This window comes from Heloderma suspectum, chromosome 5, assembly GCF_057233095.1.
Source record: "Heloderma suspectum isolate Gila_16-S chromosome 5, 16-S_ref, whole genome shotgun sequence".
NCBI classification, from domain to species: domain Eukaryota; kingdom Metazoa; phylum Chordata; class Lepidosauria; order Squamata; family Helodermatidae; genus Heloderma; species Heloderma suspectum.
In genome coordinates, this window is record NC_139462.1 from 4,719,297 (window position 1) to 4,928,901 (window position 209,605).

The 209,605-nt window shown below is 48.9% G+C and overlaps 2 protein-coding genes and 1 long non-coding RNA gene across 3 annotated transcripts; 2 read left to right on the forward strand and 1 right to left on the reverse strand.

Annotated features, from left to right (window-relative positions):
* Positions 1–31,190: 31,190 nt before the first annotated feature.
* Positions 31,191–83,587, forward strand: HSPA12B (heat shock protein family A (Hsp70) member 12B). The gene is made up of 13 exons (XM_084855250.1): positions 31,191–31,660; positions 39,388–39,449; positions 50,160–50,260; positions 51,625–51,749; positions 52,983–53,169; positions 56,424–56,528; positions 58,100–58,216; positions 68,521–68,692; positions 71,858–71,944; positions 75,616–75,720; positions 77,842–78,100; positions 78,712–78,815; positions 80,004–83,587. The coding sequence occupies exons 2-13, from the start codon at positions 39,407–39,409 to the stop codon at positions 80,645–80,647; spliced, it is 2,049 nt and encodes a 682-aa protein (XP_084711376.1). The 5' UTR covers positions 31,191–31,660; positions 39,388–39,406; the 3' UTR covers positions 80,648–83,587.
* A 713-nt stretch (positions 83,588–84,300) lies between these two features.
* ADISSP (adipose secreted signaling protein) lies at positions 84,301–181,688 on the reverse strand. The gene is made up of 6 exons (XM_084855251.1): positions 181,628–181,688; positions 141,955–142,060; positions 132,369–132,511; positions 117,229–117,367; positions 88,487–88,609; positions 84,301–86,804 (listed from the first exon to the last, which is right to left on the reverse strand). The coding sequence occupies exons 2-6, from the start codon at positions 141,971–141,973 to the stop codon at positions 86,704–86,706; spliced, it is 525 nt and encodes a 174-aa protein (XP_084711377.1). The 5' UTR covers positions 141,974–142,060; positions 181,628–181,688; the 3' UTR covers positions 84,301–86,703.
* Positions 181,689–199,730: 18,042 nt separating this feature from the next.
* On the forward strand, positions 199,731–207,964 carry LOC146343530 (uncharacterized). The gene is made up of 3 exons (XR_014791932.1): positions 199,731–200,104; positions 200,216–200,798; positions 206,883–207,964. It is a non-coding gene; the product is annotated as an uncharacterized LOC146343530 (long non-coding RNA).
* Positions 207,965–209,605: the final 1,641 nt, after the last annotated feature.

The window sequence follows — 209,605 nt, forward strand, 5'->3', positions numbered from 1 at the left end:
CACCATTAATGCAGTTCCATTGGTAGAGGCGTTCAGAGCACCGTCTGGTCCAGTTTTATTGGATGAGTTTCAGTTACTGAGGCCTGAGGATGCGGACAAGGTGCTTGGCCAAGTCCGATCGACCACTTGTGTGCTTGACCCTTGCCCTTCATGGCTTATTAAATCAAACAAGGAGGGGTTGTCCGGCTGGGTCCAGGAGGTTGTCAATTCCTCCTTGAGAGAGGGAGTGGTGCCTGCTGCTTTAAAAGAGGCAGTAATGAGACCACTCCTTAAAAAGCCTAACCTGGACCCAGAGGATGTTAACAATTATAGGCCAGTGGCCAACATCCCCTTCCTGGGCAAGGTGCTTGAGCGGGTGGTTGTAGGACAGCTCCAGGCACTCTTGAATGAAACGGATTATCTAGATCCATTTCAATCGGGCTTCAGGCCTGGTTTTGGAACGGAAACTGCCTTGGTCGCCCTGTGGGATGACCTCTGCCGGGAGAGGGACAGGGGGAGTGCGACCCTGTTGATTCTCCTGGACCTCTCAGCGGCTTTCGATACCATCGACCATGGTATCCTTCTGGATAGGTTGTCTGGGTTGGGAGTTGGAGGCACTGCACTACAGTGGTTCCGCTCCTACTTGGATGGCCGATTCCAGAAGGTGGTGCTGGGGGATTATTGCTCTGTGCCATGGCAATTGTGCCATGGGGTTCCACAGGGCTCTATTCTATCCCCCATGCTGTTTAACATCTACATGAAACCGCTGGGGGTGGTTATCCGGAGGTGTGGGCTGAGGTGCCATCAATATGCGGATGACACCCAGCTCTACCTCTCTTTCTCATCAAAACCAGGTGAGGCAGTGGCTGTTCTGAACCAGTGCCTGGGCACGGTAATGGACTGGATGAGGGCTAATAAACTGAAACTCAATCCAGACAAGACGGAGGTACTGTTAGTGGGTGGTTCGTCTGCCCGGCTAGGTGATATTCAACCTGTTCTGGAGGGGGTTGCACTCCCCCTAAAGGATCAGGTTCGTAGTTTGGGGGTGCTCTTGGATCCAGAACTGTCACTTGAGGCACAGGTGAACTCAGTGGCACGGAGCACTTTTTATCAGCTTAGGCTGGTATACCAACTACGCCCTGATCTGGACAGAGATAGCCTAGCTACAGTTATCCATGCTCTGGTAACTTCTCGTCTGGATTACTGCAATGTGTTATACGTGGGGCTGCCTTTGAAAACGGTCCGGAAACTTCAGCTGGTCCAAAATAGGGCAGCAAGATTGTTAACAGGGACTGGCCTGCGAGCTCATATTACGCCAGTACTTTTCCAGCTGCACTGGCTGCCAGTCCATTTCCGGGCCCGATTCAAAGTGCTGGTGTTAACATTCAAAGCCCTTAACGGCTTGGGGCCAGGTTACCTGAAGGATCGCCTCCTCCCATATGTGCCTGCCTGGACCTTAAGATCATCAGCAGCGGCCCTTCTCCGTTAGCCCCTGCCAAAGGAAGTGAGGCGGGTGGCTACTAGGAGGAGGGCTTTTTCTGCTGTGGCACCCCAGCTCTGGAATGAGCTCCCTAGTGAGGTTCGCCCGGCGCCTACATTGTACTCCTTTCGGCGCCAGGTGAAGACCTTTTTATTTTCCCAGGCATTTTAGCTTTCTAAATTTTTATCTTTGCTGTTTTAAATCTGTATTTTAAACTCCTGTACTGCTGCTAGGTTTTATTGTGGTTGTATTGTTATATTGTGGTTTTAATGTTCTATATATTTTAAATTGTTTTATTGTGTGTTGTTTGGTTTTAGTTTTTGTGAACCGAAAAAGAGAGCTTCGGCTATTGGGCGGTATAGAAATGAAATAAGTAAGTAAGTAAGTAAGTAAGTAAGTAAGTAAGTAAGTAGGGCTGGGAAAGAGTTCTCTCCGCCTGCTTGAAAAGCCAGAGAGCTTGCCAAACCTGGCTTGTCTGCTCTATCGGGTGCAACCTGTAAGCTTGCCTGCTGCTGCTATATCAACCGAGGCTGGCCTAATAAGGTTGCCAGCTATTTGTGATATTACTGGTCCAACCGGTTAAACTTCATTCTGGCAGCTAACTGGCATCGTGGTTTGAACACCCAGTAAGCTGCAGAGCTGGCTCAAAAGAGCACTCCCCCCTCTACTGGCTCTACCCACCTGGCTACCAGGTGCCCAGTGCCAGAGTCTCAGCAAGCGAGGGCCAAGTGGAGCAACAAAGAGGACTCGGTTGGGTGGAAGGGGAATGTAGCTTGCTGGCAGAGCAGATGCTTTGGATGCAGAAGGTTCCAGGTTCAATCCTTGTTTCATCTGGTTAAAAAGATCGATAATCGAGAAAGAGGGGACTATACCAGTCCATCCCGGCCAGTATTGTCTGCTCTGAGTGGCCACCACTCTCCAATGTCTCAAGCAGAGAAAGGTTTTTTCCATCATCTGCTACCTGAACCTACCTGATAGAGGTGTACAAAATAATGCTTGGTGTGGAGAGAGTAGATGGGGAGACATTTTTCTCCCTTTCCCATAATACTAGACCCCAATGGGGTCCTCCCATGAAGCTGAGTGGTGGGAGATTCAGGACAGATAAAAGGAAGGACTTCTTCGCACAGCACAGAGTTAAACGATGGAATTCACCGCCACAAGGCGTAGTGCTGGCCACCAACCTGGATGGCTTTAAGAGGGGGTTTGACACATTCCTGGAGGAGAAGGCTATCAATGGCTACTAGTTTTGATGGCTCTATGCTACCTCCTGTCTCAGAGGAAGCATGCCTATGTACACCAGTTGCTGAGGAACATGGGTGGGAGGGTGCTGTTGTGCCCATGCCCCCCCCCTCCTCCTCCTCCTCCTCCTTCTTCTTCTTCTTCTTCTTATTATTTCCCACCTTTCCCCCAATACTGGGACTCAAGGCAGCTTGTGGGTTTCCCGTGGCCAGTTGTTTGGCCACTCTGTGAACAGAATGCTGGACTAGATGGACCTTTGGTCTGATCCAGCAGGGCTCTTCTTATGTTCTTACCTTATATTTTTAGCTGGAGATGCTGGGGATTGAAAATGGAACCTTGGGCATGCAAAACCCTCTGACCTCTGAAATACCTCTTTCCCTGAGACCCTGAAGAGCCAGTCAAAGTATTCCAGGGGCCCGCAAGCTTATTGGGTCAGTGGGCACATTTGGAATTTTGGGAGAATGTCACAGACTCTCAGCCCAACCTACCTCACAGGGTTGTTGTTGTGAGGATACAACGGAGAGGAGGAGGATAATGTAAGCCGCCTTGGGTTCCTTGCAAGAGGAAAAAAGGTGGGATATAAATGCAATAATAATAAAAATGGGTGCTCTCACAAAAGTGTTGCTATGGGGAGCTTGCCCATTCATAAAATGGCTGCTGCAGTGGGCACGGCTGGTCACAAAACACGCCTTTCCCAGAAGCCAAACTGGTGAGACTAAAAGAAAAGCAACATGCCCAAGAACTGAAGCACCAGGCACCGGTGGCATCTGAACTCCAAAACCCAAAAGCATTCTTTAGAACCCAAATAAAGATGGGGCTGGAGGGCAGAACTTCACTTTACGGCATTCCAGCCTCCCAATTAGAAACATTATAATGAAAAAAACCCTTAATAAATAAAGTAATAATCAGTAGGGACAGGGAGCCTGGTTGGCGCCAAGGGAGGTGTCTCCGGCCACGCTGGCACCCATGGGCACCATGTGGAGACCCCAGCTGAAGTACTGTCTTCCCCAGGGGTCTCCAACCTGTAGGCTAGACCTACCAGTACCGGACTAGACCTGCTCTAAGGCAGCTCCTGGTGTTCCTAGGATCAGGCAGCTGTAGGATGGGATGGGGAGGGGTCTGCCAGGCCCGGACAAGCCACCAGCGTGACCTGCTGCTTCGTCTCAAGAGCAAAGGCGGGCGCTGCGCTGTCAGGGTCTGGAGGAGGAAGCAGGAGGCACCTGGTTCTCCTGATCCCCTGAGGCTCTGGGTTGGCGGGTTCTGCTGCCGAGAGGCTTCTGAACCACTGCGAACATGCATTTAGTCGAGAGATGAGAGTGGAGCGGATGCACAGGCAGCACAATGGACAAGGACCACGCCTCTCGCTTGACACTTTCAGTACTCTGCAAGAAGCAGTATTGTCTGGGCTTCCAGCCCACTCGCGGAGAATGCAGAGCTAGTGTTTGGCGGAGGAGGCCTTCCTTGGCCTGGCTCGCATCTCCCCCTCCTCCCCCCCCTCCCCTTCCCGCTTTACAGAGAGGCCAACATATTCTAAAAGCCCCTTTCTCTGTAACAAAGGCCCGCTTGCCTGTCTAGCTGGGCTCCTGTAATGTGCCTCTCCCCCGCAGCCCAAACATGTGGAAACCTGATCTACCCCCCTGAGCGGACGTCAGGCACGCTAATGTGACTGCAGCTGAGATTTTCCAGACTGAAAGCTTTCGCATCTCCGAGGATTGAGTCCACCTGCACCTTGTTACTGCAGGCGCAGACGGGGGGGGGGGGGCTGCATGCCGCTCACTACCCCTCCTATATATAGAAAAAGAGCCTTAAGGAAATAGAATGATGGAGACACAAGGATGTGGCCTAGGAGAATGTAGAATATATAGTTTCTGCGTTGTTTAATACAGCCTTTCCCAGTCTGGCACCCTCCAGATGTGTTGGAATACCAATCCCACAATCCCCAGCATGCTGGGGTGATGGGCCTTATCGTCTAACACATCTGGAGGACACTGGACTGGGGAAGGCTAGTTTGCATGTGTATGTAATTTTGTATTTTTTTCTTGCAACATTTTCAGTAAAGATGTGTTGAAAAGAAAGGCATGTCATCATAGAATCACAGAATAGTAGGGTTGGAAGGGGCCTACAAGACCATCAAGTCCAACCCCCTGCTCAATGCAGGAATCCAAGTCAGAGCATCCCTGACAGATGGCTGTCCAGCCTCGTCTTGAACGCCTCCAGCGTGGGAGAGCCCGCCACCTCCTTGTCTTGCAGTCTGGGTCTTCCTTCCTTCCTTCCTTCGTTTCTTTCTTTCTGACCCCTCTCTCTTCACATATGTATCACTTGAACTGTGTGAAGGGTAGCCCACTCTGAGTGCCATTTTTGGCAGAAAGGCAGGTTATAAATTTAATCAATAATCATTGTTGCCAGCTTACCTGAAAGAAACTGATGTGACCTAGTTTGTGCCTTTAACAGCAGCTTGATTTGCAGACATTAAGCAGCAGAAGCTTTTCCTGTCCTGAAGAGGAGCACACACAACCACCTATCAGTGTTTCCAGAACACACACCTGTTGAAGGCACAAGAGTAGAGGCTGATAAAAGACAACAACCTGGCAACCCTACAGTGGTATTTTATCTCCCCACTCTTGCCTCTCAGCACTGTGCTACTATAAGCCCAGCTTCCAAGACAGACAGGGAGCTGGGCTTGGAGAAAATGGCTTCAAGCACAGAGAGGTACCGTGGGGGTTGGGGTGGTATTGCTCCCCTGCCTCAAAAACTCCTGTTTATGTAAGGGTTCACCAGTCCCTACTTTATATGTGAATGCTGCAGACCCATGCAGCAGTCTGCTCCATCTAGTCAACTTTGGCCTTGAGACTGTGGCAGCAAATAGGACAGAGTCCCGTGGCATCTTTAAAACCTTTCAGCAAAAATGAACAAATGACGTATGTTATGAGCGTTGGTGGACCAGAGCCCATGTTGTCAAGACTTGCTATCTAATCACTCGAAAACTCGCAGATCATAGAATCATAGAATAGTAGTAGTAGGGTTGGAAGGGGCCTACAAGGCCATCGAGTCCAACCCCCTGCTCAATGCAGGAATCCAACAAATCACGTGTATCACGTGTGCGTGCTGGACTGCCACAGTGGAAAAGGAGCGTGTTTGAGGCTACGAGAGGTGACGTGACGTAGGAGGTCTCTCCACAGTGCTGGGTCTCTGATGGCTTCAGTCGCTGCTGAAATCTTCAAATGGGGGACAGTGATAGACACAGGAAGCAGCCTCATACTGAGTTGGACCTTTGGTCCATGTAGCCCAGGGCTGTGTAGCCCTGATTGGCAGCAGCTGTCTAGGATCCCAGATGGGGGTTGTTTTCAGCACTGATCCCAGGGATCCTTTTTTTATGGGAGGTGCAAAGATGTGAACCCCAGACTTCCTGCTTTCAAGGCATATCCTCTCCCACTGAGCTGTGTCCCCTTCTTCCCCATGCACTGTTAACAAATGTTTGACATATCCATGGGGGGATCAATGTATTAGTTGTTAGCACTCCCTCTAACAGCAAACTCAGGTGGTGAGTGCCAACAGAAATGGAACCAAAATGGGGCCATTGATAAATAAAAGGGAGGTTTCAGCATGCTCAGGGCAGGGGAATCCCAAGGCTTGGAGAGATCCAATGAAAAAACAGTGAAGAGGGCAAAAACTCAGCTGAGAACTGAGCACAAAATGTTGAGTGTCAATTGGGGAGGGAGGAGGTAAAACCAAGCAAGGAGGGAGAGGAATACCCTGCTTGGAAGGCATGTCTGACTGGGACCCTGAACAGAAGCACTCCTGCTAGAAGATGAGGATACAATGCAATCTTCTGCTGCGTGCCCCGCTGGCTGGCCATGACAGCTAAATAAAACGTCCATGTTCAAATGGAGTGTGTGTGTGATTTCCAGGTGCTGGGGCAGAATACCATGGGAGAACTGCTATTTCCATCTTCCTCTGCTTGCAGAGTTCCCACAGGGGCACATGGCTGGCCACTAGATGGGCAAGCAGAGTCCTGGCCCTCCTGGACTAGACAGGCTGTCATTTTAATCCAGTACAAAGATTCTGGTATTGTTACGGAAGACCAATGGGCAGATGAGTGGTACTTCCTTGCATTGGGGAGTTCAATGACAGATAGATTCTCTTTTGGCCCGATCCAGCTCTATGTTTTCTGTGACTGAACCCAGTTTCACAGTGGAGGCTGGTGGCTCCAATGTCAGTGAGGCAGTGAATCTGCTCCGGGTTTCAGTCAGAACTCTCAAGAAGCTATCCAAGGCTTTGCACCTTGGAGAGGTCCTTTAGCGTTCTGACTGAAACCCAGAGCAGATTCGCTGCCCCACTGACATCGGAGCCACCAGCCTCCACAGCAGTTTCTGCAGCAGACAGTATCGAAGTTTCCAGCTTAGTTGTGTGTCCCCCGTGCCCCCTGCAAGTTTTCTGTCTGTGGCTAATGGCTCAGGGCAAACATGCAGGAGATGGATCTTCATTCCCTGGCCCCCCAAAAGCAGTAAATGTGAAGCGATACGGTAAGGCAGCCTTGATAGAACAAGACATGCCTTAATAGCTAGACACTGTACCCATTTATCCAGCGAGGATAAATGGCATCCTCCTCTCCCTCAAGGCCCCAGAGCCTAAATCTTTGTGACAAAGACACAAGGTGCAATCATCGCCTCGGCCCACTTCCCGGCACTTTGCCGTTTCCATTTCTGCTGGACGTGGAGTGACATGACACCAAGCGTGAGATGGAAGAGGAGATAATGTTTTTGTCTAATTTGAACACAGTGTTTAAGAGCGAGATCCGAGCCATCCTGCCAGAAGCCATCTCCTACAATTGCATGTAGAGGCAGCTCTGCAGTGGGGGAAGATCAGACAAGCCGCCTCAAGTGGCGGGTTTGGTAGCCATCAGTGGTGACAGGCGTGGAGCTGACCCTGGGTGCAATGGGGTGCAATCCATCAGGAGTTCTCCTGCTGTGCCTGCCATGCCCCTGGGACGGCCATGCCCTTGTGTAGATGATTGCACTGAGGCTCATTCCGGGGGACTTAGTGATGGGCTGTTCTCTGCAGGGCCGGCCCGACCATTAGGCAGAGTGAGGGAGTCACCTCAGGTGGCAGATTCTGAGAGGTGGCAGCAGGGTGTTGGAGGAGAGAGCTGTGGGCCACACAGCCTGCCCTGAGCCCACTGGGCAAGCCTGAGGTGCGGAGGAGGATGCTGTCCCATTGCCAAAGAGAGAGTCAGCTGCCGGTTCAGTCGGCTTTGTACATGGAATGGGAGGGGGTGCCATCTTGTCCTTTGTCTCAGGCAGCAAAATATCTTGGGCCAGCCCTGGTTCTCCAGGATAATTAGCGGAAGGGGTGCTGTCATTGGGATTTCCCACCCTACGCATCGAATCGTAAGCCGTTTGGGGACCTGAAGGCTCGATTCAGGAGTCTTGTGGGCTCAGGCTGAGGACCAGCCTAGTAAGCCACCTTTTAAAAAACATGGCGATTGGAAGTCTATGTGCACATAGACTTATACGCAAAAAGGGCTGTGACTCGCCCAGGCAGGAGGAGGAGCAGGAGGCACAGCGCACGCCTCAGCCCCTAGCTGTCTCCTACTCGGCAGCGGGAGACGGCCAGCAGCGGGGGCACCAGCCAAGGCCCCGTCCTGCCTGGTTGGCTGTCAAGGGCAGGACAGGCGACCAGGCAGGAGGAGGAGGAGGTGCCGCCTCACACGGCCCGGCTGCTCTTGCGATTGGGGTGTGCGCGGTGCACGTCCAGGCCGCTCGCTGAGCTCCAGGCTGCTTGTCGGCTGGGCCCGTCAGCTCCCTGGAGTTTGGCGAGCGAGGGCCGGGGGCCAGGCACTGGGGATTTCACCGGCTTCCCGGACTAAACTGGGCGCTCGCGACATCCCTAGGGAAGCCTCCCCCTTGGCCAAGACCAGCAGAATTGCTAACAACCGGGCCTTCTGCCTTGGCCAGGTTAACAGAGGTTCACACGGGTGCCGAAGGACACAAGGGGAGCCCTGCTGGACCAGGCCAAAGCAGCCCCATCAAATCCAGCAAACCTTAACTATATGCAACTATTAGAAACACTCTGAGTCCTCCTTCAAGGGAAACCAGGCCCTGGCGTTCTCGCCACACAGACAACTGGTGTGCAAAGGCCTGGCAATATAAACAGGAGTCGCTGCCCCGGTTTTCTCTGTCTCGACAAGCTGCTCTTGGCTTCCTCCCGCTTCTGCAGGCTTAAAGACCGATATGCTTACGGCAAGGCTGATCAGGGTGATCAGGGTTGCCCCTCCTCCCACCAGACGCCAGGAGGTTTGTCCGCCTTTTCAGGAATACATCGAATGGGCCACATGTGTGGGGGCTCAGTCGAGGGTGAGGTTCGGCAGCCCTGCCTGAAAGCTCGGCTTGGCATTCCCACTGCAGAGATTGATGGCAGGAATGGACTTTCAGTGCAGTCTGAACCATGCCTCCGCAGAAGTAAGTCCCATTGTTTCCAATGGAGCTTACTCCCAGAAAGCTTCAGCTACTGGGCAGTATAGAAATGTAGTAAATAAGACACATAAAGTAAGCTTAAACTTTAAAGAACAATGTATAAGAATACAATGAATTCTGAATCTTACAGTGTTTCAGGAAATAATATGAATAAAAATAAATTGCTAGCAGGAAATACAGACATTGGGTGGGCTATAATTAATAATGATCAAAACAGAAACTAAAGGAGATCATTGACAGTGCAATCCTATAAAGAAGAAAGCCTCACTGATTTCAATGGGGCTTACTTCCAAGTAAGTGTGCATAGGATTACAACCTATGAAAAAATGTTCATAGGCTCTGATGTACTCATACTAATGTCTTTCAGTTCTCTGATCTGTCTGAAGAGTAAGTAAGAAAGATTCTTACTAAGTGGGATCCATGGAATCAAAATCTCTGCCAACAAGAGATCCACCTTTTAGAATTAAATACTAATCTCTTCGGCAGACGCTGCATGAGAGATCTATGAACAACAAAGATGGCAGAACAGTTTTGCCACAATTTAACCACAACTAGCTTGGCGTGATTCCCAAAAGAACAGGTGTTTGCCACAGAGCTGGACCAGCTATGATGCTCCATCTCTCCAGTCACCTACAGCAGCCTTCCCTAATCTGGCGCCTTCCAAAAGTAGTGGACTACAACTGCCATCATCCCCAACCAATTGGCCATGCTGGCTGGGAATGATGGGAGTTGCAGTTCAACACATCTGGAGGGGACCAGCTTGGGGAAGGCTGATCTGCAGTCTTCCATTTTGTCTTCACCTTTTCTTAGTCATCCTATATGCCTCCTATATGCATAGCATAGAATTACAGAATGCACCAGGAGGCCAAAAATGGGCATGGCTGGAGAGGGCTGATAGAGTCTCCCTGCCATTACTGGTCAGAGGTGGCTTGAAAGAGGATGTGTACTACTTGGGATGTGTACTAGGGTCAGACAAATCTCTCCATTTCACTTTCTCTCCATTTCTCATTTTTCCAATTTTAAATTAATTCCATCTTGAACTTTCAAAATGTCTCCAGTTGTAAGTTCATTTCATCCTGAACTTTGAGAATATTTTTTGAAGTTTGCATGAACACTCATAAGCATTTTTCTGCATATTTGTCCTAATACACGAATCTCTCCATGCATTTTTGCCTAATATACACATTTTTGCAAGCAATTTTCCTAATATAATTCATTTTAATGTAATTTCCCCTAATATACACATTTTTGTGCACATTTTTTGATTGGAGAACTCCTTTGCAAAATCTAGAGAAGGGCGAATTTTGAAGGACAGCTAAGTTTTGGTTCACATAGTGGTTTGAAAATGCAAAATTAGGGACACATTTCTTCCCCTGTCTTTAGTGTGACACCCATCCCACTTTCTCCTCTTGTCAAATACGCTGTGCAGATTTCTTGTTTCAAAACTGTCTTTTGACCAGTATGTATGTGTGTGTTTACATCATGGGAAACAAAGTCTCCTTCAAACCACTGTCAACTTTTTAAAAAGCTGTTTTCCATCTCCAGTGCTGGGCCAATACCAGGGAGAATGCCAAGTGATTTGCTTTTCCATGTAAATAATGACACCAGTATTTGAGCAAGCAAGAGCAACAAAGGGGCTGGATAAATATAGAAGTGGGAAACATGTTATTTTGCAGTTCCCACTCTGTGGCCGACACAGGCCTGCCAGTGTTTCCACTTTGAGAAAGCGACACATGCATATTTAAGGCAATTTTCCCTCCATCAGCATTGAAATCTTTGCTTTGTCCATGTTGGTTGTGGTCACTTTTGCCTTCGCTGTTGTTGGAGAGGATTGGGTAGGTGTCCAAGGTTTTCAAGAAAACAGCTTTCTAAGATAGCCCAGCTCCTTGCAAGAGGATAAACTTTGCAGACCCTCAGCTGCAAGATCAAATCAAAGCTCTTGACTAGAGTTGAACTCCTTTACAAGTGTCACAAAGAGAATCCTTGTTAATAATAGGTAGCTGCTCAGATCTAAAAGTGCTGGTACTTACCTTTACAGCAAGGGCATTGAACCTCTTTCAGCTCAAGGGCCAGATTTTATTCTGGAGAAGCTCTTGGACTCTACATTCCAGTGGTGGGTTGGGCAAAAGGCAAAGGAGGCAGGGCCAAAAATTCCAAAAAGACCAGCATGTTTTACCTAAGGTCTTCATGCTGGTAACAACCTTTGGAGAGGCATTTCAGCCTTTCAGAATGGGGAAAACACAGCACAAATGCTAGGAAACTACCAAATGGTTGGTGATTGGGGAAAGGAGGCACTGCAGTCCTGGAAGCCTGGTTTGGAACCCCAGGCAGGCCAGAGTTGGCCTCCAGGCCTGAGTTTGAAACCCCTGCGTTACAGCCCTGAACGGCTCGGAACCCTAAAAGCAGAGGGAGTGCCTCTTCCCATATCACCCTGCCCGTGCATTAAGATTGGAGGTGGGCAACCTTTTCATTCCTGAGGACCACATGCAGTGACAAGTGGTCAGCCAGGGGCCACACATATGCATATACGTACTCACGCACTTCACCTAGCTGGGAGAAAAAACATCCCTTGAAAGCTGGAATACACCAGTGATCGCTAGCATGATCCTGGCTTTCAACAGCTACCCCTGCTGGGGTGGAGAAGGGCAGAATCCGCCCTCCCCACAGCAGGGAGAGATGGACCTTTTCCCACCCCACCAAACAGCCGTTTGGCAGGCAGGGAGGAGGGTGACCTCCCTAGCAATGGGATCTCAAAGCATCTCTCCCGCCCTCATCTCTCTCCCTAGCAATCTGTTCCCTGCCACCCAGCTGACAGCTGAGCTGGGCAGCAGGGAAAAGTGGGCAAGGCTCCCTGGGCCTGACAGAGAGCATCTGAGGGCCACATGCACCATGGGCTGCCCACACAGGTGGGTAAGATCTGCTGAGAGCCTGCTCCAGGCACCTTCTTTGCCAGTGGCACGCCATTCAGCAACAAAAGAGACGGGCTTCTCGGCAGTGGTGTACCAGTTGTGGAATGCCCTAGCCAAAGAGACCCACATTGTGCCCACATTGCAAGCTTTTCAGCATCAGGCAATAATATTTGTATTCACCCAGGCATCTTAAACTGTTATGCATTTGAGATTTTAAGGATTTTATGTGGTGGTGTTTGTTTGTTTTTTAATTAATTGTATTATGGCAGAGCTGGTTGTTTACCACTCTGAAATCAGGGTAGGATGAAGGGAAGGAAAGGAAGGGAGGTCCTTCAATCACACCTTACAGCAGATCAAGCAGAAAAAACACCCACATTGGAAATTTCAGGCACATAGGATTACGCTTAAATTGACTATTTGGCATTTTCTAAATGCCTTCAGGTGTTAATGAAGTAGCACCACTCTCCAAAGAGACAGTCTGTGGTTTCAGTCTTCCAGTTCAGCAGCAGATTTGAAGATATAGCCTTAATCTCCGGGTTGCAAGCTGGAAAGTATTCCAAGAGCTGAAGGCATAGCAGTGATGAGAGCCTTTGTCATCTCAAGCCCCCCCCCCACCTCAGTTCATTTGAAAATATTGGGTATCAGGATGGCTAGCAGTGCTGAGTGGTCTGTAGAAATTGTAATTTTGTACTGTCTTTAAGCCCCTTCATGGATCACTGCCTTGTTGTGGCGAAGGGGCTTGCGTAACTCAGTGAAGCCATAAGCTATGCCGTGCAGGGCCACCCAAGATGGACAGGTCATGGCGGAGAGTTCTGACAAAATGTGGTCCACTGGAGAAGGAAATGGCAACCCACTCCAGTATTCTAGCCAAGAAAACCCCATGGAATGTATCATAAGTCTAAAAGAGATGACGCCGGAAGATGAGCCCCTCAGGTCAGAAGGTGTCCAATATACTAATATGAACTTGAGCACACTCCGGGAGAGAGCGGAGGACAGGAAGGCCTGGCGTGCTATTGTCCATGGGGTCACGAAGAGTTGGACACGACTTAACGACTGAACAACAACAACTGCCTTTAAGATGCAGCTGTAATGTTTCCATTGCCAATTTAACTGCAAGATGAGCCCTACTAATCTCACCATATAAAGGAAACACTTGGGTTTTGTGTAGCTTCCTCTTCCTTAAATTGGGTGGCACAGCCTCTTGTAAAATGAATCACAGAAGGTTTATCAGAAATATGTACAATTACACAAGCATACAAAGGGATAACGAAAGAAACATTAAATGATAGTCTTAACGACTTCTCCAAGCTTGTACTTTGTATTGTATTGTATTCTACTTTGTATTTACTTTGTATTGTACTTTGTATGTACTTTGTATTGTATTCTAGCAATAGTGACCTCTGTCTCCTGAATTTCCAGATGCCAGAAGCAATCCCACCTCAATCTTAACCACATCTTTTATAATAAAAACCCTCAAATGTATTAATCCCAATTTGGTCATGGAGTGAGTTTGGACTTTTGATTGGTTGTTGTACCTACATTGTCCCAGCCTTTTTTGAGGGCACTTTCTGTCTGCATCAGCTGTTAATGTCAAATTTCCAGATAATACTGGTTTCCGCTGAGACTTCCTGAATTCTACCTGTGTTGTTTTGTAAAATTAGGCCCCAGCCACACGACTGTTACTTCCCTATTCTTGTAGTTACTTCTTCTTTAATTATTTTTCAAACTCCAGTGCACTTAAGCTAAACAGTCTACTTTGTATGGCTCAGATGCTCTGTAAGGCCTTGTTCAGTCGTTCAGTCGTGTCCGACTCTTCGTGACCCCATGGACCATAGCATGCCAGGCTTTCCTGTCCTGCTCTCTCTCCCGGAGTGTGCTCAAGCTCATATTCATTGCATCGGTGATGCTATCTAGTCATCTCATCCTCTGCCGTCCCCTTCTCCTTTTGCCTTCAGTCTTTCCCAGCATCAGGGTCTTTTCCAGAGAGTTTTCTCTTCGCATTAGGTGGCCAAAATATTGGAGCTTCAGCTTCAGTATCTGTCCTTCCAATGAGCACTCAGGGTTGATTTCCTTTAGGATGGACTGATTTGACCTCCTTGCAGTCCAGGGGACTCGTAAGGGTCTTCTCCAGCACCACAGTTCGAAAGCATCAATTCTTCAGTGCTCAGCCTTCCTTATAGTCCAGCTCTCACAGCCATACATTACTACTGGGAAAACCATAGCTTTGATTATGCAGACCTTTGTCAGCAAGGTGATGTCTCTGCTTCTTACTATGCTGTCTAGGTTTGCCATAGCTTTCCTCCCAAGGAGCAAGCGTCTTTTAATTTCATGGCTACAGTCACCGTCTGTGGTGATCTTGGAGCCCAAGAAAATAAAATCTGTCACTGCTTCCATTTCTTCCCCTTTTATATGCCAGGAAGTGATGGGGCCAGATGCCATGATCTTCGTTTTGTTAATGTTGAGTTTCAAACCAGCTTTTGCACTCTCCTCTTTCACCCTCAACAAGAGGCTCTTGAGATCCTCTTCGCTTTCTGCCATTAGGGTGGTTGTTGTTGTTCAGTCGTTCAGTCATGTCCGACTCTTCGTGACCCCATGGACCATAGCACGCCAGGCCTTCCTGTCCTGCGCTCTCTCCCGGAGAGTGCTCAAGTTCATATTCATTGCATCCGTGATGCTATCTAGCCATCTCATCCTCTGCCGTCCCCTTCTCCTTTTGCCTTCAGTCTTTCCCAGCATCAGGGTCTTTTCCAGGGAGTTTTCTCTTCGCATTAGGTGGCCAAAATATTGGAGCTTCAGCTTCATTATCTGTCCTTCCAATGAGCACTCAGGGTTGATTTCCTTTAGGATGGACTGATTTGACCTCCTTGCAGTCCAGGGGACTCGTAAGAGTCTTCTCCAGCACCACAGTTGGAAAGCATCAATTCTTCGGCGCTCAGCCTTCCTTATAGTCCAGCTCTCACAGCCATACATTACTACTGGGAAAACCATAGCTTTGATTAGACGGACCTTTGTCGGCAAGGTGATGTCTCTGCTTCTTACTATGCTGTCTAGGTTGGCCATAGCTTTCCTCCCAAGGAGCAAGCGTCTTTTAATTTCATGGCTACAGTCACCGTCTGCGGTGATCTTGGAGCCCAAGAAAGTAAAATCTGTCACTGCTTCCATTTCTTCCCCTTCTATATGCCAGGAAGTGATGGGGCCAGATGACATGATCTTAGTTTTTTTAATGTTGAGTTTCAAACCAGCTTTTGCACTCTCCTCTTTCACCCTCAACAAGAGGCTCTTGAGATCCTCTTCGCTTTCTGCCATTAGGGTGGTATCGTCTGCATATCGGAGGTTGTTGATAATTCTCCCGGCAATCTTAATTCCAACCTCTGATTCATCCAACCCGGCATTTCTCATGATGTACTCTGCATATAAGTTAAATAAGCAGGGTGACAATATGCAGCCTTGTCGTACTCCTTTCCCAATTTTGAACCAATCGGTTGTTCCATGTCTGGTTCTTACTGTTGCTTCTTGACCCTCGTACAGGTTTCTCAGGAGACAGGTAAGGTGGTCTGGTACTCCCATCACTTTAAGAATTTGCCACAGTTTGTTGTGATCCACACAATCAAAGGCTTTTGCGTAGTCAATGAAGCAGAAATAGACGTTTTTCTGGAATTCTCTTGCTTTCTCCATGATGCAGCGAATGTTGGCGATTTGATCTCTAGTTCCTCTGCCTCTTCGAAACCCAGCTTGTACTTCCGGTAGTTCTCGGTTCGCATACTGCTGAAGCCTAGCTTGTAGGATTTTGAGTATCACCTTGCTGGCATGTGAAATGAGCGCAATTGTGTGGTAGTTTGAACACTCTTTGGCGTTGCCCTTCTTTGGAATTGGAATGTAAACTGACCTTTTCCAGTCTTGTGGCCACTGTTGAGTGTTCCAGATTTGTTGGCATATTGAATGCAGCACTTTAACAGCATCATCTTTTAGGATTTTAAATAGCTCGGCTGGAATACTGTCATCTCCGCTAGCTTTGTTGTTACTAATGCTTCCTAAGGCCCACTTGACTTCACTCTCTAGGATGTCCGGCTCAAGTTCAGTGACCGCACTATCATGGCTATCAGGGACATTCAGATCTTTCCTGTATAGTTCTTCTGTGTATTCTTGCCACCTCTTCTTAATCTCATCTGCTTCTGTGAGGTCCCTGCCTTCTTTGTCCTTTATCATGCCCGTCTTTGCACAAAACGTTCCCTTGAGATCTCCAATTTTCTTGAAGAGATCTCTAGTCTTTCCCATTCTGTTGTTTTCCTCGATTTCTTTGCATTGTTCATTTAAGAAGGCCTTCTGGTCTCTCCCTGCTATTCTCAGGAACTCTGCATTCAGTTGGGTATATCTTCCCCTTTCTCCCTTGCTTTTCGCTTCCCTTCTTTCGTGAGCTACTTGTAAAGCCTCATCAGACAGCCACTTGGCTTTCTTGCATTTCTTTTTCTTTGGGACGGATTTCGTTGCTGCCTCCTGAACAATGTTACGGACCTCTGTCCATAGTTCCTCAGGCACTCTGTCTATCAGGTCTAATCCCTGAAATCTATTCCTCACCTCCACTGTATATTCATCAGGGATATGATTTAGGTCATACCTGAAAGGTTTAGTGGTTTTCCCGACGTTCTTCAATTTAAGCCGAAATTTTGCAAGAAGCAGCTCATGATCTGAGCCACAGTCAGCTCCAGGTCTTGTTTTTACTGACTGTATGGAGCTTCTCCATCTTTGGCTGCAAAGGACATAATCAATCTGATTTCGATATTGACCATCTGGTGACGTCCATGTGTAGAGTCGCCTCTTGTGCTGTTGGAAAAGAGTGTTTGCTATGATCAGCGTGTTCTCTTGGCAAAACTCTATTAGCTTTTGTCCTGCTTCATTTTGTACACTAAGGCCATGCCTGCCTGTTATCCCGGTGATTTCTTGACTTCATACTTTAGCATTCCAATCCCCTATGATGAAGAGGACATCTTTTTTTGGTGTTAGTTCTAGAAGGTGTTGTAGGTCTTCATAGAACCGATCAACCTCAGCTTCTTCGGCCTCAGTGGTTGGGGCATAGACTTGAATTACTGTGATGTTGAATGGTTTGCCTTGGATTCGTACTGAGATCATTCTATCATTTTTAAGATTGTACCCCAGTACTGCTTTTCCCACCCTTTTGTTGACTATGAGTGCTACTCCATTTCTTCTAAGGGATTCTTGCCCACAATAGTAGATATGATGGTCACCTGAATTAAATTCGCCCATGCCTGTCCATTTTAGTTCGCTGATTCCCAAGATGTCGATGTTCAATCTTGCCATCTCCTGTTTGACCACCTCCAGCTTACCTTGATTCATTGATCTGACATTCCAGGTTCCTAAACAATATTGTTCTTTACAGCATTGGACTTTCTTTTCACCGCCAGACACATCCACAGCTGAGTGTCCTTTCGGCTTTGGCCCAGCCGCTTCACTCTTTCTGGCGCTACTTGGAAATACCCTCTGCTCGTCCCCAGTAGGATATTGGACACCTTCCCACCTGAGGGGCTCATCTTGCAGCGTCATATCTTTTAGCCTTGTGATACGTTCCATGGGGTTTTCTTGGCTAGAATACTGGAGTGGGTTGCCATTTCCTTCTCCAGTGGACCACATTTTGTCAGAACTCTCCGCCATGACCTGTCCATCTTGGGTGGCCCTGCATGGCATAGCTTATGGCTTCACTGAGTTACGCAAGCCCCTTCGCCACAACAAGGCAGTGATCCATGAAGGGGCTGTAAGGCCTTAGCTAGGCTATTATAACCTTTATTCCAGGGGTGCAGAACCTCTTTCAGCATGAGGGCCAAAGTCCTTTTCAGAGAAACCCTTGGGGGCCACATTCCACTGGTGGGAGTAGCTGAAGGCAAAAGGGGGCAGGAGCAGAGGAAAAGAGGGCCGGGCCAAAATACCAAAAACACCAACATATTTTAGCTGAAATCTCTTGCTGCCAATGACTCAGCCTTGGGAGAAGCATCTCAACCTTTTAGAATGTGGGAGAACTGTACAAATGCCAGGACACCACAAAAGGACTGGCAGTTGGAGGAAAGGGGGTGGGGCCTTCTGGGGCACCCTGTAGGGCTGGAATGTGACCTTTGGAGGGTCACATTTCCAGATTTTGCTTCAAGGCCTGCGGTTCCGCGCCCCTGCTTTAACCTATGCTGCTGAAGATATGTAATTATATATGATTAGGAAGCATTGCTATACAGAAGTCAACTGAAATCTCCCGGAGGTCCACATCTATTTTTCCCTGGCATCACTCTGCTGTTCAAGCCAATTGCCAGGATGTATCTGAAATCTTCCTCCAGAGTGGGACATGGGGTCACACTTCTCCCTGCCAAGGGCGATCTCATCAGGCAGATGGGAGGACATGTTAACGTCCCTCCCAGCACAGCTGAAACAGAGAGGCTCAGAATTAAACCACTCAGTCAAAAAATTAAGGAGCTATTAAAGCATAACACCGAGAGGGCAAACAAACAGGGTCTGGCTAAAAGCTTTTTTGCGTCATGTAGATTGCAGTAATTCCATGCTTGTGCTCAGTAGGGAGATAAGGAGAAGACAAAGGCATAATAGGAGAGAGATTGAGTGGGAGACATGGGGGAGAGGGGGCAGATGTGAAAAATATTTCATTCACAGTTAAAGCAGAAATCAACCTTAAACTTGTACAGTTTAATCCGATTCTTCCACAGTAGTCTATAAAGCCTATAGTGGAGTTCATTGTAGATAAAGACTAGATTTTAATAGATGGTTGCCAGAATAGGCAATATTATTCTGCAATACTAGGCTGACAGTGTCTGCATTGATTCCTGAGCCCTGGTGTATGTATGTGTGTGTGTGGGGGGGGGGGGGTTGGACCAACCTACAGTCTAAATGGGAAATGGTAGAGCTAGAAACTCTTCTGAAAGAGAGCAAAGGGGGAAGGGCATGTCTCAAAATTAATTTATTTTATTTGTAACAGTATATTAGGCCATCTTTTACAACATAGTCCTTACAGGGCAGCTCACAACAATAAAATAAACATACAATAAAACTAGACAGCAGCACAACATTGAATGATAAAGCATATGTCAATTAAAAAACAACAATCACATTCTTAAGCAAATGCCCAGTCCTTTAAGTGGCTCATTCATTTTAAAATTGCTTATGAGGAGGCAATAAATGGGCTTTACAACCTTTTACAAATGGACAGCACTGAAGCTGAGTGTATCTCAGTGGGGACAGAGTTCCACAGTCTCTGGGCCACCACTGAAATGGCTCCGTCTCTTAGGGAATAACAGCCTTTCAGAGTGGTGACATTGCCCTAGTGGAAATCAAGTTGGGGCACATGATTTTGACCGTTCCCCTTATCTACTGCAGCCCTCCTTGCCACATCACATTCTGTTCCAGAAGGACCCCCAGCCCTCAGAAGCAGCGTTGTGTGTGTGTGTGGGGGGGAGTTAAATGGGTAGGGAGGGATCAGACAAAATCAGGTGCCCCGACTTGCAGAACCACTTTCTGCCTCTACACTGACTTGGCAGCGGCTCTTGAGGGTTTCAGACAAGGATCCTTTCCTGGCCCTACCTGGAGATGCCGGGGATTGAACCTGGGGCCTTCTGCGTGCCAAGCAGGGGCTCCACGACTGCGCTTATAGTCCTTCCCTGAAGATAGAATGCTGCCTGCCTCATACCAAGGTCAGCCATCAGTCCACTTAACTCAGTGGCAGCAACTCTCCAGGGTCCTGGACAGGAGATGTCGCAGCCCTACTTGGAGATGCTACCATGGACTGAGCTACGGGTCTTCCCTCACCAAGACAGAACAGAAAACAATACGCATACATTTGCAATCAATATCCAGCCTCTTTCCTAGGTGTGACCCTTTCCTCCACAGATCCAAAGGGCAGCCCTGCATCCTGTGTCCTCCTGCGCTGCTAGAAATACTGGCCCCATCTACTGTTTGTCGCCCTAAATGAGCCCACGTATTCAGCGGCATAGTGGTCAATTTTGATGTGCAGGTGCTCATCAAGATAGTCCCCATGGCCACGCCCCCAAGGAGAATCCAAAAACTCAGGCAGCCATGTGGATCCATATCAACAAACCAGTTCCAGCCATTTCCATCTCCACCAGGAGCAGGTCTTTTGTAGAGCTATGTGTCTTCATTGCCCATTCAGGACCAAGTCATCCCAAATACTTTGCATTACAATAGGGAACAATATATTGTGGCTGGGAAAATTTGTTTCTCGGCAGCTACTGAAGGCTGGCTGGGGCGGAGGGGGGTAGATGGCATCAGTGTCCCTGCGAATACAAAAAGTGCTGGCCTTGCATCCCTGTGAGCCCTGGCTCCACTGTGCCACTGTGTATATTCTGCGAGACTGACAAGCCGGGGTGTCTCCTGCGAGAACCAACGCACAAAAGTAATCTTTCTGTCCCTGCCCAGGAGCTTCTGCTTGAGCTCTGTGAGAAATGTTCTCATCTGAGAGAACATTAGTGAGCAACGGGAAGCTATGGAGGGCAGAAAAAGCTGGCGCCTTCGACGCAGCCACAACCTTAATGATGTCCATGTCCAGCTCACATTATTTATTCTACCTCTGGCAACAGACCAATCCAAGTTATAAACATCATCTCTATTGTGCAGCAGGAAGCCAGACGGCCCTTCCCAAGTGGGGCGCGTTCCGTCTGTGCTCCATGAGTTGGCTTTAAAAATAATTTAAAAAAAAAAGATTCAGGGGCACATTCCGATGAAAACATGCCCCTGGCCTAGGCAGGGCACTGAGATGGGCGATAAGCAGGGTGTTCCGGAGGAGTGGAGGGAGTCACAGAGGCAGAACGGCACAGGAAGGCTGGTGTCTTGACTCCTCGAGGACCAGGTCAGGAAGGCCCAGAGGGCGTGACAGCCTCTGTCCCGGTTGGGTGGTGTTTCCCGGAAACAGTGATGAAATGGTCTCCCAATATGAGTCTCTCATTACACGAGGCCCACCACATTTCCTCTGATGGCAGATGGGCCTCGGAGTCTGTCACCATGATGTTTAATCCAGCTCATTTCTCTAACATAGAACTAAACACAACCATTTTTTAGGTCTCTCTCTCTCTCTCTCTCACACACACACACACACACACACATGCATGCATGCACGCACACACACTTTCTATCTTTGGGCCAAAACAGGCTTTTCTTTAAATCCATATCTAACAGCTATGTCTTTTTTTCATGTATTCTCTAGGCAGAGAGGGTACAAGCCCCTGACCCTTACACTAGGGTCCTGATCCAGATTAGGGCCCCACGTCTACTCTAGAGTGAAAATTAAAAAAGGCATAGCTGCTAAATACAGATCTATAGTAATGTCTGATTCCCCCCCCCCCCCCAGGCAAACAGCCTCTCCCCTACTGGAGAAGACAAAATCTGGAAGGAGAAAACCCCAGTTCAAAAACAACGGCCCAGGTTTAAGGGAAGGCCAGCAAAAACAGGTGGGTCTTCAGTTCTTTCCTGAAAACCCGCAAAGAAGGCCTGAGAAGGCCCCTGATAGAAGCTGATGCCAGAGGTGTGGGGCCAGCACTGAGAAGCCCCTCTCCCTTGTACTCGCCAACCTAACCACCCTTAGTGGTGGGGCAGGTGAGAAGGGCATCTGCTGATGACCTCAGAATGTGGGCAGGCTGGTACAGGAGAAGATGGTCCTCTCCTCCCCTTCTGGTTCCCCATTCTTGGGAAAAGGCAGAGCCTGAACGTCAGTAAGTTTCATTCTCGTGGATCCATACCCGGAGAGAAGCTCAGCCCATTGCCCTGTACTATCTCCTTGCATCCACCTCCCCAGGTGGTAGACAAGACACAACAGGCAAAGGGGAAGCCAGATCTTGCGCTGTGACTCTTGCACCTCCATAGCAAACCCTGCCTATAATATGGGTCAGGCTTCAAGCAACCAAAGGAGAGCTGGGGAATTGTAAGTGGTAGTTGACTCACACCTCAGACTTCTTTTGCAGAGTTTTTATTTAACTTTATTTTTATTGGGACGAGGATTTCTCCAGATAAAGAAAATAACATTTGTGCAATAATAATGAAGCTTAAAATCAATGACACAACAACAATAACAGATGGCTGGGTATTGACAAAAGGACGTCAGGGTAACAGGACAAGACACAATGAAACAGATCAAATCGTATAATAAATCAAAGCACATCAAAATGAAATGACACATTTTAACCAGACTCCTGGTGGCACTTGGCTTCACATTAAACAAACAAACAGAATTTATTGAACATACACAGCCCATCACAGGACATATAGCACTATTTCTTCAATCCCTCAGCAACCCTGCTGAAATCCTATTCATATAGAAAACAGGAGCTGGGGTCCCAGCTGGGGCGACTCCTCATAATCTCCTCTTCTCCCTTGTCTTCACTCCCCCTGTCTCTCAGGATTGGCACCTCTTAGTATAAATTGTTGTTGTTCAGTCTTTCAGTCGTGTCCGACTCTTCGTGACCCCATGGACCATAGCACGCCAGGCCTTCCTGTCCTGTGCTCTCTCCCGGAGCGTGCTCAAGTTCATATTCATTGCATCGGTGATGCTATCTAGCCATGTCATCCTCTGCCGCCCCCTTCTCCTTTTGCTTTCAGTCTTTCCCAGCATCAGGGTCTTTTCCAGGGAGTTTTCTCTTCGCATTAGGTGGCCAAAATATTGGAGCTTCAGCTTCAGTATCTGTCCTTCCAATGAGCACTCAGGGTTGATTTCCTTTAGGATGGACTGATTTGACCTCCTTGCAGTCCAGGGGACTCGTAAGTATAAATACCACACCTCTAATGAAAGGTTAGGTAAGAGTAGACAGTCCAAAGTCTATCTAGTCCAGCATTGTCAATATCCAGCCAGACACTTCTGAGAAGATAACAAACAGGGGGTTCAGGGGATGGCCATCTTCCATTGGTCCTCCCTAGCACCTGGCATTCAGGGATATACTGCCTCTGAACATGGAGGTTCTATTTAGCAATCATGTCTAAGAGCCACTGATAGACTTGTTCTCCAGGAATCTCCCCAAATCCCTTTTTTAAAGCCCTCCAAGTGCATCTTGTAGAAATGAATACTCTATCGGCACCATCCTATGCATGTTTAGGCAGAAAAACATTCTACAACTCCCCACCTGCTGGGAGTAAGGGAAACAAGCAGAACTAACTTGAACTCTTAATACAAGAGGGAAATTATGACTTGATAGGTATAACTGAGACTTGGTGGGATGACTCTCATGACTGGAATACAGCAATTGAAGGATATAACTTGTTCAAAAAGAACAGGAGGAACAGAAAGGGAGGTGGGGTTGGACTGTATGTGAAAGAAACATATCTCCACACAGAAATACAGGAGGATGAGCTTGGTACCCCCATCAAGAGCATCTGGATCAAAATAAATGAAGCAATGAATAAAAGGAACCTGGTGGTCGGAGTCTACTACTGGCCACCCAATCAAGGAGAAGACGAGGATGAAACTTTTGAAAAGCAAATAGCCAATGTTTCAAGGAAGCATGATGTAGTAGTAATGGGGGACTTCAATTTCCCCAATATTTGTTGGGAGACAAATTCTGCAAAACATGTCCCCTCCAGGAAATTCCTGACTTGTGTGGCAGATAACTTCCCCAGAGAGAAAGTAGAGGAAGGAACTAGAGGACTGGTTATGCTTGACTTGATCCTAACCAACAGAGATGACTTAGTGGATCAAGTAGCAGTTACAGGAACTCTGGGGGGAAGCGACCATGTTATACCTGAGTTCTTGGTTCTAAAGGAAGCAAAAGCCGAGTGTAGTCAAACGCGTACCCTGGATTTTAGGAAAGCTGATTTTAATAAACTCAGAACAATGATAAGTAAGGTCCCATGGCAAGCGACTCTAACGAGAAAAGGAGTCCAAGATGAGTGAGAGCTTTTAAAAAAGGAAATTCTCAAGGCACAATTACAAACAATTCCAACAAGAAGAAAAGGTGGAAGACAACAGAAGAAGCCAATGTGGCTTCACAAAAAGCTTAGAGATGACCTGAAAACAAAAAAGGACACATATAGGAAGTGGAGAGAAGGCCAAGCAACAAAGGAAGAGTACAGGCAGGTAGCACAGAATTGCAGGGATGGCATCAGGAAGGCTAAAGCTGAGAACGAGCTGAGGTTAGTGAGGGATGCTAAAAGCAACAAAAAGGCTTTCTTCAGCTACGTGCATAGTAAAAGACAGAGGAAAGAAATGGTGGTTCAGCTGTTAAATAAGCATGGCAAAATGATAACAGAGGACAAAGAAAAGGGAGAGGTGCTCAATTCCTACTTTGGCTCAGTCTTCTTCCAAAAGGGGGTCTATGACCTCCCTGGCAAAGGCAAAGTACAGGCTGAAGGGGCAGGACTGCAGCTTGAGATCGATAGGCATATGGTCAAGGAACACCTAATTACTTTAAATGAGTTCAAATCTCCAGGGCCAGATGAACCGCAACCTAGAGTCATAAAGGAACTGGCAGAAGAACTCTCAGAACCGCTGTATATTCTCTTTGAGAAATCATGGAGGACGGGGGAAGTGCCAGATGACGGGAGGAGGGCTAACGTTGTCCCTATCTTCAAAAAGGGCAACAAGGAGGAACCTGGGAACTACAGACCAGTCAGTCTGACATCAATGCCTGGGAAAATTCTGGAGCAGATGATAAAGCAATCCATCTGTAAGTACCTTGAAAACAATGCAGTGATTACTCGAAGCCAACATGGATTTGTCAAGAACAAACCCTGCCAGACGAATCTGATCTCATTTTTTGATCAAGTAACCTCCCTTGTGGACTGTGGGAATGCTGTAGACATCATATACCTCAAATTCAGCAAAGCTTTCGACAAAGTGCCCCATGATCTCCTGATGAGCAAACTAGCTCAAAGTGGGCTAGATGAAACAATGATCTGGTGGATCCACAGTTGGCTACGGAATCGGACTCAAAGAGTGCTTATCAATGGGATCTTCTCAAACGGGGGAGAGGTAATGAGCAGGGTACCAGGGCTCAGTCCTAGGCCCAGTGCTCTTCAACATTGTTATTAATGACTTGGAGGAGGAGGTGCAGGGAATGCTGATCAAATTTGCAGATGACACAGAATTGGGCTGGATAGCTAATACTTTGGAAGATGGAAACAAAATTCAAAGTGATGTGGATAGACTGGAGCGCTGGGCAGAAAACAACAGAATGACATTTAATAGGGATAAATGCCAAGTTCTGCACCTAGGAAAAAGAAACCAAAGGCACAGTTACAAGATGGGGGATACGTGGCTCAACAACACTACAAACGAGAAGGATCTTGGAATTGTTGTCAATCACAAGCTGAATATGAGCCAACCATGTGATGTGGCTGCAAAAAAGGCAAATGCTCTTTTGGTCTACATTAATAGAAGCATAGCTTCCAAATCCCGGGAAGTACTAGTTCCCCTCTACTCAGCACTGGTTAGGCCTCATCTGGAGTACTGTGTCCAGTTCTGGGCATCACACTTTAAGAAGGTTGCAAACAAACTGGAGAGGGTTCTGAGGAGGGCAACGAAGATGATCAGGGGACTGGAAACAAAGCCCTATGAAGAGAGACTGAAAGAACTGGGCATGTTTAGCCTTTAGAAAAGATGACTGAGGGGAGCTAGGATAACGCTCTTCAAGTACTTGGAAGGTTGTCACAGAGAGGAAGGCCAGCATCTCTTCTCGATCATCCCAGAGTGCAGGACACGGAATAATGGGTTCAAGTTCCAGGAAGCCAGATTCCGGCTGAACATCAGGAAAAAATTCCTGACTGTTAGAGCAATACGACAATGGAACCAATGACCTGGGGAGGTGGTGGGCTCTCCCACACTGGAGGCATTCAAGAGGAGGCTGGACAGCCATCTGTCAGGGATGCTCTGACCTGGATTCCTGCATTGAGCAGGAGGTTGGACTTGATGGCCTTGTAGACCCCTTCCAACCCTACTATTCTATGATTCTATGACTTACTTCTGTCTAAAAATGCATAGGATTGCGCCATAATTGAGCTCTGCGGCCATATTAGGATGGAGCAAACCTCCTCAGCTTTTCCATCCTCTGTCTTGTCGGCATCAGCGATGGATGTAATATTATATTCAGTAACATCAGATGCTGGCAGGAGAGACCTGATGACCTTCAGAGGTACCTCTTTAGCCCTAACATGCCATGGTGTGTGGTAGGTTCTCCTTCACTGGAGATAGGGATGTACGAAAGCTACTAACCTTTTCGCGGAATCTTTCGCAGGGGGATGGTGGGGGAGGTGATCTGGTCCTCCCCCCAGAATCCTTGACGGCTGGTTCCGCTCCGCAGCCAGGCCGTGGAGCAGCCGGCCAGGGCCATCTGCAGCCGGATTTCTGGCCGCGGATGGGCTGATGCGGATGCAAATGGCGGCCGCCATAGCGGCCGCCATTTGCGTCCAGCCAGTGAGCCATGATAGGCTATCACAGCTCCTATCACGGCTACCCCCCCAAAAAAACCCCGGTGTACGCAAATGGCGGCCGCTACGGCAGTCACCATTTGTGTTCCCTATTTTTCGCCAATTTATCTTACATAAATATTTACGTAAGATAAAACGGCGAAAAAAAGGGGAAGGCAAATAGCATAGTGGGCGCTATTTGCGTTCCTTCATTTTTCGCCGTTCTAGCCTATGTAAATATTTACGTAGGCTAAAACGGTGAATAAAAAAGGAACGCAAATAGCGCCCACTATGCTATTTGCCTTCCCCTTTTTTTTTGCCGTAATAGTCTACGTAAATATTTATGTAGACTAAAATGGCAAAAAATAAAGAACACAAATGGCAGCTGCTGTAGCCGCCGCCATTTGCGTACGCCATTTTGTTTTTGTTTTTTACCCAGACATGATAGGCTACGTAAGTCTTTACATAGCCTATCATGTCTGGGTAAAAAAAAAAAAAGACCAGACTGCAAATGGCGGCCGCGGCAGCCAGTCAAAAGACCAGCCGCTGCGGTGCCGCCGCCGAAGCTGCCGCTGCCGAAGCTGCCGCTGGAGCCGCTGCCCCAGGTAAGTCTCGTCCTGGGGGGAATCTGCGGGGGGGCAGCAGGCCGTTCCGCCACGGATTTCGGGGGGCCGAATGCCAGTGCATTCAGCCTCACTGAAATCCATGGCGGAATTCTCCACCATCCCTAACTGGAGATCTTTAAGCAGAGGCTGGACAGCCATCTGACAGGCATGCTGTAGCTGCACCCCACAGTGAAGAGTCTGCACTGAGCAAGGGGTTGGATTAGGGTATCTCTGAGGTCCCTTCCAACTCTGTGATTCTAAAGGACGTGGCTGCCTGAGGTGTTTGTATCCCATCCTTCTTTCTCCTGGTGTTTCCCTTCTCACTTCGCAGGTCTCCCATCACTCGACAGGAAGAGGCTGCATTACGTCTTTGACACAATGCCAAGGGTGGAACAGACCTGCACCGCAGCTAGGTGGATGTTTCCCCTTTGGCTCAGGAGCTCTGGCCTGCAGAATGGACACTGGAACGAAACCTCTAATGCCTTAAGAAGAACAGATGGTTGGAACAAAGGAAAACAGCCCATGCACCGGAGCGCGGGCTCAGTCCGGAAGCTTTATGATCAGGTCTGCTAATCGTTAGCAGATTAATCACGTGACTTTTAACCAATGTATTGATCCAGATCATACATGTTTGTGTATTTACTGAAAACTTTAGCTGGTTCTGCCTTTTCATGGGTGCTGCTGGGTCCAGAAGGAGTGCGAGGAAAAGAAGTGAGACTCCATTTGTGCATTTATTCCATTAACCTGCCCCCCAATCCCCTTGAAAACCACCAAATGTGGTTCTAGCACAACCAAGACGTGATACCTGGGAGGTGTGAAGGCTCCCCTGACTTTTAAAACTGTTAATGTAGCCAAGGGGGATCTGAATTTGCTCAGAATAATGGCAGGGCAAGGGATCGCTCAAACCTTTGCCCTGGGCTTTTTATCCAGTCAAAACCACCCCAGCTGCTCTTCGTGGACTCACAGCGCAAACCTATGGATGCTTACTTGGACATTTTTTTATTTTATCTTTTATTTACAACATTTGTATGCTGCTCCCCACCCAAAGAGATTCCAGAGTAGTGAACACAAGAAGTACAATAGTAAAAGAGATAAAAGATTAAAACACCATATTAAAATGATTAAAAACAGAATGCCAATAAAACCATGGCTGGCCATTTAAGGAATGCTTCCTGAAACAGAACTGTTTTCTGGAGGCGCCGGGAGCAACACAGTGCTGGCACCTGCCTGACCTCCAGGGGCAGGGAGTTCCAAAGAAAGGGGGCCACCACACTGAAGGCCCTTCTCCCGGTGGACTCCAATCAGGCCATAGGTCCAAGTGGAAAAACCAGGAGCATGACCTCTGATGACCTCAGTGACCAGGCAGGTTGGTAAAGGAGAAGGTGCTCTCTCAGGTATCCTGGTCCCAAGTATGTTGCACTATGTTTAATGAGGCGTACCCTCTAGCACAACCTTCCCCAACCTGCAGCCCTCCAGATGTGTTAGACAGCAACTCCAAGTCTCAATCCAACACATCTGGAGGGTGCTGGGTTGGGGCCGGAAGCTGCCCCAGTAAGTGTGTGTTTGGGGTTGTAGTCCCAGTATCTTTGCTCCTTTGGATAAGAAAACTGCTTGGCTGGGGTTGGATCAGGAATGAGTGAATCAGTCTGTTTCCAGTTTGCATCCCTTACTTTCTCATGTGTTCACCACAAATCCATCCCATCTCATTTCTGCATTAATCTGCAACTTTTTGAAAAAAATCCTGCACAGACAAAAGTCAAGTTTAAATATGTATTTAAAGATGTGTTTTCAAATCTACTTTCTTTCTCTGAAAAGATGCATTTCTAAAATGTATCTTGATATGATTTTTGAGCAGGAATATTGGGACATGTAAACGTCAGTGGAGAACTAACTTCTGATTCCTTCGTTAATCCAGAAGAAGCAAATTAGGTCAATTCATACTGGAATTCGCAAGTATCTTTAATTTTGAGTGGGAAAATGGCTCTGGAGACATGGGTGAAGGGCCACTGGTTTCATATGAACTTGCCAGTTTTCTGAGGTCATCATCAGATGCTCTTCTCTGTATGCATCTGGAGATAGGGCCGGGGGCGGGGGGCTAGCTGTGGAATACCTCTGGCTAACACCTGCTCTAATGAATTTTAGGCTACAACTGCGTTATTTGCTGAAGCTTTTAACAAATAATAAAGCCCATGTTTGACTGCTGCTGGTTGCCTGCTATTTTATCTGCTGCTTTTATTGTTTGTTCGCTTTTGTAATGGGTGTTCTTATGATCTCTGCTTCTTTTTCTTGTTTTTAGTTTTGTAAGGCACTTTGCAAGTTATTATTGGAATCAAAAGATGGGATAGGAATATTTATTTATTTATTTCATTTCTATACCGCCCAATAGCCGAAGCTCTCTAAACAATACTCTAAACAAACAAACCATTTATTAATCAAGAGATCTTTCATGTGTCTCCCACCCAGGTCACAATTTGGCCCAAATTGAAGTCTTATTAGGTTCAATGGAACTGAGAGAAGAACTACCATATCATGAAAAAAAAAAAAAAAGGATGAGATTTCCAGTTATATTATCTCAATAAAGCCAGGTTTGGAAACATGCATTTGCTGAGATAACTGTTAATTCTACCCTCAGAGCTAATTTTTGCTGAGTTGTGCCCCTTATTCCCAGATTAGAAGGGGGGATGAGTAAGGATGGGCGAATTACCATGCAATCCTATGCATGTTTAGACAGAAAAAGTTCTACAACTCCCAGCATGCCCCAGCCTGCATGGCTAAACATGCATAGGATTGCGCCTTTAGTCTATTTCCTCTCCCGAGCACTTTTGCATGAGCTCATTCATAGATCCTGTTCTGTCCTATTTATACAACAATCTGCAGATTTAAAAAAAAATCTGCACAAAAATTTGCATTTAAATATGCACTGGAATACATATTTTAAATGCATTTTCCTGCAAAATGCACATTTCTGGATGTATTTTCACTCAAAATACAAATGTTAGGAGTATTTTGATACTTTTTTTTTTTGAGCCAAGAACTACTAGGTCAGAATTTGCAAAATGCACTAGTCAGAATGTGCAAAAACTTAATTCCTTCAGCATCACTAAGGGTGGGCTGTGGTGAGGAGGAATTCACAGCACACACATTCATGGGGAAATACTTACCTTCATTGTTTCCCATGTTCCAGAACAGAGAGTGTGTGTGATGTTGGCATGGACCATTTCATTCCTGTTTCATGAGGATTCGGTCCTTCGTGAACCTGCCTGGCGTGAGGACTCTGCAGGACAGACAGAGTTGGTTATGTCTTGTACAGATGACTACTTTTCAGCATCTTCGGCTGGATTGTTCCAGGTAATCTGGTGATGCTCAAGGTTTCCCACAGTGAAGCATTTTGTGCTGAAAGCAGATGATGTATCCCCCCCCCCGAAAAAATAAAGGTGGTTTTTAAAAGAGATGGCTGGGAGCGTGCATACAGACATCCCACTTTCACCTCCAGTGAACAGGTTTTGCAGGTCTGCGTATTGTCTCCCAAACCAGCCAAATCTCTTTGACCAGAGGTGAGAATGGGACAAAAGAAACCCCTGTCTACATACCACTGGGAAGGGGGAGGCCATGCTTTTCTTAAACTGCTTTGTTTCCACCCTCCCATAAGCTATTGTTTCTCTCCAGCCACATATGCTTAGGAGGAGGACCAGATGGGCGAGGGTGTCACAGGGTGATAAGAAACAGTCTGGGTGAAGCTGAGGATGCTCAGAGTGGCCACGATGGGTGGGTGTTTTATTCAACCCGCCCCTGCACCCCAGCCTGCCAAAGTGTGAGAAAACAGATCTTAAAAGTATGCTGTAAGATACATTTAACCTTTACCCTTCTCTAGCTTTTCTTAGCTTTGGCTCCTGCTAGCTTCCACCCAGGCCGCTCTTGAAGAGTCAGCGTGGGGAAGGGGAGGTCTCTCCTCCCCACCCCCCACCCCTGTTGTGTCTTCCCTCCGCATCTTGCACATTCCAGCAAAGGCAGAGGAATCCCGAGGGGAGTGGTGAGCCGCTCTGTTCTGGGAGGGGGATACACATTGCTGCGGGAAGGCTCCTGGCCAGCCAAGGCAGGCGAGGGGTTTAGGTTGCAATCCCTCAGAAGGAGAGAATGGCAGGCCAAGCCCCCCCCCCCGCCCTGCGTGCACATCTGCAGCCGGGTTTGCTGTTTGAAAAACAGCCAGCACTGGGCTGGGCCAGGATAAGGGGGTGGGGTGGGGAGGGAAGCCAGAGGAAGCCAGAAAGCAAGGCAGAGTGAGGCTGGAAGCACAGCTGGGACGGGGAGGCCAGGGCGAGACAGAACCACTGGGTAGGATCCTCCGCTTGCAAGCCTAAGAGGAGAGGCCTTGGGTGGGGGTGGCAGGAGAGGGCATGTCAGGAGCACCAAAGGGGGCACACGACGCGCACGGGCCAGCCTGATTGCAAGGGGGCATCCTTGCTGCTGCACCTGGGACGTGCCAACTCAAATCGCCTTGGCACCGGGCATCCAAGGTGAACTGACTACTTGGCAACCCCTTTGGGCGAGAAGGGCGCTGCCTAGGTCAAGGTAGGTGCTGGAAAGGGGTAGGCAACATCAAGGAGGTTCTTTGGCAAACAGATGCCACCTGGGGAAAGGTGGTGTGGGCTCATTGGCATCACTCATATCCCTTGTGTGTCTTCCCGTGCCAATGAGGCTCTGGGATGTGGAAGTCAGGCTCGAGCCCTGCTTAATGGTGGAGCTCCCTGGGCGGCGTGAGACATTCAAGCCATTCTCTCGCAACTGCAACCTACCTCCTAAGGCTGTTGTGAAGATAAGAGGAAATACGGATAAACTGTAGCTTACCCAAGAGGGGGACCCCTCACACAACAAGTCAGGCATCCTCAGTGTGAATCGGAGCCTTGGCGTGATGAAGGGGTGCAGGTCTGTGCAGTACCATGTCCAAAATTGGGGGTGCGGAATAAGGGAGAATCAAGGGTTCTGTATCTTCATGCATGCTGCCCAAATTGTATCAAGGACAGAACTTCTAATTGTCAGGAGTTTTCCCGGAGACATGGGGTAACTATGGGAAAATGGGAAGTGAAGCTGCTCAGTAGATCAAGGGTGCAGGTGTTCATTAATGGGGCTCACCCCTCCCTTCCCACACTGGCTGCAATCCAATCGAAAGTTAATCATCAGTCAGGTCAGGATTCCGTTACCAGCTCTGTAAAGGAAGTGGGATCTCCTAACGTGATGGGAAATATATTGGATAGAATCTTGGGTTTGCACTGGGGCTATAGCTCCTTCTTCTTCCTTATGGGTGGGTGTGTGGGTAGGCTGCACCTATACCTTTAACTGCAGCGTGAAGCTTTCCTCCTCTGCTGCATCTCAGGATTGGGAAAAGCTTCCCCTGTTGAATGTCTGCCAGTCATGCAGCCTCTTAAGGCACAGGAGCCCTGCAGAGACATGTGCCAATCCCAGTTTAAGTTCCCATTCACCCATTCTTGAAGCTGATTGGGTGGATTTGGGCAATCCTTAAGAGGTGCCAGGATATTGCTGGAAAATGACAGCACTCTACAGGTCACCCAGGGCCAGTTGTGCTTGGGAGGGTTGCAGGCGAGGGGGCTTCTTCCTGGATTATGAAGGACTCCAGACTCTTGGGTCTCATTCCTCCATTCTGGGAGGAGTATTTGGGAGGTTCAGTAGCTTAGAGGAGAAGTTGTTGAAAGTTGCACAAAGTAGTGAACTGAAGTGTACTTGAAAGGATGTTGGCTTGAGACTAGAAACACCATGGGAATGTCAGATGTCCTCCTCTCCGCCCTAAACCCGCTTTAACCACCTCATCGTACCCACACTCAGGGGCTTGTATTGTTTTTCCCTGCCCTTTCAATGCATGCTCATGTTTAACAGAGAAGATGGTAGTGAAATGTGTCACTGATGATCACCACAAAAAGAAAAAAAGGAAAAAAGTGCATAGTGAACACTACATATCCCATGATGCAGTGCACCCAACAAAAAAGGCCATGCACCTGTGAGTTGCTAAGTTTTTGATTTAGGCCAAAAAGTGCCAAAGAAAATCTGTTCCACAGCTCCTGATCACCATATCCCTGAAATGGGGAATTTGAAACAGCACTCACTCTAATCGTTTAGGGACTGTGAGTGTGAAACCTGGTGATGGTGGTTCTTCCAAATTAATTTCCCATGGACTGTGTGAGAAGAGCAAGAATCTGTTGCTGGAAGGAGGGTGTGGTGCAGTGAACTGACTGATGCATTTAAAAGTGCAGTCTCTGGTTTCTTTCTTTCTGAAATATGTAATGTCAAGGCAATACAGCAAAAGGACTGAGCATACAGTGAAACTCTAGAAATGTCAACAAATCGATACTAGCCAGCACATAAGGAGGAACGATGAAAGAGAGAGCAAAATTGGGGCTAGGTATGTTGCCCGAGGGCAGGGAACCATTTTCCTATGAAGGGTTGTTGACCCATGGGAGAAGTCAGCTTGGGGCCAGATCCATTGGTGAGCAGAGCCAGAGCCAAATGTGGCTAGAGTCTGCAGCACTGCAGCATTGCATCCCTCTCTCCCTCACTCTCTGTCACCCCACTCTGGTCTGATCCAGCAGGGCTCTTCTGATGCTAGGATGACTACCCAAAGCATCACCTCCTCCTCTCAGATACTGGGGACTTCTTCCGGCCCCGCGTCCAGTACTGCTGGGCTTCACCCTACCTATGCACAGATTGCTGCAGAGTTCATGGGGCTCGGGGGCATCTCCTCACGTCTGGTGATGTCTTGGGTGGCTTTTAAAAAGGATCAGACACACCTATGGGGAAGAGGGCTTTATCAGCAGCTGCTGGCCACATAACGCAATGGAACCTCCATGTCCTGAGACAGATTAACTTTAAATAACAGATGCTGGGAACAAAACATCAAGGCATGCCTTCAAGTCCTGCTTTTGGGTTGCCCAGAGGCATCCAGCTGGCCACTGTCATGAGTGGATGGTTCCATGTGTAGCTTCCCCTTGTGGTGAACTGCTGCACTGCAGGCAGCTGCCTTCTCAGCCCCTGGACTGACTCCGCCCACCCAGCCTGGCCATTGGCTCCTCCTGGGCAGGAAGTAGTGTAAGAGGGTTTCCCAGCCAGAAGACTGCGCCAGGTGTCCAGATACAGATTTAAGGCTGGTTTGGGAGGCTGCTTGTGGTTCCCTTGAGGAATGTAGCCGTGGGGCTGCCACATGTGGCAGGGCCTATTTGGTGGTGGTACTCCAGCTGGGAAACTCCCTTCCAGTAGAGATTTCAAGAACTATGCTTGGCCCCACTCTCTTGGTCTGTGGCCTTTAGAAATGTGTAGTTTTAATATTTTAATCTTTTTGCAGCTTTAATGTGCTTGTTTATATTGTGTGTTTTTTTTAAGATTCTATTGTTTTAAATTGTTGTGCACTGCCTTGATGGCTTTTTAGCAGATAAGGTGGTATATAAATGTCAAAAAATAAATAAATAAAATTGGCTGTCCCCCATGTTATTGTCATTTAGATGCCAGCTGAAGACGTAATTATTTGTGCAGGCTTTTGGGGGTGGGGGCGGTATAGGCTAACACTCTATTTGTTTGGGGGGTTGATTGTGCTGATGATTTTATTGTATATTTGTGATTTCAGAGTCATGATTGTAATGTTACGTAGGTTGTTAGCTGCCCTGGGCTCTTTGGGAGGAAGGCCAGCATACCAATGAAATCAATAAACAGAGAAGTCGGAGTGGTGGGGTTCACACTCTGCCTGCTCAGGCCCTCGTCCATCCTGGTCCATCATCAACCTGGTGCCCACCAGATGCTTTGGACTACAGCTCCCAGCATTCCTGGCCCCTGGCCATGCTGGCTAGGGCTGTCAGGAGTCAAATTCCAAAACGTCTGAGGGCACCAGGCTAGGGAAAGTCTTCCTGTGGCCCTGACTGTTCTTCAGTCCTGGCTTCTGTCTTGCTCCTTGACCCTGGCTGCCTCCTGGTTTGTCCTTTAGTCCTGACCAATGGTGGACTCCCATCACTTGCAAACCCCTTCCGACAGTTGGAAATGTAAATAAATGCTCTTTGGTTTCTGTCCTGTGAAAGCGTTTCTTCTGGCATGTAAGAAAGTAGGCCCCAGCATTCTAACATTTCCATCGTCTCCCTGTCCCACCCTCAGAAATGAACCACGGCAGTTAATTTCTGCTGCCGCTGGAGTTTTTCCTCTCTCAGCCATTGTTTCCTCCAGCCTCCCCCAACCTGGCACGCTCCAGATGTTGGACTACAACTCCCACCATTCCCAGCTGGGTGGGAATGGCAGGAGTTGTAGTCAAACACATCTGGAGTGTGCCAGGTTGGGAATGGCTACTGTACTCAGAAGAATCTTGGGAGATTTCCAGTTCTTAGCAGCCATGGTTTTAGCTGCTTTCAGAAGATTCATACTCCCAACCAGACCTCTCTGTGTGTGCCGCTCTCTCTCTTTGCTAGTTCCTGGCCCTTTATTGCAGACAATAAATTGTTTAAATTTAAAAAAGCCTTATCATCCATGATGCAAAGTGAGCGAGCACGTTTCTCAGGGCTGTTTGTGAGAAAACAGGGCCAGCCACTTTGTATGCCAAAAATGGCTACAGGAACAAATGGCAATTTCTGCTTTGCGGGGTTGGGGGTGGGTGGGGGTGGTTTGACTGGCTTCCATTCAAAATGCTGTGTTTTTTTCCACCGAGGTGGGGCAGCTAGGCAGTTTAAACCCATCAAACTTTTGTGGTTCTTTCTGTAGCGATGCCCTTTGATCCCACAGATGGAAAATATAATCTGTGTTCGCTTTGTCTTTTACATCATAGGGAACAGAATACTTTCACTAACAGGAGTGAGGTTGAAGGGGAAACATATGAAAGGCAGGAGGGAGAGGACCAAAATATGGAAGGGAGAATGAATGATACAATACTTGGAGTTATTGCATGCGTGCACGCTCTCTTTAAAAACACTTGCATTCAAATATTATGTTTTAAACCAGGGGTGGGCAGCATACAACCTGTGAGCTGCATGTAGCCCCCCTCCCCAGCCTTTTTTGTGGCCCCTGCCACTGCCACCAAACTTGCCACTGAAATTTAGGAGTGCAGCAGCAACAAGAGGCAGATTGCCCATTCTTTTCAAAAACAAGCTGCGGTTTTCATAGAATTATAGAGTTGGAAGGGCCTTTAATTTTTGTGAACTGCCCAGAGAGCTTCAGCTATTGCATGGTATAGAAATGAAATAAATAAAATAAACATGTAGGCCATTGAGTCCAATAATTCAGTGGTGCAGGGGCACAGCAGCAAAAAAGAGCAGATTTTAAAGAAAAATATGCCATCTTTGCTGCTGAATTTTGGAGGCAAAACAGTAGTGGCAGGGGCAGAGGTGTGGCCCCTGGTAAGTTCTGGGGGGCATTAGACCCTGGGCCCCAAAGGTTGCCCACCCCTGTTTTAAATGGTACGTTTCATAGACTGGGTTGTCCTAGTAGCTTTAGTAAGCAGTGACATCCTGAGAAGAATTACTGGGAAGGGTGTGATTTCTAAAGTGAAGGGGGCCAGGCCCGAGACCTACTTGGAAGTTGCACCCTCTTGACTAGAAGTCTGGATATGTGAGGGTAGGGTGAGCTGAGGGAAAGGCAGTCTGCACATGCTTAGAGGTCTTTTTCTTTGTTATGATGCATGCTCCTGAACTGGAGGCCTGGCACTCAAAATTGGTTTGGTGTCTGAGCCCATAAACAAAGCTCTGTCCCTGCCTTCCCCTATCTGGTGCCCTCCAGATGTTTGGGACTTTAACTCCCATCTGCCCCAGCCAGTGTGGCCAGTGGTTAGGAATCCTGGAAGCTGTTGGAAGATTACAACTAGGTAATGCATGAGAAGTCCTTCAAACACTTGAAAGCACTATACAATATATCATCATCTCCATCATGATATCAGATGGTGACTGTGTTTCAAGGAGAGTTGGGCTCAGCCTAAATCCAGAAGTCGGCAGGTTGACAGACCACCAAACTGTGCCCCAGCGGCAACCTCTTTGCGGTGCCCGGTGCCCATATAATGGGGCACCGGTGCCACCTTAGTGGGTGCCGTGCTCCAAACAGGTTCTTTGACCCAGCCATAGAGATCTTGGCAGTTGATAGCTCAGCATTCATTCTCCCTTGCCTACCCACCCATTCCTGCCTCTCTATTTATAGGGCGACACCGTTGCGGAAACGCTCCTGCTCAGGAAAAGCTTGGCAGCTGTGTTTTAATGAGGTCTTTCCTCTTGGGGCTTCCGGGGTTTGAAGCCGTCTGCCTGGAAAATAGGGTGTGGCCCTGCCCCTCCCCAGATAGCCTTTCCCTGCTGTGTGCCTCCAGCATCTGCTACTGTGGGGGTGTATCGATTCTGAGCGTGCAGATTCCATTAGCTGAGATATTGCTCATAGCCATTGATTAAGCCAGTCCTTCACAAGCATAATCTAAGCCCCCCACCCTTTTTTTAGACCTGCTTATTGCTAGAGGCCCCCACAGTGTCTAGTGGAAATGGTATCATACACTTCTTATGCAAGAACAACTGCAAAAGCAAACAGCCTCCTGGCAATTAGATGTGTTCTGGGCCCATTCTGTATCAAGTTGGGAACATTTGCCTTTATTTCTGGGGGGAGTTCCCTAACAGACCCTAACAGGGGGTTCCTAACAGGCCTGGGTAACGGAGAGCAACAGATAACTCATGCCAGGGGTCTGAACTGGTCACCTGCAGAGGGCTTTTGAAATTGGGCTAAGGGCCAAAGGTGCTTACCTCTGTTCTAATACATAATGAATCAAACCCTCCACTATCGCTACCCCAAAACACACACTCTACCCCAGTCTTCTCCAACCAAGTGACCTCCAGATGTTTTGAACATCAGTTCCCATCAGCCCCAGCCAGCATGGCTAGGAATGCTGGGAGTTGTAGTCTAAAACAGTCCCAATCTGGTGCTCTCCAGGCTACAGTTCCCATATTCCCCAGCCAACATGGCCATTGCAGTTGTAGTCCAACACATCCAGAAGGCACTAGGTTGGGGATGACTGGATTCAGACATCCATAGAGCGCTCCTCCCGCATCTATAGCATGATGGCGCCCACCCCCCACACACACCGGAGAGGCACGTTAATTTTACCCTAGATCAGAAAGGCCTCAAGTGCAGACTAGCTCCCTTCTGGAATGATACACTTTTGCCAACACACATATGGATAGCCTTGGTCTGCTGTTGCCTCCTGGGACCCATCTACATGGGAAGTTTTCTCTGCTGCTGCTGTGGCTTAAAGTCGTTAGGGACACATGATGTGGCCACGCCCCAAAGTTTACCTGTGGGGAAGCCACATTTTTGCAGAGTACTTTTACTCTGTTGTTTTTCTTTACTTTGGTTCAGCTGCTGTGTGCCATCCTTCTGCTTTAAATTTGGTATGATTGGGGCATTCCTAGGGGTGTGTCTGTCACCTGGCTCTGCCCTCAGTAATCTAGGTAACTTAAATAACTTGCCTGCTTTTCCAGCACATCAAAGCCCTAAAGTGCTCTTTCGAGCCTTCAGAATCACCCTGCACTCCCATTTTGCCAGTGGGAGCAATTAGCCTCGGTGATTATGCACTTCTCTGATGTTTGCGTTACCTTGCTTCTCTGTTGTGGTGTTAAATCGCTTCCTCAGTGTTGTGTAAAGTTGCTTCTCTGATGCATAAGAGCTTTATCAGAGTGGCAATATGCGAGATGTGGGAACATGTGAGCTCGTCATTGCGAGCAGGGAGAAAGTGCCCAGAGAAGGAGAAAGGGGTGGTGGTAGAAGCTGTAATGCTGTGACAGTTTGCTGCAATGGGGCAAAATTGGGGGGTGGTCTGCTCTCATGGGGAGCCTTCAGATGCTGTACTGGATAATTGGGTCATTTTTAGAGAATTGTGAATTAGTTACTCTCCATTCATAATAATGTAGTAGCAGGGGGGAGTTTGGCATGGGCCAGGAAACAAGCCTCTTTCATTGGTTGAGCAGCCCCTGCCTGGTTGATGATGTTCAGTTCTACTCCCCCCCCCCCGCCCCATACCTGGAAGCATGGTCCACTGTGTGACCTATAAAAACCAGCTTTTAAAGGTATGGTACACTCGGCTTTTCTTGCTTCGTTGTGTCCCTGATGGACCAAAGCCGATTCCATGGAAATCCGGATAATTCTCCAACGCACTTCTCATTCCGTTGTCGTGAAGATCCCCCCTGGAAATGTTTGGGATGGTGGTGTTCAGCGGGATAAACCTGTATAATGGCATCTCAGTATGAAACTTGTTCAGGACACTGTTTTATCTGAATGTCCGGCTTGTTTTTCAGCCAGAAAGGTGATGTGAAGATGACTACGCTTCTTGAACCTGCAATGCAAACTCTCCAGATGGGTAAGGAAATATGGGATGGAGCTGTGGGGTGGATAGTTTTGTGCTTGTTGGGGGAAATTGTGCGAACCCCTCAGAGTGAGACGGCTCATCTCAGGACCAGTGGGTCTTCGATGTAGCACATAGAGATATGGCATGGTGGGGGCTGGGTGGGTGGGGCTTGGCTGTTCAAAGAAAGAAAAAAGTCAAAAATTCTTCTGTGTTAGTCCAAGTCCTTCACATAAGCCTATAAGTAGGCCTTTGGATCCAGGCCTTTCAATACCCTCTGCCTTATGGTAGGGCTGGGTCTGCACACTGCACAGCCAACCGGCCCTACCGTAAGGCAGAGTGAGGTGACTGCCTCAGGCAGCAGATGCTGGGGTGGAAGTGACAAGGTGTCGGGAGGACAGAGCTGTGAGGGACCCTAGGCTGCCCTCAGGTGTGGTGCGGAACACTAGTGTTGAAATAAGAATCAACCGCCATTCTGGTTGGCTTTTCTACCTAGAATGGGGGAGGGTGCCATCTTGACCATCACCTCAGGCAGTCCTTGGACTGTTCCTGTCAATGTACCATTTACTTCACAGTTTCTCAAGCACTGGGCTGGAGTTTGGTCCCAGGTCAAGACAAAGAAAAGATTAAAAAAAAAAAGTTGTTCCAATGTTTGGATTTGGCAGCCTCAGCTGTACCACACTCCTGAACTCCTGAGAAACTGGTAATGTCCAAAGCCTCTGTTGAGCCAACATTAGAGCCAGGAACCCACCTGGGGATGTCTGTAGGGTGGCCAATTGCAGTACGGTGGCCAATTGGAGAGGGAATTTCAGAAGGTCCGAGTTCCATTAGTTGCTTATTTTTAATACCTGTCAGGCGCCTTTCCTTAAGCACCAGAAGGCTCACAACATTAGTTATAAACAGTGAAGGGCAGATGACATAAAACAAATGGATAAAATTATACAATGTCATTAGTCATTAGGAGCTGCAAAACAACAACCATTTATTTATTTATTTATTTATTGCATTTATACCCCGCCTTTCTCCCTCTTGCAAGGAACTCAAGGCGGCTTACATTATCCTCCTCCTCACCGTTGTATCCTCACAACAACAACCCTGTGAGGTAGGTTGGGCTGAGAGTCTGTGACTGGCCCAAAGTCACCCAGTGAGCTTCCATGGCCAAGTGGGGACTAGAACCCGGATCTCCCGGCTCCCAGTCCGTCACTCTCACCGCTACACTACACTGGCTCTCATTTAAAGGCCAGAATCCATAAAACCTATTAAACTGTCACTCACGTAGGGCCAGAAAAGCTTAAAAAAAAAAATAGAAAGGTCTTCTCTACTCTCCAGTCTTCTTCTATTGGAGAAGAGACTTGGTGGGCCTGTTTGGAGAGGGTGTCATTGCATGTTAGTGCTGCCACTGAAAACGCCCTGGCCTGCACACTGGCAGGTCAGACGTCTTTAGAGCAGCCTTCCCTCAACCTGGTACCCTCCAGAAGTGTTGGACTGCTGTTCCCATAGCCATGCTGGCTGAGAGTGATGGGAGTTGCAGCCCAATACATCTGGAGGACACCAGGCTGGGGAGGGCTGGTCTAAGTGCTTCAATACATTGGCAGCCACCTGGACCGTGTGACCAGGACTTAGGCTTTCTTCACACGGAGCTTTTATCCTGCAATTGAGACGGCTCCTTCACAGAAGTTTGCGAGCTATTTACATGACGCCGTGACCCTCCGAGGCATCTCCTGCACTAAATGGCCTTTGTCCCGTTTTTAAATAGATGGCAGGTAACGAGCTATCACATCCCCCCCCCCCCGGTTGTGTTCCACTTGAGTTCCCTCCGTGAAAAGAGGAAAAGCGGCAAGAAGAGGAGCGAGATCAATGAAGGATAATGGAAGACTCAGATACCGGGAGAAGGTGGGGGGGGGAGGGAGGGGGGGAAGGAAGCGGGTGAAAAGGGGAGTCGTCGTGATCCTCCATTTGAAAGGGAAGCAGAAAGCCCCGTTTTAAATGCAGGATTTTAGGCTGGTGTAGAGATGCCCTTAAGTCCTGGCAGGTGGGGAGGTGTTTGGAAACATTGTTATAAAGACCAGCATCCCAGATAGGTCTGGTTACCCAACAATAAGCAGCTAGTGCTAAAGGACAGAAGTCGCTAAACCAGTAAACTCAAGAGTGAAACCAACCAGTATGTTAACAAGCAGAAAATGTTCTCATGGACACAGCGCGGGTGAGAGTAGACATGCACAGATCAGCCAGTTGTTATCAGCTCGTCTTGTACAGTTATGAGAAACACAGGCAGCTGGACCTGATGCAAGTTTAACTGGAAGTGAGTTCCAGTGATGTCAGTGGGGCTCAAAAACAACAGCAAAGGCAGCCATGATAAGCAGCATTCCAGAATCCATATAGTGTAATACCTTTATTAGGCCATCACAAAAAATGTGCAAGCTTTTGAGATCTCTAGATCTCTTCATCAGGCAAGGGGTTACCAAAAGCAGGTTGCCAGTGGGGGTGCATGGGGAGTGGGGAAAGCTGCCATGTTGTAGTTAGGAGGTCTGCATAGTCAGAGGTTTGAGATGATATGGAGGAGAAAGATTTGCAGAAATTCAAACTGGGCTCTGCCAGGTGAGGTGGTGGTTTCAAGTTTGGCGCCCCTAGGACCACTGGGACGCAGAAAGTAGCAGTCAATTGCAGATCTTCCATTTTTGAAAACATAGAATCCAACTGTTAACTCAAAACTGTCTCTATCCTGGGCGAACGTTGCTCAGCGTTTGCAGCACATTTGTGCTCCTCTACAGCTCTGAGATGTTTCCAACCAGCCTTGCTCATGAGAAGCTCCCAGGAGATAGCGTGCCCAGTCTGGCTTGATTGCATGAGGAATGCAAGCAGAATCTTGGGGCAGCCATGTTGCTAAGAGCACCAGTGGAAATGGGTCCTTCCTTTTATCTGTTCCCCGACATTGCAAAGGGTCCTCGGGACGCCCCGCTGAGACTGCACATTGCTGTTGCTCGAAGTGGCAAAATGTCTTAGTCCAGTCCTGGCACCGCCTGCCACACTTCAGACTACTTATCTGACAACACGTGGTTCTCTGATGTGAGAAAGGGATTCCCCAATCACTTTAGTACCAACAGCTTCCAGCACATTCCCACTGTGGGGTCAGATTGGTCGCTCCACAACAAAGTGAATGGGAAACTCTTGGTCACATGAGTGCTCACTCCATTTATTTCAGTGGGGCCTAGCCTGGAGTAGTGTCCTTTGACAGTGCAGCCCTATCCCCAGACTTGCTGACTTTCCATCTATTGCACCTTCTTTAGAGTAGGATTAGCAGGGTGTGTGTGTGTGTGTGTGTGTGTGTACACGCATACCATAATTTTGCAGGAGCACAAGGAAAGCCCAATCGTTGATTTATATAGTTATATTTCAGAGAATCCGAGCTTTCATTTACAAGAAAGAAAGGAAGTTTCTAGCCCATATGGATGCACTATGCTTTGAAAGTGTGTAGGCTACACACCTGCTGGAATTTCAGAAGCCAGGGAGGTGGCCAAAATGGCCTTCCTGTGGTCAGAGGCTGAGGCTTCAGTGCCCTAACCCTAACCTTGGACCCTCTCCACAATCAGCCAAGCTAGGGGAAAAAAATGAAAATCAAAGGCATCAGGTAAATTTGCATAGCTTATGCAGGGCCACAGAATTCCACTTTTCTTGGTGAGGAATCTGGATTACCTGAGTGCAGAATTTTTTAAACACTTTAGCACACAGCAATCCAGGCAGCCTCCTGCAGATTACCTTGTGGGTGATTTATTATTTACACCTGCAATGGTCTTGTTTACCCTGAGCTTGTGCATTGTTTTGGGATGCATCTTGTTTGCAGAAAAGCTGTATGAACTTGTTCCCATTTGCTTTGACCCCACAGCAACTATTTCTGTTTTAAACGAAATCCCGCTTTAATAAGAAGGCATGAAGAGCACCCCTCCTCCCCACACCCCCTGGCGCACTGGCCCTTCCATGTAATTTCTTTTCGAAACCCTGGTCGACTTCTCCTTTTTGTATCAAATGAAATATTAACAGGACAGCCACAAGAGACAGAAAAATTCACTTAGGCGACCGCCGAGGAGCGCATGATGCGGTGCTGTTCCAGTCATTGATTCTTCACAGCCCGTGTTCCTGTGACTAATCCCAGGAGCAGTATTTGGGAAAGGACAAAAAGCTAATTCTTGACAGGCTAATAAAACCCAACCTTTTAAAGACACTCGACTCAAAGCGCTCAGCCAAGAGCCATGATGGAGCAACTCCCTCAAAAGTTGTCCTTGTCAGGATGTTGGTGGTCTCGGCAAGACTGAGGCCTACCCAAGGGTAGGGCCAAGGTTTGGTATTTAAAGATACTGTCTCCTAGAGGGTGGGGTATGTCGTGGGTCAGGGGAGAGAACTGGGTAGAATCTAATAGGTGTTTATATCGGGGTGTTTATACCTGGGTGTTTATATCGGGGTGGAGAACTTCCGGCTCATGGGCCAACTGTAGTCCCAGAGGGCTGCAATCTGTCTCCCATGCTCTGCCTCCAGGCCAGGAGGGAATCCCTGCTGTTCTGTCTGATCCCTGATGAGAGAGGTGTGGATTCCCAGACTGGGACTTGGCCAGCGCTCGAAGGACTCTTCCAAGTACCAGCTGAATCCCTTTCTCCGTGCACTGAGAGGCACAGAACTCCAGGCCTCCCTCTGCAGAGAAAGGGAAAATGGGCAAGCTGTGATGATGTCAGGGGTGGGAGCAGGGCTTCCCCCCAGTGTCACCTGGGCCACTGGATTGATCTGGGGGAACCCAGCCCCCACACCAAAAGAGGTTCTGCACCACTGTTTTATGTGTTTTTAAAAACCCTAATACTGATTAACACCTAGCAGTATTTACGAGGGGGGGCTCTGACACGATGCCCATGGGTGCCACTGTATCTGCGAAGCCCTCCTTCCTCTGTTCACTTGTATGGGGGGGGAGCCCTTCCTGCTGCAAAACGTCTGGAGGAGCGAAACCCATCCCCCACCAAGGACCCTTGTGACAACAGGGTCTTTGGTGGCAGGGTGACCTTGCCCCCCAACTCCAGCTGATTTTCAGGAGGGGGGCTTTCCTTTCCCTATTCAAGCCAGTCGGCCCTGTTGCCTTGCTTAGGCTCTCCATTTCAGTAAGGCTTGCCAAGAACGCCCCTGTGGGCTGCATGCTCTGCTGGCGAGTGAAGAACAGGGGTGCCATTTGCATTCTCCAAATGCCCTGGGTCGGCTTTGGGCAGAGCAGACTGAGATCTGAACTCTCCGGCTCGGGCCGGACTCCCGCTCCCAGCTCCGAGAGAGAGGCCCCATGGCCAGGGGTGCAGATGCCGGCCGATAAAGTGAAAGCCGACCCCACCTCCTCTGCTGAACCCACAGCTGGAACTTGTCAGCCAAGAAGCAATACTGCGGGGGGGGGGGGACTGGGCGGGGAGGGGAGCAATTAGCTTGATCCCCTAATTGGAACCATGTGCGGCGGAGGGGCGTGTGGTCGATGTGCCGACAGGACGGGAGACATGTCGGCCTCGTGAAGCTCGCATTGCGTGGGCGAGATCGGGCTTCTGGCGTGCTTGGGGCTCCAGCACGGCACGCACCCGGCACTGCAGCCAGCGCGCTCTGGTTCTCGTGTCGGGGAGGGAGGGACGCCCACCTCCCCTCGGCTTGATCTCAGCTCCCTCTCAGAAAATTGCAGCCCACAGCCCCCCACACCCCCATTAAAAGCCACTCAGAAAGAACAGGGCGCCATCCTGCTGTGTGTCAGATGCAGGCAAATTCCGCTGATTTCAGCAGAAGAAAGAGGCAGTTCACACATTCCGTAGCACTGTGTGGTGAAGCTCTCCCGGTTTGTACCATTTCAGGCTGGCGGGCGCGGGGGGGAGGTTGCCCTTGTCACTGCTCCCAGGGAATCTTTGCATCAATCAATAGTTGGAAAAGTGGGGTCAAAGGCATCAGTCGTAACAAGAAGAGCAAGAGGAGACAGAGAGAAGTCATTGCTGCCATGATAATGAGCAAGGGAGCTGATTTCACCCATTCTGCAGCTGTTGTTGTTGTTATTGTTTTTAAATAACTTTTCTGGAAATCTATATTCCTGCATGTAAAAAAGTTTCAAGACAGGGAAAAGAATAGGCCTGGGGTCTCCCAACATTGTTCCCACTGACCCCTCTCTTGGTGCCTGCCACACTCCCTGCCCCTGATTTTTATTTTATTTCTTAAGATTGTTTTAATTATTATTATTTAATTGGGAGGCCAGCATGCTGTAGATTGAAGTTCTGCCCCCAGGGCCATTTTTATTTGGGTTCAAAGGAGTGGTTCTGTGTTTTCGATCTCAGACCCCACCTCTGCCTTGTTCTTGGGCAAATTACTTTTCTTTTTGTCTCGTTAGTTTGCCTTCTGGGAAAGGAGTGTTTTGTCATCAGCCTTCCCCACCATGGCAGCCGTTTTGTGAATGGGCAACCCCCCAGGTAGCCATTTTGTGAGAGCATCCACGACACTCAACATGTCAAATGTCCCAACCAACCCAAAAAGGTTGGGACCCCTGGACTAGGATGAACCCTTCTCCCTAACACACTCATTTATCCTCTGATGGGGATTCCCTCCACCAGTGGGGAAGTATTCAAATGTGCTCTTGTTCCCCCTGCAAGCTAAAGTGGTACAGTCCAGGAGAAGCCTCACCACTTGACTGTGTGGCGGATATAAACCAGTTTTATCAATATGGTTGCAACAGTGTGCAGCTTTGTGCCATAGATTTGGTGTAAGCCCAAGGGCTTCTTTCTGGCTGGCTGACATGGTTGCGAGGAACTTGTCAGCGAGTCAGAAGTGTCAGGCAGAACCGGCCCTACCAATAGGCAGAGCAGTTGGTGCATTGGAGTTCTGTGTTTGAAATGCTGAATCGCTCTGGGGAGGCTCTGAGTCCAGGTGGCTGAGGAAGGGCAGATAGACCCTCTCCCCTCTGGTCCTCCCCAAGTGCCAGGGTGGACACTGAGCCCATAGAATCCCAAAGTAGTTCTGATGCTGAGGAAGAGCAGTCGCTCCTTCGGGAGAGGAGTGCGCTCCTTTTCCGAAGGAGCGACTGCTCTTCCTCAGCATCAGAACTACTCTGGGATTCTATGGGGTCAGTGTCCACCCTGACACCAAGCAGCCATTTCATCTGCAGGAGGAGAGGTCCATGCTGATTGTTCTAGACCAGCTTTCCCCATCCTGGTGCCCTCCAGATGTGTTGGACTACAACTCGCAGCATCCCTCAGCCAGCATATGCTGAGGGATGCTGGGCGTTGTATCACTGGGAGTACCATTGGGAGGGCAGCTGTGCCTGATCGTAAAGGTTGCAACTGCAGTGTCACTGTGACATTCATTGTCGTCTCCAGACAGGCCCCCCCTTTTCCTTTCCTCAAGTGCACTATCAACATTTAGTCTGCAAGCTCTTCTGGGCAGGGACCTCTCTCTTTTTGCTCCTGTGGGTTTCCAAAGCAAAAGGGGGAAGGCCCAAGGTAGATCTGGATCTCCTGGTGGATCTCTGGGTGATTCGCAGTAGACTGGCAGGGATTTTGGACTCCCGCTTGATTAACGATCGCAGCAAGAACCTCGACTCCCCACGTGCACGCACCCTGAAGTGAGGAACGTTTGGGGGCCGGGCTGGCCCAAGACCTTTTGCTGCCCGAGGCAAAGAAGGCGCCCCCTCCCATTCCACGTGCAAAAGCTGACCGGACTGGCAGATGAATCTGTCTTATCACTGATGATAAGACAGCATCCTCCACTGCGCGTGAAGGCAGCAGGCTCACTGGGGAGTTGCAGAGCAGATCACCGGGCACGCAGGCCTGTCCTCCAATGCCTTGCGGCCGTCTCCCAGCATTGACTGCTGGAGGCGACTGCTTTGCTCGCATCAAATAGGTGGCACGAAGTTGCATTGTATATATTAAATGCACAAGCAAGCAAGCCCACTGTCACAACCATATGGATAAAACTGGTTTATACCCTCCACAGAATCAAGTGGTGAGGCTTCTCCCAGACTGTACCACTTTGGCTTGCAGGGGGAACAAGAGCATGTTTGAATACTTCCCCATTGGTAGAGGGAATCTTCCAGCGGAGGACAAATGAGCGTGTTGGGGAGAAGGGTTCATCCTAGTCCAGGGGTCCACGATCTTTTTGGGTTGGTTGGCACATTTGGAAAGTTGAGAGAGTGTCATGGGCGCTCTCACAAAATGGCTAGCATTGAGGGGGTGCCCAATCACAAAACGGCTGTCATGGCGGGCTTCACTCATATAGCAGGGCTGGCCCTGCTTGGGAGTAACCAGGAGTGGATATCTGTGTGGAAAGGCTGTGAGCTCTGTTCATTTTTGGTACTCAAAACCAATTCCGGGGTTCGGACTTCTTTGATAGAAAGTGTGTGTCTTTTGCACCTGGCTCCAGTTGATGGATCTCAGGATTCTGGGGAAAAACAAAGCAGAAGCTGAAGTCTGCCGACCCCTGCTTAAAGCACTCTCTAAAGGTCCCATGAGAGCTTCCCTCCTGGGGCTAATAACAGGTGTGGGGGGGATTTTCTTCTGGAAAACAGTGAGAGGGGAAAGAAAGGGTTAACCCCGCTCTGCACACTGCACTTCTACCTCCCCACCCATCATGGATGATTTATATTTTTAAAAATGATGCACGTTACTAGTTTGTGCACAATTAATGTTGCATGTAGTTTGGCCGTCAGGATGCTGAGGGTACCCTAATAACCATTCTCCCAACTTAGGGATGACCATGTTTTCCAGTCTTATCCGCTTCAGGTTTGCAGTAAATCTAATCTGATTGGCAGTTTCAGAGATCCAGATTTGAATGAACGAACATCTGCTGCTCTGCTACGCTCCGTTTCCTGTTTATTAGCATCACTTCCCTGAGGTGCCCCTTACTTCCTTTCTGCTGCAATCCTGAAAAGTAATTAGGTTTACTTTCAACAGGTTGCAGGAGTCTTTGGCACCTCCATTAAATCAGTCTGCACTCTGACAAACTCTGGTTATATGGCAAACAACCAGCAAACTCCTTAAGTGGGAGGTATCTGTAGGCCTTGTAGACACTGCTGGAGTGAATCTGAGAGGGTATTGGATAGGGGCATTTAAATGCATAAAATGTATAATATTGAACATAACAGAAATAGCACATACTCAGTGCATCATAAGTAAGTGGTACTATGTAAATTTTGCTTTTCTCCCCATTGTATTAATGAGAAATTTCAGGCACAATAGTTCAAATCTTTTCAGAAATCGACAGATGATTTGGAGCTCGAAACCCATGATCATGCTTCCGCCCATTGCGAGGGTAGCATTTTCAAATGTAAATACTCTGAGGAACTATGGATTGTGTCAGGGCCTTGTAGGTGATAGCCAGGATTTGAAGTGAAGTCGCCTGGAAGGGCCTGGGCCTATTCAGCCTCTGGGATGTCAGTCGGTGTGAGCTTGTCTCTGTCAGCGTTCTCAGAGCAGAGCCGGCGGAGCCGCCCAACTCCCTGTCCGCCTGCTGGCCTGGCCTTGGCAGGCAGGGAGGCTGGAAGCGGTCCGTGAGGACCAGCAGAGGCGGGGTGGGGTTTGCCGAAGGGTCGCCCAGGTTGAAGCGTCACTGCCGGAGCGCTGAGCAGTGCCGCCCTGTTCGGACAGCGGCCTGGCTGAAGGGCGAAAGGCCCCTGTCTGTCAAGGGGTCCGGAGGGGGTGTCCTACAGTCACGCCTCCCCTTTTAAGCCGATGCAAAGGCGAAGAGCCTTTGCTCGGAACATCTCGTCTTCATTGCCCGAAGCCTTCTGTGTTTGGGTCCATCATTGTCTGGGCTTCTGGAGGCACTCTGCATATGGACTGGAACTCTGGATTGTTAAGGACTTGCCATGAAAAGTACTGTGAGGCTTTTCATAGACTTGAACTCTCGTCGCTGTGGATTGTGTGTCTGTGTTTGCAGTCAGCTCAGTGCATGGCAGGCTGGGTTTGATGTATGACTTTTGGACTTCCCTCTGCCAGAACTGATGCAGCGTGGAGTTGCCCATGCGAAAGCGGTGGCCTGGAACTCCTTGCGAGTGTGGGTATGCCCTTCCCTTGATCTTGATGGGCCTAGACCACGCAGCCTGCAGTTATCAACGAACAGTTTCAAGTTGGTCTAACGCTCTATGGGTGTGGTTTTGTTTAAGCCTTTCAAGAAGTTATCCCTTGATTGCCTGATGGGTTCATTCCAGGAATCATTCCCTTCCCATGTCCGGGGTTGGAGCCCTGTGAAAGGATTGCCTGGGTTAGGCACCCAGGAATCCAGAGTCCCTTCCTTTGTGTTCAGAACCGTGGAGATGGCAACGGAGAAACCACCTTGATGAGGATCTCAGTCAAGGTAGTAGTGTTTAGCTTTGGACTGTTCTAGAATTACATAGAGCCTATAGCTACTGACTGTCAGCTATATGATTTCTGATTTTTGCAATAAAGAAATCTCACTGATTTGGGTGTCCAGTGTCAGATTGCCTGAGTGTGTGTGCTGGGGGGATCGGGAAACCTGGCAGATTGTGATATCACACCCTTGCAAATGCTACTAGCCCACCTGCCCATCCGTACCTCCATGAGCTGTTCTGTGGCCTGAAAAACAACAACAAAGAGCCAACACTCTTCCTATAAAAAATGCTTCTGTTCCTGGTTGTCTACAGGAAATTCTCACTTGTCATAGGCAATCAGGAGAGTGGCTATTGATAAGCCTCCTGACCTTTTATATCTTCTTATTTGCCAGGTGCAAACCGAGAACAGTCCCGCACTCCATCTCCGCCAAACTCCCCCGGGCTCCACAATGAAAGCTGTAGCATTGCCCCACTCACGCCATCTCCATCACCGGTAAGCAGAAAGAATCCATGACTCAAAAACTGGCATGCTAACTCAAACCGAGGAGCTACCTAATGCAGAGAAATTGTGATAATCCATCAGCTGTTAGCTTTACCCTCCACTGAATTTCTGGCAGGTACTGTATGACTGGGTAATGTAAGACACGTTCTGATCCTGCCCCATGGTATAGAGGAGGAGTAGGCAAAAATGGCCCCCTTTGCATCCTCCACACATGACCAAGTGACTTACGGCATTGATAGAATTCAGAGGTTCTCAATGTTCCTTTTCTGTAAAAGTAGAGCTCTAGTCCTCATTGTTGTAGGCAAAGGCTCAGCCATCATAACATAGAGGGAAGACTGAGAAACCAACGCGAGAATTTCAAACAAAACCCAAACCCATTTCTGTTTGATAGATGCCATAAGTTTAGATTCAGCAGAGTTTTTCGCACCGTTGCGCTTTGCTCTGGAGTGGACACTGTGACCCCCCCCCCTTAGCAGGCTAGCGCTGGGGCTGAGCGGAGCACCCCAAGGCCCCACTGTGCAGGACAGAGCGGCCCTCTCTAAGGAAAACAACACCAGCTTAAAAATCAGGTGAGAAGCGAGAAAAATGCCCTTGCGTTCATTTTATTTGCTTCCTTACCAGTCTTCGCAGCCACATTTTCAAAACAGCGTCTGTAGCATTGGAGGCTGGGACCCTGAGCTGTAACAAACTGGTCTTGCTTGGTTGCTGCAGAACCTCAGAGCCATTCTACAACTACCACTAGCTGAACTGTGTTTTTTTTTTTAATCCAAGTTTAGACAAGATAACCAAGGGTACACCAACAACTGTTCAGCTTAGTGAAACCTCCACATTCAGAGGCATTATGCCTCAGAGGCAGAACACCAGAAGCTGGAGACAACCGAAAGGAGGAAACACTTAAACTCATGTCTTGCCTGTGGGTTTCCAAGGACATCTGGCTGGCTGCAGTTTGAGATGAGATCGACTAGCTAGACCCACCTTGGTCTGATCCAGCGGGGCTATACTTACATTTGTGTATAGACATTATGCAAGCCGATCTGGTAGATTTGGGGGCGGCAGGAGCAGGGGTGTCTTATTTTTTGACTGCTGAACCATGTAAAAAGCTCTTTGCATGTTAATAAATTAGTGCATCGGGCTACGTCAAGCCTTTCTCCCTGGTGTGCTAGTTTACTATATGCAGGAAAGATTTCTTTCCATGGGGAGCATTCAGAAATGCAACCCCTCACCTGTGGACTGAAGTGGTACTGTCCAGAATTCTACCATCTTGTTCTGAGTCATGGGCTAAGCTCAGCTTCTGTATTTTTTGGGAATGGTGACATCTTCCATCAGGACCTAAATTGTCTGCCTTATGCTTCCAGAGGAATGAAATCCGGACGTGCCGATCCACCGCCTTCTCCGTGGTGGTGGCCATTGACTTTGGCACAACCTCCAGCGGCTATGCCTTCAGCTTTGCCAGTGACCCTGAGGCCATTCACATGATGAGGTATCTTGCAGAGCTGGAAAACAGGAGTTTTGAAATGAATCACTGACACCCCCCACGCTCTTTTTCACACACACACTCTTAGAATTCCCCTCTCAGGAGGTTGTTGGTGAATATTTCTGAATGCTCCCTGGATAAGGCATCCCCATTAATTTCAACAGCGTTTGCTCAACAGAACATCCCTTTGGATTGTGCCCAGCATGTACATTTGGTGTCCATCAGGTTTGCAGCAGCCATCAAATCCTGCAGTCCCGCCTGCCTAGAAAGGAATGGGGATGTTTTCTTTAGATTATTTCTTGGGGAGGCCTCAGCTATGAGATCTGTGGAAACGCACCTGCTTTGTGCACAGAACGCTCCCGGTTCAGTCCGCAGGACTGCCCTTGTTAGGTACCATTCCATTTAACTCTAAGCTGCCTTGGGAGCTGAGTATAGATCAGCCTCCCCCAACTTGGCGCCCTCCAGATGTGTTGGACTACAACTCCCATCATCCCTAGCCATGGGGCTTGTACAGGAAGGCCTTCCTGCTGGATCATGCCCAATTTGTGGAAGTAATGTGCTGATACTTAACAATATTTCACTATAAAAATTTCTGATGGTGATGATTTATTTATGTATTACGTTTATATCCCACCTTTTTTCCTCCTTAAGGAACCCAAGGAGGCATACATAATCACATGATGATGATGAATATCTACATTCTCTCTTCCATCCCTTGTGGGAACAGAAACTGACATAGGGGCAATTAAGGGGGGCTATTCATGGGGAAATTCAGGGCTATTCATCACTAATCCCCCACTCATGCTCATCAGGAAGCCATAAAATGGGCAGAAGCTGCAAGGAAGAAACCTTTACTTAATTTTGCTGGAATTTTGCCCTGAATGGGACTTACTTCAGAGGAGACATTACAGGATGGTCTTGGCCATGGGAAAGGGGTACTGCTGGATACTGTAGTGTTGCATTACGTGCTTGTGTGGAACCTCCATTTTAATTCCACTTCCAGCTACTTGCGGAAAAGCCCTGCCGACAGCACCAAAGGGCCTCTAGCATGGAAGCCGTCCATGTGCCCAAATGTTCATGTGCACAGAATTTTATTTTAGTTCTAGTACTAATTCACATAGAGAGTTCCACTTGCATTTACTTCTGATGTTGTCAGAGCCGTGCTAAGGCATTACTCCAGCAACAACAGAAATGCCACCCTGAAGCACCCTGCCTCTGTTTCTCTGAACACGACTGCAGGAAATGGGAAGGTGGTGATCCTGGAGTTGCCCATCAGAAGACTCCCACCAGCCTACTCCTGACTCCGGAAGGCACTTTCCACAGCTTCGGTTACACGGCCAGAGATTATTATCATGACCTCGACCCGGATGAGGCTCGTGACTGGCTGTACTTTGAAAAGTTTAAAATGAAGATCCACAGCACCAGTGTGAGTTAATCAGTCGAGGCCTAATTTGCTGGGGGGGGGGGGCTGGGGCTCTAGCTCTCTTGCCGGGGGCTGGGGGAGAGCTTGATCAGCCTTCCCCAACCCGGCCCCTCCATATGTGTTGGACTACAGCTCCCATCATCCACAGGCAGCATGGCCAATTGGTGCTGATGGGAGTTGACACATATAGAGGGCAGTGGGTTGAGGAAGATCCAGCTAAAATGCGGGGTGAAGTATGGGATGCCTGCTTCAAATGCATGTGATAGGAAATCACACAAGTGTTTTTACTTCTCTGAATAAAAGGCTTGGTTTGAGACAAAGCTCACTAAAGTTGAGCCTCAAAGCCTGTTTCCAATCAAGGAGTGCCCCTGAGCATGTGCTGACTGCCATCCCTGGCAGCCTCCCTTTGCTTCGGATCAGAGGGATGAGAGGCGTCGTCAGAGCCCCTACCTTCCATTTTTGACTACGTACATAAGTGAGGCTTCAATTAATTCTGTGATATTTATTTCACAACTTGCTGCTTGCATGCTCTGCTGAGGGAATAGTACACTCAAAGCAACGTATTTTTTAAAATCACCCGTGAGCCTCTTCTGGACGCTGGTGCTGTTGATCCAAAATGTACGCACAAGCTTTATCCGCCCCAAGCCCTGGAAAGATTGCAAGAAGTCGTTATTTGGGCAAGGTTTGATGGATGTCTCCAATTGTAAGTTCTCATAAACAAGTTGGACAAGTTCTGATAACCTGAAGGCAGGAGCTACGGGTTGGTTTTGATCTATCTGCATGTCTCACTTCGTTAAGAATTCCATGTAACAGCTCTTCGCTTGTGACTAAGTCCCACTGGGACTGGCCTGTTCTATCTGGGACATGGGAAAACTGATTGCCCAGATGATCTGCAGGCTTCCATAGGCAATCGGTTCCCATCTGCAGTATTCACCCAATGGCCAGAAGTGAAATATTTTGGCTCCTTCTAGGCTGAATGAAGAAGTGAAAGCTAAGGAGAGGCACTTGTAATGCAAATGACCATTCTGGCTAAGGTACCAAGTAGATCTGCAGTACAGATTTCAAATAGATACACTGCAAAGGATTTCCCGTCCAAAGCAAGGTGATAAAAAAAAACGTTCAAAGGACTGCTGGACCCAGTGCAACAGGTGGGCGATGAGAACAACCCACTCTCTTCTTTGCCAGCATCACCTGTCCAGACTTGAGCTTTAAGCCCTCGGCCTGAAACAGCGCACCAGCAGAAATGAGTAAATGTCGCCCAGCTCTCCTCAGATTAATCTAGAATGAATGGATTTACTTCCCCTCAAATCGGAAACAAATCCTTTCATTTTCCAAGCCACTCTGATGGGCTCAGAAAATGGAAAAAAGAGCATTCCTATGTAGCAGCCCTGCCATTGCAACACAGCGTCCCCCCTTCTCTGTACTTCCCAGCAAGTGGCAGTGGAGGCTGGTGGCTCTGATGTCAGTGGGGCCGTGAATCCGCTCTGGGTTTCAGTCAGAACCAGTCAGAACTCTCAAGGAGCTATCCGAACACCTCGGACAGCTCCTTTAGAGTTCTGACTGAAACCCAGAGTGGATTCACACCCCACTGACACTGGAACCACCAGCCTCCACTGGCAACTAGGGATAGCAACTGGAGCAGTGGAGAGCAAAGATGGTGAGTTTTTCCTCCCCCGCCCCCCAACTCCATCACCCCTACATGTGGCTCTGCAGTGCACGAGTACTAGGGATGGATGAATCTACCCATTATGGTTCCTCTCATTTTTCCAATCTTAAGTTCAGGTCGTCCTGAACTTTGGGAATTTTTTAAAAAGTTTGCAGTAAAACTCATAAGCATTTTCATGCACATTTCTCAAAATACATGTAATTTTGTATGCATTTTTGCATGATGTACACATTTTCGAACCCTAATGTAATGCATTTTTGAACATTATTTTCCCTAATACATGCATCTTCGGACAACGTCCATTGCAAAATCTGGAGAAGCATGCATTTTGAAGGATAGCTGAGTTTTGGTTCTCATAGTGGTTCTAAAGTGCAAAATTATCGAACTGAATGAATTTCAAAGGCGAACTGAATGAATTTCTCTCCCATCCCTAATCAGGATTTGGCAGCAGTATATGTGAAAAGGATCCAGGTGTCTGAGTGGATCATAAGCTGACCATGAGCCAGCAGTTGCTAAAAAGCAACCTTAGGCTCCATAAACAGAAGCACGGAATTCACATAACGACCAGTGGTAGTTCCACCCGACTCCATGGTGACTGTTCAGGCTGCATGTGGAGTATTGCATCCAGTTCTAGGTGCCACATTTTAATTAAGGAGGACATTGACAACCTGGAACATGTCCAAAGGAGGGTGACCAGGTTGCAGGGTGTGTGTGTCTGGAAGCCAAGTCCTGCAAGGGACGGTTGAAAGAGCCGGATATGTTTAGCCCAGAGGAGAGAAGACTAAAGGGAGACGTGGCATCTATCTTCCAGTATCTGAAAGGCTGTTGCGCCGAAGATGGGGCAGACTTATTCTGTATTGCTCCACGGGGTGGGGCTAGGACAAATGGATGGACATTGCAGGAAATCAGATTTCAGCCAAACGTCAGGAGAAACTTCCTAATATTACAAGCTGTTTGCCAGTGGAACAGCTGGCCTGGTGAGTTGGAGGATTGGGGGCATTTCAGCAGAGGCAACATGGCCATCTGTCAAGGATGCTAGCGTTGCATCCCAGTGGAGGCTGGTGCCTCTGATGTTAGTGGGGTGGTGAATCTGCTCAGGATTTCCATCAGAACTCTAAAGAGCTATCTATCCAAGGTATGGAGCTGTCAGCCTCCACTGTTCCTGCAGTGCTTATCCTGCCTTGAGTAGGGGGTTGGACTAAACAACCTCTGAAGTCAGGAGACAACAGCAGGATTTCATGGTTTTGCAGCCAAGGGGTTGTCTCTAGCTACCTCCCCCCTTCCCTGACACCGGTTGTGAAGAGGGGCCAGGGAGCCTCCTGCTGCCCCTGGATTTCAGGAGCTAGTGGCGGGGGAGGGGGGCAGAACTACTTCTTGGGGAGGTTCCTGGGGCTGCCCTCCTGAGTGGACCTCCTGCAAAGCAGGTGTTTCTGGGGCTCTCTCCAGGCATGATTACTGCCCCCCCCAATCTTCCCAATCATCTGCATCCTCAGGGTCCAAGTCCGGGGATTGGGTCAAGGCTCCATGGAATGCTGTCTCTGAGCTGTCTGAGAATGATGACTTTCTTTTTTGGGGGGTCCCCTTTTGCTAGGACTTGACAATGAAAACTGAACTGGAAGCAGTGAACGGGAAAAAGGTGCAGGCCCTGGAAGTCTTTGCCCACGCTCTCCGCTTCTTCAAACGGCAAGCTGTGCAGGTGAGAGGGAGAAGGCATGGGGAGGCCATCGGCATGGGGGGGGGCCTCATTTGTGCAGAGGCAACATTTGGCCGAGCGTGAAATAACTTTTCATGTAGTTCATCAGCAGCCAGCTGTTAGTTCTACTCCAGGACAATCATTTGCTACATTTCCTTTCTGGTCCTTCCCTCAGTTTCTTCCCCATTCAGAGTCTCTCCTTCCCATTTCTAATCTGCCTTGAAGAACTTTATCTCAAGATTTCATTCTCTGTCTTTGTATTCTTCCGGTCCCTATTCAAAACGTTACCCCCCCCCTTTTTACAGCCTCCTCCCTTTTCTCATCCCTCCCTCTAGTTTAACCTTCATTGACCTCTCTTGTGATTTTTCTTTTAAAAAATAACCCATTCCTTTATTTCCTTCTCATCCCAGTAGTTACCTAGAAAGAAGATGAGACACTTACTTGAACTTCCCATTCACTGACTACCCAAGAGACAGGCCAGGTTGTATTTTCAGGCTCATCATGGGAGGAGGGGCAGGGAAGAGGAGCATTGGTTCTTGAGATATTATGGTCCCGGGACATTTAGCACTTTATAGCCCAAAACAGCATCTTGAATTGAGTCCAGAAGCAAATTCATAACCAGTGAACTGGTCAAGGATCTGTCTCATGTGCTATCCAATTGAGTGGCTTCAAACAGACTCCTGGCAGCCACATTCTGAGCTAACTCAATCTTCTGGACGGTCTTCTAGGGCAGCCCCATGTCAAGTGCATTACAGTAGTCTAGCCTTAGTAATGCTAGCACACTGTCCATGGAGGCACAGCCTCAGCCGCCTGGGACCTTGTCCTGCATGAGCTGGCTCCATCATTCAGATCAGCCTCATGGGCTCTTTTGGGAGGTGGGGCAGTGCCAGTAAAAAGGACCTTTTCAGCAGCAGTGCAACGTCTGAGAGATCCCCTCTCCAAACAGATCTGTCCAAACAGATCTGTGAAATACACCCATTATGGTCTATTGCAGGGCTGGCCCTGCCATGCAGCAGGATGAAGCAACCTGGTTTAGGCAGCACCTTGAAGGCAGGAATTGGCATCTGAAGGTGCAGAAAAACTTCTTAAGGCATTGGTCCTAACCAGGGAGGGGCAATTTGGGCTCCACTCAGGCAGCGATTTGCATTTTCCTCTATCGGGAATTATGGGCCAAAACATTGGAGGGCCAGAAGTTACCCAACCCTGGGATAGGTGGTTTCCTAGCAATTGCTGCCATTGTTACTCCAGTTCTTGCTCCAGTTCTCAGAGGCGGCTCCATCCCACCAATATGGAGTCAGCTGAGAGGCGGCTCCAAGAACACGTGATAGGAGGTGGGTCAGAAGCTACCATGCATTCATGTTTGGGGTTCCTTCACAGTCCTGTGCATGTGCGTATGTGTACAGGATCCCAAGGAAACATGGCACCTATGACTGTGGCTTGAGCCCAGATCCAGCCATGTGTGTGTGTGTGTGTGTGTGTGTGTGTGTGTGGTCTGATGCCACAGCTAGTCTAATGAAGGATAGAGTCTTTCTCTGCCATGCAGCCTGGCTACCTTTGCTGCTCATTTCTTCCAGGAGCTCAAGGAACAATGTCCAGTCCTGCCGGAGAAAGATGCCATCCGGTGGGTGATCACTGTGCCCGCCATCTGGAAACAGCCTGCCAAGCAGTTCATGAGAGAGGCCTCCTATTTGGTGAGCGTCCAGGAGGGGCCCGAATAACACAGTTCCAACTGATTGGGTGCCTCGTAATGGGAGAGAGATTCGGGCAATCTGAACCTACCCGTACACGACAGTCAGTCTCTGAGGCCCTCCTCCAAGAGCCTCCTCCAAGGGAAGGCCGGAGGACAGCAACAAGAGAGAGGGCCTTTGGGGCGGTGGTCCCCAAATTGTGGCATCTTCTCTCAAGTGAGGTCTGCCTGGTGCCAACATTGTCATCTTCTCAGTGCCAGGTTAAGACATCTTTCTACCCCCAGGAATTTGATGGGCTCCTCAATTAAGTTGTTTAATCGGGTCTTGGTATTTTACTGTTGTTTAAAATTCCTTATATGTTTTAATCTCTGTTGCAAGACGCCTTATTTTTCTGGGAAAAGTGTCTAATAATGATAACAACAGCAACAACGGCAACTGCACAACGAAAGAGCACAGGCTGTAGTACAGCCGGCCATCTATCGCTCTGCACCCGTTATTTCCAGGGCAGGGTGAGGAGGAGCCCCTTGCACCGTCCCCTGTCACATTTTTTAAAAAGCGCACAACAACTTTATTCCCAGTTTGCTGACGAGGCACGCTGTTTAGACTGGCCTGAACAGAAGCAGGATGCTGTCTGTCTTCCGGGCCACTGTTCCACCCCACTCCTCCTGCCCTCTTTTCTGTCCTGACATTTCTTATCCTTCCATGATGAATTTGTACCCACTAACAACCTCGTGCATTAAAAACAAATCCACATTCTCCTTCTGTTGCCTCCCCCTGTCTTGGAATTTGGCTTCCTCTTGTTGTTTTTGCTGTTGTGGTTACTCCCTATAGCACACTGATAGCACTATATATAAAAATAATAACAGCAATAAATTGTGTCCCAAGAAACCACTGAACGCTGTGACTGGTACAAGCCAGGTGTGTCAGCCACGTTTTGCTTCGAAGGCTCAGCCTGAATAATTTGACCTGCTCTGCTGGCCCTAGAAGCAGAGGACGGAGCAGCGGGTGGGCCTGAGCCATTGTGGCTGCTATTATGGTGGAAAGTGTGGGATAGTGGTTAGGATGTTAGACTAAAAATGGGGAGACTCAGGGACCCGCCCATCAGCCAAGAAGCCCACCTCACAGGGTTGTTGTCAGGTTAAAATGGGGAACAAAGAAGCAAGGGCTCTGCCTTGAGGAAGGGATGTAATAAATACAAGAGAATATTTGTGTTTAATTTTCCACAGTTTTATGTTTAAAGTGTGTGTGTATAAGAACACCACTTCATGTTTTAAGCAGTCCACGATGTCATAAAGGGCCTGAGAAGGGGCACAAGCAATTTCCTGCTGGGCTGGAGTGTTTTCCCTCCTAGCTCCCCCCATGCCCATAAGGCATCACCCCTAACCTACCAGGCACAGCCAGATGCTGCCCCATAACCTTCCAAGTGATGTCCCTTGTCGTATGCTACTAGGCTCCACCCCTAGTTCCAAGGCTCCACCCCCCGTGTCTTGGGGGACTGAGCCCATCAGACCTTGCAACCCTGCGTCATCATGGGAGGGGTCCCAGTTATCAGTATCTCCCCTTAGCCTGACTCAAGGCCTAATCCCAGCCTCTGCTGGAGCTGGATTTCCTCACTGGCCCCAAGACAACTTCCTCATGCCCTCCTCTAGCCCTCACCACTCCTCCTCTCCATCCTCGTGATGCAGCCAATGGCTCATAGGATCAGCTGACCACTGGCAGAGTCACCTGATGTTCTGAGCCCATCACTGATTGGTATGTTTGCAGGAAGGGAAAAGAATTGTATTTGCGCACTTGAGCTGGTCCTAGTTGCTTCGACCATGCGCAAAGCGCCTTTTTCCATCACTGAATAAACACAGTCCTCCTGCCTCATCCTCCCGCATCCACAGAATTCTAGAGTTGGAAGGGGCCAATGAGGCCATCGGGTCCAACCCCCTACTCAGTGCAGGAATCCAGTTTAAAGCCTCCCTGGCAGGTGGCTGCCCAGTCTCCTCTTGAAGACCTCCAGTGATGGAGAGCCCACCGCCTCCCTCGGCAGTTGGCTCCATTTATCTGACTGCTCTGACCACGAGGACATTTTTCTGAAATTCAACCAAAATCTGCCTTCTTGTAACTTAAGCCCATTATTTCGTGTCTTACAGTCTTGGATGACAGAGAAAAGGTTGCGGCCCTCTTCTGTGTAATAACTCCTTAAGTACTTGAAGAGTGCCATATATCCCCGCTCAGTCGTCTCTCCTCAACTAAACATACCAAGATCCTTCAATCTTTCCTCGTAGGACTTAGATTCTAGGCCCCTGATCATCTTTGTTGCCCTTCTCTGAACTCAGTCCAATTTATCTGATTTACATTGTAGTGTCCAGAACTGGATACAGTATTCGAGGTGAGGTCTGAGCAGTGTAGAAAGGCCGAGCCACCACCGACCCGCTCACTCAGCTGGCCACTCCCTCACTCGGCTGACCTCTCATGGGAGCCCCGCAACTGGGATGCAAAGCGGGGGCGGCTGGGCAGGCAGGAGCAAGCGGCCAGTTGGGCCAGCTGGCTGAGCAAGTGAGGGAGTGGGTGGCCTCCTGGCTGGCCAACTGGGTAAGCTGAGTGGGTAGGTGTGTGGTGGTGGCAGCAGTGGCAGCCATCGATGCTGCCCACAGGAAGAAGAAGCGGTGGGAGGTGGCAGTGCACCCCAGCAGGTTGCTCTAGAGGGCCCTGCCAGCTGCCCTCTTGCTGCAGTTCGCTGCTCGTCCTGCTCTGCTGCCTGATGTGGGCACATCAGCCTGTGTAATGGTAGGGGCAGCCTTGAGCGCAGAGCAGACTGGACCTACTGCTTCCCATGATTTAGAAACTATACTTCTGCCACTGCAACCTAAAATTGCATTTGCTTTTTTTGCAGCCACATCACACTGCTGACTCATACTCAGCTTGTGATTCCAACTCCAAGATCCCTTTCATATGTACTATGGCCATGCTGGCTACACCCATCCTATACCTGTGCATTTGATTTCTCTTTCCTAGATGAAGAACTTTGCACTTGTCTCTGTTAAATTTCATTCTGTTATTTTCTGCCCAGTATGAGTGGGAAAAGCTTCCAGATGAGAAGGGCAGGACTCCTACCTAAGGCTGGGAGCCCTGCCCTCTTCGAGACAAAGAGGTTCTTGAGCCCCAGAACCTCTTGGTCTGGAAGTGACTTAGTATTCAGCAACCTATTTTTTGTTTTCCCTGCAAATTATTATTATTATTATTATTATTATTATTATTATTATTATTTATTGCATTTCTATACCACCCCATAGCTGAAGCTCTCTGGGTGGTTTATAAAAGTTAAAACATTTTACAATACAAAAAGTTTAAAAGCCACTTACAAAAAAGCACATAAAAGCACACAAACAATATATGCAAACAACATATAATTAAAAACAACATTGAACTATCAGACATAACTGAAGACACGTCCAGGACCGAGTAAAACTCGTCATGTGCTGGCAAATGCCTGGGAAATGAGGTAGGTCTTTACCTCGTGCCGAAAAGATAATAATGTTAGCGCCAGGCGAACCTCGTCATGGAACTTGTTCCACAGATGGGGGCCACCACTGAGAAGGCCCTCTCCCTTGTTGCTTCCTTCCAAGCTTCCCTTGGAGGAGGCACTTGGAGGAGGGCCTTAGATGCTGAACGTAGTGTACAGGTAGGTTTATTTCGGGAGAGTTGTGCTGTCAGGTATTGTGGTCCCAAGCCGTGTAGGGCTTTATAGGTTAAAACCAGCACCTTGAATTGAACTCGGAAGCATATAGGCACCCAGTGCAAGCAGGCCAGAGTTGGTCTTATATGTTTGAACCTTATGGTCCCTGTTAACAATTTGGCCGCTGCATTTTGCACGAGGTGCAGCTTCCAAACCATCGTCGGAACGATTATGAGGCTACAGAACACTAAGCCAGAGTAAACCATTATTCTTAGAATCATAGAATAGTAGGGTTGGAAGGGGCCTACAAGGCCATCGAGTCCAACCCCCTGCTCAATGCAGGAATCCAGGTCAGAACATCCCTGACAGATGGCTGTCCAGCCTCGTCTTGAATGCCTCCAGTGTGGGAGAGCCCACCACCTCCCTAGGACATTGGTTCCATTATCGTACTGCTCTAATAGTCAGGAGGTTTTTCCTGATGTTCAGCCGGAATCTGGCTTCCTGGAACTTGAGCCCATTATTCTGTGTCCTGCACTCTGGGATGATCGAGAAGAGATCCTAGCCTTCCTCTCTGTGACAACCTTTCAAGTATTTGAAGAGCGCTATCCTATCTCCCAAGACGGACAGGTCATGGCGGAGAGTTCTGACAAAATGTGGTCCACTGGAGAAGGAAATGGCAACCCACTCCAGTATTCTTGCCAAGAAAACCCCATGGAACATATCACAAGGCTAAAAGAGATGACGCCGGAAGATGAGACCCTCAGGTCGGAAGGTGTCCAATATACTACTGGGGAAGAGCAGAGGGTATTTCCAAGTAGTGCCAGAAAGAGTGAAGTGGCTGGGCCAAAGCCGAAAGGACACTCAGCTGCGGATGTGTCTGGTGGTGAAAAGAAAATCCAATGCTGTAAAGAACAATATTGTTTAGGAACTTGGAATGTCAGATCAATGAATCAAGGTAAGCTGGAGGTGGTCAAACAGAAGATGGCAAGATTGAACATCGACATCTTGGGAATCAGCGAACTAAAATGGACAGGCATGGGCGAATTTAATTCAGGTGACCATCATATCTACTATTGTGGGCAAGAATCCCTTAGAAGAAATGGAGTAGCACTCATAGTCAACAAAAGGGTGGGAAAAGCAGTACTGGGGTACAATCTTAAAAATGATAGAATGATCTCAGTACGAATCCAAGGCAAACCATTCAGCATCACAGTAATTCAAGTCTATGCCCCAACCACTGATGCCAAAGAAGCTGAGGTTGATCGGTTCTATGAAGACCTACAACACCTTCTAGAACTAACACCAAAAAAAGATGTCCTCTTCATCACAGGGGATTGGAATGCTAAAGTAGGAAGTCAAGAAATCACCGGGATAACAGGCAGGCATGATCTTGGTGTACAAAATGAAGCAGGACAAAAGCTAATAGAGTTTTGCCAAGAGAACACGCTGATCATAGCAAACACTCTTTTCCAACAGCACAAGAGACGACTCTACACATGGACATCACCATATGGTCAAGATCGAAATCAGATTGATTATGTCCTTTGCAGCCAAAGATGGAGAAGCTCCATACAGTCAGTAAAAACAAGACCTGGAGCTGACTGTGGCTCAGATCATGAGCTGCTTCTTGCAAAATTTCGGCTTAAATTGAAGAATGTAAGGAAAACCACTAAACCATTCAGGTATGACCTAAATCATATCCCTTATGAATATACAGTGGAGGTGAGGAATAGATTTCAGGGATTAGACCTGATAGACAGAGTGCCTGAGGAACTATGGACGGAGGTCCGTAACATTGTTCAGGAGGCAGCAACGAAATCCATCGCAAAGAAAAAGAAGTGCAAGAAAGCCAAGTGGCTGTCTGATGAGGCTTTACAAGTAGCTGAGGAAAGAAGGGAAGCGAAAAGCAAGGCAGAAAGGGGAAGATATATCCAACTGAATGCAGAGTTCCAGAGAATAGCAAGGAGAGACAAGAAGGCCTTCTTAAATGAACAATGCAAAGAAATCGAGGAAAACAACAGAATGGGAAAGACTAGAGATCTCTTCAAGAAAATTGGAGATCTCAAGGGAACGTATTGTGCAAAGACGGGCATGATAAAGGACAAAGAAGGCAGGGACCTAACATAAGCAGATGAGATTAAGAAGAGGTGGCAAGAATACACAGAAGAACTATACAGGAAAGATCTGAATGTCCCTGATAGCCATGATAGTGCGGTCACTGAACTCGAGCTGGACATCTTCGAGAGTGAAGTCAAGTGGGCCTTAGGAAGCATTAGTAACAACAAAGCTAGCGGAGATGACAGTATTCCAGCCGAGCTATTTCAAATCCTAAAAGATGATGCTGTTAAAGTGCTGCATTCAATATGCCAACAAATTTGGAACACTCAACAGTGGCCACAAGACTGGAAAAGGTCAGTTTACATTCCAATTCCAAAGAAGGGCAACGCCAAAGAGTGTTCAAATTACCGCACAATTGCGCTCATTTCACATGCCAGCAAGGTGATGCTCAAAATCCTACAAGCTAGGCTTCAGCAGTATGCGAACCAAGAACTACCGGAAGTACAAGCTGGGTTTCGAAGAGGGAGAGGAACTAGAGATCAAATCGCCAACATTCGCTGCATCATGGAGAAAGCAAGAGAATTCCAGAAAAACGTCTATTTCTGCTTCATTGACTACGCTAAAGCCTTTGATTGTGTGGATCACAACAAACTGCGGCAAATTCTTAAAGTGATGGGGGTACCAGACCACCTTACCTGTCTCCTGAGAAACCTGTACGAGGGTCAAGAAGCAACAGTAAGAACCAGACATGGAACAACCGAGTGGTTCCAAATTGGGAAAGGAGTACGACAAGGCTGCATATTGTCACCCTGCTTATTTAACTTATATGCAGAGTACATCATGAGAAACGCCGGGTTGGATGAATCACAGGTCGGAATTAAGATTGCTGGGAGAATTATCAACAACCTCCGATATGCAGACGATACCACCCTAATGCCAGAAAGCGAAGAGGATCTCAAGAGCCTCTTGTTGAGGGTGAAAGAGGAGAGTGCAAAAGCTGGTTTGAAACTCAACTTTAACAAAACGAAGATCATGGCATCTGGCCCCATCACTTCCTGGCATATAGAAGGGGAAGAAATGGAAGCAGTGACAGATTTTACTTTCTTGGGCTCCAAGATCACCGCAGACGGTGACTGTAGCCATGAAATTAAAAGACGCTTGCTCCTTGGGAGGAAAGCTATGGCAAACCTAGACAGCATAATAAGAAGCAGAGACATCACCTTGCCGACAAATGTCCGTCTAATCGAAGCTATGGTTTTCCCAGTAGTAATATATGGTTGTGAGAGCTGGACTATAAGGAAGGCTGAGCGCCGAAGAATTGATGCTTTCGAACTGTGGTTCTGGAGAAGACTCTTACGAGTCCCCTGGACTGCAAGGAGGTCAAATCAGTCCATCCTAAAGGAAATCAACCCTGAGTGCTCATTGGAAGGAAAGATACTGAAGCTGAAGCTCCAATATTTTGGCCACCTAATGCGAAGAGAAAACTCTCTGGAAAAGACCCTGATGCTGGGAAAGACTGAAGGCAAAAGGAGAAGGGGATGGCAGAGGATGAGATGGCTAGATAGCATCACCGATGCAATGAATATGAATTTGAGCACACTCCGGGAGAGAGTGCAGGACAGGAAGGCCTGGCGTGCTATGGTCCATGGGGTCACGAAGAGTCGGACACGACTGAACGACTGAACAACAACAACAACAACATCCTATCTCCCCTCAGTTTTCTCTTCTCAAGGCTAAACATGCCCAGTTCTTTCAGTCTCTCTTCATAGGGTTTTGTTTCCAGTCCCCTGATCATCTTTGTTGCCCTCCGCTGAACCCTCTCTAGCTTGTCTGCATCCTTCTTAAAGTGTGGTGCCCAGAACTGGACACAGTACTCCAGATGAGGCCTAACCAGTGCTGAGTAGAGGGGAACTAGTACTTCCCAGGATTTGGAAGCTATGCTTCTATTAATGCAGCCCAAAAGAGCATTGGCCTTTTTTGCAGCCACATCACATTGTTGGCTCATATTCAGCTTGTGATCGACAACAATTCCAAGATCCTTCTCGCTTGTAGTGTGGTTGAGCCGCGTATTCCCCATCTTGTAACTGTGCATTTGGTTTCTTTTTCCTAGGTGCAGAACTTGGCATTTAACCCTATTAAATGTCGTTCTGTTGTTTTCTGCCCAGCACTCCAGTCTATCCAGATCACTTTGAATTTTGTTTCTGACTTCCAAAGTATTAGCTATCCCGCCCCATTTTGTGTCATCTGCAAATCTGATCAGCATTCCCTGCACCTCCTCCTCCAAGTCATTAATACAAATGTTGAAGAGCACTGGGCCCAGGACTGAGCCCTGCGGTACCCCACTCGTTACCTCTCCCCAGCTTGAGAAGGTCCCATTAATAAGCACTCTTTGAGTCCGATTCTGTAGCCAACTGTGGATCCACCGGATCGTTGTTTCATCTAGCCCACTTTGGGCTAGTTTGCTGATCAGGAGATCATGGGGCACTTTATCTTCTTGCATAGATCTTTGTTTCAAGCACCTCCCTGGAGGAGAAAAGCAGAGCAAGAGAGCCATTTCATCCCTGTGTCTGTGGGACTCCACAGGGCCAGCACACATGACGCCCAGCAACATGAGACTTGCACGTCCCTCTGGGTTATTAGCTGTCTGTGGTGCTCTGTAATTTACAGTGACAAAACCCAAAGCGTTCCCAGTAAGGAGGCTGGCATTCACACAAGAAATTTGGGAGGCCAGATGCCTGCGAGTCGCGGCCCCCACTCGGTGGTTTTGGCTGCCCTTGGATTACAGTCTCTGGCTTGTTTCTGCCTTCCCCCGCCCCCTTTGGCTTTAGCCAGGACCAGTCACAGACTGACCCAGGCTGTAGCTGTCGACATCACAGATGATTAAGACAAGAATGGCTGACTGAGCTGAGGAGCCTCAATTGTGCCACTAAATGAAAGCTGGTGTCCCATCCAGCCAAGGGTGTTGGGCCAGACTAGCCCTGCTGTGCTAGATTTCTGGCACCATTTGTGCTTCAAAACCAAAGCCCTCTTCCGAATGGGACAGACTTTCTTTAGTGGGTATGCAGTTCTCCCTTTTGAAAGATCAATTCAACACCCCTGACTTAAAGGGTGGGAAGTCAAGGTAAATTATTCCCTCTTGCATGAATTTGCATTTATTGCTAGGTCAAACCAATTCATTTAAGAGGAGATTCCATCTCGCACTTCCCTTGATGCAGTTTGGTGGAAACTATATTTAACTGGAAGTCTAAAAACAAAACAAAACAGAACATGCACCACCTTTCTCCTCAGACAGGGAAGGGCACAGAACAAGATACCCTGAATCAGCAACATCTTTAGGTGCCTTTGTGGAAGTAGATCTCCATGCCTAGAAATAATATCCATAAATAATGTTATTGGAGATTATGCAGCCAATAAGATTCTGCAATGGGAGTGTCATGCCACTGTGTGCAGATAAATTAATGGCGTAAGCCAGCACCCTCCAGATGTGTTGGACTGCAGCATGCTGGGTGGGGGTGATGGGAGTTGTAAACCAACACATCTGGAGGGCACCGTGTTGGGAGAGGCTGGCAAAGGCACTTGGTTGATATGTGGTGAACAAAATCACATGGACCAAGGCAAGGAATCAGGGAGCATGCAGGGACCATGTAGGCACACAATTATCATCTGATGTACCACTGGATCATTTGTGCCAATTTCAAACTGACACTGGTGAACATTTTGGGAGGGAGCACAGGAGAAAAAAAAAGTTAAAAACTGGGTATTATTTGGCAAAAATGAACACAAAAGTGGGTTTCAATTCAGCTAGTTTCCCTACAGGACACTAAAAAATAAGTTTGATGATCTCTCGTGTGTTTTATGTGTAATCTCTGACCACTGTTCATGTGGCAGAGAATTTGAGACAAAAACCGAATGCACATTCCAGCCAAATGAACGTGATGCGAGCGATGCGAGTGATAAAGCTGGCGTAGTAAGCCTCCTGAGTGAAAATGGCCCTAAAGTGTATGCTATGAGTCTGGTTCAAAGTCTCTGAGCTCCGTAGTGGCCTCAGGCAAGCCTCTATCGCTCAGCCTAAGCTGTCCCATCTGCAGAATGGGAATAATAATAGGGGCTTAGTCAACAGGGATGTTGTACGGATTACTGAGCAAATGTCTGTAAAAGAGCTTTGAGCTTTCAATAAACTCTAAATACTACATTCAGACATCCCTGATTATTACATACACCTGTGATTATGTCTTTTTAACATTTGCATGTCAGGGTCAGAAAAACATGTTTGGTTCTCAGGTTCTAGCACCGCAATATGTTGGTGCTGATGTCTAATCATCTCGACGATCTTTTTATAATCTGTAATCGAAGCAAGTAGCCTGATGGACTGTTTTGACCTTTCATCTTGCACATGAAGCTGATCTCACACCATTGTGTGAGGAAGGGGGGTCAGGCTCCAGGACCTTTGGGCAAGGTTGGGCCCTCCATTGGATTAAGACCCCACTTTCAGGGCTGCCTGGGCAATGGGCCCCCAGATGCTTGTTGGCTGTCTGCTGCATCCACGCCTTCAGCCCAATAACCTTCTTTCATTTCCTTCCTTCAGGCTGGGCTGGTTCCTTCAGAGAACCCCGAGCAGCTGCTGATTGCCTTGGAGCCAGAAGCTGCTTCCATCTACTGCCGGAAGCTTCGCCTCAACCAGCTGATTGACCTCAGCTACAAACCCCAGGCCAACGGCCTCACGACAGACCTCCCCATCGACTCCAGCTTCAGGCAGGGTAAGAAGTGGGCAGCTGGAGCAAGCCGAACTGCGACTTCCCAGTGGTGCACAGAGGAAGGCTGATGATCACATCATGGCTATCGCCATGCATGTCTTATCCTCCTTACAAGGTTTCCAGAGGCGTTTGGACAGACACAGTGTACCCAGCTGGCTGGGAATTATGGGAGTTGTGGCCCAACACCTCTGGAGGGCACCAGGTTGGGGAAGACTGTCCTAGAGAGCACAGAGAAGATTTCCGCTGGCATTTGCAGTTGGAAGGGTCCTGGGCAGGAAGGCTCGGAGACACCCCTCTCTATCCTAAGAGATCCACTCTCTGTTGCAATAGATGGCTTTGATGTAGGTGGACCAATGGTCTGGTGCAGTACAAGGCGGCTTTATATGCTGATCTAGTGTTGCCTGAGATATGCTGGACCCGCTTAAACCCATTAGATCATTTGCCACCGCAACATCTTGTGGCAATGAGTTCCACAGGTGGATTGTGCAACTTGTGAAAAAGCCCTTCCAGCTGGGTTTTCCCTCATGGGCTGCCTATTCTCCAAAGGAACTTCTCTTCTCGCTTTTTTTGAGGCAGGGAAGGCAATGGTTTAAATTAAGATTTCACACATGTGCCTTTCATTTGATTTTATTAGCAGAACAAACCACAGATAATAAAAGCCTGCATACTGCACACTGCTTTGTGGAGGCTGCTGCAGCTTTGCCAATCAGAAGGAGAGGACTTGGAGGGGGCTGTTTGGAGTCCTTGCGGGGGGGGGGTTCTGGATGGGATAGCTAGGCCCAGATTTTCTAGGATCTGAACCAGGAAGAAATTAAGAAATCAACAATTTGTGATGCCCTCCTCTCTCACATCAACAGTCGGATGCTCTGTGTCCTTGGGGCCATTTCTAAAAACAGAAGCTGGTCCCTCACCCAAAGGCAAGGCCTTCTGCACATGCTTAGGATGACTGTTGTCCTTAGTTCCTTTGGTTCAGTTCAGCGGGAAGCACTTTGTATATACTCAGGAGAGGCACTTGGCCCAGAGTGCCAGAACACTGAAGCAAGAGCACTGAAAATGATTAAAACATTAAAGTGTTTCTTTCTTTGTGGCTCAAGCAGAGCAGTGGGGCAGCCCCTTCAGGTACAGGGGAAGTATGGTTTTTGAGAAAGTGGCTCTGAGGCGCTAAAACTATGGCACTGCTGTCTTCACGTCTGTGTGCGTTGGTGTGGTATGCGGCAGTCTGTAATTCTAGACAAAGGCTCCTCTCTGAAAACCAGCCAGCTGAGGGGAGCCTCTCGAGAGGGAAGTCTGCAAAAAATAGTCAGTTTCCCAAGCAGGATGGAGGCGTAGCCAGGCCTGGGAGTTCCCTACATCCTCTTAGCCCGAGAGGGAAGAGACAAGCTCTGCCCGGCCCCGTGGCCCATCTGGCCTTGATTGCAAGGTTGCTAGCTTGGACACAGTCTGGTTCCTGCTTGGGGTAACTGAAGAGCTAATCCAGATTTTCTTTCCATGACACGCCTCTTCAGCACAGAAGCCTGAGAAGTTGTTGGAGACACACACACACCCCAGCTCCTCTATCCTCTTGCAGGACTTCATTTTGGTGAAACCTCAGTTTTATTTCCTTCCTAGGAAAATGACGTCCATTTCTGGAATGTTCCAAAGCACAGGCAGAGGCAGTGGAGTCTGGTGGCTCGGATGCCAATGGGGTGGTACATCTGCTCCGGGTTTCAGTCACAACCAGTGTGCACCTTGGAATGCTCCTTGAGAGTTCTGACTGGTTCTGACTGAGACCCAGAGCGGAATCACTGCCCCACTGACATTGGAGCCACCAGCCGCCACTGGACAAAGGTCTCTTCCACATAGGGTCAAACAGATGGTACACAAATGTGTGTCTAGGCTAGCCCAGGGGTGGGGACCCTCGGCCCTGGGGGCCAGATTTGGGTCTCCTGGGGTCCCAGCCTGGCCCTCCGGGGCTCCTGAGATCGCCCCACCGCTTTCCCCCAGCCATCAATGGTGTGCACAGTTTCCCCGCCCCCGCCCCCTCTAAAGGCTGGGATGCCTCTCCCAAGGCTTAGGGCGCCATCCTCTGGGTTGTGCCCTGGGTACCTGCAAGCCCCCAAATGCGGAGGCTTATGGGTGCCTCCTGCGCTGCGTTTGAGCTAGACAGGCGACTCTGCCCATCTAGCGGTGGCCTCGGGGAGCGGGAGGGAAGGAGGCTGGGGCGGCGACAGGAAAAGGCGTGGAGCCAGCCGCCCTGGTCCCCTCCCCTCCCCACCCCTAGGAACGCCTCCTTTCTCCCGTCTCCACATGCCCTTTGCCAAGCGTGGAGAAGTGGCTGGCGTGGTTCTGTCTGTGTCAGATACAAGGGACACGGGAGTGCGGTTTCCTGGCTACAAGGTGGGAGCCCTGTCTCTGACTTCATATCCAGGAAGCTGAAGAATCTTATTTCCCCAGATGCTGCCTAGCGGCAGGAAGAGCTACCATGTGCAGGCATTTGGGCCCTCCCCCTTTGCCTTTGGCCCCACCCACCCCTGGGATGCGGCCCCCGAGAGCTTCCCTGAGGTGGAATTCAGCCCTCCGGCTGGAAGGGGTTCAGCACATTATTTTAAAGGTGTGTCTAGCCATTCTGTCTTTTTGATTTTTACTCTAGAGTGGGCACAGGGCCCACAATCTGGATTGGGACCCTAGCATGGTGGGGTAGGTGATTCTTAAAGATCTGGGTTGGGGGGCATGCCTACTCTAGAGTAAAAATGAAAAGTTTACATAGCTGCTAGACCCACAGTTAAAGCAATGACTTTTGCTCTTAGGAGCTCTAGGGTTAGATTCAGATGGCATAGAATGCCAGTCCAAGAGCCCAGTTAAGCTGAATGGCTTGGATCCAGACTTAGTCATACCTAGAGTAGACCTACTGAAATTAATGGGACTGAAGCTAGTCACAACTAAGGCCCGTTGATCTGAATGGCTGTACTCTAAATCTGAATCCAATCCCATGCCTAGAAAACTCTGGGTTTCTTCTTTTTTTGTTTCTTGAGTACATGGCTCTCGTACCCCCCAAATGGGTCCAGTGTCTTTGGGAAGCTTGCACTGTGCATCTCAAGGTAGAACTAGTCCACATAGTGGCATCGTGCTCACTGACTGGGCCTTTCCCCCCCTTTCGCGGTCTCACTTTTCTGGCATCTCTTCTTGCAGCCCGAGAACAGCTTCGCCGCTCCAGACACAGCAGGACCTTTCTGGTGGAGTCCGGGGTGGGCGAGCTTTGGTCCGAAATGCAGACAGGTAGGCGCCAACAGAGACACTCACAAGCGGAGGAGGGGGAGGTGCAGGGGCTTGTCCAGAAGTGCTCCCATGGCGGCTGGGATCGGGGCGGGACATTCACAGAATTCTGTTGCAGGGCAGCCTTCCCCAACCTAGTGGCACATGGGAGTTGCAGCCCCACACATCCAGCGGGCACCAGGTCAGCGGAGGCTTTTTCATCCAGTGCCAGGCTAGAAGAACCACGGGCCTCCTCGAGGCTACAGATGCCTTCCTCCTCATCCGCGCAATTCTTTCTGGGGTGGGGGGTGACAATTTGGGCATGGTCCCTGGGTCTTCTGAAACCCCACAAGCCAAATGTCGGCGGTTGCAGGGAGAAGCCCAGTGTAACACTAGGGTGTCACGTCTAGCCTGGAAGATGGTGACAGCCTATGAACATGAGGTCAGTTCCACTGGACCGGTATTTTTCCCTGGGGTGGGGTGGGGTGTGGGGAATCGTGTGCATGTGGGTGCGTGCGTGTGTGTGATTTTGAGAGGGAAAATGTCTGGCTGGTACCAGGGATTTTCTAAAAAAAACCAAACAGAAGTCACACAGAACTCTGCAGCCCCACCCTCCAATATTAAAGCATCAGGGACAGAGAGGTCTGGTCCAGTGATTCTATCTCTGTTGTTCCTTCTATCTGGAGAAAAAAAGATCAGCGGGCTGGTGGACAGGGGGATGCATGAAAGAAATGTTTGAGGGTTTCTGTTAGGCCAGTGGCAGGTGTTACTTTCCTGTAGGCTGAATGTGTGCAAAGGGGGAGCGGGATCATGGCTGCTGGCTGTGCAGGCGTTGGAGGGCCCTTGGGCAAGACCCCCTCAGTGGGCCCCTTCCCTCAGGGCATCTACCCTCTCGCCGCCAGTGTCACCAGCTGCTGCTCCCCCTCTTCCTCATCATGGCTCCCACTTGCTTGTGTGACGGGCAGAGAGCCCGGGAGAAAGGAGGCCGCGGCATCTCCTGCTCCGCACCACCACCATTGTATGGGCCAGAGTGAGAGGCAGGCAAACAAGCAGGCTGCAGAGACACAGTGGAGGAGCCAGTCCAGGGCCCCCTGCTGGGGTGTGGGCCCTTGGCAGGTGCCCAACCAGGCCTAACCTTGGCGCTAGCTCTGGCTGCTGGCCCCACCCAGGTGCGCTCAGCAGAACCTGCGGATGGCTGTGCGTAAGCTTGATGCTGCTGTTTTGCTGAACACAGCTTGGGGCAAGGACAGGGCCAGCGGTCACGATCCCACTCTCCCTGCCCCTGGTGTGTGTCTTCAGCTTGCACAAAGGTAGCACCTGCACAAGCCTGTTAGGTCAGCTGCTGCAGTGGACACGTTTTGATGGGTCACCATGTCTGTGGTGCAAAGTGGTGGGTGGTCACCCCAGGCCACACTCCCAAGTGAAATGGGTTCGGTTGATTTTGCACATTCAAACCAATACGCCAACCAAAACTCTGTTATCCTTCTGAATATGCACATCCCTGGATTTTACAGTGGAGTTCTCCAATCAAAAAATGCATATGAAAATGCACGTATTTGTGAAAATAACATTAAAAATGTATGGTATACATTAAAAAAGCATGCTTGCAAAAAAATGTGTACATTAGGCAATATTGTAAACAAAAATGCATGTAGTAGGAGAAATGTGCACCAAAAAATAAATTAAAAAATACGCATTTTCATGTGAATTTAAAAGAAAAAAACCTCAATGTTCAGAACAAACTGAATTTCAGATTGGGAAAACTCTCAAAGTTCAGGACAAACTGACTGGAAGAATGAGAAATGGAGCAAAACTGTAATTGACCCATTCATCAGGTGCTTTGATGAATACTGAATTGTTGGCAGGTTGAGACAAAACAGTTGAATAGCCCTACAATAACCCTATCACGTTTGTGATGCATGTAGAAAAGCAACTGTGCTTTAGTTTGCTTGGAAAGTTTCCTGCCGGAGTCACTCACTGTCTTGGGCTCTTAATCTGGCCTCTTTGCTGCCTGGAGGATTTCAGGCTGAGGAATGGGACAGGATGGCACAGGCCAGTGGGAGCTGGGCTGGAATTGGTGTGCCGTTATTCAGGGACTGGGGCGCTTCCTTTTCTCTGAAGGACTGGTAGCGGGGGAAGGGTCAGAGGTCATAGTCTGTTGCTGGCTGCACATAATGCTTTATGAAGGATCGTGTCTCTGGCCAGTGTGCAGAACAGTGACATCATCGAGAAGCAGAAAGGGCAGCTGTTTCAGCAACTGGGGTGGGGGAAGGGAAGGGGAAGGAGATGGGGAAAGGTCTGCATGGCCAAAGCAAAGAGTACATCATCCAATGTACATTTGGGCTTCCTGGTCCCTTCCTGTTTGGAGGTGTTAACAGATGTTCCAATAAGGCTGATTTGGGGATGGACAAATGTCTGTTTCGGTTTCTCTTCCATTTCTAATTTTTCCAGTCATAAACTTGGTTTGTCCTGAACTCTGAGAATTTTTTTTAAAGCTCACATGAAAATTGGTATGCATTTTTAATGCACTTCTGCCTAATATACTTTTCTTTTGTGAGCAGTTTTCCCCTTCTGAGGAGTATTTTCACTAAGACACACATTTTTTGATTGGAGAACTCCCTTGCAAAATTTTGAGAAGTGCACACTTCAGAGGAGAATGGAGTTTTGGTTTGTATGTTCATTCAAAAATACGAAACGAATGCTTCCCCGATCCTTACTGGCAACTTCTTTTTCAGGCAATAAATCAGCCGGATGGCAAATCTCAACAGGAGACTGTACTGGGCTGCTCAAATTGTGCAGATCTGCCCCAAGTGATGTCTGGGGCCCATTTTCTTTCAGTGCGGCCTGCTGCGGCAGGAAACGCCCCTCTACCTTGGGCACTGGGGGGGGGCGCTCTGCTTTTCCTCACAGGCCCTTGGCACTGTGAGGCGCAAGCTGTCCTTCCTGGCAATCCAAACATGCCGCGTGGGCTTTTGTGGCCTTGCTTCATGTGAAGGGTTTCCATCTGATCAGGAAGCTCTGGATGCACCAGGTGGTGGGAGCGGAGGGTGGACGGAGGCCCTGTTGGCTTTGCCTCGGTTCTGACACTACCTCACTCTTCAGGAAGGTGCCAAGGTCTGACCCGAGAAGCTGCCTTCCCCCCAGTCAGACCCACTGATCCATCCAGCCCAGCACCAGCAGCTCTTCAGGGCCTCAGACTACAATCCTTCTCACAAGGTCCTTTTTTAAATGGGGGAAGCCGAGAACTGAACCTGTGATGTTCTGCCTGCAGTGATGGACCCCAGAGCAATGAGTTTCTATTTCTCAGGGAACGAAACCTGCTCTTTGGCCACTCCTGTGCGTTCTGTAGCAGAATGTCCTGGTGAGTTGTGCCCTGTATTAATTAGTGTGCGGTTGCGGTGGCTTGGTTGCAGTGGCTCCATTTGGATTTTCTGCCATGGTCCTGAAAGGCCTTGGGCCAGCACTGACCACACTGTGTGGCCGATTAGATCACAAAGAAGAGAAACAGGTTCTCAGGAAGCAAGATAGCCTTGGGCTTCTTAAAATACATGCTATCTTACATCCTGAGAACCGGTTTCTCTTCTTTGTGATCTGCTTTGGATGCTCACCTCCTTCTGTTCTCATGGCTGATTAGACCACCACTGTAACCCTCCACCCATGCACTGCATCGCCATCTTCTTCGCTTGCTCCTACAGGAGACCGCTACATTGTGGCTGACTGTGGAGGAGGGACAGTGGATCTGACCATTCACCAGATTGAACAGCCCCAGGGGACCCTCAAGGAGCTCTATAAAGCATCAGGTGAGGCTGGCTACAAAAAGCCCTCCAAGTGAGCCATTTGCAAATGGCTACGGGCAACTCTTGAAACAATTGCTGCTTCTCATCCTGGGCTGAAAAGATGACTAAATACACCAACTGCATTTGTTTCCATCCATCCATCCACCCATCCATCCATCCACCCATCCATCCATTATTTTCCATTCTCTCCCCTGCACCCCATTGAAATTTAGATTGTAGGTTCCATGGGGCAGGGTCCTCTCTCTTTACGCTTATGTTAATTTGCCAAAGTTTAGCAAGGTATAGATGGGCAGACAAAACACCAACAAGCATGATCACATGAGAGAGAGAGCAGCTTTGCACGCAGCTGCTCTCTCAGGCGCCTTCTGCTAAGGCTTAATTAGTTATATTAAGTATATTTATACCCAAGTTTGGCTTCCAAAGCAGTTTATAAGTTAAAACCCGACAGAAAGCTACAAAGGGCTGGATCTGGATTAAGTTTGTTTGCTTGCTTGCTTATTTATTTTATTCTAATTATATTTCTATACTGCCCAATAGCCAAACCTCTGTAGGCAGTTCACCACAATTAAAACCACAGAATGCAGCACAATAAAACATAATGTAAAACTTTTAAAAGTTTTATACTACAATATAAAACGGAAGTCAAAACCAGCAGCAGCATAAAGATTTTAAGAAGACAGTAGCAAATTTAAAAACAACAGGAACTGAAGGATGAAGCACTGTGCTTAGTTCCTGCTAGAATCAATGCGACTTATGTTAGTCAAGACTAAGGACTTCACCTAAGTTCAGCTAGCTTAGTCGGGATCCAATCCCATATTGTTAGGGATACGCTGAGATGTTTATAGAAAAGGGCCCCTTTTTTGGGCCCTGGCAGTTGATGACGTAGTCTAGGTTCTTCCCTCCACAGAGATGAGGCAGAAGGACTCCACGGCCATTGATGGTAATGATGCCAACCCAGTGAAGCGGGGCCCTGCTATGGATCGGCAGCATCTTGATGAACTAATCTACGCTCCTTCAAAGAGGAGAGGGGGAGAGAGCAGAAAGCTGCATGCAGACTCCAGAGCTGGCATGGGTGGTAAAGATGCCAACTGAGAGGAGCAGCCCTTACATTGATCTGCCAAGATTAAACTTGGTGGCCTCATAGCTAAAGGTTTGGTGGCTGCAGTGGCAAGATTAAACCTGTCCTGGAGCTTTAACCCCAGATGGTGGTAATAAAGAAAGCTTTGGTTTGGGCAGGGCAGACTGCATTTCCATGTAGCATTTTCACAATTTGGAAAGCAAGCAAGAGTAACTGTGCACCAAGCATCCCAATTTTGCCCCAAGTCCACCGCCCTGCACCCACTGCCTGCTTGAAAAAAAAGGCTCCCAGATCTCTCCTCCTGTTGTGTGAAGGGTGCATCAGCTGTTTTTCTCAGCTGCTTTTGCGCTGTTGCACCATCTTGTGACTGAGAGTGAAATAGCAGGCAAAATCCAAAATAGGAAGGGAGGGGCAAGCTCTGGTTTGGATCACGCGTTATGGAAATTCAGTCTTCTGGGGTTCACAGCTTTCTTCAGGTAGATTGTTCATGTTTGCAACAATAAGTCTCATACAGACACGATAAGCAGTATCCCCAAAACACAGTATTCGGAAACGTACAGGCGGGGAGTGAATTCAAATATGCATTTGAGATGGATAGTTTGTCATCTGTTTGTCTTGCATCATACCTGAGTATATTTGGGGGCTGTAACCAGCATGTCTGGAGGGCAGTAGGTTGGGGGAAGAGTGCTTTATAATGTTCATAGGAGAAAGTCAAGAACCATCTCAACTAACTTGTGAATGAAATCATCTCGACTAACTTCCAAATCCATGGTGGAGTCAGTATGTCTGAGCACATTTCCAAAAGGAGCCCAGGGAGGGAGATAAACAAGCTCCTTGAGGAAACACATTCCACAGCTCTGGGGCTACCCCAGAAAACCCCAGCCCTGCACATGGTAGGTGACGGTCTTACGCCCTGGGAGTCTGGAAGCTGCAGGAAGGAACTGCCTTTGGAGGCGCCTTCTGTAGGGTAATGAGACCCCATGTCCTTGATGATGCCTGCCTGCTCCTTTGACCTTCTCCCCTCTGCTTGTGGTGCTACCTTCCAGGAGGCCCTTATGGGGCAGTGGGTGTGGACCTGGCCTTCGAGAAACTGCTCTGCCAGATTTTTGGCGAGGACTTCATTGCCACATTCAAGGCCAAGCGCCCAGCGGCTTGGGTTGATCTGACCATTGCTTTTGAGGCCCGCAAGCGGACGGCGGCCCCCCACCGCGCCAACCCCCTCAACATCTCACTGCCTTTCTCCTTCATCGACTTCTACCGCAAGCACCGGGGGCAGAACGTGGAGACGGCGCTGAAGCGCAGCAGGTAGCAGCAACTGGGGTTTCGGGAATGCGGCCGTGGGCTGCCCAGGCTGCATCTCCCTGGGGTGCTGGGCTCCCACGTGGAGGGCCACACTGCGATTCCATCCATCCCCTCCCGTCTCCTTTGGCTGTCCCTTTGCTGACTCTTTTAGATCCTTTCTGGGCTGCCCTTCAGTGGAAAACTCCCAGGGCACTGTACGATCGATAATGCAATTTTAATAAAACAGCATAAAAGAAGAAAGAAAAGCAAAGATAAAAGCGCAGAAACAAAAAATCCAGCAGAGGTATACCCAAAAAACTAATGTCCGTTAGAACATGCTGAAACCTGGGCAGGTTTTTAAAATGTATTTGTGTGGTGCTGAAAAGGGAACAGCATGGTGCCCCCAGAGCTGCCCTGCTCACCCCCCCCCCAACCTCAGATGGCTTGGGAAGGGTGACTTTGAACAGAAAAAATGGCTGGAGGGAATGGGCTAAGCAGCTTTTCCCTGCCCTCCGGCTCAGGCACAGCCTCCCCACCAAGGCGGCTTTGTGTTAAAATAATTTTTTTAAAAAAAATCCCAGAACTCCCCATAACATCCAACTTGCAGCCTTCCTCTTTTCCCCCTGCATCCTCAGCGTGAACTTGGTGAAGTGGTCCTCGCAGGGGATGTTGCGCATGTCATCCGAGGCCATGAACGAGCTCTTCCAGCCAACCATCAGTCAGATTATTACCCACATTGGTGAGTCCCCGAACTTTAGCACTCTTCTGGATGAGGGGCCCCAGACAGTGGCCAGCCCCCTTCCCACCAGACAGTGCCCCCAAGCGGGCAAAGGCAATGGCGCGTCTGTATGTGCGCATGTGGCAAGGGATGCTGGCAGGCCCACTCGCCACCCGCTGCTGACAGTGTGGTCCTAGCTTTGCTTTCTCAGCTGTAGTGCACAGAGATTGCGGTCACCTGTGGGCCTATTCCAGCCGTGCTGCCAGAGACCCTTTGGAACTGGGGATGGCAAGAGCTGGATCCGGGACCTCGGGAGCATGCTAAGCCACCATGGCTTAGCACCAGACTCTTTGTACAAGGGTGTGTGAGTGGTTGAACTTGGGCATGTAAAGTGCGTGTCCTGCATTGGGCTGTGGGACCCGCTTTAGCCTCACGCCCAAGCTGCCCAGAAGCTTTCAGAGGCTGAGCATGGCTTTAGAGCCTGGAGGAATCTGATTTCTCCCATCACTGAGCATGTCGATGGGGGTGGGGGTGTATTCAAAAGGGCTGGTCTGACACCTCAACTCAGCCTCTCACTGCGGGGGAGGGAGGGAGGGAGCTTTGCTCCTTGCTAGCAAATGTAAGCAAGACACTTTCAAACTGAGGTTTGAACATAAGCAGGGACCCCTGCAGGATGAGACCAAAGGCCTCTCTAGTCCAATGTTCTGTCCACACAGTGGCCAACCAGCTGCCTGTGGGGAGCCTACAAGCAGAACACAAGTGCAGCGACAGCGCATTCTTGCTCATGTTCCCCAGCAACTGGTACATAGAGGAGCTGCCTCCAGTACTAGGCGTGTTGTATAGCCATCGTGACCAGTAACTATTGTGAATAGTTTTTATTACTACTACATTTATATCCCGCCTTTTTTCCTCTTGCAAGGAACCCAAGGCAGCTTATATGATCCTCCACGTCCTCTCCGTTTTATCCTCACAACACCCCTGTGAGGTAGGTTAGGCTGAGAGTCTCTGACTGGCCAGAAGTCGCTCAGTCAGCTTCATGGCCAAGTGGGGATTAGAGTCCAGATCTTCCGAGCCTCAGCCTCAGCCCCAGCCCCCTAACCACTACACCATGCGGCTCTCAAGGCAAAAACTTGCCTGGCTTCTTGTTCTGGCTAACGTGGCTTCACCATTTAACGTCTTTACCCTCCCTCAATTCTTTTTTGCCCCCAGATGACCTAATGAAGAAACCGGAAGTGAAAGGTATCAAGTTCCTTTTCCTGGTAGGGGGATTTGCTGAGTCAGCAATGCTGCAGCATGCCGTCCAATCAGCTTTCAGCAGCGTTTGCCGTGTCATCATCCCTCAGGATGTGGGGCTGACAATCCTGAAAGGGGCCGTGTTGTTTGGCCTTGACCCCACCATTGTCCGGGTGAGACGCTCACCACTGACCTATGGCGTGGGGGTGCTGAACAAGTTTGTAGAGGGGAAACATCCCAAAGAGAAGCTCCTGGTCAAAGAAGGCAAGAACTGGTGCACAGACATCTTTGAGAAGTTTGTCTCCGTGGACCAGTCTGTGGCCCTGGGCGAGGTGGTGCAGAAAAGTTACTGCCCAGCCAGGATGGGGCAACGCAAGATCATCATCAACATCTACTGCTGTGCCACGGACGACGTGGTCTATATCACTGACCCCGGGGTGAGGAAATGTGGAACCATCAGCTTGGAATTGGATGAGTTGGACGAATCCGACTCTCCAAAGAGGAGCCGGCGAGAGATCCGGGCAAGCATGCAGTTTGGCGACACAGAGATCAAAGTGACGGCCATGGATGTCCGGACGTCAAAGACCGTGAGGGCTTCCATTGATTTCCTTTCCAACTGATGACCCAGAAATGAGAGGCTTTTGCGGGGAAGAAGAGCAGCTAAGCCCCACTTCTTTTTCTCTGTGAACATTGCACTGTGCGCAACCCAGGGGTGAGTCATGTCTGACAGGGAAAGAAGTCAACCAGTTTTAAGACATGCATCCTTACTGCATGAACTTGCCAAAGGAAGACGAGCTACAGCCATATAGGGCTGCTGACCTTTGATTATTGCCATGTTAGTAACTGGCAATATTAACTGGACCAAAAGCGATAGTCTCAGGACTCTAGGAAAAAGCAGGACGGCTCTTTGTTGGCTTGCAAAGCTAATATTAAAATTCCGAAGAGCCACGTTTCACAAAATAAGGCATGCATGGTTGTGATCATCGTGCGCCCACCATGTTTTGTTGTATTGAGACGCACATTTTCTTTGGATTCCAGAGCGACAACTTGGCGTGTAATGATGGGACACTCTAATGTAATGGTTCACAAAGCAGCAACCCCATCATTCAAGAGAACATTTATCTACAGTGGAGTCAAAATTTCACCTATAGTTAAGGATGCTGCAATATTGCAAAGGGAAGATAAAATATTCTCCATTTTCTTGATACAAAAACTGCACATTTACTGTTGGAGACAAGTGTCCTTAATTGGAAGAAATTACCTTCTTCCAGTTTGAGTGCTCTTATCTCCAGGAGTAACTTTGTAGTTTTAATATATTCTTTTTTTAAAAATATGTTTGTTGGACATCCTCCCCCCACCCCCACCCCCACTGAAGCAACTGTGAGCACAGGCTGATGGACAGTTAAGCGAATTGCATGAGCAACAGTGACTTGGACCTGCTTGGAGAGATTCTGTGCTTCTGAATTGGGAGCATGAGGTGCAATTAGGCCAACAGTGGAGAGTAAGCAACGTGTATCTGATGTGCAACCATGATTGGAATCTACATGGTGAATGCCATCCATTCTGAAGCATGAACAGATTGCTTTAGATGCAATCTCTTTTTCTCCCCTTCCTTTCCCCTCTGAAAGAGTGCCCATGATGAAGGAATCCCAAGTGGGTCTTCTGGTGTAGCTTCAGTTCTCGCCTATAGCTCCACCTCTGAAAAACAGCTGAGGCTTCTCTCTCCCCCCTTTGCTCCAGATCTCCTTGCCAGCAAGTGCTCCAGTAAGGTGCTTCCTCCAAAGCAATTCTCCTCCTTTGCACAAGCACGAAGAGCCGACCAGGAATTTACCAGGCCAGGGAGGGGCGATCTTGAGAGATCTTGTCCCACTGCCTTCTCCAAGTAAGGACTGAGCTTGTGTGTATGTGACAGACCCTAGTTCATGGTAGATAAGCAGGCCAGGAGTAAGACAGAGGCTGGAGACAGCAGGCTTTTAATACAGGCCCCAGCTACTGTGGGCTAAGGCCCATCTGTCACTGGGTCACAAGAAGTGCTTACGGGATGCTGTGACCAATCAAAACCGAGCTTCTGGGCAGTCACTTGTAGACCAGCCACCCCAGCCCATTTTTACCTCGCCTGTCCCCATAGCAGGCATGGGAATCTTGTGCTGCCCGCAGACATAGCAATTTGCGATGCTCACCAGTGCTGGATCAAGAAGGCCCGCATCATGTCACCTCGCCTTTCCCCCAGTACTGTATCCCATTCTTCTGGTCATCCTCTTAAGGCACAGTTAAGGCCAAGGGCGTCTGAGCCATTTTGAATCCGGTCTCGTAGCCCCATGAATCGTTTACGTGCTGTTTTTAAAGGGTTTTACTTTCCAGCGGGGTAGCCCTTGTATTACTCCGTTGCAGCAAAAAGAACAAAAATTCTCGTGGCCCTTGAAAGACTCAGCACCTTTATTCTGGTATAAGCCTTCCTGGACTATTGCCCACTTCCTTTGATGCATGGAATATTGTGGAGAGTTTCAGGCTTATATGTAGTAAGTATGGTGGCGATTGGGATGTGGCTGGGAATAATTTGAGATCAGGAGGAAATCAAATGCGGAAAGTACTGACATAACTTACGTAATCACGTAACTGGTGCGGCTGCGGCTGCTGCTAACACTGGGCTTATTAGTGGCAGCAGGACGTTCGCATTATTAGTGGCAACTGCACCATGAGTGGCCACTGTTAATAATGTGAATGTCACTGCTAGGAATTCCTGCAGCTAATTCACTCCTGACTTCAAGGTTTACCATTCTTCCTCTGCCCCATCACCACCACATTTACTGGATATAAACCCGAAACGCTCCATAATATTCCATGCATCTGATGAAGTGGGTGATGGTCCAGGAAGGCTTATGTCAGAATAGAAGTGTTAGTCTTCAAAGTGCCGCAAGACTCTTTGTTGTTTTAACGGTGTGGCTTTTAGCATGGGTACCCGCCCTAATCCCCCAGGAAGGGGCAGGCTCAAAACAGAACCAAAGAAAGGGGAAGGCTCCCATATGGACATGCCCATAGAAAAATGGGGGCCCTGCCTGGGTCAGCAACGGGAGATGTTTCCATTGTGGCCCCTGGGCTCTTCGTGGACCCACGTTTTGCAGAGCAGGTGGTGCCGTTTCCGTAACTGATTGTGCCAAAATCCAAAGAAAAGCTGTTGTGGCTCAGGGTATATTGATCAGGCTAGAGCCACAACTCTGCCAGCCGTATTGGTCCAACGCAGTGGGGAAGTAGGTGCCCTTAGATGTGGCAATCCTCCAAACCAAGCAGAGAAGGTGGTGTTGCTCCTTTCTTACTACGCCCTCCAGGAGCCCTGAAACTCAGATGTGTACGCTTGAAGGCCTCTGGGCCACCCTGCTTCTTCTCAATGTGTGTGTGTGTGTGTGTGTGTGTATGTATAGCTTTGTAGAATCCCAGAATTTTATTTTTCTATACTGCATATAAATCCCTCCCACACATTCTTAACACTTTGCACAGCAGACATCTTCCTGTGAGCGGATGGACATGTATAACGTGTTTTTACCCCGATGTGGCTTCAGTGGAAAAATAAAGAAACAGAAGTGATTTACTTGCTCTCCTGCCAGGAGAGCGATCAGGCGCAGGTGCTGGCAGGTAACTCGGATGCTGAGCACATCTTCTGCAGGCAGAAGGCCCCAGGTTCGAACCCGGGTAGCTCCAATTGAAAGGATCGGGGAGCAGGAGATGGGAAAACCTCGCAGCTGCCAGTCATTGCAGGGCAACAGGGGGCTAGGAAGACCAGTGGTCCAACTGAGGGGAAGGCATTTTCGGGGCAGGGGGATGATTTTGCAGACCGTGCCATGATTAAAGGTAGTCGAGCTCCCTATTGGCTTCCATGGCAATGGGCACCTCCATGTTGGCTGGGGACAGACAAACAATGGCTGTTCTGGCTGGGGGATAATGGGAGTTGTAGTTCAACACATTTGGAAAGCGCCGGGGTGGGGAAAGCTCTCAACTATATGGACACTTGGCTTCCTCAAGAAGAATGCTGGAGCAGGATTCTGCCTGCAGGTGGCAGCAGAGTAACGCCTAACCCCTTAATGGGAGAAACAAGAGGCTGGATTAATAGGGCTGCTGCTGCGCATTTGCACTGTGGCTTTGCAGCTGCCCAAAGGAGTTTCCCTTTCCCTAACATTGTAGGCTGTTTTGGAAGGCAGAGGGGGTGGGGGGCAGAGACCTGTAAAACTGCAGCCTACTCTAAGGCACAGATCAATCTACACAGCTGAAGACTTTTTTTCCAACTGAAGTTTATTGTTTCCCTTTAGAGAATTTTTGCTTTTAAAAAACCCAAAACACACAACGTTTCTTTTAAGATATACATAGATGTGTGTGTGTATATATTTTTATATAGGCACGTAAAAACCATTGGTTTCTTTCATAACTATATCACAATCCTGGTCTGTGTACCATGAATCTTTAAAAAAAAAGAGAGAGATTGAGAGAGCACAGGCAACATTGAAGAAATCAGGATAGGGGGGGCCTCATGTTTTGATGTAAAACCCTTGAGCTCCAATATGCTGACAGTCTTCCTTTTTACTGTAAGGAAGGACTGATCCTGCTTGTACACAGCAGGGAGTTTTCAAAGTTATGGGCACAGACAGTTCTTGCTTCCATGTAGGGAGCAGCTGGTGTCCTGCCCTTTAGTTTGATCCTAATTCTGCAGTTGGCTCAGGGTCCCCCACCCACAAGGCGGCCCAGGAGGACCAAGGACTCCACTGGTGGGGATGGGTTGGTTACGGTGGCCAAGGCGCCATGCTGGATTGTGACCCTTGTACCGCTAGCTACACTTGGTTTTCCACCAACAGTGATATAGCCCTAACTTGAGAACTCTGGTATAGGAGAATGAGGTGGTAGGACAGACTGTGCCATTGCAGACAAGGTTACACTTGTTAGAAATGCTTCTGCACACGAAGATTTGTTCATCAGAGATAGCAGATCTATGCTAATTTTCTAGCTGTGGGGAATTGCTTTTGTGTTTTAAAAGAACACGTGGGGGAGCATGCAAAAAAATGACCCCTCACCTGCAGTCCAAAATGACGTAGTCCAGTTCCACTACCTCATTCTGCCAAATGTGAAAACCTGGTGTAACCCTCTAGTAAATCCATGGTGTAAATCCACCAACAGAGTTTCTCTGTGATTCATGCCGCATGTTAGGGATTGAGGGTCCAAGCCATGAATACTGAGATATTTGGGGAATTAATTTAAAAAAGATTAAATTGCAGCAGCAAAAAGGAGAGCCAAAATAAATAAATAAATCCCTCAACACAAGACATTTTAAGACACCATATGGCTTGCAACAAGAGAGGCAGCTCACGTGTCTCTGGAAGGCAGCAGAGGTTTTGCCTTTTGAAGGAAACCCTTCTCAGGCTAACCTGACACAGGCGGAATCTGTATGACAACTGGGACATAGGTGGACAGTTTCTTCTCCTTGTGGGTTGAACCATCTTTGCGGCAAAAAGGGTCTGTCTGAATTGCAGACGCTGCAATCTTTGTGCCACTGAAGACTGATCAGGTCAGGCGAACCTTTGCAAAACCGCAGCTTGAAAGGCCTGAGCAGGGTTCACTTCGGGGAGGGGGGAGAAAAAAGAGCTCCCAAGCACTGACCGAGTTGTCGTGTAAATTGGTCCCCACTAACTGATGCAGCTACATGTCAACTGGAGCCGATCACTGACAGCCACCTTCCTTGACCTGGCGCTTTCCGGTTGTGTTGGACTACAATTCCCAACATCCCCAGCCAACCATGCTGGCTGGTGGATGCTGGGAGTTGTAGTCCAACACAGCCAAAGGGCGCCAGGTCAGGGGAGGCTGATCTACAATCATACAGTCAAACTGTAGCTATCCAACACCTATCCTCCAAGCATCTGGATCAATACAGTGTGGGGGGGTTTCGCTTTGATCAGCCTTTTAACACTAAACAGCTGTTCAGAGCAGCCAGAGCTCTGACTGCCCCTGTCAACCAAAGCAGCTGGTCGCTTCCCCAACCAGGCTCTTCAGTGCTAAACAGCTGATCTGCTCTGCCAACGGGCAAGGAAAGAACTGGAAAAAAATCTTATGCTGAAGCATCTCTATTACACTATTTAAGCCCCAAACAATGGGAAAATGGGCAAAGGCAGAAGCCCTCTGTGGGGCATCGTTTTTAACTTCTTGAAAAGATGGTGGCAGCAGAAACCCTTTTTCAGACAATAAATCCATGCTAAAACCAGAAAGGGGGGGGCGCAACTGAACTCAAGGAACAGCGTCCCCAGACGTCACATTTGCTCGCGACGTGTGTGCGCATTGTTCTTAGACAAAGCCACACGGCCCACCAATGCAGTTTTAAAGCTGAGGAGATGATGGGAAACTGGTTCCTGTCCTGCCTGTTGGCCCAAAGCCGCCATCACCCTTTTAAACCAGTTGCTTATATAGTCTGTGGGTCCGGGTGTCATGGGTGGGGAGGGGGCAGGAATAAAACACAGCACCCAACCCCACAAGACAAGCTCCACTGGGAGTCAGCACAAAACAGGAGCCCCCCTGCGTCTGGCAGCCAGCAAACAGTTGAGATGGTGTTTTTATTTTCAAGCTGAACCGGAGAAGATAGATATCTACGTATAGAAGCCCCTGGAAAGACGCCCGGGCCGGCAGAGGCGGCGGGGAGCTGCAGCTAGTCGAAGCCGTGCCATTCGCTTTGCTCGGAGTCATACTCCAGCTCGGCCCCGATGCACTTGACGCCTTCCAGCAGCATGGGCGTGCCGTGATGGCGGTCTGCAAGGCAAGGAGAGAGCAGCAGATCGAAAGGGGGAAAACAAAGGCAGAGCGCCGGGCACGGGAATGAGAGGGGGCAGCCTGCAGGAACGGCCCTGCTGGCTCAGAGGGGTTCACCGAGCCACCATTCAACATGCTCCAAAGCCCACCTCTCCCGGCAGGACTTTGGCGGAGGATGACTTTAAGCCTGGGTTACTGCACTTGCCTCTCCTGATCCCTTGACCTCCTCTCTCCCTCACGTCAAGCTTTAGACCCGCTTTCCCCAGCCTGGAGCCCAGCAGAAGTGTTGGACCACAACTCCCATGATTCCAAGCCAGCCACTGTCCAGCACATCTGCCGGGCACCAGACTGAGGACGGCTGTTTTGGAGGGGGAGCCCTTCAGAAGCTGGGATGTCCCTTGTCTGCATACATAGACGTCAGTAAAATGCAGTCCCTAAAATGAAATGAACCTGCTACAGAAACCCTCCAGAGGAGCCACCACCGAAGGAGGCTGCCCTGCTTTTAAAACAGGAACGTCTTCACCGGATGGCCTTCACCTCGCAAGCAAGCAAGCAAGCAGCGGCGAGGCACGGGGCAGAAAAGGGCTTGCGGAGCAATACAGTGAGACAACTTGCCCAGCCAGTCCACCGAGAGGAAGGAGAACGAAAATAGCCCAAGGGCCACTGCACCTGGTCAGGAGGAACAGCCATCCGCTAGGTCTTCCGAAACAAATGCTATTTCGAGTGGCTGGGGCGTTATTCTACACCCGCGGGGAGATCACCATTATGATGGGCACCAACGCCCTCGCAACGGAATCTGCCTCGCCTTTTGCCTGGACTATTTCATTGCAAGTCACTGCTGTGCCTGGGCTAATTAAAAGCCCGGCTCAAAACAATGCTTCCCCTCCAATCTTGGCGCTGATCTCCCGGGTTCGAGGAACACAGGCAGCATACAGTGTGCTTATCACTGCTGCCATGCAGGCTCATCTGGCACCTCTTGCTCAAGCAACGACCCAGGAACCCCAGAGATGCTTTTCAAAGGCACACCCAGCACATTTCATTTCCTGGGCACGGGAGACCCTTCGCGGAAGCAGGATATTAATGCAGGCAGAGACAGATGCACATGTCGAGATAGCCCGGGCGTCCCTGGAAAGTGCCGCATGGGTGCAGGAAGAGAGGGGAGTTTTATAAGCATCAAACTGCAGGGGCGTGAAGGGGACATAGATGGGGGGGGGCTGTGAGCAGTTCCAGCCCTGGGTTTTGAAGGGCCCTTGGGCAAGACACCCCTAATGGCCCCCCCCCAGTGAGTCCCCCTTCTCACCACCACTGTCACCAGCTGCTCCTCCTCCTTTTCCTCCTCATGGCTCCCACTGGCTTGCGTGACAGGCGGGAAGATAGTGAGCAAGGCGGCAGGGGCATCTCCTGCTCCTCCTTCTCACCACCATTGTCTGGGCCAGAGCGAGAGGCAGGTGAAGAAGTAGTTGCAATAGGGAAGAGGAGGAGCCACTCCTGGGAGCTCTTGTCACTGGGCCCCTGCTGGGGTGTGGGCCCTTGGCAAGTGTCCAACCATGCCTACCCTGGATGCCGGCCCTGGGCTGGGGGAGCTACCAGCAAAGTGGCTAAAGCTTTGTAGTGGCCCTCTCAGGTGAGCGTCAAGGACCACCCAGCCCCTGGAAATGCAGCGTGAGAAGGGAGGCACTTACCCATCACCCTGGCTTGCACAACCACTTTGATGGAGGCACTGTCGTTGGTCTCGCTGCAAAGCACCACCTCCTCTCGGAGGACCCCTTCTTTGTGGGCGGTGTACTCGCATTTGACGCTGTAACCTGCGGGTGAGGGACAGGACAGAGCAAGGCGTGATAATATGGCCCCCAAAGAGCCCAGAGCTGGCAGGCTAAAGTCAAGGGAAAAGGAAGCATTTCCTCAACATGGCTGATAAACAACCTGTGGAACTCATTTCGGCAGGATGTTGTGATGGTCACTGGCCTAAAAGGCTTTAAAAAGGAGTAGATAGAAATTCATCGAGAAAAGGACTTTTGGTGGCTCCCAGCCATGGGAACCAGAAACACGGAGGCTGTAAAACTCCGGCTACCACATGGTTGCTACCACTGCCCTTGGAGCACTTTACCCTCCTGCTCCTTGGCTGTTCCCCCAAACCTGGGCTGGCACCTTCAAGCCTGCTAGTTAAAGAAATGGACTGTCTCTCTCAGGGCACAAACCACCTGGAAATTCTCCTGAGCAAGCCCCACTGATGCCAACTGGAGCTGTGCAAGACATGTTCTCTCACAGACCCCTTAATGCTCAGCAGACAGGCAGGAAGGAAGCATAGGAGTTTGGAAAGGAATGGAGACGAGGGAGGAGGATTTTAGGAGTGTTTCATACCACGAGTCAGATAATCACTAGGAACCAATTCGCAAACCAAAAACGGCCCACAGAGATAACCTGCACTGGGAGTGTGACGACGCAGGAAGTGGTCCTTAGGTGTATAAGTTTCAGTGCAGAGCTGCAGGGAGTTGACGATTCCCGTTCAACTGACCCCTGCAAACCTCACTTGGGCAGTGGAGGCTGGCTGACCACGCATCGCTACTGACCCAGGGGCTGCAGGGCCTAGACAGCAGATCCCTGCAGATGCAATAAAAAATGCAGAGCAGCAGCAACGACACGAGAAACACACAGGAATTGGTCTTCAGTTGTTCTTGCTGCTGTGTGAGCCACAAAGGAAGGCGATGGCTCCCAGACCACCGGTCCAGCTAATGTAGTGATGTCTCCGCTGACTTGCAATGGCTCTGAGGCCTGAGGCAGAGAGACTGGGGTGTGTGGCGGAAAAATCTTCCCAGGGCTGCCAAGGAAGGTCTTATGAGGTCAGTTTCCAGTGTTTGCACGTCCCAAAACGAAAGGGCTGTCCGATTCCCAACATCCTGAAATGTCAGCATTTGAAGGCTGCCAAAGCACGAAAGTCAAGTAGGCTGAAAACACCAGAGGATGAGCCAAAGGCACGCCGTCATCGTCCAGCAAGTCCAGAGAGGCACAGTGGGGCAAACGGGGGTTGCCAAATGGACTGGCGCAGGTGTCTCCTGGCACTCCAGAGAGCTGCCCCAGCATTAGGATTATATACTAAAAGCCAGCAGCCAAAGAACCGCCCAACGGATTTGAACGCGTGTATGGCTGCTAGTGCCATAGATACAGGCCCTCATTGCCATCTTGCAACCTGTCGACCCATAAAGGAGCAACGACAGCAGCAGCTGACTTACACAGAACACCCCCCCCATCCCCCGCAAACCTTCAAGTCACAGCAGGCCTGCCAAGCAAGATCTCAGCTGTAAGCACAGCAGCCCTCTGCCCCCTGACCTCCAGGCCCACGGCGCCCGGCCCTCCAAAAACGCCATCATCTTTTGAGCCTCCTTCCTATCCCTTCCTTTTGCCTACTTCCTCCAGCCATCACTATGCCAACTCCATCCTACTTCCTCTAGCGACCTCGTCTCTCGGCAGGGCTCCCTTGCCGGAAGGACGGACTCCACCTGGCACCAAAAAAGGCACAGTGAGGTGGTCAGGTCAGGTCAGGAGAGCACGTCAAGGGAGAGTTCCAAAACTTGAGCTGCCACCACAGACAAGCCCCCAGTTCCAGTAGCTACCCACTGAACCCACCTGTGGTAACTCCTCTGAGTCCCGTTTGAAGAAGAGGTTGGCCCTGAAGAATAATGAGGCTGGCAGCAGCCTGCTCTTGGGTTGGTATTAACTTCTAAAGCCCTCTATTGAAAACTTGGGGCCAGGTGACCTGCCCAGATCCTATGATCATATTCAGAGGCCCTGCTCTGTCCCCCACCCCCCACCAAATGAGGTAAGGGGGTGGCCACTAAGGAGAGGGACTTTTAAGTGGTGGCACCTCAGTTGTTGAAGGCCCTCCCCAGAGAGGATCGCCCGGTGCCTATGCTGTGGTCTTTTGGGCATCAGGTGAAGGCCTTTTTATTTTCCCAGGCTTTTTAGACCTTTAGTTTTGTTTTTTAAATGTGTTATCGTGTTCTTGGATCTTTATACTGCTGCAGGCTTTTACTCTGGTTTTATTCTCTTTTAACCTTTTCAAGGTTTTATATTACGTTTCATCATCTTGCATTTTATGGTTTTAATTTTTGTGAACCGTCCAAATGGCTTTGGTTATTGTATTTAGAAATCTAATATGCAAACTAACATCCTGTCCAGGCGCCAGGGGGTAAGTTATGCCTGCCAAGGGCCGATGGGCATCCTGCAGCGGTGCTTTTCCCAGCCCTCCTATCCAAGACCCTTTTAAAATTCTGGCATGCTGGGGACCCTCCACAGGCAAAGCAGGCATCTTGCCACCAAGCTATGGGCCCTCCCGTTCTGGACTCCCAGCATGTTACACTAGAACTGCAAAAAGCAGAAGGACAAATGATATGAGCTCCCTCTGCCCCCTTCTCACCTTTCAGAGTCACAAGAACAGAACCGGATTAGGATGGGAACGAATGCGAGGGTACCACCATGAATCAGGTCTGCACAGCCTGAGAGCAGACTTTGAGGGGATCAGCTGGAGAACTCTGGGCCTGGAGGAAGGAACTGGAGTGTTTGGGGTGCTATTCAAACGATTAGCAGCACCTGTGCCATAAGTTGGCTGTGTCTGGGCCAAGGGACTATAAATGTGTCAAATCTCTCCACTTTTCATGGGAGTATTCATCCCCTATTTGGTGACTTTTGGAGGGGTTTCACCTTTAAAGGGGGGGGTCCTCCCTTCTTAAAAAGCCAACAACCCACACTTCCCCCAAAAAGCTTTGCTGCCACTTCAGAGAGCAACTTGGCTTTCCCTGACTGTGCCAAGCCCCTGGGCAAGGGTGCCCCTGGAAATACTGCTGCGCTCTGGCTTCACGGCACTCACAAGGGTGTTCTGACCCACGAACCTGACATGGCTGCCACTGGAAAAGGCAGAACGTCTTGTTTAAAAAGCCGTGGTGCGGGGAAGGAAGCCCTCCCAGTCACCTTGCCTGTAAAGACGTCCTCCTCTGGAGAAACTCTTAAAATTCGCCAAACAGAAGCTCTTTCAGGCCGAGGCTCTCGAGGACTGCACTCCAGCGGTGGGCGGGGCTGAAGGCCAAAGGAGGTGGAGCCAAATGGGTGGGGTCAAAAATATAGGCATATTTTAGTTCCAAGCTCTTCCAGCCAGCGACTAAGCCTTAGGAGGAGCCTTTCAGCCCTTGAGAATGGGGGAAAACTGCCCCAAACTGGGCAAACGCCAAATCACCAACAGTTGGGGGAAGTGGGTGGGGCCACAGGCACGGCCTCCTGGGGGCCCCGGCTGGAGGGCCCTGGCCCCCAGGCCTGAGGTTCTACGCCCCTGCAGTGGAGGAACGGTTCTTCCTCCTTTCTCCTTCCTCAAAGTGCTGTAGCCAACGCGCAAGGCTTTTCCCAGAGCAGTGGGTTTATCAGATGCTGCCTGACAAGGGCAGGAAAGGAATCCCAGTGTAAAGGGAGTAAAAAGCTGTGTTTTAGGGGGCCTGCTGCTGGCTGAACAGATGGCAGTAAAAGTGTGAAATTTGCCCCAGTCCTTGCAACAGAAGCAGCTTATAAGGCCATCCAGAGGAGGCCCAAGCGCCCAGCTCTCGGAAGAGTGGGGATGAAGAAAAGCCCGTTCTACCTGGCAGGGCTGGTGTGGGGTGGCAGAGAGAGCTGGGTTCGAGGCCAGCCTGGCCTGTTCCCTCAGTGGGTGCCAATGGCTGTTTTGAGATGTGAAAAGAAATAAATCCACTGCATGGGGCTGTTTTACAAGCAAACGCAATTAAAACGCTATGCAGATGAGAAGTGCTATACAATATGATAAAAGAGACACACGGTGCAATTAAGTTCTCACCAATGCAAGACCGAAAGCTGGCTGGGAGATCTATCCCTACAAATCAGGGGTGTTGAACCTCTTTCAGCTCGAGGGCTGAATTTAATCCCGGAGAAGCTCTTGGGGGCCACATTCAGTGGTGGGCGGGAACTGAAGGCAAAAGGGGTGGGGTCAACACATCAGTATATTTTAGCTCAAAACTCTTACTGCCAGTAAGCAAACCTTAGGAGGCATCTCACCATTTTGGAATGTAGAAAAAATGTGCAAGAGCCAGAAAACCACCAAAGGATCGGCAGTCAGGGGAAAGGGGCATTCCTCCTGGGAGATTCCTGGAGGGGTCAGTTTGGCCCACGAGCCCGAGGTTCCACACCCCTGCTATGAATACTTAGGTTGCATTGGCTGTGAAGTGGTCACACGATCTGAACTTTACTCAGTGAGGCGTGCATCTCCCCATCACATCACAGGAGCACAGAGACTGGTGCGGTTGGGCAGAAGGTGGATTTCCAAATGTCTGGGACTGTAACTTCCAAAAGCCCCTACCAGCATTGTCAATAGTCAGGTAGGCTGGGAGTTGGCATCCAAAACATCCGGAGATCTACTTTCTGCCCACCCCTGGAATATACCACAGCTTGTTTGAAGGCCCTTTAAACTCTGCTTCAGAGCCCCTGCTCAAGGTGCTGCAGCTTTCAAAGATGAGCTGGGTAGCAAGCAAAAACATGGTGCTACCACCAAAAAGGCCTTTTTTCATGGAACTCTGTCCCCGGGGACACTCACCTGGCACCAGCTGTCTCGGGTGAAAGCAGTTTTATTCTCTTGTACTTACATTTAATGGACACTTTCCCCACTTCTGTTGTCCCACTGTTCTGATTACTTCTTTTCATTGTTAAGCTTAGTGTTATTGAAACTTTTAATATTTGGTTACTATTTTAAGAACTGCAATCTCAAGTGGCTGTGTTCTGAACAACCATGGTTTGTTGTTTTGTTAGTTGCTTTGAAAACCTTGTTGGACGATGGAATAGATGGTGTTTTTCTTCTTTTTTTTAAGTACATATGGAAGGAGGTGTTACATCAGGTACTAAGGGCCTGTGACACGTAGACCTTTACAGGTCAAACTTCAGCACTTTGAGGTGGGCCCAGTCATAAATCAGAAACCACCGGAGCTGTGAAAGGACTGGCACAATATGCCCAGTCCCAGTCAGAACTCTCGCAGGTATGTTTTGCACTAGCTGAAATTTCTAGTCCCAGGCATAACATCGTGCAGTAATCCAGCTTTCCCCACCCTGGTGCTCCTCCGGGTATGTTTAACTATAGCTCCCATCATTCCCAGCCACCATGGCCATTGGGAATGATAGGAGATGCACTCCAACACACCTAGAGGGTACCAGTTTGGGGAAGGCAAATAGCCCGACGCGGTTCCAAGGCAGCGTCCTACATTCACTTCGTTCTGCCTGCACTGCTGAGCCAGACAATGAGAAATTGCGCCAAGCACTGTCCAAGAATCTCATGGCTGCGTTCCGCTAATGGGCCTTTTCACCCATCACTCTAAAATCCGGCCTGCCTACTCCGCCCCTCAGATTTCAAGAGGCAGAACTTCACTCTGAATCACCCTCTCTGCTCCATTAGAACTGCTCTGTAAATTAAAGCCATCTGTCTACCAGTCGTCCACGCTCCCGGTCTTCTTATAGAAGGAAGGTGCTCTTTCCGTCGTGCTTCCTTTCCAGACTGGCAAGTGCAAGATTTAAGGGGCAGCGGGATCCCCTGGGAAGGACAGAGGCCTAAAGGGCACCTCTCCATTTGTAGATGACATCGTGAGATGGCCCGATGCAATAACAGAAGTGTAGTCAATTGTTTGTGTACATGGAGAGAAGGGAGAGGAAAAAGAATTAACTCTATAAATCACTGGCAAAACGTGGGTGCTGAGCCAATCTTGGGTGTCCATGTGTCTTTTTTATATATCAGTTTGAGACCTTGAAGATCCATAGATAAGGTGTTGTTTTTTAAAAACTCAGGATGCAATCCTATCCATGTTCAGACAGAAAAAGGTCATCCAGTTCCCAGCATTTCCCAACCAGTCATGCTGGCTGGGCAATGATGGGAGTTGTAGGACTTTTTTCTGTCTAACCACACATAGGATTGCACCCTTAAACTACAAAAACTTGTAGTTTTGGAGCACAAAATAAGGACCAATCAGACACTAAATGAAATGCTCGATCACTGCCAACCCAGTCATGCTAAAAGCCATGCATGATGGTTGCCACGTGAGAGGGGCAGATACACCAAGCATGATGATGGCATGTTGCAGCTCATTCAAACATTCCTTGGAAGAGATGGACAAAATGTGGGTCAGTGGCGATCATGCATTCGACATAACCCACTGTTTCACCCTGTGAACCTAACAATGCGTTCTGTGGCAACACTGTGCAACACATTTTACACTCCAAAGCATATCGTCATTTGAAGCAGATTTAGTCCAATGACAAATCATGTATGGAAGAGTCGGTTAAACCCAGAGGAGAAAGAATCAGTTCCTAGATTATCACTCTCTAATATATACAGATAAATATGTATTTAGGGGAAAGCCACAATGAGACACCTTGGTCCTCAGAAGAGGAAGAAAATAATAATTCCCCACAGGTCACATTAAGGATCACACATAACTGAAAGTGCCCAAGAAAAGAACCATGACATGCTTAATACTAGGAACGGCTTCCTAAAGCCTTGCTCCAACAGGGTGGCCTCCAGATATCTGGATTTCAGCTCCCATCATTCCCAACCAGCATGGCCAATGCTCATGGGACAGAGGAAGCTGCCTCACACGGTGTCAGGCCCTTGGTCCATCTAGACCAGTATCGTCGACTCGACACTGACTGGCAGCAGCAGCTCTCCAGGGTTTCCAGCAGGGTTTTTTCCAGCCCTACCTGGACATGCTGAGATCAAACCTGGGACCTTCTTGCATGCAAAGAAGGGGCTCCACCACTGAGCCACAGCCCCTCCTAAGTGCTGGGAATTGTAGTCCAAAACATCTGAAGTATACCAGGTTGGCAAAGGTGGGTTTACTACCACCAGATGTGGTTTTGGCTACTACCGTTGGGCCAATTCACATGTTACCGAGTTCCTACGGTGAAGTCACTTCTGTTTAGGGAAACCACACAAGTCCCAGTGGTAGGTTGCAGCATACAACAATCCCGCCGCACATTCAAACAACAGGGGACCGAGTTCAGGGCTGAAAGACAGATTGTCAAGGTACAAATCCAACTCTCTTCCCGCAGATCCTTTCAGAAACGTTACAGGTGGCAGCTGAACCGCAAGCACAGAATTGCCAACGCAAGCACACACTTGGGGGGCTGGAAACACAGCCCCCCCCCATAACTCCCCTTTTCTTTGTCAAATGCCATAAAGAGGAAAAACATTTTTTTGGTTGCAGGCGATAATGTCACTTGATTCAGGGTAAGGTAAGCAAAATGGTTCTACTAAGTAGAGATATAATTCAACACCCAGGGGAAAACACTTTCAGTGAGCAGCGATTGGAAAACATCCAGTCTCTACAACTGAACTATTACAAAAGTGACTCCAACAATGAAACACTCGGGGGGGGGGGGGGAGTGGAACGGCACGCTGTAAAAATAACACATTACTAACCTCCCACGTGTCAAACCTGCAAGGCAGAGAGAGGGGCTTGCCAATTGTGAGCCATCAGAACACACTTGTAATGTTATTTTTTTCAAAAGGCCTTCCATGAATTTCTTAACTTAGGCATAAAGACCTTTAATAGGAGGTGGATTTATTGGAGTATTATACCAGATATGATGTAAAACCATCCAGTTTTCCTCTTAATGCCTCTGAGGGCCAGGGCTAGTGGCATGGGTTAGGTTCAAATTATCCATAACATCTTCTAGCAAGCTGCCAGCATTCAGTTAATCCCTACACTTTCACAGGACTTTCTGTCTCCCCTCTGTCCATCCCTTCCATCCTGTCTACCACACCTTGCATCCCTGAGATGCAAATCCTGCGGATTTGATTAGAGCAGAGGGCCTAAACTGTTCAGCCACGTAACAAGATCTATACGAACAGCCCAGTTCCCATCATTAATCCACACCCTGCCTGTTCCTCTCCCCACCTCTTCTCCAAGCCCCAGTATCTCCAGGCCAGGGGGTGGGGCTTAGGGAAGGCAGGGGGCGGGCCCCACAGAGGGAGCCAAGCCTCTGCAGGCCGGATTCGGCCCATGGGCTGGAGGCTCCCTGCACCTGTCCTGGCGTGACCAGAAAAGCTGGATGCAGGAAGGGGCGGTCAGATAGAGGGGTGGAGGTATGAAAGTGGGAGCAGGCTTGGTTCCCAGTGACTGTCGTTATCCAGAGCAGGGAGCAGATTTAGGCCCACCCAAGTGACCTCCCCACATGCACCCACTTGCTCTCTCATATACAAGTTACCATTCACCCCTATGAAAAGGGAAAAGGGAAGCTCTGTTCTTCTGGGCACCTGGGGAAGACAAACCCGGCCTTCCGCTACAGATGCTGGGTGGCTCAGCCTTTACTGACCGGGGTCTTGCAAAGTGGGGAGGGGGAAGGTCTGTGTGCAGAGAGACCTGCTGCACCCCCCATGAGAGTTCTTGCAATGCACAAACACTCCCTCTCCCAACACACCTCAGACTTATCTACCTACCTTAATGTTGGGCCTTTTCCTAGCAATGAGAGTGGACAAGCCCAATGTCTGTGGAGGGTCACTCCCTCTTCCAAGAGTATGAATTTCTTCCCTACATGCATCTCTGTTTGACAGCTACCACTTTCTCCTCATGGCCTTAGCCTGGCCCAGCCCCATCCCAGGGGGCTTCATGCCACCCTCCAGGCATCTTGTACCCCCCAAGGGGGCTTGCCAAACAGCTCGAGACCCACCGTGCTACAGGGAAAGCGCATCTCTGAGTGACTTGCCCCAGCTTACATGGGGAGGCAGCGGCACAGATTCCAAACGGCAACTTCCATTACAGGCAGAGAATACAGTTTCCTGAGGAACTGGGCTGGGTTGTGGATGAGACCCCGAATGCGACTGAAACCTGTTCGCACTCCTGGCTGTCTACTGTTGAGATCCTTGATGGATTAAGACACAGACCAATCCAATCTGATTCGGCCAGAAAACAAATGAGAGCGCCTCCTCCCGTACCACCTCACTGCCAGCTGTTCCACAGGTTCCTCTTGCCCCATCTGAATGGCTGCAGAGGGATCTAGGGCAGCCTGACCCAACCTGGGATCGCCAGATGTGCTGCACTGCAACTTCCTTGCTGGCTGGGAACGATGGGCATTGCAGTCTAACACATCTGGAGGGTGCCAGTTAAGGAAAGTTGATTCCAATCTACTCTGAGACACTGGCCATCAAACCAAATGGAGGGACATAACAACAGAACTGTACAAATTTCCCTGCTGGATAAGGCCCAGATGGGTCTCTCTTGTCCAACGTCCCATCTCCAAGATGACCAGCCAGCCCAGGACAGCATCATCATAATGCAATTCTGAATGTCACTGCAGGACTACAGACTGGAGTAGCTGTCCGGGGGGGGGGGGGGTGACCCTGCTATCCCGCCAGCAACTCCCCCACCCCTGTTCTCCTCCAATGGTTCAAGGTAGGATGAAATAAGCAGCAGCAGATTACGGCGTGAAGGATCTATTAGCCTGAGGGACAGCAAGAAAGTGAATGCACCGTGCAACCCTAAACATGTCTACCCAGAAGCAAGCCCCACTGAGTTCAGCGAGACATTCTCCCAGGTAAGTGCACACATGATTGCGGCCTGGAACATAAATAATATCTGAAGAGGAAGATGAAGATCAGTTTTCTTCCCTGGAAGAAACCAGAATTGGAGAGGTGGCTTCTCTGAATGAAGCCGAGGGGTGTGTAACTACACCTCTTCACATACCAGCTGGAGCTTTGCTATGGAAATCGTTAGCATTCGGAAGGTGTTTGGTCTTTCCCCTGAGGCTGAGCGATGCGGCAATCAAACAAGAACAGAAAATCCACCCCCTTGATCACAGCAATCAGGCACACTGGTTCACACAATCTCTCCTGCAGGCACACAGGAGCTTATGGGAATTGTGGGGAGGCTGCAGTTGGCGGTGTCTTTACCTTGTCGACAGGGACTGAGTGCTGGGAATGGCCCAGCAACGTGCACTGCTCTAACCCTGCAGAAGCAGGAAACTGGCAGAGAGGAAGAGCAACACATCTAACTGGAACTTCTGTTGTTTAGAGGAACCACATTTCTGGCCCTTATGAACGCAGGCATGCCCAAGAGCAGTGCCGGGTACAGAAACCTGGACACAATCCACCGAGCTCAAAACACTGATCAGAGTGCAACCAGCGGCTTCCAAGACAGTTTTCAGGCAGGGCATAACAGAGGCAAAGATGCTCAGCCAGTCAGCAGCAGCCTGAGGTTGCGACTTGGGCTGTCCTGGAGAACGGCCGCTAAGAGACCTGTCTTCCACCCAGCGCCTTCATCCAATACTTTTGAAAGCTACTCATGGAACCGGCCACCACCACATCCTGCAGTAATGAAATCCACAGCTTAATTTTGCACTGTGTGAAGACCTGTATCCTTTTATTTTCAACCTGTCACCTCTCTGTTTCCATGGATGATCCCATTTCTCCCCCTACTTGGAGAGGGGGGAGTCATTTTCCTCGCATTCCCCCACGACATACCCCTTGTGGCTTCATAAGCCTCTGTATCCTGTCCCTTTCAGAGCACTATCCGCTTAAAGAGTTCGATGACAAAGCGGCCCTCTCACTCGGATCATTTCTGCTGCCCTCCTTTCTGCCTTTCTCTCTGCTATGCCACTTTCACTGAGGGGTAGGGGAGGCCAGATCAAACACCAAATACTCCAGTGGCAGCAGTCGCACCTGGCCTGCGCGGCAGCATCACGACTCTGCATTTCCAGTCTCTTCTTCAGTAACTCCCCAGCTCTACTGACCATCTAAGGCAGTTGTAGTTGTTGAAATCCAACAGTTTTCTGTCTGCTCTAACGTGCTTGATTTTGTCATCAGATAATCTCAGAAGCCATCTGGGACCCATCTGGGACTCTGAGAAACTCTGAGCTGGGACACAAACTCTGTGAACCGAGTTACTTTCAACACCCCCAGCCTGCCTGCAGGCAATCTAAGAAGAGCAGTGGGTCACCAATGCAGGTCTAAAATCTGGTAAGAACACCAGGTGAGCAAGCATCTAAGTCAGGGGCGTGCAGAAAGTGGATCTCCAGATATTTTGGACTTCAGTGCCCAGCATTCCTGATCATTGGCCATGATGGCAGGGGCTTCTGGGAGCTGAAGCCCAAAACGTCTGGAGATTTACCTTCTGCCCACCCCTGACCCAAGCTATTATCTCTGTGTTCTGTTTTCCTCTGGGCCTTCAAGTTATGTGGAGGGGCCACAACTTGGGAGGACATGCTCAGCATGCAGAAGGTCTCAGGTTCAGTTCCTAGGATTCAAGAGGGCAGGTAGCAGTTGTCGGGAAACTCCTAAGTACTGCCTGAGCAGAAGACAGTTGAGATCACCCACCCTGTAGCTGTTTAGACGTGCAAGGGCTGTGGTACAGTGGTAAGAGCCTCTGCGTGGCATGGAGAAGGTCCCAGGTTCAATCCCCGGCCTCTCCAGGGAGAGCTGGAAAAACTGCATGAAACCCTGGAGTGCCGCTTCTGCCAGCCAGTGTTGACAACGCCGGGGCTAAATGGACAAAGGATCTGGCTCAGTATAACGCAGCTTCCAATCACCCTGTGCTCCCAGACGGGGGAAGCGTTTGGTGTTACCTGGCTTCTGAACAGGTTTTCCCCCATTCTAAATGGCTGCAATGCCTCTCCTAAGGCTTGGTTACTAGGAGTAAGAGCTTTCAGCTAAAATACGCGGGCATTTTGGCATGCACTGGTGCCAGTGTTGTGAAGGGCTGCCATGTTCCTGACCCCAGAGGTAAAATTAGGCCGACAGCTTCTTGATTCTCTGCAACGTGCCAGTTGGCTAGGACCACTTCCCAGCCTGCCCCCAGCTTCTCTCTCGTTGGAGGAACTGGGTGTCAGCCAGCAACTCCTGCTGCAGGAGAGAGCGCACACTTGGGGGGTGGCAGTGGCGGGAGTCCCCACCAGACGTGCTTTAGCTCCAGAATGGGGGTGGGGGGAAGGGGGACACTCCCCAACAACAGGCCTGCTGTTGCCCACGAACCTTCCAAAAAGGGCCACGTCACAGAGAAAAGTATGCCTGTCCCCTCTGGCACACTGCGGAAGATGAAGGGCTTGAACTCAAATGGCAGATGAGCCTGTCTCAATCCGACACAAGCCTGTGAGGCTGGGGGGTGGGGAGCACACACACCGAGCGCCTCCCTCATCAGGTCTCCTGGCCCCTGCAGATGTGGCAAAGCCCCTTTTTCCTGGCCCCTGCAGATGTGGCAAAGCCCCGAAGAATAGAGAGCTTCGGCTATTGGGCGGTATAGAAATGAAATAAATAAATAATAAATAAATAAATTTCCACCACAGGTGGGAGGAGGAAAGAAAACTGCAGAGGGAACAGGAGCAGGCGAGTGACGCTGCTGAAAACAAACTCATGCCTGTGGGAATTAGCAGGGGGTGGGGTGTCATGGGCAGGGAGGGGAATGGCTGTGCACGCTGTCAGCATATTCATCCGGGTCCTAGCCAGGGTCCAACAGCAGTGCCTTCCAGGAAGGAATACGATTCCCAGCAACGCTGGCAGGTTTCCTCCTCCCTCCCAATCCCCTTTCCTTTTCTCCGTGACTGCAAGCCTGCAGGCAAGGACTGTCTCATGTCCGATTTCTTATCTTCGTAAGCTGCCTTGGGTGCCCTTTTGGCTAAAGGATAAAAATGTTAAAATAGTAAGTAAATACATGGATCAGAAAGGGCAGTTACCAGCCCAAGTTCAGGCTAGGCTTCCCCAACCTGGTGCCCTTTGGACGTGTTGGACTGCATGTCCCATCATTCACAGCCAGCGTCTGAAGGGCACCAGGCTGGAAAGGCTGATTTGAGCAGAAGCCTGGGAGGGACTGTCTGGGACTGCAGTGGTGGCTGCTGCTTAGTTCTTTGGCACTGCTGGGCGCATTTCAATATGCCACAGCATTGCTGGCGATTTGCAGTGCAGCTGCAGCTGTAACAGTCTTCTGTGTAGTGGATCGTTTATCACCCCGAGGAGCTAAATACAGAACAAATTCAGCAGTCCTGGACAGTCTCCAGATGTTCATCCCGAGAGAGCAAACTGCCGGCAAGTTTCTGCCTCGGATCCTTTGCACGCTGGAGACCTGGGCTGAGGCTGCACATCCACGCATGGCAGGCGCTGGTTCATGTGTCTGTTTTCAAGGCAGTCTTCTAGTACAAGGCGGCTCGACAGTTTTTCTTTGACTGGGAAATTAACAAACAGTTTGGAATATACTCTGGCCTCACCTTCTGTCGTATTAGATTACAGCAATCTCTCCCTTCCAGGTGTTCTCCCCGCCCATTAGCCCTCTTCCAAAAATCAAGCCCCTAGCCCTGATTATGGGGAGTGGTTGGTCTGCAAATAGGCAGGGCTCCAGCATTTAGGAGAGTGGGGCTTCTGTGACCTGGGTATCTACTATGTCTGAGGCACTTTTCACTAATATGCCCCCCCGTCCTGTGAGAAATCCTCCACCTCCTTGGCAATTTTTTCAGGGAGACATTATGAACAAGAGCAAACACATTGACCCACTGGCTGGGTTCGGATGATCACAGGGGGAAAAGAAGCCACCGGGCTTCTTTTCCTTGCTCCCTCATACGCCGTTTGAGCAACCGCCATTTCCCTACTTACCTGCAATGCAGGGCAGCATGTCATCCAAACCCGGAGAGGTGCACGGCAGGGGTGGCTTCTAAACCGCCCCACAACCCATAGCTTGTTGCAGGGGTTGTGGGGTGGTTCAGACACCACCCCCACCATGCACCTCGCCGGGTTCGGACGACATGCTAACCTGCACTGCATCACGGGGAACTAGGGAAACGGCGGTCACGTGAGCAGCGCGGAGAAAAGAAGCCACAGTGGCTGCTTTTCCCCGTGATCATTTGAACCTGGCCATTGACTGGGGATGACAAGAGACAGACATCATAATCAGGCAGGCGGAGATCTAATAGCGAGGAAGGAGAGCGTGCAGGAGGCATAGCCCGGCTGCAGAATGCAACAATACTATCCTCCCTCGCCCAGTACCTTTTCTTGCTGCCCCCCTAAATTGGCTTTGTGATGTCATCATGCAGCCAATTAATCACAAATCCACCCTTCTCAGAAGGGGACGGGGGAAGGAAGCAGGCGTCTAGCCCTCACCGATTCAGAGATAAGGTTGGAAACATGTGGCCAGTGTCTGAAACCGCCCTAGCCAGATGGAGCCACAGCTTAATAGCTCTACTGAGCCCTTTGCTCCCTCAAACAATTTGCAAGAACAGAGCAAGTCCTGCAAAGTGCATAAACATCTACTTTGAAAGGCAAATAAATAAATAAATAAATCAGTGCTTGAAGACGGTTACGTTGGTGAAGACTGTAACCACAACAGTGCTGACCCTTTACGCAGGATTCACGGAGACCCGGTGCTGCAACCTCCAGATGAAGCACAGGGCGGTGGCTGTGTTTTGGGTGCTGGTCAGACCAGCCAGAGTGGCAAAGACTCATTCAAAAGCCAACAATCCAGTCCAACCAAACAAGAGGCTCTGGAGGGGTCCCATCTGGAATCGGCAGCTTCGGTCAGTGTTCCACCAGGCCCCAGAGCCAGGCTGAATTTGTTCTCCAGCTACGACCATGCTCTGGACAGCCCAGCACCTGCTGGAAAGCCTCGGCCACAACCAGCACTGTTTGCTCCAGGGAGAAGCCCAGGGAGGAATTCCACTGAGTGATACAGCATGATGTTGAACGCACAGAGAACGCACCGCCTTCCCTGGGGGGCTTTGCACTGCCCACACCTGGGCTGTGGAACCTCGGGCCAAATCCAGTCTGCTGGGGGTCTCCAGACAGCCACACCCCAACCCTGGCCCCACCCAGTCACTGCTGAGCATTTGGGGGGTTGCTCACTTTTTCGCAGTTTCCCCCCTATTCTGTGAGGTCAGGATGCTTCTGATACGGCTCAGCTACTGGCAGGGAGAGCTCAAAGCTGAAACATGCTGGTATTTTTGGTATTTTGACCCGGCCCCGCCCCTCTTGCCCCCTTCCCCACCCACCACAGGAATGTGGCCCCCGAGAGCTTCTCCGTAATGGAATGTGGCCCTCGGGCAAAAAGAGGCTCAACACCTCTGGCCTACACACACTGGCACTCCCCCCCGCCCCGCCCTCATAATGGGAAGCATTTTGCTAGGACCGGAAGGATGGCCACTCCAGCCCCCAGCCCTCCGAGTCACACATAATCATGAGCCACACGCAGGGGGCCCTGCCCTGGCTCTGCACGTGGGCCCGCAGGAGGCAGGAACAGGCATGACTCAAGCGACTCCAGTCCAGAGGAGGACAAAAAGAAGAAGGCGCAAAAAGCTCCTCGGGGCCACAGCAGCACTGCAGAGAACACCCCCCGGAGGAGGAGCTGCCAGCTTTGGGGAAGGACGCCTGCTTTCCCCGTGCCCAGGAGCAAGACTCCAAAGTGAGAGTGCGACTAAAGCCATGCTGCAGAGGTCTGCCAGGAAAAGTGGCCAGGGTGTGCCGAAGAGCCCGACTCCAGGACCAGCTGGCACCAGCACCTTATTAAAATCGCTGCTGGCATTCCACCAAAATAAGAAGCACAGAGGTGTCTTACAAGGCACTGAAGACCAGCCATTCTCGGGGTGAGCGCAGGTGTATGAAGGCGGGCACAGCCCTGTTGCGAGCCCCCTGCACCGGATGGGAGGTGTGGAAGCGTGTGGGGTTGAGCAGATTGTGCCCGCCCACCGCAGTTGCTCCAGCTTTCAAAAGTATTTTGACAGGGTGGTGCATAGTGCACAATTCCATGCAAACGGAGGCAATAATGCAAAACCTGTGAATGGGTACAGGGAGTTCAGCTTGCATTCAGGACAACCAGCAATGTGTCTAGCGTTTGCAGCTGTGAACAGACGCTCAAAAGTATCCAGTCTCCAAATGAGAGGGGTACAACCGGTCTTCTCCATGTGTCTTTCTCCATAACAAGCGGAAGAAAAGATACCATGTTAGGGAGTATATGAAAATTAAGCAAGTATCCATAACATTTAGACAGGCTGCAAAACTCGTCTGCACCTGGTACGAACAACAGTTGAACCATGGTCAGTCAGTGCTAAGAGATAGGTGAGTGCCACTCCAAAAGAGTGGGCAAGAGCCTTGCTCAACTGACTGAAAGGGAGCCAGGATCGGATACCTGAATCTGGAGTCATCTTAGTGGAAAAAATCTGAGTAAGGGGAGACACGACAGAGGTGTACAACAGCCTGCACAGTGTGGAGAATGTGGATAGTTTTGTTCCCTCTCCCATAATACTAGAACCCAGTGGAGTCCTCCCATGAAGCTGATTGGTGGGAGATTCGGGACAGATAAAAGGAAGGGCTTTTCCACACAGCGCAGAGTTAAACTATGGAATTCACAAGACACAGTGATGGCCACCAATTTGGATGGCTTTAAACAGGGGTTGGACAAATTCCTGGAGGAGAAGGCTATCAGCGGCTACTAGTCCTGATGGCTCTGTGCTACCTCTAGTGCCAGAGGCAGTGAGCCTACCTACACCAGGTGCTGGGGAACATGGGCGGGAGGGTGCTGTTGCACTCAGGTCCTGCTTGTGGGCTTCCCACAGGCAGCTGGTGGGCCGCTGTTTTAGCAGAGTGCTGGACAAAATGGGCCTCTGCTCTGATCCAGCAAGGCTCTTCCAGTGTTCTCGTATTACGAAGTCGACAAGATGTCAGTGCCTTCAGCACAGCCTGGATTATGTAGCGCCAACGGACAGCTAGGCCCAGTACAGCGGGCAGCACTGAAGGCAGCTCATAGTGCGCAACTGGCGAATCCGTAGCAGAACGACCAGCGCCTGACTGCTGGTAGCTGGGATGGACTGTTGCAAAGGATGCTGGGCGAGGGTGACCCTGGTCTGATCCAGCAAGGTGGTTCTTATATTCTAACCAAGTCAATTATATAAATTCGTTGTATTTCGTGTTGTTATTAGTATTGTACTCTGCCTAGAGTGGCCGGGTAGCTGGCCAGATGGGCGGCTAATAAATCTAATAAATAAATAAAATAAACAAGAGATCACAACACTGATGAGTTAGACTTTAACTTAAAGGATCCTGCATACAGACTTTTGTTTTGTGAAGATCAAATGTCTTGGTGGACCCTTGGGATCTTCATTAAAGGACAGTAAATCACACAAGACTGAGTCAGCCCGCGCCTGATGGATAGCGCATAAGAATAGACAGTTGTTAGCTAGGTAGCTTGCAATCTTAGAATTCTGCAGATAACACAATATTACTCACGGTGGGATGATATCAAGAAGTCCATGCTCAAAAATGTGAGCCCCTTCCCTCAGGTAAAGCTGCCCTGATTTAAGGCAGGAATCTAAGGCTAGCAGGTGCCCTCCAGAAGTGTTAGACTACAACTCCCATCATCCCCAGCCACACATGCTTAGGGCTCCTTCATCCATTTCCACAGCCTTCCCCAGATCTGGAGGGCACCAGGTTGGGGAAGCTGCATTACATTCTTAGGCGTGTACACCAAAGGCATTTGAAAGTATACATGTAAAAAGGTGATGTGCGGATGTTGCAAAACACGTGCATCTTATGGGCACACTTGTGGCTCAGGGGTAGCTGTGCAACATGTGGAACAGTCCAAGCTGGTACACTAGGCCCACCCCTGTCCAAGAGGCAGCTCCAAAACTGAAGTCACAGACTGCTTTCCTTGAGCTGTCTGTGTGGGGAGCAGCTGGACAGGAAGCTGGGGGGGATTGCAGCTGGAGTACTTACTGGTTCGCCTTTTGTTTGGTCTCCTGGAGGATTGACTTCTGAAATCTGTATGGCACTTACACAAAATGGGGGCTGTCCCATCAATGTTGAGATATAGGCATTTTAACATCTCCCAGGATAGCATCCAGAGGTAAGATCTGGGAGAGTCACTGGCCATTTCACACTAATGCCTTTGTGGTCTTTCATCTCTTGTCCTTGCAGAGGACCAAAATTTGTATAAAAGTAACCACCGGTGTTGCCCTCCTGGCTAGAGTAACCACCTAATGCTCACACAAGCTGGTGGAGGCAAAATAAGCTAAACCTTTCTGAATGCCAAGGGTCACACTTCAATTTACCGCTGCCTTGAAGGCTATTTGCACCTCTCCCAAACAAGCCAGAAGAGCCGAGAGCTTGCACTTCGGTGCTTTAAAAGGCAACAGCCCAAAGGGCTGAAAACCTCTTTTGTAGCGAGGAGGCCGGTACGTCCTGATTCTGCAGGCAGAGACATTTTAGTGCCTGAGGCAGAAAATCCAAACCGCAGCCCATGTGATGCTGGGGAAATCATTCCAATTCGCTGCTCTTTAATAGCTCCCCCCAAATCTTCACGCGTGGGCTGCGATGCCCAACCAAGAACACAAGAAAGCTCCATTTTGTTGCACTTCCTGTAGGGCGTAGCACTCAAGCTTAAGCCAACCCAAGTCATTTGCACAAGACCGAAGGTTTGCTGTTTATACACAGTGCTGGTGACATCAGTACAAAGCGCTCTTTTATTTATTTATTTATTTATTGCATTTATACCCCGCCTTTTTTCCTCTTGCAAGGAACCCAAGGCGGCTTACATTATCCTCCTCCTCTCCATTTTATCCTCACAACAACAACCCTGTGAGGTGGGTTGGGTTGAGAGTCTGTGACTGGCCCGAAGTCACCCAGTGAGCTTCCATGGCCAAGTGGGGACTAGAACCTGGATCTCCCAGCTCCTAGTCCAACACTCTTGCCACTACACCACACTGGCTCTTCCTGAAGCACATGCTCTGCCCGGGTTAGGGTGGCCATCTAAGCTTACCCCTTAGTCCAAAGGGGGCGGGGTGTCCACCCACACCCCGCAGAGCAGTACAAGCGGTCAAGAGCGTTTGCAGGGCCGCCACAGAAAGGTGCTGGCAGAGGGTTCCAGGGTTCCGCCTGACTGGAGATGTTGGGAGTTGTTGTCTGGGTGGCCCCAGGGTGGGGGAGGTTGGCCATTATTTTTAAATAATGTTTAATGTGTAATTTTACTGTTTTAAATTGTACTGCTGTACATCGCCCAGAGTGGCCGGGTGACCGGCCAGATGGGCAATTAAGAAATTTAATAAATAGACAGACAGACAGACAGACAGAGGGTCTCTCCAGTCAGATGGAGATGGCTTGTGCCACTGGCCCATCCAGCCCACTGTTGGCTACTCAGATAGGCTGTGGCTCTCCCGAGACTCCGGCAAACATCTTTCCCATCACCTGCTATGCAATTCATTTAACTGACGCCACCAGGAATTGAACCCAGAGCAGTCTACATGCACAGCAGGTGTTCAGCCAGTGAGCTGCAGCCCTTTCCCGAGTCAAAACAGTCTATCTGGCACAGCCCAGTGTTTGATACACTGCATTGTTGTGACACGTTCCCACATGCGACCATACAATCGTACATTTAAGAGTGTAGACCCAACAAGCTTGATCCCAAGGAGGCAGGAGTTATAAGCCAGAGCACACATGCGGTTCCCTGTCGTCCCCCACCCCCCAGGTCTTCCACTTGCTTTGTGCCTAATGGGAAAACAGGATATCATCATTCTCTTCTTCTCCACTCCCGTCCCCAAGTTATTTCTACATGTAAAAGGAGATTTGTAGACTGCCTTTTGGCTCTAACAGGGTTCTCAAAGTGGTTTACAAAAACCGAGCAAAAAAAGTAAACAAGAACAAGAACCCAAAACTGCAGAGTTAAATCCTTCAAATCTCAAACTAAAAACCATTAAAAGCCAGGCAGAAGAAGAATGCTTTCGCTGTCCGCTTAAAAGTGAGCAAGGACAGGGATAGGCTAACTTCCTTTGGGATGGCATTCCAGAACAGAGGTGCTGCCACAGAAAAGGCCCCGTCCCGTGCTCCCACCTCTTTTGGTGGTGGCACATGCAACAGGGCCTCAGAAGATGGTTGCAACCGATGGGCCTGTTCATATGGTTCAAATTCCCAGCCCACGGCCCTAGGAAATCAGAGGCACTGCAACATAGTGCCAAGCCTGTGCTAGATGCTGTACAGAAGAAACAACACACTCCCTGGCTAGAAGATTTGCAACGAGGCAGCAGTCAAGTGCAGAGGGAGAGAACCCTCCCATCTACGCCACAGGCCTTTCCCAGTACAAACAGCGGAAAGGCAGAAGCAGAGTGGGGCCACCATAATCAAAGGCAGTATACCTCTAAATACCAGGGTGGATAGGGAGCAGCCACTATTTTTGCATGCTGCTTGTGAACACCCCAGGGGCACTTGAATGGCCCTTGTCAGAATGCTGGACTGGACAGATGTTTCTATTGCGAATGGAGAGCCACCTCTTGCCACCTCAATCCACTCCATGCCTGCACCCTAGGGGAGATGCCAAGGAGAGAAGAACATATTCTTTTTTTTCTCAGGCTTGTCTTGTTTCACTTGTGGGCAAGGCTTTTCATCTCTTAAGAGTTTGCACAGCACCTAGGGACTTTCGGGTGCTTACACGCCTAGGTCCGCCTCCCCTGCAGTTCTAATCTGCCAACCTTTGGACTTGGGAGCCCTTCCTCCCTTCCAGAAAGACCGAAGAAGCATCTCTTGGTGGCTTCCAACATTTAGTCCAGGCGAAAAAAGAGTAAGCTATGCAATTCCCCAGCAATTCTGGAACAAAACATTAGACACCCCTAAATAATGGAGCGAAATGCTCAATTTGCATAATTGCAATGCTGGCTCTGAACATCCCTCTCGTCTATTAGCAAAGAATTTGAGTAAAGGGGAGGAGGAACAAAGAGAAGGAGAGAGACAGGAGGAAGAGAATGAACTGAGATTAATGATTAACTACTCCACAGAGATTTGGCAATTTCAGATTCTTGAGAGCTGGGAGATCACATCTCATACCGCGCTGGAGTCACGGCACGTCTAGCTGCTATGCAGAGGACAAGGACAGCACAGCTGCTGCCATCACAAGAAGTACAGGGAATGCTCCAGTTCAGTCCAGAGTGGCCCTACAAATCCTCCGCATAGCTGCAATGGCACGGAGAAAGCAAGGCGAGCTGTTTTGCCCACAGCAGTGGACGTGCAAAGCTATGACTCAGCTTGTCACATTAAACCTGAATCCCAAAGTGGGTCTCCACGCATGTCGCATGGCAGGGCACTCTGGTAATTGGGACACATCTTGCGAATGGGAATGTGAGCATTTAGAAGCCGCAGCTAGGACAGAGCGCAGGAGCCAGGCCCGTGCCTGATCCCTAGGCCGAAACCCCATAGAGCAGCCTTCGCCAACCTGCTGACAAAGAAAATGGCTGAAAAACGCCAAAACCAATCCAGCAGGACCTACAGAGTATGCTCTGTGTCCGGGGGGGACGGGGGGGGGGACTGGCCTCTACAGCTTATATCTGCCTCTCCCAGCCTGGTGGCCTCCAGATGAATTGGACTGCAGCTCCAGTCAGCCTCAGCCAGCACGGCCAATGGTCAGGGATGCTGGGAACTGTGGTCTAAGAACGGCTGACGGAAGGCGAACGTCTTGACGCACTGTCACCAGCCAAAACTGATCCAAGGAAAGTCACAGGGCAGTCCTCTTTTGACTTGGTAAGATTCAGCAATGACAGCATCAAGAGGACAATACAGGCATCTACCAACCAGCCTTCCCCCGTCCTGACGGCAGTGGAAGTGTAAAACAAACCGATATTAAAAGAAAAGCGGGAGGGAAGAAGCCCTGAACGGAAAGACCACAAGTATCGCCAGCATAGTTGTGGTTGCGAAAGGTGGTACACCTGCTCGGGGACCTTAGTGGAAAGTCAGTGCAGGCTAGCAAGGCCGGGGTGGGGCACCGCAGGCAGGAGAAAGGCGCGACTCCCACAGAGGTAGCTGAAGGGACGCCTGCACCCACGTCACTCCACCCGTGCGCCCTTTGGTCAGAGGAGATCCTCCAGCGGTGAGGCGAGTCGCAGCTGGGGAGGCAGCCTTCTCTGTCGCGGCACCCCACTCACGGAAAGCTTCCACCCACCCCACCGCCCCCGTTCCAGGGAGGCCAACCCGGGGCAGACATCAAAATGCCCAGGTGAAGACCTCTGTATTTGCCCAGGCTTTGACCAGGAAGGGAGTTTTATTATTTGTTTCTATTTCTGTTTTTATTCTCTCGATTTAATTGCATTATGTTGTTTTGTAATTTTACTGATGTTTTATTCTAAACCTCCCTACTAATAATTGCATTAAAAAGGACAATACAGACATCTGCCAACCAATCAAATGGAACAAAACATGTCTCTCATCCCAGATGCTGGGGCAACCAGGAACTTGGGGGGGGGGGATACTCCCCACACTTCAATGATGCTCTCCCTTACAACTGAATGGCTGCTGTGCTCTCCTTTGGTAAAATATCTGCCCTCGACCCGACATGGGCCAGTCTGAACTTTACCAACTGAATTACTGTAAGACATGCAAGGTGATGACTGCATTTTCCCACCCCCACCGGTTGTCTTTTAGAAAGGTGGGCATTATGTATCATATTAAATAAAATTGGGGCCTGGCTTAATCTGTCCACACAGACGAGGCTTCTTTCACTTGAAAATTTGAACAGATGACTGCTTCGGGGGAATGAGGGGCCCAGGGATGCCAATATGATCCGCAACAGGTGCCCCAGTCCTGCTCCCCAGATCACAGGACCTGCTGATCATCTTTAATCCGCTCACCTCGGACACCAACCAAGGCCTGAGGCCACCAGCATTTTTGTGTGGAGGCTTAAACTGCCTTGGAGACTCTTTCGCACAATTTAGGCCAGACTTCCCCCAACCTGGGGACCGCCAGATGTGTTGGGCGACAGTTCCCATTGCTGGCTCTGGGAGGATGGGAGCTGTTGTCCTACACATCTGGAGAGCTCCAGGCTGGTGAAGGCCAGGGGCTGCTCGCAGGGAAGAGGAAGCAGAGGAGAGGTTTCTGTCGTGCAAGGGAGCTGCTTGGAGGCTTTGCAAACTGCACCACAAAACCAATGGGCGCAAAAGCCCTGGGCGTGTGGGCTGGGTCGAACTCCAGCAGGAGTGGCTTCGGGGCATTTGTCTGCCACAGTCCACACTCGACACACCTGGCTTGGGCTGGCAAATGGCGATGCGCACACCCCCCCCGGAAAGCTGGCACCGAATGACCTGAGCCATCTGAGCTGCCGCTTGAGCCGACCCTGTGGGCAGCGCCCTTGCTGTCCTTGCCTGCTCACCTTGAGTGCTTCTGGTGCGCCCCCACTGCCCCGCTCTCTTTGGATGCACGCTTAGCAGAACACGGCCACCTGCCCCTGGAGGGAACTGCGCCACGGAGGAGGCAGGCTGTCTAGTTCCTGGAGACAGACAGCACGAAGCAGTTGCCACCGCTGAGGAGAACCCAGCAGGGAGCGATTTCCTTGGGAATCAGAACGCATTTATTTGGGACATGCCGCGCAGGCATCCGGAGAAACAATCTTTCACTCAGTCATGCAAGTCCCGTGCCGTAGCGTCATCCCGCAGGAGTCGCCGGAAGCTGGACAGCTCCAGATGGCTCTAACCCTTTACCGGGGCAGCTTTCAGCCAGAGGGCCAAATTCGGAGAAGCTCTCGAGGGGTGCTGTCCAGTGGAGGGCAGGGCAAAGGGGCTGGGCCAAAATGCCAAACAAACCAGCACATCTGAGCTCAAAAGGTCTTCCTGCCAGCAGTGGAGGTGAGTGGCTCTGATGTCGGTGGGGTGGTGGATCTGCTCCGGGTGCCAGTCAGAACTCATGGAGCTCTCCAAGGGGCCTCACAGGCACTGCTGCACTTCCGAAGGAGGGACACAGAGGCTGCCGAACAGCTCCTTAGTAGAGGCCACCACTTGCCTTCCAGGGGCACAAGCGAGAGCTGCCTGCCTTCCAGGGGGACTCAGGGACGGAGCACAGCTGCAGAGGGAGGAGGTTGTCACTCGGGGTGCAGCCCCTGCCTTCCACGCAGAAGCGCCGGGGTCCAACCCCGGCCTCTCCCGCCACAACAATCTGGTAGCGGGTGTGGCGGGAACCTCTGCCCGAGCCACTGCCCGATGGCCTGACCTGGTTTACAAGGCAGCTTCTCAAGCCAAGAAGCAACAGCCATGAAACACAAAGAAAGGCAAGGCAACATCCCGGCTAAGCCCCCATCGTTTCATGCAACATTTGTCATGCTGCTCAGCATCTCCTGATATAAGACGAGCAAGGGCAGCTCATTTTTACCCCCACACTTCCCGCACCCCGCACCCCAAACCCCTACACTGACCCTGCCCTTCCCAACTGAAATGAATTTTAAGTGCATTTACTCACATTCATCCGTCATTACACTCATCTCTCCCCTGTCGGACTCCCCGGCCCCCTCACTGTCAAAATTTGTCTGTAAGCGCCTCAGGGCAGGGACCAGCTGCTCTTCTACTTATTTCACTCTGCAACATGCTGTCAATGCACATCAATCCAGCCGTGCACAGCGTGCAACCAGCCAGCAACCAGAATGCGCCTCCCCTCCCGCCTGCTTCAGTTTGCAGCTGGATAGGAGTTGCTGCCAGTGACGTTTGGGGGGGGGGGTGTCGGGGTCAATGGAAGCTGTATTCAGGGGTATACTGCCTCTGTGCATGGAGGTTCCATTTCATTATCATGGCTATGCCTTTCCATACCTCATCAGATAAGGAAACATAGTACCTGATACCAGAGTGTCACCCGGAGAAGCAGAGGGAGGTGAAGAACATACAGCTGGGGTGTTGAATGCCTCACACTGCTTCTAGCGCACCTTTCCCCTGCCTCACACTGCTTCTAGCGCACCTTATTACCAATGATTCAGCTACCACTCTCAGCCCTTTGGCACCCCCCTGCCCATGGGTGGTCTGACTTCCCCTTCCCCACAAAAGTGTCACTTGCATGCTCAAGAGGTCATTCAGTGTCTTTTTGTTGAACTAGAACTGGGGAGGGATTGCGAGGAGCCCCCAAAGGATCTCTCCAAACTGGGAGAATGGGCATCCAAATGGCAAATGAGGTTCAGCGTAAGCAAGTGTAGAGTGATGCATGCTGGGGCGGAAAATCCCAACTTCAAGTATAAGCTGATGGGATCTGCGCTAGCAGTGGCTGACCAAGAAAGAGATCTTGGGGCTGCTGTGAAAAAGGCAAATCCTATGTTAGGCATAATTAGGAAAATTGAGAATAAAACTGCCTAGATACAAACCTATGTTGTGACCACATTTGGAATACTGTGTACAGTACTGGTCACTGCACCTAAAAAAGGGACATTGTAGAGTTGGAAAATGTGGAGAAAAGGGCAACCTTAATGATCAAGGAGCTGGAGCATCTCCCCTATGAGGAAAGGTTACAACATGTAGGACTGTTTAACTCAGAAAAAAAAAAGGCACATAAGGGGAGACATGATAAGAGATGTACAAAATTATGCATGGTGTAGACAGGGAGACCTTTTGCTCCTCCTCCCATAATACTAGAACCCAGTGGGGTCCTCCCATGAAGCTGACTGGTGGGAGATTCAGGACAGACCAAAGGACGGCCTTCTTCACACAGCGCACAGTTAAACTGTTGAATTCACTACCAGAAGATGTGGTGATGGGCGCCAATTTGGATGGCTTTCAAAGGGGGTTATGCAAATTCCTGGAGGAGAAGGCTATCAGTGGCTACTAGTCCTGATGGCTCTGTGCTACCTCCACTACCAGAGGCAGTGAGCCTTTCTACACCAGTTGCTGGGGAACGTGGGTGGGAGGGTGCTGTTGCACTCATGTCCTGCTTGTGGGTTTCCCATGGGCAGTTGGTTGTATGAACAGAATGGTGGACTAGATGGACCCTTGGTCTGATGCAGCACGGCTCTTCTTATGTTCGGGGGGGAGGGAGGTCAAGTTTAAAATGCTGCAAAATAGAAGATTTGTGATGTCATAAGGCAGCAACTGATCAGTGCCAACTTCCCCTACAACCCAGAAGAACAGGTTTTTCCCAAACTCAGCACTGAAGAAGATGCAACCATGGGCAGCATGTGGGCCTATACTCAACCTTCACCTGCTAAACGTGTGAGCATTTTGCAAGTTGGTTAGCACGCCGGATGGGGAACAGAATATACCTATACTACAATGCACTGTAAAGTATAGTTTACAGTGAAAACGAACTATTCAGAACATGCTGCCTCTGAAAATAATAATAATAATAATAATACCAGCACCATCACCACATATCCACTTTTGCAGAAAAACACTGCAAAAGTGTATCATTACGTCTTTGAGAGATAGAAATAACAGGGGAAACAATTCCACACATCCTTAGATGTTTGTCAGCATGCAATAACAATGTTCACTCACACTGACCTGTGAAATAGCTGATCTGCACAGCAAAGACAGATCCCCACTATATGGCAGATTTGCACTTTCTGCAAGCCAGAGATTAGCATGGCCAGTAATACAAGAGTCTTCCTTCCCTGTCCGAGGCTACAGTCCAGTCTGTGATTTCCACATCAAATCCCTCTGCGTTCCATCTGACTGGACAGGCAGTTGTGCCAAGACTCCTCGTGCTGTGGAAAAGGCCACCTGATTGCTCCTGTCCATCAACAGGTCCCACCCTGCATAGCTAGAGCTTACAGAAACGGCATTTTCCCCCCACCCCAACTCCCCTCTCTCAATCTCTCTGGCAGGGTGTAGATGGCTATCACGGTATATTGCAACATCTTAAGAGCAAAACAACTTCTCACTGTACCTAACAAAGAACTCTGCTATCCATCTCTCTTGCAAGTCATCGGACAAATGAACATCCAATTGTGGTTCTCCCCAGAAGGACATGTCTGAGAGCTCTCCTTACCTAATGGGTCCTTGGTAGTAATAGTGCCAAAGTTCAGGATGGGGAGGGAAGACAGCAAATCACATTTAGAAAACCGAATCCCATTATGAGCTGACCCCGCACAATCCCCCAAAGTTCAGGCCTGGCTCTTAATGATCCCTACCAAAGATGCCTTTTTCCTTTCCCCATCCAAAACTCAACAGGCAGCTGCAGCTGGGAGCCTTCACTATCGCTCCCAGAAACGTGCATGCAAAGGTCTATGGAAGACGCAGTTGGCATGAATCCTGCTGATGCCATTTGGACATCATGACCCATAGGAACTACATCTCTTGTTGAGCGTTCTGGGCTTTAAGAATTAGGGTGCAATCTTATCGGGAGAGTCGGCTGCCTCTGAACTCGGAGGCAGCTAACTATCCAATGCAAGAGTGGGTGGAGCTCTCCTCTGTGTTCTAGCCGCCCTGCATTTGGGGCTAGACGGCTGACAGCTGGAGATGTCGGAGTGTGAGGGGGGAGGCTGGACGACGCATAGGAAGTGTCATAACGACACTGCCAAGGTCTCCTCTCCTCCCCTCCCCGCCCCTAGGGACGCCCCCTTTTCCCCTGCTCCGCACTGCAGTTACGAACGCAGAGATGAGGAAGAATGGTGCCGCCTACAGGGAGGCAGGGGAGGGGGTGGGGAGCACAGGTCCTGGATGCTGTCTAGCGACCATAGAGAGGATTGTGCCCTTAATTTATGGATTCAGGTTCTTGAAGCATCCTTTAAGACAGATGGCACAAAGTGGTACCACAGAATATATATTTATTGCTCAGACGGTGTTAGAGAATAACAAAACCTTGCAATGAGGAAACAAGCAAGACACATCACCATATATAATGCAATTGGGATGATAAGGATAATAGAAACAGTGGCTTGCATAGTTTTTAGTAAAACTGAAGTTTAAGTCCTCATTTCTCTTCACCAGCCAAACATTCATCATTAGGATCTTATTATTTACCAGGCATAGCTGGCAGAGCTTAAGTAATAGTGTTTGGTAGGCTTCTTGTTTTCCCAGGATCTCTCTGCTCAACCAGGTTAAAATCTTAGCATTTATAGCACTCTACCTGACGTTAGCTCAAGTTCCTTTTCTCACAGAAACTTCCATGCAGCTGGACTTAAACAGGAGCTTCGGACACAACCATGGCTCCTGCACCCAGCTTCAAGAGGGCCTTTCCCTAACACAGCCAGGCCTACAGCTAACCACAGAGGTATCCTGCTGAAGGTTTATCCCCTTCTGGGATAAGGAGCTTTTCACTTCCAAGAACTCACTCTGCACCTGTGGCAAGCTCCCTCGCCCACAATCTAAGAACGCTTTCTGTACTCGCACACAGCATAAGCAGAACCAATCGTTCTGCTGTTCCAGTTTGCACTCCTATAAAATACAATGAATTCTCGTGACAGTGTTTTGTGACAGTCTGAGGTGAGCCAATTTTGAACAGAGCCTTTGGTTGAGCTCTCCCATCACTAGGCCTTGGGCAAGGGACCCTGAGGTAACAAAATGGCACAGAAAAAAGGGAAGACTACAAAGGGGGGGAAAGAGAGGATAAAAACATAGGGTTTTTTTCACAGGAAAGGATATTTTAATAGCAGGAGCTCTATAAGAAACGAAGACACTCAGGCTGCAGGAAAGCCAAGGAAACAGTTGTCTTCAGACAAACACACCCACCCTTCCACAGTGCAACAGCCGGTGCTGGGCAGAGAGATCGTACCTTCAGATACTGGCAGAATGCTGATCACTTTCAGATTAAGATTGGACAATGGTGCACAAGCGATATTCTTCCCCAGCCGCTGCACAAAAGGCAGAACGAACATGATTTCGTACTTGTGCAGGATCTTCAGGAACCCAACCTAAAAGGGGGGGGGGGTGCAGAGTTAACTACATGGTTGCAAGAACATTACAATGTTTCAGAACTTCACAACAAAAGGTGCCAGACAGCCAAGGGCGGCGTCACATGTTACAGATTCAGAGGACACCTCAGATCTGAAGTGGCGACATGCATATATTTCACTAGAGGGTAGATCGGCCGTACTCTTCCTGAGAAGCCACAGCCACTGAGACCAAGTAGGGGCAAAACAGTGTACCAGGAAGACCCTTCATCTCCAAAATGGGGGAGTAATATCGGTCTGCCTTACAGGACTACAGTAAGAATACCGAGACATTGCATGTGAAACGCTTTGAGGGGAACACAGCAAGTGGCCTTTTCTCAGATTACTTGTCCATCCAAGCTCAGTATTGTCTACCCTGTTGGAAGCGGTGCTCCTGGCTTCCCCCTCCCCCCATCACCTGTGACTGAACCCTTTTTTTTTTTAACTGGAGATGCCAGGAACTGAGCCTGGAACCTTCTGCGTGCAAACCGCGGGCTCCGACTTATGGTTCCTTCCCACTCTGAAGCAGTACATAAACACCAAAGTATTAGTGAGTACTAATAATCGCAGCTCCCTGCAGAGTGTGCACCCATAACGAAAGAAACACATCACTTCCCTGAATATGACGTTGTATGCTCTTGATCTGCAAGGTGTGAACTAGCCCCAGGTTTGCAGAGGTGTGGGGGACTGGAAGCTGAGGACAGCTGTCTCTCCGGAGACAAGAGAACTAAAAACAACAACCACTGCTTGTTCCTGTATTTGTAAATGGCATCTATGGCAACGTTCACTGGGCAGGAGTGAAGTTCCAAAATTCCTCCTGCCCAAGCCTCAGAGCCTCACCTCTTGGCTTCTACCTTGGTCAGTCCCTTTTTGGTTTAGGTTTGAATATACAAAAAAAGACCTGATCTGTGTTCACAACCACATCTAGGGGAAATCCAGGAAATTACAGGCCCCTGAGCATAACCTCTGCTCCAAAGGGGATTAGGCAAAAGATGTGCCTTTCAGGCAAAGGCAACCAGTGATCAGGGAAAAGGCAAAGAGCCGTCTGGGGAACCCCAGGGGGCTAGCTTGAAACCCTAGGCAGGTGGGGAGGCAGGCAGGCTGGGGGTCGTGGTTCTGGCACTGCACTTGTGAGGCGACACCAATACCTCTCAGCACGTGAGTAGTATGCACACACACAGCTACTCCCACGACATGTAGTTTGGGCCTCAGGCTGTGCACTTGTGGGCAGGGCCTGTCTGAAGTTTCTGCACAGATTTTTCATCAACAACAAGGGAGTCAAATATGCGAGCGAGCCTGGGACCCGTTAAAACTGACTGCATGCGTGGCCTGCCCCCAGAGTGGAAACAAGCAACCAGGTTTTTCAGCTGGAAGTGGCTGGGATGTACAGCATGGTAAGCATAATTGCAGATAAATGCACAATGACATTCAGAGTCTAAGAAACAGGCATCATTTATCTAATTGCCGGGAGCACAGAGAGTTTGGTTTCCCAGGGCAAAGGAATTAGGGCATTAGGAAAGGGAACGAAGACAACCTGGGTTGTCAAAGGGCTCACACAGGAGCCCCTTTAGGTCACCCAGTCAAAGTGGGGAGAATGAACACACGTAAATCTGGCAGGGGCGGGGGATTGCAGCAGCAGCAGCCTACACCACCAACCCACATGCACTGGTTTCAGATGCTGCAAGGAACGCTTGTAGGCCAGAGGAGGAGCCTGCTGTTGCAATGCCGCCCCAGAGAATGGCTGAGGAGGGGTAGGCATCCCAGGCCAATACGACGTGTCAAGGTGCAGAATATTCCAAGGCTGCAGAAATTTCTTGTGGAACTCATGAAAACATGTGAAAAATGTAGCAATGCCAAGAGACAAAGCAAGCCCTCTCAGTGGTTGGGGGCGGGGGCATGCTTTCCATTCAATCCTGCCTGCAAGCAGTGCCTTGCTGGATCAGACCAAAAGATCCCTACAGTCCAGCACTCTGTCCCAAAAGGTGCCAGCCAGATACTTTGGGAACTCAGAGGCAGGGCCTGGTGACGGCAGCCTTCCCGCTTGCTCACTACAAGGAAGAACACAGTTCCAATACTTTATGACAACCAGAATAAATACAATATTTTTGGGCCCGCTCCACTTGGGAGCACCCATGTACAAGCCCCGAGGAAATTAAGCAGAGCTGCACAAGAGCAGGACTTGACCCCCAAGCAATTTTAAACAAAAGAAAATGGTCTTGTCCCCCTCCACCCTGCAAGACTATTTAAGCTTCATTTTCTTACACACAGACATTGTAATATGTATGTATGTATGTATGTATGTATATTAATGTTATATGTATGATCTTTTAAAATAAAAAATGAAGTTTGCATTTTAAGTAAAAAAACAAAGAAAGATAGATGGAGGAATAAACAGCAGAACAATTTCAAATGTGCTAAGACATTCTGACCTGGATCAAAACCAACCACTCTGAGATCCTGCAAGAATCAAGGAGAAACTCCTTTCTTCAGCCAGGAAATCCCAAAGGACCTTCCACGGTTTTGGTTTAGACAGAAGGATGTGCTGCTGTGTAGCGCTGCCTACATGCTACAAGTCCACAACTGGCTCCCCTCCCCTCCCAGCTGCACTTCGCTTGGTAAAGCAGAGGAAGATATCTTCCTGAACAGCCTATGCAGTCAGGGAAATGGAGGAGGGAGGAGACAAATAGGAAAGTGTACGCAGAGGTCATTGTCTCATTCTCCTCTTGACTGAAAGCTGTTTCTGGAACACCGGTGGTGGGAAAAAGGAGGTGCAGGCAGTAGTGCTAAAGTAGTGCCATTTGGAACCAGGGGTGGAGGAGAAATTAATTCGGTTTGTATTTTAACGCAAAGCTCCCTCATTCGCACTTAGTCCTGCAGCAAATACGAGAAATGAATATACTAGTAGACTTCAGCATTTGCACTTCTCCAAAGTTTGCCATCACCACTCAAAAAATGTCTACAAAAATGCATATATTAGGGAAAGCGAGCATAAAAGTGCATATATTTATGAAAACAGCCTACAAAAATGCATTATATATTAGGAGAAAATGCATGCAAATTTTCATGCAGACTTTTTAAAAATGTGCAAACTCATATGGAAATGGGATGAAACTAATTTACGACTGGAAAAATGAGAGGAAGTAAGAAGAACCAAAATTGCAGATTTATCCATCTCTAAGTGGACCATGAAAACTTTGTCCTCCATTTCCACATATGCTATTCAAAGTATCCATTCACATAAATGGATTGCAGTTACGCAAAACACAGGATGTTCTGCAGGCATTCGACTAATCTGAATGCATGCTAATTTTGCCTGTGTTTCAGCTCAGAATCCAAGTTTCTTTGCTGCAGAAATCGGTGTACACCTTGAGCATATGATGTTATGTTATAGTGAAAATTATCTGTGGAACAAAGGCAATGACGAGTTATAGAATCACAGTATTGGAAGGGATCTTGGAGATCATTTAGTCTAACCCCTGCTTAATGCAGGCTCTGCGCTGCAGGACACAGATACCGCATCCCTGACTGAAGGCCATCCAGCCTCTGTTTAAATGCCTCCAGAGGAGGAGAGCCACCATTTCCCGAGGCAGCCTGTTCGGCTACTGAATGGCTGTTAGCATGTTTCCCCTAAGGTTTCGTCAAAATCTGCTTCCCTGCAATTTCCACCCATTGGTTCTAGTCCTGCCCTCGGGAGCAGCAGACAACAAGTCTGCTCCGTCTTCTGCATGACAGCCTTTCAGATATTTAAAGACCACTATCATGTCTCTCCCTGATTTCCTCTTCTCCAGGCTAAACGTGCCCAGCTCCTTCAACTGTTCCTCAGAGGACTTGGGTTCCCAGACCCCCCACCATCCTGGCTGCTCATCTCTGGATGTGCTCCAGCTTGTCAATGTCTTTCTGGACACAGTATCCCAGATGTGGCCTGGTTAATGCAGAATAGAGTGGAACTATTATGGAATAGGTTCTTTGCTAGCTAGTACAAAATGGAAAATTTGCATCTTTCTGATGAAAGGCCTCTGGTCTACCAAGAAGACAAATGTACCGCGCCGGTGATGCTGTCAGGGCAGGAGTTCAGGGGGAAGCCCAGGGCCCCTCTCAGCAGAATGAGCAGGAGTGTCCCCAAATGCAGCAGAACTCGTTGAAGTAAATGAAGCAACGCGCATTCAACTCTAAAGACGTAGCCGCTTGTAAGACCATCACGCCCACCGCCTAAGGGTACTGAACCGCATCACGGTATGGCACAGCTGCTGATCCTGGCTCTCCTATCACGCCCACAGCTAAAGGCCTCATGCAGACCATCATGAATCATCACTTGATGGCTGGCAGTTGGATGTGTAAGCCGGCCTTCCCCAACCTGGTGCCCTCTAGATATGTTGGACTCGAATAGCCATCATCTGCAGCTAGAATGGCAGATGTTCATGCTGGCTAGGGATGATGTCAGTTGTAGCCCAACACATCTGGAGAGCACCAGGTGGGAGAAGGCGTGCACACGCACATGAGGATGTGTCCGAGGTGATGCAAAAGTGCTGCCTATGGTGTTAAATCTGGAGAAGGGCCCACAGTCGAATGGCAGAGCAGAGCGCATGCGCTGCATCCAGAAGGTACCAGGTTCAGCCCGGCACCAAGATGATCAGCCAGCAGGCAATGGGAAAGGCCCTCTTTGCCCTAGATGCTGGAGAGCCACTGCCCATCAGAGGAGACACGAATGGGCTCGATCAGCCAGTGAACTACCCTGATACAAGGAAGCTTCCTGTGGTCCCGGCAACGGCAGGTTCACACATTCAAGCCAGTACTTGATGTTGCAAGAAAATATGCATAGTCAAACTATGGAATTCAATGCCACAAGAGATGGTGATAGCCACCAATTTGGATGGCTTTAAAAGGGAGTTAGGTAAATTCCCGGAGGAGAAGGCTCTCAATGGCTACCAGTGCTGGTGGCTATACGCTGCCTCCAGTACCAGAGGCAGTGAGCCTATGTACACCAGTTGCTGGGGAACATGGGTGTGGGGGGGTGCTGTTGCGCTCATGTCCTGCTTGTGGATTCCTGGTCAACAGCTGGTTGGTCACTGTGTGAACAGAAAGCTGGACTAGATGGACCCTTGGTCTGATCCAGCAGGGCTCTTCTTCTTATGTTCTTAGCCAAGACACCAGCCAGGAAGCATTTTGCATAGTCTCAAAATATTCTACCACATGTCTGTGGCCATTAGCAGCGACAGGGTGCCTTCCCTGCATCTTTGATCACTGCAACTGGCAGAGGTTTGAAGTGTTACTAACAATTCTGTGTCATCCGAGGGGGTTCTGGCAACTGAAAGGTGTCCAAAAGAATGGAAAAGAAAAATCTGTGCTTCTTGGTAGAAAACAGATCTTCTGCAGAGATCTCCCTCTCTGTCCAGGTAGAGGAAACTGCTCAAAAAACCCTGAGGTTAAAAGCAGGTCAAGAAGAAAAGAAAGAAAGGAAGAGCTCATATGCTTTCCCAGGGAAGAATGTTTGTGGTATTAAATTAACACTTGCTATACTTAATTGTAATAAGACAAATTTAAAAAAGAGGAAGTTCTATGCTCAAGTAACCCAGGTCCTGTACTAAGAGGAACTAAATTCTGCAACCTATGTAAATTATGCAATTTGCCCCTTCCCCTGGTGAGTATGATAAGGTATGCAAATAAATGCAGAGAGCCAGATATGGCACCAATGTTCTGACCACCAGGAATGCTACTAAACCCCACCCGCAAGCTTCTGAATTCACCACCGGGCACTGGACACACACCCTTTCAAGGCTATTTGTGCAGCCTTAAGGGCTAGAAACGAGACCCTCAAAATTTCCAGTTCTGAGCCCAACAGCAATTCATACAGTTCTCCAGCGTGGTTACAGAACACAGACACAGCCTTACCGATTCTCTCCCCACCCCACCGCCCCCACCCGCCTCTTTCTACAAGCCCACCTGTTGTTTGCATCTTTCAACTCAACATTTCAGAGCGACGTTTATAAATCACACAGTCTCCACAAACCCTGGTCATCAACTTCCAAATTACACAGAAGTCTTAAGGTGTAAGTTGTTCAAGCAAGCCAATAATAGAACAGGCAGATGTTGTGCATCTGTTCACAAGCTCTTTGAAACAAGAGGTTTAAGCAGGGGCTGCATTTATGGGATTACAACAGTGCAGTTTTGCTCAAAGGAAAGAGGCTAGGAAAACAAGGAATAGACGCACATGCAATAGATAATTAAAAAAAGCAACTCTAGACTATAAATCACTTCTCTCCTCCAGCACAAACCAGGCGTCAGGCACTTGAGTGGTGGCAGAGAATACATGGTATGACTAATGTGCAATGTTAGCAAAAACTTGGGTCTGTTTGAAAAACATGCTCATTAAAGATTGGATTCAGGACCATGTGTTATGGATTTGTGCTTTTAAATGTATATTCCACCATATGGCTCCAAGGAAACCCTGATGGCAGCTAACACAACATCACGCAACCGATAGCACTGGCAATGTGCAGAGGGCCAGAGTTCATAGACAGAGCTCATTCTTCACACCCAGAATGTCTTGGGCTCAATCTAAGCATCTCCAGTTAAAAGGATCAGGTAGTGAGACACTCACAGTAGACAAGATGGACAAACAGTCAATAAGGCCGCTTCCAACTGTTCCTAATAAAAAGACAACTCGGTGGCATTGCCTCGTGTTCAGGGGGTTTGTTGCTGGACCTCTCAGAATAAAAAGCCATCTCTCAAAACCATGCCAGCCTTCCAAAATGCTCAGGTCTGTCTTCTTCCTTCCTCCTCTTGCATCATCATCACCATCACCATCACATTTGTATCCCATCTTGTTTTACCTCAGTGAGCTTCATGACATGACTGAGTGGAGATTTGAACCCAGGTCTTCCCGGACCAAGTCTAGCACTCTAAGCATTGCACCTGCTGGCCCTTGTAGAAACACCCCTCTGCAATTCTCATACACATGGCAGACCATCTGCAGGAGAGGGAGGTTGGTAGGCCACAAGTCCAATGACCAATTTCTGGTGGGCTACCTGAGCCCCTCTGGCTGCTAGAATTCTGGCACAGGATGCTGGACTAGATGCACCTTGGTCTGATCCTGCAAGGCACTTTGGATGTTCTTAAGCAACGTGCAGACTTGGGGTTGATTTAAAACATGAACTGGTGGAGGTGCCTCAACTGTTAAGAGATTTTGAGCACGCATCCTTCCTCTGTATTTTATTTATATTTTCGGGGGACAACCGTGTAAGAATGAACATGGCCAAGCCTTCCTTTACGCGCCGCTCACCATCCCCATCGTCGAGTCCCCTGGGACTCGGCCAGGTGCTGACCGAGCCATCCTTTGTGTGCCTCTCACCACCCCCAGTGAGGAGAGTGAGAGGGGCACTAAGAAAGGCTCAACCAGCACGGGGAGGAGCCGAGTCCCCTTTCCCATGCTGAGAGGGGCATGGAGAAATGGGTGGGGCGGGGGACATGATGTCAGTGGACAGCCACACCCACTGAGGTCATCGGGTCCACGGAGGGCCCTGCGGGGGACAATCCAGCCCGCTACCTTAAAGTAGTTCCCCAGCCCTGGTCTACATGCCCCAGCCGTCTGACTGTGCAAAGGCAACCTCCGTAGGTGTGCCAACAGGGCAAATCTATGCTAATAAATATTCCAATCCCTTTGGGCCTGCATTTAGCACTGTCCAAGACAGGAACGATCTGGCATAGCTATCCCTAAATACTGAACAGAAGAAAATTAAGATTAAAGGCTCTGGGAGGAGGAACAGAGTGTAAAAAGACTTTAACAATGGACAGGCTCCCCCCCACACACACACACCTTGGCACCCCCAGTCTCCCAGGACAGAGCATAAAGAGCAGAGAACCAGCTAAAATACAACTAGCTCCAACTTGCCTTTTTTTCCACCCTCTTGGTTTTATGCGCAATGAGAGAAGCATCAAGAACACGGAGGCGGAAGCGGCTGCTGTAATCAGGCTGTTACTGGAACGAAACTTGGATAATTGGTTTTTATGTCCAAAACGCCAGAAGTAATTAGGCTTGGCGTGCACAGCACACAGATAAAGACAGGCCAGCCTAGCAGAGTAGTTAGAGGGAGCCTGATATGATCACGTAGTGCTTTGCTCCAAAAGAACAGAGGCGCTGGGGGCTCGTGCAGCCTTGGTGTTTGTCCCTGGCATCTAAGGGCATCGCTCCCTAAACCTAGACCTAAGCAGGCATGGTACTCTGTGGTGAGGAAACACTCTGCTTATGCTCAGAGATGCTCCGAGGCTCAAAGACCAAAAGCAATTCTGAGACAGGTCTTAATTTGGCTAGACTGGTGCAAACGCATGTATATGTGTAAGCGAGTGTGCAGGTGCACACAGGTGTGTGGACACGCTGGTAAAATATCTAATTCATATAAAATGAAGTCTCACTAAACTGCAAAAAAGACGGGATGTTAGAATTTTCCATCCTCCAAAAGCCAAATGAAAAAAGTCTTGGGCATTTTTCTAAAGATGGTCAGGCCTGGCATGACAGGATCGCAGGGAAAGGGAGTCCTGTAGTTTGGGAGGAGAGGGGCAGCCATCTGGGACCCAGGTTCGGTCCCTGCCATCTCCTGAGCCAGGGCAGCAGGATGAGCAAAGGTCTTGGCCCAAGACCCTGAAGCCACAGCTAGTAAGTAGTAGGCAATAGATGGACCAACTCAGTGTAAGGGAGCCTTCCCCAATCTGGTACCCCCAGACATTTTGGACTACAACTCCCATCTGCCCCAGCCAACATGGGCAATGGTCGGGAATCCTGGGAGTTGCAGTCCAAACCATCTGGAGGGCATCAGCTTGGGGAAGGCTGATCTAAGGCAGCATCACATGTTCATGATGAGACGTAGAGATCTAAATGAGCAACTTGAGCAATTTGCCAGGGAAGACACTGGCATAATAAGCCACCACCACCACATAACACACTTTACCAAAACATTTATGTTGAAAAGCCCCAAAGCCCTCTATAAACACACGCACGCACGCACGCGCGCACACACACACCACAATCCGGATAAACCATAAAAAATGCATCATGGTTTCCTTCAGAAACTGGAAAAAACTTTTAAGGGTGGAACGCACGTTACTGGAGCAGCCTGGGAACAAGTCACACCGCTCATCAGAACCGGCCCTTGTCAAGACCTGGATGTCGTCAAGGTGTGAGATGAAGTAGAGAATGCAAGAAAGAAGTGCCTTTATCACCAAAGGCAGAATATTGTTCTATTTTTTGCATGCATCGGGGTGGGTGGGGTGGGTGGCAGACAGCGGCTGTTTGGCTAGGGGTTTCAGTGGGTGATTTAGGCACGTCAGGAGGTGAATCATGCCAGGAGCATTTGGCCGCAATCCAAAAGAACCCCTACAGGTACAGCCATGTTCTCTTGCATGCAAACACACACCTGAGTATTGCAATTTTTTCCCTTCTGGAAACAACTCCAAAGGCCACTTTAAAAATTCACCAAAAATGAGGATGGGGGGATGGGGGGGGGAGTGGCTTGACCCACTTCAAGGGGCTCAGAAGCCCTTTGGAACAGGGTTGGAAGGGCAGAAACAGAACCCTGGAATCCCAAAACGTCCCAAAGTGGGCTTTAAAAAAGGTGAAACTTCATTTCAAAATCTACTTCTCAGTTTCACTCATTAGAGGGCTTAACCATTTAACAAGGCTTTTTGACAGCTTCATTAAACTGGCCCAGCTGCATGAGGGCAAAAAAAGGGGGGAGAGGCTAGCAAAAAATGGAAGGCGAAGGAGGTCCAGGCAACCAGCATGGACTGGACCCAGCTGGGTCTTCACCCTCTTCCCCTTCCACAGAACCTTTTGGCCATTCCACATGAACAGAACATTCCAATAAATCTTGTTAGGAGAGAAATTCCCATTCTACTCCCCGAGAAAGGAGCAATTCACACAACCACACATTGGTGTGAGCCCCAGATCAGTGATCATTACTGCCAGAAGCACAGAGTGATGGACACTGAATCACACTGTTCAAAGGGACTAGAAGGCCATCAATTTGGGAACTGGCCAAACAGTTTCTCTTCTCCCTTCTAGCCCACCCATGAGTTCTCAAGGCAACCCAAAGCAACATAAAAATAAACAACACAAAGAGAGATAAAGTAGTCTTAAGAATAAACACAGAGCAGTTAAACGAATGCAAGTTCTAAAGAACAACAATGAAAACCATGCACACTAACAGACAAAACAGTCATTATAACACAGGGAGACTGGAAGCCGCCTTACACTGAGCCAGGCCCTTGGTCCATCTAGCCCAGTGTTGCTGACACTGACTACCAGCAATGGCTCCCCAGGGTTTCAGGCAGGGTTCCTACCTAGCCCTACCTGGAGATGCTGCCGGGGATCGAACCTGGGACCAGCCGCATGCAAAGCAGGAGCTCTACCACTGAGCTACACTCCCTGCCCATCAGAGAGAGCAAGAAGCACAGAAGGTTCTGCAAGTGTAGAATCGTAAGAGCAGCCCTGCAAGGTGAGGCCAAGGTGGGTCCAGCACAACCAGCCACATACTCCCAGGAAGACCATGAGAAGGGACCAAAGGCAACCACCCTCCCATCTTTGTCTGCAGCGTCCTTAACCATCTACTGAGGACCTTATTTGACGGGAAGATCTTCCTTGGGGGCCCTGCTTTGGGTCTCCTCACCATCTGAAAACTGGGAATCGGGGCCAGGATGAGGCCTTTTCAACAATGACATCAAGGAACGCCTGGCTGGGGGAGACTCTCCTGGTCTTCTCTTCCAAACACCACCAGGCTAAAGGCTGTACTTTTTCAGACAGCATTTGGGGCTTAAAGTTTAAAGAGTTCTCCTTACTATCCTCCTCCTAATTATTATCTAAATAAGAATGAGTAAAAATGGCTCTATTTTAATTGAGCGATTATTATTAATTATTAGATAAATGTATACGCCACCTCTCCCCCCCAAACTGACTGCTTACAAAAAAAGTTTGTCGTTTTGATGGGGGGGTGGCGGTGCTCTCATTTTGCTTACTGCAGTTTAATTTAAAGTTTAAAGCAAAAAGCTTCCAGTCCTCTGCTCAAACATGTGAAAGGGAGGAGGAGATGGGTAAGCACGCAAACTTGAGGCTCACCATGTATCGAATACATACCAGGAAAATGTGGGTTCCTGTTAAGTATGAACCACGCCAAAGCTTCCTACTGCATCTTTGTGAGCAGGAAACACAATAGGCATTCGAGGGCCATTAAGCTGCATAATGCGCAACTGCCATAGGATCTACGGGCAAAACAGGAGCTCTGGAAGGAATCAGCGCCACGGTCCCTCGACACAGCCTGCTTTCCACCAGGCCAAGCAAAGTCTTTTCTCCCCACCCCCACAACCCTTGACTCCAGGGAGACAAAATACGACTGGCAAGAGAATAAAAACTGCAAACAGCTGTTTCCAGAAGAGGATATAAAGTTTTCTACAGTAAAAAATCTTCAAAGTCTATAGGGAGGGTTTCATCACTGCCAATTAAAAAAAAACAAATGCGATGAAATGAACCAGCTGGTTCTGGTCCTTCCTACAGTGGAAACATTCGACCAGAACAGCCACCACGTGCATTCTGGGGCAGCAGAATATTTTTTTAAAACTCACCCAAGGGATGGAGTGCAGCGAGACACAGCACAGGTTCCACGCAAGGTGAATGCTGGGTGCCAGCAGGGGCAGCTCATGGGAGAGCAATGGACCTCAGCTCTGGGCATGACCCGCTGGGAGGTTCTCCTGCGCAAGCCCATTGAAATGAATGGGACCTGCGCAGTAACACTCCTGTGTGCTTGTGCAGCTCCCATTCATTTCAGTGGGCTTGCGTAGGAGAACTTCCCAGCGGGTCATGCCCTATACTAATGCGTGTTGGGAGCCTCTGGATTTTCTCTCAGGGACCCAAATCTCATGGGCCAGCCCTGGAAACTGACATGTATGAAACTGACGTTTCTGCGGCAATTGACCATAATGCCATTTTGCGGCACCATCACAATAAAATGTACATGTGCAAGATCGTCACACGTGATGCTCTGCATGGCAAGTTGCCTGCAACATGAACATGCAGCCATCCCCACAGAGGATGAGCTTTCATGGGCAACCGCTCTGGACAACGGGGTGGTGGTGGTGTCCACCCAGGTTGCTGAGGGCTTGTTTGCATTTGACAAAACAGCTAGAAAATTAGCAAAGTGCAGCAGCTGACTGCTGAGACAGAGTTCATGAGCCAATCTCACTGCATCTCTCAGGGCACAAGCAAAGGCCATTGCTGGTTCTCGCACTACAAGGAGAAAACCAGGCCCTACTGGGTTAAGTACTACATTTGCATGCGTTTGGTGGGCTACTAAGCTTTTAATTCAATTTAATCTCCATAGAATAGAATCATAGAATACTAGGGTTGGAAGGGGCCTACAAGGCCATCGAGTCCAACCCCCTGCTCAATGCAGGAATCCAAGTCAGAGCATCCCTGACAGAAGGCTGTCCAGCCTCGCCTTGAACGCCTCCAGTGTGGGAGAGCCCACCGCCTCCCTAGGGAATTGGTTCCATTGTCGTATTGCTCTAACAGTCAGGAAGTTTTTCCTGATGTTCAGCCAGAATCTGGCTTCCTGTGACTTGAGCCCATTATTCCGTGTCCTGCACTCTGGGATGATCGAGAAGAGATCCTGCCCTACCTCTCTGTGACAACCTTTCAAGTACTTGAAGAGTACTCCAGTACGTTACAACTCTGTATATACAGTGCACATGCTTTGCACAGCCTAGCAACCCTCACAACATCCATTATTTTTAAGCCCTGGGTGATGTCCCCCCACCTTCTCGCCTGCCCCTTTGGCTCACTGGGCCAGGGGTGCAGCTAGGACTAGACCTTGGGACCAATGACCAGAGCCCCACAACCTAGGGGCCCCCAAATTATCACTGAGAGAGCAGCTGATGATGGGCCCAGTGGCAAACCGGCCTAGTGTCTCCTGCACAAGCTCACTGAAATGAATGGGAGCTGCGTGGTAGCTGGGTCAGCATGGACACATCCACGACCCACTGGGGCTGACACTGCTTACTGCAGCATCCTTTCTTATTTAAAAAAAAAGCCAGAGCAGTGTAGTGGTGACAGCATTGGACTGGGAGTCGGGAGCTCCGGGTTCTAGTCCCCACTCGGCCATGAAAGCTCACTGGGTGACTTTGGGCCAATCACAGACTCTCAGCTCAACCTACCTCACAGAGCTGTTGTTGCGAGGATAAAATGGAGAGGAGGAGGATTATGTATGCTGCTTTGGGCTCCTTAGGAGGAAAAAAGGCAGGACATAACTGTAATAAATAAATAAATTCTAACACCCCCCCATGTTTTATAATTGGAGGTGTACATGGTCACAGATGCTCCCTTAATTATTTTTGCTTTAAAAAGGTACCTCTTTTTACAACAAATGTGTTTAGTATCAGAAGCAAACTCCACTTTAGTCCTGTAGGCAAATGGATCTGGCATATCAGGAATGAAACAGCAGTTATGACGCATGGAACGACCCTGGGAGAGCGGGTGGAGAGAGAGGTCAAAGGTGTGCTTCAAGGTTGGAGAAATCCACATGGCCATCAATGGGGGGCTCCCAAAAGACCTTTCTGCCCAGAGTCCAGAATTACCTAATCGCACCTCTGCATTGGCCCAAGGCCCTCCGAGGCTCCTGGGTTCTCGTTCTACCTCCACCTGCCCTGCTACCGAACCTTCTTGTGTAGGCAAAGTAAAAATATACACATCGTTCCTATTCAAGAGGTAGAGTTGGAGGATATAATATGAGGCTGGAAGAAGATTTCCACCTGCTCTCAACAACCACAGCCCCATTTGTTAAGGAAAGCAGAGGAAATTCTAGGATGTCGCTGCTAATTGGGATAAGCTTGGCGTCAGTGGCAGCCAAGCCACCAACCAGCCAGAGTGCAAATCTTCCTGGATCCCTCACTTGGACTGCTTCCAAGAGTCAAGGCCAAAGGTGAATTAAACCAGTAATTCCCAGGGCTATAAAGAGGACCTGCTAATTTCAATATGCTATCATCAAGGCGGGTCCGGACACACATGTTTTATATATAGGTCCCTCTCCCATGCCCAACTTCCTGGAAATAGTTGTTTTCTCTGGAGGGCGAGAAGGAACCCAGCTCTCAGGGGCCAAAGAATAACTAGACAAAAAACCTGCCATGGAAAGTGCAAAGACTTGGGCTTGTCAAAAGTTACTGACCCAGAGCTGGGCCTATTTCAGGATTCAGCAAAAAGACAGGATGTGATGCTGGACATACAAGTTCCGGCTCCTAAGAATATCAGCCTTTTTGCTGCTGCTAGGTTTGGTTTTGAACATCGGTTTCTAGTCATCATGGCCAACAAGGCAGGTGTGAAAGCGTGTGGGGAAACAACAGGGTTTTCAGTGGGTCAGAGATTCATTGCCCCAAAGAGCTGCTTCCACTTCTCAGCACTGCAAAGTGAGCAAGCCTTTGCAAGTGTGCGTAACGTCTGCATAATTTTTGCATGTTTTACAGCAGGGGCGGGTAACATGTAGCCCTCCAGATCTTCTGGCCTACAGCTCCCATCATCCCTCACCATTGGCTATGCCGGCTAGGGCTGATGGGAGTTGTAAGCCAAAATATGTGGAGGGGCTGCAAGCTGCCCACCCGTTTTACATGTTTTGGGCGGGGGGAGCTGTTCAATGACATTTTGTGCACCTGCAAGGTGTCTAGAATACCTGCGTTGGAAAAGCAACACACAGCTCTGACCTCCATGACTCTGGATCAGCCACAAAGCAGTTGCCACAAAGTTGCATTTTATGACACCAAAACCTGCAAGACATCCTGCTTGCATTAGCAGATTCGCAGAGGTCTCCCACCATACGTCCTCGGCTCTTCCTCCCCACCCCCTGAAACTCTTAGGCAGCAATCCTGTGCCCACTTACATGGGAGTAAACCCCACTGAACAAAGACAGGCTTACTTGCAAGAAACATGCATAGGATCGGACTGCACCACTCTTACCTTCACGAGAAAGTTACCTTCCTTCTCCTGGCTCACCATGACCACCGAATCGTGGAGCTTCTCATCAAAGTGAACATGGCTGGAAGATCCTTCCACTGTCTGGGTGGGGGCAAAACGGACAGCTCCCACTTTGGGCTTGGTGCCTAGAGAAGCCACAGCAAAGCAAAACACAGATGAGCAACCACGGCCAGCTTTCAGGAAGCGCCTCAAAGGAGCAACGTCAGACAGAACAAGCGCTTGGATTCCCAGCTCAAGCAGACGCAGGTTATTCAGAGGTGGACCCGGGAGGCACAGGATCACCCTCACCCAGGCACAGGCTCACCTGGTTGGCACAAAAACAGCAGAAGTAGCGGTGAAACTCCCCTGGACTGTACCAAGCCAGATTGTGATGGGGGAAACACATGGTTAAATGCTCCTTCATATTAAAACACACACAGAGAACATAGAAGACTGAACAACAACACAAGGGCAGCCCCGCTAGAACAGGCCCAAGGGCCATCTTGCCCAGCATCCTGTTTCCAACCATGGCAAAGAAAGCGCCTCCAGGAAACTCACAAGCAGGGACCCCACCACTGTCAGATTTCAGCAGCATTCCCCAGCCTGGCACCCTCCAGGTGTGTTGGACTACAACTCCCAGCATCCCCAGCCAGCCCTGCTGGGAGTTACAGTCCAACACATCTGGAGGTCACCAGCTGGGGAAGGCCAGATTACAGTAACATGAAGAATGACAGCTCTCTCCTACAGTGTCCCACTGTGCTATTTTCTCCAAATACCTCCCTCCGCATGCCCCCCCAACTCTACTGACCCAGCGTCGAGCTCACACTGACCTACTGCAATGGAGAAATCAACATGGGAATATCTCAGACTGAACCCTGTACATCGGGGTGGGGGTGGAAAAAGGGCGAGGCACAGCTGCAAAGGTCCGCTTCCAGCTGCAAAGCCAGGCCAAAAGTGGTTGTAAACTGTTGTCCATTTTGTCTTTGTCGGCTAATTCAAATCGGTGGAGGGGTGCCAGCAACGTTAATGGAGGCCACAGCAAAACTCTAAGTTTCTCCCCATCACTTTTGGGGGGCGGGCGGGGGGAGGCTGCTTTTTTTGAAGCTTCCAAGTCACCCCCACCCCTGTTTTGTGAACAAGGTTACATAGTCCCAGAATAAATTATGTTTTGGGAATTTTGTTTTCAAAACGGGTTGCTTTTGTGGTTTTTAAGACCTGAGCCCATAGGGTTTTCTAGGTTTTGAAAAGCAGGTTTTTTCCATCCAGGTGTCCTGTTAGCAGGTGGGCTGATAGACCGTTTGGAGACTTCTGTGTGAGGATGAGCCATCCGCTCTGGAAGCCCCTTGGCAGCCTTTGCTTGTGGTGGACTGTGGCCGGACTTGCGTAGGTTGATCTGCGATGGACCGGGGGGCAGGGCCCCTTCCAGCTGTAGGGCCGAATCCCTTTGGGGCTGCATGCCCATGGTGGGCAGGGACAGAACACCAAAAATACCAGCCTACCTGCGTGTAAAGCTCTTGCCACCAGTCAATGAGCCCTCGAAGAGACATTTCAACCTTTCAGCATTGGCAGGGAGGGGGCCGCACAATTGGTGGTTGGGAGAAAGGGGGAGCGGCTTCTAAGAAACTCTGGAGGTCCGTCTTTGGGCCCCACATCTGAGGTCCTGCACCCCTGGGGTTGAGAGCCTCGCCTTTGGGCAGGCTAGGCAAGGGGACGGAGGTTTTTGAAGCCTTCCAGTTATAAGGTTCCTCAGCGGGAAACAAAAATGGCCAAAGACGCTCTGGCACCAGGGGGCCAAAAATCCAAATACTTCCTGTAGACAGGATGGTGTGTGTGTGCGCGCGCGTGCGCGCACACACACACACACACTTTAAAAACCCTAATAGACAGACCATATGCTATCTTTTAAAACAGCACACCAAAATCTGCCACTGGAGACAGGCTACCTTGCCCCGCTTCACTTTCAGGTCGGCCCATCTGGAAAACCAGACCCGGACTTGCAGCGGAAGCCTCACAGAAGACTCCTCCTCCATTATTGTTTGTTCCAAGGAAAAATCAGCATGGCTGGGGAGGGGGGGAAGCCAAGCTTGTACAGAAGACACCGCGGAGCTGAGTTTGGAGCGGCTTTCATTACAATGCAGAACTGCTATCGTCGGGCACCAGCTGCGGTTCTTACAGATTGATGACATGAAGGCATGCAGAGATAAGAGTGGTGCCCTGGAGACTGGGAAAGGGAAAGGAGAAGAAGAAGAAAGAAGAACCCCAGGGACCTTCCACGCCCCCTCTGGGAGCAGAGGTGTGTCAGATGGAATCGTGCTTCCAACAAGCAAAATCTCAGCTATCTCAAAGCTTCTGGAGGAAAAGATCCATCTCTCTTTGCAGAGGTTTTCTCCCATGGAAACTTATTTATAATGTTTTTAGGGGATATCTTGGAAGACAGTGCATATTATTCTGTGGCAGCATAGGGGGAGGGAGAGAGTCACATCCTGTGGCCTTTTAGAGACTGGCTTGTTGTGTGGAAGGAGCTTTTTGGAGATGGCAGCCTCATTTGACAGCCATGCAAGCTGCTCCTACATGCAGGGAGGGAAGAAAGTGTGCATGTGGGGGGAGAGTATTTTGTGGGTGCAGAAAAATGGTTCAGGAGCATCTGTATTGCCTTCTCCTGCAAGAGCCTGGCTGCGTGCAACAATCGCCATCTGAAAAAAGGAGGCATGCTAGATCAGGCCAAAGGTCCACCTAGTCTAGCAACCTCTTTCCAAATCTAGGACCGAGCAAAAAATCACACCAACGCACATGCACAATGCACTACTCCATCCACAAGATTTCGGCTGATATTTCGGGGAGGGGGTGGTGAATTCATGGGCAGGGCAGAACTCACCTCCTCCACCTGGAGTTCCCCCCAAGTGTTACGATTCCCAACCCTGAAATTTGCAAGAGGGATTCGGCCCCCTGCAGACGTGAGCCAAACATTCCCATTTGACTGGGCTTTCAGCTCTGCACAATTCCCAGCAACGGAAATCCCAACAGCCCGTGACTGCATGCCCCCAGCACCTGTGATGCCATGGGGGTTCTATTCCGCTATCATGGCCCACAGTTCTTGGCAGATCTCTCCACCAGTAATTTTATTCACCCCCTGCTTAACGCTATTTACACCAGCAGCCATGCTCACTTCACACCCAAGCCAGGCTCCAAAGGATCCCCAAGGGCCCACAGAGAAAGCTTGAGGGGGATTACGGGCAGACACAGACGGAAGACGAAACTGCTGACCGCCTGTCTCCATCCGCACCAGCTAATTCTCCCAGCTCCTCCCAACCTGGTGCCCTCCAGAGCTGCAAGACTACAACTCCCACCATCCCCGGCCAGCGTGGCTGCCCATGCTGGCTAGGGATAATGAGAACTGTGGCCTAAGACATCTGAAGGGGAACCAGGCCAGGGAAGGCTGCACCAGATGAACCCAGGTCAAGCCATTATCTTTCAGCCTCCCATCTGTAAAAGGAAGGTATTCGTACCGGCCTACCTTACAGAACTGCAGGGACCGCAGAGAAGCAATCTGAGCGCTTGAAATGTATGGTGTAAATCCTAAGCATTAAGCTCAAGGATCACGCACCCCCTTTTTATAAACCTGGGGAAAGCTGGTGTGGTTCTGCATGCGGAACGGAATTCGGCATCCTGCTGGGGCAGGCCCAGTCAACTGAATTCCCGGCCCCTAAATAGCCACACTGTCAGTCTTTGCTCCCCATTAGCTCAGCAGCTGTGGCAGGACAAGGCAGCTGGCAGACTAAAGGCACAAGCCTATGTGTGTTTAGACAGAAAGAAGTCCTACAACTCCCAGCATTCCCCAGCCAGCCATGCCGGCTGAGGAATGCTGGGAGTTCTAGAATATTTTTCTGCCTAAACACGCATAGGATTGTGCCCTAAGAAGAGCCTTGCTGTATCAAGCCGTTCAGCCCAGCATTCTGCTACCAACAGTGGACAGCCAGGTGCTTTGGGGAAAATTACATGAATGGCATGCATATGACGACCATGCCCAGTTTGAACAGCAGCTGCTGGGGACAAAGCTATCCTGCCTCTCTACAGGGAGGTTCCACTCTAAGTGAACATGGCCAATAGTTGCATTTCTCCACTCCGTTGACTTGTAATCGATCACGACACTGCTCTCCTTTACTGCTTTGTTGTAATGTTTTTAAGGTATTGCTTTATATTGGTTTTTATATTGCACTGTATTTTTTTTTTTTACATAAACCCCTTGGGAATCCTGAGATGTCAAGCAGTATAGAGGCAGCTTAAGTAAATAACAAATAAATGAACTGCCCAAGGCTTTTTGACTCCTTCTTGCTCATTAAGTGTTTACACTGATTTTTTTAAATATGCTTGAGCCACCATGGAAAAAATATTTGAAGGGTAGGTTACATACTTGTAGAAGCCTACCTCTTTCATTCCCTCCTGCCCTGGGCCTCCACTGTGAACCTTTTGCTTGGGGCTGCTTCATGTCATAAACAGCCTGTAGAGGTCCAGTTGCCACTACGCCCAAAACTGTTAAGGTTTCCCCATCCCTAAAGACAATGCCACTCACAGCCCAGATCAGCTCATCGCAGAGGTATTTCAAAAAGGAAATGGGGAGACTCCATGGCCACAGGTCACTGCATATCTGCTGGACAGAGAATGACACAAGGCAGCTGCTTTCAAAATAAAAGCAAAACAACTGAACAAAACTCAGCAAGCTTGGGCAAGAAGGGAGTGTTGACTACTGGAAGAAGAGCTGTGCAACTGTTTGTTAGCTGCTCCTGCCCCAAGGGTGGGCAACTAGGCATTCCATAAGCTTCAGCACTAGCAGCAGCTGGCTAGAGATCCCAGGAGCATAAAGGTCTCCTCTTGAGCAATGCTTTTCACCTGCAGAATCACTTCTTGAAGCAATCCTATGAGCACAAATAGGCGCGTTGGGCTTGGTATCTCACATTAGGTGCCTCTCCCCTCCATCTCTTCCCCAACCTGTTGCCCTTCTAATGTGTTCGACTACAACTCCCACCATCCCCAGACAACATGGCAATTAACCATGGTCATAGGATGGCATATTCCACCCCCACCCCACAATATTGTTATGAATTTGGGTTGCTGGTGGTTTACATTAATAAGAGAGCCAGTCTGGTGTAGTGGCTAGAGTGTTGGGCTGGGAGATCCGGGTTCTAGTCCTCACTCAGCCATGGAAGCTCACTGGGTGACTTTGGGCCAGTCACGGACTCTCAGCCCAACCTACCTCCCAGGGTTGTTGTTGTGAGGATAAAATGGAGAGGAGGAGGATAATGTGAGCCACCTTGGGTTCCTTGCAGGAGGAAAAAAGGCGGGATATAAATGCAATAAATAAATAAATAATAAACAGTTACCCAAGTTTAAGCGACTAAGCTGTTAGAATGGGTAAAAGCGTGCCAGGTCGAGGGTTTGTGTTGCAGGGATAAATTCGCTTGATACCGGAGCAGCACAGACAAGCAAGACTGTATAACTGGGTTGATTCCCCCCCCCCCAATACTTAAAGAGATCAGTCCCTCTGAGAATAACTGTAGGTTGTTATAAATTTAGCTTGCAAGCTCCTGAGGGTCAGGGACCCATTTCCTACTTACATTATGCTCTAATGATTCTAGAAAAATAAAATAGTTTAGTAGCCTGATGCTCTTTATTCAGGGATGAATTCAGAAATGCAATGGGCGACTGATCTTGGGACAGCAGTTAACAACTGCACCTGGGCAAAGGGACATACAGCTTGTGCCCGGGGCCTCCCACCCTGCCAGTCCCAGATGGTGGCGACACAGTGTCCTTGACATTTTGCCCCAGCCCTTTAGAGCCAGGAGGCAGAGCTGCAAATGCCCTGTGGTCTCTCCACTGCCTCTTTAAGGCCCCGGAGAGGAGAACAAGCACCACGGGAGCGCCTGGGGACCTCCCTTGGCTTGAAGGCACGGGGAGCAGCTGCGTCAAAGCTGGTCAGCCATTCTCACACTATTTGCATGCCTCGGCCACGCCAGGGCCCAAGAGGAATCCAGTCTCAGATCCAGTCTCATCCCCAGAAACAATCATGTTGATCTGGACATTACACCAGTGGGATCAGCACTTAAACAAACAAAGAACCTATTAGAGAGAGAGAAACATCAGATGAAATCAGCCTTCCCGTCCTGGTGCCTTGCAGATGGCCACACTAGCTGGGTGTGATGCGAGTTGTTGCCCAACACCTGGAAGACGCCAAGGAAGGGGAAGGAGAGATCAAATGCGGCTTGGGGCAGCATGGGGGAATTCAGGGAAAGATTACGAGGGGATGCAATGGAAGGGGATCGAACCCAGACTGGGAGAACAGAGCAGGAATCTGTTATTAAGCCTGTCAAAATGCAGGCCAGCCCAGAGGAACTATTCCGTCACCCTCCAGTGTGACTGAGGAAGGAAACCCAGCATGGGGCTATGCAGACCAAAGGCTGGCTTGGTTCTTCCTGGTTTAAGTCACCACGGGCAAAAGGCAACTTTAGTCCTCACTCGCAAGTCTCCCCTTTGACTTTCTCCCTGCCTCATTCTAGGTCAGGCTAGTGGTCCAGGTACCCCAGTATTTTTTGCTCTAACTGGCAGCTGCTCTGCAGGGTCTCAGGCAGAGAGAAGCAGAAGACGTGCCTTGCTGGATCAGACCAAAGTCTGGCATCCTGTTTCCCACAGTGGCCAACTAGATGCCCCATGGGATGCCCTCGAACAGGACACGAGCATAGTGGCCTACTCCAGCCCATATTCCCCAGCAACTGGGATTCAGAGGTCTATCCCATCATCTGCTACTACCTGCTCCTTTTAAGTGAAAGTGCCAAGGATGGAACTTCGGGCCTTCTAGATGCAAGGCATTTTCTCTACCACCAAACAATGGCCCCTCTCTACATAAATGGAGGGTTTCCCTCACTCCTATAGAGAGAATTAAGAAACTGAGCTTGGGGCGCTGCAGCAGCAAAGGCAAAACCTGTCCTGAGTCCATTACGCTAGGTGGCCAAAACCAACAGAGATCTGGCAGGCCAGATCTGGCAGAGATCTGGCCTGAACAGAGATCTGAACAGAGATCTGAACAGAACAGAGATCTGGCAGGCCTGCCAGACACGCCACAGAAGCAGGGTACTGGGGGGCAGGGGTAGCTTCAGCACAAGCCACACTTGGTACCTGGCACCACCCAGACTGAAAGGGAAGCGATGCGCCTGAGGCTACCCAGCAAGCTAATGGCAAAGAGGGGATCTGAACTCGAGTATCCAAAGTCAAAAAAAGAGTCTTCCATTTCTTCTCAAACAGGGAATCAGGTCTTCCGGTGGAGGCCCAGTGGCTGAGAAATAATGCCAGGGTACGGTTCGATTTATGCTGAGACATGGCAGTAGTTTACTACAACAGTAACATTAAGAACATCAGAAGAGCCCTGATGGATCAGACCCAGGGTCCATCTCGCCCAGCATTCTGTTCACACAGTGGCCAACCAGCTGTCGACCAGGAACCCACAAGCAGGGCATGCGTCCAACAGCACCCTCCCACCCATGGTCCCCAGCAACTGGTGTACAGAGGCTCACTGCCTCTGGTAATGGAGGTAGCACAGAGCCATCAGGACTAGTAGCCATCAACAGCCTTCTCCTCCAGGAATTTGTCCAACCCCCTTTTAAAGCCATCCAAACTGGTGGTCATCACTACGTCTTGTGGCAGCAAATTCCGTAGTAGAACTATGTGCTGTGTGAAGAAGGACTTCCTTTTGTTTGTCCTGAATCTCCCACCACTCCGCTTCATGGGAGTATCCCTTTGGGTTCTAGTATTCTGAGGGAGGGAGAAAAATGTCTCCCTATCCACATTCACCACACTATGCATAATCCTGTACACCTCTCTCGTCTCCCCTTACCCTCCTTTTCTCCAAGCTAAACAATCCCAGCTGTTGTGACCTTTTCTCATAGGGGAGATGCTCCAGCCCCATGATCGTTGCTGAGTTCTACCCTTCTAGCTGGGTTTATTCCCTCCTGTATTAGCAGTAATTTACCACCGTGTGAGCTTCATGGCCAGGTGAGAATTTGAACCCGGTTCTACCATGCTGCCTCTCAACCTCACCTTAAGGCAGCCTTGGTGAACCTCCCCCAACTTGGTGATGTCCAAATGTGCTGGACCTCAACTCCCATCAACTCCAACGAGGTCCCTGCTGGCTGGGGATAATGGAAGTCATGGCCAAAGATATCTGGAAGGCACTAGGCTGGGCAAGGCTGACTTATGGTCTACATTATTTGCTGCACAGATGCAAACTCATAAAGGCAGCCAGTCAGGAAGACTGAAAATAACCACTGCCGTCTTCTTTGGGGCAGCTTCCTCTGTTAAAGGATTTTTTCATCTCCCCTCCAGGGTGAATTACAGTGACTTGCCTTTCCAGAAAATCTTGTCCAGCACAATGTGAAAGGGTGGGGGGGTTCCTGACTCCACTTCCATGAGCAATGCACCGGGTATTAAATAAGGCAAAATAATGGTGGGAGAGGTGGGGATGCAAAGAAGGTGGGGGAATTTTACACAAAATACAGCAAATACAGAAGAGCTGGTTCCTAGGAGACCCCAAACGTCTTCTAAAAGGGTGGCTGAACCCTTCAAAGGTGTAGGGCTGGCCCCTTGCAGGGTCTGTTTATCACATCTGCATCTAGTCCTTCTTCCAAGGAACTCAGGCGTTATTCTGCAACAATCCCATGAGGAAGGTTAGGCCAAGAGGCCACCATTTGCACCAAACCACCTACAGTGAGTTTCACAGCTGTGGGAATTCGAACCTGGATCTTCCTGCATTCAAGGCCATAACTATCCACTGCACCAAACTGGCTCCAATCCTTTCATCATGGGCGAGCTGTGAAAATTGGACTTATTTGCCAGAGGCATTTCTTAGACATCTGCAGCTGATGGTTTTAACACCTGCATCTGCTTACTAAAACTGATGATTAAAGGAGGCAGGTTGCAGATACAAATGTAAAAAAATTGTAAGGTAAAGATGCAGCAATTCTGCACGAAATTTAGCCAACTCCTTTTGTGTGTTCCTGGATGCTACTACCTCTGGCTACGTTCCACTTACTTCAGAACAGTTCTGCTGAGCTGCCGACAAGATTTATTTGAAAAAAACACATTTCTCTCTTGCTGTTCTGTGGCAACAGCCAACAGCTTCCAAAAAAAGATCAGACAAAATTCATGTTGCATCCATTTAGCAACTACTATTAGCCTGATAGCTCAATGGAACCACCACTCTACGGAGAGGTGCGGTGCACCTTTGGGTGCCAGGTGTTGGGGACAAGCAAGGGGCCAGGGAATAGTCATCCCCCTTCCAGCATGTCCTGCTTGTGAGCCTCCAGCTAGAGGTCTCCAACTGGAGTTGACAGTTGCTAGACTTTGCCTGGTCCAGCAGGACAGCTCTGGCGTCCCAACAGGGGCAGCTCTGGGGCAGATGAGCTCTGAACTGCAGCCCGCATGGAAAAATAAACCTGCCCTGACACAGAAAGACAAATGAGGCCAAACAGGATGCCTCGTTGTCACCACGGCAACAGGCATCCTGCCACATGGGTACCACGGTACCACACCCGTCGCCACTCACCTTTGTTGGCTGTAGCCATCGGACCCACCAAGTGTTGCTCCGGCTCTGCGGTAAACTTCAGCCCGATCAGCAAGAGGCCATGCTCTACAGCGATGCAGCAGGGTGCCTTCGGAAACAAAGAGGAGATGCGGGGCGGGAAAGGGGGAGAAAAGACAGGACTGAGCCACGGTTCCACTTCCAGTGCAGGAGCCAAGTCACTGGCTCTGGATAATCCCTGATCAGGGAAGAAACGCATAGCGCCTTGCCCAAGGAGTTCTCAAAACATTCCCCCTGGGTCCTAAGGGCTGACACATCCAAAGCTACACCAATGTTTTTCAGCTGAGAGGGACAGCCTTGTTAAACGTGTTCAGGAACGTGGAACGTAGGAAACAGATTTACACTGACAGAGATGCTTGGTCCCTGTAGCCCAGTATTGTCAGCACTGATGGACAGTAATAGCTCTCCAGGGGTTCAGGCAGGATTTTTCCCCAAGCCCTACCTGGAGATGCTGGGAATCAAACCTGAGACCTTCTGCATGGAAAGCAGGGGCTCTACCAGTCAGCTATGCTGCCTCCCCATAAGGTGCACTGTTTCTGTCTTGCAGAAATGGGTCTATCATGGGACAAAAGGTGGCTGTGGACTCTGGACATTTTAAAGGGAGGCAGGCAGCTCCTTTATGAAGCTCCCATTCAATTCAATGGGGCTTGCACAGTGGTACTTTCATTCATTCATTCATTCCATTTATATCCCGCCTTTTTTCCTCCTTAAGGAACCCAAGGTGGTGTATGCAATCCTCCTCCTCCATTTTATCCTCACAACAACAACCCTGTTGAGGTGGGGTGGGCTGAGAGTCTGTAACTGGCCCAAAGTCTCCCAGTGAGCTTCCATAGCCAAGTGGGGACTAGAACCCAGATCTCCTGACTCCCGGTCCAACACTCTAGCCACTACACCACACTGGCTCTCACTTTCTGGTGGATCACGCCCTGTGTTCATGAATTAGAAGAGGTGCCATTTGGTTTCTATCTTGGGCCACCAAGTGTCTTCAACCAGCCCTCCTTCGTTGGGCATGCGATGGAGAATGATGATGCATGAAACATGTGCCCAGCAACAGTAATACAGAGTATGCCCCCTACCCATCCCCACCCCCAAAAAAGAAGTTGCCAGAAAAAAAACCTATTTATCACATGCACTGCATAGCACTAAATCTCCTTATGGCACTGCAGTCTTCCACTGCATATGAGGGTGACCATATTCCGCAAGGTTAGTTGCCGTTGTATAGAATTTAGGCCTAGTTCTCACCATGATGGTCCAGCTGCATCTGGGCTTAGATTGAGGGGGCTCACATAAGGAGAGCTGTATGGGATCAGACCAAAAGCCTATATTGGCTTTCCCCAAGCTGGAGCCCTCTAGATGTATTGAACAACAACTCCCATAATCCAACACACAACTGGTATTCAGAGTTGTGCTGCCTCTGATCCTGGAGGAAGCATACAGCTACCACAACTAGTAGCCACCAAGAGCCTCCATGAATTTGTCCAGCTGACTAAATGCACCTCCAGGAAAAAAATGAAAAAGGTATTTAGGGAGTTGGGTGTGTGTGTGTGTGTGTGTGTGCGCGTGCGCGCGTGCAAGAAAGCTTCTTCCTGATGTACCAGTCACCTCTCCTCCCAAATACTTGCACACTGAGTGCTTCCCCAGATTTATGTGCAGGGATCAGGTGGGGCAGGGTAAGCTGGTACATTAGGAAGAAGGGTTCTCCCATGACGTGCTACATTTCTATGTGCAAAGCCTTTGTTTCTTTGGGAGGAGCAGTCAAGCGAGCCATCCTCCCACCTCTCCTCTCTAGGAGTAGAGCCTAAACACAATTCGGCCACCACTGAGGACTAGACTGACATCTCCCACAGGCATGTCCACACTCAATGCACTGCTGTGCAGACACAAACGGTGCCCACAGGCCCCTGGCACGATGCAACAGCCCCCGTGGGCAACTTAAGCCACCGTGAGCTGTTGTGACATGCAAACAGGCTCACACTATGCTTACGGTTAAAGGGCAAAGGATATCTTGCTCCTCTAGGAACCTGCCCATCAGTTGAGACCCTCTCAGAGGCCTTCCTCCAGGCACCCTTTGCCTTCCGAAGTTAGGCAGGTAGCTGTAGGGGGAGAGGGGCCTTCTCTGTAGTGGCCCCGGGGCTCTGGGAATCTTCACAGAGGGAGAATCGCCTGGCCCCACTTATATCTCCCAGGCAAAGTCTGCCCAGCACTTTTAATAGTAATTAATGTCTACCACTATATTTTATTTTGCTGCTCAACTATTCTACTAAATGTAAATAGAAAGGCAGAATATACAACTATTAAAGTAAATAAAAACCCACCAACCTCTCATTAGCAAAGGTAACCTTCCTCAATCCAGCACCCTCCAGATGGGTGGGACTACAATGCCCATCACCCCCATTCCAACACATCTGGAGGGTGCTGGATTGGGCAAGGCTGCTGCCTCAAGAGAATCAGAGAAGAGAAGGGAGTGTGCTGAAGGACAGGCTGCTCCAGCAGTCCTGCACCCCATGAACCAATGTCCCTCTCTCTCACCTGCCCCCATGCTTGCGAAGAAATCAGATACCACCGATATTCCTACAAAATGTCACGGGTCTTGCCTTTTACTCAGTGCGTGCCTCCCATTTTAAGCCTCAAGTTTCAAGCTGGGGGGAAAGTTTGAGATCATTTTATTTTTCAGCAAGTCATCCATGATCATTTTAACAGCGACGCTTCCTAGAGGTGCATCAGATCTACCATAACAGCGACACAAAAAGTCAAACCGTGACCCATATCCTGAAATAAGTGATCCACAGGCAAAACAAGAACGCAAAATCAAACAGGGCACATCCCTGCCACTCAGACACTCAAGCATTTCACACACTCGCTGCATCCGATTCAAATGCTCAGACACTCCAAAGAGGCCTCTGTACCATCGCTATTTCCCCATCTCAAAAAGAAGTATGTCGTCAGTATCTTTTCCTGCACATTTCTCCAGTCTTCCAGCCCCAAACAGGTTATGACAGAATGCATCTTAAGTGACATCGAGGAGAAGTGTGTCTGATATAAAAATAGAGCCCTCACTGAAGCTTTCACCTCCCCCTGGCTTCCAGCCAAAGAAAGAAGTGATATCCTTGTATCATACCATCCATGCCATACACCTTTTTATTTTTAATAACACATTGAAGGGAAGATGCGCATTGCATTAGAACTGCAAAGTCTCAAAAGTTGGCGGGGGGAGCCATAAAAGAAGAAGAGGGAAAAACAACAGAACCCAATATGAGCACACAAACACACACACATACACACGCACACAAACCATCAGCACACTGGCTTGCATGGCTGGTGCTGGGAAACGTTACTGAGGCCCATGCAATCTTGCTTGGCATTTCAGCCAAGCATCAGACCAAAGGTCCAGCATCCTGTTCCCACAGTAGCCAACCAGCTGCCTGTGGGAAACCCTTAAGTAGGACACAAGGGTGATAGCACCCTCCCAGCTGTGTTCCCCAGCAACTGGAGTACACAGGCATACTGCCTCTGATACTGGAAGTAATACATCGCCATCACACTAATAGCCACCGATAGCCTGATCCTCCACGAATTTGTCTAACTGCCTTTTAAAGCCCTTTGGGGCTTAATTAGGAAGCAACTTCCAGAAGGGCATCCGTGTTAGTCTGTAGCAGCAAAAAACCTTAAGGACTTACACACTTATTATGGCAGAAGCTTTCATTTATTAGAGTTCACTTCAATCTGCTTGTTGAAAAAGTGCCTTTTTCTGGTACAGACCACCACAGTGGCAGCCCTGTAACACACCACTTGGAACCCAAGGGAAACAGAAAGGTGGCAGGTGTTCAGGGAGAAACTGATGGTGACCGATCGGCCCCAGTACCAAAAACCTACAACAGCCTGGCTTTGATATGAAGCACTGCGAGAGTATTTTTTCCCACAGCTGCAAGTTCTTTGGATTCTAGCTCAAACTTCCCAAAACGTTATGCAGCTTCAAAAGCTCAAGCAGTGGAGGAAGAATATGAATGGAGTGGAACACGAGACAATTTGACCGAGAACAGGAGATTTAAAGGCAATTAGGCAGTGGGTTGTTGGTCTGTGAATTGCTTGCACACTCCCGCCTCTGCTGGATGCTCCGATTTCCCTTCTGCCATCTGATTTAGAAGCAAACTACACATCCGAACAGGCAAGTCACACTTTGCCTGCAAGCCACAGTTTGAACCTGCTCTGGATGGGGAGTGCAGGCTGAAGGGGCAGGATTGCAGCTTGAGATCGATAGGCATATGGTCAAGGAACGCCTCATTACTTTGAATGAGTTCAAATCTCCAGGGCCAGATGAACTGCATCCTAGAGTCATAAAGGAACTGGCAGAAGAACTCTCAGAACCGCTGTCTATTCTCTTTGAGAAATCATGGAGGATGGGTGAAGTGCCAGAAGACTGGAGGAGGGCGAATGTTGTCCCTCTCTTCAAAAAGGGCAAAAAGGAGGAACCTGGGAACTACAGACCAGTCAGTCTGACATCAATCCCTGGGAAAAGTCTGGAGCAGATCATAAAGCAATCCATCTGGAAGCACCTTGAAAACAATGCAGTGATTACTCGAAGCTGACATGGATTTGTCAAGAACAAATCCTGCCAGACAAATCTGATCTCATTTTTGATCAAGTCACCTCCCTTGTGGACCGTGGGAATGCTGTAGACATCATATACCTCAACTTCAGCAAAGCTTTCGACAAAGTGCCCCATGATATCCTGATGAACAAACTAGCTCAAAGTGGGCTAGATGAAACAACGATCCGGTGGATCCATAGTTGGCTACAGAATCGGACTCAAAGAGTTCTTATCAATGGGACCTTCTCAAACTGGGGAGAGGTAACGAGTGGGGTACCGCAGGGCTCAGTCCTGGGCCCAGTGCTCCTCAACATTTTTATTAATGACTTGGAGGAGGAGGTGCAGGGAATGCTGATCAAATTTGCAGATGACACAAAACTGGGTGGGATAGCTAATACTTTGGAAGACAGAAACAAAATTCAAAGTGATCTTGATAGGCTGGAGTGCTGGGCAGAAAACAACAGAATGACATTTAATAGGGAGAAATGCCAAGTTCTGCACCTAGGAAAAAGAAACCAAATGCACAGTTACAAGATGGGCGATACGTGGCTCAACAACACTACAAGTGAGAAGAATCTTGGAATTGTTGTAGATCGCAAGCTTAATGTGAGCCAACAATGTGATACGGCTGCAAAAAAGGCAAATGCCATTTTGGGCTGCATTAATAGAAGCATAGCTTCCAAATCCTGGGAAGTACTAGTTCCCCTCTACTCAGCACTGGTTAGGCCTCATCTGGAGTACAGCATCCAGTTCTGGGCACCACACTTTAAGAAGGATGCAGACAAACTGGAGAGGGTTCAGAGGAGGGCAACAGAGATGATCAGGGGACTGGAAACAAAGCCTTATAAAGACAGACTGCAAGAAGTGGGCATGTTTAGCCTTGGGAAGACTGAGGGGAGATAGGATAGCGCTCTTCAAGTACTTGAAAGGCTGTCACAGAGCGGAAGGCCAGGATCTCTTCTCGATCATCCCAGAGTACAGGACACGGAATCATGGGCTCAAGTTACAGGAAGCCAGATTCTGGCTGAACATCAGGAAAAACTTCCTGACTGTAAGAGCAATACGACAATGGAACCAATGACCTGGGGAGGTGGTGGGCTCTCCCACACTGGAGGCATTCAAGGCGAGGCTGGACAGCCTTCTGTCAGGGATGCTCTGACTTGGATTCCTGCATTGAGCAGGGGGTTGGACTCGATGGCCTTGTAGGCCCCTTCCAACCCTACTATTCTATGATTCTATGATCCTACTAATCCAGTGATGTAGTGGTCAACTTGGAAGTGCAGGAGCTCATCCTGACCTGCAGACAAGGAGAGGCCGAAAACGTGGGCAGCTGTGTCGATCCATATCACCAAAGCACTTCTAGGTGTTTTCATCTCCACCAGGAGCAGGGCTTTTGTCAAGCTGATGGGTCTTCACTGCCCACTGAAGACCAAGCCACCCCAAAATACTTTGCATTAGAACAGCAAACAACACATGGCTGCTGAGGAAATGCATTTCCCTCAGCTACTGTGAGGATTGCAGCTGACCTCAGAGGAACCAGGGGAGTCTGAGGGGGTGGCAGATGATATCAGTGTCCCTGCTAACAAACAAGGACCAGCGCCGCATTCCTGGCTCCACCACACTACTGGCCACAGGGGATGGGGGGCTTTAACTCTTTGCCTCCCTCTGGAGGTCCCCTTTGTTTCGCAGGGGAACTAGGTTTCCAGCCAGAGCCAAGAGCGCCTCTGTCCAGGCCGTCTGAAGATTCTCCAGCTTCGTTTCCCTGACGAAGGCCTCATGCACTGGGGAAGTGGGTGGCGCATCTAGCGCAGTTCGCCTTGGCCTAGCAAGCTGGACTCACCTCTGGGCAACCCAAGCAAGAGACAGCCCACTGCCCCATACAGATTCCAGCCCCTGTCTTGTCACTGCTGGCCAGGAGTCCTGCCCGGTCAGATTTCCCCAAAGCAAAGGAGGAAACGCAACTGGCTTCTACTTTGTTGCCACCTCTCCCATGGAGAAATACAGCGTTTGCACCATTTGCAGGCACCAGAACTTTCCTCGTGGCAGCAGAAGGAGCAGAGGGGGCAAGGCAGGATACAAAGGAGCCCCTGCATTTGTTAACCCACAGCAATTACGCCAAATATTCACCAAGCATCTTAGCAACACCACAGTCATGTTCTCCTCCTCTGCCTCCGGCTGTTCAGTTGCAATCTCTGCACCAAACGGCAGCAGAAACTCACACAATGGACACTAGTGAAAGCAAGCGTGTGGGGAAAGACGTCATTACAGACCATTGTGCAGCTTTCCTCCCCCCACCCCCCACTGCGCCCCAGTCATCTACCCCCAAAATCTTAAACACAGGTGTGGGGGTTGAGCAGACATTAGACTGTGCAATGCGGAATTATGTTTAGCAGTGGACAGGATCTAGGGGTTTTAGAATGATGCTTTGCATGATGTGAAGAAAGCGAAGGGAGAGTTTTTCTCCCTCCCTCCTACGATGGTGTCATCCCATGAATGGTGGGAGATTCAGAACAGATAAAACATGTCTGACACAAGCAAGCAAACAAGCAAACATTTTGACAGCTCTGCACTGAAGGGGCGTAGCGCAGAGTCTTACACAGGGGTGGGCAGAAGGTAGGCTGGGATCTACTTGTATATCTCTGGGCGATTTGCAGAAGATCACCAAGAGTTTCCGACTCCCAATCGTTTAACAAAAACAAAAATACTTCTTTTCCCCCTTCTAAATTAGGCTGCAGAGATGGAAGAACCCTTACGGGGCGGTGGGACAAGGAATGGATTTTTGTGTTACCTTCTGGGACGAAGAAAAAAATTCCTGGGCTGATCGTGTGCTCAAAGGCGCCCTTGTTCCTTAATTCTAAGAAGGTGTGCCTCTGCCCAGCCACTATTTTGATTTCAGGGTTTGGGGCGAGGGGGAAATCAGTGAAAGAAATATTAGCAGCTCAGCCACTGAACAAGTCACCAGATGCCCTTAAGACTAGTCACTTCGCCCCTGCCATCGGTACCATGGGGATCACAGAATCATACAATAGTAGGGTTGGAAGGGGTCTACAAGGCCATCGAGTCCAACCCCCTGCTCAGTGCAGGAATCCAAGTCAGAGCATCCCTGACAGATGGCTGTCCAGCCTCGTCTTGAAGGCCTCCAGTGTGGGAGAGCCCACTACCTCTCCATTGCCTGGGTTCCATTGTTGTATGGCTCTAACAGTCAGGAAGTTTTTCCTGATGTTCAGCTGGAATCTGGCTTCCTGTCACTTGAGCCCATGATTCTGTGACCTGCACTCTGGGATGATCCAGAAGAGATCCTGGCCTTCCTCTCTGGGACAACCTTTAAAATACCTGAAGAGCGCTATCATATCTCCCCTCAGTCTTCTCTTCTCAAGGCTAAACATGCCCAGTTCTTTCAGTCTCTCCTCACAGGGCTTTGTTTCCAGTCCCCTGATCATCTGTGTTGCCCTCCTCTGAACCCTCTCCAGTTGGTCTGCATCCTTCTTAAAGTGTGGTGCCCAGAACTGGACACAGTACTCCAGATGGGGCCTAACTAGTGCTGAGTAGAGGAGAACTAGTACTTCCCAGGATTTGAAAGCTATACTTCAATTAATGCAGTCCAAAATAGCATTTGCCTTTTTGGCAGCACATGACATTGTTGGCTCATCTTCAGCTTGTGATCGACAACAATTCCAAGATCCTTCTTGCTTGTAGTGTTGTTGAGCCACGTATCCCCCATCTTGTAACTGTGCATTTGGTTTCTTTTTCCTAGGTGCAGAACTTGCATTTCTCCCTATTAAATGTCATTCTGTTGTTTTCTGCCCAGCACTCCAGCCTATCAAGATCACTCTGAATTTTGTTTCTGTCTTCCAGGGTATTAGCTATCCCGCCCAATTTTGTATCATCTGCAAATTTGATCAGCATTCCCTGCACCTCCTCCTCCAAGTCATTAATACAAATGTTGAAGAGCACTGGGCCCAGGACTGAGCCCTGCAGTACCCAGCTCGTGACCTTTCCCCAGTTTGAGAAGATCCCATTGATAAGCGCTCTTTGAGTCCAATTCTGTAGCTGACTGTGGATCCACCTAATAGTTGTTTCATCTAGCATACTTTGAGCTGGTTTGCTCATCAGGACATCATGGGGCACTTTGTTGAAAGCTGTGCTGAAGTCGAGGTATATGATGTCTACAGCATTCCCATGGTCCACAAGGAAGGTGACCTGATCAAAAAAGGAGATCAGATTTGTCTGGCAGGATTTGTTCTTGACAAATCCATGTTGGTTTCGAGTAATCACTGCATTGTTTTCAAGGTGCTTCCAGATGGATTGCTTTATAATCTGCTCCAGGATTTTCCCAGGGATTGATGTCAGACTGACTGGTCTGTATTTCCCATGATTTCTCTCAGATAATAGACAGTGGTTCTGAGAGTTCTTCTACAAGTTCCTTTATGACTCTAGGATACAGTTCATCTGGCCCTGGAGATTTGAATGCATTCAAATTAGGTGTTCCTTGACCATATGCCTATCAATTTCAAGCTGCAATCCTGCCTCTTCAGCCTGTAATAATAACAGAGGCCTACCTTACAATGTTGTTGTGAGGATTACGATTGAAGAATGCATGTTAACCACTTTGAACACTCTGAAGCAAGCACTTCAGCAAGCAAAGTGCTAATATTATAATGGAACAGCAACAATCAAAGGGCCACCCAATGTATACCAACTACATAGGGAAAAAGTGGGATGGGGGAATGAAAGATTGCAAAATCTGGTGATCCCAGAGAACTTCACATTAAAATAAACAGAGCAACACACTCTCCTTTGTGGAAACAGTCAAGGAAAAACACATATCAAAGCTTAAGTTGTGTACTTCTGTTGTGTCTCAGTACAAGTGTAGGAAGTTCAAGTAGTGGTATCTCCATCCATAAACACTATTCTAAGAGCAGTAGACTAAGTAGATCACATGGCAGCAGCAACAGGCAAGTTAAACCAAAAGTTTCAATTAGCTCGGTCAGACAGAGAAAGGTATCCAGTGTAGTGCTTGCTCAAGCTCAGTGGATCTGGACTTGACATGGATAAAACCCTCTATGGAGTCTGGTGGAACAACCATGTACTTCCACAGCCAGACAAACACAGAGAATTTAGTATTATATTGTAGTACAGAGAAGCGCAGAACTCATGACCCCAAGATTCTCAGCTTTCGTTTTTTAAAAGACCCACACACATACACAGATCTAGTCCTTATAGCCTGAAATCTGAAATCAGGTGGGCCATGTTTAGTGACATCTCAGAGGCAACAGTGGTTGGTGGAGAGGTGAGGCCAAGTCATCTGCATCATTTCTCACCCCTTTTCCTTGGCTAACAGAAATGGAATTATGGAAAGAGAGAAAGACAGGCAGACAAGCCTTCCTAAGCTTTCATAATTTGAGGCAATGGAATTTGACATTCTTTGGCACATAAGTTACATTTTCTTTTAGGGCACAGTTCATGAAGCCATGGATAGTAGAGACCCTAAGCTGTCCTGCCTAGCCTGCCCGCCAAGCCTGGAACTCACATGGCATGGAGAGAAGAATAAGGCAGGTCTTATCCTGCTGCATTCAGACAAAGGGATCTCTAGGACCCCAGAATCTAGTCGGATCAGGGAGAGAGGGAGCGAAGGAGAAACTAAACAAAGAATATCACTATTTCAAGCTGAAAAAACTCCCTGTGTCGTCTGGGAGTGGACCACAGCTCAATGGCAGAAAGCCCCAGGTGCAATCCTTGGTGTCTCCAGTTAAAAGGACCTGGAAGCAGGAAGCTCCTCCCTCTGTCTGTGGACCAACACTTTGAGTAAGTCTGAGGCAGCTTCACATATCCCTCAAGTTGTGCATTCCGAAATGCTCAAGGTCGATCAAGGGCAGACAGCACCTACACAGGTAAAGAGGGGGGTGCAAAGGTCTGGAATACAGTGATTTTTCAGGCATTTCTTTTTCAACGAGAAAAACAGCATGCACATTTTATGCAGTGAGGAAAAATAAAAGTGCTTTGCTAGCATTTCCAAAAATGGTAGACCAAGGAAGAGTGCTTCTGCTTGGGCGGGAAGGGGGAAGAATAGACACATAGAGACAGGATTGTGTTTACCAAGGGTTTTATGGGATTAGCAAGGAAAAGAAAGGATTAAGAAGCAGAGGATCACAGAAAAGGCAGACAGGGGACCAAGACTGCAAACCTAGGCATGCTTACCTGGGGGTAAGACACCCCCCCAAACAAATGAAGACAATGCTAATTACTTGAGAGTAAACACACACAGGACTTTACTGGAAGGCTGCAATCCTATCCACCTTCCCTGGAATTAAGCCCTGCTGAACAGAGTGGGACTTACTTCCAAGTAAACATGTATGCGCAAAACATCATGGTTCGGACTTGGCAGAGTCTGTAGCTTACTGGATTTCAGGTCCCAGTGTTGGTTGCTTCCTGAAAGGGCACATCTTTACTGGCTGGAGCACTAAAATACCAGCTGGTTATCAACACCATCCCCTAGATCTGGAGGCCAGTACCAGAGAAGAATGCTCCCTTCACCGCCATCAAGGCTATGGAAGAGAAATCCAAGCAGGTTCCATGCCATGGTTGGCTACTTTTAGCCCAAGTTGCCTGCCATTTGAGTTCCATTTTGGGGATGGAGAAGAGTATTGCAGAACTTTATTCTGATTTATGGGTCACTGTTCAATGGGACATATGGCTCAACTCCACGAGCCCAGGCACTCACACCAAAGGTCAGCCCACCTGGGCATAAACAGCACCAGCTCTGGCACGGAGGGAGGACACAGATGCCATCTTTGGTGGGAGCCAAGACCAGCGATGCTGCCGTAGCTGTATGAAACACACCTGTGCTGTAGAGCTTGCAGCTCCCCTGCAAACCTCAGAGCTGTCCCAGACCACAGCGGCTCTTTCTACCATTGGAGAGTTGCTATCCAAGCCCCACATCACTTCAAGCATGTAAATAGCCACTCATCGAGGAGGGCAGGAAGAGGACGGCAACAGCACAGCAGCACAGCACAGGCCAGCTGAAGGATGCAGATATCTCACACTGCGGGGCTGGGAAAGGTCTCTCTGTCTGCAAACCCTGCAGAGCTCCTACCAGTCAGAATAGACAACACTGAGCTAGATGGGACAAGGGTCTGACCCGCGATAAGGCAGCTTCCTATGTTCCTATCATATGTACAGAATCGCAGGATAGAAGCGTTGCTTGTTGTAAGGGGAAAACCACAAGCTAAAATTCCAGGGCACCTGGTATTAAATAAAGGGACGTGTGCCTGAGTATTTAAGGGCAGGCCATCCCACCAGAGTCCGTTCTACCACAGGAGGGGAAACTCTGAGCTTCTCCTGAAAAAACAAAGCAACTCTTGCAGGTCTGCAGTCCACTAGAACCGGATGCCGGAGGACACTGGTTGGACTATGTGGGGAACCAGATGCAAAATGGTGGCTGAAGGAATTGAACCCATTAGGTCAGGGGTGAGTAGAAGGTCAACCTAGACCTACTGGCAATAGAATGGCAAGGGTCTCTAACTCCCCAGTTGTTAAACCAGCCTTCCCCAACCTGGTGCCCTCCAGTTAGACTACAACTCTCATAATCCCCCAGCCAGCAACAAAATGACCCCCTCACCCTAAAGTATACTGTTGAGATGAAGAGAGCTTGTGGCAACCAGGAGTGGAGTTTTGTGTGGAAGGACTGTGAGTTCAACTTAGTTCTGGTGCCCAAAGCCAATTCTGGGACTCAAAATTCTTTCATTCTAAATGTATGTCTTTTGCACCTGGCTCTGGTTGGCAGATCGCCGGGTTCGAATTAGTGATGGGCAAGCTTACCCTGAGGAAATCCACTTTTTACTTGAAAAGTGACGAATTCATCCATGCGAACTCAGACAAGACTTCTCCTTTGATATGAAATCTCGTTCCATGTACATGAGTTTTTGCACATGCGCAAAATCACGGTGCATCTTAGGAGCTGTACTCTGGAACTGTCTAGCGTGGGATAACGTCATGCTTCACCACATTGTGTGCCCCCATTCCTGATTGGTTGGTGATGTTTAGTCACCTTCGCCAATCACTGGAACGAAGAGCAACCCAGAGTTGTCTCCCCTCCTCAGAGCCAGGGCTGCAGTGATGACAGAAGCAGTGAAGGAGACTGTTTCAAGTGAGTTTGGCGGGGGGGAGGGGTCTGGGTGGCAGGGCAACTGCAAATTATATGGGGGGGATCTGTGTACTACCTTAATGTGCATGCTTCGAAGTTTGCAATCAATTCTGAACTTCATAGTGAATGTGCAATGCATCAAGCCAGGCTCGCTACAAAAGTGAGAAGTGTGAACAGTCAAGTTTCAACCAACGAACCAATGAATTATGAAATTCAGTGGCATTGCTAGTTCGAATAAAAAACAAAGTGGTTCCCACAAGCCTGACATCTACCTACCCCATGAGACATACACTGGGATTACATGCATAGACAAAGTACAAATCTGTTCCCAACTTAATACAAACCACGGATTCTAACACTGAGTCAAAAGGCAACCAATTAATACTCATATTTTACCAGTGAGTAACACGGAGGCTGAGCAAGTCTCTCAATGCCAGCTACAGTGGAGAGTTTTGTTTTCCCACATACAGTGTTACGTGCTAACATACTGGGAGCCAGAAACTCTTGCTGATTTTGTGCAAATTCCCCAGAGATCTAACCTGTGGATCCCAATCTATCATCTGTCCACCCCTGGTGTAGAATGTAGAATATGGACTAACATAGAAGCTCAAGAATGTTTGTTTTTAAATTTAAGAGACATTTCTAAGCCTCATAGATGAAAACACCAAAAATACATTAGCAGTTTCTGCTCAAAATGCAGACTCCAGGTGGCAATTTCCAGTAATCAGTATCTTCATGCACCATAACTACCAGATCCTTGCAATCTAGCCATCCACACCCCATTCTGGGAACCTCTCTGACATTACAGATGTTACAAAGTACTTTCCCCCTCTAAGTTGTGGAATTAATGTTCTGGTTGGAGAACTGAGGAGAGGGTTCCTGCTCAAATTTATCCCACCATCATTTATGTAGCTTCTGAACATGCCAAATGGGCCAATTCTATGACCAGTCTTGATGGCACCAGAGCTCACTAGGCATAACAGCACCAATTCGGTGGCACAGAGCAGTACCGATGTCTTTGCGCTGAGCCAAGATTCATGATGCGGCAGCACCTGTGTGCATCTCATCTCATGCAAAGCAGGCGTGGGCCAAACTTGAACAGTGCTCCAAAAAGGTGCAGCAAAAAAGAATAGATCAAGCAGCCAGGACAGTGAGGTAGGATTGGGCGGGGGGGGGGGGAGAAGGGAAAATGGCTGTGATATTTAAATTCACAGAACTATGAAAGTGTAATAGCAATTATCCCATATGTCTGCACATTTGGCAGAAGGCTGAGGGAAGTGGTTAGAAAGACATCACATAGACTGATGGACGAGCGCCAAGCCCTGGGGGGGCTTGGCTTTCAAAGAACTGCCTGCCTAATGGAGCGGGGATCGGTAAATAATATTTTCATGAAAAAAAATGGCATTTGCGGTGCAGTTAGCTGGAATAAAGCAGGAAAAAGGGTGGGGAACATGCATACATGGTTGCCATTTCTGTTTTTAAAAGTCCTGGCATGTCAAGCCAGTGCCTCCAAACACATTGAGAGTGCCTTTCCTTGGATGGAAAGCAGGTTTATTATGATAATTAAAACATACTCTTAATTATTATTAGCAGTAATAATAGATCATATTTATTCATAACATTAATCAATGATGGTGTATCATTGATTACTGTTATGAATAAATATTAGACCAAGGTTCCATCTAGTCCACCATTCTGTTCCCAAAGTGGCCAACCAGCTGCCCATGGGAAATCCACAAGCAGGGCATGAGTGCAACAGCACCCTCCCGCCCATGTTCCCCAGCAACTGGTGTACATATGCTCATGGCCTCTGATACTAGAGGTAGCATATAGCCATCAGGACTAGTAGCCATTGATAGCCTTCTCCTCCAATTGATCCTTCAATACATTGATCCTAATAGTTAACAAATAGGAATCAACATGAAGAGAGTTCAAAGGAAGGGCTGTAACTCAGTGGTAGACCACCTGCTTTGAATGCAAGAAGGTCCCAGGTTTGATTCCCCAGGATCTCCAGGTAGGGCAAGAATCCAGACTGAAACCCTGGAAAGCCGTTGCTGCCAGTCAGTGTCGACAGTATATTTACTTATTATTTATTTAAAACATTTCTTGGCCACCTTTCAGGGATGAAGCCCTCCCAAAGCAGCTTACAGCAATAAAATACATAAGAACAATTAAAATATGTAAAGTGATAGAAACATAAAAATAAAAAGTATACGGATCACGGGTCTCGTTATCAGGGAGTTTCCTATATTCCTAAGCATAAATGATGGCTTTTCACTTCAAAATTCACCAAAGAAACCCTGGACAGGGTCACCCCCCACCTCCGTGTGTGTGTGTGTGTGTGTGTGTGGTATATATTTGCATGAATCTCACCAGACTCTGGCCCTGCTGTCCTAGCACAGCTGCTCTTCAGCCTTTCTACTTCACAGGAACACTTTCCTTGCCAATGTGTCTGCTAAAGAACCCTGAAGCCTCTGCCTTAGACCACTACACTTTGCAAGGAATTCTGAGGCACCCCAGAGTCCTGGCCACACTGTGCTTCTCCATCATGCTGCAGGGCTGAGAGTGCATCGTGGGACACGCCCAACAGTCTCGGTGGCAGTTCGTTGCAGCGAAAGATCAGCCGCATGGGATGCTCGGTTGCCATTCCTCATCTCCACCCGGGAAATCCCTGCAGAGGTCCCTGACAGGTTTCCCAATCCCCCCGGTGCACACGCTCAGGCAATCTGACACCGGACACCCAAGTCAGTGAGATTTCTTTATTGCAGGGAATCCCACGGCAAAAGCTTAATGGTTACACTCTTCAGAAATCATATAGCTGATGGTCAGTAGCTATACGCTCTAGGTAATTCCAGAACAGTCCAAAGGTAAACACTACTACTGTGACTGAGAGTCTCATCAACGTGGTTTTCCCATGGCCAACATAAGAGAAGGGATTCTGGATTCCTGGGTACCTAACCCAGACAATCCTTTCACAAGGCTCTAGCCCCGGATATGGAAAGGGAATGATTCCTGGAATGAACTTATCAGGCAATCAAGGGATAACTTCTTGAAAGGCCTAACAACTCACGCCCATAGAGAGTCCAACTTTGAATCATTTGTTGATAACTCCAGGCTACATGGTCAAGGCTCATCAAGATCAAGGGAAGGGCATACCCACACACGCAAGGAGTTCCAGGCCACCGCTTTCGCATGGGCAACTCCACGCTGCATCAGTTCTGGCAGAGGGAAGTCCAAAAGTCGTACATCAAACCCAGCCTGCTGTACACTGAGCTGACTGCAAACACAGACACACGATCCACAGCGACGAGAGTTCAAGTCTATGAAAAGCCTCACAGTACTTTTCATGGCAAGTCCTTAACAATCCAGAGTTCCAGTCCATGTGCAGAGTGCTTCCAGAAGCCCAGACGATGATGGACCCAAACACAGAAGGCTTCGGGCAATGAAGACGAGATGTTCCGAGCAAAGGCTCTTCGCCTTTGCATCAGCTTAAAAGGGGAGGCGTGACTGTAGGACACCCCCTCCGGACCCCTTGACAGACAGGGGCCTTTCGCCCTTCAGCCAGGTCGCTGTCTGAACAGGGCGGCACTGCTCAGCGCTCCGGCAGTGACGCTTCAACCTGGGCGACCCTTCTGCGAACCCCACCCCGCCTCTGTCAGGTCCTCACGGACCGCTTCCAGCCTCCCTGCCTGCCAAGGCCAGACCAGGAGGTGGACAGGGAGTTGGGCGACTGAGATTGAGTGCTCTGAGAACGCTGACAGAGACAAGCTCACACCGACTCTGACATCCCAGAGGCTGAATAGGCCCAGGCCCTTCCAGGTGACTGCTAATCAAATCCTGGCTATAACCCACAAGGCCCACTGCAGTACTGAAGCTGAGCCCTGACAGTTCCAAGGAAACCCAGGAATCCATAGGAAGCTGCCTTATACAGGATCAGACCACCTAGGTCAGTACTGTCTACCCCAGGAGTTAGCAACCCTCCAGATGGTTCCGACTAGAAGTACCATAAGCCCCAGCCAACACAGCCAATGGTGAGGAATTATGGGAGCAGTAGTCCAAAGCATCTGGGGGGTAGCAGGTTGCCTATCCCTGGTCTCCACACTGACTGGCAGGAGCTTCCCCCAGATCAGACGTTGCAAACAGCTGCCTTGTAGTAGATGAACCTCATCCTAGCAATGGCAGTTTCTGGCTCATATGCATACCACTGACAATATGCAACACTTGGGGGCTGCTGGATACAGTCAAGTGTTAAACCAGGGCTGTGCGTCTTTCAAAGTCACACTTTGCAAGCATGGGAGTTTGCACTGGGCACACCAAATCCAGCACCCTCAAGCCCTTGGGGCTCATTTCTCCCACACATGCAGCAGCCTTGATCAACTGCCCCCAGATCAACCCACCATGCCTTGAGACAGGTAGCTTACCAGTTACTTTGCCACATTTTGAAATGGACAAGAAAGTGAAGGAATGGAGAAAGTGTCAAACCAGAGAGGCAGGTGCTAAAGGCAAACGGTCTCCTTCCATTAAAAAGAAAGGAAAAAGTGGCAGGACGGTGTGTGTGAACGCTGAAAGCACTGCGACATCACACAACACATTTAGCTTCTGTAGACATAATGCGGGAAGGAGGAGATACGGGGCTTCTGGTTTTGACAACAGCCACATGTCTTCCATCTGCAACTCTGAGAGCCATCATGGTGTAGTGGTTGGAGTATCCTTCCCCAACGGGGTGCCCTCTAGCTGTGATGAACTGCAATTCCCATCAATGGCCATGCTGGCTGGGGTTGACGGAAGTTGCAGTCCAACACATCCCTAGAGCACTCAGTTGGGGAAGGCTGGACGAGAGAATGCTAGACTAGGCCTTGGGAGACTCTGGTTCAAATCCCTACTCAGCCATGAAGCTCACTGGGAGACCTTGGACCAGACATACGCCTTTCTCTCTGCCTCTCATATATATGAATACCATCCTGAGCTCCTTGGAGGAAGGGCGAGATCAAAGTGCAATAAAGAAAATCATTTTGTGAAGTGCCCAGAGAGCTTCAGCTAGAAATGTAATAAACAAATAATTTTGGAAGCAGAACAAAACCACTTTAAAATAAGGCAGCTGCTTCTACTTACTTGAGGTACCCTCCCCTCCCCCTCCTCCCTCTGTACCCAGAAGCATATTAGTCTGCAAATTAAAAGAAAGAAAACTGTTTGAAAATGGCAACAACAATCCAGCAGGGACCTACAGAATGTGCTCTGTGTCCAGGGTGGGGGGGGGACAAGATTGGCCTGGTTGAGACCCTTACATCTTATCAGTATTGTCCAACCTGATGCCCTCCAGATGTTTTGGACTACAACTCCCATCTGCCTCAGCCAACATGGCCAATGGTCAGGAATGCTGGGAGATGGTCAACCCAAATATCTGTAGGGCCCCAGGTAGCTCCTTGAGAGTTCTGACTGAAACCCGGAGCAGATTCACCGCCCCACTGACATCAGAGCCACCAGCCTCCACTGGCTGCCTTATATTATCTTGGAGACAGAGTGAGGGGTGGGGTTAGATTAGACGTTGATTTGTGTCACTTTCCTCAGAAAGGTGCTCAAAGTAGGTCACAATACAGTTTAATTAGGGGCTGGGGCAGGTGGTAGATGTGCACCAGGAGGGGGGAAAGGAAACAGGGGGAAAGGGACAGCGTCTCCCTTTCCCACTCTCCAGAAACCTTGCACTCTGCCTTCTGCATCAGTGTGCCACAAACAGCACTATACGGCTCCTGTTCCAGGCAGGCCAGCTGGAGCCCTGAAGTGGCGCACCCCTTTAAGGAGCTCAGTAGCGCTCCCCTTGCAGTGTCTTGTCTCTGCCAGCAAGCAAAGTGCATGGCGCTGCAACCAGCTGGACCACAGAAGCGCATTCCCCAAATGGCTGCATCTGTGGCACTTTCCAGAAGTCATCATCAGTTTCTGTGGGCGCACAGGCAGGGGATGAAGGAACAGCACTGGGCCCCCGCCCTCCGCATCCAGAGAAGCCGAAGATGTCTGGAAATGGCTACAGATTCACGCAGCGATGTTAAAATGTAGCCTGGGGGCGGGGGGGGGGGGCGCAGAGGCAGTGTTGCCATTTGTATTAAGAAAAAAACCAAGCACAGCACCAACACACCCTCTTCAGCGGCATCCAAAAATGCCATGCCGGCCAAATAATCCCAACAAAACAACTGGCAAAGGCTTTGGTGCCATTACAATATAGATCCATCTTCTCCAGCCTGGTGCCCTCAGAGGTCTTGAATTACAGCTCCCATCATCCCCCACCAGCATGACCATTAGCCAGGATGGTGGACGTTGCAGTCATCAGATTGGAGAATGCCGATTACACATATAAAGCTCCAATAATTTATTCCCCAACTTGAACTCTGCATGATTCCCTCAAGTGATACTTTTGCAAGCTTTCAGCGTCTCTCAACTTTGAAAGGCACTTATGACTTTAGAAGATACAAGACGTTCCTGTCTTTCTTCCATGCTGGAAAGTTACCCATTTTAAAAGGAGATTTTTTTAAAAAAAGAAGTCCATTTTGCCCTCTGCAAATGCTCAGCAGCTCCTAACAGCATCAAACACTCGCTTTCCATGACAAACAGCGGCAGAGCACAATTCACTCTGCTCTCCTCCCACCCCAACACACACACGCTCTTCCTCTAATTTATTGATGGCACTAGTTTGTCTTGCAGAGGCGGACTGGGAGAATCTAATCATTGCCTTCCAACAGTAAATACAAACAACAGTGAGCCGAATTCTGCCCTCTCTTGCATATTTGGCATGAAACCAAGAAAGACAGACCGGTTACCATGGTGCAGGGGAACAAACATAATGCTTTATCGCAATTTTAAAAGGTAACAGGAAGAGTTAACACCCCCACCCCCAATCTTTTACCCACCAGGTAGGAGAGGGTAATGGCTGAGGGAGGGCAGAGGCACAGTAGGCGCTAAGCTAAAATGCAAGGAAGGTCCAATTCCACAACCCTACTCCATGGTGGAGCAGTTTGGTGCTCGCTCATCTGCACCTCGCACATAACATGTGATGCGGAGACCCCCCAAGGGCAGCAATACATGTGGAGGCTAATTTTGAGAAATTCTTCCCCCTCAAAGAAAGGGCAGGGGCAAGCTCGCGTGAATCTGGGCTCCACACACGACACTGTTATCTGAAGGGTGGTAGAAGAGACCACAGGCAGACATGTGGAATTCTTGGAAATGTGGAAGCAGTGGGTTGGGGGGGCGGGGGGGGGAGATCTCTCCCCAGGTTCCCCCGCCCACCCGGAAAAGGAAATGTTATCCAAGCTTCACTACTGTCATGTCCTTAAACACAACATGGCACAGAAAACTGCACCTTTTGGAAAACTTGTGAAATTTAAGGATGAAAGGCGTTACTTTATTTAAAACATAGGTACAGCTAAACTCAGTGCTTGGAGATGGAGCTGCAATCGGTTGCACCTTAACGTAACCACATTTAACCAGCCTTCCCCAGTCTGGCACCCTCCGAATATGTTAGACTGCCACTCCCATCATCTCCCATCTGCAGAGCACTTGGCTGGAGAAGGCTGGTGCCCACTTTCAAAGCTTCATCCATTTATTTCCCTTGCTGCACAAGTTGGAGCGATCTGGGCCAAGTGAGAAGCAAGAGGAGACCCCAAAGAGTGGAGATGTGAGTGGGCCTGATGTGGGGCACACAGAGCACGATGCAGCCACATCCACTAGTTTCCCTGCATGGCTCTGAATGCCAGACCACACAGGGAGAAGTCCTCCTCTGGTTAGAACGTGGGCTCAGGTTCTGACCATCCTCTAGGAGCAGGGGGTTTGCAGCCATGGGGCAGCCACAGAGAACATCTCCCTACAAGTCCCCACACTTTGAACTTGGCGCATGGAGAGCATAGTCAAGGCAGCACTCCCAGGAGATCTGGCGAGCATTTCTGAGAGGTGCCAGAGCTGAAGCGCACTTTGATCTGGAATGCATGGGAGGGAGGCTGCTGTATTTCAGGACAGATTGACTGTCTTTCTAATGCAGGGTTCTCTGGCAGTGGTGCTCCAGGATTTGGGGTGGGGAAGAGTCTTCCTCATCAGCTTCCACAAGATTTTTGTAGCTAGAGATGCCAGCCATTGAGGCTGGGACCTGCTGCATGCAAAGCACGTGGACTCCACCACTGAGCTGCAGTCCCTTTCCAGGACTGGGTGGTCGTCGTCTCAGGCACACGTGGAGGGCCACTGCTGCTCAGGGGTGAGGGGAAGCACGCTGCACATGTCAGAGACAAGGCTCTAGGTCACACAATCCTGAGCGAAGCCAGAGAACATGTTTGCTGAGAATCAAATTAAACTCCAAGGGAACCATCGAATGGGAAGTGGTGTTGTGCGAGCCCCAGTGAAACCAATGGAAGCTGGGCAAGAACGCTTCCTGCTGGATGGTGCCCCGAAGGTTCAGGGTGCAAGAGCAGACCTTATCCTGAGGGGAGCAATGTACGAACTTGCCCTATGCAATCCCACTTGTAACTCTACAGATTACTACAGCCTCATCCCTTTCCCATTCAGGAGCGTGCGCCAATGGACCACTGTGATCTAGGGATCCCTGGAAAAGCCAAGTCACTATGGGAAGGGTACATTCTCTCAGCCAGCCATGTATAAAATGGGCATACCGAGATCTGACTCACAGGCCTAAATGGGTACTGGGCTATTGTCATGCTATTCACAGAAACATCAGCACAAGGGGTGATTTATATTAGCAAAGAGACAGATCCCTGCCGCAAGGAACTTGCAATCTACGTTTTGCAGGAAAAGAAACAAAACAGCAGCCATCCTCACCCAGATCTTCAGAAGTAAGAGAGGGTTTCCAGTCACGTCTGAGACTCCTTCGCCATGGTAACCGCCACACACACACACCCTCTCGTTTCAGCATTAGAACATGATCACAATTTCGCACTTCCCATAATAAGGCAGCACACTGCTGTTTTTTTTTTTCACACATTATATACACATTTGTAGAAATGGAAGGTCAGGGATCCAAGAGACAAAGTGTCTTGCCAAAATGTCACCTGAAGCAGCCACAGCAGAAGAAAGAAGCGTAACCTGGAAAGGGAACAAAAGCCCTCACTTGCTAGGCCGGCTCTTTACTAATCCCTGGAGAGAGACCAAACCCCACAGCAGTCTGGACCTGCTCTAGGTCGTTGGAACACCTGCACCTGCAGGTGTGTTTCTGGAGAATGGAGGCTAATCCACTTCCAGTTCTTCATCAAGCTCACCTTGACAGATAAAGGAAGCATCTGGTTTCATAAAGCCCTTTCCACACAGTCTAGTGTTTTAAGCTAGCCTGAAACTGGAGGGGATCCACTGTGCCAAGCTCAGGAATGAGCTATTGGTCAGTCACAGCAAGTCTGACGGGGAAGAGACAGACTCAGTCCAGAGGTCTCATTCCTCCAAACCTCAGTCACAGGGACCAGCATTCTCACCTCCCCACATTCCTCATTTGCATCATCATAGTCTGCAGAGATGCTGGACTTAGGCAGAGCGCTAACATTAAGCTTAGGAAGCCACCTTACTCCACATCTATCCATCCAGCTCTGTCTCATCTGGACTGATTCCAGGGTCTCCAGCAGAGGGGTCTTTCCCAGCCCTACCTGGAGATTGGGGATTGAGCACGGGATCTTCTGTGTGTAAAGCAGGTGCTCTCTCACCTTGTCCCCAAATAACATAATCTGAAGAGGTTTGCAAACCATAGTTTGGAGGCAATCCAGTTCCAGTTAGCACTATCCAGAGTCTGGCCAGCTTGGTCCTCAGCACCTGGATCAGCCTTCCCCAACCCTCTAGATGTTCTGAACTTCAACTCCCTGGAGTCCCAGCCAACATGCCCAATGATCAGGAATACTGGGAACTGTATTCCCAAAAACATCTGGAGGGCACCAGGCATACATTCATTATTGCTCCTGCTGCACAAATGATCAACATTGTTCAAGGGTCTTTTAAATGTGGATTTTACCAATCTTCTCATCCCATGTTTAAAGGTGAAGCAGAGATACTTCTAATTCATGCTACTACAAAGCCAAGGGGTAGCGGTTATTCTAGCTCACCGGCATACAAAGCGTAGGATCGTGAGTGGCAACGGACTGAGCAGGCAAGACTAATGGACTGGATTGCTCTTCCACCAAGAACCTGCAGACCCACAGACCCCCCAAACCAAACTGGAAACGATCCTGAGAGGTCTCGGCTTTCAGACTGAACAGCATTTTTTAAAAAGAAAGCCCATCCCTAGGCCTCGTGGGAAGTGTTAGCTCTGCCTGCTATCCTCGAAGGGTGCCAGTTCTGTGGCCAAGACTCACACAGCTGGACCTGCCCACAGGGCTGCAGGCCTTTGAACATCACAGCTGTTCTGTGAGAGAAACTCACAGAACAACTGGTCTTATGGCAATACTGCAATGCTTTTAAAAGTATCCAAGAGCAGACTGAAACAAGGATCGAGTCAAGATCCTGTAATACGTTGGGTGCAACCACTTAATGGTGAAAGGGCCATTAAGGATCATTTAGAAGCAACCAAGACCTACTTAAATCTGAGCAACTCAGGAATGTGTGAAGCAAATCCTGCATGTGCCAATGCCTCTGAGCACGTGTAAAGTACATCTCAATCCCAACCAATTATGTGGGTTTTCCAGTGACCTAAATCTACTGGCATTTAATTTAGTATGTTTGACTTATATTGGTAAACAAAACTAAAAAATACGGTATGTTAATTTCATGTGCTGTACAAAGGTTTCAATTTTTTAGCCAGAAGAATCTGAAATATTTGATGGGGGGCGGGGAGAGACGACTCTCACTTAATGTAGTTTAAATGCTTTATTCTAACTAATTAGTAACTTGAAAATTATTTTCATTGGAACAACTGTAAACATCTTAAATCATGACAACAACAGCACACACCTCCTTACCTTGTTTAAAGTCTAAGATGAAAATGAAAGCTTTGAAAACTGTTAACATTACTTTTAGCATGCCCCAAAGCTGAATATTTATGGTTGCAATCCTGCACCCACCTACCTGGGATTAAGCACCACTGAATTCAATGGAAATTACTTCTGAGTAGACATGTATAGGACTGCACAGGAAATTACATATGCATGCATGCTTCCTAACGAGAATCACAGTCTCACACTGAAAAAAACAAGTCAATAAAACTGCCTCATTTGACTGGGACTGTAGCCATTTGTTATGTGGCTAAGTAAACTTTTATGGCACAATGTGTTGCTTTTTTAAAATGGAAAATGTTCCATGGGAAAATGTAACAGTGGAAGTTTTTTTGTGTGGAAACATTTTCAGTTTGGAAAACGCTCTACCCCACATTACTTGTCCCAACACATAAGAACATAACAAGAGCCCTGCTGGATCAGACCAAAAGTCCATCTAGTCCAGCATTCTGTTCACACAGCGGCCAACCAGCTGACCTCATTTGCCATTTGGATGCCCATTCTCCCAGTCTGGAGACATCTTTTGGAACTCAGTAAGCTTCCACGCAGTGCTCAGCCCCAACCATCCCAGGGTCTTGGCCATCAGCCACCATGGCGCAAGCTCATCCATGCCAGGCCTCCTTCAGTCAACACCCCAGAATGCAAGTTCCTTGCCTTCGGTCCTCTTACCTACACATGTGAGCTGGACAGAATATTTTACACCTGGAATGCGCTGGCCATGAATGCTGCTTTTTCCCTGCATTCTGCAAAGACGTCCCCGCGGCTCGTACAGCCAGCCGCCTCCTGTAACTTAGTGCTTTCTAAGCCATTCCCCTGCGGATAACAAAAATTCCCCTGGCAGAGGTAGGTTCATTGTGTAAACAGACAAGCACAGTGGGAGAGACTGGCAAAGAAAGGAAAGAAAAAGAAAAGGAATTAAAGCAATTAAGAGCAAGACTTGGGTCAGCTCCAGGGCTCCAACATCCACCTGACTGGACCGCTTGCAGGCCAGATTTTAGGGAAAGCTGCAGGAGGTCAACGGCACCAGCTGTCAGCTTATCAGCTGCGGAGCTTGGCCACCCGCCAGCTTGGAGCTTGGCCACCCGCCAGCTTGACACACGCTTGCCTACATGACTCCGTGGGCTGCACCCAAAACGTCACTTTTCCACCCTCCCCTTTTGCAGCGCTCAACAATTCACCAAAAAGATCTTGAAATGAGCTGGCAGGAAGCTCAGGGCTGACAGAAGAGGAGGCTTTAGCACAAAACACATTATGGATTCCGCTACTCCAAGAAGGGGCAACAGAGCTTTAAAGAAAGGGTGGGATTAGACAGATCCCTGGGGGAGAGCTATCAGTGGCAGTGTCCCTGCAGGTGGTGGGCTTTCCTCAGGTGGAGGTATTTAAGCAGGGGCAGGACAGCCATCTGTCAGGGATGCTGTAGCTGCACCCTGCATTGCACAGCCTGCACTGAGCAGGGAGCTGGACTAGATGATCTCCAAGACACCTCCCAACTCGACGATTCTATGAGCCACAATAACTAAATGGAAGCTCCATGTTGAGAGGCAGTAGACACCAGGCATAAAGAGGTGAGGCCATTACCTTCGTGCCCTCCTTGTGACTATCTCAGAGGCACCTGGGGGACAAAACAAGCTCTGCACTGGAAGGGCATTTGCCCTGATTCAGCACAGCTCTTCTTACCAGAAAAGCCCCCTGAAGCGTTTCCAGAATTTGGAGCGGGGGTAGGGGGAGAACCACCGACATAATCGAAGAAAAGTTCTTGAGAGAAGGCTTTCATGTGCCTAAACTCTATGGTATCCAACAATTAAGACAATGCAATTAGAAACCCATGAATAAACTCCTTGACCCATTTTGCCCCACTGTAGATCAGTGGCAGGGCACGTGCTTTGCACGCAAAAGGTCCCAGGTTCATTGCCCCATGTGAAGATTTGAAGCCTACAGAGGCAAGGAAAAGAAAACAGTCAGGCCTAGAGGCCTGGGGTGGTTTTGCTGGGAGGGAGTAAGCCTGAGAAGAGTAGCTTCATTTCCCCGGTTAAGTGTCATTTTCCTGAGTTAGGTTTCATTGCTCCAGGTTTGAAACAGTACTTTTGGTTTTGGGGGATAAAAAGGGAGAGAGCCAATGAGAGAGAGAGAGAGAGAGAGAGAGAGAGAGAGAGAGACTGACCAGAGCCTGAAGAGACAGCCGGAAGAAGCAGCCTGGAGAAGTCTAAATGCAGCTGGAGTAGAGGAACTTGCATATTTGCAACCTTTATTTTCTCTTAATGCCTTTAGTATCACTCAGTTCTATTGTGTAAATACCTTTAGTTGTAATTTGCTTTAATTTACCAGTAAACTGTTGTGATTAATACCCAGGTGTCTGAAGTGTCAATCACCCCATGTCTACAGCCTAAACCCCACATTATTGGGAAGGGGAAGCGTAAAAGAAGGAAGTTGGGACTCTTAAGGAGGCAAGAGATCCTTAAGGAGTTGCTGTCCGAAACCATGGAAAGCTGATGCCCATCAGTGTAGACCAATCTTCCCCAACCTGGTGCCATCCAGATGTATTGGACTTCAACTCCCATAATTCCCAGCCAGCATGGCCAATGGCCCTCAGCTCCCATAACTCCCAGCCAGCGTGGTTGCTATGCCGCAACCAGCTTGCCCGGTGAGAAGATCGCAACACTAGCTAGCGTGACCAGTTCCCACATGATGGGGAGTTGTGGAAAAGAGCTCCTGAGAAAGCTCAATCCACAGCACTTCCCATCTGAAGAAATTAAGCGCCACACAGATATAGGCCTGCTCCCACCCTGTAACACTTGTCTCATCTTCCCTGTCCAACAGAGAATGGGAATTGGGCTCCGCATGCCAGGCGATGAGCTGAGAGGGAAGGAATTCCACTGCACGCTCAAGAGGTCACGTTCGGGATTCCAAAGCCATGAACTTCCAGCAGCAAGAGAAGAAGAACAACAGAGAGACAGAAACCCCTATAACCTTTTATCTAAAGGTTATAGCAGCCCTCCCAAACCTGGTGCCCTCCAGATGTGCTGGACTACAACTCCCGTAGTTCCCAGCCACCACTGGCCAGCAGCAAACTCACAGCAAACCCATTCTCCACACACACAAAAGGGAAGTATCAGCAGGTTGGGGAAACCAAGGTTTGCAGAAGTACAAACAAAACCTTTAAAAACCTAAGCAGGGAACGCACATACCCAGGCAAAAACAGCCCACGGAGAACTGAGCATGCGCAATAGCCACAAAATGCTGAGTGTCTGTGGAGGGGGGGCATGGGACATGGGAGCGGAATGGAGTACTCTGGATGAGAGCTTGGCTGGCTGGAGCACGCAACGTACTACAACATTCCATCGCTGTGCCTACTTCTACCTCTCAAGACCAGATGCTGTGGACCAACAACTGGGGAAAGACACCTAGTTCGTGACATGCTGAAAGGCTTCCGGGGGGCAGCGGGGAGAGCATCCAACTGGCCATGACTGGAACCAGAACACTGGGCTAGGCAGGTCTCTTAGTCTGACGTAACAAGGCCACTTTTATGTCTTTCTCTCTGCAGGCCGCCACCAAAAGGATGCTACTGCACCAAGCAGCACTTAGGCCTTTGGTGCGTGAATGCAGCAGCCCACCCTGCAGTTTGTCAATCTAGAGGTATGCTCCTCTGCGCATGGAGGCTCTGTTTAGAGGAGAGCTGCTGACTGAGTTCAGCTCCGCATCAAATCTTTTTTCAAAGTGCAGCTGAGGCAGCAGCCATTGCTAGAGCGTAGCAGCAAAATCCCATATGTTAATTATGCATTTCATGAAGTGGGACTTCTCTTCATGCTGACCTGACTCTTCTGCACATCGCTGTCATGATGCCCATCGATTTAGAGTTCCCTCTCCCTCTCTGCATGATGCATCATTTTTTGCTGTTGTTCCTAGAAGAGGCCCAAATGCTTCAGTCCAACCTTCCCCAGCCTGGCGCCCTCCAAATGTTAGACTACAACTCCCAGCATCCCCCAACCAGGCTGGCCTGGGGATGCTGGAAGTTGTAGTCCAACATGTCTGGAGGGTGCCAGGTTGGAGAAGGCTGCTTTAGTCTTCCTGTATAGGGAGGTGCTCCAATCCCTTGATAAACGTGGCTGCTCTTTTTAGCACCATCCACCCAAGGGTAGACGATGAGCAAAAGCTCTGAAGCTTTTCCTAGTGCAATCCTGAGTTCAACGAGTTTACTATTGGGTAAGCAGGTAACAGGATTGCACCCATATGCTTTTAATCTTCCCTTTAGAGAGGCAGGCCTAAGGAATCAACTGGGATGTCTTCCTCTTCCTTGGCAAACGGATTTAACTTCCATCTACAATGCTGAAAACACTTTCTCCAAAGTCAAGCAGCAGGACGGGAGCCCTTAACTGGAACAACCAGGTCTCCCGGATTTTTGAGGAGAGGAAGTAGCTATATGGGCTGTGATGGGGAGCTGATCTTTCTGACAAAGCATGAAGATAAAAGGGAAAGAACTCCCTGTTGCAGGTTCAGTAGAGGTTTCCAGTTATGGAAGGGGAGGGTGGGAAAAGAGTGAGTGGAGATAATTTATTCTCCCTCTCTCATAACATTAGAACTCCTGGTCATTATTGAAATTGATGGCCACTAGCACAGATTATTTTCAAAGGGGTCTGCAGAAATTCGTATTTGGGTGGTCTGTCGGTGGCTGGTAGACATGGAAGCTAAATGGAATCAATCCTGCTTCTCCATACCCAAGGGGGGGGGGGAGAACAAGATGGGTAGGGCTGCTATTTTATTTATTAGCCAGCTGGTTACCCATGATCACAGTTCGCGGAGAAAAATCAAATCTAACGAAAGGTTTAACTTGACTAACTTATTTTTTGAAACATTCAAAGCGTTACATCTTCTAGCTTTACAAAACTCCCTTAAATACATACAGCATCTGTGGTGTAAACTCCAGGGCAGCTGCTGTAATGTCTTTGCTGTGGTCCATCAACAACTTGAGTCTTCAGGATTGCCAATGAGTTCACGTGACTCGTGGCAATGTAAATCCCTTTGTGATTTGTTTACAGGCTGTATGTTCCTGCCATATCATTGGGCCTGCATTTCTGTTTAAAGGTGTACAGATACATTTTTGTGTTTATATTTCATTTTGCTCCAATTTGCCATTAATTATATTTGTTTAATTATCCTTGACATTTTTTGATATTAAAAATAAAACTGTATAGTATATTGTTATAGAAGATAGCCTAACTCTTAAAAATAGCTTTATGGACATTAATAAACTGCTGACTTTGAATTATAGTGAAAATCGTTGTGGAATCTGCGTGTCAAGACTTTCCAAGGAAGAGGGTTTCATAAAAATCAGTCAATGGGAAGGCAGTCAAAAAGGGATGACCAACTACGACTTTGAATTATATGTGTAAGTTACAGCACCATCCACATGCATGGCATTTCACAGAGTGCAAGAAGACTGGTCCCAGTCCCAGCCCTCAAGTAGCTTACAACCTACAATTTGACACAAGGGCAACAAGAGGTGGGTAGTGGAGGATGTTACCCATGCTTAGGGGTGGTTATGGACTTGCAGTGGGGCATAGGAACCGGGGTGTGCCAAGGGCATCGTGGAAAAGGTTTGTTTTTGAGAGAGAGAGGTCGTATCATGCAAATGTTCTGGGAGGCCGTTCGTGAGGCCGTGCCTGGATGGTGGAATAGATGGATCCACTTTGACCCAATCCAGGAAGGACTCATCTTAGTCATCAGCAGGACCTGAAGAGGAGGAGAGGAAAGAGCAACCATGGACCCTGGACTCCTTCATGTCTTTGCAAGTTTTTCCCATGTCACTGTCCAACACTTAAGTCACCAGTCTCACTCCGGAGACATGACAAACTCCAACAATTCCCAAAGCAAAGGAGCATGACACTGATTGACAGGCAGCTAACATTCAAAAGTGACACGGACATTGGATTAGCACCTCAGTTGTTGAAAATCCCCAGTCAGTAGCAACAGACATACAGGGCAGGAGAAGGTCCAGAACAGCACCAGGCCAGAGAAAGATAGAATTTGCTGTTTCTCCCCAGAGATCTGAAGGCAGTTTGATTAGAGAGGGATTGCTTCTTGCGATGTGTGCACTCACCCTATGTTCATCTCCAGACAAACAGGTCTGGCAGGTTTCAGTACTGTTTTAAAACCTGCCAAACCTGTTTGAGCAGAGCAGAAGTGCGCATCATGGGACACAACACCTCTCTCGCCCTTTTCAAATCACTTAGGCCTGCCTCCAGCCTAAATCTAATGAAAAAAGGATAACAGCAAGCTTTGTAACATGATCAGGGAAAGAAAAGGAAAATAGCAACTACACAAATGATGGTGTTAAACAGGACTGGATTGCAGCCAAACCTGGTATACATGACCTTGTGGATATAGTTACAAAGCTCCAGTTAATCTACAGAACTATGTGCAAACAAGAGCTGTCCCCTTATCTTGACTGCAGGGGGAATGCTCTGCAGCCGAATCCCATCACAGATAAGATTCATTTTCAAACTCAGAACAGAACAGATCCTCCCTCACAGACTAACTGCCCCATATCCCCCCATGTCTTCAGAGGGAAGGAGACCAGGACAGGTGATAGCACAGAACAGGGCAGGTATTATGGAAGTGGGGGTGAGGGGAGAATGAGAAAGTGGAACCTCTGGAGAATGGGGCCCTGGAAAACAAGATTCTGGAACCGTGACTGATGTCCTTTGCGTCCTTGCTAGCCAGCGGCCGGATGTCCAGCTGCTGGCGGAGCCGGCTGACGGCTCCGCGGAATCCCCGCGGAGCGGAGCCAGCCGGCCAGGATTCCGGGCGGAGGGACAGAGTGCCTCCCCCTGCAGCAGAACCCGGCGGAGCCAAGTAAGCGGGGTTTCGTACACCCCTAACAGCACATAACGAATTTAGCAGTTTAACTATCACAGCATGTGGTGATGTCCACCAATCTGGACAGCTTAAAAAGGGGCTAGGCAAATTCCTGGAGAAGACTATCCATGGCTACTAGTCCTGATGGCTCTGTGCTACCTCCAGTACCAGAGGCAGTGTATGTGTACCATTTGCTGAGGAACATGGTTGGGAGAGTGCTGATGCACTCATGTCCTGCGTGTGGGTCTCTTGTGGACGGCTGGTTGGCCACTGTGGGAACAGAATGCTGGACGAGATGGACCCTGGATCTGATCCAGCAGGGCTCTTATGTTCTTATGCCAGTGGCCCATCTGGTCAAGCATCCTGTTTCACACGGTGGCCAACCAGTGCTTCTGGAAGCCCACCAGGAGGACACAGGTGCATCAGCACCCTCCCGCTGTTGTTGCCCAGGAACTGTCATTCAGAGGCACACTGCCTCTGATCCTGCAGGTAGAATATTGTAGCCAATGCAACAAGTAGCCATCGACAGCCTGATTCTTGTCCTGTCCCCCTTTGAAGCCATCCAACTTGGTGGCCGTCACATCGCCCTGTGGTAGCAAAACGCCAGTGTTTCACTATGTGCTACAGCGAAGAGGCATTTCCTTTTCTCGGTCCTGAATCTTCCACCATTCACGTCTGCAGTTACGGAGGGCCCTCAACAACTTCTAGTGCTTTGCTGCCCTCCACAACAGCTTCAGTGTACAATCTAAAAGATGTGTCCCAGAATCCATTGCAGCGTTCTAAGAGTGTGTATATTAAAATGGTCCACCCCTGAAGGCTAATGGATTCCGATGGATTCCAGAGGGCTCTGGGGGATTTTCCCGCTGGTATGGCTGGTGCTCCTGTGGAAGCCCAGGCTGCTCTGTGGAATGCAGATATGACTCGGGCGGCTGACATGATCGCACCCAAGCGCCCTCTCCCTCTGCGCAGAGCCTGGCCAGCTCCTTGGTATACGCCCGAGCTGAGGGCACTGAAGCAAGAGGGGAGACGGCAAGAACGCAGGTGGAGGAAAACTCGTGCTGAGTCTGACCAAACACAGGTTAGAGCTCCTTATCGAGCCCACTCTGTGGTGGTGAGGGTGGCAAAGAGAGTACTGAAACTCAATGCAGACAAGACGGAGATGCTGTTAGTGGGTGGTTCGTCTGCCCAGCTAGGTGATGTTCAACCTGTTCTGGAGGGAGTTGCACTCCCCTAAAGGATCAGGTTCGTAGTTTGGGGTGCTCTAGGACCCAGAACTGTCACTTCAGGCACAGGTGAACTCAGTGGCACAGAGCACTTTTTATCAGCTTAGGCTGGTATACCAACTGCGCCCTTATCTGGACAGAGAGAGCCTAGCTACAGTTATCCATGCTCTCATAACCTCTCGTCTGGATTACTGCAATGTGTTATACGTGGGGCTGTCTTTGAAAACAGTCCAGAAACTTCAGCTGGTCCAAAGTAGGGCAGTAAGGCTGTTAAGTGGCCAACGAGATCACATTACACCAGTACTTTTCCAGGTGCACTGGCTGCCAGTCCATTTCTGGGTCCAATTCAAAATGCTGGTATTAACATTCAAAGCCCTTAACGGCTTGGGGCCAGGTTATCTGAAGGATCACCTCCTCCCATATGTGCCTGCCCAGACCCTAAGATCATCCTCAGCGGTCCTTCTCCATGAGCCCCTGCCAAAGGAAGCAAGGTGGGTGGCTACTAGGAGGAGGGCCTTTTATGCTGTGGCACCCAGCTGCGGAATGAGCTCCCTAGAGAGGTTTGCCTGGTGCGTACATTGTACTCCTTCCAACACCCAGTGAAGACCTTTTTATTCTCCCAGTATTTTACCATTTTAGCTTTCTACTCTTTTAGCTTTGGTGTTTTAAATCTGTATTTTAAATCCCTGCATTGCTGCTAGGTTTTATTCTGTTTGTACTGTTATATGTGGTCTTAAGCTTTTATATTTTGTATTGTTTTATGCTGCACTTTGTGGTTTTAATTTTTGTGAACTGCCCAGAGAGCTTCAGCTATTGGGCAGTATAGAAATAAATAAACTACAGGATCACACGCAGAGCTGTGCCCACGTTTCCAAGATGCACACGTATACACACTTCTTTGCTGCTGTATCAGCAGCCCTAATTTTGCCAACCCAAAGGTTGCTTGTCCGGATGTGCCACACTGGGCTCTTAATTTAAGCCTTGGTAGGGTCAAAGATATAACTGCACTATCCTGAACTGAAAAGATGGAATGATTATTTCTGCATAGTAGCTGCATTACAGCTAGTGATGTGGGTTTTCTGGGGAAAATTCCGATGCAAATTGGGGTAATTTGCATTACTTTTCTGATGCCCTAGAGAGCGTTCTAATTCAGCATGTTTATTTTACTTGCATTTAGTAATCAACAAGGGCGGGGGAAGTACCCCATACTAATTTTTTGTTCGAATACAAAACAAGCATTTGGCCTGTAATATTTCATGGGGGAAATTAAAGCACATTTTAAATGTGATTTAAATGACTATGATGTAGACATTTTAGTGAAATACTTGTAAAAACTTAAAGTTATGCTTGTGCAAGTGTGGTTGTGCAAACAGTTTTGCATTATGCTTGCACAACCTGTTCCTGTTGTGCATTCTGCTTGGGTTAAGCAACTGCTTTAACCTGTTGTGCAACCGGCTGCACAACTGCTTGCACAACCGGCTGCACAAGAGTAATGGGAAACCACTCGCATAATGGAAAGAGCTCCGCTACTTGAGTTTGTAAAGTGTCCTTCACGACAGCAGCACAGAGCTCTTAAATTTAAGGAGAAACACAAGTACTGAAAAATGCTGACACATTAATAAATTTTAGCAACCCAGAGAACTGTGCATGATGTAGTTACAGCCAGTCATTTGTTTATTATTTTATTTTATTTATTACATTTATTAATCGCCCATCTGACTGGTCACCCAGCCACTCTGGGCGATGTACAACCCACCATAAACAATTTAAAACAATAAAATTTTACCATAAAATTTTTTTTTAAAAAATACCCTAACCCACCCCAAATGCCTGCCTGAACAACCACGTTTTTAATGCACGACGGAAGCTCATTAAAGAGGGGGCATGACGGAGTTCCCTAGGGAGGGAGTTCCACAGAGTGGGGGCCACCACAGAGAAGGCCCTCTCCCTCGTCCCCACCAGTCTAGCTGTCCTGGCTGATGGGACAGACAGAAGGCCATCCGAGGCTGATCTTGTTAAGCGGCCTGTCTGGTGTTGCTGGAGGCACTCCTTAAGATAGGCTGGGCCGGAACCATATAGGGTTTTAAAGGTCAAAACCAACACCTTGAATTTGGCCCGGAAAACAACTGGTAACCAGTGCAACTCCTTCAGCACTGGAGTGATGTGATCTCGCCGGCGGCTGCCTTTAATCAGGCGAGCCGCCGCGTTCTGTACCAGCTGCAGTTTCCGAACCGTCTTCAAGGGTAACCCCACGTAGAGCGCATTACAGTAGTCTAAACGAGAGGAGACCAGGGCATGTACTACCGATGGGAGCAGATGGTCGGGAAGGTAGGGGCGCAGCCGCCGTATCAGATGGAGTTGATACAGCGCTGTCCGGCTCACAGCTGACACCTGAGCCTCCATGGACAGCTGGGAGTCCAAAATGACCCCCAGGCTGCGGACCTGGTCTTTCAAGGGTAGCTGTACCCCATTCAACACCAGGTCAACATCCCCCAGCCTCCTCTTGTCTCCCACCAAAAGTACCTCGGTCTTGTCAGGGTTCAGCTTCAGCTTATTCCTCCCCATCCAGCCACTCACCGTCTCCAGACATTTGGACAGGGATTCTACAGCCAACCTTGGTGAAGATTTGAATGAGAGGTAGAGCTGAGTGTCATCCGCATATTGATGACACTGCACCCCAAACCTCCTGATGATAGCCCCCAGTGGCTTCACATAGATGTTAAATAGCATCGGGGAGAGGATGGAACCCTGTGGAACCCCACAAGTAAGTGGCCACGGGTCTGAAACCTCCTCTCCCAGTGCTACCCTCTGGTACCTGCCAGAGAGGAAGGACTGGAACCACCGCAATACAGTGTTTCCAATGCCCAACCCCTCCAGGCGGTCCAGGAGGATACCGTGGTCAACGGTATCAAAAGCCGCTGAGAGGTCGAGGAGAACAAGGAAGGAGCATTCACCCCTATCCAGAGCCCTCCTCATATCATCCACCAAGGCGACCAAGGCCGTTTCTGTCCCATGCCCAGGCCTGAAGCCCGACTGAAATGGGTCTAGATAATCAGTTTCTTCCAAGTGTGCCTTCAACTGCACCGCCACCACCCGCTCAATCACCTTGCCCAAAAATGGCAGATTTGAGACTGGGCGAAAGTTGTTCAGAACTTGAGGATCCAAGGAGGGCTTCTTTAAGAGCGGTCTTATCACTGCCTCCTTGAGGGCTGATGGCATCACTCCCTCCTCAAGGGAGGCGTTCACCACCGCCTTGATCCCCTCACCCAATCTCTCTCTGCAGCTCATAATGAGCCAAGATGGGCAAGGATCAAGTAAGCAGGTGGTTGGCCTTACAGATGAAAGCACCTTGTCCACTTCATCAGGAGGAAGAAGCTGGAACCGATCCCACAAAACCGGTTTGCACAGGCAGCACATATGCTCATTAGATATTAGCTCACTAACTGTATCCACAGTGTGCGGAGTAACACACCTAATCTGATCAATTTTATCTGCAAAGTGCCTTGCCAAAGCCTCACAGGAGGCCTTAGAATGCTCCAGTGGTTCCGGAGCCACAGGACCGACCAGGCTCCGGATCACTTGGAACAGCCTCCTGGGGCAGCACTCTGCAGACGCGATGGAGGCAGCATAATATTCCTTTTTTGCTGCCTTCACCGCCACGTGATAGGCTGAAGATATAGCTCTAGCCCGTGTCTGATCGTCTTTGGAGCGAGACTTCCGCCACCGGCGCTCTAGCCGTCTCACCTCCTGTTTCAGAGCTCGTAACCGCGGATTGAACCATGGTGCAGTCCGAGCCCTGTTCAGGGGGAGAGGGCGTTTCGGAGCCACCTGATCTAATGCCCCAGTGATTGCGGCATTCCAGCCACCCACCAGGGTCTCGACCGAGTGGCCGTTGGCATGCCCCAGAGAATCCCCAAGCGCGTTCAGGAATCCATTTGGATCCATAAGACGCCTGGGGCGGACCATTTTAATGGGTCCTCCACCCCTGCGGAGGGGTTGTGGAACCGAGAAGTCCAACATCACCAGATAGTGATCTGACCATGACAAGGGGGTGGTGGATATACCCCCGACTTCCAGATCACTCCCCGCTTCTCCAGAAACAAACACAAGGTCTAGTGCATGACCGGCTACATGGGTGGGCCCAGTTAGAATATGGTGCAGCTCCCAGGAGGCCATGGTCTCCATGAAGTCCCGAGGTGCTCCTGTGAGGATGGCCTCCGAATGTACGTTGAAGTCCCCCAACACCAGTAAGTTAGGGGACTGTACACGCACATCAGAGACCACCTCAAGCACCTCGGCCAGGGAGTCAGTTGTGCAGCGGGGTGGACGGTACACGAGCAGAATCCCCAGACTGCCCTTCGGGCCCAACCTCCAGTACATGCACTCAACAACCTTGGTCTCCTGGAGAGGGGGTCTGGTGAAGACCAAGGACTCTCGGTAGATAACAGCCACTCCCCCTCCCCGATCCCCAGCCCTCGGCTGCTGTGCATACGAAAATCCAGCTGGACACATGGCTGCAAGGGTTGGAGCAGCAGCCTCGGCCAGCCAGGTCTCCGTAATACATGCCAGGTCTGCACCCTCATCCAGGATCATGTCATGGATGAGGGAGGTTTTCTGGGTAACAGACCTGGCATTGCAGAGCAGCAAACGAAGGCCAGAAGATGGGGTCACGCCTCCCCCAGCCATCCAGCCTCCCCCAGCCATGAGAGTTTCATCAACTCTCTTCCTCTAGGGTTGTGCACTGTCACTGCTTATTAGTTCCATTTCCACATTGAGTCACAGATGTATTTCAGTGTCATCCATGTATTCTCTCACATACTTGCTAGGGATAATTACCTGAAAAAACATTAATTGCAACTTGGAAACTGCTAAGCTTGCCTAATATTATTTGCAATTGGCATCCATTCATTGTTCCCAGTGAACTTATGAAATGGAAAATTTTCTGCAGAAAAAGAAAACTTTCCATTCTGGAGAGTTTTCCATGGGAAATTTTCCACCTGACATCACTTATTCCAGCTGCTGCAGGCATGACACCAGCCGCTCTCAACTTGGCTCCCTCCAGATGTGTTGGACAACTCCCACTATCCCCCAGTGTTGCGATCCAACACATCTGAAGGGCCACAGGTTGGGAATGGCTGTATTACACAGAAGCCCCTCTCATATAGGAAGCTGTGCAAAGTCCACATATAGATATTCATGTGCAACAATGATACATACATGCAGCCTGCCAAAGCAAACATGCAGCACATATGCTCATTAGATATGCCAGTTTCTCGCAATTTCCTAGAGTGTGCAGGAAACCCGGGATGTTTAAAGCAGACCTTTAACATAAGGCCCATAGCACCTTAGCAAGTCACTTGGCATAAGATTTCCTAGGCAACAGTTTCCATTACATGAAGCAAAAACCTCCAAGGACAGACTTTTCACCACCTCCCTGGAAAGCCAGTCCAGGGCACCAAAAGTTCAGAGGCATCTCAAAACAAGTGACCTCAAGTTGCTTCTTTGCAGCTTCCCGTCCTCCACGTAACTGAGAAGATGTGCTGCTCAACTTCTTCCTTCCAAAGTCTTTGTGAACTAGAGCTCTCAACTGTTATACTGGATTACCTACACAGACTGGCTTTTTAACTGATCAATCTATTAAATCTGAATATATTTTCATATTACATAAAATTTCAGTGCCCATTGAATTAGTGCAACAACTTACAGTTTAATAAAGGCTATTACTCACTGTTAGAAAGTTAATGACTTCTTTAATCTCTCCCTCTCTAACATGTACAGGAAACAAAAGAGACAATCTTTTTTCTAGGAGGGATGATCGACTCATGAGAGAAGTCCATCAGGGGCTGCAGCTTCCCCTCCACTGCTATACGGTAATCAGAGAACCAAAACAACTCCAAACAGCATGTAGCCTGCCCATAATTCTCACCCTCACTAAGTTGTGATCATAGCAACTTAATCAACTGATGCTTTGGCTGATTAATCTACTGATCAAAGGTTGCATTCCCATTAAGAGTAAATGAAACATGCCTTATCCCTGTGTCAAGTTACAATACAAAAACAACAGAAAATAGGGAGTTATTTATTGATTCACCCACCAGATCAACCAACATGTGACAAAGCCTATTAAATTCATTTGGGACTAACTGGAATGAAGTATATTCATTTCATCCTCCTCCCCTGCCCACCACCCCACACTCCATTCCAATCTTCTTTTCTTTAGATGCTCCTATTGACTCAGGAAACTTAGAAGGTCTCTTCCATAAGCCTTTCCACTCTGGGTCCTTAAAGTCTCTCTCTGAATGCAAGGACAGAGGTCAAGAGTAGTGAGCAGGTGAGTGGTCCGATCGGAATAGGAAACCAAATAGACATTGGGATTTGGAACAGAAACGGGACCCAGGGCAGGCCTGTTTGGGGTGACAGGCACAGGGGCATCCGAGGCCAAACTGCTCCAAATGCACAGTCAAGCGGAGTGGGGGCAGCGGGAAGCAGGTTTAAGTGCAAGCGGGCCTTCTGTCTGCCTTTCCGCTCCCACTTCCTCAGAGTGGAGGAGGCAAGCTGTGGAGAATATATTAGGTTTTCATGTAAGACAGAAGCAAGGGAAGGGAAATTAACATAGGAGAAAAAGAAAAGTTGGGGGGAGCAGCAGAACAAGCAGAAGTTGCAGAGAAGAGAGTCACCCTCCTGACAACCACCCTCATCTGAGAAGCCTCCTTGTGTTGGCTACATACCAAAGAGCTCAGCTTTTGAGCAGCCGTGAAAGGCAGGAACGCCGCCGGCAAGAGAGCAGCCCAGGGCAGGTGTGTTCTGTGCACAGCTCTTAGCACAGCCGGGACAACGGCAGTAGCAGCAAGAGAGAACGAGGATGGGGGATTAGCACAGAAGAGACCGGGACGTGGATCTCAGGGCTCAGCCACCACCCTGTCCATCCCTCCCAAGAACCCTGTTTGTGGTGACCTGTGTAGTTCTTGGGTACAGTACGCTAAACAGCAGGATCTAGGGCCAGCCGCAAGGACCAGAGCAGCGGAGAAGAGAACAGTGTGCGGCGGTGACTGAGGACCATTCCTGATTCCGAAGGAAACGCTTTCTCAAGCAGCCTAAGAACGAGGACAGAAGATGCGCGCAGAGAACGGCGGAACTCTGCACAGCACCTGGCACCTGGGGGGGCGCGACGAGGAAGGTGCCTGCCTGGGTGCAGCCTGCGCAGCGGGGAAGAGGGAGGAGAAGCGCTGGGATAGGGGAGCGAGCCCGGAGCCCAGCTCCCGCCCTGTTCTACTGACCACATGCCAAGCTAATGAAGGGCAGCGGGCCGGGAGTTCTGAGCACGAAAACAGAAGACTGGGACCCAGAGGCAGGTAGGGCTGGAAGCGGACACGCGCCGCGAGACGGGCGCTACCGGCGCCCTCGCCAAGGGTTTCGCGGCGCCCTGAAGGTCGCGTTACTGCGGGAAAAGCCGCACGAGAACGGCGGTTTTACACGGGATGCTGCCGAAGGACGGAGGCCCCCCTGCGCCCCTGGCAGCGCAGCGAGCCGCCTCGGCGGGACATCGGCTTCGTCGGCGACGGCTGCCGCGGCAACGGCGGAGCCGTCTCCCAGGAGGGGTTCGCGGGCACCGCGCCAGCGCCACGCGACGGCAGGGCGGCGGGACAGGCGGCGCCGGGGCCCCAAGCACCGGCGGGGCGCGCGGCCAACGCAAGGCGGCCTGACCGGCGCCGGCAGGGCCGAGCCCCGCCAATGAGCCCGCCCTCCTCGGAACAGCCCCCTGGGGGCGCCGACGCGGCCCACCCCGACTTCTGCCCCGCCGCCCCCGCGCGCTCGAGATCGCACGCTCCGCGGGGCTTCCGCGGCAGGGCCGGCGGCGGCGCCGGGGACTCACCTCGCCGCGCCTGCAGGACCCGCGCCCGGCGCCGCCACCTGCGCCCGGCCGCCGCGCTCTCGCGGGGCTGTCGCAACGCGGGCGCCCAACCAGGCGCCGCGCAGGAGGGCGCCCCGCCCTGCCTCGCTCCCATTGGACCTTGCGACAAAGAGGCAGGCGCCGCCCTCTCCCGCGCGCCTTCCTATTGGCGGGAGCCGCGTCCCGCGGGGGGCGGGAGGGGAGGAGACGGGGAGGGGGGCGGGGCCTCTGCGGCGACGCGTAATAGGAGAAGAGGGGCGGGGGCGCTGCCGCGAGCCTTTGGAACGGGGGCGGGGCCAAGGCCGGACGGCTCGGCCAATAGGGAGGCCGGGAAGGGCGCGGGAAATGTGACAAGTGCGCTTTGTCGTAGCGCGGCCTTCCCCAACCTGGCGCCGTCCAGATGGGTCGGAGTGCAAGCCCCATCATCCCCAGCCAGCAGGGCCTGTGGCTTTTGGGAGAGCCGGGAGGGGTGGGGGCTGGGGATGATGGGAGCCGGCATGTGCCATGCTGGCTGGGGATGATGGGAGTTGCAGTCCGACACATCTGGACGGCGCCTGGTCTCCGCTGCATCTTATCTGGGCTATCGCCACCCACTCTACGTGGGGCTGCCTTTGACGGCTTCAGCTGGACCAGAATGCTGCAGAGGGAGGATGTGACCCCTGGGTACAACAGCTACTCTGGCTGCCAGTCTTTTTCCCAGCACAATTCAGACTGTGGGTAATGTGGGAGAGGAGCTACTCCCATACCAGCCGGTACCCTTAAGCCCTTGGGAGAGGCCAACACCTGAAGCACATTTGGCAAGGAACTGAGACAGGGCCTTTTCGGTGGCTGCTCAGAAGCTCTGGAATGCCTAGTCTGTCTCCATTGATCTTCTGCCAGCAGGCAAAGAGCACTTCACTTATCCATTTATTTAAAGCATGTTTGCCCCACTTTTCACCCCCAAAGTCTCAGTGAGCAGCTTATAGATCAATGAATAAGCAAGGTGGTCTCCGCCCTCCAGCTTAGTCTGAAAAACAGAACAGAAAAGCCTTATGCAGCGGTTCAGTCTGCAGCCCTGAAGACTGAACATGGATGGGGGACGTGGTGGTGCGGGCAAGTCCCGCCACCAGTTTCCCCATCCCTCTCCATCTCCGTCCTGCCCATGCTGAGAAGGAAGGTCTCAAGGGGGCTTCCATGAGTGTTCGCTTGAATGCAAGTAGAAGGCACTGTGTGATCGGGATCCCGGCTTTACCAGGTTTTCCAGTCAACATGCCAGGTCCCCTCCCCACTTTTAGCCATCATGTGTGCAGGCTCAATGCCTGCATGGAGCCAAAAGGGAGGGGAGGGAGGAGGAGAGAAGCAGGCCCAGGAGCGAGTTCTTGAAGTTCTTTTAACAGGCAGCTGAGGTGGAAGCACTTCAGGGAGCCTGATGGAATGGCTGCCAGTAGGTGACAGCTGAGGGAGAGCCAGCCAAAGGCAGCTGGTCCTGGGCACAGTGGAGCCTTCAGCCCATAAGCTGGTGGGGTTTAGACCTTCTGGCACTCGGAACCTCTGCAGGGGTGGAGGGCCGATTGAGAGGGTCCGCCCCAGGAGGCTGATGGATCCGGATGGTTTCCTGACGGCTCTCAGGGATTTTCCTGCTGCCTCGGCAGGCAATCCTGTCACAGCCCTGGCCGATCTCTGGAATAGGGAAATGGACAGGGCCGTGGACATAATGCTCCTGAGCGTCCCCTCTCACGGAGTAGAGCTGCACCAGCACCCTCGTTCTCGAGGGAGGCGATGAAACGGGCGAAAAGACTAGAGCGATGTTGGCAGAGAACTCGGAGTGAATCCAATCGAACGTGGGCTAGAGCCTCTTTGAAGGCCTACTCTGTGGCAATACAGGCAGCAAAGAACATATTTTTTTCTGCCACTATTGCGTCTGCAAAGAGCCATCCAGCGGAGCTGTTTTGAGTGGTCAGGGTATTTTATACACTAGCCCACAAGAGGAGAATGTAAACCTCTCGACAGCCCGCTGTGAACAATTTGCTCAGCACTTTGCAGACAAAATCGCTCAGATCCGCTCTGACTTGGATGCTATAGTTGATACAGACTCAGCGGATGCAACTGTAGCCTCTGCTTGTCCAGTGTGGTTGGATACTTCTCAATTTGTACAGCCCGAGGATGCGGACAGGATCCTGGGAGAGGTGAGAGCTACCACATGTGTTCTAGACCCTTGCCCTTCCTGGCTCAGAAAAGCAGCCGGAGGTGGACGGCCGAGTGGGTAAGTGGAGTGGTTAATGCCTCCCTTGGTCAAGGCAGAGTTCCAGCCTGCCTGAAGGAGATGGCAGTGAGACCTTTGTTAAAAAGGCCCTCCCCGAGCCCCACCATATTGGATAATTTTTGGCCAGTCTCCAATATTCCATTTCTGGGCAAGATACTGGAGCGCATGGTGGCCTCCCAACTCCAGGGATTCCTGGATAAGACAGATTATCTAGACCCATTTCAATCTGGCTTCAGACGCATTTATGGGACAGAAACAGCTTTGGTCGCCTTGGTGGATGACCTATACCAGGAACTAGACGGGGGAGTGTGTCCCTGTTGGTTCTGCTGGACCTCTCAGCGGCTTTCGATGCCATCAACCATGGTATCCTTCTTGGCCACCTTGCTAGGATAGGACTTGGAGGCACTGTTTTACAGTGGCTCAATTCCTTCTTGGAGGGGCAGACCCAGAAGGTGGTGCTGGGGGATTTCTGCTCGATTCCCTGGCCATTGCCTTGTGGAGTTCCTCGGGGTTCTGTTTTGTCCCCCATGCTATTTAACATATACATGAAACCACTGGGAGAGGGTGTCCAGAGTTTTGGGGTTTGGTGTCACCGTACGCTGATGACACCTGTGGTAAAAGTCCAAAACTGGACTTAGAGGTCCGTGCCCAGCTGCCCTCCAATTAAGCTCTGGACATGCAGGTAAGATCCAACTTGAGTTTATTCATGTACAATGAAGGCTGCCTCTGTGTTGACAGAGCTGCCTTTGTTGTACATGAATAAACTCTACTTTTCCTTTCCAGCTAATTCCAAGGAAGTTGTTGGGTGCTGAGCCTGTGTCTGTCAGCAGCATTGGACTGGATGAGGGCAAACAAACTGAAGCTTAATCCAGACAAGATAGAGGTGCTCCTGGTCAGGCAAAAGGTAGATCAGGGAACAGGGATCCAGCTTGTGCTGGATGGGGTTACACTCACCCTGAAGGCACAGGGTCGCAGCTTGGGTGCACTTCTGGATCCAGCCCTGAGCCTGGAGGCCCAGGTTTCAGCAGTGGCCAGGAGTGCATTTGCACAGTTAGAGCGAGTGCGCCAGCTGCACCCGTTCCTTGAGATGTCTGATGTGGCCACAGTGACACATGCCTTAGCTACATCCCGTTTGGATTACTGCAACATGGTCTACGTGCGGCTGCCTCAGAAGAGTGCTTAGAAACTTCAGCTAGTTCAAACAGCTGCTGCCAGACTGCTGACTGGGGCTGGCTACAGGGAGCATACAACTCCCCTGCTAAAACAGCTTCACTGGCTTCCAGTCTGTTTCCGGGTACAATTCAAAGTGCTGGTCATGTCCTATAAAGCCTTATACGGCTCGGGTCCAGGTTATCTGAAAGACCATATTCTCCCCTATGAGCCCACTTGTGCCCTGAGATCTTCAGGGGAGGCCCTTCTCACTGTCCCACCACCATCATAGGCATGCCTGGTGGGAATGCGGGAGAGGGCCTTCTCGGTGGGTGCCCCAAGGCTCTGGAACTCCCTTCCTAGGGAGACGAGAGCGGCACCCTCCTTGATATGCTTTTGCAGGCATGTAAAAACCTTTTTGTTCTGGTAGGCCTTTGGGGATAGCTAGTCTGGACGTGTGAGAATATGATGGACGGATACTATATTTCTTGTTGTCTTTTAAAGTTTTGATATTTTATACAATTTTAATATTATTGATGATTTAATTATATTTTTAACTTTTGTATACTTCTATTTATACTTCTATTTACAGGTTTTAACTGTACAAGTTTTAATGTTGTGAAGCCACCTTGAGTCCCAGTATTGGGGAAAAGACAGTATATAAAGAAGAAGGAGAAGGAGAAGAAATATAAGAAGAAGAAGCGGTTTGAGCTGGTTGTTTTTACTGATGTTTCTCCTGCCTTGGTTTTAAGAACATAATACTGTTGCCCCTACCTTGGTCCCAGGTTCAATATCTGGCATCTCCAGTTAAAAAGATCAGTTAGCAGGTGATGGGAAAGAGACCTCTGCTTAAAAGGCTTGCTTGGGAGAATAAAAAGGCCTTTGCAGCATGGACAGCAGCCGGGGCTCCAGGCATGTTTCTCTGAGAAGGAAGGGTTCCTTTCAGAGATGGGGAGCCAGCAAGACCCTCTCCCTCTCCTTGTCGCTGTCCATCTCACATCCCGACAGCATCGGCAGCAGACGACTGCAGCAGGTAGGGAGGTAGGCAGGGGAGCAGGCGTTCCTTCCCAAGCTGAGTTGGCCTTTGTTGGCCGGTACCTGCACCTTGAAATGTTGCCCATTGCCACCCTTAAGATCCTGACTGTCCCTTTGGAACGGGCCAGGGCATGGAGAGAGAAGGTGGCGGCTGCATCTCCTGAGCTGTTCCTCCCCCAGCCTCCTTCTCCCAGTTATTTGGGGGCAACACGAAAGGCAGCAGGCTAAAGAGGGTGAGTGAAAGGCCCAGTGGAGGAACTGGCTGTACCCTTCCCCTCTGCTTCAAAACCTTTAAAGCAGGGGTGCAGAACCCCTGGCCCATGGGCCTAATCCGGCCTGCCCAGTCTGGCCTGCAGAAGCTCCTGGGGTTCCTCTGGGGGCAGGGCTTGGCCCTTGGAGGAATCCCTCCTGTTATCTCCAATTGGAGATTGGGAGGGGGAGCGGCACGTAGGGGGACAGCAAGCGGTGTGCGAACACGAGAAGGCTTCGCCGATGGAGGAACAAAGGGTCCTGGGGCAGCTTGGATTTGCCTGCTCCACATCCTCCCTAACGGGGGAAGGCACAGGGTGGGAGGTGCCACCGAGGAAGGACAGGTGTGATCTCCGGTTCGACTGATGTGATCTGTGGGGTGACAGCTGGCAAACTGGGTGCAGGTAGGTCACGTGAGGGGCCATAGTCAATCATGAGTTGAGGGCGGTTCTTTCCTTTGGCCAGGCAGCGATGCGTTGGCGCTGCCCTCTCTTGGGAAGCCAAAGGGGCCCAGTTCAACTGATGCGGTGAAATAAAGAGACTTGCTAGAAAACATTCCTAAGCATCATTGGTTTCTAAAATGGGCTTCTGTTCCAGCTGGGATAGGAAGGAGTGAAACGGGTGACCTCCAGGCAAAAGAGCTCAGTGTCTCATCACCATCTGGACTCCATTAAACCATCTGTGCGCTGGGAACAGCAGTCAGTTGCCGCTGCTGACAGGCTCATCACCCAGCAGCAGCAGCAAAAACAGAAGCCAAGTGGGCAGGACAAGGCTTATTCCCAGCACTGCACATATCATATGCCACAATTCCACGGATAGCACCACACAAACGAGTACTTTGGTACTGGGTACAGAATTAAGTATCCAGAAAATCCACTCTTTCGTTTAAAAAAGCAGTACACAGCCAAGTTCCTAGCCCTTACGACCGTGAAGACAAGCACGCGTCGGTTGGTGAATTCTCAGAAAACAGGAGTGTTCCCAATAGCCGGGGCGTGGCGCTTCAGCACCCGCATAGCTCTTTGCTGTGAGCTACAGAAACAAAATAAGCAGAAGGATGCACGTTTACTTGGCTTGCATCGTGTCCTAGGCCAGGGTGCAGTTTGAGGGCCCACGACGAAAACACCTTGATGAAGCTAAGTGGGTCTGAGCCTGGCCAGCACCTGGACGAGCAACAGGCTTGGGAACCCCGGGGTCCCTCCTTGGCGTTAAATGATGGAAGACGTGCAGGATATAAATGTGCTAACTAACAATGCCAGGTTTTCCTGGCACAGAGTTTGGGTTACCCTGGTGCAGAACTTGAGTCTTTATTTATCCTCACGACAACCCTGTGACACAGATTAGGCTGAGCGGGAGTGACTGGCCAAAGTTCACCCAGTGAGTCTGGCCAATCCTAGGCCAAAGTTCTAGCCATTATGCCACACTGGATCCATGGCAAGGGGCTCTCCTGGTGTGACATGGATCCAGAGAGAGATCGCCCCATGCTCAATGTGCTGTCCTCTGGCTCATAGAATCATGGAATAGTAGGGTTGGAAGGGGCCTACAAGGCCATCGAGTCCAACCCCCTGCTCAATGCAGGAATCCAAGCCAGAGCATCCCTGACAAATGGCTGTCCAGCCTCGTCTTGAAGGCCTCCAGTGTGGGAGAGCCCACCACCTCCCCAGGTAATTGGTTCCATTGTCGTATTGCTCTTACAGTCAGGAAGTTTTTCCTGATGTTCAGCCGGAATCTGGCTTCCTGTAACTTGAGCCCATGATTCCGTGTCCTGCACTCTGGGATCAAGAAGAGATCCTGGCCTTCCTCTCTGTGACAACCTTTCAAGTACTTGAAGAGTGCTATCATATCTCCCCTCAGTCTTCTCTTCTCAAGGTTAAACATGCCCAGTTCTTTCAGTCTCTCTTCATAGGGCTTTGTTTCCAGTCCCCTGATCATCTTTGTTGCCCTCCTCTGAACCCTCTCCAGTTTGTCTGCATCCTTCTTAAAGTGTGGTGCCCAGAACTGCACACAGTACTCCAGATGAGGCCTAACCAGTGCTGAGTAGAGGGGAACTAGTACTTCCCAGGATTTGGAAGCGATGCTTCTATGAATGCAGCCCAAAAGAGCATTGGCCTTTTTTGCAGCCACATCACATTGTTGGCTCATATTCAGCTTGTGATCGACGACAATTCCAAGATCCTTCTCGCTTGTAGTGTGGTTGAGCCACGTATCCCCCATCTTGTAACTGTGCATTTGGTTTCTTTTTCCTAGGTGCAGAACTTGGCATTTCTCCCTATTAAATGTCATTCTGTTGTTTTCTGCCCAGCGCTCCAGTCTATCCAGATCACTTTGAATTTTGTTTCTGTCTTCCAAAGTATTAGCTATCCCTCCCAATTTTGTGTCATCTGCAAATTTGATCAGCATTCCCTGCACCTCCTCCTCCAAGTCATTAATAAAAATGTTGAGGAGCACTGGGCCCAGGACTGAGCCCTGCGGTACCCCACTCGTTACCTCTCCCCAGCTTGAGAAGGTCCCATTGATAAGCACTCTTTGAGTCCGATTCTGTAGCCAACTGTGGATCCACCGGATCATTGTTTCATCTAGCCCACTTTGAGCTAGTTTGCTCATCAGGATATCATGGGGCACTTTGTTGAAAGCTGTGCTGAAGTCGAGGTATATGATGCCTACAGCATTCCCACGGTCTACAAGGGAGGTGACTTGATCAAAAAATGAGATCAGATTTGTCTGGCAGGACTTGTTTTTGACAAATCCATGTTGGCTTCGAGTAATCACGGAATTCTTGTCTAGGTGCTTCCAGATGGATTCCTTTATCATCTGCTCCAGAATTTTCCCAGGGATTGCTGTCAGACTGACTGGTCTGTAGTTCCCAGGTTCCTCCTTTTTACCCATTTTGAAGATAGGGACAACGTTAGCCCTCCTCCAGTCATCTGGCACTTCCCCCGTCCTCCATGATTTCTCAAAGAGAATAGACAGCGGTTCTGAGAGTTCTTCTGCCAGTTCCTTTATTACTCTAGGATGCAGTTCATCTGGCCCTGGAGATTTGAACTCATTCAAAGTAATGACTTTGAACATCATTCAAAGTAATGGCTGTGTTCTCCCTGTGTGAGGTTCATATACTGGTGGTGATATGCTGAGATTGGGTGTTCAGTTGCACTAGCCTGGTCCCCTCCAGACATGTCAGACTACAACTCCCAGCGTGCCCCAGCCAGCATGTAGTCCAACACATCTGGAGGGCACCAGGTTGGGGAAGGGCGAGTTAGACCATATATCCTATGCTCTGTTGTAGTGACATGGGTGGTGTAGTCCTCAACGCAGGGGTGATGATTTTTAAGTATTATTTTTGTTTCCCATTGCAGTCAGTGCTAGGTAAATTTCCTGCACTGGGTCCAGGTCTGCTGTGAAGTTGCACCATCAACAGGCCGTTCACTGAAAGGGTATAGGATCCGGCATGCAACTAGTCATGAATTATTATTATTATTATTATTATTATTATTATTATTATTTCTGTTCCACCCAATAGATTAAGCTCTCCGGGTGGTTTACAGAAGTTAAAACATTAAAATACAATATACAGACTTTAAAAGCCATTTGCATAAAAGCTCACAGACAATATATACAAACCACATATAACTAAAAACAACTTTGAACACTTAGTCATAACTAAAGACACATCCAGGACCGATTAAAGCTCATCACGTGCTGCCAAATGCCTGGGAAAAGAGAGAGGTCTTAACCTGGCACCGAAAAGATAACAATGTTGGTGCCAGGTGGACCTCAGTATGCCTCTCAATACCAGTTCCTGGGGTGCTAGAGAGGGAGGATGCTTTTGTGCTCATGCTTCAGGCCAGAACCACCAAGCACTGAGGGAGAGTTTGCTAATTTTACTTTCACATTTGCTAGATGAGCATTTCCTACCATTCCCTGAAAGGAGCAACACACCAAGGGCAGAATGGCTCCGCCAGTGGGCTGTTCCACTGGTGCATCTGGGCCATTCCACTGTATCTGGCATTCCCCTGACGTAGCAGGCCTTCTGCCAGATTCTGTAGCCCCTCAGCTGATGGATCTTCAATATAGGATTGAGCCTAAATTACTTAGAAGTTTGGCTCAGAGTGTAAGATATCCTAGGGGAAATGTGAAAAAGACAGCGGGACAAATTAAACAGCATGATTCTGTCTTGGCCATAAAATATTTAACAGACCCAAGCAAAGAATATAGGAGATTACTGAAAAAACAAAAACATCTGTTACCCGAGACATATATGGCTTTTGTCTAGACTATGGAATGAAAAACAGAGACCTCCATGAACGGGAACTTCTTAGTGATGGCAATTGGAAAGGCTGGCTTTCACCTCTTACTTGCTAGTGCAGTCTTCTCCAACTGGGTGCGCTTGAGATGTGTTGGACTGCAACTCCCATCATCCCCACCCAGCATAGCCATGCTGGCTGGGGATGATGGGAGTTACAGTCCAACACATCTCAAGGGCACACAGCTATGCTAGTGTTTCAAAAACAACACGGGAATAACATTTTACTAATCTCTTTAAGATTAGATTAATCTCATTTGCTGCATCATGGAGAAAGCAAGAGAATTCCAGAAAAACATCTATTTCTGCTTCATTGACTACGCTAAAGCCTTTGATTGTGTGGATCACAACAAACTGTGGCAAATTCTTAAAGTGATGGGAGTACCAGACCACCTTACCTGTCTCCTGAGAAACCTGTACGAGGGTCAAGAAGCAACAGTAAGAACCAGACATGGAACAACCGAGTGGTTCCAAATTGGGAAAGGGGTACGACAAGGCTGCATATTGTCGCCCTGCTTATTTAACTTATATGCAGAGTACATCATGAGAAACGCCGGGTTGGATGAATCACAGGTCAGAATTAAGATTGCTGGGAGAATTATCAACAACCTCAGATACGCAGACGATACCACCCTAATGGCAGAAAGCGAAGAGGATCTCAAGAGCCTCTTGCTGAGGGTGAAAGAGGAGAGTGCAAAAGCTGGTTTGAAACTCAACATTAAAAAAACTAAGATCATGGCATCTGGCCCCATCACTTCCTGGCATATAGAAGGGGAAGAAATGGAAGCAGTGACAGATTTTACTTTCCTGGGCTCCAAGATCACTGCAGACGGTGACTGTAGCCATGAAATTAAAAGACGCTTGCTCCTTGGGAGGAAAGCTATGGCCAACCTAGACAGCATAGTAAGAAGCAGAGACATCACCTTGCCGACAAAGGTCCGTCTAATCAAAGCTATGGTTTTCCCAGTAGTAATGTATGGCTGTGAGAGCTGGACTATAAGGAAGGCTGAGCGCCGAAGAATTGATGCTTTCGAACTGTGGTGCTGGAGAAGACTGTTACGAGTCCCCTGGACTGCAAGGAGGTCAAATCAGTCCATCCTAAAGGAAATCAACCCTGAGTGCTCATTGGAAGGACAGATACTGAAGCTGAAGCTCCAATATTTTGGCCACCTAATGCGAAGAGAAAACTCTCTGGAAAAGACCCTGATGCTGGGAAAGACTGAAGGCAAAAGGAGAAGGGGACGGCAGAGGATGAGATGACTAGATAGCATCACCGATGCAATGAATATGAACTTGAGCACGCTCCGGGAGAGAGCGCAGGACAGGAGGGCCTGGCGTGCTATGGTCCATGGGGTCACGAAGAGTCGGACACGACTGAACGACTGAACAACAACAACAATCTCTTTAAGACAACTTTGACCACACTGGAGCAGAAAAGCTCTGTTTTTTCATCTTAATCATCTTGACCTTTGGTTGCTAACGGTATACTTAGATGGCAGCTGCTTAATTAAATGCTCTGTCTGTAATGCAGCACCAGGAGAGGATGGTCTACCCAGGCAGCGAGGCCTTTCAGAACAACCTCATCTGGCCAACAACCAGTAACGGCCAACTTGCTTGGACTATAACCACATGATGGACTGTATTCCTCCAAACTGGAACACGAGTATTGTGGTCCCTGTTGTTTTGTTTTGTTCCTAAGGATAGAAATTCATCAGGCAAGGCCTATAAGGTTAATTAACATCATGGAGCGCTTTACGCCAAAGGTGTATTGGTCAAACCAGAGCAGTCATCCAACGTTAGACTGTTGTTTTCATTTGCCATTGCTCTTTTTGCATGCCTGATTCTTTGTTATTACAGAGCTAACTCCCAGTAGATAAACAAAAGAAAACATTTCATGTTATATTGATTCATAAATAGAAATGATAACAAAGAAGAGTCATAAACATAATCAAACTCATACCAGTTAAATTGCTCCTAACAGTAAATAAGGTTGTACTGAATCCTGAATTTTATCATTCCAATATAAAACAAAGAGACTAATTTTTCTATAAAGAAATTATTTACTGATTGTCCCCCCCCGATAGGATTGCTCCCTCATTTCATCATCAAGGTCATATCCCAAACCCTGATACACAAATCATCAATTGTTGGAGGATTAACTCTCTTCCACTTATAGCTTATTGTCACGCGGGCAGCTGTCAGTAAGTGAATAGTCATTTCCACATCATTAATTGGAACTATGTCTTTAACATATAGTTAAAGAACCTTCAGTGTGGTGGCCCCCTTCCTATGGAATTACCTGCCTTTGTAGGTCAGGCTGGAGCCAATGTTGTGTTGCTTTTGGCGCCTCCTGAAAACACTGTTATTTCAGGAAGCCTTTTTCAAGTGACTGGCCGCGGTTTATCAAACTTGGTTTTATCAGAACTCTGGGTTTCTAAAAAATTTTTTTTTTAACATGGTGTTTTTATCCTTTACCCTGTCTGCTCTTCACCCCTCTGAGGTCTTTGGGTGTGGAGCGGTATACAAATACTGTAAATACATACATACATACATACAGTACATATCCAAGTACAAATATCAGTGGGTCCAAAGAGAGCTCAGCACCTACAGTTTTCATAATGTCATCCTTTACCATCCTCCAAAAATGTACTATTTGGGGGCAAGACCAAAAAACATGGTATATATATATATATTTCCTCCACTTGAATGTTTGTAATTGCACATTTGACAAATGCTGTAAGTATGTGGAAATACTTAGGAAGCCTAAGTTAGGGCAGTTTTTGATCAATAGTGGTTGCTGATGTTGGTCAAACTGATATATGTTAACACCAATCTGGGGTTAGGTTTGCTTCCCCGGTCTTCCGACAGATAGAATTCCTGCTGTCCATGGAGTGAAACAGGCCACCATCATTTCCTCCTTCTTAATTTTGATGTCAATGACATGATAGCAGACTTGTGGAAATAAATTATTTTCCCTTTAGTAGGCAAGAGAAAAGTACCCAGCCTGTTCTGTGTTGACAATATCATGCTTCTTTGTCAATTGGAGGATTGCAAGGACGGGTAACTGCCCTGGCCAACTATGCAGCAGAAACTCATGGGAAACTATAGAAAATCAAAAGAGGGTCATCTTTAGCTGTGACTTTTATGTGAAGGTTACCTGAAGGAGCGTCTCCTTCCATATATACATGCCCAGATCCTAAGATCATCTTCAGAAGCCCTTCTCCGGGTGCCCCTGCCAAATAAGATGAGGTGGGTGGGCTACTAAGGAGAGAGCCTTTTCTGTGGTGGCACCCCAGTTGTGGAATGCCTTAAGAACATAAGAAGAGCCATGCTGGATCAGAGGAAGGGTCCATCTATTCCAGCATTCTGTTTACACAGTGGCCAACCAGCTGCCCACAAGCAGGACACGAGTGCAACAGCACCCTCCGACCCATGTCTCCCAGCAACTGATGTACATATGCCTACAGCCTCTGATTCTAGAGGTAGCATATAGCCATCAGGAGGAGTAACCATCAGTAGCCTTATCCTCCAGGAATTTGTCCCCCAAAAGGCTCACCTAGCATATACATTTGGACTTTTCAGCACAAGGTCAGGACTTTTTAAAATTTTCCCATGCCTTTTAACCCTTCAGTTTTAAAGATCACGTTAGTGCATTTTTAGACCTTTGCATTGCTGCTGCCTTTTACTCTGTTCTTTATTCTGTTTTAAATGTAAGGCTTTTATATTATGTTTTATAATTTTATTCTATTTTATGATTTTATTAGACAGTATTGAAATGCACCAAATTAATAAATACGTACATACAAACATATACACCACACCATTGTTGCACTGGTTCTACTACACTGACTGAGAAAGTTCAGTCAGTTCGGATATATCAGTTCATAGCAGAGTTCTTTCCAAGTTCAGGTACTAGAAACGTCATTTTGATGATAAAGGGCGCAATCCTATCCAGATAGTCGGCTGCCTCCGTACTCAGAGGCGACCGCCTATCCAAAGCAGGGCAGGAGAAGCACGAAGGGGATCGTTCCCTCTGCGCTTCTCCTGCCCTGCATTTTCTGCTAGACAGCCGATTTCGGCTGTCTAGCCGCGGGGGGGGGGGAGTGGGGGAGGAGGGTGCTGTACAGGCAGTTTCTGCCCTCCCTGCCCCAGAATGCCTCCAGCCGTGCCCCTTTTCAGCCGCTCTGCGCTTCTCTTGCGAGCGTGGAGGACAGGGCTGTTCCGTGCTGCCTCGGAGGCAGCGCAGAAGTCGGGGGAGGTCGGTTGTCTGGGAACTGACCTCGGGGCATGGGCTCCAAGGTCGGTTCCCGGAAAAACCATATCCTATGGCCATCTAGCTGCTGTCTAGTGGCCATAGGATTGTTTCCCCCCAGACTGAATTCATTTTCCGCAAAGGTGGACGATCAGTGGCAAATGTTTTCTGAGAGTAGGGTGTGGGTAGAAAGCACGTGATGCCACAACGTATCTGAAGTTAGGAGGTCTGTGCCTGGTCAGTGCATGGATCAGAGGCCAGCTGTGTCTGCCACATGTGCAAACTCGAAGTCTATATTGTGAACACAGGATGCTGAAAGTCTTTTAATAACAGAAGAAGACTTTATTCAGCATAGCCCTCAGCAAACATAACTACCATGTTCTGGTCTGAGCCCACAGGGCTGTACAGGAACTTAGAAAGGACAAACAGGTTTTTATATGTGTTTTAATGTGTTTGTTTTATTATTGTTTTTAACTTTACCTTGTTTATTTTTTTACATTTTTATTATTAGCTGCCTTGAGCATAATTTTCTTGGTGGAAAGGTGGGGGTATGAATGAATGGACGGATGGATGGATGAATACATACATACATACATAGAATGGAGTATTGATGCTTCTTATGGTGACATGAATTGCTGCATATTCTGCATAACTTCTTCATTTTTAAATAACCTTCTTATAGCTCATGACTGAAACAAAGGTAAAAGGAAGCGAGGGTTAAACCCCCCACCCCACCCCCGAAATCCAAGAGGGTTTATGCGCATTTATTATAAAACGTCCAGTGCATGCACATTTGGGTCTTGCTTGCTTGGTGTTCTTCAAGGAAGCCCTAGATCTTGATTCAGAAGGATGTCATTAATTCTTTACTGGTGTCCTGGTGGCTTTCCCCCCATGACACACAGCTTCTCCAGAACCTCTGGGAAATCTCCTCCTCTGCTGACCATTAGGCGGTCTGAAGACCAAAGTTTCCCTCTGGCTTACTGGCCAAAAATGACCCAGAGGAATAAGTTTATCAGGGCAGCAGGGGAGCTGCTTCACTGACATGTATATGCTGGATTTTTATTTTCTGCAATAAATATCCTCATACACACTTATCACCTCCCTGGATTTTTATCCTTTCTTGTATATTCTTTCCGTCAGAGCAACTCAAAGCCGCCTGCCTCCCATTTCTGGCTGAGTGTGACCAAAGAGAGTGGCATAGAGTCCATCACTGTCCCGTGTTTGTGCCCCGAGCAAGCCCTGCAGGCTCAGTAAATCCTCTGCTGAGAAAGCCAAGGAGGCAGACTGCAGTTTGCAGTGTTATTCTGGTACTAAAAAGGGTTAACTGAGAGTAAAAATGGCTGATTTAATCTGGGAGAGGCCTACAAGAAGAGCTCCTAGAAGAGCCCAGACTCATAACCAGCTTTATATTCCAGACTCTTGACCCCTGGGCGAGAAGACCGTGAAGTCTGATTCTATACTAAATGATGTTATTTCACTAACTGAGACCCTAACTGAGATTTTTTCAGGACTGTTTGTGAGGAGGGAAAAAAATGCAGCAGTCTTTACAAGCGGCTTCACAGAACTTGCTCAAGGCCACGATGTGCTGGCAGAGTGTCTAAATGAGATGAACAGCAGAACTGAGCATGCTCAGATGCCTACTGAGAGGAGGGAAAGTACTGTTTTGACTTCTCCTGGTATACCCCTGCTGATGAGAATGCCCCTACTCGATGCTAGTTGGGCAGGGAAGCATAGCCCTGAGCACGAGCGACAACTGGGAGGAGGCCTTTGGGCGGATATGACCAAAAATGGCCAAAGATGACCGGGAGTTCAAAGAAGATATACCGAATAGCAATGCGTCAATCAAGATCGCATGCCCAGATGGCAGACTTTCGGTCATATGTGGAGAGATTTAAAGTAGCCCGTTCGTAATAGTGCCAAACACGTTCCCCCGACACATGAAATCGTGGGAGATAGATGGGACACCTTGTTTCTGATTGGTGAGCAAATGCTCTAACCATGTACACCCCATTTCCTATTAGAGGCTGATTGTCCCATTGCTCCTTGGGCCCCACCTTTGACCAGAGCAGGGGTATAAAAGCCCAGGGAATGGGAGCTCCAGGGTTGTTGGTGTCTTTTGTTCCTGCTGCTCCACTTCCCTCTTTCTGCCGTGCCACCAAACCCACGGACTTAGGTAACTACGGACCTTTTTAGATTCTTAGAATTTGGGACTTAGAATGATTTCTGAGTTTGGGACTTAGAGTTGAATTTTAGATTCTTAGACTTTGGGACTTAGAATGATTTCTGGGTTTGGGACTTGGAGTTATTTCTGGGTTTGGGACTTGGAGTGTTTTCTAAGCTTGAGACTTGGAGGGTGTATCTAGGGAGGGGATTTGGAATCCCATCTTCAGAGGTGACAACTGGAATTATTCCCAAGTCTTGAATTTTCTGTTCACTCCAACTCCTTCCTCTACTCTTCCTATGCCTAGAAGAACTTAGTAATGCTTCAGCATAAGTTTTGTATTCAAGTAAGAAGCAGGAGGAGGCCATGGGAGGGTTAACACATAGGTTGAATTGTTTTCGTTTAGCTTTGAACTGCAAGTAGTAAACAGGAGTAAGTTGGAAAGAGGAGTCATAACAATGTTAGAAGCTCAAGCCGTTATCTTATTGGCCAAGTTCATAGTACCAGCTTTGGCAATTGCAATTCTTTTGATTTATCTTCTGTTTTTGTTGCATTCTCTTTCTCTGTTATTAGAGAGAGAATTTCTAACGCTCATAAAACCACCATGCTATTTCTTTTATTTTGTATTTCTCCTGAATTTTCAGCAATAAAGCCATAAATATGGCTTCAAGTTACAATCTCATTTGTAGTGATGTTCTCTGGTGATGTTTACCTGTTGGGATTAGCCTGGTTACCCACTGGGGTGCTTCGGACCCATTTGGTGCAGGTTCTGAAGTTAAACAGGACCGAATTTACATAGGTGCATTAGCCGGGAAACCAAGCTATTCCCATGGTATTTTCAAGGACAGGGAGGCCATACCTAAGGACAGAGCTGGCACTCTCGGGCAAAGCCAAACCGCTCTGCAGACATAGTTGTTGAATATTTACTGTGTCTAGATCGACCCCGGGATTTTCTCCATAATGCTGGGTTTAGTGAAAAAACTGTTTCATGCTAAGAAAAAAACAGAGAATATGGGGAAGGACTCTAATGTCCCTCTGACTGATGTCTTAACTGGTAAAAAGAAGCTTCCAATAGGAGCGAAGTCCAAATTGGTACAGATTTGTGAACATACAGGATCTAACCCTTGGGGGAAAGTACCCCTTCCTGTACCGTTTGAAGAGGATAGTGTGAGTAAATTGCTTGACCAGTATGTGGAGGAGGAAAAGGTGAAACCAGGTAGTATGAAGGAATTGAATGCATGTCTTTGGCTTATGACTGTTGGATTGGCACAGGCGACTGAGGAACGGGATCAGGCGAGGCTAGCTTTGATAAGCAAGGCAGGGGACTATGAGAAATTGCAGTTGAAGTGTGAATGTTTTGAGAGGGAATTAAAGCAAGCAGTAATTCAGAACTTGAGCTTAGTCACAGAGGTAGACCTGTTGGGATCTAGCTGTAATCCGCTGGAAGTGCAATTAGAAGCATTCACTGCGAGGAACGCAGACCTAGAAGGTGCCATTGAGGTTGTGACGCAGCAGTTGAAGAAGCAGCAGACTGCACAGAAGTGTGAGGGGAATCATGCTTCATGCATAGCTCTGATAGATAAGCTGAAGGGAGCTTTACGGGCACAAAAGACAATTTGTTCCATAGTTGGAGGACCTGCTTTGGATGCCAGTGGAGAGTATTTAAAATGTTTTGAATGGGACTGGGAGAGTAGTTGTTATCGAGAGAAAATAGTGCCATCTGCTCCCACCTTCCCATTAACAGAAGGGAATGGGAATCCCAAGCATGTGAATATCATCCTGCGTAGTGGCACTACGTATGAGGAAGAGCTCCCCACTCAGACACCTGTCATTGCTACACAGCCTGCTGCCCCTTTTCGGAAGCAGATAAAACGTAGGAGGACTTTAGCTCCTTCAGAGATGGTAGACGGGGGAGACACTGAGGTGGAAGAGACAGTTGAGGAGGAAGTAATTACTCCTCAGATTGTGGTACAAGTCCCTCCAAGGAAAGTCACTGAGACAGTGTCTAGACGTCTTACAGAAACAGACTTTGGCAAAAGTGCTTGGTCCCTTAGATGCTGACAATGTGTATAAATGGGCTGCTATGGTTTGGTCTCAGACACAACAGGATATGCAGGATGTTGTAGATATGATTCTGGTTTGTGCCCCAGGTGTAGGAAAAGTGATGCAAGCAGAATTAGAGGATGCCAGAGGGGACTGGGTAGATAAAGAACTCCCAGGTGTCAAGGAACATCTGTCTGAGTCCAGGGCTGAAGATGTTAAGGAGGAGAAGGCCTGCAGGCAAAAGGAACATGACCTGGCCTCCAGATGTCTTGGCTCTAGGTGACTTTTATGGCCGTGTGTCTGGATAACGAAGAAGTGCACTGCCAATTTAGAATGGCGGGGGTGGGGGGAGCAGCAACCCAGAAAGTAAAGTAAGGACAGGATGCACATAGATACTACCTGCTATGTGACTGATTTTTGCTGGATTGGCAAACTTGGCCTGCTGCAATTCCATAGGAGCCCATAGAAGTTGCAGAATGTGGTACTGGCAACAGAAATCAGAATCTTTCATTCTGGTTTAAAAATGCAAGTACCCAACCTTTGTGGCTGCAAGGATAAGCTTGATAGTCTGTGGACAATCTCAGAAGTCAGAGGAGTTGCTGAATAACCTTTCCAGGACTCAGTCAATACCCTGTCCTGTTCCTTCCACTCTGGTCTGTATTACGGGATGAAGGAACAAGAGGCAGGAAGCAAAGATGCCAATGTTCTCTGCAACGCTGCACACAGCCTTAGGAGAAGGGGAAGGAGAGAGACAGTGTCAGCCCAAGTGGACAAGCAACCCATGCAGGGTAGCAGTATACTTAGTGTGTGTGTGTGTGTGTGTGTGTGTGTGTGGTGGGGGCGGCGAGATGAGTGAGGCAATGTGTAACCCACTGATATAGTTTTCTTTAAGAATTCTGAGTGGGATTATTCCTGCACATGCTCAGTAAAGAAGTGAGTTAGGGCGTGGCCACCATTTTGGGCAGTTACCAAAATGCAGCTGGAAGAAGCTTGCTTTCTGCTCTCTGTAAGACCCTGAACCCTTGAGAAAGGTTAGTAGAGAGGTTTCCTTTTGAACTTTTTTTGTTTTGTTAAGAGTCATGATTCTTTTTGCATGCACTAAGCGTTCCTGGTTTATTTATGTTCTTTTATACTGTATAAAGGGCTGTTTACGAAGTTGTTCCTGTGCTGCTGCATCCTGGTCCATTTTTGAGAAGATTGCTGTGGAGCTGGAGTGAACTGAGTAGAGACTGTTTTCCTTCTTCGGCCAGCAGAAAAATCAAGCTTTAGAGAAAAGTTTTATTTATACTTTTGTTGTGGACTCAAGCTGAAAGACAGAAGATTGGGAGGGCTGTGTTCTATTGTTTATGGTGATAACTGCATTGTTGTTATGCATGTAAGATTATTACATGTGCGTTAGTATTGTTTTTAATGAAGAAATTAAAACGTTATCTGTTAATTGTCCCTGTACAAGGCCTTTGCTGTGAGTCCCATTAGAGACTCTGAAGAAAAGTGTTACAAAATTGGCGTCTGAACAGCAGGGACTTGAAGGCTGTAAAGAGGCAAAACAATTTTTTTTTTAAGTCATTGATGCCTGTATGAAATCTGGTTTGGATCCTCTTAGAACTGTGTTTGTTAGTGGAGTTTCCCCCGTAGAAACTACAGGAGAAATAAGAAGAGCCATTAGGGCCTATGGTCAAATCACTGATCTGCAGAGGGTGAAGGAGGAACAAGATCTAATTCTGTGTGAGTATGAGGATGTTCCTTCTGTTATAAGTATAGGGGAAGGATGTGTTCTGCAAAAGCTGCAGCAGAAATGGGATGTCAAAGTGATTACATCAGTTTTGGAGCCTAGTGACCGAGTATTAGTGCATAATTGTAGTCTTAGAGGAAAATAAAAGCTTGATGATGGATGGGAACCAGTGGAGCATATAATATTGGAACAGTTAGAGGGAGATCTACCTATTTATAACCTCCAATCAGAAACTGGAGAGGGTCCTATAAGAACATTGCACAGGGATATGCTGAGGCCCTGCAGTTTTATTACTGTTCATAAATCTTCAGAAATTATACCCATGGACTCAAGTCCAGTTAGCAGCGGAACCAGACAGAGGGAAGCTGATGAAGTAGTGATTCAAGTACAGGATATGGAAGAATCACACACTGAACCTATGTTTCACTCACAACTAAACCTTTTAGCAGGGGAGTTTGAACCTAGGAGATATTTGCTTTCTCCAGAAAGCCAACTGCAGAATGAATCGGATGAATTATCAGAGCTCTCCAATGGAAGTGAAGAAACTGATGTTAGAGATAGCTGATGTTAGAGATACCTACAGAAGTGTCTTTAGAACCTTGTAAAACAGAAAGAATTAGAACCAAACCCACTAAAATTCAAAGATTATGTTCTAGACTTTTCTACTGTTCCACAAGATCAAGATCCTCAGTTAGTAGTGATGCAATGTCAGTATTGTTCCAAATTATTGAAGGGGAGTACATTTGTGTAACCAGTTGTGTCGTGTCCAGACCAAACTCCGCTCCGCCAAAATGTAGCCACCGCCACACTGCCGAGCTGCGGTTCGATCAGGTGGTAGAAGGATTAGCTGGCGCAATGCACCATTACCAGGGTACGCCCGATTGTGCAACAATCTTTGAGGAGGCTCCTTCCACGTATCCCTCTGTAACCAGTTAGGAGTTATAATTTTTAATAACTGTCAGGACGTCAGTGGTTTAGCAGGGGAGAATGTAACCCACTGGTATATTTTTCTTTAGGAATTCTGAGTGGGAATATTCCTGCACACACTCAGTAAAGGAATGAGTTAGGGAGTGGCCATTTTAGGCAACCAAAATGCAGGTGGAAGAGGCTTGCTTTCTCCTCTCTGTAAGACACTGAACCCTTGAGACAGGTTAGTAGAGAGGTTTCCTTTTGAAATTCTTTTTTTTTAAGAGTCATGATTTTTTTTAGAAACACTATGAGCTCCTTGTTTATGTTCTTTTATATTGTATAAATATAATAAAATATTATTATATTTATAATGATATAATTGATTAAGATTAAGAAGAGGTGAAAAGAAAATCCGATGCTGTAAAGAACAATATTGTTTAGGAACCTGGAATGGCAGATCAGTGAATCAAGGTAAGCTGGAGGTGGTCAAACATGAGATGGCAAGATTGAACATCGACATCTTGGGAATCAGCGAACTAAAATGGACAGGCATGGGCGAATTTAATTCAGGTGACCATCATATCTACTACTGTGGGCAAGAATCCCTGAGAAGAAATGGAGTAGCACTCATAGTCAACAAAAGGGTGGGAAAAGCAGTACTGGGGTACAATCTTAAAAACTATAGAATGATCTCAGTACGAATCCAAGGCAAACCATTCAACATCACAGTAATTCAGGTCTATGCCCCAACCACTGATGCCGAAGAAGCTGAGGTTGATCGGTTCTATGAAGACCTACAACACCTTCTAGAACTAACACCAAAAAAAAGATGTCCTCTTCATCATAGGGGATTGGAATGCTAAAGTAGGAAGTCAAGAAATCACTGGGATACAGGCAGGCATGGCCTTGGTGTACAAAATGAAGCAGGCCAAAAGCTAATAGAGTTTTGCCAAGAGAACACGCTGATCATAGCAAACACTCTTTTCCAACAGCACAAGAGACGACTCTACACATGGACATCACCAGATGGTCAATATCGAAATCAGATTGAGTATGTCCTTTGCAGCCAAAGATGGAGAAGCTCTATACAGTCAGTAAAAACAAGACCTGGAGCTGACTGTGGCTCAGATCATGAGCTTCTTGTTGCAAAATTTCGGCTTAAATTGAAGAACGTAGGGAAAACCACTAAACCATTCAGGTATGACCTAAATCATATCCCTTCTGAATATACAGTGGAGGTGAGGAATAGATATCAGGGATTAGACTTGATAGACAGAGTGCCTGAGGAACTATGGACGGAGGTCCGTAACATTGTTCAGGAGGCAGCAACGGAATCCATCGCAAAGAAAAAGAAGTGCAAGAAAGCCAAGTGGCTGTCTGATGAGGCTTTACAAGTAGCTGAGGAAAGAAGGGAAGCGAAAAGCAAGGGAGAAAGGGGAAGATATATCCAGCTGAATGCAGAGTTCCAGAGAATTGCAAGGAGAGACAAGAAGGCCTTCTTAAATGAACAATGCAAAGAAATCGAAAACAGAATGGGAAAGACTAGAGATCTCTTCAAGAAAATCGGAGATCTCAAGGGAACGTTTTGTGCAAAGACGGGCATGATAAAGGACAAAGAAGGCAGGGACCTCACAGAAGCAGATGAGATTAACAAGAGGTGGAAAGAATACACAGAAAAACTATACAGGAAAGATCTGAATGTCCCTGATAGCCATGATAGTGCGGTCACTGAACTTGAGCCGGACATCCTAGAGAGTGAAGTCAAGTGGGCCTTAGGAAGCATTAGTAACAACAAAGCTAGCGGAGATGACAGTCTTCCAGCTGAGCTATTTAAAATCCTAAAAGATGATGCTGTTAAAGTGCTGCATTCAATATGCCAACAAATTTGGAACACTCAACAATGGCCGCAAGACTGGAAAAGGTCAGTTTACATTCCAATTCCAAAGAAGGGCAACGCCAAAGAGTGTTCAAACTATCGCACAATTGCGCTCATTTCACATGCCAGCAAGGTGATGCTCAAAATCCTACAAGCTAGGCTTCAGCAGTATGCGAACCGAGAACTACCGGAAGTACAAGCTGGGTTTCGAAGAGGGAGAGGAACTAGAGATCAAATTGCCAACGTTCGCTGCATCATGGAGAAAGCAAGAGAATTCCAGAAAAACATCTATTTCTGCTTCATTGACTACGCTAAAGCCTTTGACTGTGTGGATCACAACAAACTGTGGCAAATTCTTAAAGTGATGGGAATACCAGACCACCTTACCTGTCTCCTGAGAAACCTGTACAAGGGTCAAGAAGCAACAGTAAGAACCAGACATGGAACAACCGATTGGTTCAAAATTGGGAAAGGAGTATGACAAGGCTGCATATTGTCGCCCTGCTTATTTAACTTATATGCAGAGTACATCATGAGAAACGCCGGGTTGGATGAATCACAGGTCGGAATTAAGATTGCTGGGAGAATTATCAACAACCTCCGATATGCAGACGATACCACCCTAATGGCAGAAAGCGAAGAGGATCTCAAGAGCCTCTTGTTGAGGGTGAAAGAGGAGAGTGCAAAAGCTGGTTTGAAACTCAACATTAACAAAACGAAGATCATGGCATCTGGCCCCATCACTTCCTGGCATATAGAAGGGGAAGAAATGGAAGCAGTGACAGATTTTACTTTCCTGGGCTCCAAGATCACCGCAGACGGTGACTGTAGCCATGAAATTAAAAGACGCTTGCTCCTTGGGAGGAAAGCTATGGCCAACCTAGACAGCATAGTAAGAAGCAGAGACATCACCTTGCCGACAAAGGTCCGTCTAATCAAAGCTATGGTTTTCCCAGTAGCAACGTATGGCTGTGAGAGCTGGACTATAAGGAAGGCTGAGCGCCGAAGAATTGATGCTTTTGAACTGTGGTGCTGGAGAAGACTGTTACGAGTCCCCTGGACTGCAAGGAGGTCCAATCAGTCCATCCTAAAGGAAATCAACCCTGACTGCTCATTGGAAGGACAGATACTGAAGCTGAAGCTCCAATATTTTGGCCACCTAATGCGAAGAGAAAACTCTCTGGAAAAGACCCTGATGCTGGGAAAGACTGAAGGCAAACGGAGAAGGGGACAGCAGAGGATGAGATGGCTAGATAGTATCACCGATGCAATGAATATGAACTTGAGCACACTCCGGGAGAGAGCGCAGGACAGGAAGGCCTGGCGTGCTATGGTCCATGGGGTCACGAAGAGTCGGACACGACTGAACGACTGAACAACAACAACAACAACAACAACAATATTGTATAAAGGACTGTTTACAAAGTTGTTCCTGTGTTGCTGGATCCTGATCCATTTTGAGAAGATGGCTGCAGAGCTGGAGTGAACTGAGTAGAGATTGTTTTCCTTCTTCCGCCAGCAGAAAAATCAAGTTTCAGAGAAAAGTTTTATTTATATTTTTGTTGTGGACTTAAGCTGAAAGACAGAACTTTGGGAGGGCAGTGGTCTGTTTTATTGTTTTTGGTGATAATTGTATTGTTATGCACATAAAATGATTACATGCGCATTATTGTTTTTTATTAAGAAATTAAAATGATATATGTTAATTGTCCCTCTACAAGGTCTTTGCTCTGAGTCCCTTTAGAGACCCTGAAGAAAAGTGTTACAAATGTATAATCTGAAGGTGTGCCAGCGATCTCTCGCCACGTCACCAAAGATGCAGGAGTTCCTTGCTCCTCCACATCTTAAGAACACTGGTGTGAAAACAACTAAGGAACAGCCCTCGTTCTATGCAGACTAGCAAAAACTGCAGCAGCATCGGAGACCGAAGCTGTTATTTCTATTGCTTTGTGTGGCTGACTGATAAATGTTCCAGCTTGTGGCCAAAATGAGGTTCCCATGACAACAGTGACTTAGAAATGTTTTACTTTGGACTGGTTGGGCCATTTAAAGACTCCTGGGAGCTTTGATCTCCTTTGAATGTCTCCCACATTGAATTATTCTAGGGGAAAGCAAGATTTCAACAGCTCACATGGGAGGTCACGTTTATTTCTGTGCAAGGGCCTCCATGGCAAGGAAATGTTCTGCCCTACAAAAAAAATGACCCGCATATCAAAATGTGGTATGCCAGGAAGAAGGCGAGGCAGGGGCCCTTTGTAGCATTTTGAAATAGGGCAGTGACTGTTCTTGGGATTTCAGTCCTTGGTGCAGGCTTTATGGTACCTGGGCTCATGGATTTCGTTGTAGCTGTCCATGGGTGCTTTCAGACAAGTAGGGCCAGCCCTACCATTCGGCAGCATGGGGCAAGGCATTTTTTAAGTAATACTTGTGTGTCCAAAGTAACACCTAGTCCTAGCTTTTGGACACCCAGTGGACACAAATGGACACATAAAATTTAATCAGTGAACCAAAACACAAATTCAGATTGGAAGCCACTGAAACACTGACTAGATGTATGAAATGTTAGTGAAACTGAATAGAAACAGTAGAATGTAGGGGCACATTACACAATAATTCTTAGGATTCTTACAAACCACCAGACTGTCTGAAAAACTTAGCAAAATCTCCCTGTACACCGTGATGTCTGGTTCTTTGTACCTTCGTTCTTTTTTCGTAGGAATTCTGCTACAGCCGGGCATGGATCATAAGCAGCAGTTCCTATGCCATCCAGTGAAACAGTCTTGCACTCATAGATTCTTCTACCAAGGACATACTGTGAGGAGACTTCATTTGATTGTAATGGGAAACTGCTCTCTCTATTGTCGCAGAGTGGGGAGAAAGTACCAAATCAAAGCAAGCAATTTTGTACTACACCTGAAGTGCAAACAACAAGCTTCTGCAGTTTATTAGAGTATTTTGTGCCACAGCCTGGAGTGTCTGTTTCTGGTATTTCCTGATCTGCTGGCCTGTTACCGCAGATGCTTGAGAAACATTCTGGCACTGCCTCCTTACCAAAAATGGGCTCAACCCGGGGATGGCCTGCATCAATCATTTCTTTAGGGGTCAACACTGTCAAAAGGGAAGACATCTTTGTGACAGCATTGTCTTCTGCTTGTAGTCTAATGTTGAGAACGTTTATGAATGACGATACAGCCTCTAACGGCGGACCATGAATGTCTTCCAGTTGTAACATATGGACGTGGTACATTGTGTTCACTACTATACTGCTGCTCTTCCTCTGCTTCGTTTACAGATGCATCAGTCTCATTATTGCTTTTTGAGGAAAATAATTTCCTCACCACCTGGGGTTTCTATTCACCACCACCACTGCTACTGATGTCAGGTTTTCGAAGGGTGTGCCCTCTTGCAGTCAGTGTATTGGTGAGTAGCACGCTGGTCCTCTGCAATGCTTTTTGCAGTTCTTGGAATATGTCCTGCCCTGACTGGAGGAGACTTCCTCAGAGGTGGAGCTGGAGGTCCCAGAAGCCCAGGATACCCCAGCCCAGGGACTGCCGCCAGCCCCACAGGAACCTGAGCCCTTGAGGGAAGTGGCTGCCAGACCATCCAGGCCAGGAGAGAGGGACTCTACCTCTGAGGCAGAGGCTGAGCCACCCCCTGATCCCCGGGAGCGTCGTCGCCTCAAGAGGCAGGCTAGCAGGGCTCCTGTGCGAAGGAGTGCTCGCCTCCAGAAGAGGTCTCCTCAGGAGTAAGGGACTCCTTGGGAGTAGGCTCTGTATGGAGCCCTGATCGCTACAGCTGACTCTGGGTGGGGTCTGGCAGGCTTGGAGCTTAAAAGCCGTCACTGGGACCCCAGACAGGGTTGGAACAACTTGGTCCTTCCAGCCTCTGCCGTGTGCCTGGCCTCCTGTATCATGCCCAGTGTCTGATGCTCCGGTTCCTGACCTCTCGGACTGCTCCACGACCTGCGTCTGGACTGCGTAACGCACCTGACTGCTTCTCTGTGTTTGACCTCTCGCCTGTTGTCTTGACTACTCCCGCTGCTGCCTGCTCCTTGCTGCCTGCCTGACTGCTGGTGCCCTGACCCCTGCCTGGATTGTTGACCACTCCCGTCTTAGCTTGAAACGCCTTGGACTGAAACCTGTGCTTGACCATTTGCTTGCCAACTCGACTACTCCATTGCCTCGCTCCCTGTAGTCGCTTGCAAACAGCCAAGACTTGCTCTAGAGCAGGTCTAATCCCAGAACAACGTCTGGCATGAGAGGATCTAGTATTCTGAGTTTTTCTTGTGTGCTATGCAGTTTTGTTTTTTAATACCTTCTTTAAGTTACTGCAAAACAAATAAAAAAATCCCCAAATAGATATTTTTGTAATACCAGAGCAGCTGTGTTTTTAACCAATTTTTCTACATTCTGAAATTAGAGTTTTAGAGATGATTATGATTTTGCTTTTTAATTCATGCATTTACTGGTGGGTGGGCAGGCTAGTAAGAATTTTGCTAGGCTAGTAACTTGTGTAAATGCATTTGCAAGGCTGTATTCACTCCCTGGGCTTTTTTTTTTTTTTTTAATTTGAACCACTTTCGCCTCAGTCCAAGTGTCCAGGCTTGCACATGGTAGAGGCTTCCACGTGCAAGCCATTTGAATGAAGAAATGGACACCCAGTAACCGTTCCTTTAAGAATGCCCTGGAGTGAGGCAATCACCTCATTGGGCAGATGCTGAGAGGTGGCAGAGGTGTTGAAGGAGAGAGCTGTGGGCCGTGCAGCCTGCTGCCTTGAGGTGTGGCGGACGATGCTGTCTCATTGTCAAGAGCTGAAGAAAGACTCAACTGCCATCTTGTGTTTTGTCTCAGGCAGCAGAATGTCATGGTGTCAGGAATGATTCTGAGGGTGTGGAGATAGTTAGCAGCTCACACTCAGAATGGGAACAGCCAGAACTGGGGGAGGTTTCCTCCCTAGTGAGCTCAGATATGGATAGACATTCTTCTCAGGAACTTGGCTCACAGATGGCTTGACCTGAAGCCCCCCCTCCCCCATGAGAACTCAGTCTCGGAGGAGGAGGAAAGTGTGGGGTGTGACTTGAAAAATGCTAGAGTCCGGAGCAGAGAGAAGTGGGAAAAGTTAGAGGTGGAGCTCAGACATTCCACCCGGTTGGCTATGCGTGACAGCCTATGTAGGGGGGCACAACTGTAAGGGAGGGGCAAGTTATTCTGGCCTGCAAGTTCTTCTTCAAACTGCCAGCAAGGTCTCCGATTCCCACTTGGCTCCTCTATTGATTTTCGTAATTGTGTGGAGTAGCTGTTTTTCTTTGTAGTCTGAGAGTCTCCGAGGATTTGCATTTGTAAGGAACCTGGTAGCTAACTAATAAAAATAGTGAGCCTGAAGCCTGGTGCCTTGGAGTGTATGACTGCGAACGGAGAGGACCAAGGAACTAGACACTTGGGCTGCGCCAGCAGACAAAGCTTTTATAGTGCCATCACCCTGCTGCATTCACAGAATTTGGGGGCAGTGGGCGGCAGATGCCATCATCTTCCACTCACAACCCTCCCGTGTTTTTCCTCTGCTACTTTCATCTTTTTCCTTACTGCAGAAAATCCATTAAGGAAAAGAAGGTGGAATCGCTGCGCAATGCCTTCTGATAAGTCGTGCTAGGAACCCTCCGTCTGGAAGCACCCTGTTCCTGTCAACCGAGCTTATCTCGGTGGAGAGCTGTGGGTAAAAATTGTTCTGGTGATAAACTGGGAAGTCCCAAGTTCCCAGGCTCTAAGGCCTTTGATAGGAAATGGATTTTAATGGTGAAAACTTTAATTCCTGCAGGCCTTAACAAAGAGCTGGATTTTCTTCCCTTACAAGTACACCGTTTTCTAGACACACTCTAGGAGGGCGGTGCATGTCCAGAAATGAAATACCTTGAGTTTAATCAGCACATTTTGGGTACATCTGTGATGAGTTAAAAGAATGTATATAAACTGCTATTTGCTAATCGTGTCGCCAGTCGCAGACTTCAATCTTGGGGAC

Coding starts and splice junctions, on each gene's coding strand:
- ADISSP (XM_084855251.1), bottom strand. Junction 117,368..132,368: donor AAGGTAACTTTCTCGTGAAG/GTAAGAGTGGTG, acceptor CCCCCCTTTTAG/GTTGGGTTCCTGAAGATCCT. Junction 88,610..117,228: donor CATTCTGCCAGTATCTGAAG/GTACGATCTCTC, acceptor CCTCACCCGCAG/GTTACAGCGTCAAATGCGAG.
- HSPA12B (XM_084855250.1), top strand. CDS start 39,407: ATGACTACGCTTCTTGAACCTGCAATGCAAACTCTCCAGATGG. Junction 39,450..50,159: donor AATGCAAACTCTCCAGATGG/GTAAGGAAATAT, acceptor CTTATTTGCCAG/GTGCAAACCGAGAACAGTCC. Junction 50,261..51,624: donor TCACGCCATCTCCATCACCG/GTAAGCAGAAAG, acceptor TTATGCTTCCAG/AGGAATGAAATCCGGACGTG.